A 288,358-nucleotide genomic window follows, 5' to 3' on the forward strand; every position below is an offset into this window, starting at 1 on the left:
TTTTCATTGTTGTTGTGAGTCTCTGTGCAAAATGAGCTGTCAGAATATCATGCATTGAAATATAATACTTATTATTATTATTAGTTGTATTAGTAATAATAATATTTTTTTATTTAACCTTTATTTAACCTCCCAAAAACCTCCTCAGATTAAAAATCTCCCTTTTAAAAGTGCCCTGACCAAGACAAGCAGCAATGTAAGTAACAGATGGACAACAAAAAACAAAAATGACAAATTCAAAATATACAATTCTAAACAAACAATATAAAACACAAAATTCCATAAATTCTAACATACAGAAGTCCTGAAACAGCCTTAAAATGTCCAAAGGGAACCAGTGAGTGCAGCTTTAACCCTTTGAAACCAGAGCTAATTGGCTTGATTTCTTTGGGGAAAAATGGGAAGAGGGCAATAAGCAACTTAAAAAGAAATTACCCCTAAATTACCTAAAAATAAATAAAACAAATTTTTTTTTTTAAAAAAATGAAAAGAAATTAACACAAACACTGAAAACAAGACCCAGAGAAAGTGCTTATAACCATAATAATGCTGTAACATAATTTTAAATATGTCATTATCATAGTCGTAAATATAGTTTTCCCCTAGCTTTTTTCTTTCTTTTTTCCTCTTGGCATTTCCCTGGCATTTTTAGAAATAATAATAATTTAAAAAAATCTATTTCCTTGCAATTTGTGGAACATTTCTCACAGAGCTGATCACTGCCTTCTTCCAATGTTTATGATTTTTTTTTTAAATCGCACCAGTGTTTTCAGGGTCCAAAGCATTAAACACTTTGGTAAATGTAAATATTATAACCTCTATCGATGTAATTGGACAAACAACCTGCAGAGGGCAACAAACGCATGCGCTGTTTGTGCGCCTGCCGCATATTTGAGCAGCAGAAGAAGAAGCCGGCGGCCCATGATGCCAGTGTGTCGGAAAGCTTCGGCATGGACTCTGGTTACCCTGCAGGGTCTCTGCAGGAGGACACAGCCCGTCCTCCGGTCCGGCAGCCAGGCAGCGTCTGTCTCTCACTTCAGTAGAGTCTCACAGAAGACCGCACCGTTCAGCCGACTTATAAACCCCCTCACGTCCACATTTGGATCCATTTTTGACGTCCAGGTGTCCAGAAGACTCAGCATGTCGTCCTCTGCCATGTCCCAGAGAATGGTCTGGGTGGACCTGGAGGCAAGTCACCGCTTAAAACCGGCTTTTATACGTTAACATCATGTCAGTTTGCTAACATTAGCCACACCAAGCTAACAAAAGGTAGTCAAAATGATGCTAATTATTCAAACCAGGTCGCTGTGTGGATAAATGTCGCGTTAAATCGTGTTACTAACGTTACCTGGGAACTAACGGTTGAGTTAAACGTTAGCTAACGTGGGAAAACACGTCAGTTGGGCTAACTACCTTCATATGCCAAAACATTATGAGGCTAAATAGGTTTTTTGTAGATATGCTAGTTGTCTAGTTTTTAAATGACAGTTTTGGATTATGCTAAAATGACGGTGTAGTTTAGCAGTAAACCCCGTGGGGGGTAAGCTATGACATATTAGCCATAAATTTAGGACGTGACTCAGCTTAGATTTGCTGTATCATGCTTTGTGTTTTCCAAAAATATCACTTGTCTTTGATTACTATGGTTTTAAAGCAACATAATGACGCACAAAATAACGCCCACAGATAGTATTGCTGTAATAGGCCTCTTCAAATTTAATTCAGTTTTATTTCTAAAGCCCATTATCGCCCAAGGGAAAAACTCTCCCCAAAAACCCCTGTAACGGGGCAAAAAATGGAAGAAACCTCAGGAGGAGCAGCTGAGGAGGGATCCCTCCTCCAGGATGGACAAACAAATAACAATTAAATTACAATAATGACAAAAAAGAAAGGGAAAGAGAGAGCGGGAGAGATGCACAGCAATAATGGTAACAACAGCATATCATGTAGTGATAGGTGTAAAATGACCAAATGCACTCTGTGATAGCATGTGATGTTACGTGCAAATACTGTGGGTGTTGATAAGAGTCCCGTGTGTATACTGATAGTGGAGGCATGATGCATAATGATGGTAGAAATTGTGCTTGTAAATACATTTGACCGCGAAGACTGCAGTTAAAATTTGAAAAAATGATGTTAAAGGGTTAATGATAATAGTCATGACTTTATTTACATCACACCTTTATTAAAACATAGTTTACAAAATGTTTTGACACGCGAAAAAATTTTTTTTGTTTTTTTGTTTTTTTAGATGACAGGCCTGGACATCGAGAAGGACCAGATCATTGAGATGGCGTGCATCATCACAGACTCTGACTTGAACATTTTGGCCGAGGTAACACAAACATTTACGCAAAATATTCGACTGCTGCTTCTTTTAAATCTGTCTCAGCAGTTAAAATTGTCCTTTTTCGGTTGACAGGGGCCCAACTTGATAATTAACCAGCCAAACGAGCTGCTGGACGGGATGTCAGAGTGGTGTAAAGAGCATCATGGGAAGGTAAGATGTCTTGTGGTCAGCAGCTTTGAAGATAGAAAATAAAATAGGGTGTAAAGCGATTTTTGCACTAAGCTGCAAATTTTAAACTCTAAATTAGTCAGAGTCTGAAAGAGAGACTGAATAAATAACAGATATTAAAAAAGAAGTGACAATTATATCATTTTCACTGGCCTCCATGCTGCTTTTTCACTGTTTCTCTGTTTTTGTCATATCATTCTTTTACAGTATTGTAAGAGAATAAATCTGTTTTGTGTGTCTGTGTCTCAGTCAGGACTAACGCAGGCTGTAAAGGACAGTAAAATCACCCTGGAACAAGCAGAGTATGAGTTCCTGTCCTTCGTCAGACAGCACACCCCGCCTGGATCCTGTCCTCTCGCCGGTGGGCTACTTTTTATTACCAGCTGCACAACTGTGATGTTACTCAACTGGTTTCACTCTTACAGGCGTCTCCTGTGATTCCTCTTCCTGCAGGTAACTCTGTGCACGCAGACAAGAAGTTCCTGGACAAGTACATGCCACAGTTTATGTACCACCTCCACTACAGAATCATTGACGTCAGCACCATTAAGGAGCTCTGCAGGTGAGTTTTTGTGTGGCTGTTTGTGCTGTTTTGCAAAGTTGCAGTTTCCCACATTTATTTCTCAGCTTTCTTAGCTTACCCAATGTGAATTCTCTGCAGCTGAAGCTCCGGTGTGCAGGATTTAGAGGGATATATTGGCAGAAGTGGGGTTTTAATATAACAAGTGTGTTTTCTTTCGTGCATAATCACCTGAAAATAACAACTCTGTTTTCATGACCTGAGAATGAGTCATTTATATCTACACAGGAAGCAGGTACTTGAAACTGCTATAATTAGTAAATTTATCAGTTTTAATCACCTGGTTTGTTTGAGAAACTTCTGCAGATAAATCGGCGCCGGATAAAAATCTGCTGAACAATAAACAAGTTGTAGCTGGTTGTGATCTGCAGTCCTCTCAGACGCCAAATCTCCTTAAATCTTTACACACCGAGCAGATGAATGTATGTGCTGGCTGAGGTTTGGTGTCTTCCTATGCAACTTTTTGGCCGAGACACAGGAAACATGATGCCGCTTGTTGTCTGATATCGGCTTGTTGTGTCTGGGCCTTTAAAGCAGAGTTTTAGTTTCACTCTGTCAAGTAGGTTTTGTATCTCAGTTAAAGTATCTCTTCTAAGCAGTAAATGAGCATAACTTAAAGACAGTACAGTATTCTCTTCAGTCTGACAGTATTATTACATAAAAGTGCTTTATTTTTGTTCTTTAAACGTCTACAGACGGTGGTTTCCAGAGGAGTACAAAAAGGTGCCTCTCAAGAAAGCAGCCCACAGGTATATGATGCAAAAACACATCAACAGAATCATGTGAAGCAGAGACACTCAACTTGCGGCCTGCGGGCCAAATTTGGCCCCCAATAGGATGCCGGGTGGCCCCCAAACCATTTTCTAATCCACAATAAAAATAAAGCGATTCACACAGGGAATTGTTTTTGTATTCTTAGTATACAGAAGCTGTCAGAGTGCATAAAACATCCAGTGGAAGATCTTCCACACCCCCCAACAGAGGTCCTAGCTAAGATCCTAATTTCCCTAAAGTTCTAGAAGTGTTCTTAAAATCCAAGAAATGTCCTAAAAACCTGCTTAAATCCTAAAAAATGTGATAAGATCCTGGAAATGTGATAAAATCTTGGAAATGTCCTAAAATCTTAGCAGTGTCCTAAATTCTGAGAAACTTGCTAAAATCCTAAAAATGTGAAAAGATCCTAGAAATGTTTTAAATTCCTAGAAATTTCCTAAAACCATAGAATTCTCCGAAAATCTTAGAAATGTGCTCATATCCTGGAAATGTCCTAAAATCCCAGAAACCTCTACTGGGCTGCTGTGACTGGCCCCTGGCCTCCTGTGATTTTGCAAAAGTGGCCAAGCAAAGCAAGTTGAGTATCCCTGATGTAAAAGATGACTATTTTTGTTTGTTTGTTTGATTTCGTTTTGCAGTTTCGGCCTTTTTGCCGTCAGTTGTTTTTACAGCGTCCTCCCCACAGTCACTGCTGACGTCTTTGGCATCACTGCAGCAGAGTCAGACAGACAGGCTGGAAACAAACCAACAGTTTATTCTACATTATGTAACCGCTTTCTTTGGAAATTAAATTAGAAGTAAAATGTCATTTCTAAGCCTCCATTGTACAGGAAGACTATGCAACTCCAGTAAGAACAGGGGGTCAAAGTTGAAGCAGGAAGTGGGTCTACAAACTCTGATAGATTTATTGAACAGACAGTTTGGGTAATAACTTCACCATTCATCTTTGTTTTCTCTTGAAAACACATTAAAATAGCCGGGGGCTTTGTTTAAAACCAGTCTGATCATGTTTCCCGCCTCAGTGGACTTCTCCTCAGTGGTAATGTCACGCTGCCAGATCTCAGTAATTAAGCTGGTAAGAACACGGGTATCATAACGAACACAGCTGATAGCAAAACCTGCGAAAATGAGTTCCGAGTTGAATCAAAAATGATCCTTTAAGCTCAAAGTTGAGAGGAATATGCATAATACAGGGAATGCAGTTAATTTGGTTTCTCCCTCCTTCCTCCCTTCAGAGCCTTGGATGACATCCAGGAAAGCATTAAAGAGCTGCAGTACTACAGAGAACACGTCTTCAAAACCACAACAGACGAGAAGAAGCGCAAGATAGTAGAAAATGGAGGCAGCAACAACAGTTAGCACGTGCGAATGAGACTGCAGAGCATTTATAGTTGCGTTGCTGCATTTCTTGAAGAAAGCAGTTCAACCATTTAGATCTGTGATTCACTGATTTTAGTTTCTTTTCACATTTAGCAGCCCAATGATCCTTTGTTTCAATATTGTTCAAAATGTAGAGGTTTCATCAAAGGGAGCAAGATTCTTGTAACAGTTTATTCAAAAGAAACCTATTTTTCCAAGTTTAAGAGAGGAACGTTTGAAAGTGACCTTGCCGTTTTGTATTTATTTATCTTCAGTCTGGGATTGACTTTCATTTTCCCTTGTTTTTAAAAATGAAACCAAATAAACCGTGATCCCTGAGGAAACGGTCGTTGATCCAGCGTCTCCTTCCTCAAACAAATACCACACACCAATGGTTCGGATTAAACACACATATTTTGTGCAACATTTTATTTATTGATTATGGTGGTGTTTTTGTCCCACAGTGCAATCCAATGAAATGCTAGAGCAATTCACAGAATGGCTGATGTGAAACAAACAAACCTGAAATGTTTTGGAAAAAAACTGATTATGCAGTATTTCAGTTTCTTTTTAACTGTCAAACTAAAATTGTGAAGTAGTGTGTGATAAATTGTGTATACAGCAGTGTACTGTTGACCTGTAGCAACACTAGATGGCAGTGTTCACTTTGGTAAGATTTGAGGTGCAGCATGTTTTGTTTTACAGTAGGGTGGAAATAAAAAAAAACTTAGATATTGAGAAAATGCTTTAGATAAAGGTGATTAAGATTTAAATGAATTCATATTGTTTAATAATGAAGAAATATGACTCAGATGTAATGCATAACTCATCAAAATCATTGTTTGGTGTCACAAGGATCAAATACAAGAGCTTTGTTAGTGTTGTATACATGATTTTTTTTTGTGTGGATTAACAGCCTTTTATAGACATTTCAGTTTGAATTTTTAAGCAGCACAGGTTAAAAGGATTTTACTGAACCTCTCCATCCTTTGCTCTGCTTGTTCAAAGTTTATGATTTATTATTCGTCGGCTGAAATTGCTAATTGACACTGTGCATCCAGACCCCCTCATCACATTTTGTCATGTTGCTTCATGCTTAAATAATCTAAATTTATCTTTATCCCATAATGACATAGCAAAAAGAGGATGTTAGGTTTGTTATTTGTTGTTGTTGTAAATTTACTCAAAAACTGAAGTAATCAGACCTGTTGCTTGGATACTTGAAGTTCAGGTGCATCTCATTTCTCCTGCACATCATCCCACATGTTGGGTTTTATGACAGAATGGCCAGGAGGAGGAGGAGGAGGTCTTATCTCGGTGAAAGATAGTTTTACCTTGAGAAAAAACAAAACAAAAAAAAAAAGCAAGTCAAGGACTCTTAGTAGGGGTGGTTTACATGCAAACAGTTCTTGCATGAAATGTTAGACTTTTGTTGCGGTTTAGTCTTTCGTTCAAATGAAAATGGCATTTTCGAGGCTTGAAAGTGCAAACTTTTGAAACCGGTTTCGGAGTGTAATTTTTTATTAAATTTTTGCTGTGTAAACGAAAACAGTGATGTCACGGCCGCGCTTTGCGCATTACGTTTCAGACAAATATCCATGTGGGAGTAGAGGACAACAACGACGATGGCGGACTTCTGAGCTGTGTTTGTGCTGCTGTTCTGAGTTTATTAACGATGTCGGTTCTCGTGCGTTAGTCATCGTCTTCTTGTTTTTTTATACTCACCACTCTGTTTCACAAAATACAGAGGTAGCCTTTTGTCGGTTACAGTTTGTGACCATAATTGGCAGTTAAAGTGAAAGCCAATCATGGGTTCCCAGATCCTAGACAGAGCTTTGTCCGCTTGGTGTTTTGCCTCACTCTTTTTTGTTTGTGCGATTTCGTAGCTCTCCCTTGCGTGCTGCTTAGAGTCTGGCACCTGGTCACTACGTTTTGAGAAAGTCCCAACCTCAACTACACATTGTACCCAGGAACATCCAAATAAACCTCAGACTGTCATGCCGGAGTCTGGTGTTCACTACCCGTCTGAATGTTATGTTTACACCGTTCATGTGCCTTTTTTGCTGCACCTGCATCATAATCCCACTCTGTGCTTGTGTTGACATCACGGTCGCTGCATCTTGGAACGTCAGTAGCAGACGCAGAAGGATACCTAAAGTGTAATATGTAGACGCAGAATTTCAGAAGGTGGAAGATTCACCTATTAACACTCTAAGCACGCAGCCAAGACACAAAATACACACATATTTTAAACATAACCTGTACCTCCCAGACCAGACTGGATTTAATTAAAGTAGGGACTGTGGAGGGAAAATGGTGCTGCAGGGTTTCTATTGTGCAAAGAACTCTTTTTCAAATCAGTCGATCTGGTACAGTATCTCAGCAGCTGACATTTCATCTTAAATTAGTCGTGTGTGTAGTCTGCACACGGCATTGGAATTTCATTGTCGACTCATCACAAATTCTCCAGTCCCCACCCCACCTCTGCCACCCTCTACTGCCATTTCTCTTTTCTTCTCAAATACAAATCGATGGGGGAGCAGACAACGTGTGCTTTTCACACACACACATCCCCGCACACCGTGTGAACATGTGACAGCCCTCAGACTCAATCCCAGCCTCCCAGATTTGACTTAATCTGACAAGGCAGGTCATGAAAGGGAAGGCGTAAAGCCTCTTCTAACCCAACTTCAAAGTGAGGTAGAGGATGTGGAGATGAATAGACAGTGTTCTGACCTGGACTGTGTGCATCCATGCTGTGGTGTGAAAACTCTGTGGCCGCTGCCTGACCCCTGACGTGCAGCCAAACTGTCACTCAAATCTTTGTTAGCTTTGTGTTTTTACTTTGACGGACAGGTTGAGACATCTGCTTCAGCTTTATGCTCACATTTATGCTCACTACGATTCAGTCTTTGCATCCACCACCATATGATAACACCCCCTTTTAAACCAGATTCAAGTGGCTACTTTAAGTAAATGGGAACAGAGTGCTGTAATAACTGATGCCTGACGGGTGTTATTATATAAGGAGTATGATCAGTTATTAGATGTACTGCATCGTAACATAAACCTACAGCAGTGGTTCTCAATTTTCAGCCCCCAGACGAAATATGGCCCCCAATAGGGTGCTAGGTGGCCCCCCCAACCATTTTGTAACTCACAATAAAAATAAAGTGATTCATATTAGGTATTGTTTTTGTACTTTTAGCATACTCCAGGTGCACAAGTGCTTAAAACAGCATCAAATTAGAGCTTATTTATTTTTTAAAAAATACCACTGGAGGATCTCGTGCAACCCCCAACAGAGGTCGTAGCTAAATCCTTAATATCCTAAAATCCTAGAAGTGTAACATTTGTATAATGTGGCAGATATGTTAAAACTGAATGTGCTTTTCAACAACGCTATGGGTAATGCGATTTTATTTCGGCACAAAAACCAGTTGGTTGTGATCATGCCTGACTGGTGGTACTGGAGTAGATGTGGATGAGAGTCCAAATTTGGAAAATTTTGTTCCCTTGTCCACTTTCCTTACGGTTTGCATGGTTATGGCTTGGAGAAGATTATGCTGGTGCTTAAAGTAAAGTTTTTGGGGGTGTAATAATGGCAATGATGTCTCACAAAAAAACCCTAAAACATCCATTTTATTGTTTGTTTTAGTCTCAAACATAGACTGTATGAATAATGGACGTAGCTACCGTGACGTGACCCATTGGTTTGTGGACTGTGGTTCAGTTTGGCATTCTGGTTGTCACCATCTTGGTTTTTTGGAGGCAGAAGTAAACATGTTTGTAGAAGAGGATGGAGCTGTGGAGTACCCGATTCTAATCTTTCCCATTAAATAAAAAAGACAAATGTTAAGAGGTATTAGTGTTTTTTTTTGTGCAGTAGGAGAGGGCTCATATATATTCCAACGGCTTTTTGGTATTTGTACTGTACATGGAAGAAGAGGTGGGTGTGTATATGTGTATACCCACCACTGTATAAAAATGTCTTTGCAAGCTATGACAGATTCTCACAGTTTTGTCTTGAAACATGGTCTGGACCAAAGAGAAAGTTAGTAAGTGTTGTTGCTGAATCGTTGGTATTTGTCATGGACCCTGTATTATGTTGTTATGTCACTCCTTATATGCGATGTTGATCAATAACCCTGTTAATCCAGCACAGGAATAGTGTATAATGAGGAGTTTGTGATAGGGGACAATAAAAAACTTAAAATATTGCACTTTCAGGAGGTCAGTTCGAGTGTTTCTTTGCCTACAGCACACATTTGACAGTTGTCATACATTATTTGCAGCTATAAAAGTTTTTAGCTACTAGTTGACATCGGTCATTTAGATTTTACATTGAGGACTTGGGCAGAATATTCACGTGTATTTGTCTAGATTATGACAAGGGACATATTTCATCATTACCACTCGGATGACATTACAGTTTCAGACCTTTCAGGAAAGCGTCTGCTTACATGCATCACTAGGTCTTTGGTATCACACTCAGCAATGCTTGTGATGAAATTTTCACAGCCTTTTTGTGTCCTGCCCCTCTACCCTTGCTACTTTGGAAGGCACCGCTGCAAAGTGCACTCAACCTTCATGTTCGCTGTCATCAAGTTTGCTGGTATTCTGCAAGATGCACACCTTAAGGAAACTTCCAGGCTTCTCTGTGAGTGTTTAATCTCTGCAACAAGCACCAGGCGCAGGCCTGTGGTGCAGTACAGCAGCAGGCTGATCGTCTCTGAGGTGCATTTGACAGAGCTGTGCCCCTGCTTGCTGTGTTTGGCTACTTCAATTAAGAGCAGGGTGGGACGGGGCTGTGCGGCTTTAAGGGAGGGAACCATGAGACAACTTGCCATATGTCCCTGCTTCAGAGAAACCAGTGTTTGCCATCAGCAGGCTTTCACCCTCTCAGCAAGCCTTTGATCTGCGTGTCTGTGTACATGTCATTGTGTGTGTATGTGTGCATATGCTTGCAGCTGCATAATGTTAATGAATAACCTGATGTCATCAGCACCAAGCTGTGGAGGTGATTCACATCTAACTGCAGAGCTGTAGTCTTTGCTAATGATCAAACTGACCTTGCATGATATCAGACAGAATTGTCAACTCATTACACTCTGTTTCCATCTTCAGTCTGACATTGCGTCCACACTAACAGCGTCCCGTGGGGGAGGGGGATTAGCCCGGCAAGACCGTCCTGATGACGTGGGCTTAACATTCTGTTGCTCTCTATCAGTTTGGACTTGCTGCCGCCCCAAAAACTTTGAGTGGGTGGGAGTACTTGCCTTGATAGACAAAGTCCTTCAGCTTATCCTTATGTTGGCACTAGCCTCTACCACACAAAAAGACAGCAACAGTCGATTCAACATGTTCTCATATCACCCTATTGGTGCCCCCATGCTCCTTATATTACATTGTTATTGGCAGCGTTTTTAACCTGACTTACCTTACACGGCAACCGTTGTTAAACATCCCAACAAACACAAAGCAAAACCATAGTAACAATTGGGTAATGTCGGCCGTGTGATGCTAACAGTTAGTTCTGCTACTGTGTGTGCAGGCTTACAAACTGCCCTCGAAAGTTTCGGAGAGGCCTCTATCTGCCTTGAAATCTGTGGCAAAAATAATTTAATTAAAAAAAACAAACATTAAAAGATATTTTTCACATGAGCATGATAGTATGAGCTTGATATTGTTTTCTTCTCTATAAAAGGTTTTGCTAAAATAGCCAAAATTGGACTTACTTGAAGATTTGGTGACCTTTTTGGAGCCACATTAAAATTATAGTAAGAGATGTGTTGAAAAAGTCGAAGATATTTCAAAATGTGTCCACTTAAAAGCACAACTCACAAAATCATGTGATCTGATGAGGCTAAACAGATGCTTAAGTAAAAGACAACGAAATGCAGAGTCGATAAAGAATTAAATATGCAAATTTTTAAGAGATAATGAGATAAAAAAATAATTTAAAAAAGAGAGATTATAAAGCAATATTAAGCTATTATGGGCTTTTTCCCAGAAATAATTGTCTCTTTCGTGTTAGTCTTCAAATGTGCGTCTCAAATATGCGATTGGCAGTTGTTCTTATTGCTTAGACACATTTCTGATCACAGCACAAAGATACAAGTACATCCTCAATAGCTGTGTCTGTGTACTGGTGCCGTTTGTAGCAGAACATAGACACTTAAATACACTAAATCTTTATTCAAATACATACTAACAACATACTACAAACAAACATTAACCCAAAAAAACAGTATTCAGCTTCATAAATGTCTGCTGCATGACAGATGTGCACTCTGTAGCAGATTGTTCAGCCTTTTCTGACTCACACATGATCACTTGGAAATAACAAAGTACTGCCACAAACTGCTGCAGCAGTCCAGCTGTCGGACATGCCAGCCAGGCGGGCTCTCTCTGTCTCTGCTGTCCATCACCAGTCGTTGTGTCATCTATCTCGGCAGTGCGGGGCTGTCAGACTGCCTGTCAATCACCTGTCACACCTGGCCTGTGTGTGGGTGGGCAGTGTTGACCACTCAGCTCTTTGACAGGAAAAACAAGACAGTGTACAGTATGTGTGTGTGTGTACATGCTCCTATCAGTAAATAGCTTTGTGATGATCTTGCGCCTATATTTTGGCAAATATCTGACTTGTTTTATTATCTAATGAAACATATGCAATATGGAGCCATAGCAGAAGTCTGAGTGTTTGTTAGCAGTATGTTTTAATACAATATTTCTTGGTCTAAAACACTGGTGTTGCATTTGGTAAGTTACGTTATTAGGCTAGGACAAACTAAACAGCACATTTTTATAAGAAATGGCCAAAAAAAATTGGCATGATATAACTAAAAAGTTAAAGAAAATTAAGGAAAAAATGAAAATTAATAAAACAACAAAAAACATTTTTTCCATACCCTAATTTTATATATGCATATATGTATTATTGTATATTTTCATTCTATATTTTTCCCTTTTTTTTCATATTGAACACCCCTCCCCGCCCCACCTTTTAAGAATTTTTTTTGCAATTCGTGGGACATATCTTGCCATGTTGCTTATTGCTTTCTCCCCCTTTGTTATACAAAGAAATCAATCCAGTTTCATCATATTTCAGAGGTTTAAAAGCTTGTGAAAGGTGCTGAGTGCCGCACAACAAAAATGATGTTGATCCAGCTGTTCAAGGGTTAAAGGAAAACAGTTATATCAGTGCAGAGTGGAAATTACATGTAAGTCTACCCATATGCTGATTCAACAGTGCATTTGTATGTGACATAATGTCCATGCATGCAACAATGCTATAATCCCATTACAAGAAGCTTTTATCTGAATAACTGCAGTGAGGAAAATCCATTTACAAGGGATTTGGTACAACATTGAGAGCCCAATATTCTTCAAAGGTGACACAGTTCTGTTTATATTAAGCTGTGTCTGTATACACTGATGTGTTCACATGTTTGAAAGTGTGCACAGTCCATGCAGACCCCTACAGACATGGCAGATGACAGTAGTGGAAAGTATAATTTTGGCTCAAGTAGATCAGGTGTGAAAACTTAACCACAAAAATTACTCTGAACAAAAAAATTAAATGCAATACTTTTGTTTCCCCCCCATTTTTCACAGGTTTAAGTTTAATATCTAAAGGCCCTGACACACCAAAACAATAGTCAGACGTCTGCCAATGTCAGGCCGATGGGGAGTGTCTGCGGTCCTCTTCATCGCAGTGTGTCCTGCACCATTGGCGCTTGTCGATGCTTGTCGGCTTTTTTTCACTCTGATTGGCTGCTCAGCTCAGCGCACAAGAAGAGAAAAATGGAAACAAAAGACTTAAGTCAAGAGTCAAGTGAGGTCGAAACAAACCCGTTACAAAAGGTAAGTTTTTCTTGGCGCAGAACGTACATGCTGGTTGGTTGTTTGATGTGTTCATGTACAAATTTTTGGCCGAGACAAGGCGTCGTGATGTAACATAACAGGAGGCCATGTTTTGCCATTAGTTCTCTGAGTGTAAATAGCAATTTATATAATAAATAAGAGTCAAGGAGTAATTTTCAGGATGTTATTTACATTTACCTTATATCATATAACTGTCGAGTGAAAATAATCTTCCTTGCCTCAGTTTTTTAACAAATCCCCTGTTATTCTTACATAATTGATGAATAATATGTGGAGCGTTTAACCTGATTTGATCCTAACGTGACATTTTCATTTGATTAGACTGAGGTATTTACAAGTACTAATAATGACCGTGTTTATTCAGCACGTCTGTGACCTTTTTTAGCATCGCCATGATGGTTTGAATGTCTTAGTGTTTTTTCCTTCCTGTCAAGCATTAAACATAACAGTTTTTTTTTTTTGTTTTTTTTTTGTTTTTAATTTCTTCTCCTGAAAATAACCAGATTGAAATATATTCCATTACTTTCACAAATTTTGCCTGCAGCAGCTTCAATCTAAATTTATCTACACTGGCCTTCCAAAACCTGTAACAGACCAACTCTAATGCGCATAAAATTAGAAGTTAGTGAGTTTCCTAAATGATTAAGTTCAGACGAACATCCAGCGAGTGGAGCTGTCCTGTTTTCCTCTCCAGTGACATCCTGATTCCTAGGATATGCCATGAATCATTCAAAAGCGTTGCGAACACACTGCCCCCGGCTCACTCCTTTCACTAGCTGTCGCTGCTCTTCTCAAAGTTAGGGAAGAGAGTGACGCACAGCGAGCGCGGGCCTTACAGCTCAGGCTCAGCACTGACACACTCACAAGGTCAGACACTGTACATGACAAAAGCCTAACAAGAAGGGACAGTGCGTCTGGGAGGACAGACATTTTAATATAGCTCCTCAGCCAAGCTTTGTCTTAATAAGGAGACGTCCGACGCTGCTTAATAGACGGAGATGGAGAAATCAGTGGAATGTTTATGCAAGCTTATTTGTAAGGACTCTTAATACAGCTGCACCATGCAAAACTTTTATGTCAAAATATAACATTATTATCAGTCTGCATCATCTTAGGGACAGATTGCTTTATCACATATTTTTGATGATCCTGTTATGACAGACAAGCTTTGTTCTGTGCTCGAGGTGCCTTTAGGTCGAGTTTTGTTCACCATGACAAGTGTTCATGTGACTAATCTGCTGTGATATTAATGTGGCTGTAAGTGGAAACAATTTTGGCAGGTGGAAGGAGTGGTAAATAAATACAACAAACACAGGACTTTACCCTGGTGCCCGCTGTTCACTTCCCTTTATGAATGTAGAGCCAAACCATGATGTTTTTTTCTAAACCAAACCACCAGCTGTTGTCGATGTCCCAGCATTGGTTGGCATGTGCTTTTGTTGCCTAAAACCAGCCACACGCTTTTGTTGCCTAATCCTGACCATGTGCTATTGTTATTGTCCCGGCATCGGTTGCGACATCCCGCAATATTAACAGCAGACGCAAGAGGATACTTAAAGCATAATATGTAGACGCTTAAATAAACTGACAAAGTGGCATTATGTGACGACATGTTTGTAGTGTGCAGGTTGCAGGGGGAAAAATGTAATGGATAAAACGAAATAAAGCAAGAAAATAGCTGACAACGAGCTCAAGACATAGCAACCATCTTGGGCAGAGCCCCCAAAAATGTCTTCCGGTGTTAATGTACAGTATTGTCAATTGGTTAGCAACAGTGTTTAACCACCCAGACTTGACTTTCTACTTTGCAAACACGCAATGATGAGTTCAGTCTGAAGACAACATGATGAGCCCAATTTGTTTCATACTGTATTAAAAGCAATCTGAAGGTAGCAGGCCACATTGATAAATCTGCAGCCTCTGGTTTAAATAGTGCTGCTCCGAGCTCAGTAACATTGCACACATTGTTCACTCTTCCTTGATTTAATTGTGAGCAGGCTGCTACAGAATCACCTCACACACCTCTATACACATCAGACTGGCTGGTTTGAAATTGGTACTCTGTTGAAAATGCTGCATTACCTGCAATCATTAATATTGTGCATCATTACCTCTGTTTTTAATCATTTGCAGTGCATTACTAAGCAAAGGCAGCTCAATTGTGATTTCCTGTATAGGAGTTCATCAGAAAGTTGTTGAGAAGCCAACATATGTCTCTAGGTTTGACATTAATGTTCATGTCTATGGAAAGTTGTCATATGCTGAATTTGTCATTATGGCTGATGTTTGAGTAAGAGTCAGTCTTATGTTTGTCAAGGATTTTTTGTCCTGCTGCTTCACAGAACATTTGAATAGAGGGATTAGAGGAATGGGGAATTAATTAAGTTTTTGGTTTAAACACAGGTTTATTAGTCCTTTGTGTTTCAGGATTGCCAAACATATGTTCCAGTTTGATATTTCTGGAAGAGCAAAATATACAGTATGTGCTTTAATAAGAATCAGCTGTGTGTGTTAGAACAAAGCTTAGAATATGATGAAGACGGTTCTTGCTCGTCTGTTGGTGAACAGTCTCTCTCTGGCTCTCTTTGCTTGCTTTTTTGGCTCGGCATCATATTGTCTTGTCATGATCCTCCTATAATCTTTGTCACATCCCGTTCTTCCACATAAGGTCATGTTTTGTTGTTTTTCATGTTTACCCAGTGTTCCTGTTTTATTTTTATTCTTGTCTCATTTCAGATTCACTTCCTGTCAAGTTTCCTGCCTGTATGTTTGCATGCACCGCTCTAATCTGTATTTAGTGTGCCTCTTCCCATCTATCTGTTCCAGATCTTCTTTGCCTCAGTGTGAGAGTTCCTGCATTTCATCTTTGTATTCCTAGTTTAGAACTTTGTCACTCTTTATTACCTACTTTTGCCTGCAGATTTGCCTGTTGGACTGATTGCCTGATTGTGATTGTCTTTTGCCTTTTCCTGTGATTTTCATGCAGGAGTCTGGCGTTTGCTTCCTGACTGAATGCAATGGTTTTTTTTCCTACACCTTACCATGTGTCCTTTTGCCTAATTCTAACCATCATGTGTTTGTTGACATCCCCGTATTGATTGTCATGTGCTTCTGTTGTCTAAGCACCATCCCACCGTGTGCATTTCTTGACATCACGGTAGCAGCATCAAGGAACGTCAACAGCAGTAGCAGAAGGATACTTCAGGCATAATATGAAGACGTGGAATTCCACTGCAAAGTGGTAATATTTGACAACTTGGGATGAGAGCCTGTTCCTTTATGTCGACATAATTACAGACAAATTATCATCCCAACTTATCTCATGGTGCCACTCTGTCAGTGACCTTCTGCGTCTACTTATGAAGTTTTAGATATCCCTCTACATCGGCTGTTTACACTCCAGTTTGCTGTGATGTCAACAAATGCACATGTGGAGCATGGTCCTTACAGCGCAGGCCGTCACAGCGATGGTCTGCCAGCATATAGTGACAATGAAGGAGGTCATGATAGTGTACCTTTTAACAGAGGCAGCGTTGGAGGCGATGGTCTGTGAAACCATTAAAAACATTGTGACATGTGGACAGTAAATTCTTTTTACTAGATTACTGATGGACGGATGTTTCATATGGTCGTATTTTGCTTGAATTATACAACACTGCCCCTGTGATTTTGCAGTAGTACGATCCTGTGTCATCTTTAAGCTTCCAGAAAATGTGCACAAATATGGACAAAATGAACTCAGAGTTTAGACAAAAGGCTCCGTCCCTCTCCGTGTCCAACACTAAGCATAAATGAGCCCTTACTCTCTGTCTTTCTCCTCCTCTCCTCATCCCACTCTTCTCCTCGCCTCAGCTCCTTCCAGTGCTTTAAAAAATTACAGCACATTGATTTTGTTGGGGACCTCAGTGGAGTACAGTTCAACCTGAGAAATTGTGTGTCTAGTGTGTGTGTGTATCCAGAGCAAAGCTGGCCAATCAGAGAGGACCAGGCTCAAAGGTGCTGATGCAGCTCCTTGGCTATATGGGATTGTCTCATCCCATCAAGTGACGTTATGGATTGAATATTGACGTACGCTTGCCTGCCAGCCACTGAAACAAGACAGCAAGGACAACAGATACAGTCCAACCAAGGCAGATGGAGAGCCAGCTTCTTTAAACATCTTTTGCTGTAGAAATTGAATTTGGTATCTCGAAGGGAAAAGATGCTTGTATTAAGTATAGCATGTCTGAAGGGGACAACTCTCAAGGAAAAGACAAAAGCCTTTTGAATAATGCAAGCATCTGCTGGTCAAAGAAGTTTAATTCACTCCATGTCTTGTTGAAGATTGATAAAGACACTGTAATGGCTTATATAAAAAACAACAACAAAGGTTTATCATAAACTATAAATCACAGCCTATATACGGATTTCCTTATGACGGTTTATCAGGTGTTCGGGCTGTGGGTTTACTGCTGCAAAGGAAGAGCAGCTCAGCACTTATCATCCTAATGCCAGCCACATGTCAGCAGCAGCTGCAGTCCTCCATCAGCTGCAGTGCTCTTATGCACTTATTATTTCATAGCACTCATAGCCAGACAAGTCATTGACAAGACAAGGTAATTGTTTTGCAAGTCATAAGTAGGTCTTGGCTTTGAAGTCTTGAGTCAAGTCCTGAGTCAAGACCAACAAGCCTTGATCAAGTCCAAGCTCTCTACTTTGTGTTTTAAGTCATTATGGGGACTATGCTAAATATAATCCCATTTAATTGAAAATCTAATCATTTAAATGTAAAATTATTAAATTTGCCTTGGTATGTCACTACTCATCTTCTTTGGACTAGGGTTGTGGTTTGACATCATTTTATCAAACCTGGATCTAATGTTGAATATCTTATTTGATCCATTTGTCTTTAGCTTTCTAATTTGTAACAAAGTGTAAAAATACTAAATCCATAGATTAAGCCAGCTTGTTTTCATTCCAAAGTCATCAGATACCACCGCTTTTGCAGTGTTTTCAGCAAAAGTTAACACAAGTTATTTTGTACAACTTGTGCTTTGCTATTTAATGCAGTGACTTACTGGTAAATAGAAATATCCTTGAGATTCTGGACTCTGCACATACTGCTCGGTCTCGTAGAAGCTCACCAGGAGATAAAACATCAGCACTGTACGACCTGTGCAAAGCTTTGACTAAGATGTTGACCATGAGTTCAATTAGACACAGGTGAAGGCTGATAATTAGCTGTTCCTTAAATCGATCATGCCGTGGGTAATGATAGAAATTTAGGCTAATTATTAGCTGTTCCTTTAATCAATCATGCCTAGGGTAATGAATGAAATTTGGTGTTGCAGACATTGGAAGGAGATTGCTTTAGTGAAACCTTGGCATTAATCTTGATTGACCTACAGAGTGATCTACTGCTGTGCGGTGCCCCAATGCCCTCAGAATAAATGGAGACAAAGATACTGTCGTAAAGAGAAGGGAGAGTTAAAACACATATATGATTTATTATGTAGTAGTACCCTAGATGTTGTTTTGTTGAGTATATTCAGAGAATATGTAGTTTACTAAGAACACACTGTAATCTCAATTTACAGATGTGAATAGTGGAGCTTGCTCAACAAAATTTCTTCATTCTTGCAAATTGTAGCACTCAAAGAAAGGTTCAGTACAAATACAAATTTTTCATTTCAATATATCCAACAAGACAGAGTGGACCAGGCAAATGGATCCTAGAGGCGGAAATTTTTTGGACGAACATCATACTGATCATTTTTGCTTGGCAAACTAAGCGTGCAAGCATGTCTCAAATAAAATCCATTCATGAAATATTACTTATTTGCTGTGCAGGAAAAATAACAAATACCTGGACTATGTTCGCCACATTTTATTTTTTATTTTTCGGTGCAGTGCTACAATCTTGTGCCACATGGAAGATGGAAGTATGGAAGAGTTGAGCATGCAAAGTGCAGGACTGTGAAACCAGAAAGCATCCAAAACTGGTTAAGGGATAGATCATAGTTTTAGTAAAATTTTAATGAAGTAAACAAGTCGTGTCTAGTGTTTCAAGTCTGTGTTTACTTTATCAAACGTTAAGGATGGGGTTGAGTTCTTGCAAGAGCAGTTACAAGATGGGATCAACCAAGTGCTATGAGTGCCTAAACTTAACCATAAAAAAGTATTTTCCATCCATATACTAGTTGGTCTCAGACTCTTCTGTCTGTCCCTAATCACCTGATCATCATCCTGCTCACCTGTTTCCACCTTCCCTCGTTAGCCCTGAAGTGTACCTGACTGCCTGCCTCCTTGCACCTCTCACCTGCTTCATTTCTGTTCATCGCTTGCCTTTCCTGAGCAGGCTTTCCTGTCACATGTCTTCCCTAATCCTATATCTCCTTAAACTAATGAACCTTCAATGGACCTGTTGAAGAGCTACTGTGATATCTAGCGGCCGTCTCTCATCCGGTCTCGTTTTTCCATTTTCAGGGGTTGCCCCTCCAAAGTCCCCAAAGCCTGCATAATCCAATGCCACAGACAACCAGGAGGAACCCTTTGCAGCCCTATCCAGCCTTGGATGCCCATTATGGTTCTGCCTATGCCTCCATCCTCCTGACTGCCCTCCTTAGCAGTCTTGCCTACAGTGCCACCCTCCTGACCACAATCTATACCTACTTCTGTCCTGCCCTCAGGCTGTCTGCCTGCGGTCTCCTGCTCTGCCGCTGTCCAGCCCCCAGGACATCCGCCTGTCAGGTCTGTGTTTCCATCAATTTGGAGTTTATTTGTCTAGAGATTTTGTTTCTCCTGCTGATCAAACATTCCCTAATCCTGTTTGTGTCCTGCCCATTGGGCTCAGGTCAGTTTGCTGAAATGAAGCGCAGTGTCAGTTCAGGCATGGCACTGAAGTCAACTTGTTGACATAAATTGTTTTAATCATGCTTCACAAATAACTGGCTCATTCGCAGCTGTGTGGCTGTAAGATGATTGGTAATGCCTGATGATATTTGTGCAGGTGTGGTGCAAACATTATAATGTGACCCTTTTCACTATTACTCTGCTGATCCATACTGCTGCTGTTCACGTTCATATATGTATTCATTGAGTATCTTTACAGGCATAAAATAGTGCAGTTTTGCCCTTATTCTGAAAAAGACAATATTCCTACTAAGCTGATAGCTAATGAAAATAATTATTTCACTAACACTAACTGTTTACATGCAGCTGTGCATACTCTGATTAATATGTCATTTAGCAAGTCAAAATATGGAAAAATAGAACAGCTGGAGCTGCTTGTCATTTTGCTATTTTGCATTGATATGTAATATGGGTCCAACAAACCCTGACCTTATATGCGGCCGTCCGGTGTTCACTTCCGGTCTGAATGTGCTGGGTGTTTTTCTACACCTTACCATGTGCCTTCCCCTAAACCTAACCATCTATGACTTTGTTGCCTAACTCTAACCATCCGTGCCAGCATGTGCATTTATTGACGTACCCGCATTGCATGCCATTTGCTTTTGTTGCCTAAACACAACCAGGTGCAGCACAATCCCACCATGAAGTTGTGTTGACATCACAGTAGCATGCATCCTGGAATGTAAAGAAGGATACTTAGAGCGTAACATGTACATGCAGAAGTCCACTGCAGAGCAGCAATATGCGACAACTTGGGATGAGAGCATGTTGTGTGGTCATACGCTTTGCATACGCTCCTGCATCTCCTACACAGTCGTATGGAAAAAATGTTCAATTGGTGACATTTATAGAAAAAGATGACTGTTCAACATGGAAAATAAACATCTTCAGCATCAACCATAGTACAGTGGTCCAGTGTTTTCTCACTGCTCACACTGCTTGTGGGCCTGGAAACATTAGAAACCCTTTCGACGAGGCCTCAATCTGTGCGTCTTTGTCTAAACCTGAAAGCCATTGCTGCGTTCTCATTTGCTCAATGCACTGCATTCACAGAGAAATAGCTCCAGGATTTGAAATAACAAGCTGCTGCATGTGTGAAATCTCCCTAATGCCCTTATAATACACAATACCCCTTCATTCACAGCCATGATTTTTGAATGAGTTGGCTCGAAATCCATGTGGGGAGCATACTGTGTGTGTGTGTGTGTGTGTGTGTGTGTGTGTGTGTGTGTGTGTGTGTGTGTGTGTGTGTGTGTGTGTGTGTGTGTGTGTGTGTGTGTGTGTTTGAATGCCTGTCCAGTGCAGTCATCCAGGATTGCAGCTGAATGTGGCAGCCTTCCTCTGTTGTGATCCTTCAGGGCTCTGGTGTCTCTGCTACCGCTGTGCCCTGGGCTCTCCCAAGGTGACCCCCTTTTATCATCTTGCTATTGGATCCTAGAAGGCTCTCTGGCTGTCATACTGCACTTCCACACATGCATGCGCACACACAATGAATGATGCAGCGATCCATGCAATCCAATGGCTGTTTGGCTGCAATGTGCATGATAGTAACGTTAATGACACTTTGTAATATGGTTTTGAGGTTGTCTATGAAATCCATTAAGGATTAGGCCAAAGTTCAACTGCATCTCTGCTGCTATGATGGAGGAACAGGAACTTTGGCATTGAATACTACTACTGTGTACTCTGTCTTGGGATATAGCAGCCCATTCTCATACTGAAATCAACAAATACTGCGACTTTTTCAGTGATTTTGACAGGAGATCCCAACTCCAAAAGCCTAACACAAACAAACCCTGGACTTTCATGCAGGAGTTAAGTGTTTGCTTCCTGTCTGAATGTGATGTTTTCTTTTCCACACCTTACCATGTGCCTCTTTTACCAAAACCTAACCATTGATGCTCATGTTGCCTAATCCTAAACATCCATGCCAGCCTGTGTTTTTATTGACTTCTCGGCGTTCGTTGCCATGTGCGGAACCATGTGCAGTATAATCCCACAATGAAGTTGTGTTGACATCACTGTAGTGGCATCACAGAATGTCAGTAGCAGATGCAGAAGGATACACTGTAATATGTTGATGTGGAAGTTCACTGCAAGGTGGCAATATGTGATGACTTGGGATCAGAGTGTGTTGGATGTATTTACTTGTCAAGAATTAAGCCACGGTTAAGGCAGATAACAAGAGACTCCTTTTTTGCATAAGGTGTCTATTTCTGACACCTCAGTATGAACCCATTTTTTTCTAATGGATGCACATATCTGGCTCCGCAAACCTTTTGAGACAAGATTTGTGCATAGATTTCGAATGTCATGACAGCTGCAGCGACAGAGGCCATCTTTAGTGGCAAATTCCAAGAGCTGTAGATCTTTGCTGCAGGCAAAGGAGGGACTCACTGATGCCACTGGAGCGGAAATGAAATGCTGGATTCTGGGAGACAAGTTCAGATGTAGGAATATGTTTTTTCTGCTGCCAGTAGTAGGTGAAACCTTCGGAGCCAATCTTTCTCGACATTCTTCAGCTCTCCTCACTGATCAAACAGCTCCAGGATACAAAGGAGTACTTTATATTTCAGATCATGAATCTGTCTCATTTATGAGACCCTGCCTTGATGTCGTTTAGGATATAGATTTTTCTTTTTTTGCAAGTTAAGTATATCTTTGCTTTGTGACATTCACATCCTTCTTAAATTATTCTTGTCATCGACCAGGTGGAAGACATCGTTACTCATGAATTGCAGTCTGTTTAGTTTTGTAAATATAGTGTATTCCAAATGTAAGGTCAGATATTCAGAATACATAAAGTCGTGCACTGAGATACATAAAGCCAACAACATTTGCAAGTCTAATGGTTGGCAGTCCTGCAGAAGCCCGTGCCTCAGTCTTTAATGAATTTAAATGACCCACTTAAAATGATGACACCTGTGCGGACAATGATTGATGCACACACATCACCTGCTTTACCACTCTGGAAGACTTTAAGGCCTCTAAATATTCAGCACAGGTACCAAAAGAAAATGTTGGTATTGTATGTTTCAGTAAACCACAGATATGTTTGGATGTTTGTATCATATCAATGTTAATAAAGTGACAGAGTTATGATTGCATGTACATGAGTTGACTTTATAATTGGGAGGTGTACACCGAAGCAAGTCTGTTGCCAGGTTGCAGAGCAAGTGTTCAGGTGCATTTCCAACAGCAATTGTGGTACCGTTGCTTTGTTTCTGGCGGTGATTGTGCCACCAAAGTTAATGTTGTTTAAGGGCTCCCTCGCTGCGTTTAGAGTGACAATTGTGACACTGAAGTGGGTGTTTTTCAGTAAGATGTTGCTCTTTTCAACAGTGATTGTGACATTGAACGTGGGTGTTTTCAGTGAGTCGTCACTGTGTTTTCAGTGCCAACTGTTCCATCGAAGGAGGGTGTTATGTAGCGAGCCATAGTTGTATTTCCAGCAGCAACTGTTTCACAGAACAAAGGTGTTTTTTAGCAAGTCATTGCTGTGTTTCCAACAGCAATTGTGACATTGAATGTAGGTATTTTTCAGTGAGATGTGTGTGTTTAAAATGCCAATTGTTCTGCCGAATGAGGGTGTTTTTTAATTTCTGGGGCAATTGTTTCACTAAACAAAAGTGTGTGTTGTAAGTGTTTTTTAGCACTTATCACTGTATTTCCAGTGGCGATAGTTCCACCAAACAAAACAAAAACATTTTCTCTGGGTGCCCTTTAGCAAGTTGTTGCTGTGTTTCCAGCAGCTATTAAGACAAAACATGATCCATGTCTATGGTGTTGTTGAAACGTAAAGACATTTTGGATTTTCCAGTTAAGGGCCACCACAAGCCCAGGGGTTTTTATACACACAGAGACACATATAAATATATTTATATATAAATATACAAACCTGGTTTTATCTTTCAAGGTGAATTTGCTGGTTTTGAGCACATAGATGCTTTGTTGGAGTTGACTTGATTGTGTGCATACTCACCTCATTGATTGCACCTGTGACAATTATCCAGTCCTCCTCTGATTGCCTGGCAGCTGACACCTGCCTCTGTATATCTGTGAGCTGCCACTTTTTTTCAGATGTAGACAGTGAGATGAAGTGCATAGATGCTAAGCCCATTTATTAAAGGCTTTTTTAATTTTTGCAAATCAGTGTGGCTTAGTAGTCTAAGTTATGACTTCATGATTACAAAGCAAAGTACAAGTCTAGCCTCTCCTCTTTTGGTCTCATATGTTCCTTGGATTGAGGGAGCACCTATTTTTTATACCTGCATGTGTAAAGAAGCACCCCTCAGGCAATCGGCTAAGAAGTGTTACATGTATAAAGATTTTTTTTTTTTTTTTTTTTAAGTTTGCCAGCAAATGTTGTCAGTCACTTACTGAAACTATCCCAGGGTTATTGAGTGCAAATTGCATCCCGACACAAGAAATTAATTCTTGATAGTTTTCTGTGGAAAAACTCATGTTTGTTCTCCCTCATCCATCTGTAGGCTGAACGGAGACCTTAAAATAGATCTGCAGTCACCCTTTCCCTTGATAATGATGTGGGCTTGTAGCACCTGAGTTGCTTACTCTACAAATACCACACTGCAGCAGGCTGGAGAGGGGAGGTAGAGCTTTAGGTATCTATAATTTAGCCAACTGAATTTGGTCTATTTTTAGCCCAGTGCCACTTGTGTAGGTATGTGAGGAGAGTTAATTAAGTGGCTGGCCTTTTCCCTTCGATGCTTTAAATGAACATGACTGCTGCATGTGGGGCTGCGGTGAAAGATAACTGCACTATTATCTGCACTGTCCCTTTTTTCTTTGTCTTTCACCTCCTCATAGTCTGTGTCTGTGTCTTTATTTCTGCAGTTTTACCCTGTAATGCAGTGATACTCAACCAATGGCCCATGGACCAAATGTGGCCCCTGATAGGGTGCTTGGTGGCTCCCCAACCATTTTCTCATCACGATAAAAGTAAATGGATTCACACTGGATATTGTTTTTGCACTTTTAGTATACATAGGGTACCAGAGTGTGTAAAACAGCATTGAAATGGAGCTTGTTTATTTAAAAAAAAAAAAAGTGCTAGTGGAGGATGTCACTCAAACCCTGAAGGAGGTTCTAGCTAAGCCCCTAATGTCCTAAAAACCCAGAAACCTCGTAAAATCCTAAAATGTTGTAAAATCCTAAAAATGTCCCTAAAATCCTAGAACTGTCTTAAAATCCCAGAAACTTCCTAATATCTAGGAAATGTCCTAAAATCGTAGAACTGTCTTAAAATCCCAGAAACTTCTTAATATCTGATAAATGAACTAAAATCACAGACATGTCCTGAAATCCTAGCAAAGTCGTAAAATCACTGAAATGTCTTGAAATCGTAGAAATGTCCCTTAACTCCTAGAGACATCCTACAATTCTAGATCTCCTAAGAATATATAGGGCTGCTGCGACTGGCCCCTGGCCTTCTTTCATTTTACAAAAGTGGCCACAAAGCAAAGTAGTCTGAGTTTCCCTGCTGTAATGTGTACATTAGCTGCTCTGCTGCTGTACTCTGGTCATCTGATAAAACTGGAAATCTCTCACCATTTCTTTTCAGCCTAAAGTTAGACATATTTTTGAAATGGAAAGTATCCTCCTATACGCACACATTTGGGAAAAACACCCTGCTTGGCTTTTCATGTGTTGTTTCTTTACACTTCTCTCAAGAAATTGTGCATCAGGTTGTTCATTAGGCAAATGCACTTGGCTGTAGGTGTGTGTGAGTGAAGCATGTTTGTTTGTGTGCTGCTGTGTTTTGTAAAGGCAGTCTTTCCATGACTCTCTCAGGAGCACTGCTCTTCAAAAGGGAACTATCCACCACATGGCAGAAGAGTGTGAGACCTTCTTTTTTCCTTTTCAACAAATCGGAAATTGCGGATGTAGTTAGTTCAGTCAGAGCATTGAAATCACACTTGCATCAGATGTTTTATGAATGCTGCACAATGTGAGGCCCATTCACTGCTGTGTGGCTGAGAAACTGACTATTTACATTCAGTCGTATTCATGCAGGTGTGATGTGGCCATTTAAACACTTATCCCATCAAAATCAGTTATCCTTCAGAGAGGTTTAGGATGGGAATACAAATGGTTTGGATTGATTGATCATGGTTAGGAAAGGATCATGTTTTGCCATAAAATGCATAGTTTGAGGGGCGCTTCTACCAGCAGGAAAAGCAGTGATAACAGATATCGTGCCAAAAAAAACCCACTGAAAACACAGAAATGACTTACTAAATCGGGTTTTGTTGCCATCATACGCCAACATACCCTCCACAGGAAAAAGTCAGCTCATGTACCATGTCACTTTAGAAATGTTGACATGATGTGTATAAAAAGTGTGACTGTAACGTATTGGTTTGCAAAAATGAATACTGCCAGTATTTTGCCCCTGTGACTGGGCTGTAATTTCCCCTTCTGCTCACCCTTTTTGGGGGGTTTTGTAGCACAGAATTGTGGTGTGACTGCCTGCTCTGGTGGTAGACGTTAAAAATTCCTTGAAACTTAGGCTGGAAAATGCAATAATCCCTGTTATTTCCAACACAAAGACTCTCTGAACCCACCATCTGTTCTCTTTCCTTCAATTGGTTTATCAACTCTGTTGTGGGTAATGAATATGAATAAGGAATTTACATGCAAGCAGGAAAGATTGTGCTTAGGTGAGGTCACCTTTCAGGGTCATCACGTGCAGTTTTTGACAATTCACCACTCACCTTTTCTCTTGAAAACATTAGTTTTTACATTAAAAGTGACGGGCGGACTCCTTCTAGCATATGGTGTTGATTTTCTAACACTTTCAAAGATGCTCAGACACCTGGCATGTCTATTTTTCTTAGGCTCTAATTTTGGATTTTCTCATCCTGAACACCATATGTTCGGAATACACATATCTGCTTCTCACTGGACCAAAACCAAAGAAAGAGTTAATTACTTTTTGTTGAAAATGAAGTACTGGCTGATACTAAGTCGGGATGTGTTTGAGTGTGTGTGTGTGTGTGTGTGTGTGTGTGTGTGTGTGTGCGCACGCAGCTTTGTCCCCTATAGAAATCCTTCACATCCAGAAGGGCTGTTGGGCTTTATTTGTAGGAGGCTGCTGGCTCCCGGCCACCAATACTGTACCACTGCAGGAAAGTTAACAATGCAACAAAAAAATGTATGAACGAATCTCTCTCTCTGTCTCTCTGTCTCAAACACACACTCACACACACATACGCACACAGGAATAACATCACGCACAATGAATATCTATCAAGCTGACCTTTGGCTGTTATCCCAGACAGAAAGTGAGTACAGTACATGACCTGAATTATGATCATATAAGCAGACAGCACCTCAATGAATATGATTCATGTAGCAAACATTTTTTTCCTCATTAATTCCAAAATTGCCGGACATTAATAATTCAAACACGATGTGCCTTTGGTCATTAGGCCAGTAATCCTTACCAGCTTATTTCACTATATTTATCCCTTAAAGGCTCCGTTGAAGCAATCTCAGAAGCGAAAGCGAGGCGTTGCAGAAGTGCTGGTCATTAGCAGCTGAAATAAATTGGTGCTTTTTCTTTGCTTTAATCTTGTTTTGGGGTTAGAAGTGGCAAAATAGCTTTGAGTATCACATGGTGGATAAATGCCAATTATTTTTGCACTTTAACATTCAAATTGCACTTTGAAAGTGTCCCTTTGGAGAGGAGTTTTATGCTGCCACAGTCTAATGCAGATTTGAAAGCTGTTATATGAGATGGTTTGTCTAATGAAGAGGCACCTCAGAGTTTCAGTTCCCCAACAGTAAAGCCACTGATGGGTCATTTTATCTTGGTGATGATGAGGAAGGTGGAGGGTACAAAAGTTTTAAATGTCAGAGTAATGATATTTGGTGTGCTGTATGAGCAGTCGTTGAAGGAACAGAATACTTGGTTATATGTGGTGATGTATGAAATCTGTGAAAAGGAGGAATTTTCACAGAATGGGAAAGCAGAAACGATGGAAAACAGCATTCATCAAAGCATAGGGAGCGAGTAGAAATTCATGGTAAAAAAAAAAAACCTAAACTACAGAGCAATATTTTCCAAACTAAATTTTAAAAACCTCCATAAAAGTAAAAAAAAAAAAATAACAAAGTAAGAAATAAGTCATGCATAACCAACACATTCTCATCCCAAACTGTCAAAGAACCAGATTGAATTTTTGTAGTAGCTGCTGATTTTAATCAACTCATCCTTCGACTCCAAAGATTTAGCAAGATCAGGTACAAATGAAATTTCATTTTTTCACTTTGTTTAAAAATGACTTATAAATCTACCATCTACCTTATTCTACCTTCTACAGATAGCTGCTTTGTAAGTGGACTTTCACGTCTACATATTTGTAGATTTCCTCCTGAGTCTGCTGTTGACGCTCTGGAAGTCCACAAACGCCAGGATCAGATAACAAAAGCGTGTGGTTAGGTTTAAGAAAAAACATGCTTTGACTCTATATACATACAGGAAGTAAATACCAAGCTCCCAGGTGAAAGTGCAGAGTTTGTTGGATCTGCCGGCCCTGTAGGGACCGTTCAGCTCTGTATATTACATCATTACTAGCAGCATGTTAGGTGCCATCAGCCCAACTGGCAGTGTATCATAACTCCAAAATCACTGAAAATGCAGCAGTATTTGACAACTTTAGAATAAGAACAGGCTGCACCACAAGTCCCTGTACCAGCATGCCAGTACATCCCTTTGGAGTATTGCAACATAGTGCTATTGTGGGTCTGAACACAGCCTAACTCCCACCTGGAGATGCACAGTACAGACTTAATTATAGTTTAACACCTCCATTGGAGCTTTCCTCACTAAATACCCAGGAACTGCTGCTTTGTTGTCGTGATATTGCACATACATGTACGGAGCATAAGTAGCAGCAGACTGAATATGAGTGAATTCAGGCTGATTTATGAGAATGCCTTCAGAAATGGCATTTGTGGATTTTGTACAAAGATGAAATGGCGAAATGTCCTTTTGACTCAGGTCTCCAGATGCACACGTGATGTGATGGTTTGGTTCATTCTAATTTCAACCTGGTCAAATACTGTCACTTTGTCAGTGATTTTGTTGTAAGATGCCAAAAGCTGCACAGCATCAGTTTGTAACCCGGCTGAAAAGAACCTACCACGGCGTTATATGCCACCAGTCAGCGGGATAGCACCAGGTGCTGCAGTATGATATATGGACAGGCGGCGTCAGTTGATAACAGGGCCGTATGATACACCTCTGGAACCTGTCAGGTTGAAACACTGCCAGGAATTATGTAATATACGAAGGTGGAAGTTCCCTACGAGACAGGCAGAAAGGATGGTGGATTTGTCCAACAATCCCCGGACTTCTACGTGGGAGCCCAGTGTTTGCTTCGTGTATGAATGCTGAGCCAAACCATGATGTTTTTTTCTTAACCTAACCACCAATATATTTGTAGTTTGATACCAATCACATGCTTTTGTTAACGTCCCAGCATTGGTTGCAGCATCCCAAAACATAAAGAGCAGACACAGGAGGATACCTAGGGTGTAACATGTAGACGTGAAAGCCCACTAACTAAGCAGGGATACATGACGTGCGTGGTACTAGTACGCTGTATAGGTACGATTTTTTGTCAGACAATTTTGTGTCATTTGAGTTCTCTGCATCATAACCCCGATATACCAACACAGCACTGAAATGAATAGGAAATGTTTTGATGCAGTGTTTTCTGAATGCAGTCTAACCAGGCTGAAGCACATGGGAATAAATCCACACCTGACATCAGTGTGCAAGCCTGGAAAACACACATCTCTTTCACACGCAGTCAAGACTAAAGACCCATGTATCATTTAAAACTGACAGCTGGTGGCTCATGTTTCTCAGATCTGCACAATTCTGGGTTTTGCTTTTATTTTTGGCTGCTTGTTTGCATCTATTTTTAAAAGTGAGTCATTATTCAATTCCTGAGTGTTTTTTCATTGAAAACAGGTCATGAATACATGAATATACTTCAGACATGAACCTTATCTTCATGCCTACCAGGCAACACGAATAATAACTGAAGCTGGAGGGTGAGCCCAGAGCCAGCGGTCAAGATTCGGAGTTGATTTGGGTTTATTTGAGGCAGTGAGTGACCATGGCCCATATCATGGAAGAGTTCTGCTACTTCCCCTCTGTTACCCAGAAAAAAACTAAGTGAAACTGTCCAAATGAAACCCAAAGACCTAAAAATCTTAACCTGTGCTTTCAGATGGAGGTCTTCCATATATCCATTATGAATATGGTTCAAAACAGAAGACAAAATGCATTTCTGTTTTGTTACTAGTTAGATTAAATGTGTGTTTATGATTTAAGATTTCTTGCCCTGGGAAGGCTCAAGAGTGTGCTTTTGTTTAGGACTTTGCTCTAGTTTCAGTGGGGACAATAAGAGTGAAGAAGGACTCTCTCTGTGACTTTTTGGTTACTTTGTTTGGTTGTTCGGTGATGTTTTATTCATTCCTTTATTTAATGAGTCACTACATTTCTTTCACAGAGAGAACCACACGTGCCCCAAACAATGAGCACACCAGTTGATATAAAACATTTAACAAACCCCTGAATGGTTGAGGTGGTTCGACAAAGGATAATAAATTACAAGCATAAATAAAAACTCCAGGGAAAACTGTGGTTGCACAGAGGACTTGCATAAGGCATTAGTCACAGAAAAAGAATTGTTTCTTGTCATTCTCAAACAATAAGTTAAAAACTTTTCACCAGGAGTGGATTTGAAAATTATTTATGCCAGACCTTCGGGAAAGAATTTAGGCTAAGTTGTTCCTCAGCTGTTTGTGGGCGGGGGGGTATTGTTGTTGTTTTGTTTATTTTTTGTTTGTTTGTTTCATTTGACCCAGTAATTTTGTCTCTTTAGTTTAGCTTTTAACCTTATTTAAAAAAACATAAATCAATTGAATTAGCCAACGCGACGTTATCCATTGGTTTGTGGACTGCTGTTTTAAAGCCTTGAATTCAGCATGTCAGATTTTTGAAGCCAAAAGTGATAATTTTAGTAATTTGTGAACGTATTCGGATGAGATGGTGGAGATGTGGATGAGCAAGTGATGGATCTGTCTCATAGATTGTGGTGTCACCTCAAAGACAGCCTGTGACTCTAGGCAGCCATGCCCTTAATTATGCATCACTTGAGCATAAATAAAGTGATGAGTTGTAAAGCTGTAAAGGTGGGCATTTCAACATGGGGGTCTATTGAGTGTTGCAGAGATGACGTTTTTTTTTTTTTTCAGGCAAGCCCAGAAGTTAACATCATCCTGGTTATCTCAACAAAAGTGAATTTTCCATCTGATTTTGGAACACGTTAGAAAATAAGCTCGGTGGCAAACAAAAGTTCATAATACATTTTGTTTAGCAAGTGTGTTCTCTTCACAAATGAACACCTCTTTTGTGATTTTCTTTTTAAATGTAAATGCAGCTGTCAGAAGTACAAATCTTAGGTCAGGCTGTTAAGAAACTACACCGTGGTCTCATGACATCAACAATGCCTCCACAATGAGGCCGTAAAGGCATGTTTAGCATGATGATGTTCTGCATTTCGTTTATCCACGTGCCAGAAACCATCGTTTTTCAAAATTCACAAGTGGGGTATTTATAACGTATTTATGTCATATAACAAAATGTGAAAGTCTCTCAGGTTTGTGTAAACCACAGACCTTATTTTAGGAATCTAACCAAAAACTTGTTCAAAAAACCCATTGACTTTGAGACGAGGGAACCAGAGGTGCTGAAATGCTGACTCATATCTGGGTTTTAGGACTCATTCCTGCAGCGCTCTATTTAGATTTCCTTTTTTTTTTCTTGAAAACTGAGAAACTGCAATTTTTGAAACTTCTATGAAAGTTTCATTTTTCTGCTGCAGAGAAACCAGCCCATTCTCATTCCACAGTTGTCGACTACTGCTGTTTTTTTGTTTGTTTTTTTTTTAAGATTGTTTTTTGGCATTTTAGCCTTTATTAGATAGAACAGATCAACAGTGTGAAAGGGGGAAAGAGAGTGGGGAGGACATGAAGCAAAGGGCCTCGAGCAGGAGTCGAACCCAAGGCCGCTGCAGCAAGGACACTGCTTTTATTCATGGGATGCCTGCTTTATCCACTCAGCCACTGACGCCCCTGACTACTGCTGCTTTTGAAGTACTTTCCGCATGAGAACCCAATGCCAAAAGCCACCTTTTGCATCCACGTGATAAGCCCCTTGATGGCGTCAGCTGAGAATGATTTTGATGATTTTTTTTCTATACCTTACTATGTGCCTCCTTCCCCAAATCATAACCATCAATGCCCTTGTTTTGTGATCCAAACCATCTGTGCTAGCATGTGTGTTTGTTGACGTGCCAGCATTCACTGCCATGTGCTTTTGTTGCCTAAACATAACCGCGTGCAGGATAACCCCACCATGTGCTTGTGTTGCGGAACATCAGCAGCAGACTGGAAGGATAGCTAGTGTAATGTGTAGACGTGTATGTCCACTGCGAATCGGCAATATTTGATGACTTGGTATGAGATCGTGTTGGTAGCCTGGATGGACAGGGGAGGGTGCTCAGCTGTAAACAGCATCCCTCCTTATCTCTGCTTCTCTCATTTGTATCTTGTCTCAGTCCAGTCAGAAAAGAAAGGTCAATTAAAACAACCTCAATGAAGCCTATTCTGGCTATTGGCATCATATATCAGCCGACATTGTTTACCTATGCACTGCAATTTGTAAACTTTGATCGTTAGCTTTGACTTTGTGTTCTTTGGCCACATTTCTTGACCTTTATCTTTCTTGTTCATTAAGGCTGTCAACTTTGACAATGGACTGGCAGCACAGCACTGTTGCCACTCTCCACTTAGCTTTAATCAGGTCATGATAATAAGTTGCAAACTCCCTCTGTGCATTCCTCTTTTTCACAAGAAGACCTTCATGAATAATTGTTTGGGGGAGGTGGGTTGGGGCCGCGGGGTTGGGGTGGGGGCAGGGCGGGGGAGGGCAGGCCAAAGCAGCAAGGCTTTTGAAGTTGTCCATTTCATAGCACAGAGAAAATAATCTAAGCTGAGGAGGAAAGAAAGTCCCTGGGCGAGCTGAACGAATATGGCTGTCTTCAGTAATAAAACATTGGATGTCTGAAGACGGGATTTCTTCTGAAGACAAACTCGCTGACTGTAACAAATGTGTTTGTTTCTGTGGCTGTCGTTCCAAACTGGAGAAGAGATGACTGAAGAATAACAACCTGTGTCAGTCAGCTGTGAGAAAAACAACCTATAATGATTTGTGTCATAGTTGCGTGCTTTAATGATGCCCTGTGTATGGACATTTGCAAGTCATATAGAGTCATTGAGGGACATATAGAGAATCCATGTTTTTTTGGCTCTAATGAAGAAGCTGTTTTTCATTTTCCTTCCACTTGTTGTGTTTCTCTTTCCACAAGGACCTCAACCTGCCTAATTAATAGAAATTCAATTTCATTTTTTGTTGTTCCTACCAGGTATTATAATGTAGTTTGACTCTGTTCGACACACCTTTACATGGGGTGTAAATGGGAAATGTAAGAGGTTAGACACATTTTAAACAAGTCATATATTAACAAATTACCAAAATGCTAGGTTAATGACACCTTCATTCAAACTACTTAACACCTTGTCACTGGTAGTATTAAGTTTAATTCAATAGTGATTTTTTTTGTCATTGCCTTTTTCGATTTCTTTCCATTTGAATTTTTTTTTAGAGGTTTAAGGATCTATAACGATCCAGTTTTTCACACAAAAAAAGCTTTTGCCAGATTTGAAAATGAAAGCAAAGACAAACTTTCTATTGATACATTTTGGCCTCTCTTGTTTAACCATCAGTACTTATGAAGTTGTAAATTGTATGAAGTTTTGCACGCAAGCACGCAAAGATGCAGATAAAGAGCAAGATTGCGTGCATGCATGAATGCGTGCGTGCGTACATGTTGTATGTGCACTGCTGTCCCCTACAGGACTGCAATGTAAATAATTCTCTAACCGGTATGAATGATGGCTACAACTAAAAAACAAACTATAATTCTACTTCAAGTTGCCATGCACTGTTTTCAGTAAAATATTAATATCTGCCTCAAAAAAATCCAGACTTTCCCCGAGGACTTTCTTCCAGAGACACGTGTTCAGTACTGTGTGAACTTTGAATAAACTTTGAGTCATTTTTTAGGTACTTTCTCACTATGTTTCTTTTCCCAAACCTAACCATAGTACCTTTTATAGTCTAAACCTTGCCTCTGTGACTGTACGTCGCTTGACTTTACGTTAAGCATGTAACGTCATTTGTGGGGCACTAATTTGGAAATCACATGAACTGTTGTTTTTGCATTTTTGTCGAATATTATATGATTTGTTCTATGAAAATATGTTGACAGAACCGCTAAAAGTAATGCATACTTTAGCATCTGTCTGCTATGGCTTAAAAACAGCTTAAATCATATAACATATGTTTTAATCAACATAAGTTAAAGTCATGACAATGCAAAACTAATTTCCTCTATTCTATAACCTCTGACAACACATATCTCTTGTTGATGATGTTGCCACAGATCTATAGCATCCAACCTCAAAGGGAGAGTGAGCCCTGGTGGTCTAAGAGTGTGTGTGGTCACAGCATTGGCCATTACATCACAGTGCCTCATCTATCGCATCACCTGCACTAAAGTGATGATCACACTTTGGTCTCTCGCTCTCATAACCTACACCCAATTCCCAACCTAATCATAAATCTCATAGGCTAATGGGCTGACCTGTGTGTGGTTTGAAACTGCACAGTCAGCAGTTCAGTGTATTGTACCAACATGCATATGCTAAAAGAGTACTGCAGTGTACTGGCAAACAATGGGCTTAAGCAAAAAGAATTACCCTGAGAGTTGCTTAGTGTAACTAACCATGGTTATAATACAGCATGAATTCCACCATGTGATTAATTAAGTCTGTTTCTGGAGTCTTTTAAATTCAGCCAACGTCACAGGCTTCTCTTAAGGGTCTCTGACAGCACATCGCACTGCATCCTGAATGGCTGAATGATGTGACTACAGATCTGCAGCATCTACCTTCACAGGCTATACCCTGGTGCTTCAGCAACTGTGCATTTACGTCTTAGTTTGTCTTCAAATATTTTCATCTTTCAGTCACACAGTAGACTCCTATTAACATTCTACTGACCTGCATTAAGGCCACACTGCTGATGATTAATTTAACAGTCAGTTATTTGTGAACAGCTGTCCCAAAATACAGCAGAGTTGCCAGTCAGGTCATAGCCTGGTATAACTTTGACACATTCCCATCCCAAGTCATCACACATTGCTGCTTTATCAGTGAACTTCCGCATCTACATATTACGCTCTACATAACCCCCTGCATTGTTGACTTTTAGGGATGCTGCCAGGACATCAGAAAGGGCACATGGGTAGGATTAGGCAACAAAAGCACATGGCGGCCAATGCTGGGACGTCAATAAAAGTACATGGTTAGGATTTGACAATAAAGCCACAGGCTGTTAGGTTTCGGTTCAAATCTCTTGGTTTGGCTCTACATTCAGACGTGAGGCGAACACCGAACTCCTGTGTGAAAGTTCGAGGTTCGTCAGAACCATCCACTGTCCCTCTCGCCTACCCTGTAGGCATCCTTGCGTTCCTTATATCATGCCGTTTTTGGCTGCATTTCAACCTGATGCCGTCCAGCGGCATATCATGCAGATGCAACACTAACGCTGCCTGTCTGCATATCATTCTGCCACAGCAGTTGCCATCCAGCAGCTTGGCAGCACATCATAACAACACGAACGGCTCCGTCCAGCCGAATTCTCGGCCGACGCTGTCCAGTGCCGTATTATGTGGACGCAAAAGGTGGCTTTTGGCATCAGTATATTAAGCTGAAATTACTGCAAACGTGATGGTATTTGATGACTTCAGGATGAGAACGGGCTGGTCCTACAGTACAGCACAGTAGCCAGTCAGGTTATTAGCTGATGTACAGTAGTTTGTAATTTTGCTCTTTATCTGCTTACAGCTTCTTTCCCTAATTTGCTTTTTGTGCTTATTTTGAGTTCTCTGCCAGTTCTGTTTTTTGTGCAGTGCATTTGGTTTTTTTCCCCTGAAAACATTTACTGTGTTTGCTTAATTTGTGGTGTTATAGCAAATGTAGAAGGAGATGTAATTATGCTGCACACCCAGAGAACAGTGAGATGAGAGGCAAAAACCTACACTAGTCTCAGTCAAAAGTATGTCTGCATTTAAAGTACCAACCTAATAACCAACTGAACTGTGGGGGCATAATAGGCGAGAGCTCCTCACCAGATAAGTTATCTTATGGTTCAGTGGCGAGCTGTGGTTATCCCACGAGTCACTTCCATGTAATGAGCAGCTTGCAGCTTGGGGGAGGGGGAAGTTTGGAGTGCTTTGTGTGGTTAGTATACATGAAAGCAACATAGTGTTATGCACAGCAAAATGCTCCAAATTAATTAAACTCAGAAGGTGTAAAAATAACATTCCAGCAGTTCTCACACCCATCACACCAAATGTAACACTTGCAGTTCTGAACAGATGCCCCTGAGCGGTATTAGCACTCAGAGTGTACAAACAACTCACCGATCAACACTTGTCATCATCGCATAATCATTTCGGAGAAATCAATCACAAGTTTGAGGTGTAGGTTCCGATTATAAATAATATACAAGCATCAGGGAAAAACATCAAAAACATTTTTTTTTCAGTCCAGGCCTGTAGCTTAATTGGGAACCATCTTACCCAGAAGGTCCAGCACATTCTCATCCCAACTGATCAAATATTGCCAGTTGGTCAGTACTGTTTAAATCTACACATTACGCCCCAGGCATTCTGCGTTTGTTGTCGACGTTCTGGGATGTCATGTCAATTTATACCACTTTAAATGCAGTGTGTCTTCTCAAAATACACTCCAGTTTTCACAGGAAATATGCAGTTTCTGTTTGTTTGATTAATACAGTCTTTTTCAATCAGTAAAACACCTTATATTCATGTTTATTTCTCTGTGTGACACAAGCATATGGTTAGGTTTAGAAAAAAAACAACATGGTTTCATATGGAAAGCAAACAGCAGGCTCTGTTGTTTGTTTGACCTTCCAGCCCGCCCTATAGGGACTATCTAAATCCTTATATTATGTCGTTACCAGCAGGATTTCACATTGACGCCATCCAGTGGTGTATTGTACTGCCGGGACAAGCTCCATCTGCCGACATTATAGCGGCATATCATACTACTGCAAAGGGTGGCTTCTGGCATTGGTATCTGACACCAAATCACAGACCAAGCGGCAGTATTTGATGAGTTTGGAATGAAAATGGGCTGAAAAGTCAGTCTGATTTTGTTCTACAAACCTGTGAGGAGAAATAAAACAAGTTTTTTGTACTGAATATTTTATATAGATTCAATGTATAGTGATCAAAGAAAGAAGTCTTCCTGATGAATTACTCATAGTAGAGTAGGATAAACATCTGTCAAAGCAATTTTCTTTCAACCTTGCAACTTAAAAAACCTTATTAACAGCCAGTACACTCTTATTTTGAACTCCTCTAATACTGTGGCTTTGTCAGTAATTTTGGTGTCAGACACTGACATCAAAAGCCATAATATGCTGCCAGCTTATGTCAGTTGATAATGCGGCTGGATGGAGCCTTTCACTGTGTTATAATACGTGACAATATGGCGTCAGATTAAACTGCTGCCGGTAATTACATGATGAAAGATGGTCAAAGGTCCCTGTAGGGTGGTTGGGTTCGTTGCTGGGTCCAACACCATGTGCTTTTGTTGACGTGCAGCGTCGGTTGCAGTATCTTAGAACGTCAACAGTAGACGCAGGAAGATACCTAGCACATAATATGTAGACATGGAAGTCCACTGACAAAGCAACAAAATGTGATGACTTGGGATGAGAACGTGTTGTATTAGCTCATTACAAACATCCAATCACTAGAAGAAAATTTTGGCAATGTACATTTCTGCCATGAATAGGTTACATTTGCATGTTTTATTCATATCATATCAGGCTGCTGTGATGCAATGCCTATCATGCACCAAAATTTAAACATAATCACGAGCCAGTTATTCTTGTATAACCCACGAATCTGGGAAGACTGCGATTATGTGACCAAATGTGCTAATGGAAGTAAAGAAGGAAGTGGTAGTTTGGTTAAGGTGGTGGATGGGTCATAAAACACAAGATTTTTCCCAGGGGACTGGTGTCCAGAACTATGTGAACTCTGAGTGAACTTAGAGTCAATTTGAGGTACATTGTTGTCACCATGTTTCTAAACCTCGATGTCACGGTCTGCTGTGTCCTGTTGCCTTCAGAGTTTTTGGGAAAGCTGGGCTGAGTGTCTGTAAAAGACTTAAGTTGCCTATTGTAGTTAGTCTGTCTTTGGTTTCACTTAGTCAGTTTATTATCAAGATGATTGTGTTTTATGGGTTTTGGGGGTTTCTGTTTACTGGGTTTCATCCCTCCTGTGTTTGTCTGAGGCCTTTTCTCCATTTGCCGTCTATACACCTGCCCTGCATCGGCCTCGTTAGTCCTTTCCTGGTTAGGACTGGTCCCTAGTTAAGTAATTTAAGTTATCAGTTCAGCCTTGGTTTGATACTTGAGTTTGTCTTGTGATCTCCAGTGTACTCCCTGCAGTCTCCTGTGATTGGGGTCCACCTGCTCCACACCACATAACACCACAGTAACTTTACTTGCCTAAATCTATCCTCAGTTACTTTACATTAAATACATAGCATAATTCATGGGGTCCTAATTTGTTCAAAACCACTGATTTCATCTCTAAACATAACATTTATACACACACTTGGAAAGTTCTAAATCTACTTATTTCTTGCAGTTTGTGGAACAGGACTTGCCAAGTTGCTAATTGCCTTTTTTCCATTTTTTCCAAAGAAACCAATTTGCTCAGATTTTGAAGGTTTAATACATGTGAAAGAATCTGAATGCAGCACATGAAAAGTGATGTCGATCCAGGTTTTTAGATGCGGGTTAAAGCTTTGAGAACTGCATTTCAACTGTTGCCATCCTAATTGGGTTTTTTTTGGAGCCATATTTGAAAAATACGTTGGATCTGCGGAAGTGCAAGGGGCGGATCTGACTTATAGACTGTAGTGAGGCCTCGCAGACAGCCTGTTTCTCAAGTGGCCCGACCCTTAAATATGCATAACTTTGGGCCTTGATGAAATATAAATGACTGAGTTATAAAAAATAAAAAAGATACATAAAAATCACCCCTTATACAGTTATCACAAGTGTTGAAATTAGCTATAAAGACCAAAACTCTTTTTTGTACCAGACTGTAAACATGCAATTTTAGAATCAGCGTCTGTGGGAATTTACTCCGTTTTGGAGCCAGCCTTCAAGTGGCCATATGATGAACTACAGTTTTTAGCACTTCTGCATTGGCTTCATTATTCACCCACAGAGGCTGCTGCTTGTTGTGGACTGTAAAACAAAATCCAAGATGCAACAGTATTCTCCCCTGTACTGCAATATTGTGTGGGCACTGACAAAAAGGAAGGAATCATCTCTTTCTTCTTCTTTAGAGGCCAAAACTATTTCAGGTGTAAATAATACATTTGGTGTCTGAATTATACAGTTTTTATTTCTTTTGAAACAATTAGTCTATTATTGATAGAAGAAAAACATCATATCAGCAGATTTCCAAGTTTTCGGTGTATGTAACACAAACTAGATGTCAGTTGCGTATGTTCTTGCTATTGATTTTTCAACTTTTTAAATGTTTATCAAAAAAGTATTTTCTGGAGTTTTCTGGACAAAAAAAGAACCGCAGGGAGATTGCATGTATGACTTTTGCATATCTGGTGCAGGATGCATTGTAGATAGTATGATTAAAGTTTAAGACATAGACAGATGAGCTGTCTTGAACTGCATGGATTTGCGGTTCAAGACAGAAAGACTTTGAGACAATGTTGTCATTTGATGTGAGTCAACTGACGCCTACAGCACGCACAGCGCCAAACAGACAGATGACTTTGTCACGGTATCAGGGATAAAACTGCTGCTTTTTCTATCCTGGTTCTTCAACGCACATCAACCTGCAATGACACATCAAGATGCTAAGCCAGCTGCAAAAGCACCCATACATGTGTCAAGAATGCATTTTAAAAGAGCTCTTCCCCATGGGTAAAAATTCTCGACATGGACTTGTTGGATTTGCAGTTTTTGGATATAAAAGCAAGCAGTTGGCACAATGCATCTTTAAAGCAGTTACAAACAATAGTGGAAATGAAGTGGAGAATGAAAGGCATTGTTGGATGTGATGATAATGTCCTCAGCCTTTATTGAGCCGTGAAGAATCCCTGAGCAAGGAGAAACACAGGGGCTGCTGTACCCTTGATACATTTTTAATGAGCCTGTCTTTGTTCCGCTCTCTGCTATTTCAGGAGGATTTTCACAGTCAACACACATTTGATCATGTAGATGCCTTTTGTCTTTGTTATTTGCTGCGAGAAAAGAGACACTGTTGATCTTCCACTGACCTGGCATGTTAATATGTATCACTTCACGACTGATAGTAGATCAGAGACACGCAGATCAGTGTGTAGTCGTAGAAAAGTGACACATTTTTTTGTTGTTTTAGCTCTGTATTTATGCACATATTAATTGGAATGAAGCTGTGGCAATGAGATTAAAGTGCTGACTCTCCACTTTAATGAGGCTGCTTGTATGTACATCAGATGGACAGTGGAAGAACTAAAAGCCCTTATATGCATTGGCCCCTGATAATTAGATACCAAACTGTACTGGACAAATAAAGTGCAGCCATGATATATGCAATATTTGAAGCCCTTTTTAGTGAAGGTCTGTCTGAAATCTGCCTGCTCAGCCAAATGGCCAGAAGAAAATGTTGGCACTGTACGTTTCTGCACAACAAAGATACGCTACATTTGTACATTTCACACATATTGTGTAACGCCCTTTAGTTACACACACAGAGTAATCCCCAATTTTTCCAGTTGAGTTTATGTTTGTATTGTGTTGTAGTTTGTTATTTACACCAGCAGAGGACACATCAGTCACACACAGCGCCGCTCGCGGTCTGAGTCCCTTGTTTTTTTGCTTGTTTTTCCTTTCCTTCCCTTCACTGACGCCGATGAGAGCAGACAGGCTACAGCCAAGAGCGAGCAACAAGTGTTAGAAAAAAAACTAAATGAAAGTGGGTAAAAGCTATTTTTGTTGTAAGGTATCGATTCTGAGAAGTATCCACATCGGGAGGAGTTTGTTTTTGGGTTGTGAACATCGCCGTTTATTCTGTTTTTGCTGAGGGAAAACTCCGGTGAGTAGAAGCTATTAGCGTTTAGCATAGCATGCTAACGGCTGCCGACTATGGCTAGTTACTCACTAAATACATGAATATATCATTAGTTACGTTGTTATGTTTCTTAGAAGACGTTTTAAAACCAACCGGAGATATATAAGAGTTTGTTGAATGCGAGAATGTGGGTTTATTTTGTACTTCTGTGTAGAAAATGTGCTAATTGAACAGTTGCTATTGTAAAATGCTAGCTAAAGCTACGAAGCTAGCGGAGCTGATGTTGTGAGCTAAAACACGCAGCAGTGCGCAGCTGAGTATTACTGACAGACAGTTACTTAATTCATGTTTCTCAAACATGATTTAGATGTGATTCAGTCCATGATTTATGTGTACTATGTGGTGGTAAAGGCTTAAAACAGCTAAAAAGTAGTCAAAAACAATTCATATACACCATTTGTATGTGTTGGCTGTTAAAAGTTCATTTTATAGCTGTAAATGATACATTGTCAAATTTGAGTGGTTCACATTCATTGATTTAAGAAAAGAATAAATACTGTACAGTTGATTTAAGAAAATGTTTGGAAAGAGATAAATAATGGATCTGAAAAACTGCTGCTCTATGCAGGTTGTTTTTTTTGGATGTATGAGTGATTCCGATGGCGAGCCAGAGCCCGAACCAGCGAGACCTGGAGCAGGGACCCGACTTACAGGCGTGGAGGGTGTAAGGACGGGGACAGCTTCATCGAGCATCTGTAGAGATCATATCACATCATACAGATAAGAGACAAAAATCACACTACCTGGGTAGATGAATGATACACACTGACTCTGGACAAACTGGACACTGACTGATTCGGACATTTGACCGTTTTTGGACTTATTCATTTACCATTTTGGGCCCATTTTTCTATTTTATTTGCACTTTGAATATTATATCTCTTTATTGTGAATTTGTTCTGTGGTTATTTACAACTGAGGTTGTTATTGGTAAATTGATGGTGAATTCTGAGTAATTGTTTTTTTGAAATACCAAGAAGTACACAGTCAGCCATAGCGGATCTATTAAATTTGTTGAAATTGAAGAGTGGCTTTCCTGCCAATAAATATATTCTTGTTACTCTTTTCTTTCCAAACCGTTGTTCTTGTCACATCTATCCTCCCTGAGCGAAACTATATCTTCTGATCTAGCCCAAATTACAGTAAGTGACATTAACGTTAGTACATGTGCACTAGGAAATGTCACATAGAACGTGTTACAATTGTATCAACAGTTTTAAAGTAATGTGAACTGGATCTGTTATTGGGAGGTGGAGGGTTGTTCCTGCCATTTGTCCTGGATTTTTTAACCACCAAACACGGGTGTTCTTCAGTGACCTGTTGCTTTGTTTCTTGCTGGGATAGTGCCAAAAAAAGCTGTTGTTTTTTGTTACCATTTGCTGTTTTTCTAACAGAGATACAAAAGTGGTGGCTGGTCACTGTTTCTGGCATGAAACCACAAAAAGCAATAGTTTTTCAGTGATCCATCGCTCTGTTTCTAGCACAGATAGAGCCACAAAACGGTGGTGATTTTTAGTGAAGTGCTGCTGTGTTTCTAACAAACAGAGACAAAAAGTGGTTGGTTTTTGGGACCTATCGGCTTTGTCTCTAGCTGAAATAGAGCCACAAAATGTAAGTTGTTTAGTGACTCATTGCTGCATTCTGGCAGGGGTAGAGCCACAAAAAACATTGTTTTTTGGTAACTCATCGCTTTATTTCTCGATAGTACCATTAAAAGCAGTTGTTTTTGACAGATTAAGCAGTTGGTTTTTACTGAGACATCACTGTTTCCTGTCAGGATTGTGCCTCCAAAAGCAGGTATTTTAAGCCAAAACATGATCTTTCTCTAAATCGAGTGGTTTTAGTGTCTAAACCGAGCCACGCGAAAACCAAAGCCTTGTTGAAAAGTAAAGTAAAGTAAAGCAAAGTTTGCACATATCTGACAATATCAAAATGTCCAAAAGAGGCGGTCCTGGTGCATCTGTGTGACCAGCGTCATTTTAGCAATACCCAAGCAGCATATTTTGACACTCTGCAGGCTCAAAGTAACTGTTCAGTTGAAGTCAGGCGACTGACGTAGACAGAAAAGAACATTCCACTGTATGACATTAAAAAAGTTTTGATTTTCTTGGATACGATTTTCCAAAATTCAAAGTACTGTATATATAAAGCATATGATTTTCTTCCCTAATAACCATGCCTCTCCACATCCTTAAACAGCTTTATAACTGAAAGCAGCATTTTAACCTCATTGTGTTGGAAAGGAGAGATGACACAATAAAAGTGTCACTGTTCAAATGCCTACAGTCAGCCTCATATGTAGGATCAGAGCCTCTCTTGGCACAGAGAGCAAAGTCTACATCTGCTCAAGCTCTGCTTTGTTATAAGAATCAATCTGACCTGCAGTTACTCAGAATGCATCTCTTTCCTTCATGTAGAGTATTGAATTTATCTTGAATGAAATATTCTGTTTTTTTTAACACATCTGCATCTGTTTACCTTGCAACAAAAAGTCTGCATTTCCATAATGTTTTCAAATTACTGCAACACATAACCTTGTTATATATTATATGCATTAATCACCCCATCTGCTCTCCCACTGCGTGCAAAATGGTGAATGCTGTTTCTGATTATTCTTGTGGTCCCTTTTATCATCTGCCAGAGGTTATACTTCAACATTTATCTACCTGATTCGACTAATTGAATAAAAAGGTTTCATGTTACTAATGATGACTTTTATGATTAAATACAGCTGTGAGGGCGTTTAACGGGATAAATGGAAGATTGCAAAGTGCTAAACATTTCTAGTGTGTGGCTTGTATCTACATCCATTAACTTCATTGCATCCTATGGGACCGTAAAGGGAACATCCACACTAAATCACATCAGGCAGAAAACCAGTGCTGCACTCCTCTCGTTGAGTTCAATTATACTGTACTCCACTAACAATGATAACACAGCAGGATTTCAATGAGCTGTCAAAGACAAAACACCTGCTGCGTCACTGATTAGGATGTGCCCGCTGGGATTCATTGTTGATTTAACTTTTAATGACAGAGTCAATCACTGTCAACGTATCGTCCTCCGTTCCAAAATAGAAAACACATTGTTTGGATTTTAGCGTTCCCTCTGATTGCTCTCAATCAGATCGGAGAGAAATCCTCCTACTGTGCGTCTCTCTCACGCAAAGTCTGTCCTTCCAAGAGGAAAGATAAACTAAGATAATATGAATAAGATAAAAACTGCGCATGGTGCAGGGGATTATGTTGTATATAATTTATCTAAAAAGCAAAGATCACTATGTGCTCAGCTGAAATCTGACTGTTGAAACTGGAACTCTTTCCAGTTTGTTCTCTACTTTCCTTTCTATTGTGAACCGCATGATGCTGAATTTAGTAAGAGAAAAGTAGATGTTGATTTTGTAAATATAGAAGTTTCATGGTATGTTCACATTTGAAAAATACAAATTAGGCAGTTATCTGGAGAAAGTCTGGGAGAATAGAAAGAGGGCACTTCATTATAGCAGTTTATTTGGGATGTTGTTTTTTGAATGAATGAATAAATGGGCTAAGCTAAGCCAATCTAAACCATTATTCCTCCTGAAGGAAATTATGATTGCTGACTATGTTAACTATGGCAGAACTAGCTGTTGCCTAGTATGTCTTGCAGCCTGTTCTATTTCTGAAGTCGTCAAATATCATGGCTCTATCAGGGATTTAAGCATAAGCTGCAAACGCCAAAATCCATCCTTTATGGTAGCATGAAAAGCTGCCAGATTGTTAATGCAGCTGAACCTTTCCCATACGCTGCTGGACAGCATCAGGTTGAAACGCTGCCAATAACAACGTGATATAAGGAGCTGGAAGGTCCATGTAGTGTGGGTAGGAGGGGCATTGGATGGGTCCAACAAACCCTAAAACTTTCACACAGAAACCTGGTGTTTGCTTCCGGCATGAATGTAGAGTCAAACTATGATGAGTTTTTTCTAAACCTAACCATATGCTTTTGTTGCAGCATCCCATAATGTCAACAGCAGATGCAGAAGAATACCTCGAGCGTAATACTTAGAAGTGAATGTCTACTGACAAAGCAATGATATGTGACAATTTTGGATGATATCATGATGACATTTCAAGATTTCTCACTTTGTTTTGGAGCTGAAGGAGCATTTACCTGCTTAAACTGCATTACATTTATAAAATAGTTTATGTATTGTAAGGAAAAGTCTTTTATTATCATATTAGTGTATCTCTATGGTTATTTGCAGTCTTGTTTTTTGTCTATATGACAGAAAATGTTACCACCCATAGAAGTCAATCAGAATGTGATGTCTGCATTTACTTGTTGTAATTAACAACAGGTAACACTGCAGGCCGACATGTGAAAGCCCAACTGGGAACACAAGTAAATAATTAGCAATAGCTATAAACTTCGTGTAACACATCAGTCTTATACTCTATATTGGAACTATATCTTAAATTGCAATGTCCCTAAATAAATAATTAAAAAAAGAAAGAAAGAAAGGAAAACAATAATGGCAGTTGCACAGTAACTGCCTGCTGTTGTAACACTGAGACTCAGTCAGAGGCACAGCAGTAATTCTTATCAGCTTCCCCGCTGTTTATGGATCTTTGATTGAAGTCTTGGACTATTTCTATATTTCTAATTGGCTTCCAAGTTGTCAAGTGTGACGAAGTGTGTCTGCAGAGCAAAAAGATTTTACACACAAGGCAGAGGAATGAATCTCTTTGAGCACATTTTCAAAACCTCTTAATGAGCTCCATGTTAAGGCACTAGTGCAAAATTTAACATTTTTTCCACAAAAAAAGACTTCCATTACATTTGATGGCAAACTGCTAATGCAGCAACCCAGCAAACAGTATGACTAGGTATCTTATATACATAGCAATCATTATTCATATGCATGTCTCTGTGACAAAGACAAGGCACAGCTGAGACCATTTAAATACCTGTACTAATGCATTTAGTACTAATTTAAAGTGCAAGTGTTTCCTTTGTTATTTTCATCATTTGACCATTTAATGTTTCCATGAAACAATGCAGTTTAAGAACTTACTAATACTTTGATACAACTCCTTCAAGCTGAAAAGACACACAGTCTGTAAGACCATCTGCCCGCGGTTCCTTATTTGAAGTGCCATATTTGCACATAAGTTAGTTTCATTTTTAAAAAACTATCTTGGAAAAGCTCCCAGGCTGTTTTCTTCCATCACAGCACTGTCACAGCTTCATGATACAGAGCGCTGTGTCTTTGAATGGAAAGGAAAAAAGGGTTATTTGATCAAAGCCATGTCTTCACCCGCTGTGTTTACACCATGTAGCAATGACCGGATCTGTGTCATGCGCCACTAAGTCATGGAAACAGAGGCACACGAGACGAGTCAGTCTCTTTCTGATATTCACAAAAAAGGGACAGGAGTCCATAACTAGGGAAAGTGTATATAAAATAAACATATAAGAGAACAAACTATACTCTTTCTGTAAGGTCATAAAATGAAGTGAGTGTACATTACTCAGGACCAGTGAGATTATTATTCTCTGTGGTATTAATGTAGTATTTTTAAGGATATTGTCAAAAGTAGAATTGTTTTATGTTTTTTGTCTGGCATTTGAAAAGTATATCTCAGTTTGCATCTTTGTAATGGTTATGATCTAATTCTTTATTACTGCATATGCATTATAGTGTCTACTCTATGCAACTCCCTGACTGTACAAATTCTGACTGATTTCTACAAGAGACAAGACAAAAAAAATCAATATAAACATGTTATCCCTAATGTTCCAATAGGGATTCACTCATTTCATTTCAGATCTATTACTATTCATCACATGTATTCCTACAGGGACCTATAATGTGATTATAGTGATAATGTGTTCCTTTGTGCGATGGCGTTCTGCATCTCTTTTCATATATACTGTGATAATTTCACTTCTACAGAGACTTATTGTTAATGGACTTTTAGCTGTAAGATGGTGCAGTGGTGGGGATTCATGTCCAGTGTGAAAACAAATAGTCCATTTGCCAGCCTGTAGAGCCCATTGTGAACCCAGAAATGTTGTGTAACCCAGTTTTATGTTATAAATGCATAGTATGGGTCCCCAACATTAGGAAACCGCTGGATGCTAACTTGCATATGTTGGGCAATTTACATAATATACTTATTTTGCATGAATTTACATAATGGCAGTATTTTAGCTACTGCTTGGCCATTTTGGACATTATTTGGGTGGGTTGGGTTTTTTGAGGATACTGAATCCATTTCTGATGTTTTCAAAATTCTAAATTTATGTTTTAAAACCAGAAGTTTGCATATTTTAACTGCATTTGGGCTGATTGTGAATTAATTTTTATTCAGTTTAGGTGTTTTAGAGGACACTGAATTGACTGGATTAGACAGGTAACTTAATCTGTATATTTAAAGTATTTTAAATAATTGAAATAATTTCAAATACGTTATAAATAGTACTATATTTATGAATTCACAAATAGATCAGTGCTTGAAGTTTGAACATTTGAATTCACAGACCATCACATTAATACAAAGTTGGTAAATGTTGGTAAGAAAGGCAGGTAGCATGGCAAAGGAAGTATAATAAAGTCATGTTTAGCAAGTGGGACACACAAGTCCTAAAAACTGTTGTTTTGGTTTGTTTTTTTTTTAAACAAAATTATATCCAAAAATATCAGAACAGAGAATTATATGCACACTAGTTAAACTTGTTATAACAAAACAATCATTTATCATCCTCAAAGAAACCCCCAAACCAACCATGTCCAAAGCAAGTGGCTAAAATACTGCCAGCATATGTGATCATGCACATTTATACAAACTAGGTAAATTATGCAAAATGCCCAACATATGCAAGATAGCATCTGGCAGTTTCCTAATGTTGGGGACCCAAACTATGCATTTATAACATAAAACCTTAGGGTACTCAACATTTCAGCGTTGACTTTGCTAACAAGTTGACTAAAAACTTAAGGTTGAGTTATTTTAAAAGGGCTATATGCCAAAATCAGTGTGAGTTGTCTTGACACTGCTGTCAACATTGAGGAGGCTGAGCCGGTGATGCTAACTTTATAAACACTGTTAGACAACTGCAACAATGCTAAGAGTGCTGATAGAGCTGAAGGCGGTAACCGCGGAAACCCAGAGGGTGAGCACTATGCTTCCATGACAACAACGTCAGCAGTAACTGCCATTAGGTGTAAGCGGCAGCAATGAGCTGCCACTGGGATACACACATGCACAACCAGCCAGTTCTCAATCCCAAGTAGTCAAGTACCGCTGCTTTTGCAGTGATTTTGGCGTAAGATCCAGAGCTGTATGTAACGCTGCTCGGTGGCTGAGAACGCAATCACACAGAACCGTTTGCAGTGTTATTGTGCCGGACAGCTGTACTGCAGCTATTGCAAAAAGGCCATTTTCTTTCTTTCTTTCTTTTTTTACTTGTCCTTTTTTCTTTGTTTGTTTGTTTGTGGTTTTATTTTTGTGCTAATTCTTGTGCTTTTTACTAATATCTTTTAAGTTGCTCATTGTCTTCTTCCCATGCTTTTGGAAAAAAACAGCTAATTTGACAATTTCAAATCATTTTTACAGAATTATGTAATTTTAAACTATTTCCCCCTGAGACCATTTCCTTATTTTTGGTGTTTTGTTTGTGCTTCTATTTTCATACTGTAGTTTAGATAATTTTCATTTTTTTATTGACTTCTTGCTGATTCATTGGTCTTTTCTTCTTAGGTTGCTCACTGCCTTCTAAGCATGTTTTTGAGAAAAAAACGCCACTTTGCCCAAGTTTCAAAATTTTGATATGCCTTTAAAATACTAAAGAATATATTCATTTATTTATTTATTAGGCTATTTCATGGCTTAAAGTTCTTGTACAAGTTAACTACTTTTCACTGTAGACCTGATAAAACCGAGCACATGTACAAATAGAAGTCCTCTTAATGTGCATTATTCTGTGTTTATGTAAATATTTCACATTTTTAAGGAAAGAAATTCATGAGGACAGAAATGTTTTTTGCAGAACAGGAATGACCTACATATTAATGCCACGCATTTGTATATAAATGTTGTGAAATGCATCACACTATAAAAAACAAACAGGGGCAGTACAATGTCATGTTTGTCCCGTAGGAGGATGCCTGCCTGTGTCGGGACGCAGTACAGTGAGCACTGGATCAGGAAACGGAGGTGTGCGCCCGCATCAACTGTAGAGGTCCCCATTTTACCGGCTGCTACAAGGCACACCTTTGTTGCACCTCCTCTTTTGATTTCCACGCAGCGGGCCACGGGGCAGGACGGACAGAAGGGAAGCTGCGTGTGGACTCGTGTACACCAGGGAAACACGCCGCACACGAGCTGAGGGTGAGCTCAAGGAGAAGTCGCCGTGCTGCGCTGGTGATCAGTTTGAGCAGGAGATGCTGCTGCTGCGCTTGAATGAATGAGAATGCTGACGCTGTATGCTGCGCGGCGTGCTGGAGACATGCGGTACTCTTCACTCTTCCGTCAGGTCACACTGTAGTTACTGTAAAGTCGATCCAGTCAGTCACAGAGACATCCTGCACACTCTCTCCTCTCCTGCTGGGATTTGTCCTTGCTGGATGCCGGGATGCCTGCTTCTCCTCTCGCCACACTGTTCTTGGGTAAGTTCAATGCACGTTCCCGGCTGTAGTTGTGGATTTTGAGGTGTGCATGGCTGTGTGTACGTGTGCATGCGTGTGTGCTCTCAGACAGGATTTAAAAATGTGTTTTTGGAGACAAGTTTCACTATATGAGTGGAGCTGGTGGCTGTATTGTTGTTTGCAAAGTAGCTTAGAAAAGAATTCGTTTGGGAGTTTATGGAAGGCAGTTTCACAGAGTAATGCATGAAATTTAATGTGCAAAATATTGCAGTGCTGGCATATTGTTGTATACTTCTAAGTGCAGTAGGGTAATTATAAAAACACTATTGAAGATCTCTTGAGCAAATGGCAATGAAGAAATATACCATAACCAACGATGAGATAAAGGTGACTACAACCTATTCATGATTTCCATTGCTATTTTATCATTGTGTAAATAATATAGTGATGTCATTGTTGTACTTTTGAGCTGCAGAAAAAGTAGGAGTGGTATTCAGAGGTCATCACTGCCTACCATAGCCACTATCGCTATAGAAATCTGAAGAATATGAAAATTGCTATTTGTAATTCCATATGAAGTGTTTCATTGTTGAAATGTATAGGCATTGCAATAAAGTCTTGTTGTACACAAATTTTAAGGCCGTGACACCTAATACCAAGCTGGTTGTTTAGCATAATGATGGTACTTTATTTTATAATTGAAATGTATAGGCATTACCTTAAAATATTGCTGTTGTCGGGGAACTTTAAGGTCGTGAAACCTAATGCCAAGCTGGTTTTTGAGCAGAAAGATTTTAGGATTTTACTTTACTTGATATAAAACTGGCCCTACTGCTGACTTCCATTCAAAATTGTGCCTTCTGCATGATTGAATGGCGCCTTATATTCAAGGACATTCGTTTCTTCTTTAGTTCTTAAGGTTTTAGTGAAAGTGTGGTGTGTAGAAGATTGAAGACTTTGGTGAAAACTAGGGTCAAGGTGACAAGATTTCAATGTTCTGGTTGTGCAGCATTGTTTCTGCACTGAAAGTCTTTTTCTATGATTCACAAAATGGCAAAAATGCTTTGCCAAAAGTCTTATATGTAGTGCATTTTGTAGGTTCAATGTATGTGTGGTAAAATTTAAACAAAAAGATCTCTATGTGCACAGTTACGCTCAGGAACTGTAGCATTAGCCTGAGAGACTGGTAGGTTCAAAGCTGCTCCAGAAGAGGAGAGACGTTGTTTGTTGTGTGTCACAGGATAAATTGAGAATGAGGTTTATTTTTCGGTTGACTGTCCTACATACAAAGCTATCAGGGGTGCACTTTTCAATAAAATGACCTCCATTCATGTTGATTTCTTTTGGTGGGATGGCGATGAAAAATTTGAGTTATGTTTTAAAAGGGGAACCGTTTTTTGTGGCAGAATTCGTTTGTCGGGCCTTGGATAGAAGGCAGAGTATTATGTATGGTGACTGAGCAGTAAGATTGCACATATTTTGGATTGATCACTGCAATGATATTGTAATGGTGTAAACCCATGAGGATCAGGCACATGTTCATGTGCATGACATGGAATCAAGAAATCAATGTGGTGCAAAAGCATTAGAAACGTCTTTTTATACAAAGGGATATTCTTTCTTATCGGCTCCTCGAAGTTAACCATACTTGTTTATTTACTTTGTTGACAGAGCAAATCATGAGTAGATCTATTGTGAAATGTATGTTGTTGGTTTCCACTGCCTGTCCGTGTGTTAGTCAGCACGCATCAGACACGTGTGAGCACATCCCGGCCCCGCGCTCAGCCGTCACAACAGCACAGGGCCATGACATTACAATTAGTCCAGTTGTCCATGGGGTGATGGGAGCTTTCATTAGTTGCATTATAGGAGCGAGGTTCGACAGGCCATGGCGAAAACAGCACATTCTACCTCGTGGCGCTGCCTCCCTTCGCTCTGCAGTTGAAAAACTTGTCCTTGCTTTTGCCGCAAATTAAATGCAGCTGAATAAATCAGACGGAGCCACAATTAGTATTTTAGTTTTTAATGAAAAGAGTTGTGTTTTTCTCTGAGTGAGAGCAGCCACCGAGCTTCACATATTTGTTAACTGGCAACATATTTGAGGGTGGTCTGCATTCTGTGCAATGCTGACTTCACCTCAGGATTAAAGTACAGCTCACACCCAAGCTATGAAGATTTCCAAGGCATGCTGTGCTGGAAGCTATTATCATCCAACAACTGCCTGTTCATGTGACCTTGAAATGAAGATAATACAGTGTCCAAGGCCAGTATCGTACAATTAAAAGCCTTTTACATGATAATTTGTCATCCCTCATTCATACTGGAAAACAGCAAAACTAGCCGGATGAGAATGAATTATTTTCCTAATTGTGGGAGACTGAATGAATGATTATTGCAGGATTTACGTGCCAAGGGGATGATGAGGAAATTAGGCTCTTTTGTCCTTTGGGCTGGACATAAACTCTCCAGCTCTTCTCCTGGATTTGTCTCCTTCACCCAGTTGCTTTTATGGACCACACTGTATTTTTAGTACACTTTTTATTTGACCTTTATGATACTCATTTTTTGTGCCTCCTGCCTGGTGCAGTACGGGAAAATATCCCAGATATCCTCAAAGACTAGCTGGAGCCAGTACCTCCCATTTCAACTGACATGCACAGCATTTCAGAATCCCACACTGAAACCCCAGTACCAGACACAGTGCTGGCAGGGTATATTTCTGCAAACCACGGATGTGTTACATTTTCACATTATTATGTAGCAGATGAATTGGAATTTGTTTTTGGACAACTCTGTGGTTAATACATTGTTAAGTTTAGGCACAAAAACACCTGGTTACGGTGAGGAAAAGATCACGTTTTGGCTTTAAAACACTGAGTTGAGGACACAATCCCAAGCAGGAAAAGCAACAATGACTCAGTGAAAAAAATAAACAACACTTTGCCACTATCCTGGCAGGAAAAGCAGAGATGTCTTTTATGCCACTATTTTCATTGGAAAAACAGCGATGGGTCACTACAACACACCCACGTTTGTGGCAAACGAAATCACTGGCAATAAAGCAATTACTCGCTAAATCCGGCACGCTCTCATGCTGAAGTCGTCAAGTAGCGCCACTTTTGCGGTGCTTTTGGTGTAAGATCCCAACGCCAAAAGCCAGCTTTCGCTTTCACATTATATGCCACTGGACAGCGTCAGCTGAGAACGCGGACGGACAAAAAAGGTTGTTATTATATGCCAGCGGATGGCCGGAGAGCACCTTCTGCAGCAGCATGATAAGCAGACGGGTTGCAACGCTGCAGGTAATGGCGTAATATAAGAAGTGCAAGGGTGTCTATGGGGTAGGTGGGAAGGATGATGGATGGATCCAACAAACCCCGGACTTTCATGTTGGAGTCCAGTGATTGCTTCCTGTTTGAATGTGATGATTTTTTCCTAAACCTCACCATGTGCCTCTTTAGCCTAAGCCTAACCATCCGTGCCAACATGTGCATTTTCAACGTCCTGGCACTGGTTGTGATGTGCTTTTGCTGCCTAAACATAACCACATGCAGCGTAATCCCACCATGTGCTTGTGTTGATATCACAGTAGCGCCATTTAAAAAAGACAGATACCTAGAGCAAAATATGTAGGTATGGAAGTCCTCTGGAAAGCAGAAATATGTGATAACTTGGGTTGAGAACATGTTGCTAAATCACATCCATGTTTTTGTTTGTCTCGAACAGTGGTCTGTAACTTGGCAGGCATCTCTCCTATGTGACATATACTTTGTCACTTTAGAGACATTGATATGATGCATATGAAACTTGCAATTGTGACATATTTGTGGTTTACACAAATGTACAATGCCAAAATTATCATATGCCGACTTGATTGTTCACTGAGTTAATCTAACCTCCACTAAGGCCAAGTAATGCCCTATCCTGCAAAGATAAGGAAATACAAAATTTACTTGTGTATCAGTCTCATGATTTGGATCTGCTTCAAAATTTAATTGGTCCCTCCTTGGCCCATGCTACACTCCTCCACCAAGTTTCATCAAAATCTGGCTGATAGTTTCCTCCTGAGAAAGAGACAAACAAACAAACCGAACCGAAAACATAACCTCCTTGGCGGAGGTAATGAGTTAAGCCATATCTGTCCCCTTGTCTCTATATATAGAGGAGATCACCAGCGGCAGGCGTAAGGATTTGTCAAGTGTGGAGATGACAGAAGTCTCCAGTGCCAGAGGTTAGGATGTGACATCTTGCAGGGCTCTGGCCTCAAATATCTGGCAGCCGCCCTCCCTCATCTCCCTTTCATCCCTCTCTCTTTCCCTCTTGTCTCCTCTTTCCGCCTCTGCCGCGTGTCTCATAGGTGACTTTGACAGTCAAGAGACTCAAATAGGTAGATAGCTCGATTTGTTGTTGTTCTGTGGGATGAGTGACTGGAGTGTCTGCAGACTTCACTCCCCCTCTCTCTCTCTTTCTCTCTCTCTGATGCACATGCCATCTCTTCTTTGTATCAGTCCAGATTCACCTTGGGTCTCCCTGCGTGCTTGCCAGCATCTCGCTCGCTGCCCGTCATGTCAGACACTCTGAGTTAGTCAGAGCAGAGCACTGTCACATGTCGTGTGCAACTTACACTCACAAGACACTATGAATACATGCCTGTTAAAGGGTGTTTTTGAACCAAAAACTACAAAAAAGCATGTCTTCTAATTTACTTTGTGTGATATAGCCATTCAGATTTTGTTTTAACTGTTAAGGTTTAAGATATCCATCTCTTATCTAAACTCTGCTGCATTGTTGCAGTAAATTGAAAACAATTTTTATAGAATTTGCTACGTTTTCTTAATTAATGACACATCTGGTATGACCTAAGAGTACACAATAAGCACTATGAACAGAGCGAACTTTGCACTTTGGTGAATGATAGATAGAGATTGATATAAATAAAGTGGAATCACAACCCAGTTGCCAGAAAAAAATATTGTATGCTGTAAACCACAGATGTGCTGCATTGTACATTTTTTTGTTTGTTTGTTTCTCAACAACACTATGGTGAAGGCGTGGTTAGGTTTAGGCACAAAATCATGTATAGGAAAGGATCTTGTTTCGGCTAACGACACACTGTTTTGGTGGCACAAAAGCTGTTGTATCTTATCTTACATCGGTAACAGACAGTATATGACCTGGGCAGATTGCAGGATTGCAAGACCAAGTGTGTTTACTGTTTTTGTCTCCTGTGTTAACCCTTTGAAACCTCAGCAAGTTTTTTTTCTTTAAATAAAAGCAATGAGCCACTGAAGAAGAAATTACCCCAAAATGATCAAGAAATTAGTTAAAGTATGAGCAAATTACCCAAAAATTAGTAGAAAACAAACAAACAAACAAACAAAAAAAGGATAGCATAACTATACATATGTAAATGTGATAATTATAAATAGAGTTTTTCCCTACCATTTTTCCTTGTCCTTGTTTCCTTCCTTCTTGCAATTTGTGAAACATTTCTTACCAAGTTGCTCATTGCCTTTTTGCAACAAACTGCACCACTTTTTTCAGGCTTACGAAAGGCGTTTGAAAATGGCACAAGAAAAATAATGTCACTCCAGGTTTCCAAGGGGTTAAAGAATCGGCATAAATTTGCACACAATGTACAATGTGTTGTTAATTTAAATTCTGTGAATCATTTCAGTGATTGACCTTGTGATCAAGTTCATCTTCAAACTTAATGAGTTGATGTTGATAGCAGAAATACATTGAGCTCTGGCGTTTGTATGTTTTGTTTTTTTTTTTATAATTGATTTACAACCCTGATTGTTGTAGTATTATCTCATGAAACAAAATCCCCAGTATAGATTCCTCTGAAAGCAGACTCACAAAAAATGGAGCTGCGTGTGTGTTTGTGTGCGCGCACAGGCATGTGTAAAGGGTGAGTTTTAATTAGCTGAGCGCAGCAGCAGGGGGGAACTTCCCCTTACTGAGCGCCTCTTCAGCCAGCTGACAAAAATCACTGTGACAACGTCGTCTCTCTCCCCTCTCACCCCCTTCACATCTTCCCCTCGCCGCTCACCCGCTCTCCCCCTCCCTCCCTGCCCGCACTCCGTCCATCTAAACAACCAAAACCATCTCTCATTCTCACTCAAAGCATAGCTGGAGACTTTGGGGAGCAGCTATGCAATCCATACAAGCCGGTGGCTGTGTACAAAATCAGCTGTGTTGCAGCCAAAAAGCTCCAGGCGTTTGTATTTATCGCACAGAGATTAAACACTTCTGCCTTACGCTTACTTACATGACAAGTCCTTGAGGAGTTTGCACTAATTGCTCATTTTAATGAAGAGATTTAGTTTTTAACATTTCAAACAGATCCCAGAGGACACCTGGTGAAAACAACAGGCGGGGAATATGATATGATGTTAGTCTGATTTTGATTTATTTCACTCAAGTATTCAGTCAGGTGTGGCCATTGTTTTTCCAACCACTACATTATTCAAATCTTGCATGGATGGCTGCCAGAATAATGCTTATTTTGGGAGTCATGTTTCACCCCTGTGCACTCTTCAATGTTTTTCCTGCTTTGAGGGCTTAAAAACAATGTTTTGTCGGCTGAAATTCATGAGCCAGGATCTAGAGGCTCTTATTATTCTACCAGATTGCCGTATTTTGTTGGCAGCAGTCTCATAACGCTTTTAATATTTCAAAACGTCTTTTCTTCTAAATGTGAAAATTAATCATGTTTTGGAACAAAGCTGAGTTTACACCTTGAGTTGCTTTTGAGAATTTAAATGTCTGACTGGATTGAGGACAGGAAGCATCCTCCCCGCCCAGCCGTTAGGAGGCTTTTCTACGACTCCAGTTTCCTGTAATGGAGACCATATGTTCTTCATGTTTTCACTGTGAGAAATGAGGTTGAAATTCATTTCCAAAATATTTGTCTTGCGATATTAATTCCACCCACCCTGCAGATTTATTGGCTGTTCAGTCATGCATGTGGGTGCGTTTTCTTGAGTGCTCTGCGGTTATTTAGCGCCGGGATCATGTTGGGCTGTCAATGAAACAGAGTTGTTTGTGAGAAGTAAACATTCATGAAAGACAGCGATCATGCTGGTGGCTCCCAGTGATTCACTTTCCCGCGACGCTCATGTGGTTCACTGTGGAGTCGTCAGGAACATCTGAGGATTGTAGATGTTGTGTGTGTCTGTGTTTCTCTAAATGAGATGCTGCCTCCACGTCAATACCAACAATTTGGCCTTTTGTAATTGACAGGAAGCATTGCTGCGGTAAATGTAATTTATTCCTGTTTGTGCATTCTTCACTGATGCAGAGTTTTAAAAAAAAATCTGATCAATCTGACAACACGCTGCAGGGCATGTCTGCTGTCTGAAAAGTTTTCCTCAAGGTGTCCACACAGACTGAACAGGAAGGCAAAGCTTTAACAAGCTGTTGTGGAATTTACTGTGCACACCTGCTGTATGCTCCTGCAAAAGTTAATGTCTGATGTTACTTTTCAACCTTAGACTGCATAAAATAATGAACATAGCCACTGTGATGTCGCCCATCGGTTTGTGAACTCCCATTCTGAAACTTCTAATTGTGACTGTAGCTATGTTCGATTTTTGTGATAACTGTTTCCAGGGGGATGATGTTTTTGGGTTGTCAGTCCGTTCCACCGTCCATTCTTGTGATGAAAGCCTTGAGGGCAATTCCTCAAATTTAGTAAAATCGTCCACTTTGACTGAATGATGACCTGAGTAGATTTTGGTTGTCAAAGGCCAAGGTCTCAAGATCTGAAGAACAGCTTAAGGGATATTCTTCAAATTTGGCACAAACACTTACTTGGATATAAGGATGATCTGATTAGATTTTGGTCAAAGGTCAAGGTCACTGTGATCACTTTCACTTGAACACAACAATGAACTGAATGGATTTTAGAGGACATAGGTCAAGTTTACTGTGACCTTGCCTGTCACATCCTTCTTAACATGATACCTTAAAAAGGCTTTGAGGGATTTTTTTTTTCTCCAAGTTTTGCACAAATGTCCACTTGGACCCAAGGATAAACTGATTAGATTTTGATGCTCATAGGTCAAAGGTGAGGGTGTGACCATGCATCTGTCTCATTGTTGTAATATCTCAAGAAGGCTACAGGAATTTCTTCAAATTTAGCACAAACGACCACTTGGACTCTGAGCCTATCACTAAAAGCACCAATGGCCTTAACTATACATAACTTTAATCCTTAATAACATTCAAACAAACAAGTTGTATAAAAATTTACCCCATATGGTTGTCATGAATGAGGTAATTAGCTTATGAGATCAAAACCGTTTTTTGCCACCTGGCCAGAAACCTGTTTTTCTGTTGTAAAGTTGGTCACTTTTCACAATAACATGGGTTTCGATGGGGATTGGCTCTTGTTTGGGGCCTTCCTCAAGTGGCCATTAAAAGACCTGCAGCTTTTGGCACTTCATTATTGGCTTCATTTTTCAGCCCTGGAGGTTGCTGCTTGTTTTTAACTGATGGCATGAATTTATGTGGTATTAAATCTGCTAACGGATATAGATCTGTCACAACAAGTGCGAGTTTGTTGCAGCTAATTGTTTTTTCACTGTCAATATGAAAATTGGAGTCAAAACGACTGTCATATCAGGGAATGAAAGCTGCAAAAATCTTTATTTCACACTTCAAGGAACTGTGAGAGACACTGTAAGAAACAATTTGAGTCTGACAGCCTAATCCTTATATAACCAAAATAAATTCTGTATTGAGGCATTAACGTAAATTGGTTGGTGTTGCAGATATAATTAATACGGTTGGTGTTGCAGATATAATTAATAGGCTTAGTCATGTCTGCATGAAATGCAGAGGCACTGAATGATTTGTGAGCGCTGTGAAGACATGAGTGTGCCGTTAACAACCGTTGGCTGGAACGTATCGGGAATGAAGCGCACATTTTCTCTGGAAATGAAAAGCAAATAGAGTGAATTGATCCCTGTTTGCTTAGGATATCAAGTCACCCATTTGGCTGAGGTTAGGGAACTGCTCTGCTTATGAAGCAATTTTGTTGAGCTAAGCTTCCCCCTCTCTGCAATACTCCACTTCCGGACTCTCTCACTCCTGCTTTCCCTCTTTGTTTTCACTTTCTGCTCATTTCACTCACAGATGGCACCCAACATCTTCTGTGAATCATTAGACTGAAAAAAAGCCTTCTTGCAGCCAGACCTACAGGTTCCATATCTCTGAGTTCCATCTGAAACAGATCCCAAGATCGCATCCCTAAACACAAGTTAACATTTTAAAGCTGTGTCCCAGATCAAGCCGGCCTCCTTTGAAGTTTGCAGTTACTGTATGTCAGAACGGTTTAAACCAAGCCTGTCCCCTTCCAAAAGCTTTAGAGAAATACTGAAGAGCTGCAGCCTTGTTTTGTCTGAAATGAAGAACAAAACCTGTGTATCCCTTGTCCTCAGTATCCCATAATCCATTACATGCCGGTCAATGGTTTAATGGTGCGATCAGGCTGCCTGTGTCAACTTGTAAAGCTGGGACATATTAGAAACATCAAATTTACAAAGTGTTTGTGGTCAAATGGTCATCAGTCACAGCTTCTGTTTGTCACAAACACTGACTTAGGACTACTTAAACATAAAAGGTTTGCTCGTTGCTCATAATTTTGATCATTTGAGTTAAAGATCTTGATAGTAAGCAAAAAAAAATCCAACTTTCTCATTCTCAAATGTCCAGACCACCTGAGTCATGAGTTTTGTTCTTAAGAACACTAATTTGGGCCGCACAATACTACAGATATGGAAACAAACAAGAAAAAAGGCTGTTATTCGTTCTTAAGCAGCCTTGTTTCTTTTCTTTTTTAGCAAGTCAATACTGCATTTCCAGCTGCAGTTTTGCCCCTAAATATGGGTGTTTTTAGCGACTTGTCACTGCGTTTCCAGCCCCGTTGGCATCTGTAAATGTCAGTTTTCTTTTTTAGCAATTTAACACGGTTTCTATGTTTCCCCCTAACGTGGGCGTTTCATTTAGCAAGTCATTTGTTAACCCCAGCTGTGGGTGATTTTAGCCACTTGTCATTGTTGTCAGTGATGTTTGTGTCCCCTAAATGTAGGTGTTTATTAGCGACCTGACGCTGTGTATCAAGTTGTGTTTGTGTCGTCAAATGTGTTGCTTTTAAGCCAAAATATGATATTTTCTTAGACATAGTGGTTTTGTGACTAAACATGACTTGTGGTAAACCATAGCATTATTGAAACAAAAGATTTACATTTTTATGTTTGAAATTAATCTGGTGGCTTGTGTCTTTCTGTGTGTGTGGGATTAGAGATATTGTTTTGAACACTGAAGGTTAAAAGCAGCTTACAGGAGCATTTCCTCCCACTTCTCCCTGTTATTCCTAATGCTAATAAACTATAAGCTAAACTATAAGCTATCCTTAGTCTTTTTTAGTTATTGTCCCACTCACAGTACAGAAAATGGTGTGTGACAAAGGTTAATTACACACAGACAAATTACATGTAATGCAGTTTGCGTCTTCCTTAGTAAAACTTTTACACCAGAGTCAAATTGAATGTTTCTGTGAAGATTTAGCGGAAGCGTTTGGTTCTAATGCAGGTGTGTTTCCTTCCTGTTTGCTGGTGTTTTTGGCACCAGCTGTCTCTTTAATGTCTATTCTTGGCCTTTCTACCTTAGTGCTCATGCAGGCTGACAGCATAACTGCAGTGTGTGAGGCTTCGGATAGAAACACACAAAATGCTGCTCTGATACCTACCTTGGCTTTGTGTGTAGGTGTGCGTGTGTGCATGTGTGTGTGTGTGTGCTTGTGTGAATTTAGCTTAAAACATGCAATTTACAAGAACAGGAGGAAGGACAAAAGGACTCACTGTTTCCTGAGTTTTCAGATTCAAGATGTGATGTGCTATAGAATCTCAGATGTTAAAAACTGTGTTTGGGTGTCGGGGAATATTACTCCTCATTGGGCTTATTCAGGTCGGTCAGTTTGTTTGATTGTTGAGGATTGAGCTATCCTCAACAGACAAAAGAGGCAAAAGGCTCAAGTGCTACAGAAAGGAAAAGCTCATGATCACAGGAGCTGTCTTGCCCCAGTAACACGTCTGAGTGTTGCCTATTGGACCTCCTGTACACTGGAACTCCTGGTTTTAATATCATGCTATAGTTTCCGACTGTTTGTGTTTCTTCACCAGCCGGGCTTTGTTGTAGTGATGTCGATATCATCATTAATACAGGCACTCTTTCTATTTATCTCATTGCATGTAGTGCACAGCATACACCACCAGAGCTCAGTCTCTGGTTTTTACTGGTGGAACAGGCAGCTGGGCTGAAAGACACAGCTACACCTAGTGGTGGAGGGAGAAGTTACAGGACTGTATACAGCTGGCGGCCAGCAAAGAGAGACCGTGGGGAATAGCGGCATGTTTTTAACATCTATCTTGGTGAATTAAGGATATATTTTGATCAAATTGGAGCTGGTTATTGTTGGAGCAGTGGACTGACTTACTAGATTACTAGCGAAAGCAACCAAGACAGTTTGGGTGAATTTTATTTTGTTTCTGTCGAGTTTGAATGAAGTGTGTTTTACGATGAGGCAATTACGCCTCATCAGGTTTCCAAAACTGAGAGAAAGTTTAATTCAAAAGGTGTACACTTGTATTTCTCTGTTTAATAAGCAGCACAAAAACTCCATACACTCCATACACAATTTGCCTCACTTGCGACCAAAAGTGAACTTTATTAACGTTTCGTTACAAAGTCCGTCATCAGGTTATCTCTTTGTACCAATATGTAGTTATTTAAGTTCAGGTCAACAGTGTGTTATGCTTTCGTCGGCTCTTTGTCTTATCCAATGCACCTGTTGACCTGCAAGTCTGCAAAACTTTTCACCATCTGTTAAATAAGGAAAATAGGTGTGACAATATTACTTTTATTAACATTTTGTGGGTTTCTGTTGTGTATTTATTAGTCTGAAAAGCTGAAAGGGGTGTTAGTGCCGCACCCTTATGCTGTCATATACCGTATATTCCAGTGAAATTGCAGTAAGGTATGAAGGTATGAAATATTACATCAATCCTAGTGTCTCATGATGAATTTAAGCTGTAACTTTACCTCTAGAAGTTCCCAACTCCAGGTTTTCCCAGCTGATAAACTCTAATGTTCTAATAACTGAACTGGTTAATGGCTTTGAAGAGAAGCAAGACCAAAGACACGTTATTACTGACATGCTTTATGGTATTTACTGCAAGAAGCAGAGAGGCTTTTGGAACAGACTTTGATTCTGTGATAGTTTCGTCTGGTATTGTAGCTGATGTTTCTCATGGACGTAAACATCCTCTTAAGCATGTTCAATTCGTTCCAAAGGACATTGGAAAGATTCCTGTTGCCTTATCTCAAATTGCATTCACACATTTGAATAATTCAGTTCCAGGTAATCTTCCTGCACCAGATATTCCAGGTCATTTTTTTTTATTCCGTCTTAGAAGCTTTAATCCCGTGCAAGGAAAAAATAACTGGCAGTCGTCACACAACCTTGACCATATGTGCTTCCTTTGTGCTGCTCGCCTTAGTCGTGGAGAGGAATGTGTGGATTCAGTGAGCAGAGGGCAACAACTATGTTAAGAATGGATTTCTGTCCTCCATAACGCACATATGGGCTTATCCGTCAGTGGTGTTGGATGAGGCATGCATCCCAGAAGCACTCTCGAACATGTCAACAGTAATACTGGCTGCAGTGATAGGACTGACATACCAGTGGCTAGAAATTAATTGGGTAGCTGTCCTGAAATTTCACAGCACAGTGGAGTGAAAACAGTTTAAAAAAAAAAAATAGAGATTCCAGAGACGGGAGCAGATCACAAGCTTACAAACAGGATTTCATTTTCTGCTGTTGCCCTCGGAGCTCAGTAATTTGATTTCTCTGGTTGTGAATGTGCTGAAGTGGTGACTGATTTGACCAATAAGCTTCAGCTTTACCAGAGGAGACAAGATGGAATTACCCGGGTATCTGCCATCAGAAAGGGCCGGGGATCATGCAGGAGTGTTACTGACCTTTTCCGTTACCATTAACTAGAGGTAAGAGAGCTGCAGGTCAGACTTTGGAGAGGAGCAGTCACAGTGTCTCAGAATAAACCAAGGAGAACAATGTGTTGAAGCTTCAGAATGTTAGACAACTAAAATGTCTATTTTTTTTTCCAGAGATTTAAGTCAGAAATACCATCTCAGTGCTGCAGGATGCTGCAGTTTTATTCAAGAATTTTCTGCCTCAGACTCACTGGCAACAAAGTGGTTGAAATCAACAATCAGTTTACCTCCTTTTGATGTAATTGTAACAGTGGAAATGTCCTAGAGAGAACCTGTGCAAAGATATAATGAATGATCAGTGATACTCCTCTAGAGATTAACTAATGTCACACTTTCAAGTGTTTAACTGCTTCATGTTTATACACTTGCCAAACTGGAGCAATGACAGTTACATCATGCATTCAGCTTATTTCTACTCTGAAACACCAAACATTTCACTGATCATTTCTGATGTCTTGTACATCGGTCCGTCCATCCGTCCGTTCATCTGTCCAAGAACACTATGACAGAATTTCTTCAAATTTGGCACAAACATCCTCTTGGACACAAGGATGAACTGGATGAACATTTCCAGCCATGATTGTGCCACCAAAACTGGATATGTTTAGCCAAACATGATTGTTTTGGTGCGTAAACACCACACATTAACCACAATGTTGCTGAAACGAAAGGAAATGTAAAGTTTCAACGTATGTGCTACACAATAATGTACAAATGTTACATATCTGTGATTTGCAGAAATGTAAAATAACAACATTTATTCTGGCGATTGGGTTGGATATCATATTAGAATGAGCAAGTATTGAATATGAATGGATGATTGACTAAAACGAATGAATGAATGCGTTGTTGCAATTACATTACACTTATCTGCATCACTTGAGATACTCTCTCAAAGAGCTTCATATCAGCAGCACTCTGCCTGCTGTAATGTTGATGTTTATACCTTCTGTCAGAATGCGCTGTACCACATTCAGCAGTATTAAGTGTAATACTGGCTCAAATTGGTGTTACAGCGTAAATGTTAGCCCCTATTATCCCAACACAGACCTTCCTCTGAGGTGTTTTGGCTTTTATGCAGCAGCTATCAGTGTATGTATGCTGTCTGAACAATTTCTGTCAAACCAGAGTGCACAGAGCAGAATAAAAAATCAGGAGTAAACAAGACAGATGACTGAATAGCTCCCCTGTTGCCACAGTTACTAGACAAAGCAAAGATAGTCTGGCTTTTGGGGAATTATCAGCACAGCATCTTCAATCAATCAGATCATTTGCTTTGTTTAATTCAGATTGTCTGTCGTGTTCCCATGGCGCAGTGCAGGAGTTAAACACACACACACACACACATTTCAATCAAGAGAGACTTATTTGAAGAGATGCATTAGAAATAATAAGAATGTATTGACACAGAACAATAGGAACATTAAAAAAACTGAAGACTCTTTTAGACCCCATCATGAAACCGTTGTTTTAAGGAATTGTGATTTAATAAACAGGAATGCCCCTCGATGGACTCTAGATGCTGGTGATGGTGGTGTAAGAGTGAAAAACTGTGTTGAAGGCTGACTTCTAATGAGGACCAACTAGGAGGACTGGTTGTGATGGAGACTGGAGGTCAATAGTGGACAAGGGTTGCATCAGTGTGACCCTGAAACGGCAGCAGAAGAGAAAAAACAGTCATATAAAGAACAGCAGTGAGATGATTGGCTCACAGAGGTTTTGGCAGAGTTTGATTGGTGTAACTGTGAACGCCCTCAGTCAGCTGATTGAGTTATATTTCTTTTTCATTTTTTTAATATGCTAATTATCAAATGATTTTCTAATAGTTTTTACGAATTCTTTGCTAAGTTTGGGGAATTTCTTTTTTCGTTGGTAATTGATTTCAAATGCACATGTTCTAAATATTGCAAATCTATGCCTATGTTAATCGCTATCACAGGTGTTGTCACAAGTGGGTATAATTTCTTTCCTTGGCATCCCTAGAACACACAGGGAGAGTAAACAAATAGAATAGACATTAAGTTTGTCATTGTTCCTGATTGAACTTAAGCTAAGCCTCCGTATATTTCTCTATTTACATTTTAAACAATGCGTCATTTCAGCACACACTGCCTCTGCGTCATGATGCACATGTAAAGTGTGCAAACAGTAAAGCATGCACACACAAACACAATACATATTCTGCCTGCTATGAATAACACAACTTTTTACTTCCTAGATCGATTGAGTTCCTCAAGTTTGCGTCTGGGCTGATATAATCAACTGTCCCAGCTGCGTGTGTGTGTGCATGTGTGTGTTTGCAGCTGTGTGTGTGCATGTGTGAGCTCATCTGTCCTTGGCGTGCTGCTGGTCGTTTGGGTTCCTCTGAGGATCTGTCAGTGTGACATTGTTTTGAACTCTACCTAAGATTAGAAAATAGACGAGTTACAGCGGAGCCACTGCAGCACAACACACACACACACACACACACACACACAAACACACACGACAGCTCTCCAGGCGGACACACCCAGCTCTATATTACACTGTCTATATCGCATTCTCTTCTCTTTTTTTCAGCTTGCAATATTACACTGCTGCCTTAAAGCAAACTGTCCCTGTTGTTTCTATGAAAACATGTAAAAATAAGAAATGTGAAATCTGTTCACAGCAATTCACCAACAAAGGCAGTGAAGAAGAGGACTGAAACACATCTAACATGGATATAAGCAATGCAGAATTAAAAAGAACAACAAAAAAGGCTTTTGAAATGTTTTACTGGGGAGGAAATGCAGTTAAACACATTTGTTAGAACTGACAGATATATACAATGTATTTTGTTAAACAGTGGATATAAACTGTGAACTTTTGCTTGTTTGCAAGAAAACTTCACAGGGCACCTTTACCCCCAAAATTTAAAATTTAACCCAAATTTGGTGATTCTTTCAAAAATATGGGAAGAAAGGCAATGAGCAACCAAAAAAACCCCCGAAAGAAACAACCAAACAAACAAAAAGAATGGAAATGAACTAAAAAAAAACTGTGTAAAAACAAAAATGATAATTCTAAAAAATAATTCTAGAAAATAGAAGATAAAATAAAAAAATTCTAGAAAATAATTTAAAATATATAATTATGATAATTTTAAATGTAGCTCTCTGGAAATGTTTCCCAAGCTTTTTAAAAGTAATTTTTCATTGCTCATTGCCTTTCCTTCCCCATGATTTTCTTTAGAAATCAGACCTTTTTTCCCAAGGCTCAAAAATTTAAAAACTTGTGAAAGTTGTCTGAAAGCAGTACTAGAGAAATAAAGTCGATCCAGGTTTCAAAGGGTTAAGAAGGAAAGAACACAGTAAAGAGGGCTTGAAAACGGCTGAAAATTTAAGCCAACAAACTGCACCTGGTTTTAATTCAGCATGGCATTTTCACATTGAAAATGATCCTTGTGATGCCAGAACAAGAAAGGAAATGTGTTTCTGCCCAAAAACTTTACAAGCTTATAATAAGTTATTTAGTGCACATATATACGTCCATGTATATCTGAAGGAATGCACAGTGTGCTTGTGTAAAATAATTGCCGCATGAGCAAACTTTGGAACCTTAATTTAATTCAGTCTTAATTTCCTCTCTCATAGATCATGTGTGTGTGTGTGTGTGTGTGTGTGTGTGTGTGTGTGTGTGTGTGTGTGTGTGTGTGTGTATATAAAGTGTTAAAAAAAACAACAATGGGAACAATGGAAAAACTGTCTCAGTGAAATATTTAAGTTCTATAACAATACTTTTGTCCTTGAATTCAAGGATAGATCTGTTTGTTGCATTGCATTGCGTGCAATATTTTGAGTGATTTTGTTAGTGATTCTGAACATATATTGTCATGATCCTGGTTTTTTACATATATATATATATCGTGTTATATTGTGGACTTTGTTTTGGGGATTTCTTGGTGCGTTTCACACCGTATACCTTTTCTTTTTACTTTTAGTAAATACTGTAGCTGCCCTTACAAAGTGTGTGTTTCTGTATACAGTGTGTGCCCAATTGGGACATACTACTTCTTCATAACACAGTGCCCTGAACTTTGACCCTATTGCCCACATATCCGTTACCATGGAGATAAATCAAAATGCCATCCACCAACTTGCCAGAGACAGAGGTTAACGCATCGAGCCTTGCTGTTGTTAGGATGTTTAACCTGTTATGACTGCATACATTGTGGATTCTAACATTTTATATTCATTGAATTAGCCTAGAAATGCATTTCCCTATCACTTTTTGTTGTTGTTTTTTTTCCGTGTTAGTGATCTCTATGATTGACTTGATCACCGCCTCTTGCTGCAGCCGCCTGCTCTTGTCCCCTGTCCAGGCGAGGCACAGTTCAGTTCGAACAAATGACACTATAGAAAATATTATAGGAGAAAGCTTTGGAGAGCTCACGCTGCTCACAATACCTTTAACCCTAAGCACATGGGTTTGATTTCTTCTGAAAACAGTAAACGGCAATGAGAAACTTGGCAAGAAATGCCCCACAAATTGCAAGAAATTTGTCGATTCGGAAAAATTTATCAAGGGGAAAAATATCAGGACTGAATGTCATGCATGATGACAATAAAGATATTTATTATTAAGCAGCAAAGGGATATCAAAACAAAGTATGTACAAGATATATAAAGCAAAAAGAGCAACAAAAACAGTATAAACAAAATGCAAAACTCAACAGTTAAAAAATAAATAAATAATAATAATAATAATAATAAATAAAATTATATTACATATTCAGTATTATTTTAAGCCTTTTTTCAAGTAATTTCTTAATTTAGTTTTGTTTTTTTACTTATTATTTTTTGTGCTAATTTTCAGGTAATTTTCTTGTATTTTATCTTTCTAATTTTTGGATAATTTTTTCTTATGTTGCTCATTGCCCTCTTCCTTGTTTTTGGAGGAAATCAAGCCAATTTGCTCAGGTTCAAAGGGTGAAACTAAATAACTACATTGAAAAAAGCTTACTAACGCTTCAGTCACCTGGTGGTGGGAGTTGCTGCAGCACCATTTCTTCCTTGGAGACTTGGAGTTCATTTGTTTTTCGCGCATCATTTAACAGTGTTTGGTGAAAACTTTGTTATGCAGTGGGTGCACCAATTGTTAATTAACTTGAAAATGTATTTTTGGAGGTGGAGGTGGGCATAATGTGCGACAGGCCCAGGCCCACTGGGCTTTGAGTGCCCATTGAGCTCTATTATTCATCACTCTGCCTCCACACACGGCACATACAGTGAGATGAGAGGGGAGAGAGTGGCATCGTGAAGGGTGGGATTTAAGAAAAGAAAAAAAGGCATGAAAGTAGATAAAGCTTATTAGTGAAAGGACAAGAGGGGCATCATGCCTTCAGCCTCGCTGTGCAATGCTTCCCGCTCCCTCGTCTCACTGATCCTCCCCCTGCCTCAATGCAACCTCTGCAGTGCTGGCACACTCCTCAGTAGGACCCACCTGTTCTGCACAGTCAGTAGGGAGTACCTCTCGTCTCTCTCTAATACACACACACACACACACACACACACACACACACACACACACACACCCACCCACACCTGCAGAGCAGCAGAACAGTCTGCTGCTCTGCAGGTAAGCAAGCCATTGTTTCCTTCAAGCTCTGCACACTTAATGTCCACAGTGGCACCATGGAAGCACCTTTCTGCCAACATGTGGACCGGCACCATGTGCACACATCACTAACTTAGAGTGTGTGTGTTAGGTGGCTGCAAAGTGCACGCATGTGTGTTATCTTAAGGGAATTGTAGCAATAATGGGCCTCATTTATCATTCAGCGTACCAATGAATCTATATTGAAGGCATTTAGATGCATGGGCAGCATAAAATGCTTCAGCAGCAAATAAGCCAGCACCTACCTGTTTTCAAACCCCAGCATATTTTGTTGACTACGTTTTAGTTTGGTTGTTTTTTATTAAAAATGCATTGTTAAATGTTTAATGCATCGTGAACAACAAAAGCAAGCAGCGCCCACCAGGGTTTCATCACACATTAAGACCCTTTTTACCAACTGGTGTTATGTAAATGCTTCTTCATGGGCGTCACTGGCAGCAGTCCAGATCCTCCCTTCCACATTTTCTCTCGCTGTCTCTCGTAGGAACACACACACTCACACACACACACACACACCTACACACACACCTACACACACACACATGCACAATGAATAGTTATCAGAATCATCATGACTTGTCAGCAGTTTTTTTAAATTGATTTCCCTTCTCTCACTCGTTAAGAGGTTTGGTGTTACAGAATAATTGAATGTTTATGTATCAGAGCAAGTTAAACAAAGTATCTATATATGTGTGTTTGTTTGTATGTGTATGTGTGTATATGATATATATACATATATATAGTTTACTATAACAGTATTTTATGAAACTCTAACATTTAACAACAGTAACAGTAGTTCACATGACTTTATTGCAACTGTAGTTTATTTAATTATTTTTAAGTTTAGTAGTTTACATTAGTTTAGAGGAAATTTCAAAATATTAAGATGTATATTGTATACTGGGAAGCATTCAAAAGCAAGTCTTTGATACAGAGGGTAGTTATGATTTCAGGGGGAAACTAAATCTAAAAGCTCTGGTTGTACACACAACTCTGAAAGTTTTTAAATATCAATTCTTGGAATAAAAGTATCGAACAGCTTCAATGTGGAGTTGAAGCAAAGTTCAAACACAAACTTCTTCAAAGAAATGTACAAAAATCATGATTTTCACAAAGTACAGGGTTGCAGAAGGGCTTTGGAATTCACCAGGTGGTTATGACGGTTATTGTTTTGGTTATTTATTTCTTTATTTTGTGGAATATGGGTATATTTATGTGTGTGTTTCTGTCTAAAGATGAAGATAGCCTAAAAATATTGCAATATTAGTTTAAGATAGTTACTTACGATCATATTATCATTATATTAAACACATAACAGTGTTGATGAGGTGTTCTTTACACTCGACTAATTACTTGAGCTGTGGATGCTTGATCGTTAGTTACTCTCCTCCAGCATGTCAGAGGTTCAATTAAACCAACATCAAGTGAGTGACAGATGTTCCGAAAGCGCGACCAGCCGAGAGCAACGCAGCAAAGTCCCAGCGCTCCTTTTGCTTGTACTGTGCATTCATTTGAAACGCTGTTGTCTTGCTGTTTGAGCTATTTATAACCACAATTTGTTTTTCCTCATCCTAATTCATTCATGTTGCCCACCTGTATTGTTTTCCCTGCTGAGACACAGTTGAGAGCACTCGGAGCTGTTTTAGATTCATTTGGTCTGCAGGTGAACTGCAAACAAGGAGAGACCACGCTGAAACAAGTACACATACTTTCTGATGTATTTAGGGACCATACCCCTAATTTCTTGTCCTATATGTTTTTATTTGATTCGAGCAAAGGTGGGACCAAGTCATTTATTGCAAGTCTTTGCACTCAACTCCCAAGTCAAGACAGACAAGCTCCAAGTCAAGTCCCACATCTTAAATTTTAAAAGTCCCATAAGTCCTTCACCAAATGTAATGCCATTTAAACAACTTAGAAGCGCTGGGCAATATCGCTTTCAAATAATATCACAATATCATTGGGCTATGTCCCAATACACAAAATGTATCTTGATATTTTTGAAAGTCCTCTCTTAACTACTGTGAACTACTAAAATACAAAATTATTAAATGAATTACATCTACAAATAAAGTAGCTCAGTGAAACGTTTCGTTCCTATGGACCTTCATCAGGTAAACAGACTGTTTACTTACAAAAAACAGTTTTATTAAATACTCAGTACAACGTTTCGGTTCTATGGACTTTGAGACAGCTTGAAGAGGTCGCTCTCTGTCATTCTCCAGCTTTCGGTGACATATAGCAGTGAAGAAAAAACATGCAGTTTTAGCTTGGTATTGATTCTGGGGACTTCCATAAATTGTTCAGCATTCTGAAGGTGTTTCTGGCCTTTTAATGTCACCGCCTTCACCTCCATAGCATCCAGCAGTGCTTCCAAGATATACAAACTCCTCCATTGTGGGTAGCTTTGCTCCATCTTCCTGTATCTGTGGGAGGTTTTGTGCATTCAAGGTCATCACCTCTGTTTTCTCGAGATTGGATTTTTGGCCTATTTGCTGTGCAAAGGTGCTAAGAGGGAATAGTTTGTTTTGCATGTGGTGGATGTGAGAGACCAGCGCCAAGTCACCTGCAAAGTTTGATGCTCTAAGGTTACTCATCAGTTGATCTTTGCATCACAATGTTTATGACCATATTGAAAGTAATGCTGTAATTATACATGTTTGCCTTGCCTTTTAGCATGTAAAACCTGTTGATGATCTGTTGTGTAATATCATAACTTATGTGTAGTATGGGCCCTAAACTGTGTGGATGCTGTCACTGGCCTTCTTAAAGGTGCACATTTAGGATGTCCTGCCCAGGTTTTTTTTCTTTTTTCAGAGATCTGATGGCTAAAATGATTTCTCCTCTATCTTGTGATTAGGGCTGGGCAATATGGAAAAAACCTTATCACGATAATTTTTTCATCGATAATTTTTTTCATCGATGTCAGTCAATATCGATATATATCACGATATACATAAAATCACTAATTCTGTCAAGCTTAAAGGTTCCCTTTTGCTCGTTAGTGAAATCTTAAGATATCATAAGCAGTGATGCATAATAATTATTATTTCAACCGATACCGATAAACCAATAATTTAAATTTAATTTGTGCATTTTCATTAAAAAAATTATATTTACATAGCACTTTTTGGGGTTTTTGGTCAACTTGAATTGTACAAAAATAAAATAATTGAAAATAATATTCTGTTACATCAGCAGCATCAGAAACAAAGATGCAGAACATCACCGTGGCAAAAGAAACACACTCTGCATCTCACCCTGTACTGTCACTGTTGCATGCTCGCTCTGTCTGTTTAGCTAATTAGCTAATTTGTTGAATTTTAAATGTTTATCCAGGCCGCGCTTCACAGCAAAGGACGCAGCTCCCTCATTATCATCAAATATGCCAACAATGATCAAAGGAGACTCACCAGGCAGATGCCTCGCGCAGGGCCGCGCTTCACAGATGTTTGAATTTTTGAACCTCTTCCAAAGAATTTATCTTTTATTTTTAGTGTAACCATTTAAATAATTTACATGTATAGAGGTTGTGCTCGATTTAATGGAGTAGTGCTTCTGTCTGTGAGTCTTAACATATGCAAAACTCAGTGTTTCCGAATCAGTGGAAAGACTGTTTCCTCCATCTCTCCAGTGACTCGGCAGGCAGTCCTTTGAAGATCCCCTTGTTTTCTGTTTTCACTTAACATGCTGTTGTTTGTCTAGAAATAGGGATGCTAATTTACCGCTCTGCTGCTAATGAATAGGCTATATTAAGTTTGAAGGAGATGCAGTTTTTACATAACCTCAGTAAGCTGCTTCTTTGTCATATTTGAATTCAGCATGTATTGGTAGGGTTAAATTCATCTTAAGTATTGCAGGATGCGATGCTCAGCATTGTATGGAGGCCCAGAGAGGGAAGTGAAAAAAAAAAATCAGGTGAAGCTTATGACTTAAGAACAAGAATAATGGTTCTGCCAGGAGAATCTTTCTGAGTTCCTTTATTTAAAAAAAGATCAAGTCACTTTTTTATCTGTAAAAATAGGGGAAAAGGCTTTAGAAGGTAAGGTGTATGTTGTTGCAATTATGTTTTATTGTTTTACTTATTTTCTTTGACTAGAATATTTACATTTCAATGTATTTGAAATGGCAGATTAACACAGATTAAAATAAAAAAATTATAGCCAAAAAAGGACAACACACAATGAGTATATATTGTGTTGTTAAGAATGCATGGAAATAACCAAATTTACCTTGAAAAATATATAAATGTTTTTTTTTGCTATTTAAAACTTGGTGTAATGGTGCACTTCAGCTTCTTGAGGCTGAAATGAGAAGTACAAGAGAAGGCACTTAAAAATGATCCTGACAAAAAGAAATCACCTGCCAAAACTTCTATTTTTCCAACGATTTTGCAGATTTTTCTTTCCACGTGTGAAAAAAAGATGCTTTCTACTGCTAACAATTTTTCCCTCTTGTTAAATCACAACATCAACACAGGAGATATATAATTAAGATTAGATCTAGTTAATGAATTATTTATTTATTTACTTATTTTTTATTCATTCATTCATTCTTACTTGCCTCTCAGGGCTTCCATAGGTCACAATGAGCCTTTTTGTGTAGAATTTAAGGTCCACACTAATAGCATATTACATGGTCAATCCACAAAGTGATTATCAAATATTTTACTTATTATTATAGCGTAATTTTATCTGGGCCTGCGTTTAATATATGCTTAATATGCTTAATATAGCGGGGTGATAATGCTGGGACATCAGGCAGTCTGTATTCAAAGTGTAGCGAGTTACTAAAGACTACAATGTGGAAGACAATCAGTGACTGTTTCTAAGAAGTCTAAAAAGTTCATAAAAACTTATTTAAATGAGCACTATCTGAGCAGTGAATCCTACATTACCAACGTTTTTAACATTTACTCTTTCTATTCTTCACACGCTTAATGCAAATGAGCCCATTTTCCTCAAAGAGAGCTAAGTATTACTTACATCATCAAATATGAATTTTAATGGCTTCAGAGTAAACTGCGAGTTGCGCAACTTGCACGCTCCTTCTCTTCTTCTGCTTGAAAATGAGATCATGCACGGTAAGCTTACAGATGCTCTAAATTTTTCATCACCCCGATTCAATTCATATTCGGTGTGATCTTAATGAAAAGCTACAGTTGCATTAATCATTGCCAGGCATAGGCTGCTGAAAGGAATTCATTTGTGAGGCAGGAGCTGCACTGTGAATGAATGTCTTCCTTGATTGTTTACACTCATCAATAACTTTTGTTTGGAAAATGGCCTAAATTTTATTAGCGGAATACAACAAATACATTAAATGTGATGATGACAATCATGTGATTGGTTTTGTTGTGTTCGTTATTAAATCAGGGGATTATGACGTGGTTAAAACCTCCTTAAATTGCTTTGTCTGGATTAAGATGCTGGATACAGAAAGTACCACAGAGAGGTTTGAGTGCTGCTCTTTGGAGATGGTCCTCACAAGAAAAATGACAGCATCAAAGCAAACAAAATATTAGACTTTGACACAGAATATTGTTGTTTACTCCACGATTACTTCTCCTTTACGAAGGCACAACTGATTTAAAATTGAGTGATCATTTCTTTTAAGTTTCACCCCTGTCTTACTTGTTTATTAAATTGAAAAAGGGAAAGTATTACTTAGTCCTAAGACACACTTTTCTTCTATCTATCCTCAAATATGTCATATTAATGTAATATATTTTTGCATGTATAGCAGTATAGCACTCTTTGTTTTGGGGATGTTATGTATTTGCAAGGAACTGGCACAAATGGTTGCGCAAGTTAGGAATCCGTCAGTAACCATGGTGATGATTGTTTCCTGTTTACAGAGGGGAATGGCATGTGCACCCCGCAGTTTACCTATTTATACCCTTGGCCTTAATACGCAGATCTCTCCACAGCATTGAGAGTGACTTCATGCAAAGTGACGCTTTGTAGTGAAGGGCCCCTCTGTCTCGCTCATTTCTTTTCACTCCGTAACGCATTAGTCAGTTTTTCAATCAGTTTATCTAAATTACCTTATGTACAGAAGCCACGTGACGTGTCACATGACATTATGTACTCGAAATAGCTCAATATTGACTTTTGGGTTCATACAGGACACAAGCAGCAGTCTGCTGAGGCACATTCAATCTCAAAACGGTGTGCAACGTTTGCTGCGGTTTCCAGGTTGATGGTCATGTTTGGTGTAAAACTGGCTTGTTAGACCTGTTTATATGAGTCAGCTGTTTATCACTGTCAGCATCATGAACTGGCATGACCACTGGCTTGTGACCACATGAACTTTTAACTTGCACACATACACAGTTGCATATATGTTTGGGTGGGGAGTGGATGGTGTCAGCAAACGTCCATTTTTTAATGTTCTTTTCGTTTGTTTGTTTTATATTTTGTTCTTGTGCCCCTTTCTTTTAATCATTCTGTGGCTCCTCTCTAAATTTGGACGATCAGTTTATCCATTCAGATCTGATCAGATTGATGTATGAGAGAAGGGGAGTGCAGAGTGAGTGAATGCAAACTTTTTAGACTTAGCACATTTGATGATTAAGGTTCACCTTCACTGCACCTGGTGTTCTGCTGCTCTGTTGGTGACAACAGTACACTCTGCACTCTGAGAGTGCGGTACAATGAATAACTGCATAAATGTATTTTAATGGCCTTTTAATGAAAATCTATTTGTGGCATCATATATTTTAATGGTGGCAGCCCATGTGTTTAAGACTTTGGAACCAGGATTTACCAATTTATTTATTGAATTATAATTTTTAGGCATATATATATATTTTAACTTTCCTATTTTTTGTTTGTTCAGTCTTTTTTTTTCGGGGGCATGGGGGCTCTTTTTAATTTTTATTGCTAATTTTCAGGTTATTTTCTTGTACAACCGACCAGAGGGATTTGAACCTGCCTTTTAAGATGAAGACTTTGGATAAAATCATCAGTAAATTCATACTATAGATTACATAAGGTAATGTCATCAAAGTTTTACACATAATTTAAACTCTTTTAATTGTGTGTACTTAAAACTTCACTGAGCATATCTGACTGGACAGAGGGGCGAGCAGGCAGACACCATGGTCCTCCGACAGGATTTTAATGAGAACGTGGCCTCAGCAGAACTTGTGGTCCAGGACAAAGTAGTGAAGCAGACACTCCTGTGACCGCATCCTCTCCCTCTCACATGCATTATTAACATTAATCACCTCGTGGATATTTAGGAGCATTAGCGGCTGACACCACTGATAATTATTTTACATCCTTGGCAAACACAGCCAACATCCATCTGCATGCTCAGACGGCTGTTTTAACCAGCCAGGCTTTTTGAGCCCGCGCTTAATGGATTAGATGGAAAGCTAACTAGTGAAGAAGTTATAGGAGTGGCTTTCATCTCATATATCACAGGAATTAACCCCCTCTCGGGTATTGTTGCCATAATAATAAATCATTTCCTTTATTTATATCCTCAGCAAAACGAAATAGAAAGTGAAAACAAATCCCAGCTGCATCGACTGAATAATGCATGCAAAGAAGAAAAATATTCAGGTATCTGGTATATCCCATTGTCAAATACAAGTAAAAATAAGCTCCCAATATTTACTTCCGCGTGGCGATGCAGCATCTGTTGTGTGTTTATGAAATATTTCACTGAACCCACATTCTTGGAATATTATCAGCTCTGATCAATCTCCATATCCGTTGAGAGCTCTTTCTCTCTCTGGGGATAGCCTACCGATACAGCCCATACAGCCCAGGGTGGCTCTGATCTATGGCTATGTCTATCAAAAGAGAGTGTGTGTGTGTGTGTGTGTGTGTGTGTGTGTGTGTGTGTGTGTGTGTGTGTGTGTGTGTGTGTGTGTGTGTGTGTCCGTCCTTGCCCCTGTACGTCCATTCCTCAGCAGTGCGTACGTGTTTGAGTCACCCGGTGCTGACAGGAGCAAAATGCCGTGGCCTTTTTGATGGATGCCCACTGTTAACATGACGGGCTGTGGGCATCAATCTTCCGCAGCCTGATTAAAATACACAGTGATGGGCAATATTTACACATCCTGGGGACACGGGACCTCCAGAGAGCCTCTTCAGTGGCACCAAAAGCAAGCAAACAACTACATGTGAAAGACTTTGATAGTCCACATACTGTCTCTTGTAGATTCATAGCTGGTTTTGCAACAGTGCTTGCTGGGGACAGGAATGTTTGGGATGTATGCTAAATTGCAATGGGAATTCAATGTCACCTCATTAAAAAGAAAATGAAAACTGCAGCAAAGCTTCAAACGATGAGCCCAAACTTTAAAGCAGAGTTTATAGGGGTATTTAACAAGAGTGATATATAGATAGTGATGGTGCAGCAGGCTTGTAGATATTTCTGCAACTTATAAAAATAATTTAACAAGCTGACAAGCTGCTCTCTGAAGTTCTTTCCGCAATCACAATCTGTTTATTTGTTTCTGAGGCATCCAGTGAGGTTGGTCATGAGCATAAACAATATGTTCACGCTATCATTTTTTACACTATTGACTTGAAAATAACACACTGCTTGTTGACATGAAGAATTCCAGTTGTTGTCTCGCTTGGAGTCAATTCTGTGATATTAAAGGAACAGTGTGTACGATTTTGGGGGATTTAGTGGCGTCTAGTGGTGAAGATTTCAGATTGGAACCAGCCGGAAGTTCTCTGGTTAAATTGGCAGAGGTCTCTTCCTATCCAAAACAAACTCCGGTCAGGGATGATCAGATAGATAGATGAGAGCAGAAAATGAACGCAAACTTTTAGACCCAGCAAGTACAAAAAAATTTACCTGAATATAAGTAACACCAACAACAACAACAAAACCAAAAGGAAAGAAAGTTTAAGCATGGTAATCACCTTGGAAAAGTGCCTCAAATTGTAATAATTTTGGAAGATTTTAATATGTAATTCTTAGAATTATAAATGTAGCTTTTTTCCTACCTTTTAAAAAAATTAATTTTCTAAACCTTCTTATTCATGAAACATTGATTTCCATTTGGTTAATTGCCTTTTTTCATGATTTTGAAAGAAAGAAAACCAGTTTTCTCAGGGCCCAGGATTTAAATACTTCTGAAAAGGATCTGAAAGCAGCTTAAGAAAAAATGATGTCGCTCCAGGTTTTATAGGGTTAAATGCTGAAAAAAAAAAAAATTATAGAAGTCTTTGGCTTGTGGCCTTTGGACTGAGGCTTATTTGTTGCCGCATGCACATGCAGAATTTCATATGTGCAGCCTTGAATCGAAAACTAGCCTCAGTGCAGCATGCAGACAACAGCATGTAGCTGACCAGACAAAGAGTCAGATCGCTTTTAGTGTCAAACACAATCGTCTGTCACTGGGTTGCACTGCAGGGACTTCCACCCCGACACACACACACACACACACACACACACACACACACACACACACACACACACACACACACACACACACACAGACACACACTCGTGATAACCCGTCTAGCACCCACTCTAGTTGCAACTTCAGTTTTACTTCACTCTCATTTTCACATCTTTTTTTTTTTCGCCTCTCCTCTCCGTGTCCCTACCTCCCAGACTGCATTGCAGCATCAAGCGTGACTGCTGGTTCAGTTTCAACTTGGCACAACATAATGTAAGAGAGAGAGACTGAATGAGTGTGTATGAGAGAGAGAGAGACAGAGAAACATCTGCAGTTTTCAGATAGATTATTGAATAATTTTGCTTTTTTTATTAACACTGATACACCTTTTTTCTCCAACGAACGCCTCTTTATTGAATTATTGAAAGCCTTTTAAATTGATCCTCGCTGGAGGTGAGGAATGAATCATCATCGGTCGGGGTGGGGCTGATCAAATTTACTGACGGGGGTTCACGGTAATAAAGAAGGGTCAGCGGGCCAAGCGAGAAATGCTGAGACTTGGAAAAGGAGCGATTCATGGGCCTATAACTCACCAGTGCCAGAGAGAAGGAGGAGGGAGGGGAAGAAGGATTGCAACAGGGATGGGTGGATGGTGGGGGGGGTGATGGGGTCAAGCTGGAGTGAGGAGAAGGAGGAGGAGGAGGACGAAAGAGAGGGAAGGTTCCATTATGTAGTCGCTGGTGAAAAAACCAAGCCTCCAGCGAGCATGAGGCGCCCTGCTGAGTCCAAACAATAAATGAGAAAAGGTCAGACATTGGCTGTGATTACTGGCAGAATATTCTATAGCATGTATGAACAGCTGATAGTGGTGCAAAAAAAGTGTCATCCTACCATTAAAAGCACAGGCAATTTGACTGTTTTATAGGCTATTTATTATCCATTATTCCTTTTTAACAGCTTTAGACCAGCCACTTAATAACAAATTAAATTTAATGTGACATGGCCATGGCAAAGGCATTTTAGGGACTCACATATAAATGAAAATTTGCAAATAAAAGACATGTTTGGCCAAATTCTATATTTTCCTTTTGCCTGCAAATCCCATGTGCAAATATAAATAAACAGTGAACTGATTCTACAAAGTATTGTGTGTGTATCAGAGCCTAATATATCTTCTTTTTTGTGACAAAGAGCCCCATTGTTGCTCCTAAAACTATTAAAAACAAATCAATGAGCCACACTGTTGCATTGTGTGATGTGTTCCCTCATTACCACGAACACACACTGTAGTTTATTTTAACTTAATCCTGCAAACAACCAAAATAAACACTGCATCAAATGTGTATTCATCCATTGCTGAAAATAGACCCAGACACTGTTCGAAACCATCAAACAGCAAAGCTGCTTGGTTTTTAGCAAATAATTTATGTGTCTTAGAGCACCTTTTGGGTGTATTTTAGGGACATTTAGTTGTGTTTCCAGCAGGGACAGTGCTGTTTGTCTTTTGCTGAGACATGACTATGTTTCAGTTGCTTTTTTTTTTTTACTGAGACAGTGCTGCATTTCTTGCCAAGATAATACCAACAAAAAGTAGTTGTTTTTTGCTTGGACATCAGTATACGGAAAGCAGTCGTTTTTTTGCTGAGATATCACTGCAAGTCCTGCCAGGTAATGGCATCACTGGGTTTTCTATCGGGAATATTATGAAAAGAAGTTGTTTTACTAAGAAATCCCTGCATTTCTTGCCTGGACAGTGCCTCAAAAAGCAGTCGTTTTTACCAGGATATACCACACTTCCTTCCAGGTTGTGCCACAAAAAGCGCTAGTTTTTTACTGAGACATTGCTACATATTGAGCATTTTTAAGGCCTCCCCAGACCGGTATTTTAAGCCAAAACATGATCTTTTTTACACCACAAACTGTGTTTTTGGTGCCCAAACCTAACCCCGCATTAACCTGTTGGAATGTAAAGTTTCCACATATCCACTTCATAGTAACTTACAAATGTAGCATATCTGTGATTTGCAGAAACATATAATGCAAACATTATTCTGGCGATTGGGTTGATGTATGAGGTGTTTTTGAAGATTTGTCTTCAGTAAGTGGTTTTGGTGCTGCAAGACACAGAGAAAGTAGAGAAGTCAGAAAGCAGAAAGTCCTGAGACACGGACTAACACATTGTTGGTTTGGTTCTTTTTCCTCAACAGGTCTATAACTGTGACTGTAAAAAAGCTTAAAGCCCAGAATAAATTGCTCCATTGTTTCATGCCTGCTTATTATAGAGAATCCACACACCCACACAATATTTTCTGCCCTTTTCAGACTGAGATATCCCAGCGACTCCCTAAAAATTAGAACAAAATGCCTTCGTAAAGTGTTCACCTTTAGAAACCAAAAAAACGATCCTTTCCCAAAAGGGAAGCTAAAGCTCATTAGCTCTATTTTGCAGCACAAATGCTTGAATCACTGTTGTTCTGCTGAGCACACTAACTTTGACAGAGAGATGGGATTTCTTCCTCTCTCTCGCTTTTGTCTCTGTCCTCTTAGTCAATTATATCCAAGTGAAAGAAAGTCACGTCTGTCCAAATCATCTTTAACTGGGGAGCAAATCCTTCTGAATCCTTTTTTTTCCTATCTGGAAATAGTTAAAATAGCAGTCAGCTGAGGGAGAAACAGAAGAGAAGAGTGGAGTGATATCATCCGTTAGTGCCATTTGGTATTTATTAAATCTTGTCTCATTTTTGCTCATAAAGTGTAATGTACGGTAAACGTGGGGTGATGGCGCTGAGAGGCAGAAGGCAGGACACGGTCACCTCGCAGCCACATCATTAAGATGCTTTGAGATGAGAGTCTCTTCACGTTTGTTCCCTTTCATGTCAAACTGCTCATGAACACACCACCCACTGCGCCAATGTCAAATGACTCCCTGAGCACCAGCATGTTCAGCCCACATTAACATTATTCATGCTGACAGGGAGTCATGACTCCTGAGAGAGAAGACTCCCTCCTCCGCCTCTCCAGGTGGACTCAAATCAGATTGAGCGTTCGTTTTTTGCTCCAGACTGAGCTGCAAATTGTCAGTGTGGGAAACAAACGATACGACCTTTCAAGATCTTTAAAACTGCACTTTTCTCTCAGAAGTCGGGGCTGGTGCCTGTGGAGTTCAGCTGTGATGTAAAGGTAATGTTGATGTTACAGTCATCACTTTTCTTGTGCTGTTTTTTGACAACTTTTATTAAAACCTTTGATCCCTTAGAAAATTGATTCTATTTTTTTTTAATAATTGGGTAAAAGGTAAAGAGCTGACCTGGTGGCTCAGTGGATAGAGCAGTGCCCCATGTACAGAGGCTGTGTCCTCGTCACAGCGGCCGTGGGTTCAAATCCAGCCTCAGCCCCCTGCTGCATGTCTCCCCCTCTCTCTCTCTGTCCCCCTTTCACACTCACACTGTCCTGTCAATCAAAGACAAAAACAGCTCCAAAATAAATCTTTTAAAAAAAAGAAATAAATTAATAAGAAAGTAATAAAAATAAAAAAATGTTCCAAAAATTGAAAGAGAAACGTAAGTTTAGAAAAATATATTTTAAGAAGAGAAAAAGAAAGTAAAGGGAAAAAAAAGCAATATTTTTTAATTACCATAATTAAATAATAACATTTTAAAATATGGTACATTAAATTATTACAATATTCAAGCACTTTTTTCAGGTAATTTCCTTGTGTTTTGTTTTGTGTTACTTTTTTGTGCAAATTATTTTGTAATATTCTTTCTTTCTTTTTTAAATGTTTTACAAATATTTTTGTTAATCTTTAGGTCATTTCTTCTTAAGTTGCTTTTCTCATGTTTTTGAAGTAAATTAAGCTTATTACTCAGGTGTCAAAGAGTTAAAGTTGTTTTGCCATCCTTGTGACCAGTTTGGTGAGAGGGGAGTCAAAGCTAATGAGAGTCAAGCAGAAGAGAAGAAAATGTTAAAAAAAAAAAAAGAACAAACTCAAATGCTTTTGATTCCAAATTTAAGTCATTTGAAATTTTCTGATGAGACATGTGACATGTCCACAGTCACACCATCAATATGTGGTTCTGCTATCTGCCTGAAGCTGATTAATTTTATATGAGTTTAGTCACTTTCTCTTTTCGACATATTACAACCAAGGCTCGCCAGGAATTACGTCATATCGGATGATTGTGTCGTTACCATCAAAAAAACTCATATACACAAATAAAAAGTTTGCAGTTACTTTACAGGCTTGTGCAGTATATTTTAGTCTTGTGATATTGTCCTAAATTCAGGTAAATTTGATTTGGACAGACATCATTTTATTTAGTCTGCAATGATGGACAGTTTTCACACACCGATGTTAACCATCCTCCATCTTTTTGGACAACCACACCACTCTGTGGGTGGTCATGTGTAATTTATTTATTTTAAAATGGACAGTACATTAATCCATATTTAAACAAATGTAAATGCACCCAAGTTAATTTTTATCAGTAGTCCCTTGCCTGATGTTAAAAAGCGTCCTGAAATAACAGACAAGATTAAGATAAAAAGGCAAACAATAAAGTTAAACATGTTCAAGTTAAGAATATACAACACAATTTGATAATATGAGCAGGAAAAACAACCCAAATAGCAGATGATGCAGGCACAGTGTTAGTACAGTCATTTTTAAATGAGGTAAAATTTTGCCTAAAATCACTGCTGACATTGTTGGTTTTTAATTAACCATTTCTTCACATGATACTTAAATGAATGATACAACAGGGACTCCCTAATTGATTGTGGCACTGCGTTCTATTGATGAGATGCTCTAAAGGAAAAAACAGCCTGGTTAAAGGCAGTTTTCCTGAGCGGGACTGTGCAGTCCCCCCTCAGCTCCACCTCCACTGACATTTGTCTTCAGTTGTCAAAGTTGAAGTCCAAAGTCAGTTTGCTGATACATTTTTTTAATTCTCCAAATCCAACTTTTAACAGTTGGGGAGGTTTGTGAATTTTGCATGTTTGCTTCTGTGTACCACACTAAACACATCAGTGATCAGACATTTTCCAGCTTTACGTCTTGAAGTGAATTGATGTCATGACACAGTCAGGCTGAAATTGTTCTTCCACATTTGAATGCTTGAGGTTGAATTTGCATGATGTGCATGAAAACTGGAGTAAACCAAAGTGTGTGAAAGCCTCCATTGTAAAATTGGGCTCTTCAGGGGTCTGCCACGACCCTAGGACCTATACGGGTCTGGGTCCATGCTTTACTCTGGTCAGTCAGGTCTGGGTTGGGCCCTTACTGTTACAGTGGATCCTGGGCCTTTTTATTATTATGTGTAAAACCCAAATTGGTGCAAGGTGACCCATGATTAGTGCTGATCATGAGAGAAATATATAAATACATATAAATACATATAAACCTTTGTGTGTAACTTATTATTTAGTAGAAGATTTATTTACAGAGTATGTTAGGTCCATAAAAAAAGACCTTACAAGACCTGTCCCAGATCTCAGGTCTCTGTCCTCCCACACATGTACCAGGTGTTGCATGTATTTTAAAATAATTGGGTCCATTTGCACCATAGAATGAATTTTTGGACCCTACTGTAAAACACCAAAAACAAAGACTTAATTTATAAGTGTCATCAATTACAGAAATCTGTGGATTTGCAAGACGTGCATACTTTCAATCCTGAGACTGCACTAATGTTTGCAAAAGTGCATTTAACATTCACTAAACATATAAGATGTATTATGCAAATTCAAATGTCAGCCTGATCAGACAACAGTTGAGATCTTTCATTACAGCCAGTACAAACGAAGCAGACAAGATTTTACCGCCACATCTTTCTCAAAATGAACTGCTTTAAACCCTAAAAATGAAGGTTTCCATAACACCATTGGTCATCTTAGAGACAAAACGAGCAGCACTGCAGTCATGGGCACTTTGATCTGCTTTAAAACTACTACTTTTGACCTAAACTGAAGCCAGACACAGCGTCTAAGCTCTTTGTTATTGTGTATGCAAGTGGAGGATGTCTTTTTAATGTCGACAACCCGGTTCCTAATGGAGCTGCAGACATGTATACGTGGTGATTAAGAACGAGAGAGAGACATCCATTCAAAGGATCATTCTCCCTCCATTATCATCATCAAACCTGATTGAAGGCTCATCATGTCAGGCGATCATGTCATTGAAGGCGCTCCCCCCTCCGCCATCTTTGTGACCCCTGACCAAGGGCGAAGTCTTGTTGGCTTGCGTGACAAGGCTGTGACTAAGTCTGCCGCTCTGAAGGGGGAACAGCAGCGGTGATGGTTGCAGCGATGATGGTGATGTCAGTGTGGCGCTGACATGTCACGGCTGTCCTCATTAAAAGCCTCTGAATTTTAAGCAGACCTTACAGCTGGCTCTGCTGCCAGATCACATAATTACTGAAGGAACAGATCAATTAAATACAGTCAGAGGTCACAGAAACACACGTTTTAAGGTAAAAATGTGTCAGTAGCTTGCTGTGAATGTGAGAGAGAAGTAAGAGGGCAGTTTGGATGGTTTGTCAGTGGTTCCCAACTGGTCCAGCCACTGGGTCCAGATTTCTCCTTAGTCATCAGTTCAAGATCCACATATAAGAGAAATTACCACATACTCGGTCTTATTTGACAAAATATAAATAACACGTGGGCTTAAAACACAATGAAATAGAACAAGAATAAAGTTAATGACTTTGTCCAAATGTGTGGGAACCCTGATTGTTGGCATTGAATGTTTTTACAAACCATGAGTATGTTACATTTGCATGTTAGCAGGCCCTCAGGATGAGAGCCCTCAGGAGGATCGCTCTCACAAAATTCATGTGAACACAGATTTTTTTTAATGCAAAAGAAAGACTTTTTAGTGGGGTCATTCTTGTCTGAACGTGGCCTGAGCTTTGTTGGATAATGAATGGCTGGAGAGACGATGACGACGGAGCTCTTGGTGCAGGAGCAGAGGAAGAGGTTGCTGTGAATGCTGTCATACTTTTCCTTCCTGAAAACTGGACACTGCAAACCGTTAGCTCAGCCTCTGTGAAAGAGTGAACTACAAACGTCTGTCTTAAAAGACTACAGGGGGTGAGTGTCAGAGAGATTGTGGTTGAAGTAGCCCATCACTCTAGGTGCAAAGGAAAGGAAGGGGACTTTGGGCATCTCTGAGGCCCAATGTTAAAGACTGTCAGGAGGTTTATTTGATCATCCTGTAAAGACCACTATCCTTTCCTCACTTTCCGCAGCACTTCTTCACACAAACACACCTTACATGAGTGGAAATTAAAGTGAACACGGGCGAGGAGCTGGAGAACAAAGGTTGATCATTGAATACTTGCAGAATAGACGAGGGAGAGAAGAAAAGGTTGAGGAAGTGGAACACTGAGCAGGGGAATTACGCCTGCAGGAGAAAAGAAGTGGACGTGAAGGGCGGGAGAAGATAAGAGCAGTTTATAGAGGGATGTATAGGTCATCCACAGGGGTCACGGCACACATTAGTGGCAGTCTGAGACATCCCTGCCTGTCTCTGGGCTTCGTCTGTTTGCCCCTATAGTGTTACGTGTGCTTCCTGTCGTAAACACATTGTTGCATCATTATAAAATGAGTAAAAATGATTCAAAGCCTGAAATATGTGTCACTCTAACAATCCTTACTTAAACTGCAGTGAGAGCTGAAGGCCATTGTTCTGAGAACAAACAATACTCTCGTGTTTGTTGATTCCTGTGCTCATTTTACTGCAACGTTACGTTAGCATGGATACATCCAACAGGCCTTTGTGTTCAATTTCAGAGATGTATCAGTATCAGTTAAGTTCTGTGCATGCTGGACTCATTCTCTAAATTCATCTGAGTGGTGCCAAAAGCTACTAATCATTGTGCGTTACTGGATTTTACAAACATCTCTTACAAACATATTCTCTTGAAAAAGTCGAAGGTGGGGTTGACAGGTTGACAACATTAAAAGCAACCCAAGCTACACAATATGTAGTTTTTCCCTTTTTTTTAGGTACTTCAGTTTAACTTTGACCTAAAAAAATATATATATTTTTTTTCTTTGTGCAAACAGCAGTGGCTTTATAGGTACAACACTGGATGGAACTAAAAAATAAAATTAAATAAAAAAATAAATAATAATAATAATACTAATAAAATAAAATAAAAAATAAAAAAATTCCAAAAATAGATAAAGCAAGGTGACCTACAAAATTTAACATGATACATTAAGACATAGCAGGCAACAAAATTCTAATAAAAATATCTCATAGTAGCAGTTACATTTGGGGAAATGTGTTAAATATGCCAAGCATTATTATTTGTGTGTGTAAGGAGGAACAATAAATAACACATATGTATTTTTTTATATATTATTTTTGTTTTTGCAAATTGTAAGCATTTTTCCTTATGGATATATAGGTAGAATTAACAATCAATTAATCTTTTTTTTTTAAACAACAGAAAAACTTGGCTCATTTAAAACAATACTAACATATAGCATATGACAGCATTTCATAGCCAAGTTAATAATGATCCGTTAATCAATGCCAGTTTTAGTCCTACAGAAAATTATCAAATGATAACCCATATGAAAATTCATCGTGATGCACAAACTAATTAGCATTTGAAATATTTCAAATGAAGCCACCATGTCCACTCCAGTTACTCCAACATCTGGTGATCAGTAGCCCTCAGTTAACGGAGGCCTCTGTCAGCTCCACCACTTTGCCTCGCTGTCTCTGCTTTGAGCATTAGTTTAGGCTGTTTGTTTCTGTGAGGCTTTTGTAGCTATCAAAGGGGCACTGATCTGGCATCCTTGTTGGCTCATTAAGTATCTCTGGTGGATGTTTGACCCTTTCAGGGTATTTGGCCCCTGGTCTGACCTAAAGAACGTGTTGTAAACACATCAGTGACTGCTGCTTGTCACTTCACATTCACCAACACCCTGCAGAGGAAGGCTGGGAGCTCCTAAGAAGTTTGGAAAAATGAGTCGTTGGCAGATGGATGGAAACGTTTCAAACGTTTTGCACTGATGAAAAAGGAGGCAGATTTATGGAATGCATTATATCATCCCTCTGCAGAAATTGAGGAGACTCAGACTGTAATCCAACACTAACAGTCCTCTGCACTGCGAGGGGGAGCCTCAGATCTCTGATACACATGGATACTGTCACGGTGATGACCTTTGAACCCGGTGGCTGTATTTCCACCATATCAAATGGCTGGTCCCCGGCCCTGCCTTGTTTTCTGCTTACCCTGCACTGTGATTTGTTCATACTGATCCAAGTTGCCACTGCAGGGACGCCCAAAAACACACAGCTACAAAAGATTTGGCACACTGCAAGATAGGCACTTCCATAATCCCAGGTGAGTTGTTGGTAATTGTTTATGGTGGTTATGCAGCTGAATGCATCATTTGTGATCAAATAAAAAGAGGAAGCGGTTTCACAGCAATTGTGCGGCTCATTGTGTGCCCGCTCCTCTTTTCCCTTCCCTCTCCCCGCAACTGATGGATCACTGCTGATGGGATTCTGTTTCTGGGGCTCCACTGGTTTGTTCTGTACTCCCCTCACTCTCTCCCCACCCACTGATCTCCTTATTCAGTCCTTATTCGCCCCCACCCGCTAATTCATTTTACACTCATGCCAGGCTCGTGGTGTACCCTCATTGTTCATAAGCAGAGCAGATTGAACATTGCTGCTCATCCTTTCTACTTTCTCTTTGGCATATTCCAATAGTCTGAGCAATTCATTTGATTTTATTGAGTTGACACTGCAATAGGGATGTCACAAGAACTGATACTTCAGTACCAAGTTGATGCCAAAGTTCTGAAAATGTGATGGTACTCGTTTTTCTCCAGTGCTGCAGGTACCGGGGATGCAATTCTCTGGAACCTGATAGAGCAGCTAGTGTTCTAGTCTGCTGTTATAGACTGCCTTACAACATATAAACACAATGACATAATATGGCGGCAAGCGTAGCTTTTTTTCCTAAACCAAGCGTATGACATTAAAAAGAAAGAAAAATTCACCAAAAGTCAGGACTACTTAAGTCAATTCACTTCATTTTGCAGTATGATATTTGGATGTATGTCTCTGCTCTGGGATCTCTCTGCCCTTCCATATGCCTACATTGACAGCCAAAGGTGAAGAGAGCACACCTGTCTCTCACCCTGTGCCTTTGAGGAAAGCTGAAGGCAGAGGGAGCCACTTCTCCGCCCTCCCTGTGCCTACGTGGAAAGCTGAGGGCAGAGAGAGCAAACCTCCCTGCCCTTCCATGCGCCTACATGGAAAGCCTAAGGCAGGGAGAGCAGAAACAAAGAACTACCGCGTCAGCTGATGTAGCTGTGATGTGAGCTTCACTTGACACCATGCCCTGCCCGAACTAATGCTCAATTCGTCTTCTAGTTGTCTTGTTGGTTAGCCCACTGTTCCAACAATCACCAACACTGGTTTGGTCAAAGTAATCCCTTAGTTCACCAAATTAGAACTGAAAATATATTGTTTTTCTTTCTGCCATTGCTGGCCAACTGTTCACAGTCCTGTAATGTTATCCTCACCACTGGCTGTTGCCATGCTGCCTGTTACACCAGTAGAGACTGGGCTCTAGTGTTGCATGTTGTGCTCTACATACAGCATCTCAGCATGAGTTTAATAGAAAGAGGAGTGTCTGTATTTTTGACTGGATTGAAAATCATACCTTTAGGATTTCCAAATATCCTGGTATACAGTAATACTTTGATGCTGCCAAAGCCTTATTGACATGAGGCGGTGGTTTTGTTACCTGTCATTTCACAAGGTTAAAACTTCAAATAGAACTTCCATTGTGCTCGACTTTATCTCCTCCCACGCGCTGATCTCACCTCAAATAGCCCCTTCGTTTTCATCCATCTTTTTTGGCACTGCACTCGCTCCTCTCCACTTAAGTGCTACAGAAAGATAGTCACCATAAGGCCAAGCGATGAGATTTTACTTCCTGGTGCTGAAGGAAAATCCATTTACTTTGGACTCCAAAGTGTTGTCTCCAGCTAAAAGAGCTGATGTATTGATTACATTCCAAGTGCTATAATACCCTAAGTGCTTGGATAGCGCAGGGAAGTCCCTCCCCTCACCACAGTTTAATGAAAATAGATCAGGTATGCATTTTAATCACAGGAAAAGGAGGGAGCAAGGAAAAGAGGACAGGGGGAGATTAAGTTGAAAAGAAATAGGTGGAACAAATTTGGATATTGGAGCTGTTACCATAAACATGGACATTTAATGGAAAAAATTGGGCTTCAATTTTCTCAATCCTTCACTACTCTTCTGCATTCTTCCTGCACTCTTTCTTTTTTGATAAATGCACCACTGTTTTGCTTTAATGGCATCGTTTCAGCTCATCTGTTTCCACTTCCATTTGTTAGGATATAGTTGGAGAAAGTCCTCTCAGTTTCTCTTTTGTTGATAGATATGTCTATTTATGTATTCATGTGATATGATGTAACTCTGGACAAACACGGAAAGTCGTGACATAGTTTGTTTCTTCTCCAGCCAGTTTTGCCCATGTATTAACACAGTGGGGCTCCCACAAACTGTCAGCCCGTGTGTTCCACCTTTCCTTCCCTCATGCACACGGCCTATTTGATAAGGTTTTGGCACGGCATCACCCACATTGTTTTGATCTGCTGTACGGGCCTTGGAAGGTGAGACGTGAAAGAGAGCCAAGTGTGGGGAGGTGAAAGAAGTGACGGGAGAGAGGAGAGAGTCGGGTGTGTTGTGTTGGGAAGCTTTGGTCTGACCGTTCATCTGGTTCCAATCACTCCACCTCTCCTGCCTCCTGCTGTCAGACCTGCCTGAATGTAGGACAGGAACGTGTGTGTGTGTGTGTGTGTGTGTGTGTGTGTGTGTTTGGGAGTGGGAAGGAGGTCATTGTGCGTTTGCCAGGGGATGTGTGTTCTGGTGTATGTTCACATGGTGGGAAGTCTTCCTGTGTGCCAGCTTACAGTATGTGTTGTGTGCACGAGCGTAGAGTTTCCAAATGTTCGTGTTGCCTGTTTGCCAGCATTATCTCCAGTGCAGGAGTCAGTTTGTGTGAGAGGATAATGATGGAAAAAGACAGGAATTAATCAGGGTTTAGAATAAATGTGTCCTTAGTTAACCCTTTGAAACCTGAGCAAGTAGGCTTGATTTCTTTCAAAAACATGGAAAGAAAACAATTAACAGCAAAAGAAGTTATGACCCAAAGATTAACAAGAATGAGTAAAAAGTACAAGAAAACTGCTTAAAAAATATTTAAAGAAAAAACGTTTAAAGAACGCAATTTTCCCTAGATTTTTTAAAAGATAATTTTCTAAATCTAAATGACTCTCAAATATAGAACAATTCTGTAAAAAAAAGTTCAAAAATTATATATTATACTTATACCTAGCCGTTTTAAAAATAATTTTCCATATTTACTCATTTCTTGCAATTTTTGGAACATTTCTTACCAAGTTGCTCGTTGCCTTTTTTTCCCATGTTTTTGAAAGAAATGGCACCAATTTGCTCAGAGTACAAAGGTTTAAATACTTGTGAGAGTCATCTGAAGTAGCACAAGAGAAATGATGTCACTCCAGGTTTCAACGGATGGGCTCTGTGATTTTAAACAACACTAAAGTAACAGAAATAACATTATTGGATGGATGGAAAATGGACAGGCAAGCAAATCTGCTATTCTTTAATTTTTAGTATGGCAAAAATTTATAAGTGATCCTTAAAGTGATGCTAAAAGAATGCAATGCCGTGATAAAAATCAAATGAGGTCTTTTAGGGGTAATAAATAGTGCATGCTCAACAAATGTGTATAATTGGTTTCCTGTGTTTTTTGGGGGGAAAACACAGCTATCAACATGAAAGCTTATTCTTGACTTTGGGAATTGTTGTTTGACGCAACAGATTTATATACTTGGAGACATTTTCTCCAGTATTTCTCAACAAAACACACATCTGTATACCTGAAACCCTATTATTATTCATGCATTGACATCTAAGAGGTACTTTAATGCTGAAATTAGTCAGGATCAAACTAAATTTAACTCCTTCTTAATACTGTTGGGTGCATTTATCTGTAAGAGGGCATTACACTCTAGAAAGCATCAAATTTCCTTCTATATGTATAATATGTATTTTAAGAAGTAACTAGTAACTTTATGTGCATTTTTTAAAAAAATGAGCCACTGAATTATGGTGAATTATAAGTAAAGAGAAGCATAAAATTCAAATACTGTAGTGTTTGTCTTTCAGACACCAGCACCAGTTCTGCAGCTTCTAAGATTCCCAGCAGCATTAGGGTGATGATGTGAATGTCATTTATACTTTAGTAGCTTCTACATTACATCAACATGGCATAACGCCGCTGGCATGCTGACATGTTGCACTATGTAACGTTCAATCAGTCTGATTATGATAAAGCCTCTGGGGCCAGCGACCAATAATTCAGTGATTCCAGTGTAGCCAGCGTATATCCGGGCCAAGACTTCCTCTTCAGTGCGCCAGATATTTTTTACAGTTCAATGAGCATCTTGAGACAGGTCCAAAAACATTTTGATCAGCCTCTTTAAACATATATCTGCATACCAGTGCAGATAAAGTAAAGATAAAATCTAAGTAGTCGTCACAGATTGAAGTTTTGCTCAGCGATTGCATTCTGGCCAATGCTGCTGTCAGCATGGACTGTTCACCTGCATGCAACCAAAGCCTGCTCAGATCTGATTGGTCAATACTACTTGGATCAAAATGAACTGCAACAGGAAACTGGAAAACATCCAATGCTAAAATCTTGTCCCATTGCCTACAGATTCTCCATACAGATTTATAACCATTACATAACATTTAGCATGATAACATGCCCACAGTATGTGCTGCATAAGTCCCCTCTCACTTGCCTTAATATATGAAGCTGATTCATCATCTCACTTTAATATTTAATCCTATACTTCCCCATATATCACTCTGCAAAGTTCATGCTGAAATCATAGTGCACATAAGAGGAGCAAATGATAAATCAGGGATGATTACTGTTTAATTTCTCAGTGAGCTGACCAGCAGGACCGGCTCCTGAAAGTCCAGAAACACATCTTACTTAGCTGCTTCGAACATGTTTGACCGTGTGTCATCAGTTCAGCTTCAGGCTGTCTTATTACTTCATCTCTTATATTAACACTAACACACACTCCTCTATCCATACAATAAATGTGGGGCCCCGGGGAAGACCTGCACACCCTGCTGGGTTTAGATCCTGTCCTGCTGTATCTCTCTGTGTGAGCGAAACAAGGTCCAGACCACTGGTGCTTTAATCCATCTGCTAAGATAAAGAGGCCAAAAAGAACATGTTGGTGTGCATGTGTGTGTGTGTGTGTGTGTGTGTGTGTGTGTGTGTGTGTGTGTGTGTGTGTGTGTGTGCGTGTCCATGCGTCGCCTGTGTGCGTGTGTGCGGGCTGCTAAAAACATAATTCTTGAATTTAATGAACCCATTAACCAATCTTGTTGTTGGATAAATGTCACTATATGACACTGTTTCTCTCATTTAAAGGAAACAGTTCTTCTGTGTGAGTGTGTATAGTTTGGTAGTTTTCTTTTTTTAATGGCCCTGTGTAAAAAAATTACTCATCAAAGTTTTCCACCCTCGACTTCCTCCGGTTCCGTGTTGCTGTAATTGCTGTGAACATCGGTCTGTTTTACTGCCATGTATGGTCTAGTTCATGGTTGGTTGGGATGCCATCCAGCCAGCTTCTCCCAATTAGTCATATTTTACACCACGCTGTCCGCAGTGTTTTGGTTTTTTTTTACGGCCTCTCTGCAAGCGGTTAAAGAATGTCTCCGTGTCAAGCTGGCCCTCGGCGGCTACACCAGACTTAATGAAAACAAAACCTATTTGTGGCTTTCGAAATTTTAAGATCAGCTACAGAGCCAATTAAAAGGAGGTTAAAGTGGTATATTAGAGTGGGTTCTGCATTATGACAAACAAAAGTGCTTTGACACCGACATGATTGTAAATGATACATCTGGGTTTGCAAATTGCATATTATTTGCAAAAAAATCTAATTTTTCACAGTTTAAAGACATTTAATTATGTGATTGTGCACCCCACAACATGACACAGAATACTAGGCTACATTCATTTTAAAACCTTTCTGGGATAGATCCTTTTCTGTGAAGAGTCACCATCAGATCACAAAGACTTCTGACGTGCAGTCAAGACCTGTCATTTTGTCATTTTATGTGACAAGTCTTGTTTTATTTAAAGGCCAAGAGGGAGCTTGTTCTCTTTGCTCGTCATCTAATGGATTGAGAATATGTCAGACTGAGTCATCATTATATCACATGTTAGTGATGGTTTGGGTCTACTAAAAGTTATATTCACAGATGTATCAGTGTATCAAGGAAACATTTAACACATCTGCGAACTGCTGACTGACAATGTACTTTGGTACTACATTTCTTCTGCCCTTAAATTCCCACGATTGACCATTTCAAACATTAATCCACAATTGGAATATTTTCTTTGCCCAACTTTGTATATTAGAAAGTGAACAATATAGGCGATGTAGGATTTGAGCACTGGGCTCAGCTATATTTGAACCCTTGATGTTGTGAACATAAAGTGCAAGACATTCTGTTCTGGTGGACTTTAAAACTCAAGATTTTCTGTTACACATGGCTGGATGAGCATGTCTGGTTGTGATCCCCAGAGTGCATGCTGCAAATATACAGATATGAATACAGTCTAACCAGACTGTGTGTCAGGGAAACAAGATCACTCACTCAAGTCTTAAATAAGACACTAAAGTCAACCCAATAACCAGAAAAAATGCTCTTGTTTTTTGCAAACCACATATATTTGTACGCTATTTTGTAGCAAGACGTTAAAAGGTTACATTACCAAAAAAAAAAAAAAGCCATAAAAAGCAGCCATTTTTCGTAACATTATAATAGCTTGAAAGCAGTGATGTCATGATAAAAACCAACCCACTTTTCATGGCACAATCCTGTTGGAAATTCAGCAAAGTCTATGTGAAAAAACAAGTTTTGCATTGCACTATCCCCACTCATAACATTGCAATGTCTCAATAAAAAACAGTTGCCTTTCATGGTACGACCTTTGCTGAAATTTCAATGGTGAGTTGCTTAAAAACTGGTCTAAAAAGGTGCTGGAAAATCTGCGATATGTCGTTTAAAAAAAATGCTTTACATGGCATAATATCTGCTGGAAACAGTGATTTCTCAGTAAAAAAAAAAAGAAAATTGTTTTTTTATGGCACTATCCTAACTGGGAACACTGTAATGTCTCAGTAAAATACAGCAGCTTTTTATGGCATTATCCATACTGGAAAAACACTGACGAGTCACTTAAAAAACACCCATCTTTGGTGTCCAAAAACTTCTGGAAACAGATCTTGATTTGTTAAAATCATCCAGTTTTGTTGTTTGTTGGTCTCAACAGTGGTCTTGCAGCTTGGCAGGCATCTAAATAGTTCTCTCCCCAATGACAAATTCAGCTCATAAACTACTTCACTTTCGAGATGTTGGTATGATTAGTATGAAAAGGGCATCTGTAACATATTTTTTGCTTGCAGAAACATACAATGCAAACATTTTTATCTGGTGACTGGGCTGATTCAGTTAACTTTTCCTTGACAGCATCAATAAAAACTGAGAATTCTAAGTTTCACAAAGAGAGTGTTTGATTCTGGCCATTGTTTGGATTGCATTAATTTGTAAATCAGCAAGAAAACAAGTGAAACTTTGTTAAGGTGAACAAACCAACTTTAGGTTAGTTTGCCCTCAACTCCGTCCCTCCTCTCAGCACGCAGTGTATTCTAAATGTTAAACCGAATCAAAGTGCATGCCATAAAGGATCTCCTTAGTTTGCAACACCTGAAATCTAGCTCTGACAGTAAAGCGGAGGATGTCCCTGCCTGTAGCAGCATTGTACTACATGGAGTGTGACACCTAAAAAAAAATCAACAAACTCCAGGGAGCGAGTCTCCCCTGCAGCCACGCTCCACTATAGTGGGGTTTTATTTTCTATCTCTTCCAGACTTAAAAGGACCTTCATTGGCGATTTATGTTATAGTGTGTCCGGACAACACACACACACTTTCACATGCACACAGTCAGCACCATTTCCCACCTAATGGGCATGCTCGAAAGTTGCAAATTGCAGCAAAAAAAGGACTTGGCAGTTCAAAAAGTGTATTACACACATTGATTGGAGAAGGTCAGTGTTATGGAACCAGCAGCCCTGCATCCTTAAAATGGCTTCTCCAGAAAGGATCATATATATATATATATATATATATATATATATATATATATAAAGCCACTGAGAGTCAAGGACTGACAGTACATTAAATGGCACTTTTATTTAGTGTGTGTAATTTTGGGGAACATTTTATAGAAATTGTGAGTCACCATCAGTGATGCCATATGGTGTAGCCTTCCAACTAAGAAGCTCATATTGATCGTAACTGAAACTCATTTTAATCATTGTTGGCCAGACAGGGTGCACAGTCAGCAAAACAGATATAAAAGTTGGTACAGCATGTTACAAGGGCATCTGGACTTCCTCTGATGCTGCTGAAAAACGAAATAAATGAGTAAATCAAGGCATGCCGTCTAATGATCCTTTGGCAAAGGAATCAGAAAGGCTCCCATTTTTAATCTTCTAATGGCAACATTTTATTTGCTGTGGATTAGTGTGTTAAAGGTGAAGTGAGGTCCTCCAGCCTTTGTGAGAGACATCAGTGAGTGTAACGATTAAAGGTTAAATTGAGTTATGGGGTATATATCGAGCTTTAAGTAACTGCAGTTTGTTTTTACATCCTAATGAAATTGACACGACTCAGTCTGAAGTGATGCATAACTGTTCTGTCCAGGTTGTGTTTGTTAAAAGGGGTCGAAACTCCAGAAGCACTTGTAGCATTTAGAAAATATTTTGCAAGATGAACACATTTCGACTTGTTTGTGTTTGTATGAGCCATGTGGACGTGGTGACACCAACACACTTAAATTTAGCTCTATGGCTGGGCAATGTGGCTTTAAATAACACTGCAATATTTCAAGGCTTTATCGCGATACACAATATATATCTCGAATATTTTTAAATGTCCTTTCAAATATTTCTAACTACTACAATACAAAATTATTTAATAAACTGCAGTTAAGGAAGTTAAAGTGGTTTTCTAATGAAATATACGGAGCTGCACCAAACACAGCTTGATAAAGTGGCAACGTTAAATCATGCGACCATGGTGTAGTCATCAAAAATCATGAACATATTATAAAGATTTGTTTGCCACAGAGCTTATCCAAAAATCAAATAGGAAAATCCCATAGACTTTTTGACGAGGGAACCGGTGCAGACTGAACTTCAGCGTCAGCTTACTGAAAATCGCCATCCCTGGGTCACTCTATATGCAAGAGCAAAGAGCAAAGAGTGCCCTAGATGTTTGTGTGGAAGTGAGAGTGGAGGTACATTTACATGTTTGTAGGTACAGTGATATTAAAAAGGAAAATACATGTTATAAGAGGCCTGGAAAAATAATGGTCTGCATAATCCATTTTACATAATTTTATCAATGTAAAACAACAGCAAATGCTGGATTTTGCTGTCAGATTCAAAGACCTTGACTGTCTTTTTTTGGAGACACTGACTGTTTCACTGACATCCTCAAATCATACAGGGAGAAACTCATCAGAGAAGAGGGACACGTCATACACCTACGAGGGCCTCAGTGTGATGCATTCAGCCACAAAACTCCCTCCTTCTTATCATAAATCTCCCGCCTACATCCTGAACCCACAGCTGATTCATCGCACTTTAAAGTTTCATACTTTTGCTTCATCCAGAAATCATCTTGTTCTCCTCTTGGGTTGATTTGAAAGTGATTCTAGAAAATACAGGATATGCTTGACTGAAATAGAAGTAAAAAAAAAAAAAAAAAGCTAATTATTGCAAGTTTTTTTTTAAAAAAACAGCTAGAAAAATCAGAGTAGACATGTCAAATGTGGGTGGATCTCCAGGGTTCCTATATGGAAAAATTTTGAATTTGATGTCAGTCATTTTGTTCAACTCATTTTTGGTTCTTATTTATAAAGAGACTTAAAAAATATGTGAGAAATAAATAATATATCATTTTGTCAATATGTTAAGGGAAAATAATGAGTATAGATAGCACCAGTTTATTTCCTCTTTGGGCAGAAATGTTTGATCGTGGGACTTGGTCCAGTGTTTCGATAGGAGTTTAGACGGAATAGGTGAATGCACAGTTTTCCAAGGGCTCGCCTTTTATAGACATCTGATGTGGACTAAAAAGATCTACAGAGAAGTCTGGAAATTTGAGTCTGGGAAAGTATGCAATTTTGAAATGGAAAATATGTCGGGACCCTGACGTTGTGCTTTACACAAGGTGATAAGATTTATAAATATTTATGGTATCTATGGGATAATGTGTGTCGTTCTGTGCAAGGCTATCAAGCCTCCTCATTTTTAAAATTTTTTTTGGATTTGCTGGCTTTTCACATAGTTAAGCTCCACGTCTTTTACTCACAAACATAAATCAATGGCCTGTCAGATAAACAATACAAACAATTCGAAAGATAAATGAGCCCACAAATTTGCAGCACAGAAACGAAGGCTTTTTTTCTCCCTAAAAGACAAGTGTAATACGTACTGCAGTAAGAACTGCTGCAGCTGCATGTTAATTAACGTTCTGTGCGAAGCTGCTGGATAACTAAATGGCAAACCCTTAATTTACAGTTCATTATTGCAATTTATTGATTAATTTATGATTCCTGTAAGGGGTGAGATTTACAGCAGCCAGAGCAGCTGATTTTTAGTAACAAGTTGGCATGGTGTGAACATTAACACAGAGTATCCAGAAACGCATTACTGACTTTGTAATGTTTTTTCTTGATGTCAAATCTCAGGTTAATAAGAATGTCCAGGTGGAGACATGGGATTTTGAGTTCATTTAGGCTAAGTAACAAAGCTTTAAATGTTAGATCATTTTTTGGATTATTTTTTATACAGGCTACGTGGACTATTTTTATACAGTCGATGGTCACAACTTCATAACGTGTTCAGTCTGCCACTGTAATATCCGTCCAAGATTTTCCCAGAAATTGTTCACACATTTTCTGACAAAAAGTAACCTAAATTCGTACATGTCCCACATATTTTGAAAGGCTGCGATCATGTAAGCAGTGTGCTGATGGAAGTAAACAAGGAAGCAGTATCGAGCTGTCTTGTAAGGAGGCATGTTTGGGAGGTGGAATTCATTTAATATCACATGAACTGTTGTACATGCATTTTGTTAGGATATCATAATAGAGAATATGTTATAACCCAATATAATATGTTGGACCTCCACCACCTAGATTAATTTTAATTGATTATTCTAACTTGTGTAATGATTTTAATATCTTGACAGTTAGGTAAAGCTGTTCATGCTGAGTTTTTAAATGCCTCAGAGAAACTGAATGCGTGACACCCCTGAGTCTGTGTTTGTGCAGCTTTAAGGGATTCACAGCAAAATGTGAAGAGATCAGCATAGATTAAACACCCAGATAAAGTACACACCTTTTGAAAGCACAGATAGTGGAAGTATGATCAGACTGTAAGTCAGAGAATTTCCCACAACAACTCCCAGCACAAGGCGGCTATGAATGATATCCTCCTGCTCCCATAAGAACTCTATACATTAGCGACTTTACACTTGTTTTATTTTCCTGCTCAGCATCCTACAATCCCTAAATGACAAGAAATTATCTGTATACTTTGCTATTGTTTGGACGGGTGATGCATTAAGCGGGGAAGTGTTTCATTTTCATAGGCCAAAGCAATAGCAGTCGTAGCAAAAAGACATAAAAGATGATTCATTCTGAGTGCCAGCTCCCCTGCTCCTCCTCAAGTGTTCAAGGCTGCGGTGAAATGATTGCATGCTTCAGAGAGCAGCTAATGTGCAGAGAAACAGGTACAGCAGCAGGGCGGCGAGACGTCAGATAACATAACACATACATACATTATTCACTTGGTGTCAGACTAACTCTCTGCAAGCTAGCAAACATTCACATTACAACTATTTTTTTATTTATTTTTTTTACTTGGCATCATTTTTTGGAAGGTTGTTTGAGCAAATGGAAATATATTTGCTCCCCTCGCTTTGCTTTCTGACCCCTCACTCTTTCTTTGCTCTTTCACACAGTTTGCAACAAGACATCTTTTAAAGAAAGTTGGAAAAAAAAAACTCAAGAATTTATCCTGTTACTGTTTCTTGGCAAGACATTTGGCTGGAATTGTATTTATGTACATGTGTTCTAGAGGCGGCATAGTTGTACAGTAGGTTAGTGTTGGCAGAGGCTTGTGCTCTGTTTAGTGCACTAATTTTGGTTCTGTGTGTTTCCCAGTTTTGGGTCATGAAGTTGTGTCCCTCGTGGTCCTGTGCAGTCTGGTGCAGTGTAGCGATGCTCTCTGCAATGTGCTGTGAGGGCAGGTTATCAGATCTTGGCAGACACAATCTTGTGGTTGATATGCTGCAGGTGAGTCCATGGTGCAGTGTGCTTTACAGTACAGACAGTGTGTGCTGTCACTGTTGGCAGTGTGTAATGAAAACATCCAGGCTTTCTCGATAATCTTAAGCACAGAAGGTATTTCCATGTTTGCTGACACACCAGCTTTGGTATATGTACATACTGTATACAGTACATTAGCTACAGCTCCACAGTCTGCAGATTAAATATCAATCAATATAAAACTCAATGCAGCAGAGCTAGAAATATCATCTTTTTTATTCCGTCCACTCTTCTTCCTTTTCAAAACCTGGTGCATTACCTACAATGCAAATCATCAGCATTGTCAGAGGTTTGAGTGCTAGTAGAAGCCGATGTAGCCTTCCCACTAGCCTGCATTTTAAGGTGGGCAAGTACACTTATAGGGCGAGCAGGTGGGAACGTGGAGGGGTCCCACAAATGACAGACTTTTCTGTGGGAGTCTGAAGTTTGTTTCCCATGTGGATGTGAGGGAGGTTATTTTATACACCTTACCATGTGCCTCTTTTGTATAATCCTAACCGTCTTTTTGGCTTGGCACTAACCATTGTGATGGTCTGCATTTGTTGCCTTGTGCTCTTGTGTAAATAGCAGGACTGTGTTGCATCATCCCACCATGCGCATTTGTTGACATCACAGTAATGGCGTCCTGGAATGTAAACAGCTGATGCATACGGATATCTAAAACGTCATTAGTAGATGTGAAAGGTCACTGACAGAGCAGCAGCATGTGACAACTTGACCATGAGAACGTGTTGGACATGCACACATGGGGTGGGATGGTGTGGTGGTGGGGGCGTGAAGAAATAACAGAGTAAGAGAAAAAGTGATTGCACATGGCATGTTCTCTGGAGAGAAAAGCAGCTAAAACAGGTCTTTTAATTAAGATTGGATGGACTCTTATATGTTAATTCTTCCCACAGGCAACAGCAGTATGTCTAATCATGTGCTCCAATACTGTGGTGATTATACAACGATGCAATGTGAAGGACTACAACAAGAGAAAGCACAGAATATCTTTACATTAGCACTCAAATCCAAACTGAGGAACAGAAAATAATACTTTGTATGGCACTGAGTCATTGAATCGTCATACAAGTTCAGCAAACTGTAAAAGCACACCTCACTGGATCATAATTCACCCTGATGTATTTGAAAGTACACTCATCTTAAACTGCACCAACTCTGGTCTCAAGATGTATTTCAAGGACACCAGCTATCAAGATCAAATGTTCAGCTCAGTGTTGCTATCCTTTCTATTTCTGCTTTATATTAGATTGTACCCAGAAGAGAGTGACAGGAAACGCGGGCAGAGTTGACAGGCGGCTAAGGTCGTCAGCTGCATTTCAACCCTTGACGTCATGAACACACAACACAAGCCGATCAGATCACCTCAGCTGCTCTGATGGACTTTAACGCTCAAGATTTGAATGAGCATGCGTGTATATGTATTTTCCCGGAGCTCCATCTGCAGATATGAGAATGAATACAATCTGAGCAGACCGCGTCTCATGACACCTCAACTAAAAATCAGCAGGCAGATGTTTTTATAGACCGCAAAAAAAATAGAAATAAGAAATACGGGTTCTATTGTGCATCAAGATGTTTACTGCAGACATGCATTTGATTTGTCAACCTGATTTCATTTCCAAGGCATCAAGCAGCAGCCTGGTCAGTGGCACTTGACTTAAGTTACTAACAACCTTTACCACCTCCAATGTTATCAAAATAACATTGTAAAAAGGGCAAGAAGGAAACGTACGTTTCCTGTGATAATGAGTTTATTCTTTACGACACTACATGTAACAAGCTGAAATGGATACAGAAAAAGTAAAAAAAAAAAATGTTGCTAGAGGTGTACTTAGAGTGTCATAGCTTGAAGCGAAAGGTCACAGGCTGCCGTATTTGATGAGTTGGGATTGACAGGTGTTGGATTCAGTTAACTGAGCTCTTTGTTCTGCCCAGCTACCAGATGGCATTTTTAAAGTGGCGAAGTGTTGATATATGAGCTAAATTTATAATTGGGAGGTCAAGGGATAGACGAGTCAGCTCGGCCAGCGACTGCCAAGCAGCAGACCAACATTTAGACCAGCAAACAACAAAACCGGTTGATTTTTGGCAACACTTTTTTGTCATCTACATAATACGCTCTAGGTATCTTCCTGTGTCTGCTGTTGACATTCCAGGATGTTGCAACCAACGCAAGGATGTCAACAAAAGCACATAGTTATGATTAAGCGATAAAGGTATTGGTGATTAGGTTAAGGTAAGAGGTTTAAAAAAAAAAACATGGTTTGGGTCTAAATTCATATGGGAAGCTAATATCGGGCTCCTGGGTGAAAATGCAGGGTTTGTAGGACCTATCCAGTGCCCCTCCCGCCTATAGCGACCTTCCAGCTCCTTATATTACATCATCACAGCAGCATTTCAACCTGACACCATCCAGCGGTGTAGCATACGGCAATCACAGTCTCCATCCATACACATTATCAAGTATCGCTGTCTGTACGTGTATCATAATGCCAAGCAAGGTGCTGTCTGACTGACCGGTGGTGTATCATTCGGCCGCGACAGGTTCCATCCGGCCGCGTTACAAACTGACGCTGCCCAATGGCATACCATACCGCTGTGAAAGGTAGCTTTTGGTGTCAGTATCTTACCCCAAAATCACTAACAAAATGGCAATATTTGATGACTTTTGTAGTGAAAATGGGCTGGAATAAGAGTATATTTTACAAAAAACAACCAAGTTTATCGGTTTGAACATTAAATATCTTGTCTTTGTACTGTATTCAATTGAATGTTGGTTAAAAAAGATTTGCACATCATGCATTATGTTTTTATTTATGTTTTAATCAACATCCCATGACACACATTTGTCATGATTTCATCTGATCCCAAACAGCACGAAAGCATTTACTACTTTGAATCTAAATGAAAAAATCACAACTGAAGTATGTGCATGCATGAAAGAGAATACATTTCTTTTAATAACAGAGTGCACCACCACCCAATAACAGTATAAAGAAAGAAACAATAAGTAGTTCCAGGAGAAATTAGCTTGGCAGGAGTTTGCCCTCGTTTTCTTTTTTATTTTCACTATTTTAATTGTTCTTCCTTAGATCAGAGCTTTCTGTGGTTCCAACCTCGGAGCTCAGTCGATGTGCTGACTTGCATACGCGCAAGCACGGCAGGAAGGCGGGTTGACTTTCGACAGTTTGAAGGGTAACTGGGCCCTCTGCGTCCCGCTGTCTCCCACTGCCACTATAATTGGTCCAGTGAGGAGTCTACTGGGAGGAGCAAGAGGGAGTTTACTGGAGCACAGCACATCTCACCCCAGGGCTTCGTCACAAAAGCAAAGCTCTTCATGCCACTTTTGCCAACAGGCTTTGTGGTGATAATCGCAGACAGGAGTGTGCCTTCACGTGTGCGGCATGCGCGTGCTCACACACACACACACACACACACACACAGATTTACAGAAACACACGATCCTACACACAAACAGTTCATTATAGAAGCATGCTCCTTTGTTTCTTGCCTATATACGGTACATTTTACAGCTAATGGATTTTTTATAGATGTCACGCATGCACATGCTTACACACCACCACTCACACACACACACACACACGCCTGTTGATACTCATAAACACAAAAGCATTTTCTGTAGGTAAAACACACACCTGTACATACTGTACACATCTGCATGGGGCATATTGACGTCATCTCCTACTAACAAACACAGGCACACATTAAAACCCATATACACACAGTAGCAACTTAAGCTCATGCACACACTTTGCAGCAGTCCACACGCACACACACATTTCCCTGTTCTATTTTTGTTCTCCCACAAATGTGTCCAGCCAGCAGGACATCACAGTCCATACAGTTGATCAGTGTCCAAAGAAGGATAAATAAATAAAATGGGAAACAATTGGAAGCTCAGGCTTTCATCCTCAGCCTCTCTGTAATTCCACCCCAGTCAGCAGTGCCAGTTTCACTCTGTGTACTGCTGCGGTGGGTAAGCTGATATCCCCTCTGGATCTTACCCATTGTACCATGTATCCTTTTTGTGTTGGGCTTATCATTAGTGTAACCTGCCCCAGACTGCAGGGCTGTGTGTGTGTGTGTGTGTGTGTGTTTGTTTGTGTAATAGTTGTAAAGTATTCATAGTTGAAAGTTGGTGTTGGAAGGTTTATGTGTGGTTGCACTTTGTTCCTGGAGGCACTGCAATTGAAGTACTGCTTTTGAACGTTTACTGTGTATGAAATTTCCAACCAATCACATTCACATTTGTTTTGAATTTCCTTAACTCTGCATTTATCCTTTGATTGTCATAAACAACATTGCCAGCTGTACAATAATTATCATATTTGTATAATACTTTTTTCCTCTGTGCCATGTATGATCAATAATATCCACATTTGTATACTGTACAAGATTCTGAGTTCAGAGTTTCCCACATATTCGTTTTTTGTGGCAATGCATCTCGATATCAGCATCTAATGCCACATATTGATTTTCTAAAAAAGGAGGAACTTATAACCATAAAACAGTGGTCTAAAAGAACCAGGTCCAGGCACTCAGGATGGTTTGAAAAGCATAAAAGGCCTTTAATTCGTAGGACTAGAAACATGAAAAATACACCAACACATATCAGCCTCCCCCTCCTACAGGACATTGAATTTCTATTTCTGAAACTGGACCATTCATTAGGAGCATTGTTGTAATACATATGAACGTAGGTTTGGTTGTTTATCGCAACACACTTGCGGAGCACAGAGCATACTCTGGGCACAAATGGAGCAGCAGATCATCAGGCGCAGTTAAAGTGAAACTTAACTGTTTATTGCACTGGGTCTAGCAGTTTGCTGAGGGGAAAAAAAGAACTCATGAGGCTTTTCACCTGCGCTGCTTACACAGACCCACAAAAAACCTCTGGATTAGAAGAAGGGAAATAAAATAATACAGATATGCACAAGAACACACGCACAAAACATACTTTTCTGACCGCCTGCTGATGTTTTGTGCTGTTTGTCCTTTGACGTATACTTTGAAATGTACTTTAACTGATATTTCACATCTGATGCAGTGAACATAACCTTGGACTGGTCTGTCTCTCTTTAGTTCTGTCGGGTGTGTTGACGACATGCGCCCAGACGGAGATGAAGAGGGTTGTTGGAGACAATGCAACGCTGCCCTGCCACCATCAGTTTTGGGTGGGTGATGATCCCACTCTGGACATTGAATGGCTGCTTCTAAAGCCAACCAACAGGCAGAGAGTGGTGAGTGTCTTCACATGCAAGTGGTTAAATGTTTATGAGGATGGAACAAGCTAATATTTATTAGATCTGTATATGTGTAGCTATAATCAGCATATCAACACTACATAAACAACCTAGTACTGAGAATATATGTTGGCATTGTACATTTCTGCAAGCCACGGATATGTAATATATGTATGTTATCATGTAGTGGATGTGTTGAAACTTTGTCTCATTTAAGCAATGATGTGGTTAACGTTTGTTTATGTTTAGCTACACAATGCCACTTGGTTATGATTAGGAAAAGATAATGTGTGGCTGGTTTAAGTTAAAATCAAAACTCAAAGCTGGAAATTCAGGTGGTGTAAAAACATTTATGGTTATTCAGTTTGTCATTCTAAATTAGGTATTGAACCGAGGCAATTAAATATTAAATATTATTAATATTCATAGTAGACAGACAGAAAACTTGCACATAAATTTAACTATTATGAATAAAACTTAATGTAAAAAATACTTAATGTAGTTTGAATTGAACATGAAAACAGAAAAGACACATTTTGTTACTGCAGATGAAGTAGTTTCTTTGGCTTTAATTCTTGGGTGAAATAATCACGTTAAAAAGACAGTTTATTTGAAATGATGGCATTACAAATTTTCTATTTGTTACATAGTTTGCTGGCCATCCTGAACACTTTAAAATCCTTTTCTCAACTTTACTGCCTCTGTAGTTTCTGCCTAAGAAAAAAAAGGATTTCCTCATGGGGATACATGAAGTACTTTTTCTTTTGTCTTACTTATGTCCTCTCTGGCCTTCTGTACAAATGGAATCGCTGTTTCTTATAGAGAACTTCCACATTGCTGCACTTACTGTATGTGTTTTACCTTACTTGCCCCATCACAAACTCACCCTCTATCTCTCCTCCCCCATCAGGTAATCACCTACTTTGCTGGACGTGTTTTTGACCCCAATGAAGCGGAGCGCAGCCGCGTGGCCTTCGCTGGAGAGTACTTAAAAGGGGACGCCTCTCTGCTGATCAGTGACTTGTCCCTAACTGACTCAGGAGAGTACAGCTGCAAAGTCAAGACTGGTGCACAATACCACTGGAGCACCATCAGCCTCATAGTGCTGGGTAAGTGGCAGACAGCACTTAGGTTAAATAAGAAAAAAACACGCACAGGGGGAGGACTCATGAGAACGCCACACAACTGGAAGTGTCATGTAACCCCAAAGCTCTTAGCATTAGTGTGCCATTGAAAGTTCAGACCAGTGATTTCACATCACGCTCTCATTCACCCATGAAAGAGTACATTAATTGTAGTTCATCCTCTGTAGTTTTCCGTCTGAAACTCATGTCCCTGATTAATGCATTTCTGTATAAACAATTTTTATGCTCACTTTACATTTCTTTAAAAACCGTCAGAGAGCAGAGTTGGTGCATCAACACATTTGAATTCCAGTTGGAAGACCCCTTCCTTAATCAGCTGACTCCCATTGATCTGTTGGTATTAAAACTGTAAAGGATAGCAACACTATAATCTATAATGCATACAGCTCCATAAGAGGAGCAAACACCTCTTTACTATCCTATAAATCACTGGAATAAACAAACTCCAGCGGATTGTGCTACCCCTTTTTGAATTATTTATTGCCTTCTTGCTTCCAGTCTACTGAGGCAACTCCATTTCCCAGAGGCAGCTGGACCTCGCATCAAGTCAGTTCTTACAACTGTGCAATTCCACACAGCAGCGCATCCTGTTCAAGAAAAAAAAAAAGGTTATAAAAGGCACTCTCGTAATGCAGCATTTTACATAAATTCTGCTTCTTATTTATTAGACATGATTCAGACGTTTACAGTTGCAGATGCTGTCAGTCAAATTCCCATCAGGCCATTCTGAGCAGTGACACAGGTGACAGCCAGTGAAATCACTATGCTGATTGAATGTTGGAGTAGGTTTTCATGTCTATGAGAAAATGCAGTGTAGCGCATTGAAAGCGAAGCAAGATACCACTGATCTGGGAGGCTGGTGGTCTCTCAGCTTATCTTATCTTAAAATTTCCACAGCAACTTAAGATACAAATGGTTGACTGCAGATCTTACAAGGGCTAAATATTCCATAATGAATGTTTTACTATTAGCTTGCGAGGATAATGAAATGCTTTGCCTATGTTCTTTCTTTTTTTTCACACAAATCTGTGCCAAGCTTGCCCATGTAGCAAGAAATGTGCCTGAATGGAGGCACATTTCAAACTTTTTCATATTCTAAGATTGAGAGGAAAAAAAGAAGATACTAATGGGTTTAAAAATGTAATCCATATAATTTCAGTCTTAGGAATACATCCACATTCATCAGTTTTCATTATAAAATGAATATATATTGTTATGCTTCTGCCCAGTGTCCACATTACGCCAGCGTATATGAACCTCTAAAACGGGCACTTTGAAGTTGCTGCTGACTTTGTTTTAGTTTGAAAACTCCAGGATTGGGTTTTAGTCCGGACATGAGAAAACAGAGACTTTTGAAAAGCATGGCGCAGACACCTGAGTTTCCCAATTGGGTCTAATTAGTGTTACCATATTTGACTGTGCCTTGGCTGCTTTATAGCCATGTGTTACTTTCAATATCAGTTTCACCTTGTCGCCTGTGCAAGCCAATAAATCTATGCTCTTACTTTTCAGCATTGCTGTTCTTCCTCTGTAGTACTTTCTTGAACCAAACCACAGAGTAGACAACATGCTTCCTGCTTACACTGGCACACACGCCCATAGTACATTAATGGCTATGTGATGTGCCTTTTTTAGGGTGTGATGGCATAGACAGAAATTCATTTTGAAACGGTGCCAAAATGCTTGTGTGTCCAGATCGTTTTAAAATTGCTTTTAATTAAAACATATTAGTGTGTATGTAACCTTGGTCAATTTGGCAACACCTGTGGTTACCATGGTAACAGCAACTGTGCTTTAATACAACGGCAAACACTCCTCTGTGGACTCAACCACTTCTAAATGTGAATACATGGAATGGATACAACAGAAGACATGGTGGCTATTAACACTGCACAGGTTTTTATTTCTTTAAAAAAGTAGGATAAATAATTGTTAAAGCATGGATGAAATATCTATCATTAAGCATTTATTCATGCATTTATATAAAAAGCAGCTTTATTGAGAGTTGATTAAATAGCCTAACCATGGTCTGAAAGAAAGTAAAGTGGACATATAAAGATTACTGAAGTTTAAATAAATAATCACATTATCCTACTGAACAACATCAAATCAATATAATTCTTTGAAGTCCTGCAGTACCACTACACTTCAGACACATGTCCATCAGAAGACTACATCAGCAGCTGTGAAGGGACTAACATCTGTCAATGTCACAAACGAGCCAAAAAAGAGAGCTTTTCAGATATCCAGTGCTGCCCTGTAGTTGCTTTGATAGTGGAAACTGTGGAGACGCCCACCAAAAGCTCCACTTTGAGATGGACGGTCTTAGATTCAATCTCTTGATCATATTTGGGACTGAATATGAGAGGGTAGCCCTGTATGTCAAATTCAGCATACAGTGCCCATCTGCACAGGAATTACTGTATTTATTGAGTCACCTCTTTCTGTAGTTCTCACGATGAACAGGTGGCCGAGTCTAAATCTAGTGTTATAAAAATAAACTGTATGCAAGGACATAGTGCAACAAAAAATCTTTTAAACACAAATCCACATTTGTACAGTAGGAAAATCCTCTCTTATTATGCTTCAGCCTCTAATGCCAGCGTGTGGAGAGCACCAATGTTCTTTGGGAAAAGTGGATGAGGGAACAGCGTGTAAGGATATCTGCATTTGCATCTGATTGTCTCTCTGCAGTAAAGCCATCCAAGCCGCGGTGCTGGATGGAGGGCAAACTGTTGGAGGGCGGTGATGTTAAGATGAGCTGCAAGTCTGCTGATGGCTCTGATCCCATCCACTACAAATGGGAGAGGGTACTGGACAAGGGCAAGTATGTTGGCAAGCTGCCTCCACTGGCCCTGATAGGTAAGTCCACTTACTCACTGTCAGTTATGTCAATATTTTTACTTTAATACCAATGCAAAGTTTGAAATTGAAAAATGTAATACAAACAAGATGCTGGAGTTAACAAAAATAAAATTAAGGATCCTAAGAAACGTGTCACCACACAGATTTGTAACAGTGACAGGGTTTTTATTTATCAGCTGAGTTTTTTTCTTTATAAGCTCATGTAAGCAAAATACCCAGATGGACAGAGATTCAATTCATGAAATGCTGGACTGTGTTGTCTTATTTCAGCTCTTTGACTTCACTGCTTTTTGCGCTGACTCTGGCAGTCTGCTGCAAAGGGCACAAAATCAGAAAAAAAATACACTCATGTCCTGTTTTCTCTTTGTTGGTGCTATCAGATTTGAAAAACCCAGAGATTGTGACGTTGAGGAACTTGACCAAGGACAGCACCGGAGTCTACAAATGCACAGCCAGCAACGATGTGGGGGAAGAGAGCTGCACAGTGGAGGTCAAAATGCACTGTGAGTAAAAAAACACTTGCTGAACACTGAACGTCTTAAAAAATAAACCACAGTTTGTGCAATCATTTAATAAAAGAATATATAAGCCCTTTGCAACAATGTGGCTCATATATGCATTTTTTTTAAGTTTTCGAACAACAGTGGAGCTGCATAATACTTAGAAAGGCTAATTCACTGTTCGGTGTTTTCAAGGGACTTGATGGTAATTAGACAAAATATCAACAGCTTAGCTTTGCATGCATGAATTTGTGACTTGTGATTGAAATGAATCCAAAATAAGGTTACACTGTGTGCAATAAAATAAACAAAAACAGCTTTATGTTTAATGATCAAATCTATTGCATTAAATGGAATGTAAAATCCAATATTTGTGAGGGATCAGAAAGGATTTTATGAGCACGCTTTACCAATGCCTATCTTCAGTACTTTGTCGGCTTAGAAACTGAGTAAACCCTTGCACCTTAGTATGGTTAATTTATATCTTTTTTAATTATTTGAGGCAGTCTTGTACTGATTACCACTGGCCACCGCTCACTATAAACAACATTGGTACTGAAAACTGTTGCTGCAACCAGCGTGACTTACTGCCCTCGCTATTGATCAGATCTATCAATCACCAGCTCACTCACCAGTTTACCACAAGTGATTCAACACCAAGATGCAAGACCTGTGAAGGCAGGATGTTAGAAAGTAAAGCACCTGCAAACAAAAGTAATTAATGTACGATTTACTGGGCCATGGGATAGAACTTGTGAAAATGTGGAAAAGTTGTTGTACTTTCCAGTCCTAAATAAGTTACTTTTAATTATTTCACTCTGTAATATCGTGAATTTCACTTCAAAAGCTCAAAATCAGTGTCCTCTTTCTTACACAACTATGTGTGCATGCATATGTTCATGTATGTGTATGTGTCATTTTCATAATCTTGGCACTCCCAGTAAGATATTCTACAGGCGAGTGTCCCTCTAAACCATTCAAAAACTGGTGTTCCTGCAGGGAGGTATTATTACCTCCCTGCAGAAGTTACATATGTGTGTTTTTGTGTGACTTTTATTTTCGTGTGTTCGCATGTGTGCAGATGTAAGGGGAATGGGTGTGGTAGCAGGGGCAGTTGTCGGCGTGTCTTTCGGAGTCCTCCTTATCATCCTCATCATCTGGTTGGTGTTCCGCAAAAAGGAGATGAAGAAATACGAAGAAGAAGAAACCCCAAATGAAATCAGGTACACAGTTGTGGGGAAACTTTGTCTGTCACAAGCAGACATGCAGTCATAACCGGAGCCTGAACTCTTGCAGTCTCATGATAAACAAAGAAAACTAGAAATGTTTATTTCTATATACAGTACTGTCTTCAGAAGTGAATCGTTGTCTCAGGCTGCCACTTACTTAGCACTAATATCATCGAAAGACCTTTGAAGCAGTGAACTGTAGGAGCCCCCTCTGATTCCAGCAATGCTCCAATAGTAGAAAACCAGAACTTTATTGAGATGATTCCCAAAGTTATTACATTACATGATAGCACCATTTATTACAATTTAATATTTCTTTTAAGTTGTTTATTTTTACACTAAACATGAGCAACAATACTTTTAACAATTTGTAAGTATCAGGAGAAATAATGCAGGCTGGTGGGAATTGTTCCACATCAATAATGTAGCCAGTGACAGAACAATAACAGCGGCTGAAAGCAAAAAGACTTTAGTTGTCTCCAACTATGTAGTGAAAACATAACTTGATCTTTTTTGTTGTGTTTACTGAATTTAATTTCAGACTTAACATCCACTTTACTTATACTGAAATTGACTTTATCTATGCAGTGTTAGTAATCAACCTGGACTCACAGTAATACGTGAAGTGACCTTTAGCACCTCATTACATACAGGTGGCACATATGGAAATTACTTGCTGGCACCATCGAAACTGCCAATGGAAATAAGGATCCTTAATTGTGGTGGACATATGAATTCCCTGGCTCAGAGATGTCATGTTGTGGGCAGTGTTAATGTTATGACCCTGTAGGTAGTAAAAAGAGCAAGAAAGTCCACATATGGAGGAGGTTTGGGGTGGTGGATGGGTCAAACAAGCACCAGACTTTTACCCAGGAGACCCTTGCTCGTGTTCTATGTTAAACTCAAATTCAGAGTTGACTTGTTCAAACTTTACGTTTAATCCTTTACGTAGTTACGTCATGTTACGTGACATACTAATTCCTGTCTGTAGGAAATATAGCTATTTTAATCTAACCTAATCTAAATCTAATCTAAACCTTTTTCTAAATTCCTTTGGTGCCTAAACCCAATTGTGGTACAGGTTTCAATACAATTTCTACATTATTTCACATATTTCTGTGAGATTACATCAATTTCACCCTTCTAGTAAATGTTTATTTGATCTGTTGAGGGTACTCTTTGAAATCATGCAACTGTGTGGTCATTTCAGGGAGGATGCAGAGGCTCCCAAAGCCAAACTAGTGAAGCCCAACTCCCTCTCTTCATCCCGCTCTGGCAGCTCACGCTCAGGCACTTCCTCCACTCAGTCCATGGTGCACAACATGGGGCTCCGAGGCCAACGAGCCTGTGTTCCTGCTGTGGCGGCCCTCAAGGAAAACTGCCAATCTTCTTTCCCTCAGTCTCCACCTGGCTACAATCAGACAGTTCCCAAGACTCCTGAACCACGTTCAACACCAACCTCCACGTCTACCTCCAACTGCAAGCCCAGCCCTCCCCCTAAACTGAGTCCTGGAAACCTGACCCGCATGGGGGCCACTGCTGTTATGATCCCTGCCCAAACCAAGGCCTTCCAGACTGTGTAGAAGATGTAATCACACAGAGGAAAAGACCAGCCTCAGGACATGGCAACCAGCTGAACCCATGAGTTAGACTCTGATAAAGATCCAGTGTATATTCTCACCATTCGCTATCTGACGGATACTTTCAGGAATTTAACTCTTGGAGAATCTCTGCTTTACACTAACAACACAGGAACAGGCAACTTCTGGTGTTGTTAACTGAAGACACTGTCACCTGAGCAACATCTGTGGTCCTGTTTCACAGACTGTGATTTCAAAAGGCAAGGAGGTGTCTAAACTGAAGCAGCAGTGGGTTTCTTATGGAAGGAGAGGATTGCACGCACCAGGGAGTGAATGGGATGAGGTTATGTAATGAGGTGAAGTCAAAAGCGTGAGTCAGACTGAAATTTGAAAAAGTGATTACGTTACATAGCAACTTCATTCCTTTTTCAGAAGATGACCAACTGCTCACAGATACAGTTGAAAAGGTTAGAGTAAGGGAATGGGGAAAAAAGGAACAAACTTGACCACCTTCTTACATACAATACACCACTTTACACATGTTGCTAATAAAAAAAAATACTCTGCACCTGTGACTGAACTGATGAAAGTAGTTTAACTTTAGGTTGTTACAGTATATAAACAGGATGAATGGCTCTGATTGTATAAACAGATTTTTATGTGGACACTTCATATATCCATCAATACATGTGTCACACACTCTAATATGGACATAAATGAATCCCTTTGTCACTGCTTCCTCTGTGCTGACTGAAAAACCACGTAGATGTGCACCATTCAGTAGTTAAAGTGTGGATTCATACTGGAAATTTCATGTTCATACTATTCATACCTGACATGTCGCGGTTCCAAGATATTTCAGAGGAGTGCATAAGGTTTTCTGTGGAGGGAAATATAATTATCAGTATCATGGAGCACTTATATTTTTGAAGATTGTTACAGGGTTAAGTTGAGGCCCTACTGAGAAAGTGCCACATTGTGATGGTTTACATTTGTTTTTTTATCCTGTGTTGTGTGTCGTATACCTTCTTTTTTAATCCAAGAATGAAAAACTGAATGAATGTGATGCTAACCCAGCTGGCACCGGATGATGTCAATATGACATCAGAAAGACATTACATCAGACAGACAGCACAGTTTTGGTTGTAATGGAAATCGTGTTGACGATTGTCGAACAATGCTAGAATTTCGAGCTGTGCAATTTTGCAGATGATGTGTTGTTCTCCATACCTAACGACCAAATGACGTCATTGTCATTCTACGTCAAGATGATGTTGGCATGAAACATTTGGGGGAACACTGGATTTTGGTTACTTAACAACACAACTTTAAACAAGCAAAATATCAGTGTCATCTGTTTGAGTATGTCAGAATCATCATGCATTGGCATTAGACGTTATCTTGACATCAAATTTTTGGTCACCCGATGTCGCAACCTAAATTAAACCAAATATTGATATCTAGTGACTTTGGTGTCCAGCTGGGAAATAAGATGTGTTATATACAGTGGGTTTTTTTTCTCAGCAGTAAGTAAGTAAGAACTCTCTCCCATGTTTAAATGTTTATTTTGCATTTAAATGAGTTTTATATGCTACTCTTTAATTCATTTAGAAAGAGAGAAAATTACCCTCTGCACTCTTATTACATTAGAACTAAAAAAAAAGGATTTCTAAAGAGTGCCTTTGGTCATATAGTACATGCTCATTGTAATGATCAAACATACACAGTACTATTGACAGTACAACTATTTGCAAATTAGCTGTCTTTCACAAGGAGCATGGCGCTAACCAGAGTTAATGTAGGATTGAGGGGAGAGCTCCATTTATATCTGACCTATTGCATACCAGCAGACAGGCAGACAGACGGACAGACGGACAGACAGACAGGTGGACAGACGGACAGACAGGTGGACAGACACACAGACAGACAGACACACAGGACAGAATGAATCCTGCCCTTGTGCCTCATCTCCCATTCAGCAGAGAGGACAAACCTGATCCTTCTCCATTCCTCATTCTTCAATCACATTCCTTCCCTTCAATACATAATCTGCCTCTTATCCCTTTTCCTCTTTCAACTTGTCTTGTGAGTCTCACCACCTACTCGCTCGTCTCCCATGACACTGTATTCTTCTTATTTTCACGGTGGAGGAAGTTTTACATAACCTTGATTCAAGGACAGAGCTTTGTCACTGTTGCGTTCAAAGCCAAAGTGACTGTACAATTACTTAGATACATACAATAAAGATGTCACTCTAGTCAGTTAATCTTGGCGTGACTTAAAACACCAGCGAACACAACTCTCTGAATGGAAAGTGAAACTTGCACCAAGCAGACCTGAGGCCTGATGAACAGAGCAATACCTAAGGTCACTCAATGCTGCGATCCTTATTTGCTTTAGTGACACCTGCTTTTACAGGACTACAGTGCATGTGATCACTGATGTGTCAGAAAGAATTTTCCACCTTTGTTAAAACATTCCACTACATATGCTGAAATTTAGATTTTACATACCGTCTTTTTGTGGTTAAGAACAATCTATTTCCTGTAGTTAATAAAACTCTGGAGCCTGCAGCTGTTTGATAGGATGTAAATTGGCAAAAAATGTATTGTAATGTTTTTTCATAAACTACCACATTTAACCACATATAATTTAAGATTACCCTCCATTCAGTTTTAGGATCTCAGCATAGAGAAAATTGTGTATGATAAGACTATCCATGTTTTCATTGATGAATGACTGATGTGAAAAGCTGAGAATCTTGCAAAAACTTTCTTTCATTTCAGTTTAGTACAGTAAAAATAAGATGTTTTTATTTATTATGATTTGTGAAGCTGTAAGTACCACAAACAAGATTCAATTGACCTACGTTGTATTGGGAAATCTCAGAGACAGAAATCTCAAAACATGGACAAATGAAACTAACTGCCTAACTAAAACCACTAAAGGAAGGTAAGAAAATAAGATTATAATTATTATTTGTTGACCAATTGATTAAAAAAAAGCAAACAAGCACCTAAACTTACATTACCAAAAGCCTATGTACAATTGCTTTAAGTGCGCAGTATATTCTTCCAATAATTTGGTTCCAATAAGTTGTTATTTCCCTCTTTTCATTTAGTGACAATAAGCTGTGAGCACCAAATTGGATCAAACCGTGAAAGGATTAGATGTGTCATCATCACAACTAAACAAAATCCAACTCAGCCGTCATTGGCTAGATATAAAAGCCAATCTCTTGAGGGATTTTAGCTTGCTACAACTGGTCCCTTAACGACTTTGTTAAGAGACCAGCATACTTCATCAGAACTGCTTGTCATATAGCTGCTTCAGACCCCCCCACCCCACTCCTCAAAATGTGCAGGGATGGCAAACTAAAAAGGGATTGAACTTCTCTCTTATCTCTCTTTTTTTCACTTGTGTTCGGTATTATCACTGCTGGGTCACATTTTAAATAATAGTCTTTTGTTTTGTATGGAAAAGGCTCATATTTCCATTCATGTCCATTCCAAATGGAAGTAAGCACCATTATCAATGCAACAGGGCCTCCTGAGCTCCCACCATGCATACAGTGTAAAGTTAAAAGAAATCTATGGGGTGAAATCACCCAATAAAAGCTGAGGAATGATGGTTATATGCATGTTACAGATACTAAACTATGGGAAGAATTATGTTATTTTTTGCCTCAAAGCTTATATAGTATAGAAATGATACTCCTATAGATAAAAGTCATAGAAATCAAACTGTAAATTCATAAATATTATATATTTTTGGGGGTTTCCATTTGATTCTGAATTTGATTATTGTATGCATTCACTACTAAGTACTATGTACCCTCTTCAAACGTCTTTATGTAAATATGAATGGCCTTCTGCTGCTCACTGTACAGTTTGGCAGCAACACTGTGCCAAAAAGGTACTATCCGCCTGTTCTCTCTCTCATGATATTAATGTCAGGCTTTTATTTTGATGTGGGCTTAACCAAACAGGCCATGTACATAGTCCTCTGCTTGAGCGAAAGAGTGATATTTGTACAGAAACTCAGATTACTGTTGTTTTTTTTTTCTTTTGATCTTTTTTAAAAATAAAACTTTGAATGGAGATACACAGAGAGCTTCGGTCTTTATTCCTGGTACAATAACACTTTTTTTTTTTTTTTTTTACAGTCTGCCCAGTTTGTGTGTTTAAATGGTTTCTTGTTTGTGGTGGGTGTGCCTTTTTTTGTGCCTGTTAACAATTGTTTTGTTTTGTTATTTTAGTCATTTAAGTTTTGAATGCTATTTTAGTATTGCTTTCTCTTTGTTTTTTAAAGAAAGAAGTTTTTTGTTTACGTTTTTTGAAGACTTATTTTGTGCACTTTTACCGCCTTGTTTTTGTAAATAAATCGGAAATTTGTTCATACACACATTTCTGTTTGACTTTATTTTCGCTTTCCCCGGCTTCATTTGTATTGTTACTCCCCTCATTCCCTGAGCCTGATTGGGGAATGCAGCACTTTGAAATAACTGAATTTGCTTTGTTTATCTGACAAGAGCAGGTGGAAAGAAATAAAATACATTTTGACTGCTATTCAGTGCTGTGGTAATGATACGTGTTGACTAGTTTGATGTTGCAGCATCATTGAAATGCGACTGGGCTTCTCAGCACTGCAGGATACTGTGGCAGTAAGCTATTCCACATGATTTGTCATTTTTTTTAATGACCATTTCTACTGAAGTGGATGCAACAGTTTTGTGCGGTGAAAGAATCTGTCACAGTTTTATTAAGCTGCAGCCGTGCAGCTCTGCACATTAAGGGTTGCTTATACAACTGCACATTACCAGGCTGGGATTGGCAGGTCTGGCATTTGTCACCTTGTGTGCTGCAGGGCCGCCACCGGCAATGTTTAACTATTTTTCTTCCATAAATATATGTTTTAAAGATAGCAAGTCCTTGAATGAGTTGTTTAATATGTCTAAGTCTCTTAGACTAATATCTAAGTCTCTTGCACTTTCAGTAATTTCAGTAATTTTCCTTGCTGTGGTTTGCTTTCATATTGTCACCCCCCAAATGTTGTCCTTTTTTTAAAAAAAAAAAATATTCCACTATGTAATTTAATTTTATTTTATTTGATATATATGTTTATGTGTTTCTGGCTTGTAATGTTTCATATGTAAACTGCTGTTCCTAACTGGATTGTATTCTGTATTTAAAAATAAGAAAATAAATAAGAAAAAAAAACAGAAAAATCTGTCAGTAGGCCCACTTAATACTGGGACAGCCCAAATTAGGAGGTAACGCACTGGAAAAATGTAAATAGTCTACCAGTGTAAGTCAGGTGCAGTGGTACCTCCCGTTGTCACCTCCCCCCAAAACTTTAAATGGGTCGGTCCATCATGTAATGTCAGAGGTCACGCAGGAAGTAAATAAAACCTAAACAGGTGGCGTGCTGTCCTGCCCTCGCTTGGCGTTCAATGGAAAAAGTAGCAAAAAAATAAAAAAAAAAACTGGGGCAGGGAAGTTTCGATAAAAGAAAAAAAATACTCTTGGCTGATGCAACAGGATGTTTCAAAAGTTTGGACTTATTTAAAAAATAACGTTAGCGTCGAAAATCTTAGCAGCGATAATGACAGCAGTCTGCCGGCGGCATCACGCGGGGACACACGCGCGGCTGCAGGCTGAGGAGTCCAGCCCTGGATGTATGAAGAAGACCCGGGAACTGGACCGGGCGCAGGCCGCTACCGAGGACCTCCCAGCAGGTCCTGCATGATGTGGCGGTGCTAAGGGAGCTGGCAAAGCTAACCTCAAACAATGGACAGAGTTTGGACATATTGGACCAAGCTACAGGGCAGGGACAATAAGATGAGGAGCGACAACTTCTCAACAGGTGAGTCCACCAGAACTAAGTAGGGTGGACAGATATTGGTTTTTCGGGGCCGATACCGATTATTAGCGCTTAATGAGAGCAGTAACACCTGTGCTGTGTCGGCGTTAGTGTACCTGGCCTCTGTGCTGTAAAAACGCTCCGTTGATGAGATGCAGGTGATTTTTTACTTATTGTGCTTTTGGCCTGCAGGTGAATATTTGTCTTTTTTGGTTGAAATGCTGTGTTGGCGGTAATTATCACCTGTAATGGTGACATACTTTGTGTCGTTAAATCCTGTTTAGATGCCAGTGAATGTTTGTGAAACTGGGGCCCTGTTAATATTAAAGTTTACAGATTAATACTTGCTCAAGCTTCGCCTAGGGAATAGGATTTTGAAAAACAAGTTAATTCTAGGTCTAATTTCTAGTTTTATTCTGAATTCAAGCGATCAATTTATGTCTGTTAATGTTTGCTTTTTTCACTTATTGCAGCTGCACTGCTATACAGAGACACGTCAGGAGAATATTGCATTTCTAGATAAGTTTATCTCACTGAAACTACCCTTTTCTTCTTTCAAAAGCTAAGAAAAAACTATGTATGAGTACACTGACAAACAAAGAGGCCTGGCTTTTAGTGATAGACAGTTGTCAGTCGTCTGGGGCATGTTTACATTTTTTTTTACTTTCTGCAGAAAAATATAAACCTGGTTTAATGCCAAGTAGGTTTTCAAATGCCAGGGATGTTCTTACATAAATATTGTAAGAGGAAATAAAATTTAAAACACAAACAAGTATTGCATAAGAACAAGAAGGATAGCTTAAAGTTATAACAGTAATGTCAAAATCATATTATAAAAACACGTGCAATATATCTGCAAAACTGTCAAAGGAATGTGCATAGGTTCAATAATATAAAGAAGTAATTTGCTGTTATTTTAATTTTGTAATTGCATTTTTAGGAGCCATTTACAGTTCTCAGTCTCACACATAGACGGACTTTCTGCTGTGGTCTCATGACTTTAAGGAGAACTCAACCCATTTCACACATCAGTCTGTTTACAGGTCATAGGGGGGACTAAAGCGAGAAAAACTGGAAAACCTTTTGTGTCTCCAGAGGGAGTTAAAGTGTGAGGTTTGATAAATGTCTGATGAATGTCCTCAAGTAATGTCACTCGAGTCACTGTCAGTTTGGGCTGAAGACTGCAAGTTTGAAAATGAAAAGAATCCAGAGGTGTGAAGTTAAAAAGACATGACCTTAACAGACATATAGCTCCCCATCGCTGCTTGAGGCAACATAAGGCACTACTGGCAACACACCCAAATCTCTGAAAACTGTAAGTAGTAGAGTTGCATTGTGGGTAATGTAGGCACCAGCTTTTTTTTTTGCTTTTTTTTACAAGGAATAAGAATGCATGCAGTAAAATCAACTGCATCTCTGGTTCTGCTGTATTTTTTAAAAGCTGTTTATTATGAGTCAGACATTATAAGACTAAAATGCTCGTAAGCTCACAAAATTTAGCAATTTGATGTCATATTCCTTTATCTACACATGACATACTTTGATATACGCAGGAGATTTTTGGTGGAATAAGTATGATTTTCAATGAATTTGAGCATCTATTTATTCATTGGAAAACTGCCTAAAAGTCAGTTTGTTGAGAATTTCCTTTGCGTGTCAAAGATGGGCTGAACAAATGAACAACTCTGCCTGATGCATCTTAATTAAAACATCAGTTGACATACTGATGCAGTGACAGACCTGTACAAATATTTTATACAGAGTTCCCTGTAAATTACAGAAGATGAAAAATCAAAGTAGAAATGAAACTATTCCCATGAGATAAAGCAACAGCAGGGCCTTATACATTGAACTCTGAGGTTTAGTGTCAAAGGTGGCCATTATTTAACAGCTCAAAGTGTATCCAAGGTGACTGCTTGACAGCTTGACAGTTGATCCTAACATTGATACGTTGTGACGGGGCCGGGCATTCAGTGTTTAATGCAGACGCCGACAGAGAAACAATTTGCAAAGCTTCTATGAACACAGTCCAACTTGTTGATATTTCGGCCATCTGCTTGTCTCTTGGCCATGGTTTGTTGAGGAGAATCATGTGCATTGGCCAGAGAACAAGTTTTACAATCCATTGTGAAGCCAATGTTGCTCTCTAGTGGCAAAGGGCTGTCATTGCATTATAAGAATCAGACAGGGGATATGCAAACTCTATTACCATCTCTAAAGTCTTTTTGATTTTATGATTTGTGTTTTTGGATGATTTTTGATCATTTTATTTAACGTTTGATGTGTTGTATTCAGTGCATCCCTGCATAGTATTGCTTTTGTTGTTTTTGGTTTCTTTTCATGGAGGAAAGTTATGTTTCCCATGTGGAAGTATCAGAGCGCCATTCAGCTCTGCTCTGATTGGTCCAATGTCATCATTTAAGCCTGAGAGTGGACTGGCTCTCAATCAAGCAGATCAAAATCAGAGAGATGAGTTTGTTTGTGTCTTTATACTGCTAGATCAACTTTGTGATGAAAATTATTCCTGACGAAGATCTCTGCTAGATAGAAACATTGCACAATTAAAAAAATCACTGGGAGCTTTTAAAACAGTGTGCCAATCCACTATGTCTGAACTTAGCTTAGTTTGATTTTATTGAGCTGTAAAAGTTTTTTGGATGTGCATGCTCTCCACCCTGCTTGTTATGATGCAATGGAGAAGGATGTTTTTATGCTCTAAATTAAAAAAGCAGCACTTAGTTATTACACACAAGTACATCGAGTTGTCAAACTGAATGCAGCCAGTCACTGTAAGAAAAACACCGATGTTAGACGATTTTCAAAATGTGTGTATTTCAAATGCCAAAATATATTTAATCCAAATGGAAATGCAGTCATTTTCCCTCTGAAAATACTCAGGTTACATCAGTTACAAGGGATTCATCTTTTGCATTTATGAATATGGATGTATAATATAAAACTGCTGACAAAAGTTCATTATTAATAAGGCAGTACTAGTCACCTTTTGGCATTTAGCAAAGCACAAACATATCAGCATGGAGCACAGCAGTGATTGGACTGCTGGCTTTCGCCATCGCTGTTCACTTCCTCAGTGCTCATAAATCAAAGCCTCAGGGCACAGAGCCTCACCACGGTGCAGAGCTGCAGGGCTGTTTGCAGCTTGATAAAACCATGCATGATTCTTTCACTGCGGCGGATTATGACTTCCAGTTCAGTAGAAATGCTCATTAAAACAAAGAAATCATTGGTGAATTGCTTACACAGTACAGAACAATTATTAAATTGCCATGAAGCCCGACTGTGCCCCCACAACACTGCAAATGTGGTTAAAATAATAATCATAAATGTCCATAGAAAAGCAGGAAATCACAGTAAAAAAGGCAAAAGTAACATATAAGTGGAGAACACAGACTATGATTTTCACTTGGACCAGCTGGTCCAATCCCCTCCGGAGAGCAATAAAGGCTTATCTTATATTATTTTGCATATTATTTACATTATTTTATATTCCATTACAAATCTTATTCTGCTGTACTTGAGTATTTACACTGAGTCAAGACCATGAAGCAATACTAAAATGAAGCCTTTATTTTTAATTGTTGTCATGTGAAAAGCACTCAAACTCCAGTTTTTGTAAATGTCTTCATTTCAACTTGGAAACAAGGTTGCTTCATTTGCAGAAAATTATTTTTGTCCAAGGCTTACAAATCCCTTTCAAAGTGCAGGAGTGTAAAAACAAGGCTTTTTTGGGTTCATGAAAAGTTAACACAAGACAGCTTTCAGTTACAAATTTGTTCAAAACTTAAGCAATATTTTTGCTTAAACACAATTGCAAGATGACATTCCAAGAAGCATGGCGATGGACGCTCAAAACATTAGCAGGTTTATTTCTATGCAGCCGCCCACTAGCCGTCATTATTTCCAATTGAAGGCGACGTAGCCGTGATATGTTGGAGATAATCGAAAGGCAAGCCCCTTATACATAGAGCGGCCACGTATGAGGGATTTCTGGGAGGAGGTAGTCCACGATTTCACAGAGAAATTGTGAAATCAAAACTTACGGATGATTTGCGCAACTTTTGACGAGTTATGCAATGCTGAACATCATGTGACCTGTAAACGCAGAAAAGAAGTGTTTTTATTGCAGTTTCATGAGATATGGCTTTTTCGAATTGCCTAAAATACCACCTCATGTGAGCGTAAAAACCTTTCTGTGATAAATGGGAGTTTTTTCAATAATTGACGTGTTTCCATTGGGCTTATTTTATATTTGCAATTTCAATTTGTGCAATTTGAGGGTTAATGAAATCCCGCCTACCGACAATGTACTTTTTTTTGACAAGCTGAGGGATGCAGAACCAGCGAAGACAATGCAAAAGGCGAAAGAACCATTAAAACACAAACAGGGAAAGCTGTTGAATCCAGTTTCATTTTGTTTTTATCTACTATTTCTGAATTGTACCAAATGTGCACTGCAGTCACCTAGAGCCCCAATGCATTTATTCATGGGACGGCAGCCCTCAAGGTCTCCTCTGGTGGAAATGAAGGCCGGTTAATGATTTATGACTATGCAAATGTGTTTACGGCTGCTGTTGTGTGCCTCTTGAAGTGAGTTTTGTGGAGCCACAAGGTGTGTTTGTACTACAGCCATGTTTCTTTGCTTGTATATTTGCATGATTGTGTAAAGAGGAATATGATCTGTAACATAAGAGTGGTCTCAGAATTGAGGATTATCAGCTGATATTTAGCAAGTTCTTTAATTTGCAATGAATTTCTTAACTTTTTACCATGAATATTTAACTCAGTCAGCGTTAATGATACTGTAGTGCACCATTTGTTTAGCTTTTTCCATGTCATTTTTCACAAACGTTTTACTTGGATACATTAAATCAGGACAAGACACCGTAACATAACATATATGGGGCAAAGGATTTATGCTCATATGGGCAAACTATTTACATAGACATAAAATCAGGCATGTACACACACACACACACACACACACACACACACACACACACACACACACACACACACACACACATGCACACATGCAAAACAGCTCATAACACAGGGAGACAGCACATGATAAATGTAGTAACCCTGTGTAAGCATGCAGTGCTTCCCTGTGGGCTGCAGGATGACGCAAAAACAGCGTTCCTGCAAGTGTGCAGAATGTGAGCAGGTGTAGTTTGGAGTAAAACAGACAGCATAGAAGAAATGGGTCAGTTGGAAAGAGCCAAGAGTACCAAGGAGGGAGGGGCTGAGTTAGGAGGTGGATAGGTGTTGGTATAGTTGGAGGTAAGGGAAAAGAGGGAGGTGCAGAGAAGGCAAATTAAGTTGGAGGAGCACGAAAGATAAAGGAAGAAACAAGAGATTCCACTACTGAGACTTTAAGCAGAAGAAAAGGATGTTTGATCCGGCATCGTCCTCTGCTGGCCCTTCAGTTTTCCATCCAGCGGGCTTTGGGACAGTGAAACTGTAGTGAATGTAAGCGTCACGATGGTGGTCCAGGGCCGCGTTGGTGTCAAGCAGGGCTGCCATCTGCGAGTGTCTTCTCTCAGAAGGAGGCTGGCCTTCCACAGGGTCAAGTGAGTGTCTTATGTATCTTCTGCATTGATGGCATGAAGAGCAAAACTGTTTGCTGTCATTTATTGCTGCAGTTTTCTTTGAGAATGTTTTACTGTTGCATTTTTTTATTGGCAGATTTCTCTCAGAACAATGGGAAGAAGGCAATTGGCAACAAAAGAAAGAAATCAGTTAGAAATTTAAGAAAAGAACACGGAAATTACCTTAAAAACATTTTTTTAAATGAAAAAAGAAAAAGTAATAAAAGAACAAGGCCAACAAGACTTAGACAAAATGCATACAAATAATTTTAAATATTTTGATCACTGTAAGTATAGTTTTTACCTTTTTTCTTTATTTTTTCCCTAGACCTTTTTTCATAGTCAAAAAACCAAATTCTTAATCTACTTTTTTCTTACCAAGTTGCTCACTGCCTGTTTCCTCATGCTTTTGGAAGAAATTGCACCAGTTGTCGCTCCAGGTTTCAGAGGGTTAAACTAAAGTGTTAATGACATGTGTTGGTTTTGTTGGATCAATATCATTTAGCGTGCATAGTTTTTGTTTTGTTTCCATTTATGTTAGTGAGTGTTTTCTTACAGCGGGGAATGAGGCATAATGTACCGAAAATGGCCAATTTGGAAATTACAGCTTAACATTCCTCTACTAAAACCCCTCTAAATAAGCTTGGCTTCACTTTTTTAGCTTCTGTTCATGCATAAGGTGCTGCCATATGTTGTGATACGGTTTTCTGTAGGTTTTGGGCTTACTTTGCCCCATTCTGCAGATTATCTCCCGTTACCTTTATTGTGATGCCGAGATTATTTATACAGACCTTGTATCCTGCAAATGAATACAGTTAACTTTGGGTATGTAACTTTCGAGTAGAGGCTTAGTTAGTAAGAAGGAAGTTTTTTTCAGTTAAGCGATCTGACAATAAGGGTGTCAACATTGACTCAAATGTGTTGGTTTTTCTTTTGTTTTGAGATATGGCTAAAAGTACCGCGAAAAATGAAAACAGTTCATAGTTCAGCTTTATTGTATGACACATCTAGAGACACTGCATGGGTCACAAATAATGGCTTTGAGTACAGATCATTTCCTTTAGCTGATGAGATTATGAACATATACATTATTTTTTTTGTTATGTTTTCTCATTAGCGTTGATACTTTCTCCTTCCGCACTATAGGCCTGACAGCAGGACAGGAAAGCTGAGGTGAGAAATATTCATCAACACTGCTGATAACGCACAAAAGTTTCCTAAATAAGGCTGTTTTTTTTTGTTTTTTGTTTCTCTGAGGTGCTGAAAAGCAACTACTTTAGCTTTTCCAACACTGACTCCCTCTTATTGTTGATGAGGCAGCTGTCTGGTTTTGTTGAGACAGTTGTTTTGGGATATTTTCTTCAGTCCAGGTGCAGTTTCACTTTTTACAACCGGAGTCCTAGCACTGAATTACCTGAGACGCATTCACTATAATTTAACCCTTAGGGCCCGCTTTACTATAGAGTGCACATCCTCTCAAAAGTTGGACTGTGCTGAATTCAGGACATAACGGACATAAAACCTGTCATGTACGGGCGATGACTGTTCATCTGTCCTCAGTCAGAGCTTGGATGTCAGTGTTTGAGTGTCTGATGAGAGAGAAGAGGACTCTAAGGCATCTGTTGCCCTCTGCTGGTAATCTTACACACCCAGAAGCAATTACAGAAAGACAACTGTAGTCATCACATGTTCAGTAGGCTGATGATTCCAATGAATTTCATATGCAGATAGGAGTTTTTTCGGGCCTGACATATAGAATATTTTGTACGATATGGGATGTCGATTTAGGATGTCACTTAATATCGATGGACTTGGTCTTCCAGGTTTTATAGTGTCTTATATTGAGTAGTCAAAGTTACTTTGCAATCTTGCTTCTGTATTCAGTATTCCTTCATCGCTGCAGCACTTGTTCCCTCTCCTGCTGCTCTGCAAACTTATCTAATGTTCACTAACATTGCCTTGAGAAACATGCTGTTCTTGACACAATAGCCAGGGATTTTGTGAGTGTATCCTCAGACATGGGTTTGTATGATATCTAACAAATTAGCCTCCTATGACTGACGTTGTCACGTTAAGCACTGGACATAAAGTTACATCAACACGTTCTCATCCAAAGTTGTCACGTATTGCCGCTTTGTCAGTGGAAATTTACATCTACATATTTCATAATGCTTTAGGTATCATCCCCATCTTCAGTTTCGGGATGCCATCCCCAACAGTTGGATGCCTACATCCCAGCATTTTTACCTGACACCATCCAGCGGCGTATCATGCAGACACAACAGGTTCGAATGTTTGCAACTGAAGCTTCTGCGTATCATACTGCTGTGACAGGTGCTGTCTGGCCATCTGGCCTTCCAGCTGTCCAGCGGTGAATAATAACACCGCAACCTGTTTTGTTAACACCATCCAGCAGCGTATCATGCAGATGTGGAAGGTGGCATTTGGCGTTGATATCTTACGCCGAAATCACAGCAAAAGTGACGGTATTTAACAACTGCAGAATGAGAACTGACTGAAATATAACCGTAGAAGATTCTTTTTCTGTTCTTTTCTTGGTTTAATCCCACACTAGTCCGTGTGTGTGTGTGTGTGTGTGTGTGTGTGTGTGTGTGTGTGTGTGTGTGTGTGTGTGTGTGTGTGTGCGTGCGTGTGTGCGTGCATATACAGAATGTAAACTGAGCCTGAGATCTTCTGCAGAGTAAACCCATTAGCATCCACAACTACAAATACTATGATCACAGAGCTGTTAGTGGTATTGTGATACCTGTGACCTTGCCAGACATGATGCTGCTGTCATTCTGTTTCCACCTCTGAGGCTTGTATGAGATTGATTTGAGGCTGCAGTGATGCAATTCAACACTCTTCCCTTTCTGAGGGAATACTGTGGTTGATCTGCTCGGTATCTTTCAGGAAATAGAAACTGCTCCATTGATTTCATGGGTAGGGTTTGTATCTTAAAGGCACTACCTGCAGTGATACACAGCATTTAGACTCTGATTTTGCCATGCAGCTTCGGGTGTGGGCCACATTAAATTTGCATGTTTTGGCCAATAACACATTAGCATAAAAAATGACGTACATCACAGGAGCTTGTCCTCCTCTGCCCTCCAACACCACCTCACACAGACTGCCCTTTCCCCTCATGCCTTGCAGGTGTTTGAACAATATTTGATAATTAAATATGGATTTTTTCCTTAAAATAGAGATTTTTTAAAACATTTTTGGAAATGATACTAAGATTTTGTAAGGGTATATTTTTAACAAATTACGCTTTTCTATATTGATCTCCCTATTTGCACCTCAAAAATAGAGGACCAGCATCCTCGTAGTACCCATGGTTCTCTTTCTGGAAGTTTTAATCTGTCTGTACATTTACATGATTCTAAAAAAATGAAATTATTGTGTTAATTCAACTAAAATTAGACTTAACTACTTGCTGATTAACACAGCTGCGGTTGGGGGTTAATGTATATACACCTGGCCTAGATGTCCTGTGCAGGCTCCATAGTCCCTGTGCTGGGCTGTGACCCAGAAGTCAAACAGCGTAACTTCGTAGAAGAAAGCTGGAAAAAACAAAAGAAGAAAACAAAACAAAGTTGCCAAGTAAAGCGTTGAGTGTCTAGATATGGATAGTGCTGTAAAGTTATAAATTACATTTATGGCATAAGATATTTTCCCCATTTCACAAACACTTGGCCTTAATTTCTGACATGAGTTACATACACGTACCCACATGTATTAGGAGATTAAAGGAGCAGCTGCCAGAACTGAGCAAAACAGACAGTAATCCCTGTCAGAGCATCCAGTGTGCACCCTTATCAGTGCCACTGAATGAGATGGAGACACAGAGAGATGGAGAGACCTTGGCAGAGTGGCAGGCGTGCTCCGATAAGCGAAGAGGAGGTGTTTCAGCTAAAGGGAATGGAGAGTGTTGAAAAAAATGCACAGTTGGTCATCTTTCTCCGTCTGCCTGGCAAATGCCTCCATCTGCAGAGACAGAGTCTGCTGCATATGAGAGAGAGTGGATGTGCTGCTGCTACTGCTGCTGCTGTACCCTCACACACACACACACACACACACACACACACTCACCTAGGACACAAAGACATGCGCAAAACACCTCACACACACTCTCAGATGAGGCTGGAAGCAGCAGGATGAGGCTGCTTGCTGAAGTTACAGCAGGACTGGGCTTTAGCTATTTTTTTGTATTCGGTCTGCCCCTTTTGTGGGTGCCGCTGCAAGGCATCGAGCCCTGCAATTTAACACGCAACCTCTTCTGCCGCCCCCACACAACAACAACAACAATACAGCATGGTATGGAGTGACTGACAGACTGAGTGGGGAGAACAGGCGATGGCTCACGGACAACTCTTTCTGCACTGATGAAAGGCTTCAAGCTGACCTGGTAAGACTGCTGATGGACTCTTTTCTGGGTGTGTGTGCACACATGTGGGCTGTCGTGAAGTTACAAGGTGCTAGTGTAAAAGTGGCTCAAATTAAAAGCGATGTTCATAGTTTTTCTTTAATGATTTTCTTACATCTTCACCGTTCTTGTCTCATCTGTCTATTCTGCCATCTGTTCACCAAAAACCCTGTGACCTCAATAGCAGGATTTATTTGCTATTGTTAATCACTATCCACCAATGAAATCCTAATTTTTGTATTCCTCTCTCTTTTACTCCTATCTTTTCATGTACAATCCATTATATTTTGCAGTATATTAAAGCAGAAACACCCAGTCATAGAGAATGCATGTGTGAGTGTTTGCAGGGAACGTATAGTGAAAGGACAGAAGATTAAGTGTAAAATTTTCTCAATCCATTTTGGTTTTTCCACATTGGCTTTATTCATTTATTTATTCATTCATTCATTCATGCAGCTACCATGCTAGCAACAGTGGCACTACAACACTCGTTCTATAGGTCGTCAAATATTGCCACTTTTGCAGTGATTTCAGCATAAGATTCAGGCGCCAAAAGCCAGCTTGCGCAGCTGTATGATATGCCGCTGGGCAGCATCAGCTGAAAACGTAGCCGAACAGAACCGGTCATGGTGTTATGACATGTCACCAGTCAGCCAGATGTACCCTGTCATGTCCGCCTGATACACTGCTGAACAGATATCAGGTTGAAACACCTCCTGTAACTACGTAATATAAGGAGCACGATGGGTCCAACAAACCCCAGACTTTTACCCAAGAGGTCAGTGTTTGCTTCCCGTCAGAATGTGACTTTTTTTAAAATATATATTTTAAACACCTAACCACGTGCCTCTTTTGCCTAAACATCCATGTCTTTGTTGCCTTATTCTAATTATGTGCTTTTGTTGACATCCCAGCATTGGTTTTCATGTGTTTTTGTTGCCTAAATATAACCACCTGCTTTTGTAGTGTAATCCTACCATGTTTTGCTCTGGCTGATTGTAGTATTATCTGCATAAAAAATCTTAATGATTTACTTTGTATTACCAATGCAAGGCCTAATCCTTAAGTTATCCCATCAGGTCTGTCAGCTCAGTGAAGGTTTGCTCCAAGCTTTTCCCAGCATGCAAGCATTTCTTGCATTCCTGCTAAGTCCGGAGTTTTCAAGAAACTTTGATTTTCTATATACTTCTTTGAAGACAGTCACTCTGATAATATAATGTGTATCTTATGGAGCTTTAGAGAGTTTTTGCAGGATTTGAAGATAAATCAATGATGTAATATTTTCTAGCTACAAAAAAGTCTTTCTGTATTTCTGTTAGATATCCATCAGCTGTACGTCAAAGACATAATAGCATAGATGTACATTTAGTAGGTTTTTCTGCTCCAGTTATCAACCTGACAGAAAGGGTCAGGGCTATAGCTACTTTATGTCTGTTTATGGCCTGTAGCCATATTCAAGATGTAGGACATCTTGTACCTCCATCAGCAGGCTGTCCTGGTTCCCAGACAGCTTTGGGTAGCTAATCATTCTGGGGCCCTTTGGGCCGAATCTGCAGCATACATGCTTCAATTTGTAACATGAAATCAGTTCCTCTTGCTCATTTTTCACAAGTCAAAACAAATGCCACACCGCACAATCGTGAGCATGGGATCCTGTAGGACTCGACGAGTCGACCTTGTATCCTGGCCATCATGCATACAAGTTTCTGCACATCAATAGTAAAAGGTTAGTTGAAAGAGCTAATACTCCCTCCAGAGTTCTCAACAGCACATTTCATAGTTGCCAAAATAATATTAAAGGAATGAAAATATAAAAGCATAATGATGCAACTGCATGTGAAATGTTTAATTTATTCATCTTTTCCTCAGCCACTCAGGGTCAAATCCTATTTTTAACAATCTATTCCATCTCTGCAGTTTATTTTTTTATAAGGAATTGTAATGTTTCTCTCCACAGTGAATCTAATTGTCAGTGCATCCTTTTATAACTGTATAACACTGCTCTCTGTGCAGCTCACGCAGGCGACCTCCTTTGGCCACTGTTCTATAATATGAACATATTCTTAGGTCACTCAGCTCTACATTTGTTCTGTGTTAATGAGCAGTGGCAAAGGTATAATGATGGCCATCTGTCCCAGAGGGTGCTTTCTTAATTAGAAAGCATGGGAATGCAGCCATTTTAATTTGAGTTTCCTTTTTGCAACACACACACATACACACACACACACACATTGTAATGTTACCAGCCTGACAGCAGCTGTTTGCATAACTGCCTGTGATGGGATTGCTGAAAAGACAAATCTGTCATATAAACATTTAAATTAAGGTTAAATAAATCTCTGGCTACAGGTGGAAAATCTTATTGTTTCACCGGAAGTAATAAAATCAGGGAGTGGATGTAAATAACAATCATGGCTCCTTACAAATTAAGTAATGTCACTGGGCCCAGACTATTTAGATTTGATCCAATCAGTCCATACCATTTCGAAAGTCTAGAAGAACTCAGAAAATTTTACCTGAACAGTTAGCAGAGCGTTAAAATAAACATCACCCAGCTTGGCTAGTGGAAGTTTCTGTTGTGCATACTGTATGGACCCAATGATGCAATGAGTTCAGCATAAGATAATGACGCCAAACGTGAGGGTATGATATTCCAATGGAAACCTTTCGCAGTGTTATAATACGCCACAGGTTGGCCAGACGTCACCTGTTGCTGCAGTATGATATGCGGACATGTGGCCTCTTTTAAAAGAGGCTTTAAAAGTCTCTTTTAAACGTTCAAACAGACAGACAGACAGCAGCCACAAGATACACCGCTGGATGGCCTCGAGCTGAAATGCTTCCAGTAAGTATGTTTTGTAAGGAACTGGATGATTGCTGTAGGACGCGTGGATCCTAACCTTGGACTTTCACCCGTGAGCACGTTGTTTGCTTCTTGTATGAATTTGAGCCAAACCATGATGTTTTTTACTAAACCTAACCACATGTTTCTGTTGCTTAATCCTAACCATGTGTTGACATCCCAGTGTTGGTTGAGGCACATACATGTTACACTTTTCTGGCTTTATGTGTCACTGTGCAACTGGCTGTATCCAGTTGTCTTTATACATCCATGGTCTGATCATACTACACAAAAACATTTTTAACCATGCCCTGTCATATTGTCATACAGGACATAAAAACAACATTTTGAGATCAGAGGAGAGTGCAGTTTCCAAGAAAATGATCATTTGGAGTGTGTGGATATACCGAAGTAAGTCATTGCAGTGTATTGGTCTCACTTTGTATTAACATCACCCTAGCACATGTGTTGAAAAAAATAGTTATGCAGCGCTAATGACCTAATTTCATGACAAAAAATTCCCACTATCGTTTCTTACAAACATATAAGCCCTTCTATCGCTCCTCCATTGTACCACTGAGGGAAGATGCAGCTATTTAGTACTGTGTGACATTTATAGCTTCTGCCTGTACCCACTAAAATTACCTTACGTTTTTATCATTTTCACTGACTGTAACCTCCATTGGCTGCTTCTCATATAACTCAGCAGTGAGGCGCTCTGTGATTCGCTGCTACACGGCTCAGTGGGCTGAACACAAGTGCGCATTGGCTGCTTCTAGCTCAGGCCACATCATAGGGATCTGTCCCGAGGGACATTAAGAATCTGGGTTACTCGACAGAATGGGATCGAATGTATGCAAAGGATGGAGCACTGCACAGGAGGAAGAGCGATGTGAAAAATGTTCACTGTTTGCAAGGAGGAGAGTAATACTCCACTGCATCCTCTCTAATATACAGTCGATCTGATTCAGTCAGGACAGAGCAGCAAAGGATAATTGTTGTAGTCTTTGATGTAAACACACTGCATATAGACTGGTTGTCAGGCAACCAGTATTAACTGGTGAGGAGCAATCGCACAAACATTACACAAAAATACAGAAAAGACAAAAGATATAATAGTGTTACAGTTATCCAATATTTGCCCATTAGCTAGGGTCCCGTCAAAGTAGTTTAAATCATCAGCCTTTCTTTGTGTTAAATTTCCTTCAGTTAACCCTTTGAAACTTGAATCGGCACTAGTTTTCTTGTGTTGCGCTCAGACGCATTTAAACCATGAGCAAAGTGGTTTGATTTCTATGTCCCACAAGTTATTCGTTAATTATTAAAGAAATTAGTAAAAGGGGAAAAGGAAATGACTTGAAAAATCTTTTTTAAATATCCAGAAAACTATTTTTTTTTTAATATTTATTGGTATTTACTTCTCTTCTGTTGTCCTTTTTTCACATCATTTACTTGTACTGTTTTGTTAAGTTGCTAAATGCCTTCTCTCCATTTTAAAATAAACCAAATACAGTTAACATACAGTCATCAAGTGACTAAAATACAAAGATTGCCATATGTACTGGCAGCAGACCTAATCCAGACATAAAGCTGGTAAAAAACTGTTGAATTTGTGGGTCAGCCAGAGGTCAGTGTCTTCTCTCGCTCTCTTAAGGCAATGCAAAATTAAATAGAAGAGGAGAGAATGACTAACCAGTAAGGTGCATACTGACATACAGCGCATGCGTTTCAAACAAACTGGCATGACTGACGGCATCTTTGTGCAACCTGAATAACGTATGTGAAACTATACATTGGTGATGTATTATTTAACTCTCATCACGTACTGTACTTAGATACTTGGGGGCTCTTTTGTTTGTAACCTTTTTTCATCATTATTTTTACAGTGTGGATAATTGATAAGTTGATCTACTCTGAGATTGATGGATAAGAGGAGAAGCAGAGTGCACATTGAGTGAATGCAGACTTTTCGACCAAGCGCAATCAAGTTTTTCTTTCACTGCGCCTGGTGTTCTGAAAAGAACAAGAAAATATTTCTGGTTGCCCGTCACAAGTAAATGACCGTGTGGGAAACCCTGATAGATAACAGAGACTATACAAAGCAAAGCAAGTCAGCTTGTTTCATTTCTAAAGGTTGGACCAGTGTCAGGTGGCCTCATTGATTTATGAGCCAAAAACAGATGATTTGTGATCTGTGTGTGTGTGTGTGTGTGTGTGTGTGTGTGTGTGTGTGTGTGTGTGTGTGTGTGTGTGTGTGTGTGTGTGTGTGTGTGTGTGTGTGTGTGTGTGTGTGTGTGTGTGTGTGTGTGTGTGTGTGTGTGTGTGTGTGTTAGTTCAGTCTTTTGCATATCCTGTAATGTGTGTCCATGTCAGTGAGGGTAGGCAGTCCCTCCTCAGGCTTTGGCAACCTGACAGATTTGTGTTTTTTAATTGTGGATTTATTATCAGGGAGGAAACATGCAGAAATAATTGATTGCGTGTCACTGAAGTTATATTTCATATTTCCAATTTCCCCTTGCCTACATTATAATTCAAAAAAGACATCAGATTAAAAAAGAGAACTATTCTTTTTTGAATATGCATGTAAAAACGACGATGGGGTAAAAAGATGTCAACCGTCTGAACAGAGAGCAAAAAAAACAAAGAAACTGATGAGATTTATAGTGAGTCAGATGTGAGAGGAGAAAGAAGGCAGATGGAAAGATGCAAAGATGCAAGAGTGTGTGCTGAGCGTGAGCTGACAGAAGCGTGTGTGCATGTGTGTCTGAGAGATCAAGCATGTGCGTGGTCTGTTTAATGGGGAGGGGCTGGCAGCATGGTGTGACAGTGAGGGTTAATCCACGTCAGCAGCTTTCATTCATGACGCTCATGAATTAGTGAGGAGTGGGAGTGTGCGTACGATGCTGGAGCCCACTGTGCAGAGCGGCAACAGGAGCAGTATCCAGCGCTCTGTTTTGGCATCCAATCACAGCTTGGTGGGTCGGACGGGGGGGTGAGAGAGGGCGGACTTTGAGAAAGAGGGGCTTTGCAGCAGCAGGAGCCTGTGAATCATCCTGCAGGAAGAAAGAAAAAAAATGGAAAAATAGAAGAGAAAGACAGGAATGAAACATACAGCACTGGCCTCTTCAACCTTTTGAACTGCATCTGTCGGAGGGGGCAGTACTGTCTGTTTACCCACCCCCATGCACGGACTCTTTGGCAAGGATTCTCAGAGGCATCCTCCTCCTCCTCCTCTCTTCTCTCTGCTTCCTTGTCTCCTCCTCTTCTGCTGATGTTGCTGTCTGAATGAGTGGATGAATGAAGCAGGTAGAGTCTGATGCTGTGGGCTGAGGTCTTCCATGGCTGCCAGGTTGGTCAGTGTCTCTCCTAATAACGCCTCGTCCCCCCGTCATCCATGTGTTGCCGTCGCTCCGTGCATGCAGTGGCGTGTTTGTGTGTTACCGAGGGAGGATGTGTCACCTTGCACCATTTTACATCCCACCATGTCTGCTGCATCAGACGGTTTAGCGTGGACTTGATGTGACTGAGTGAGACACAACTCATTTTCCATCCCACCCCACCTTTGATCACTGTGTCTATCTGCAGCATGAGGAGTGTGTGTTGTTTTGCTGTGACGTCTGCACAAAGAGATATATGCATTTAAAATGAATTATTAAAATATTTACAGTTGATTGTTGTTGCATAATCACTTAACTTGCCCACAGATAAAGAATAATGATTTAAAATGGAAGTCTGATTGGAGGCTTCTGTGCATGTGATCTGCATTTATATAATTTAAGGTGATTAAGCCGAGAGGAGTCACTATGGAGTCAATCAGTGTCAAGTAAAAACTGACAGTCTTCAAAACTGGCATCACACTGGGTTTTTTTCTGTGTACGAGTGCACTGACCGATGATGTAATAATGTCTGGGTTGGCAGGAAGTCCAGATTGACCTCTATAGCTGTCTAGGTGCTGTTTGTAATTTGACCTTTGACTGAGGGCTGCAATGCAGGGGGAGGCGGCATCCAGCCTCACTGCGTGTCGGTCAGTTTCAGCTCTCTGGGTTTGATGCCTCGACTCAGAGAGTGAAGCAGCGAGAGTTAAGGCACTGGTGAACATTTGATCTGACAGTTGTGTTTTTTTGTTTCTAGTCTTCTTACATGAGAATCGTAGATTAACGTCACTGTTACAGACCTGCGGCAGAGTAAAAATGTTCTCGTACCGAAGTCATCCAATACATTTTTGGAGTGATTTCAGCTTAAGATCCTCATGCGGAAAACCATCTTTTGCATCTGCATGATGCAAAAATAATGCGCTGGACGGTGTCAGCTGAGAGCGTGGTCAGACAGAACCGTTTGTGAGTTATTATAAGCCGCTATAGACGGCACCTGCCACAGCAGTCCGATAAACGGACAAGCAGAGTCAGTTGATGATTTGGGTAGACATAATATGTCGCATCCAGATGATGCGCCACTGGATGGAGTCAAGTTGAATGACTGTTGATGACAATGTAATATAAGGAGCACAAAGGTCCCTATGTGTAGAAGAGGCACTGGATTGCTGGATCAGACCTGCGGGAGTCCGGTATTTGCTTCCTGTCTGAATTTGATGTTGTTTTCCCACCTTACCATGTGCCTCCTTCCCATCATCCATGCCAGCGTGTGCATTTGTTGACGTACCGACATTGTTGCTATGTGCCCAAACAAAACCGTGTACAGTGTTTTTGTTGACATCAAGGCAGCAGCATCCCAGAACATCAGTAGCAAACACGGAAGGATACCCAGAGTGTAATATGTAGACGCGGAAGTCCAGCAGCGATACGTAAGGACTTGGGGTGAGAACATGTTGCACTTTTTGTCCTCTGCTTGCTGAGGGCAGGCGCTCTAAACCTTTTACAACTGAAGGCCTTCTCTCTGAGTGTTGATAAAATTCCAAGGACCACATACTTAAGTATCATAAAAAAGAGCTTTAATAATTTTAGTACCTTATTTGACAGGATTTCCCCACAGGAAATTATGGATTATATTTCCTTACCAAAGACTTTGGAGCTTTTCCTGATGCAGAGTTGTCTCCCACAAAATCATTTCATTTCATAAACAAATCTATTTGAATTAGGTCATATGCATAGGCTGCATTTGACACAAAACTGGTCCCTTTCTATGCAAATGCATCCCTGTCATGTTTAAATGTTTTGTCTGAAGTTTTCAGAAACCCCTCTGCACCTCGTCGAAGGTGGGCCTGTAGCTCAGACTCTGAAAATTTCATTATTCTTTTTCCTCTCTGCCTCTGAAAACTGCCACATGGATAAAATCAATCGATTATTTTTTAAATGGGCTTATTGCAATTAGCTGCACAATTTTATGGGTGTTCATGCACTGTGATATCATAAGTGTAATATCTTTTGTAAATTAGAACCTGAGATCGGGTGGATAGTAGTTGCAATACACAATTGATGGTGCTTAGTGGCCGCAATCATTTGCAAATTCGTCCGTGAATATATTTAATTCTTTTTTTTTTCAGAGTTATAAATGCTATAGGTGCAGTGATGACCCTCGCTTATGTCCCAGAATCTCTTCAACAAAAAACAACCTACAAGGTCTTTCTCTTTTTTCCCAGTACTGCCACTAACTCAAATCGGAGCACTCCTGCTTGCTCACCTGTCCTGCGAAAACGCTCCCCTGCACAACTGAGCCCCGAGGCAGACGGCAACATGGTGGAGAAGGGTTCATCAGACCAGGCCTCGGACCGCTCCCCCACCACCCCAGAACAGCAGCAGACCTCCCAGCACCAACGCACTTGCTCCCAGTCTGTCCATCCCACCAACACCAGCACCCGCAGCGGTGGCAAGAACTCCAAGGTGAGCGGATACGCGTCCGCTTTTACTTGATGACACAAAGTAATATGTAAATTGGAGGTCAGTCACATTACTGCTTATGGTAACATTGTCAGGGCTTTTTTAAGCTGATGATGGAGGTACTTGGCTAAACTAATAAAACAAGTGATTGTTATTTTAAATAGTAAGTGTAAAATGCATCCCAGAATCACCTTACCTGCAAATAATCCACCAAGATTTGTTAAATGAAGTGTTATTCATGTAATTAAATCAGCTGTGACAGCTGTTAAAGGTAAACCACATGGCTGGTAAACTTTTACCAGGATCAATGCTAAAGAAATACTTTATCTCTAAAAATGATCATCACCTGGTGTGGCGTTGATTTTGTGGAAAATAAAAAAGGTAAACGACAAATCCACAAACAGAAAAGATTATGATAAATTTAAGTCATATATGTCTGCATGTAAAGGTAAAAGGAGCAAGTAGGCCTGGGCTGTATGTTATATTTCATACCTTCATACATTCCCGAAATTTCACAGAGGTATACGGGGTAAAATACAGTAGAATAAAATAGAAATACTTTATTTATCCCGTGAGGGAAATTGTTTTGTTGCAGCAGAGAAGATAGCAGCAACTGAATGAAATATATGTTAAAAAGGGCAAAAAAATCAAATATATATATACACAAAGGAAGCCACTTAACATAAAGTTATGTACAGTATGTACCGAGAACAAACAAAAAGCCAAAAAGATTAAAAAGAGCAATAAAAAATGAGGGTGTATGACAGCATCAGTGTGGCGCTAACCACTGAAGACTGATGAGGCTTAATCACCTTTTAAATGCATCATAAAACACTCTTTCAAACAAAATAAAAACATCTTGCTTACTCTTGCTGGTAATTTAGTTAATTAGTCCACTGATCCAACAATTACTAGCTCCGGTTTGGATGAAATCAATCCATAATTCTTCTAATTGATGTCCTATCAGAAGAACAAATTCACCCACACTAACATTATTAATCATAACTTTCTCACTCTCACTATTTCACTGCTTACTTATGAAATGATGTGACATCACCTGAGGATTTCTGCTCATGTCATTTCTGTTATTTTTCTGTTATTCTTATACTTGCTGTGGTTGTAGGTTCTGCTGATCACTGCTCAGTCATGGATTTTTTATGTCATCTTTTTGTCTTGTCTTTGTTTTTCAATCTGTCTTTTTTTTCCTTCTCATGCATGCAATAGTCTCACAAGCGGCATATTAAAGTAAGCATCATTCTTTTCTGGATCTTTTCTGTTTCCTCAAACCCATAATGTCTATGTTTATCCTGCTGTTTGATTTCCTCTCATTTCAAGAAATCCACCTTAACAGAGCTGACATGTGTCCACCAACCTCTGTGTGTTCCTGGAGTTTATGTCTTATTTAAATTCAGTTAATTAAGCCCAAAATACTTTACTTTGATTCTTAGATGTTGTGATCCGAAGCATGGCCTGCTTGTTGATGACCGTCTCCATCTTCGTTTATTATTTTGATCGAGCTCACTGGTTAGTCAATAGGTTAAGCTAATGGTGAATTTTAATAACGCCCTCTGCTGGACCACAATGCAAACTACTTCAGACGGTCTGTTGAGCCAAAATACTGTGAATTTTGAATTTGAATAGGTCATTACGGTTTGGATGCTTTTTTTTCCCCACATTTGACAGAAAGTATATTATAAAGTGCAGTTGATCCAGTGCTTTAATCACAATAATTCACACTGCTGATGGCTGCCCCCCCAATAACTATAAACCTTTGAAAACTGCAAACTGGCTTAATTTTGTTCAAAAACATGGGAAGATGGCAATGAGCAGCGAAAGAAGAAGTGATACAAAAGTTTGCAAGAAATTATTCAAAAAAGTTCAAGATAATTACCTTAAATTTTTTATTTTTTAAAGGGGGTGGGGGTTTAAAAAAAAAGGAAATGACCAGAAAAAAGTGCCTAAAAATATAATAATTTCATGAGATAATTTTCAATATGCAATTATGATAATTAAAGATTTTACTGAGCTTTGTTTCTTTTTTTTCTTAGACATTTTTTTAAAAGCTTTTTAAAAATAATTTTCTAAATCTACTAAGTTCTTGAAATTCTTGAAACATTTCTTACCAAGTTGCTCATTGCCTTTTTTCCAATTTCTTTAAAGATCGCACCATTTGTTCAGAGTTCAAAGGCTTAAATACCTCTGAGAGCAGCACAAGAAAAGTAATGTTTCTCCAGGTTTCAAAGGGTTAATCGACAGTAAAAAGGCTATATTCTACTACACATATCACTCATGTAATCTGTGTCACTATGAACAGTTATCATGTAAAGAAAAACATACTTTATTGGCTCACTGAATACTCATCAGTATTGATTAAATCTTTTGTTTGATACTTTGATTTCAGTCACTTGTTGCTCATAAATTAAGAGAAGTCTCCAGTGTTCTTAGTGTGTGTGAGTAATATTTGGGGATAAATGTGTGTTTTTTAAGCTGGGTAATGCTGCCACTTTGTGGCAAGTATAAGTAACATGTGTTGTAGTTAAAAAGCATAACCTCATTGAGGAAAACTGGATGTTTTTATGACATAAAGATCTCTACTTTGTATCTCAGCCTGTAATCTGTCTTTAAGATCACATGTCAACGTTACACTGTTATGAATGTATTTCTATAAACTGTTTTAATGATTCAGTTTTTTTTCCTTTTTGTCTTTTGCGCTCCTCTCCGCTTTGACCTCCTCACCCACGCTGTGACGTGACAACAGAAAAGTCAGAGCTGGTACAATGTAAGTCTATTTTTTTTAATCTGTTTGCATTTTAGTGACATGATGTTTTATGATAATTAATAGGATTTAAAGACTTTCGCTGTATTTGTCTCTAAAAGCCGTGTGCTTCGGTCATTTTGTGACGTTCAACATAATGTTGATGTTTGGATGCTGAGCTGTGCACGTTTTCTTTCAGTTGTTTTGGAGAAGACCAAAATTAATCTTTACGATTGTTTTTATTTAACAATACATCTTTGCCAGTGTCTTCGAAATCAGACCATAAGAGAATCATATGCAGCAACATTCTCTTAAATTTCCTGATAAGAGAAAATATAAGGTATAATGTTACTAGTAAAAGCCCTGCATTAAAGATGTTACTTTAGTAAAAGTATGTAAGTACAATCAAGAAAATAGATATTAAAGTATTAAAAGTAAAAAGAAAAGTTTAAATAAATTCAATAAAAATATAATATTAATAATAATAACTAAAAGGAAAGCAGCAAGTCCTTTACATATATTTAAGATGCTGAAACCATGATGTTTTTTGCAGGAAAAATGACATAAACAATTATAATCAATAGCATCAATTTATATGATAAATGGTCCACAAAGACAACTTATTATACATCCTTTTCACAGTAATAACACAAAACTATATTATTACTATATATTTATATACTTCTGTCCCAGTGAAAAGATGTTTATCGGTTGGTATTTTCCCACTGAAAACGAAGAATTGAGGGGAAGCTGTAATCTGTGAGTGAATCTTTTTTCATATTCTGTTGCAGTTCAAACTGTAATTGTGTGTGGGTGGAGATTTCCTCGGGCGTCCATTCATTGCGTGTGTCATAGTTCACCCAGCTTGGCTTCAGCAGAAAAGCAGAACAGATAAAAAGAGATATTGTACAGCTGACCAGAGTGCGTCTTTTTCTCAGAGCGGTGCAGGATGTGGGACATGTGTGGTCTTTTTTATTCTAGTCCTCCCTTTTTGTCCTTTAACCATTAGTCACGGCTTGCTGTCGTTGATTGTGACCTACAGTGTGGTGAGGGACATGGTCGCAGTCCGTCATCTGAACACCATAGTGTGACTGTGTGTTTCTGGTCGTGAGATGCTGTTGTTCATACATGTGGGAGTTAGACAAGGTCTTGATTTTGGGGTCTGGTTTTGTTATAAGTTGAAGCTTTTGCAGCCCTCTTGCACAAGAAAATGTTGGCATTGTATGTTTCTTCAAACCACAGATATTTTACATTTTTATACAAATAATATCAACGTTTCTGCGGTGACACACAGTAATACATGAGATGACTTTGTTAACAGGAGGTGGAATAAATGGTGTGGCACTTAGGCCAGATGCCTTCCAACTGCAGACCACTGTTTGATGCCAACAAACACAAAAAAATAATTGTTTTTAAATGAGTCATTGCTGCATTTCTAGCAGCTTTTAGCCACAAACATGGGTGCCAAAATACAATCTTTTCTACCAAGACATCACTGCATTTCCGACTGGGAAAGGGCCACAAAGAAACTTTTGTTTTTAAGAGACATCACTGTGTTTCTGCCCAGGAAAGGTACTCAAAAGGTGTTTTTGTCGTTGTTGTTGTTTACAGAGACATTGCTGTCTTTCTAGTCGAGGAAAGGGCCACAAAAACTGTTTGGGTTTCATAGAGACATCTCTGCAGCATGTCTAGACAGGAAAGGGCCACGAAATGTCCAGTGTTCAATAAGGCCAAAGCTAAAGTAGTTTGTTAAGGACTTGAAAGTGACACGCATAAGCAGGTAATTTTGCAAAGTCAATGATTTGTCGGGTTTCATATAGCGCTAAAAACAAGATTCAAGCTTAATGGTGCGCTCTTAGTTTGTCATCAGGATGGTCACAAAGCAGAAGGTCAAAGGAGGAAAACAAACAGAAGATTTGGGGGAAAAAACAGAAAAGTCAAGCACTTGTCATAAGTGATTATTTGTGGCCCAAACTGTGTGGTAGAGAGTGAGATTAGCTTGCAGTGCAGATGACAGACGAATAGTTTACCCGTCGAGGCTGAACTCGAAAGTGGCAGCATCAACATGCTTCATGTCCCATGAGTTGAGTTACTTAGCAACAGATATGTGTGTCTCTGTCAACAGTGGGCAAGTGAAGGAAGCATTAATCTTGATGGAAATAATGTCAAAATAGAAAGGTTAAACCCATCTTTTTTGGCATGTATGCTTATTTCCTGCTGTGATAAAACACTGTGTAAAGAAACAATGTTGTCATGTTTCGCAAAGAGGGAAAAAAAATATATATTTGGACAGCAAGATAACGAGATGAGCAGGGAAATGACAGCGCATGTTTTTGTGGTGGGTTATTCTGTTAGCTTAGCTGTGCTTTTAGCTTATGTTTTGCATTTAACCCTTTAAAACCTGAGCAAATAGGCTTGATTTCTTTAAAAAAAAAAACAACACAAAAACATGGAACGAAGGCAATGAGTGGTAGAAAGTTACAAGAAAATCATCTGAAATTAGCACAAAAAAGGAAGACAAGGGGGGAAAAACAGAAATGACCTGAAAAAAAGTTCTAAATTAAAACTAAAATAATAAAACAATATATATACGTTAGTAATCTAATGATAATAATTATAAATATAGTTTTCTCAATATTTCTCTCTGGTCATTTTATACATGTTTAATGGAGCTCTTTCTCTGTCTTTTTTAGCTAAGTTTTAGGTTATTTTCTTGTCCCTTTTAAAAACATTTTTTGCAATGTCTGGGACATTTAATGCCAAGTTGCTGATTGCCTTTTTTCCTATGGTTTCGACAGAAATCACATTTCAAGGGTTTAAACGCCTGACGTCTGAGCGCTGTACAAGAAATCTGACGTTGATTCAGTTTTAATGGCTTGAATCCTCTCTATCTTCTTTTTATCTTATAGGATTTTATGAAAAAAACTGCTAAAGACTGTGAATCTGCAGTCACAACAATCCGTTTAGTGTGACTCCCACATTCTTTAGTAGATTCGGGAGAAAGAGATTTCCAAGAAGACAGAAAAAAAGACGAGAGAAACTGGAGCTGGAATACAAAAGGCTGATTGATAAAGAGCAGAGGAGAGCGAAGTGAGACATTGAAAAGATTGACGGAGAAAGGCGGAGGTGGAGAGATAGGGGGCACAGCACTTGGCAATGATAACTTGTTTACATCAGAAATACACATACACAGCTCCGTCTGTGAGCCGCTCTGTCTCTTTAGACAAAATCTTTGTCTCTTTCGTGGAAGAGTCTGCAAAGGCTGTGAAGTTTTTCTCAGAAGATGGACACTCTGTTACACACATCACAAACACGACCCACGTTGACAAAATGTCCAAAACTGTAATCACACAAACTTAGCATACCTGAAAAGCCAAGTCTTAACCCTAAAAACCTTTGACAAAGTAAGAATCAGACGATATATTTTCAAATATTTCCTCATTTATATGGTTTGATGATGTTTGTCAAAGCACTCACACAAGATTGGAAGAAGTGGAACATTTGGCCTCATGCAAGAAACAATATATGACCAAATTTTCTCTTATTTTTGCTTGTATGCAGGAATTGTTCTTATTTTGTTAGAATAATGATTTTACTTCAACTATATACATCTCATGCATGACGTTTAGTAGATGTTTCATCATTACTCCGTTTAAATCATGTAGTACTCATGGTTTACCTTTCAAGTTAAGTTTGGTCTGTACAAGCTGCCCCAGCTGACAATTTTTGGTTTTAAAAACACTCTGAGAATGATACTGCAATGTTTTAGTCATATTTTCAGCTGCATGTTTTCTTTTTGTTCCCAGAATGTTCTTTTTAAAGTTACATTCTCCATGAGTGTCATAAAAAATGTTTTTATTTTTACCATTACAGGAATGTGGTGTACTTTTTAAGCCTCAGTGACATTCTGAAAACATTTTCTGAATGTTGCCTTGAAAATGTTTATCCTTTGTTCTCACGTAACATTGTGGGAACATTTTTAAAAGAACATTTAATGATCTGTCACCTCTCAACATCCCCAAAATGTTGCCATTATAATGGCATGTCTTGGTTAGCTTTTAACCACACAGGGACAATATTTGAAATGAACCTTCTTAAAAGGTTCGTTGAACGTTAGATTTAGATATTTTCAACATTATTACAACTTCTAGGTAATGTTAGCCAATGTTGTGGGAATGTTTCCTGCTAACTGGGGTCTTACTCAACCCTTTTTCGATATCCGCTCTTCACAGCACTACATCCTGACTGCACTACAGTATCTTCTCATACCAGATAAAGCATAATTGGACCTATTTTTGTGGTTCTGACTATGCACTCAAATCATATGTTTTATCATATGTTTCATTCCAAACCCCAAAAAAAAGCCCACACACACACACACACACGCACACACACACACACACACACACACACGCGCGCACACACTCGCACACACACACACACACACACACACACACACACACACACACACACACACACATAACTGCCTCTCCAGGAAGTGTATTGGTTCCTACACTTCCTGTTGTTTTGGCTCTTTGTTCACAGTCAGCCTTACTGACAGGCCAAAGGAATGATTCAGAGAAAAGAGACAATAAGCAGGAGAGTAGTGGAACCAAACGCTTAAAGTAGGCTACTTTATCACAAACACAGACTGTGGGCAAGCCAGCAAGAATTCAAATGTCCACGCGTTTCACACACAAACACACTCTCCGATGAACTCGAGTAAACCCAGACTCTCCTTGGACCTCCCCTCCCTCTCTGCCCTCTTTCACACACTGACACTAGCTCCTCCTGTTTCCAAACACTCCTCGCTGTCACAGAGCACAGCCTGACCAGGAATCTTACTATTATGTGTCCACATGTTGCTCCAATGATCTTTTAAGGTTACTCTGCAGTTGGATGGCAGGAGGGGAGTTATGGTGCTGATGGATGGATGCAAAGAAGAGAAAGTGATGGGTTTGTCCTGCACAAAGTCAGTCTGTTCCTTGGGAATGTAATTTTAATGATCTACAATTTGCAAGATCCAGCAAAACATCATGGAGAAACAACCGTCTGCTTCAGCCTGGTGACAACACTTTTACTGAGACAAAGGACCAACTATCAAAAACTGTTTGGCATTTGTTTAATACTTGAAGTGTACCATTTTTTACAAAGTCTGCTTTTTCCTTTGGGATATTTGGGATATCAGACCAAAACAGAATAGAATAAGTATTTACTCTCGAGCCTGGTGCTGCTGATCTACTGGATGCGTGATTGTTGGCGGTGATGACCTGAGTCACTGTTTCTCACACCTGAATACTGAAGAAAATGAAGGAAAAAGAGACAAATATAAATAAAACGAGTTCACACAAGGACAAACACATGAGACACGACAAAAGGCGGATAAAAAGAAGAAAGATGACGTCAGTGCAGGATCAGAGTTCATCAGCTCTGGACTCAGAGGCTGAAACAAACTGGACGTATGGATGGGAGTCTGAAGCGAAGCAACCGGCCCACTTGGACTGGATCTCTGAGCAGGTCCCTGCTGTAAGTCGCTCTGTCTGGGCAATGGACCACAACAACACATATTGGATTTTTTAATCAGAAGCAGTGGTGAAAAACACCTTCGTTAAAAGTTATCACTCTCATGTATGGAGAAGTTGTTGAGAATGGCGTTAAATGTGGCCAGAAGCATCATCAGCTACTATCACCTTTAATTTAAATCTGCTCAAACAGCATTTTGTGATGTTTTGAATGTGAATATCTGTACAATTCAGCCTTCAGCTGTGACAGCCTATTGGCCTCCCTGTGTGCCCTCTGGTCCTCTCTGAACTGACGCGCAGTTCTACTGTCAAAAACAGTCAGTTGGGGCTCGGCTTTGAACGGATTTGTTGAGGAAATGCATTTTTTTTGCTGAGAGAAATGTGCAGATTTTATCTTTGAGATTAACAGTCAGGAAGCAGAAAAGCAGAAAAGGGTTATTTCAGTGAAGACAGGGTTCAGGATCATTCCCTGATCACGCAGCCTGATCGGTGCAGACCGTCTCTGAAAGGTCTTTTTCAAGGTTTTATTTGCATCAATGCTTAATTTCTGCATCATGTCTCTTTCAGGCCACATTTAGATGAGAAATTCCCTACTAAATAAGTCTTTCCTTTACATTAAAAAAAAAAAGTCCAAGTTCATATGATAACATTGTGGAAATTATCCTTGTGTACACAGATCTGCTAAAACAACCAAAAAAGTAGTTGACAGTGTAACTTTGTAATGACAAACCATAGAAGAACACTAAGTGCTTGCGCATAAAACACACAGTAGTGGTGCAACAAATCAACAGTTTGCTCGAGGAGCATTAATAAACACAGAAGAGTCAGCAGCACAAACACAGTTCAGTAGCCCGTCATTGTTGTTATTGTTATTCTCCTACACAGGCATGGCCATTTGAAACACAATGCGCATTAGCAAAGTGTGGCCGACGTCACAGTTCTTACAAGATTTGCACATTGCTAGTTTACACGACGACAGAGGGGGTGGCGTTTTTTAAACATTACACTCTGGAACCTGATTTAAATTTTTTTTTCAGGCCCTCAAAACGCTGTCATCATGTGAACAAAAGGCCAAACCGCAACAAAAGTTTCATGCATGAACCATCTCTGTGTAAAATGCCCCTTAGAAGATACTGTCTGTCAAAGACAAAGAGAGTGCAGCACACAGAGACTACTTTATATGGGACCATTTTTTTCCTGAAATGGTACATAAAGTTCCAGCAGTTCTCATTTAGAAGATGTCAAAAACTGCTTCTTTGTCAGTGATTTTTGGCGTAAGATACCGACGCCCAAAGCTACCTTTTGCAGCAGTATGATATGTCACTTGGCAGCATCACTTTGTAACACGGCCGACTAGCATCGTGATGTTGGTATGATACAGCACTGGAAGGCATCAAGTTTAAACGCTGCCGGTAATGACTTAATATAAGGAGCTGTCCCTGTATGTCCGAAGGGAAGGGCAATGGATAGATCCAATAACCTGGACTTTGACCCAGGAGCCAGGTGTTTGCATCAATGTAGAGCCAAGCCATGATGTTTTTTCAGAACCTAACCACCGCTTTTGTATATGTCCCTGCATTGGTTGCCTCTTGCAAGAGTATAACGTGTGCATGCATGTAAAACCATTTTTTCTGGTGTTGTCTTTGCAGGTATTGAGTCCCACTTATAAGCAGCGTAATGAGGACTTTAGGAAGCTTTTCAAGCAGCTGCCTGACACCGAGCGCCTCATTGTGGGTGAGTCTAAAGCACACAGATATACATACACTGAATTTTAGTGTAAAATATACTTTAACAACAGAACAAATACTTGAAAAATGTTGATCCCGTGTGGTTTGTAACTGCTGGCATCCTGCTTTCATCCTTTCCACATGACCCGTTTGTAAATTGTTATGAACTCTTGTTGATACATTCCTTGCATTTTTCTGTTTTCTGGAGCTCTGGTGCAAAATGTAAGAGTTCTGTTTCCAAATACAGTTGCCATTTATTGACTTTAAATGCTTAACCATTTCCAGACTACTCCTGTGCCCTGCAGAGGGACATCCTCCTGCAGGGACGCCTCTACCTCTCAGAGAACTGGATTTGTTTCTACAGCAACATCTTCCGATGGGAAACGCTGGTGAGGACACTGGAACTGGAAAACTCCCACAGTGTACTTCGTATAGTCTAATAATATTAATTTTTCCCTAAGAACTTATTTTTCTACCACAAAATAGGGGTAACTGACTGAATTGGTTACACGTTTGTTTAGTTCAGAAATGTTTCTCATTTCCAAACATTTAATAATATAAAAAGCCATTTCTGGGTGTTTGTGGGACAAAAAAAACCCTAAAATTTGTTATTTACTTGCCATTTCATCAGTAATGATTGTGTCAAGTGATGTTGCAATACTGACTGTGCGCATAACTTAATCGGCATGTGACAACAATTCACGAGTAGACTGTCACGAGTGGTTTTACCACATTGGACTGGAATGCAGGATGAGTCTTCAAAAATATGTCAGTACTTTGGAAGAGACATGAATTTTGATATGAAAATTGATTGGAATAAAGAAATGTTTTAAGAGATATCCAAAAAATTAAGACAGGTAATAAGTAATCAACCTCCATGACAACATCTGCTCTTTACTCTCAAGCTGATGGTTCGATTGAAGGACATCTGCTCCATGACCAAGGAGAAGACAGCCCGCCTCATCCCCAACGCCATCCAGCTTTGCACTGACAATGAAAAGGTATCCAGCTCCACATCCTTAACTTGCAGGGCAATCACCAGAATAAATATTGGCATTGTATGTTTCTGCAAACCACGATTATGTTACATTTTTTTCTGATTATTTTGCAGATACATTTAAATTTAAGTTTCAACATCAACTTGATTTCCTTCTGATCAGGTTAAGGTTCAAACCAATTGGTTATGGTTGTGAAAAGATCATTTTTTGGCTAAAAATACCTAGTTTTGGAAAAATCACAGATGGAAATTAAGTGTGTCAATATAAAACAGCCACCCCTCATATGTGGCCTGATCCCGGCAGGGAAAAAAATGACTAAAAAACAGCTATGTTTGACCTCTTGATAACAAAGTCAGCTCATACACTACTTGATAGGTTGATAGGACATGTATGAAACATGCAAATGTAAACAATTGCTGGTTTGCAGAAATGTACAATGCAAACATTTTCTTCTGGCAACTGGGCTATACCTTTCATAGACACTACTGTGCAATCTGAGAAAGTTCATTAAAATGTTAAAAACTTTTGGTTTTAACACTCTTTTTACTCTGAATATTTGTTTAATTTTAACTTCATTAAACAGTATTGCAGACTAATTTTCATAGTGATAACCCTTTTGTTTTGCAGGTTGACAGTGTTAAGATCTATTTTTGTGTTCCCAGATACAGTTGGCATAAACCACTTTATTTTAAGTTACTTCCATAACTCATAAATTCACCCCTTATCTTACTGTTAACTGTGGGCTGCTTTCAGCACTTTTTCACCTCATTTGGGGCGAGGGACCGGACATACATGATGATGTTCAGACTGTGGCAGAACGCTCTCCTGGAGAAGGTGAAGCACTGTTATTGTCTCTGTATACTCTGTGTCTGTATTGTGTACTATATTAAAACCCATTTAGATTTGCCCTCATCATGCTTTCTGAACAAGTAACAGCAAACAACCAAATTTAAATGAAAAATACTCTCTTCTGCACATTTGATCTCTCTGCACTTCTTCATCTTCCCCTCACTTCTTCTTTCAGCCTTTATGTCCAAAAGAGCTGTGGCACTTTGTCCATCAGTGTTACGGTAATGAACTTGGCCTCACCAGTGATGATGAAGACTACGTACCTCCTGATGAGGACTTCAACACCATGGGGTGAGTTTTAAAGACAACCATCAAAATCCCTTGTATCCCATCATATGTTTCATTTTACATTTCCTCATGGTGACAAATATTTCTAGTGTAGCCAAGTTTTATGTATGTAACATAATAATTCATCTCTCTGACATAACTGCTCCCTTTCTTACTTCCTGAAAGGTTGTAGGATTTTTTTTGACTTTCAACCATCAAATTGTAATCAGTTTATTGTTGAATCCAAGTGGATGTTTGTGCCAAATTTGAAGAAATTCCCTCAAGGCATTCCTAAGATATTACATTCATAAGAATGTAAAGAAGAAAGAAAGGAGGATGAAAGGTCACAGTGACCTTGACTTTTCGACCACCAAATTCTAATCAGGTCAAGGGGACGTTTGTGCCAAATTTGAAGAAATTCCCTCAAGGTGTTCTTAAAATATAGCATTCATAAGAATGAGGCAGAGTTAAGTTACCTTTACCTTTGACCACCAAATTCTAATCAGTTCATTGTTTAGTCCAAGTGGACGTTTGTGCCATATTTTATAGAAATTCCCTCAAGGTGTTCTTGAGATGTTGCTTTCATGAGAATAAGACAAATTAAGGTCACACTGACTTTTACCTTTGACCACTGAATTCAAATCAGCTCATCCTTGACTCAAAATGGACGTTTGTGCCAAATTTGAGGAATTTGACCCCTGGAGGAATGGGCTGTATAGACAACTACAAATATAATGCCTTAGGTGATGGCTATCAACAGTGCAGAGCCATAAAGAGGAGTAACAGAGATATTTCTATGTGTTTTAAAACCACATTATCAGGGATCCAAACAGACCAAATATTTGGTGTCCATCTTGCAGAGAATCAGTAAAAAAAACCCATAAACCATGACCATTTCCATCACATCCATGCCCATGCATGTGTGTAGCCCAGTGCGGGCAGTGTGCAGCAAGCTGGTAACCTTGACCTACAGCTGCTGTCCGTCTCCGTGGTGCAGGTACTGTGAAGAGCTGCCCGTGGAGGAAACCAACGAGCAAAGCAACGACACCAGCAACGCCCTCGGCAAGAACGCTGAGGCCAAGCCCGATGTCAGCCCTGTCCTTCCCCACAAAGCCTTCCCCAACAACGCTCTGCCAGAGCTGCCCAGCACCGACTCTTCAGTCCCTGTGAGTATGCAGGACATCTGTTCAACTTTGTTCCCTACTGCTTAAAATAAAAACTTTGTGATACTGGGACAACTGTGTTCAAAATCTGGAGGCATGAAGTTTGAAATTTGAGGGTTTTTACTCTCCAGTATTATTGGTTTATGTTTTTTCACTCCTTGTCCTTGTCCTTGTCCAGCAGTATGACCTGGCACCTGTGGAGGATGTATCCACCCCTCTCCCTGACGCAGACCTGCTGACCCTCCCCATGCCCGAAAATCGCAGCAGCCAACACAGCAGCCAGCACAGCAGCCACGCCCCTTCACCATCACCAGACCTCAACGACAACGAGGACCTGCCCACCGAGCTTAGTGACTCATCTGAGACCCACGACGAAGGTATGTGATATCCGCCCAAGGAAATCGAAACTAAATTTTAGTTATGTAACACAAAGTGCAGTTGTCCCCCTTAACTTAACTCAAAGGGTACATATATTTTTACCTGTTTAGTTTTCTCTCCGCAGCACACTCACACACAGAAATACTCTTTTGTGTAGGTGAGGTTCAAGCTTTCCACGAGGACCTGAGTGGCAGGCAATACGTCAACGAGGTCTACAAGTTCGGTGTGGACAAGATGTATGACTTACTTTTCACTGAGTCTGAGTTCATGAGGGACTTTCGGGAGCAGAGGAGATTCTCAGGTACAATTATAGATCATTAATCTCCTGTCTCCGCTCTCTGGTTAAAAAAATGGATCTTTTTTTGTTCTCCTCAGTTGCTTGTTTCATTTTTTTCTTCATTTACTAATTAGGTCAGTTTCAAATATGTGTCATACTATTGCATGAAGACAGAATTTTTCACAAAAATACAGATGTAACCTCACCGAACGTAAAGTTGCGTAATTCATGTTAAGTTTCAGAGGTTAGGTTTAGGTAAGTGGAGTTACTGATTTTCTCTTGTAGATGTGGTTTATCACCCATGGAGGAAAGAGCTGGATGGCAATCAGACAAGAGAGATCATGTACACCCTCGCCCTGAATAATCCTCTGGCTCCAAAGACAGCCACAGTCACGGAGACACAGGTAGGTGGACATGACATGAGTCATGGCTCTGCAGCGAGACAGTTATTCAGTTTATTTTGTAGTTTGGGGTATTTTTTAAAATTATTGCTTTATAATTTAGATTTTGTTGGGGGGGTGTTATATTTTCTTTTTTATATTTATTTAATATATTATAAATTTAATTTGGGGGGTGTGTTTTTCTTATTGTATAATTTTTAGTGTTGAGGGATGTTTTCATTTTCTTCATAATTTAGAATTTTGATGTTTTCTTTGTCTTCATATTTGTTTTGTTCTGTTTTTGTTTTTCTTTTTTAATAATTTTGAGTGTAGGGAGTGATTTTTCCTCTATAATTTTGAAGTTTTGGTTGTTTTTTGCTTTTTTATATAATTTGGGGCTTTGGGGGTGCTTTTTTTCTCTATTTTTTGAAATAATTTTGAGTTTTCTGGGTGTCTTTTTTTGTTTTGTTTCTGCATTGGGTACTTTTGCTATTTATACTTTAAGTACACTTCTGATGATTATACTTACTTTTATTAAGTGTCATTTTCGGAACAGCACCTTATTAATAAAAGAGTATTTTCACAGGGGGGTATTAATACATTTACTTAAGTAAAGGATCCAAATACTTCTTCCACCACTGCTTATGTATTTCTTAAAGTAACTTGATAAACTTAATGGAGTAGCCCAGTATTCCCTGAAGTTTGCACCTGACGTGGTTTGCTAGAGGAAAGTTGTATCTGACTGTGTGCTGCTGTGTTTTAGACTCTGTACAAGGCGAGCCAGGACAATGAGTGCTACATTATCGATGCAGAGGTGATCGCCCATGATGTGCCGTACCACGACTACTTCTATACCCTCAACCGCTACATGCTCACCAGAGTAGCCAAGAACAAGTGTCGTCTCAGGTTAGGAGGATGATTTTTTATCTTTCATGTGTTAAAAAAGACTACTTAAAAATAAGCGTGCTCCATGCAAACGCATTAGAGCCAAACTGAAGTCCTTTAAGGTTGCATATTGTAACTTGCAAATTAGACACTAAAATAAAATGTGTGTGTGTTGCAGAGTGTCGACAGAGCTTCGGTACAGGAAGCAGCCGTGGGGGCTGGTGAAGGGCTTCATCGAGAGAAACTTCTGGAGTGGCTTGGATGAGTACTTCAGACATTTAGGTTAGCACAACAACACACAAACATTTAACAGAAGAGTATTATTAAACCTTGATCTTGTTCTCATAACAGTGGTTGTATAGTGGTTGCTGATTATTTTGAGGAGGTGAAACACAATTCACAACACAGCAACGTTGTTTTTTTTTAAATTTGTCATTGTCCTGCTGGTAGGATCATCATGTCACTTCTATGTGTTGTTCTAGAGTGTATGGACAACCATGTTTTGTTGTTAAATTTGAAGGTAAAGGGGGGCACTCAAGATATAATCTGCTGTTTAAGAAAAAGTGTCATAAAAACTGGCAAAATGTAAAAAATTAAAGGGACACTTACTTGAATGGTTTAATGTCCGAATGTGCTGAGTTTGACTTAAGTCCATACCTTATTATTTATGTTCATTTTTACCTCTACGTCACTGGAAAAGTGGTCATTCGGGATTTACAGAAATAAAGATTTCAAATTACCACAATCTGAAGTTTTCTTCACAAAATGTAAATAGAACAAAGAGCCAAACAAAACAGTTTGATTGACTCTCACTGCATCCTTTAACCCCTCAAACCTCCCATTCTCTCTCTCTCTCTCTGGTTTCCAGAGTTGGAGCTGAATAAGTTGGATGTGCTGCTGGTGGACCCTCACAGACAGTCGCCCAAGAACAAAGCTCTACGGACGGGCACGGGCCGAAGGAGGAAACGAATACTAGTCCATCACCTGAGAACGCCCGGGAACTTGGACAAGGCCTTGAGCCCCGTCACCACGCCTGAGGATGAGGAGGACATCCACCACATCAAACGTGTAGCAGGTCAGCCGAGCAGAATTCGCCGAATTGTCTGTGGTCAGTCAGTATGATTGCAAAGTTAAGTCGAGCAGTCCCTGTCCAGGTATATATGCACCAGAGGAGAAGTGATTTATTGAACAAGTTAGCAAAGCAGGTTGCTTTTCAAACAGTGACAGCATGAGTAACTTTTCAGTGCCGTATATGTTGAACGTTGTCGTGTGCTTTACTTGGTATGTTCATCTTGTCTTGTTTTCTTCCCTTCTTTTGATTTTTATGTCTTTCTTTCTATGAATTTTTCAATTTAGGGTCCTAAAAACCAGTTGTAAACATTTATAGGATTTCCTTTATTCCCTGCGCCATCTAGGCAATGAACGGAGAATAATTGTCAGAGAAAACTGCTATTTTGTAAGATGTGCTCTTTTATTTTTATATTTATATAATTTATTGCTTCTGCCTGCCTGCCTGTTTGCTCTGTTGTGTCTTGTATTTTGTACATCTGTGCATTTTAAAGGTGTATTGTTGTATGTGTTTGTATGTACCTTCACTGTGTTTGAGCAAAAACAAATTTCCGGAGCATGTTCACAATGCCCAGGCCAGTATACGTGAAAGAGAAATCTGACAACGGCATTATCTAGGTGTGTTGGTCCAACTGAAATTCAACTGAGTTTAGTCAAATTAACACAAAAATTCAACTTTCTGTAACATCATGTAAAGACACTGAGTGAAATAAGATAAGATAAGATAATCCTTTATTGATCCCCAGAGTGGAAATTCAAGTGTTGCAGAAGTACAAGAGTGAAAGTTGCATGCATGAAAGGCCAAATAGAATAACAGATAATAAATTAAAGATCAATATACTGTACTAAACAAACTGTACAAAAATACAAATCGAATAAAAATTAGAGGTACGTACAATTTTTAAAAAAGTGGAGGAGTAAAGTGTCATTTCAGGACAGCTGAGATAACAACTGAAATACTGCATGACTGACAGCAAGCAACAGCATCTTCTTTTAACAGGGCCAGGATTTATGGGAAATGTAGTTTCCCTGCAACTTTAAGACAGACAAAAGTCTACACATAGACCATTTATCCTTTTTTTCCTGTTTCTGCTTTCTGTTGCTTGTTTCCTGTAGGTTCCACACAGACCAGACACGTACCTGAGGCTCCAGGAGGCCTTGCTCTCTACAACTTCTCCAGACTGCTGCTCCTCATCAGCCTGGTGTGAGTTATGGTGTAACTCGTATATTTTCATCACTCCCTGCTTGGCAAATCACTCCTCTGTCACACTGTCCTGATTCATGGTTTTTGTAATTTCCTGTTGTTTTTAAAGTCAGTCTCCTCATGTGTCATGTCATGTCTTCCTACTTTTGCCTTTTTCTTGCCTTTTTCCCCCGGTAGTATTAATTCAAGGTACTTGAAATTTTTTTTTCTTGCTACTTGATACTTTTGCTCCACTACATTTCAAAGGGAAATATTGTTCTTCTTAAATTGCAGGGTTTTTGCGCTCCCTGCCCCCAGAAGTTAGCATGTCAAATGATATCAGGATAATCACTGTAGCTTTAAAAGTCAACCTCTTAAAGACGGAAATGTCGGCCAACAATTAATGTGATATAAAAAAAAATGACATATGGGTTATGTATAGAACTTGATCACATCGTGATTAATGCGTTAATGCTGACAGCCCTAGTTTTTACAATTTCAACACATTTTATACAATTTCATGGTGTCATCCAAGGACGTAAGTTTGTTTTAACAAGGGTTGGGGGCACATATGAAATTGGGGGGGTTTGGGGTTCCTCTGCCAGAAAATTTTGAGCATCAAACACTTGGTTTCCTGCATTCTGCTGAATTTTTATGCATCGATTTGTGTCTTTTCTGCATCAATTGATGGCGTAAATATCTTGCCAAAATAAAAGTCCTTTGTTACTTCTGTGTTTTTAGTAGGGGGGCGAAGACACATTTTCTAAATAATAAAGGAGATATATACCGATGGCCTCATCCACTAGGGAGTATTTTCTTCCTTTCTTCCTTTGTTTTTGTGCTGTTGCAGTCTGTTGTAATTTACCTGTTTTTCTCTGTTCTTCAATTGCACCCCCGTAGGATCTGTATAAGGTATTTTCATTTCTGCCGTGGCCCTGATTAATTTCAGAGACAAATTAGCCGAGGCTCTGTTTTACAGTCTCTCTGTGTTTTCTCTCCTCTCTGTCTCTCTCTCTGTAGTCTGATCCTGGTGGTGGTTCTTAATGTGATGTTGTTCTACAAGCTGTGGATGCTGGAGTACACCACACAGAGTCTCACTGCAGCGCAGGAACTGAGACCACAAGAAAGGTAATTCCATGTGTGGACATGGAGAAAGGGATCGTGGGGTTGGGACTTGGTCAGATTGAGTCAGTTTCTTATTCAACAATTTGCCCGGTCCACCTTTGAGGTGAACACTGCTTTAGAAGAGCGGGAAGTTTGTATGTGTGCCGTATTTTAACGCCATCTGTGTGACTGCGTCTCATCAGCAGACCTCCCCAGACCCAGCTGGAATGGGTACAGCTCATGGACTCCCAGCAGCGTTACCATGACGATGAGCTCCAGAAGTGGAAAGACATAATCAAATCATCAGTGCTGCTGCTTGATAAGGTGAGAAAGAAGGTTATACACAAATTATGTACTTAAGAGAACCTCAAAATACTTCAAAAAACAGCAAAAGCTGTAGTTTGACAACATCTAGTGTTTAAAAGACTCAAATAGTCGAGTAAATTTGATGAGCAAGAGAAAAAATCAAACTGTTAATGTAGAAGACACCTGATCACACTAATAGAAGCAAGTTATTTCACCGTTTCTCCATCAAAGCTTCAGTGTTTAGACACACTAAATCTTCTGGGGAACAAAACCTCTTCAAATGTACTAATTACTTCATACTGAGGATTACTGTGCATGCATTCCCAAAATCAGGAGCCCTAGGTTAACATGGAAGTTTGTGCTAAACCTAAATCACGAACTGAAGCTAACCACTACGATTCGTGGACACTGGCGGGTTTGTGTTGTAACGTGCAAATGTAGTCAGTGTCATTTATTGAGTCAGTTTCAACTTTTGCAATAACCTGTTGATTTGGCCGCCTCAGCATGGTTAAACTGTGCCAAAAAAATAATTGGCACTGACTTGCAAAACCTTGATGATGTCTAACAAGTCAGAGTCACTCAAAAGGCAAAGGTCGTTTTAGCAGATCCAAATCCCGCTCTCCATGCAGAGTTTTGACCTCTGCCATCAGGGAGGAGGTACACATTCACTGAGAGGCAAAATCAAACGGATATCTTAGATTATTCGTTCCTCAGCAGTTGGGTTTTTAAACAAGCTTTAGGCCCTGATGTCTTTGTAATGAATAATTAATGATGAACCTTAAATGTTTCATACTCACTTCAACTTTGATGACATCTACCTTATGTTGTGCATTTATGCCTCTATTTATTTCTTTATTATGGTTTGAATTGGTTTAGTTGACTACTGTTGCAAACCAAATGCCCCTCAGGGACAGTAAAGACTTTCTAATCTCATCAATCTGTAACAAAATGTACCATCACTGAATGGTTGGACAGAGTTGTCTCACCTTTGAGGTGGCACAAGAGGTTTTAACAGCACCGAAAAGTTGTCCGAGTAACTGGACAGCCAGGAGGACAGGACCACGGGTTGGACAGGTGTGATGTTTTGACAGCCTGTTAATGCATGAACCACTGCAGGAGTTTTAAAAAGCAGCTGATAGCAGTCAATGGTATTAGAGCAGTCCGCAAACTCAGAAGACAGTCACATTCAGTTGTGTGTGTGTGACGGGGACATGATGAGAGGACGCGCTGGACGCTGTTTGAGTTCAGGTGTAGTGAGTTTCCAGCTCGGTTCTGCTGAAAGAATAAACTGATATCTGATGTTCGATTCCTTCCAACAAAAAGCAGAACGACATGTAAATCTGCAGAGATCACAACAGAGCCGTTACTCAGGGACTGCTCTGTAGCTGCTGCTTCCTGACATTTTGGGGAATGTTCCTCTCTATAGTTCCACTTTACCTCAAACAGAACATTATTTTTGTACAATTCAAGTTAACATAATATAAAGATGAAATGAAAATCAATTTTGCTCTTAAAAATGACTTTCTATATATATTTATTTATACTTTTTTCTTTTTCCTTTTTTTACATTAATCTTGTATTTATGTTTGTTCAATTTCTGTTAATTTTCCTGTAACTTTTAACTTCTTTCCACATTTTTGAACAAAATCTAGCCGATTGGCTTAGGTTTCAAAGGGTTAAAACATTTTATCACTGGCGTTCTTGTACATTATCTGACTTATTTCTCCTCCACATTTTCCTCCAGCTGAGAGACTCCCTTCTAAATCTCCATAAAAGCATTGGCCTCAGGGACTACGACTCAGAGTCCGAAAAAAGGAGAAACCAATATCACTGATCGATACAATCGAAGCATGCGGACATCATGTGCAATATTCAGCCTATCTTTTCTGAGCCCGCAGAGAGTGTGGCCTTTTAAAGGCAACACTCGCAGTTCAGTCGGAGGGCTTTTTCAACAAAAGCGACCCGTGATTCAAGTGACCTCATCAGCCTGCAGTAGATGAGAGACCGCTAACACACCACAGTGTGTCCTTGCAGGACATCTGTAGCTTTACTTCTGTCTCGTTCATCCACATTCCTCCTTTGCACACAATGTCGCACCACAAACGTTCTTTTTTTTCCTTCTTGTTGCATCCAGACAAAGATCAAACTGACCCAAAGCATGCAACTTTTTCCCGGCTTCTGAGACTTTGCCAAGTGAAAATCCATATTGGAAATATGCATTCACTTTCAGAGGTGCAAAAATACAAATTCTCTATCCCTTTGAGGAACTCCGACAGCTGCTGTATCTCTTCGTTTTTTTTAACTTTGAAACTTGGAAACACGATAAGACTGTAATAAATCCACAGCCTGCAGTATTTCAACCTTTTTTTTTTTTTTTTTTGCTCTACAGAACTACAGAAGGAATGGAAATTTAACGGCGTACATGTGCGTTTGTGGTTGAGTGAGTGTGTTAATGTGTGTGTGTGCAGTTTTTAAGACGTATATGGTAGTCAGGGCTATTTATACCAGGCATATCGGGCAGATCAGGGCTGGTTTCCCTGAGAGCTTATGCCATACTTTTGTGACTTGATGTTTATGTTTTCTATGGCATGAAATACTCTGAACTCTGGCTGCAGCGTCTTTGCTCTGCAGTTTCGAGTTAGTGACATGTCGAAGAGGAGGATCTGATGTGCAAGCAGAGAGAATGTATGGGAAGAAAGCAGGAATGCGTAGTTGAAGGTGGCATAGCTCCAAGTTTCCTAATGTGTTGCCAAGGTAATAAAGAAAATGTTTTGTTCACAGCCAACCATTAATGTCATTCCAGCGCTTTAATGATTTACTCCGACACGTCTCCACTGCTTCATCACTGCCAAGGCTCTCATGTCAACAGTGGTATCCTATTACTTTATTGAAGTCATTTCTGCACATTGCCATGTTAAAGTCCTTTATGTTCTGTGGGCAAACAGTCCAGACACAATGAAGCAGGCTGAATGTCAGATGCAGTGAAATTCAATTTCTGCTTAGTTTCCGCTCTGTATGTTCTGCAGATATCAATCATGTTTTGGTGGTTTTGCAAACATTTCTCAGGGGCAGAGCCGATCTACATCAGATATAATCTCACCGGTTTGAGTTGGAGGTCAGTGGGCCGAGACACGGAGCCACAGTTCATTAGAGCAGTGTTTCTCAAATGGGGGTGTGCGTACCTCAAGGGGTACTTTGGAGTACAGCAGTGGGTACATGAGATTTTTGTAAACTGTAAATTAAGAAAAAATCATGCTACACCTGCATGGATCAATAAACTTTGGTACGGCATCAAATCTGATGTTTGCAGACTGTTCAAATGCCTTCTGAATCACAGGCTACAGCGCACGTCCGTTGACGTCTATACGCAAGAGCAAAAGCGTGCGTCATGCATCTGCGCCACTGTAGTGGTAAGAGCAAAATGTAAACAAATCAAGCCCTTGATACGGCGACATCTATGTGTGTCAAGTCAGAAGAGGAGGAGGAGGAGAATGTGGTCATGGTCATGGCTCAAGAAAAGAACTTGGCTCGCCAAAATTTTGCAGCAAGAGCTCAAAGCAGTCAGTGCCTCATTTCATGCTGCATTGCTATTGGTTGGTTAGTAGACGTAGGTCGTAACATCAGTCACACGGTGCGATGATCATCCTAAATTTGTGACACTGTCAGAATTTTGTCCCAAGCTGTCTTTGATCCTCTCTCACTGTGCACAGTTTTAGAGCCACGACCAAATATGTCGCCACATTTCTTTCACGTTGGTCGTCTTTCCTCTGGGACAGCCGAAAATCTCACAGTGTGTACAGGCTTTACAAGACCGCTCAGGACGGCTTTCATGTTTACACCCATCAGCACATTGATCAGATGATCGTAACCTTTCAGAATGCATGGGATATTGACGAATTTGGGTGCATTAAAAAACAAACCATTCATGAGAAAAGCTTGATATGAGCAGACTTTTAACATTGCAGTGCAGCAGTGCAGCTGCCTAACTACCTACAACACGGGGCTTCAGTTGTCCTCATGAGATGAGCTGTGTCCTCTCTAACTCTCTTGACTTCAGTTTGATTTAAGACTCGGAAACATTTGGCTCTATCTGTTGAGGTTTACCAACCACAGGTGGTTTCTGCCTCTAAGGAATGTTTGTCTAATGAAACGCCACACTGTTTATCCAGTGTTAATACCATTTTCCAGAAAATGTGTCCATGTCCCAGTAGGAAGACTTGGTTTCTGTCAGTGTGTGAAAGAATGTAATTACTCAGTCACTGCCAGTGAAGCAGCTATAAGAGTGTCTGTTGATACTCCCATGAGTAACCTCTGAGTGACCTGTCTGGGATCAGTGCGACAGTGTTCGTCCTGCAGAAACTCTGTGTTAAATTTTTACTGATACTTGTCCAACCTGTCAGAATATTTTCAGCCTCAAGGATCAATGCCGAACTTTTTAAATGTGTGACAAATGTTAGAATTTTAAAGAAAGCAAATGGGAAACATTTTGAAATGTCAATTTGTTGGTGTTACAAGGTTTCTATGCTACATTGTTGCATGCAGAATCTGTTTTGTAATGGATCTGTAATCCTCTAAAATGTCCCATATGAAGACCGATATACCAGGAAAGCATTACACTCCGTCTCACAGTGACGGAAATTTAATTGAGATAATATTTGCACTCAGAGTATAAGTGTCTAAAATACTGTGTGAAAACAGGAAGGACAAAGATTTATGTTTATTTCTATGGTTAAAGAGAGGAGACAACATTTAAAGGCATTAAAGCTTTATTAGTTCAAGGTCGGCACATAAGAGAAATTACCACATATTCAATTTATTTTGACAGAATATAAATAACACATGGGCTTAAAAATGATTGAAGTGCAATTTATTAAATACAGGGGCATTTTTAGGATTTGAAGACACCGGCAACGTTTTTTTTTTGTTGAGTTTTTTTAATTTAAATTTTCCTTTTTTGTAAAATATTTTGTAAATTTTTTCTCTAAAATTTTTACCTTTTTTGTGATTTTTAAGGAAAACATGCCTTCCAAAATCACAGGCCCACCAAAATGAAAATCGCTCAAATGACACAGTTTAGCGCCCCCATAAACTGTAAAAACAAATTATCATTGGATTTGCACATTTTCGACTGTCATTTACCACACCATGTGGGAGGAACGCTTCTTGTATTTTCCCCAAGTCACTCAGGAAGTCTCAAGGAGAAATATTTGTGGTCTAAATCAGGAGGTGTGGTGCTACATTGACCTATTATAAAAAGCCATTTTTCAAAGCGTTGAAATGCTGATGTGGAGTTTATAAAATTTGACTGTCCTCGTTAATGACATCTTCTGTATAATACCACTGAGCTCATGTGGCTCCTCTACTGTATATGAAATGCATGGCTATCTTACAGTATCATCGCTAGCGATAATATCAAACTTCATGCATCTAAAGTAGAGGTTGTATTTTAACGCATGAGTGTGAAAATAGATGATCCTAAACAGTAGACCCGCAAGTTCTGTTCAGCATAGTCAGACTTCAAGCACCGAGTGTCAGTCGCAGCGTGGCCTATATGTGATAGTATAAAGTGAAAAGTCTGTGTTTTGTGCATTAAAAGCTATTAAATGACTATTTTCATGCTGATATTAAAAGAAGGAGGAAGCTGCAATTGATCATTTAAAGGTAACAAGATGTGGATGATTTACTTAAAGTTTCCATGACAATCCCCAAACATGTACCCTCAGGTTCAACACTCAGTTCATTAAAACACATGCAGTATTTTTTTCACCTTGCCTTCATCCAGCTCACTCGTTGGCGTAGTGTTGTGTGCCCCCCTGTTTGTGCTGACCATACATGATCTGTATATATGAATCCAAACTGATTTATACAGATATGATAATGTAACGTATATTGTTGTGTAGATTTATAGTTCATATTATGAGGGCTCAAACTACGCTGGCAGTGGATTGAGGAAGACACAAGTGCTTAGAAGGGAAAAAATAGTCCTGAGAGGTCTGTGAGTCACGACAGGGATGAATAAAAGCGCATAACAATTCATGAAATATCAGTGAATTTGTGTCATTTGTTGGTCGCGCTCTGATTCCTCACTCTGTGCTGAGGATCACTTGGTGAAAAGAGACTCGGACAGTCATTAATAATTGGTCAAGTTTCGCCTTTTCTGTCCATGTTTGATACCATAAGTTTTCATTCACTCTCATTTTTTCATTATCTGATGCCTCTCCACATTGTACAGAGTACAAGTACATATGCATTTCACATTCAAAGCAATATATTGTTGCAGTGGCAAGAGAAGTACTTTTACTTAAGTAAAACTTAATACCACAGTGAAGATATACTCTGTTGCAAGTAAAAGTCCTGCATTCAGAGTTTTAGTTACGTGAAAGTACAGAAGTATTAGCATCAAAATGTAATTAAATTACTAAAAGTAAAAGTAACCATTAGGCAGAATGGCCACTTTCAGAATAACATCAGTTAAATATTGGATTATAATTATTGATGCATTAATGTGTTGTAATATCTTCTGCAGCTGGAGCCCGTCTGCTTCGACAGGTTGTGCGTTCAGAGATGCTCCTTTGCAGACCTCGGCTGAAATGAGTAATTATTTCAGTTGCTGTTGACTTTCTGTCAGCTCGAGTCAGTCTGGCTTTTCTCCTCTGACCTCTGGCATCAGTGAGGCATTTTTGCTCACTGGATATTTTCTCTTTTTTGGATCATTCTCTGTAAAATCCTAGAGATGGTCGTGAGTGAATATCCGAGTAGATCAGCAGTTGCTGAAATTGTCAGACCAGCCTGACTGGCACCAACAACCATGTCACGTTTAATCTTAAAAGTAACTTAAATTATTTAATTACTGTAGTGAAGTAAAGAAGTACAACATTTATCTCTCAAATGTAGCAGAGTTGAAGTGTGAAGTTGCATAAAATGTAAATATTCAAGTAAGATACCTCCATTTTTTATTTAAGCATAGTTGAGTAAATTACTCTGCCATGGAAGCATCCATACTGTAGAAAAACTATAGGCTGTAGTTTCAAATTATAGCTAAAAGCAAAATAAGATAAGATAAAAGATAGAGCTGAGTTTGCATATACACTGTAAAATAATAATGCCTGTTAATGTACTTTATTTTCAACAAGAATGTATTTGTAATTGAACCATTTTTACTGGTTATTTCATTTAACAGTAAGTCCAGTGAAAAAGCATCTTTGAGCTGTTCACACTCATAACCAATGGGTGGCATGCTTAGCTTTAAATACGCAGTCTGCTGTAGATTCCTGGACACTGAACACACAGCATGAGGGGACAATCTGCTGCAGGTAAGTGGACCATTTATGTACTTTATGTATTATGTACTGCGTAGGTGTAGAATATCTACAAAAGGCATATGTTCTGTATGTATAGTCCATATACTTGTGCTTTTCATGTTGCCATGTGAGTCTGTGGAGACAGTAGCCAAAATTGAAAATTGTAGCTTTATTTTTGATACTTAACCCTTTGAAACCTGGATCGACATCAAGTGTTTTGACCCTTTGAAGCCTAAGCAGATTGGTTTGAATTATTTTGAAAATATGGGGGGAAAAAGAAAGGAAAACCAACTTGGCAAGAGATGTCCCCAAAAGTGAAAAAAAATAGTACTGGGTGACCAAAAAAATACCCCAAAAATATTTTTTAAAAAGAGGGGAGGATTATAGAAAAGTATCTAAGTACTTATTTCATCATTTATTTCTTTATTTTCATGTAGTTGTACCTTTTTTTTTTTTTTTTTACTATTTTTTGCCAATTTTTGGCCCATGTCTTGTTAAGTTGATGTTGCCATCTCCCCGTGTTTTTGAAAAAAATTTTAAAAACCTCCGGTTTCAAAGGGTTTAATACTTGTGATGAATCACAGTGAAGAATGTCAGTCATTATCACCGTAAACACACTACTGTGTATGTTTTCTTTTACATGTCAATGTATAGCTCTTTTAAGACGTAATAGGGCGATAGGCTAGATACATTTTATTTTTGATAATTACTTAATTAACCTGAGAATCTATTTGAATGGTAGAATGAGTCTATTGATGGAGTCTGGCCTCAGTGAGTTGTGGGTGTCTGACAACAAAAGGCTGCGTGTCTTCATAGGCTCCACCAGCAGCTGTCTGTGAGACGACGCAGCGGAGCTCGCAGAGGAGGGGAATGGGTCCGAGTCCGACAGCGGTGAGTTCAGCAGCTGAAACCTCCAGCCGCTGCCGCTCCTCTGCGCGGATCCACAGAAGAAGAAGAAGAAGAGTGACTCCAGGCTTGAGCGGATTTATTTAACCTCCATTTGTTGGGAAGAGGAGGTAAAAAACTGGAGGCGAGGATGTCTTTGCAAAAGCTACCGGGTTCTTTTGGAGTCATGTTCCCAGCGTTCTCCCTGCCCATGAAAGCGGAGCGCAGTCGGAATAAGGAGCGGCTGGAGGCCAGCCTGGCCGGCTTGTGTGAGCTGGAGTTGCTCAAACAGAGGCAGGAATGCCGGGTGTTGAGCGCTCTTTGCCTCGGGGACTCTCCGGCTCCGGGGCGTCCGCCTTGGGGAGCTCTGCGGTCTGCACGCTGCGCCCTGGACGCACCAAACGGCGACGCGTCGGAGGACTACAGCTTCGGGCTCCAAACTGTAAGTTCTGCTTTTCTTATGATGATTGTTTTGGTATAATCGACGATCTGCGAGGCTGTTGATGTAAATGAGAGTTTGTATAGCAGCATTTGAAATGTAACGGTAACTTAAGCGCAGTATAATGAGCGCCAAGGAGTGTGTTTAGAAAATTTTGCATATAAAGGCCCCCCCAAAGGGCACAACTTGATAAGGTCTTATCAGAAGCTTTTTTTGGTGTCTGATGGGATCTGGCCCATGAGTCTGCTGTAGCTAGAGAGGTGTGCACAGTGGGGGAAGTGTTTGGATCATATACATTTACTTTATAGGCTGATTTTTTTAGGATTAAATGTGCCTTTTTTGGAACATTTTCCTGCTCCTAGTCTCCTATTTGAACCCTGGAGGTCCCTGAACCCCTCTGTGGTAACTACTGGATTAGATTACCGAGCACTGAGTGTATGTGGAAATTAAAAGAAGCCTGTCATTGACCTCAGTGTGCAGATATGAAAACGCAATGTCAGGAGGGCCCCTTAAGTCACACGTTACCATTTAAGGGCAAATTTGGGGGGAGCTTTATTACTTTACTCATTCCATGCTGTAGACAATGGATTATCCAGACATCTCTTTCCCTTGGATAAATTATCACTCTGAATAAAAGCTGAGGTCGTTACTTTTCATGTAGACGCCCTCACTCCTCCAGATTTGGGCTAGATTGCATCGAACCATTTGGGAACTCTTTGATGCAGATTCCAAAATCAACATCAGTGTTTTCAGATGATTTGTTTTTCTGTGCTTTGGTAGGAAGGGGGGAAAAAAACAAAACTATTTCATGGCAGCTACGTTACCTGCATCTGCTTAATGTCCTCAGCAGATGATGCTTCAGAATATAAAACAGGCCTCAGGATGAAAGTTCGCAGGGAAATATGTAACATTTAGTGGTATATCGTTGCCAGAATTACAACATAATATCAGTAAAATTGTAGAAGTTTGAGACATTGAAACAGACATTCAAGTATGAAACTACAAAAATGGAAATGTAACAAATGTGTGCATGTTTTTTAAATTCTGCTGGTACAGAATATACACTATAAATGAAACTATGTTGCAGAGGAAAGACAAGTACATTAGCAGCTTGTGTCAGTGTTTCCATATATTCCACATTTTAAAGAGCCATGACACTTCCGCTCAGGATCTGTCCTTGCAATTTTTCATCCTGTGTGGACTTTCTGAAATTAACAAAGTTGTGTCAAAGGCAAGAAACTGCTATTATCTAAGAAACCTTCCTGCAGAAAATCAGCTTTGTCCAATGAAAAAAATGTGCTCCTGATAAAGGATGTAGTGGATAAATAGATGAACTGACCCCGTCAAAGTGACTGTGACAGTGAGAAATGTGAGACTGTCCACATGAGACAAGATGGATTTAGTCTGACTCTTGACAAAGTAATCATCAGTGCACCACAATGTTTTAAACTTTGATTTGGATATGACGAGGGCTGCCCCGAATACTGGTTTTTGGGTATCAAAGCTTCAGTAAGAAATATCAGCCTGTTTGCAATCAAAAGTGGTCAAACACTACAGTTTTGTCAATGATTTCGGCATCAAACACCAACGCCAAAAGCCTCCTTTAATGGCAGTACAATATGCCAGCCAGATGGAACCTGTCACACCCGTATGATACGCCACTGGACAGACCCTGGACTTTCACCTGGGAGCCAGGTGTTTGCTTCCTGTATGAATGTTGAGTCAAACCATGATTTTTCTTTTCCAAATCTAACTACATTATTATTTTGCCTAATCCGAACCATGTGCTTTTGTGGACATCCTGGCATTGGTTGCAGCATTACAGATGCACGAAAATACCTAGAGCGTAATATGTAGATGCCAAAGTCCACTGAAGAAGCAATATGTGATGACATGCAACCAGAACATGTTTAAAGTATCTGCGATTAATTGAAGCCTAAAGTTTTGGGGGTAAATGAGAGACAAAGTCACCAAAAATAACAATTAGCCACTTTTTTAGCATGCAGGTCGCACACTGGTGACTGACATCAGATGGAAGAGAGTCTGTCACAAAACTATCATTAATCTTAAATGTCCTCGTCTGAGAGTAACTGAAAATAAATAATGTTGATGCATAATGAATAATGTTGAACCACTATATCTTAATTTAAAGGCTATTTGGGAAAACAAAGCATTCAGACACTGATTTTGACGTCAATTATCATACAGTGATAGAAGCTTTGACGTATTTGGGTGAGCCCGAGACATAAGCCTGCATTCTGGTAGACACCAAGAAGTTCCAAAATATAGAAACTATAGCAGCAATACAGATGCTTGCTGTAGAGAAAAACAATGAGCCGGATCTATTTTAGGACTTTTCATTCGTCTAAAGAAGGAAAAAAAACTCCCAGTTGTAAATTTTATGCCCAGTGGAGTATAACAAAGTATAAAGTACTAAGAAAGAACTGTAAGTAAGTTGTTCAGGGAAACTGGTGCTTGTGAGTAATTCACCCACTCATCTATCTTTCTCCACCCTTTTATATAGACACAGTTTAATTCTTAAACCATGACACAGGATATCTGATTCAGTGACATTAAAAGTGTGTGCATGGCTTCAGGGTAAAATGTTAGGAATTCCCTCCGTGAGGACTCAAGGACACCACCAGTCAATTGCAGCATATTTCACATTCTGAAAAACGACACTCGAATCTTAAAGACATAAGCTTGAGAGTGACCCCTTACTGTTATCACCTGGATATTTATTGAGAGGGAATGATTTGTAACAAAAGAACATAACCCTTTGATAAGATTTGAGTACTTTTAATGTACATTTTTAGCTCCAAGCTTTTTACTTTTCCAGCCATTCATCTCATCCTGTATCATATTTTTGTGTAATCAGGCAGCGTCTCTGAGAATTAAGAAAACCTTCACAGTTAGTAGTCGTGACAGGCAGGCTGATTCTTTTCACAGCATTGGTTGCTGAAACATGTAAATGTATCAAACATTTAGAGTTTTGATACTTTTAGCAAAATATTGCCCCATGTCCATTCAAATTAGTGTGTTTTCATAGTTTTTTTAAACACAGGTAAACCTGCTAAAAATAGGCTATCAAGTTTTTTCCCATTGTCAGTAGACCAGAGCTGTATACGTGGCCTTGCAGCAGATAAGTAAAAATTTGTTTTTTGGGGGGAGGTTTCAGGTTCCAGGCTACAATTAACATTTTCAGATAGTGAACAGTTTTTGTGAAGTTTCTTTATATACAGAACTGTCAATTTTCACCTACAACATTTTTTTTAGTACATCTACTGCAAATAAATAGTATGTTTGTAAAACTATGAAAATATTGATTCAAAGGAATAGTTTAACTTGTATGGACTAGTTCCAAGAGGCATCTAGTTTAGCCGAAAGACTAGAAGCAGGGGGAAACAGCTTGGACTTTGTCTAGAGAGAAAAAATGCAGATACCATCACCTCTAAATCCCACTGATAAGCATGTTGCATCTTGTTTGTGCAGTCTGTAAGCAAACTGAAATGAAAAAATCCAGTTATGTGCAGTAATTATTTTTTGGTGACCAGCTGCTGGGCACAATGACAAGACTGTAGCCTTGTTGCAACTGTGAGGTTGCCAGGCAACCAGCAGGGAGTCACTGCAGCCTGATAAAATCATTCAGAGTTTTAAAACCTATCTACTTAGTCATAAATGTTATAAGTAGCCACAGTCACACAGTCTGGAACAGGGTCTGGTCATCAGGGTGTTATGCTCCCTCTGAGACCCTCTGTGGTTTCCAAGGCACTCCAACGCCAGCTTCAAATCCTCAGCCATGACTGTGGATCCTTTATCCTTTTATTTCTAAAGCTATTTTCTGCTTTAGATCTGTTGATGGTGATGCTTTGTATTTCACAGGTCCTGCTGTGCCTCCTCAGCGTATTCTCCCTGTGATTGTTGCAAGTCATCAGTGAATTTCATCAACTGTTGTGTTTCCATTGGTGAATTTCAAAGCCTTTTTTTCCACTGGCTGCTAACATCTGGCTTTTGTATGTAATGGAAAAGGTTACAATTGGCATTCACACGTCAGTTATCACAGGTATTTATTGGTTCTGACTCTAATTGGCAGTTATGGAATTACAACACACGGGTAAATTAAGTAATTTTATGCCCTTTACCAGATGGATGCCATCACACGCCACCACAAAATACCATCGCTCTCCAACCAACCAGCGCTCAAACATTGTTCCAAATTAGTCAACACGGAGTTTGAAAGAGAGACTAAATATGGCCTCCATGCTGCTTTTTACTGTTTACTAAACTGTTTCCGGCCTGCCTGTAATGTCAAATGTGACACCAGTAAAAAAAAAAAACAAAAAAACTGAAAGGTTTGCTTGTCTGCTGCAGAGCGATGTACACAGTGCTAATCTACTGCAATGGGAAAGAAGTCTATGGCCTACTTTTAGCCCCAGCTCCGATCAGCAGTGAAGACAACACCCGGGTGAACACACTAATTTTTAGCCCCTTTACTGGAGAGATGCAATGATGCACCACCACAAAATACGGTCCATCTCCGCCCAAGTAGTGCTCAAACATCGTTCCAAATGAGTCTTCACTAAGCTTGAAAGAAAGACCAAGAGATATTAAAAAAAAATGGAAGCCACGTAACATTTTCGCTAGCCTCCATACCGCTTTTAACTGTTTATTAAACTTTTTTTTAGTCTGTCCATAACGTCAAACATGACGCACCATTGAAAAACAGAGAAAAGCACACTCATCTGCTGCAGAGACGTGTGCACGGCGCTAGTCTACTGGCAAGGGGAAAGGACTCTAAAGCCTATTTTAAGTTCTTTTTCAATGTTTAAGAGACTAGTGTACAAGCACTAAGTTTGGTGGAAAGGGGGTATATAGATGTCCTCTTGTCCATCATTTGTTTCTGAATAAGGTAGATAAATTACAAAGAATTCTCAAGCCCTACTTGTATTTCATTCCCAAAAGCAGTGTATTGAATCATCTCTTCTGTCAGAGCTGCTTTCTCGATTCTATCTGCATACTTAATTTCAGTCTGCTCATTTTGGTCCCATCAGTATCTGCTCTGAAATATGCCAGTCAAAGATGTTTCTCTTTCCATAATTTTAATGATCGCAATCAGTATTCATCAGTGTTGTTCTGAGGGCATGTGGCTGCCATCATCATAGGATCATGCTCAAATGTAAATAATCAGATTTTTCTGGAGCACATTTTTGGCACATATGTGGCCACTTTATCTGCAGTATATGAGCTGTACTGATGCATTGCTTTTATCCCCTTGTTGGTGTGATCCAACAGCTTGTCTGAGAGTTTCAAGTGACACATAATTTGGCACCTTTCAAACCAGCTGAAACATGTCGCTTCTATCTGAAGGTTCATATATGCTAACTTTGATATTCTTTATTCACCACCAGCATAACTGGGTATTCATGTGTGTGGATGAGATGGAAAAAGAGGTCAAGGGGCAAAGAGAAAAACCTCCTGTCTGCCTGTGATGCAGGAGAAACAGAGTCATGCAGAGAAAGAATGCATGTTTGTGCGTGTGTGTATGAGAGAGAGTATGTGTATGTTTTCCTCAGCAGGAGCTGCTGACAGCCATGTGACAGCTGACAGCAGCTGGGCAGCCAGCACGACCTTCAGTGTGGACTCCAAACTGTGTGTGTGTGTGTGTGTGTGTGTGTGTGTGTGTGTGTGTGTGTGTGTGTGTGTGTGTGTGTGTGTCTGTGTGTCTGTGTGTCTGTGTGTGTCTGTGTGTGTGCTCTGCATAGTCAAATATCAACAAGGATAATCATATCAGAGCCCTGAGTTATGTTGATCCAGAAGTTTATCATGTCAGCGCAGTAATGTGATCTGAAACCAAAGTCATTAGTGTGACTGGTGACGTTTGAAAACTCAACAGCATAGTCTCTTTCCTGAAATAATGACCCGACTACTCACGATAACCCGCAGACCTCGTTGTAAGCAGTTTCATGTAGGAACTATTTTCTTTCCACCAAATTACACTCGACAACTGTATCACTGTGCAGAAGCAAGAGTGCATCAAGTCGTAGACAAGAGGCTCATACTGATGCATAAGGTAAACATTAATGGCTTTCAGTGGTGCTTTTTTAATCTTTTTTTTTTTTTGACCCACCCCAAAGCTACAAATATTTTTTCTTGATCCTCTCTGAGTGACTTTTGGAAAATGCATGAAGCTTATGTCCCACATGATGTGTACAAGCATCATCAGAAATGTGAAAATCCAACAATAATTTTAATACATGAAAAAAACCCAAAGTTTTCCAGGGTAAATAAGATGCCAGAGTGCATAAAAAAGAAACAAAATAGAGCTTGTTTATCAAAAAAGAGGATCCTCTTTGACCACCCCCTACAAAGGTCCGAGCTAAGCCCCCAATGTCCTCAAATCCTAGAAATGCCCCTGGCTTGAAGCAAGGTCTGTGGATTATCTTGAGTTATCAGGTCATGACTTCTAGCGAGTAACATTGCTGCTGGCACTTTGAACACCACAAGCTGAGTGCCATCTAGTTTAGCTGCTGTCTAATTGCCCATGAGCAAGGCATCAATCCTCCAACTCCCCCAGAGGCCAGCAGTGTAGCACTGTGGTTTTCCTGGGCTGAGTGCATTTGATACGACGGTCTATGTGTTTACAGTGTGTGTGTTTGTGCTGTCCCCCAACATACAGTAAGTCTCCAGTGGAGACCTTTGCAGCTGTGTGTGACCAACTTGTCACCGAAGCCAACACAAACATTCTCAACTGTAATGGATGTGTTTTACTTACGTTTCGCACCTCGCTGTGTTGGGCAAACACAGTAGCTTGTCTGTAGCTGTTTGGGCTCTCAGTGGGGTCGAGAGATGGGGCTGGGGGGTCTTCACTGAGCTCACTTGTGAGGTCTCCAAAACAAAAACTACCACTTGGTTACTTTAAGGCACAGCTGTGCAGCTTCAGGGGTGTCGAGGGAGGAAATGCAAGCCAGGATGCGGTAATCACAGAGCCTACCCTATATCTCATCATCACCACCAAAATGTACCTTTAAGAAAATAAAACTGTTGAAAGCTTTAATGACAAACCATTCTCAAAATGCTGTTAGAAGTTCTAAAAAAGGCTAAAGGTAAAAGATAGAAACAATGCAATCCACTGAGAAATGGCAAATTTACAAGCAAGACAGATAAAACACCCTGGGGGATAAGTTACTCTTGCTATGGTTGGTTTGCGGCGCTAAAGGAAAATAAAGAGAAGTGAGGAAACTTAGCAAAACAGATAAGCCACACTGAAACATGGAGAATAGCAGAGCCCGACTGATATATCGGTCTGCTGATTTTACAAGCTGATCTTGGCCCTCTGCAGAGGTATCAGCGGATATGTTGTCTGATATGCACGATATGAAAAGTTCATTTTTAAAAGAACATAATGCAGAAAAAAATATTCCTAGAGTAACTTCAAGTTATCAAATTCCCAATGAAGTTTACTGTGTCAGTCCACCAATGTCATTTATTTTTTAAAATACATTTTTTTATGTTAAAATGTAATAAAAATATCCTGCCTCCATTACATATCTTTGTCACAAGTATTTGATAACCATATCTAAGGGGTTACTTTTAGCCGCTATGCTCCAAAATGCTGGAAGAGCCTGCCTCTGAGAGGAGCTGGAAGTATTGATACTTCTAAACATATACAAAAAACCTTTTTAGTTTGGCTTTTATGTAGTGTGTTACTATTACAATTTTACGGTTTATACTTCTTCTATTTAATAAGATCCATTTTTTAAGATCCATCTTTGCTTATTTCAGTCAAACTGTTGAACAGTTGAATTGCATTTGATTAGTTTAGAGGTGCTATCTAAATACAATTTGACTGATTGATCTGTATTGCATAATTGCACATAGATTTAATATCGGCTAATATATCAGTTTAGGAAGTTTTTACCTCCCAGTTTCAGTATCAGTATCAGCCCCAAAAATCCAGCATCACTCGGGCTCCAGCATACAAACTGCTTGCAAATGGGTCGGCACACACCATTGCCTGGGTTAAGCAGAACTCTGTGTTATTGCTCAGACACATTCCTTATTGAGCACAGTTTACCCAGAGTGTGTTAACTATGTAAACCGACTTCTTCAAGTAAACATGTCGGGTACTAATGTAAACATCCAGTAACAAAGTAGCAAATATAATACAGAATATACAAGATTTGAAAAAGCACATAAATGTCGCAGTGAAATTAAATCCATGCATGTTCTGATGGAAAAGGTCGCAGGATCAATACATCTGACAGTAAGCCCCAGTACATGTTCGCTGTCTGGCTTTAATCAAGTGAAACCAAACGACCATTATCTCTCCAGCACACTGTAGGAGATTTCCTGTGGTAATCAATATTTTCTTCCAAGAAGGGATCAACTCATTTCAGTGGATAGAGGAAGGAACCATCTCTTAAATAGGTCCATCTGACTGTAATAAACTCACAGCAGTCACTGAATGGCTCCTGGGCAGGATCTGTCCTGAGCTTTGCAGCTGGCAGCAGATGCACGGCCTTCACAGCCAGGGGCGTGTGCAGAGTTTGGAAATACTAAGGTCTAAAAACTGAGCTTTTTTTGGGGAGACTGGGGCATGAAAATGTGAGCTGAGGATTTTGATATGTTAGTTTAGCAGCTCAGTGCCATTGAATAGTATCTTTGCCACACTTAAGTAAAATTATTTTTAAGCTTATATGACATTTTTGGACCTTAGTGGCTTCATTCACAGCTTGGTATCTGCTCACAAAGTTCTCTTTACGTGCTGCAGTAGTTCCAGTTCAGGGGCGTAAATATTGACAGTGCAGGCAACGGGGCCCATGGGATGAAAAGGGTGCCATTTATGTCACCAAAAAGGGCAAAAACCATCTGTGCCATGGTTTTCTTTTTCTTTTTAAAACAGTCTGTAGCAATCGATTACAAAATTGTATGCTAATTTCTACATAAACCATCAAAAAAATAAATAATTTCTTGTTTTTTTGGTATTCTTGTCATATATACACATGCAGTAATAATTGTTGGGTATGATAATATTGTCCAATGTCAAGTCTTTATTTTATCATATGATGATGTGGTAAAGTGTAGCTTGTTTGGGCACAAAATCTGTCAGTAGGGCCCATCATGAGATTGAACATTGGGGCCCGTCCTAACTACGTTATGCCACTGTTCCAGTTTAAATGCATGTGGCTGGTTAGGGCACAACAACAGCTGCTGTCTGTCTCCTTAACCTCGGTGTGAAACCTGAGCTGGACCCATGGATGTTTAATTTCCATGGTTGTTTGCCATCTGATGATATAATACAGGGAACAGAGAACCATATTTGGCCCAGTGTTGGGGTTCCTTCACATCTGGTTTAAACAAAGTCCAGCAGTCCACTGCAAACAATCCAGGCTGACTCTGAACATGAGCTTTCAGCCGGTCCATGTGCACTGATCTGATCAAGAACAATCTGTTAAATGAGTTTGTATGGCATTAATATTTCATTTAATGTCAACAAGTAAAAGAACATTTTGTGGACATAAATTCATATTCCTTCTTTTTGTTTAATTAACAGAAAATTGGATAGGGAGTTGCAATATGTCAGCCAAATAGAGTGCGAAAAATGAGTCCTAAAACCCAGAAATCAGTAAGCATTTCAGCACCTCCGATTCCCTTCTGTCAAAGTCAATGTTTTTTTAAATGATTTTTTTGGTTAGATGCCTGAAATAAGGTCTGTGGTTAACACTGTCTTAGGAGACTTTATTATTTTGCTCCACGACATAAAATATGTCAGTGAATACCTCACTCGCAAACTTTGAAGCTTGAATTGTCTTTAAAGTCCGTGTAAAGTGATAATTAAAATGTGTTCTGAGTTTTTCATATCACAGAAAGATGTGTTGTTAAATACCTGACCAAATTTGAATGACCAAAAGAAAAAGTATGGCCTCAAAATCACGAAAAAAAGCACAGTATTCTCTGATCTGAAACACTGGGGGCATGTCCGCTGGAGGAGCGGAGGCCACGCCCAATCGTGGGACTATGCTAATGATGCTTCTCGTTTTTATACTGCTACATCGTTGGGGGAGTGGTTATGCTTAGTATAGTGCATCAACGAGCTATGGTTTTGGGCCCACCCAAATAATCTTAAAACAGGAAAATGGTGAAAAAGGGCTTTGCAGTCTTATTGTGGTAGTGACGTTAAATAATGCGATCGTAGTGTAGTTCGATTGTAGCCTACCTTTACCTTTACCTCTGTCGATTCATTGACGTGGTCAGTGCAACAGTGCTTTGCTTGCAACATCTTTTTCTCTGCAATCTGCATCCTCCTGCAGTTGTTGTACAACACGGTTTTTACCAGGCCTGCGAACTCTCATGCACTGAGGCTCATGCAATTTCCTCTTTTCATACTGGATATGTAAATGTGCACAACAGCATATGTGGAAATGTTGACACTGAATGGCTTTAGAAAGTGTCAGCACTTTTTCTTCACAGAGTGTTTATTTCTTTACCTCTACAAGTCGATCCCAACTTGTCACATAACGTTGCTTTCAGCGAACTTTCTTGTTGACATATTACACTCTGTGTATCCTCCTGCATCTGCTGTTGACAATGAAGATGCCACAAACAACACCGGGATGTTAACAAAAGCACATGGTTAGGTTTAGAGAAAAACATCCTGGTTTGGCTCCACATTCATAAGATGTTTGTTAGACCCAACCACCAAACCTCAACCCTTTAGGCACCTTCCAGCTCTTATATAACATTAGCACTGACAGCATTTCAACTTGTCACCGTCCAGTGGCGAATCATACGGCTGCGACAGATTTCCTCCGGTTATCAGAAGATGCAGGCTGTCTGTGCATCATGCTGCTGCTCCTGGTGCTGTCCAGCCCAGCGGAGACATATCATGCGAAAGGTTCAATCTGGCCTCTTCACAAACTGACACCACCTGGTAGTGTATCAATCCGCCGGGAAAGATGGCTTTTGGTGTCTGATGCCAAAATCACTGACAAACTGGCAATATTTGATGACTTCGGAAGGAAAACGGGCTGGAGTTGCCGTACTGTGTGCACAAGAGGACACTTTATTTTCATGAGCCAGGCGGTGCAGTCAGATGCCAGCCAGGTGCGCCCTGCCCAGCGCCTCATGAGCCTGCCAAAAATGTCCCACAAGCCTGACCAACTGATTTTCGGGTGGACAAACTTTGTGGTTTAAGGTTGTCCAGCCTCCTTGTTGGCCCTGCGACACAACCTTGATTTTGTATCGCTTCTCCATCCTTGTCATCTAGCTCTTTTTTCTCTTTCCCGTTGGCTTTGGACCAGAAACAAGGCACTTCTCCTCACCCTCGTCCTGCCAGACAACCATCAAACTGTGGTTCATGTGGTCGGTTTATAAAACCAAACAGACCTAATCACCTTAATCTTGAAATGCACGGTTATTAAATTGTGTGCACACTGTGGGTGTATCTCTTGTTTATGTGCGTGATTAAAAGTCAGACAGATGACGTGAAGATCTTGTGCTTTCATAGTTAAATGGGGTCGAATAGTTTAAAAGAGAGGCAGTCTACATCTTGGGGTCTGGGAGACTGCGAGAGGACTCTTTGTTTTCAGTCAGTCTGTGTTTGTTTTTACTTATTTGAAACATTATCCCATCAATCCATGTTTCCTGTTTCTGTCCACCTCATATGTTTTCTCCTTCTCTTCCTTTCTCTCTCTAATCCCCTTACCGTAGAAGGGAGACTCTTTCTCCTTTTTCATCCCAATCTTTTGCCTCTCCATCCTTTGCCTCTTTGTTGTCATGGTGACAGCAGTTGCTTCCAAACATTTCTTAAATATTTTTAGTTTCGGAGTCTTATATTCAAGGTGCCTGCTTATCAGCACAAACACAAACGCTGCATAACTGCAAGTCCGCCACTGTGAAATGACCTTTCATTGAGACAGCCTTCTCAAAAAGCATTCCTACCCCCACACCCAGCCACCCACCAACACACACACACACACTCGCACAGTTTATCTATTCATCTGGGCTCATGTTTCAAACGAACGCATGTCTCGATTTACATTTCAAATTTAATGTCTGGGGAGAGCTCAGTAGAGCACATCTCTGTGCCACGCCCTAATCCTTGTCCATGTAAATGAAAAGTCAGGTTTCATGCAAAATATTAAAGCAACTTTTGCAAAATCATCTCACCCTTACATTCCTAATTAATAGTAGCCTGCTCCAAATCAAAATGTCATGGTTGATCTCGCTCTCAAAATGCATCTATCTTTGCCAGGCACTGTGTAATCACATTTTACTGTGCAGAGAAAATCAAATTTGTTGCCAGTATAAGCACACTGTTGACAAATGCATTCCTGTGAAAAGAGAGAGCTGCAGTTTGTGGAATGCACATTATATTCGGTCTGTGTGTAAAGCTGACGGACGTAGTTTCAGGTGTTATATGTCAGCAGTGTCAGTGTAATGAATGCATTAAGTGTTGTTCATGTCAAGCCGTGGTTGCATATTATTGCAGGAGCATCAAGCCAGAGTAAATATTAATCTTGTCAAGTTATCAGACCAACTCTGAAGAAAGTGTTTTGGGAAAAAACACACTTTTTGAAGGGATGACAGAAAAAATTGCAAACTCTGCACACAAATTTGCATCCTTGCAAAGCTTTACTTTCTTGAAGTCATGTAGCCTATTAGCTCAAGTCAACTAGACTGTAGTTTTAGTTATCTGGGACGCAATACTCTAGAGTTTGACCTCTGTGGAGCCACTTAACTGTCAACTTTACAGCCCGAGGCGTCAATAGCACTGAAGGTGTGTATGTGTGTGCGTGCATGAGTGTGTGCGTTCATGCATGACTGTGTGTCTGTCAATGCAAAGTGTGTGTAAGCGTGCACTCACATGAGGGAAACAAGCAGCCATTGAGCCAGAGTGGTCTCACATAAGTAGCTGCTTAAACCCACACACAACCCCTTTTTATAAAGTGCATGCCTGACATAAGCCCAGCTTAATTTTGCATGCACAGGCATGTACACACACACACACACGCAGAATGCTAAGAGTGCATGTGTTGAGGAGTCTTGTGACACACAGACTAAGTCAGTTAACGGTTTGAATCTTCAAGGAGAGGGCGGCATAGTGTGGAAATTCTTCTATGTGCAGTTACGATTCTTTATGTGAAATCTGAAAAAAAGACATTTATTAGATTGCTACAACTTAAAGATGCTTATGATGAGAAGCAGGCGAAATTATTCTGAGATAAGATTTTGAAGAGGAAAAACACCTGTAGAAAGGGTTGCTTTGTTTAGTTTATGCTGTAATATCTACTTGAATCACCATTTTTCTGAAGTTGATGATGTAATTGTTAGAAAAAACAAAGATGTAATCTCTCCAGTTCAATTCACTGTGTGTTCTGAATGCCTCAATTTAATTAAGCAGGTGTTTGGAGACTGGCCCATTGATGAACTCAGCCATAAAAATGACAAAACATAAACACCAAAATGTCCCATGTGTCCCTATAATAGACCACTGGCTTTATAGTAGACCATCAGCTAGCAAGGAAACATACAATAAAAACATCTTCACAAAGAAGTCGATGCTATGTATGTCTAAACAATTTAAAACAAATAAGAGACAGCGCTATTTTTTATAACTGGCGTTATATGGAGACAGTGTTATTGTTAAGACCACCAAGACTGAGACACGACCGAGACAAAGAGTGTATTGAGACAGAGACAACAAGTCTTTAAGGGTTGTGACCAAGTCAAGACCAAGACCGGATCAGTGAGTCCCACGCTACATGACACACTTCCAATAAAATGTGGAACATGCGAACCAGAGGCACTCCTTAAATTGTTCTGAAATATCCAAATTCCCCAAAACACACACAGAAAAGTGAAGAAGATTCCTCTTCATTCGCCTTTGCCATACACTGTGTACGTGTATGTGTGTGTTTGTGTTTAATTGTACCATGAATGCCATGCATGAAATCAACTTAACCTTTTATATTTAACTCTTTAGTCTTTTTTCCCACAGGGAACTTACTGACATCCCAGCTAGCAGGGAACATTCTCACAACACTGACTAACGTTACCTACGATTTGTAATAAAGTTTTAAAGAAAACATTTTAATCTAATTTTCAAAGAACATTTTAAGGATGTTTATCATTTCAAATAATGTCTCTATAAGCTTTAATGCTGACTACAGCATAAAGATATAACAGCAACATTTTGAGGATGTTTTGGTGATGTTAAGAGGTGACAGATTTTTTATAAAACGTTCCCACAATGTTACATAAGAACAGAGGAAGACCGTTTTCAAAGCAACATGTTATTTAGACCTGAGATTAGAGACCATTTTAAATAAAAATTTAATGTAAAAAATTGTTTGTAGAGAATGTTACCCTAAATTTAAGAGGAACATTCTGGAAACTAAAAGAAAACTTGCCATTAAAAACATCACTGAAACATTTCATTGGTTGCATTGTACCATTCTCAAAAACATTTTTAGAACCCAAAATCCACAGTTTTGGTCTTGAAAAACCCTGAAGTCATTGTCTGAGTCCAAAAAACGAATGAAAATGCGGCCAATTACGAGACGAGACTGACGCCTTCAAAAAGTGGTCTTAAGACTGATCTCGAGTACTACAACACTGTCTGCAGCGGGACATTAAACTTAAGGTACAGACTCAAGTCCGAATTTTTTCTTGCAGAAATCATGAACTGAGCCTTGATTTGGACTTGACTGCTGTGAGACATGACTTACTTAAGCCTTAAAATCCTAAAGACACGACGACATGGGAAGCAAATATATTCAAGGCTCAAGTTCTAACCGCGTTAAATCCTGAAAATAGCTTGTTTTTCGTAAGATGCCTTTCAATCAAACATTTTGACGCCCGTTGATAAGATTTTTTTTCTTTTTGGGAAAGTGTTTGTTTGCTGTCCGACACATGCAGAGATGTTTTAAATGTGACAAATTGAAAATAGTTTAAACAAACTGTCAGTGGACAAAATGTTACCTCAGTCCGTAACAAGAGGATTTTGTTCGTTTTTGACGCTTGAACCACTGCCTGTTCAAAATTTTAAAAAAGAAATGTATCCTTACACGTTTTTCTTTCCACTGTACCGAAGTCGCAATAAACTGAGTCCCTAACCAGGTAATGAAACGAACTGTGACTTTTCTGGACCGTTACACCCTTTACAGCCCTAGTTTTAGGAAAATTCAGAATCCCTTATCATTGCTATGCTGATGACACACAAGTCTACATCTTAAAAAAGGAAAGCTCATAATCTTTAGTTTCTTTTCAGTTGCCAAATGCTGAGTGACCCAACATTTCCTCCAGATTAATGAGAGAAAGACAGAGGTCCTCATCATTGTTCTCACAGACTCCACCAGTGTTGAGCCAGTTTTGTTGGGCCTCTGACATCTCTGTACAATAATCTGGGTGTCAGTTCTGATTCTGCATTAAATTTCCCTAAAGTCCTCTGACCAGTGAGTACAGTCAAAGTCCAGATGGTGACAGAGTGTTTTCCATTGCTGTTTCCAGGCTGGGAACAGTTTACCCTGACTGTCAGCTCTGCCCTCCTTCCCCACTTTAAATTCGGTCCTAAGACCCACTTTCTTCTAACAACATTTGAGTTCCCGTTATTAATAATATGACTTCATGATTGATTTAAGTACATCTGTTATAGTTATTTACCTATATATTATTATTAAACCCTTTGAAACCAGGAGTGACGTCACTTTCCTTTTGTTGCTTTCAGGCAACTTTAACAAGTTTTGAAACCTTTGAACTCTGAGCAAATTTGTGCAATTTCTTTCAAAAGCATGGGGAAGAAAGGCAATGAGCAATTTGGAAAGAAATGTTCCACAAAATGCAAGAAATTAGTAGAGTTAGAAAATTATTTCTAAAAAGTTAGAGGGAAATGTCAAGAGAAAAAGAAAAAAAGCTAAGGAGACAGCTATATTTATTGCTTATTGTCATAAATATACACTGGAAACGTGTTACAGAATTATTATATTTTTAAGTCCCCATTCCAGGCTATTTAGACTTGAGATTTAAGGTCTTTGAGACACCTCTGCCGTGCAGTGATTTCCTCTCATTATACACCTCCGTCATGTCCACTAAAACAGGAAAAGCTGTCCTTGCTAGCGTATGTCAAAACATTATTTCATGGACTTTTTTGAACGTCCCATCACGCCTAGTTCAGTATTAGTAAAAAGGTCTTACCACTTAGCCAGCTTTTTTTTTTCTCACTCTCAAGATAATGCTGATGGCTAATCACAAGTCAACATTGTAAGCTTATTTACAAAAGCATCAGGAAACCAAAGCAACATGAGACTGACTCTCAGTATGTACGTTCTCATTATGCAGTCTTATAATTTGCTTGTGCAAAATAATTTCTTTTCTGGTCTCAAAGGTGTTTGGAAAATTGGATTAGATCTAAAATTTGGCTTGGCGTCTTAAGCCTCCACTATTTAGTGGAACTTTCCCACAGACACAGTTATTCAGTTTTGAAGTGAACAGCCAGATGTGATTACAGAATACAGGAAAAAAAGAAGGAATGCCAAGACTTTTTAACATATTAGTAGATATGATCTATTTATTTATAACCGTGCAGGCTGTTATTTTGTGATACCTGTCTGCTCAGTTTGCTCTATGTGAAACAAAGCAGACGGTCTGTGCAGGCACAGTCTGAACTGTGTTTGTGTAAGGCTCCTAATGTGTGGCATTTGGTTCTTTTGGTTCAGCTGGTACATTTTCCTCCCAGAGGATATTATTATGTCTCACATTACATTATACCACAAAAACTAGTCTTACAAAAACAAAATTGAAGCTCCCACTTCTTGTCTCAACAGTGGTGCAAAACTTTCCAAAAACTTCACAGTGAGTAAGTGCTAGTCATCTCTCTCTCTGCCCTTTTCTCACACTCTGATGATGATGATGGGACAGGTTGGTTTAAGCAGAGCAACACAATCACCAGAATAAATGTTGGCATCGGACATTTCTGCAAACCACCTTAAATTTGTATGTTTCACATGTGGCTTTCCCTTTTTTTTTAATGTTTCAATTTAAAAATTTATGCTTTGACAACACTGTTGTAGTTAGGTTTAGACACAAAAAAAACCTAAATGGCTTAAAATACCTGGTTTGGTTGCCATAAACACAACTGAAAATGTCCCGTCTCATTAGAAATATTTTTGTTTTTTTGTTTTGTTTTTATTTATTTGTTTGTTTTCTTGCCAATAACATTTGTGGAAATGCCACAACTTCTCATTAAAAATACTTGGGAGAAAAAAAAAAACAACTGGAAATGTGGCGACATCATTTTTAAAGTAACCGTTTGAAGTTTGTTTGTATGTTTTTTGCTAAAAACAAAGCTAAAAATGTCAGAACATCCCATTAAAAATACCTGGTTTTGTTGCCCCCTCAAAATGTTGTTAATTATACCCCTATTTTTGCCAAAAAACACAGCTGGAAATGTTCCGATGTTTTGTTAAAAATACCTGGTTGTATTGGCATGTTGCAACATATTTTTGGCCAGAAGCAGGGCTAGAAATGTTCCAACATCTTGTTAAAAGTGACAGTTTTTTTTGTTTGGTTGGTCAGTTGGAATGTATTATTTCTACTAAAACCACTACTGTCAAAAATGTCAATTTTCTGTTGCAAAAAACACGACTGGATTGGTTGCAATATCTCTTTTTTCCAAAATCAAGGCGGGAAATGTCCCAACGTCTCGCTAAATCAACATTTCTTTTTGTTAGCTGTTTTGTTGGGGTTTCTTTTTTTCTGTTAGTTTGCTTTTTTTTCGCTAAAAACACAGCTGAAAATTCCCGAATATCCTGTTAAAAATACTTGCTTTTGTTGCTACAACCACGGCTGAAATAGATGCGTCATCTTGTTAAATATGCCCTTATATTTGCCAAAAAAAAGACAGCTGGAAATGTTATGACGTTTTGTTAAAAATACCTGCTTTTTTGCCAAAAAGATGAATGAAAATGATGCAGCAACTTGTTAAATATAGGAATATTTTTATGAAAGTGTAGCACCTGTCACTTGTTTTGAATAAGGTGAGTTAAACTAAACTGCACCAGCTGATATTTTGTGTTTTGACTAAAATTGTGGTGAATAGATGATGGAAAGATCCTAACTAACTGCAGCTGGCTGTCCTCTCATGTCTTGACATACAGCTGTTGCTGTCTTAGTGTGTGTCTGTGAGGGAAAACGAGAAGAGGAAAGAATACTTCTTCTCATTGTCTCTGTGTTTTGGCATCTTCGTAGCTCTGGTTTGCATGACAGAGTTTAATAGATGACCCCTCTATGGAAAACAGAAGCACAGCAGACGTTTCCCCCACTGAGTATGTAACCTTTAGTTTCGGATCTTTTTATCTCCTGCAGTAACACGACAGGGATTCCTGAGGTCTGTCATTTTTGACAAATAGTATCTGCACTATAAAACAAAGTTTTACACTTTTATTCCATTGATCATCATTGTTTTACAACAGATCTTTTGGTGCTATGGAATAGATTATATTAGTTATTCAGAGGCTTACATTTGATTGATTTTCTGCAGGTTCGTGAATTTATAGAGGCATCTCAACTGTGAAACATGTGGATTTGGTTAAACACGTGAATCAGCTGTCTCAGGAGTAATCTGATGTCTTTTTCTCCCTAACTGTTGACAAAAGTTGTTTTTATTTAATGGGTGGTAAGGATTTTTTTAGTTAAGTCACTGAAAAGTATTATTATAGTGTGTCTATTTCTCTTTAGTGATGTTAATTTCTCCTCTATGTCTTCCTGCACTGTTTAGACAGCTTCAACTCCTACGTAACAGATTTTGTTCCCATCCTTTTAGCTTATATCTGGGTGGTTTAGACTCAGTGTGTGTGCGTGTGTGTGTCTGGGGAGGGGTGGACGGCGTGTTATTGTTCCAGTGTTTTGATAATAAGTGCTTGTGGCCATAGCTGTCTGTGAATGTGAAGGCTGTTGCTCTTTGAGTCTCTAACTCATCCTGGGAGAGGAACGGGGAGTCGACGTTAACGCTGCAAACGAATGAGTGTGTTAAGTGTATTCACATATTTGTCATGTTGCAGTTATGTGTGTGGGTGTAACTTTGTCCAAATGAAGAGACTAGGACCAAAATTGAAAGAAACCCACATTACCTGCCCAGACACACCAAAAAGACATCGAAGAACCATAGGCAACGAAGGCTGACTGTTGAGTTGCCTCACGATGCCTGTGCCTGCAACACAAAAAACAATGGCCAACTCTTTTTGTATGTTTGTTTTTTGCCACAAAGATTGATGAAAATGTCTTGACATTTCATCACAAATATCTGTTTCTGTTGCCTCAAATTTGGCTGGAAATTTTGCAACATCTTTTTTTGCCAAAATCAAGGCTGAAAATGTCCAAACATGTCTAGTTTGTTTAGTTGTTTGTTTTGTGGTTAAAATCACAGCTGGAAATATCCCAATGTTCCGTTAAAAATACCTGCTTTTGTTGCCACAACTGAAAATGATGCATCATCTCGGTAAATATACCTTACGTTTTGTCAAAATCAAAGCTAGAAGTGTCCTGTTACTAGTTTTTTGATGTCTGTTTGGTGTCTGGGTAAGCAACAGCCATGAGCTGTGTCCTTAATAAAGTCTTTAATTGAACTGAAATTGAAATAGCTTATGCTCCCTTAAATGTTTAATTAAATTACCACCAAAGTGACGTTTCAAGCTTCAAATGCTTCATCAGACAAAATAAAATGCCGAGACAGACCTTCAAATATATATAAAACAACTTAACGCATTTTTTTTTTTTTTTAAGTGATAGAATTATGATAAAGTACTCGGCAATATACACACACAAAGCTCCATGGCACACTTCAAAAAGGCAGTTAGTGCACACAACATGCATAGTAACACCAAAAATATCTGTAGAGAGGACACTATTACAACACACATTATATATATATATATATATATATATATACACCTCCAAAGTGCACTTCACAAAATAATACACTCATTAGACTGCATGCCAACACATTAGTGTAATGTACTTTAAAGGCAAAGCATCCATCCCCTTATGTATAGGAAGCAACATTTGCATATAATGTTAAACAAAATTGAAATTGTGAGCAGCTTTCATGGAAGTAAAGATGGTAGATAAAAGTGGACTTTGTGCAGCCAAAACTACACAGCAGATGAGCAAATGACTATTCCCCCTGGAAGTTGAAATGTTGTTCTTCACACTTTGGAAAACAGTAATGGTGTGATACCACAGAACAGAGTGTGTGGTGAAGTGTTGAAGCACGGAGCAATGGACTGAATGCAGAAAATTAGAGGTCATGTGTTTCTCTTCGCTGTGCACACTCAGCAGGGTGCCGTGATCGTGCTTTTGAGAGTTTTTCTCATCTAAGTACAATCTCTTGACTCTGGCTCTGTCTCTCTCTCTTGCAGAGCAGTCTCCAGTGTACGCCCTGGGGTATAAAGGCGTCTTTAGAACAGCAGGTGGCAGAGCTGAAGGTGAACACTGAGGTCCAATCAGCAGATTCCCCTGCTGATCTAGAGGACAGCCACCTCACTGCAGGTAAAATAATCAACTCTGCTTCTCCCAAACACATAATCCCACTAAGCGCATCTCCTCCAGTGCCGTGGTGGATTAATCACTCATTACTTTGTTGACTTCATTTAAAAGTCTGGATGAGCTCCATACTGCATGAAGGGAGCAATCACTATTGTGCGCTCTAGTTGCACGGTGTGACTCACAGTCATTATCAAGAGCGATGACTCTTTTCTCCCCGCCGTAGACACCAAGGTCATTAAGGATGCAGTTTGGTGTCTGGCAAACAAACATCAAGCAGACGAGTCTATTACAAGTCCTCGGCCGCTTGGCATCCTCCATCACCGAAGTCTCACCACATCTAAGCCCATACTTCATGTTTATAAAGCAGCTGAGACACAAATCGGAGCACGTAGGGATTTAAAATGACAAACAGTGCTGTCTGTTGCACCACAGAGGCAGTAATCTCATGGTGCTGGTTATACATGACCATAATTAAACTACATTTGTGTCTGGTAAGCCCACAAATGGCTAGAAATGTGTGTTTGAGTTTACTGAAAGAAAATGAGTTGCTCCTGTGTAGCAAGTGACTAGTCTGGGGGAAATTTGGTTGGAAAATAACAAAAAAAATATTTATGTAGTGCAGTGTTGCATATTATCATATGTTACTGCATTTATGTCCCTTTGTGATTTTATTTTAAAATAGCAACACAGTGTTATTTAGGTCAATGCATGCAGATAAGCTCATTCTCAACGATGTGTATGATATCTTATGAATTAGGGCCTCATGAATAAGCGCCCCTACCAGTTATGTTAGGTTTATGACAACAATCTTAGTTGGGCATCGTCACATTACATACTTAATGTAAAGTTATGTACTTACAGTTAATTTATGTAGGTTAGGTTTAGGAAAGTAAAGATTTGTTAAGTTTACGAAAAGAAACATTACATACTTAATGTAAAGTTAGGTTCGTAATATAACGCCATACCTTATTACAACTCAAAGTTCACCAGTCTCCTGGGGGAAAGCCCTGGGTTTGTTTGCCCTGTCCACCACCCCAACCAATACCCAGACTTGTGCTCTTTATACTACTTCCCTCTTTACTCCATACTGGTAATTTGATCCAAGCCTGCACGATCACATGGGTTATATACAAAATCTACTTATTACTTTTCAAAGGCATGCGTTGGAACACTGCAGAACAGCCAGTGTAGGTGTGTAAATTGAGAAAACGCAATGCTGACTTTTGGTTTCACACAGGACTCAGCCCCCAGTTCCCTTATTAAAAGTATGTCTTTTGTTTGACCCCTTTTGTTTGGGTATTTAGTAGCAATGACAAAGTGTCTTTTTCAAAGATGTGGTTCTTTTAGCTGTGAAGAGCATATCCTCCTTTCCAAATGCAAATCACTATTTGTCAGCACAAACACCTTTCTCATTAAGCTAAAAACACCTGACTCTCTTGTTAATACACCCACACTGTACTGTATAATATACAAAGTAATGATAAGTGTTACATTAATGCACAGCCTTTGCCCTCAGTTTGGTATGGTGAGGGTTTGTTGGCCCAGAATGGTTTTGTATATCAAGAGTGTGAAAAATGTTGGTTATAGTAAGAATGATTCTGAACACTTTCTTTGTCTTTGCTCTGTTTGTCAGGAGAGGTTCTTGCAGCCAAGAAAAATGGATCTACTGAATCAAATTACCACCCTTTGGTCCCTCGTTCCTTCTCAGCACCTGAAGGGACAGGGGAGACAGAGACAGGAGAAACATGGCTGTCAGACCCAGCGAGATGCACCACGGCTACCGATGCTTTGGGGGAGATGAAAGATGTCGACCCCAGTCAGGAAGATCATAAACAAGCCCAAAAAGTTGAGACCTATATAGTTGGATTGATCCAACGCCGAGCTCTACCCACGCGCCCCTCAAAGCCTCGCACCAGCCTGTCACATGATGCCCGAGCTGTTAGTGTGGTGAGGCAGAGTAGTTTATGCCGCAAGGAAGAGCATCAATTACCAAAACAGGTTTCCATTCAAGAGATCTCTACTCCATCCCAATGTTCGGAGGGAACTGCTCCACAGGCTTGCCATAACCTTGATCAGGAGCCCTACCTTGGCTCAGGGTTTACTGAGGAAATTCCACCCCCATACGTCCACAATCTCCAGCAAAGTATCCAGCATCAACAAGGGCTTTATCACAGGCCCAGGCAAGCTGCCATGATTAACAACTCCCGTTCAACATTGCTGGACTATCCACCTTGCCGAGTTCTGCAAGTTCAACCAGATTCCAGCAATAGCGAGCCTGATTCACCCCAACATTTCCACAACTATCCTTCTCCTCCAGCTTCATCAAAGCCTCACCAACCATTTTCGCCTGATGAGCAGCTGGTAAATGCAGAGTATATTCCAGCTCAGCCTTGCCGAGCCTCCACTAGAGCTTATGCCCATCCGCACTCCAACCCCAACAAGGGTTCTGGAGCACCCAAACCCAACCGAAGCACATATTCTCCAGAAAGAGGCCACCATCATCATCATCATCATCATCATCAAGAGCAGCAGCCCACAGCTTCTCAGATCCAATCCTCCAAATCCAGAGGGGGTCCAAAGAAGTGTCGCTCCAGTGAAGACCGAAATGGTGCCAGCAGGAAGCCAGGGAAGAAGGCATGTAGGTCTCAGTCAGAAAACAGCCTGCAAAGGGCTCCAGAACGCAAGTACAATACAGTAGAGAGGGATGGTGGAGGAAGTGGAAGCGGTGGAAGGGGCAGTCGCAGTAGTCAATCCAAGAGCAAGAAACAGCAGCAAGGAAGTGGTAGCTGCCGGCGCTGGCAGTCTACCCAGGAGCTCAGCCAAGACGAGGCTGACCAGCCACCCATGCAGGCACCAATGCAAGGATCTTCAGCTTCAAACCAAAGGGACCACTGTTCAAGACGCACACGCAAACCTCGCCCTACGCATGTATCATATGCCTACCCACACCATCACCACTCCCACCATCACCAGCACATGGAGTACCAGTTAGAGAGGGACCAAGTGCCACTCTGTCAGCCAGGTGAGGACTACCCTCACCCACGTCAGGGTGAGTCTGAGTCAAGCATGAGTGAGGCTGACTCACCAGATTCCAGCTCTTTGTCCAGTGATTCAGATGAGAGTGGTGGTCTGGTTTGGCCCCAGCAGCTACCCCCTCAACTTGCCCTCCCGTCACCTCCTGCCCCACCTGGGGCACCTCTACAACCCAAGGCTTTTGTCAAGATTAAGGCCTCGCATGCCCTTAAGAAGAAGATCCTGCGATTCCGCACTGGTTCACTGAAAGTGATGACGACCGTATAAAGTGGAATACTGGCCCAACGAAAACAACACGAGCTGCAGAGCTTTGGACTTTGTCGAACGATGGACCACAAACAACAGTGGATTTAAAAATCCATTTGTACATAAAAGTTCTATTAATTTGGCTGACTGAATTGATCGTATTGTTTTAGGTCAGCCTTAATGAGCAATGAAGGAAATGGCCATCACCATACAAGCCTTTTTGTTTCAAAAATGAGATGTAAAACTGTACATTAAGTGTTACATTGTACTAAAAGTCCTTATATGGATGACTAATGTTTTGTCAAAGGGTACCATTTTTGGCCACATTGGCCCCTAAATATCCCCAACCGTCAACATGTCCACACCCACTGATAGAGTATATCATAGTCCCTGCTGGCATTGTCTTTTAGGTCACAGTAAACTGTATTTGGTGATTTTAAGTTCTGGCCAGGCACAGATTAATCCCTAATATATTCAATTTTAAGGGACATTGGGCCTCTTGTGAGTTTATTTTTGTATTCTCATCCTAAACTCTCCTTGCTTTTTTTGTGAGGCTTGTTGGCACGAGTGTTCCCAAGTCTTATTCACCAAACTGTCTTAACTATATACATATTTTGCTTCAAACTGAAAAATCCATGACTGGCTGAACATTTGTGAGATTTTATCAATAGTATAACCAACACTTTTCTATGTGCAGATACCTGTCCTTGAAAAAACAAGTGTCCCAAACTGGTTTCTTATGCAAATCCTTCAACAATTACACACAAGCACATTAGAAACTCATTGTTGAAAGCTTACAATGCTATGATAGGCCACAGTTTCCTCATACTGGACTGTAAAAACCTCCTTTGTTGCTGAAATGATGCATATCTTGTTATTGAATTGTTCAGTCATAATGTAATAAAATAGGAGGATAACTCAAGACAACCAAAAGTTAATGCTTCCTGCATGTTTTTCTTCACAAACACAGCTTTTAAATATTGTGGCTGGAAGTAAATTTATATGTCAGACATGGAGAAATGTGACCACAGTACATAAAAGAGTCGTTGTGAAGGAGAGGATTGTTACAGTACAAAGTGCATTTTGTCTGGTATTTGTGGTTGAGATAGTAAATCTCACTGTAGAAAGAACCAACTTTCGGCCGAAAAGAAGACTGTGAATCTTTCACTGTAGCAGCAGTCATAAACCAGCTAGATACCGCAGTAGCAAGATTTAAATTGTCTTTTAAAAGTTTTGAAGAGATCAAATGTCTCACAGAGTCGAGTATTCTCAAAAGACATGATTTAAAATGTTGAGTAGCAAATTACAGTTTCTACTGTTTTAATGGTAATAGTAGGCTACTTGCAAACTAATAAAATAGTGCCTGCCCAAAGAATGTAATGTTACAATGTCACTTTGAGCATTTGACAGTATTATCATGTAAAGTGCACTAGCCAACTATTAGCTTCTTTTTGTATGAAATGTGTTTGACAAAATGTATAATATGAAATTAAAGTGTTTGTTTTAAAAATACCAAAATAATATGTGTATTATTATTATTATTATTATTATTATTATTATAATTATTATTGTAATTATTATTATTATTATTGGTAATAGAGGTTTCTGCTCAGTGCATCTTTGTGTTACCAAATGGCCAGCCCATGTTAATGTTGCTCGGCAGACCAAACAAAAAAAACCCAAAAAACTCAAATACCCACACTCACATACCAGTCAGCAGCCCTGGTGTTAGTGATGCTGTTTAGTGATGTGTTGACTGATTGAAAAGTATGGCAGACGGGGAGTGGGGGAGGTGACAGAGAGAGGAGGGATTAAAGTGGAAAGTTAAGAGCTCTCAATGGGAACGTTGGCTTGTTTAAGAGTAATGCTGCCAGTATTCCTCTCTTAACTGACACCAGCAGCACAGAAGAAGAAGAAGAGTGGATGGAGCTGTAGTGAAATACTTTATTGTGATTTACTGACTTTGCATAGTTAAGGCTGTTTTTACTAAAACAATAAATGCTACAACTACTGCCAGATTGTTTCCATGCTGCCGCTCCCTTATTACTGTTATTTTTATACATGTTGTAGTGTTGCCATTGTTACTACTATTACTACTACTTCTACAGCTGAACCTGAACTACTACATTGTCTTACTACTGCTACTACCTTTTATTATGACTAGTACTGACAAAAATGTAATTTCTAACAATTTTGGTAGTGCTACTATTGTACTACTACTACCTCTATAATTGCAACTACTACAAGGTTATTTTTTACCACTACCACAACTCCATAACTACTATATCACAACTCGTAAAACTGATAGTACTACTATTGATAACACTTGTGCTTCTGCACCACCACCAGAACCATTGGTACTATTACTACAAGTACTACTACTAGTGCTACTTCAAAAACTGTAGTGATAATACTTCTACTTCTGTACCATACATAGTATAAATGCTAACTATTAGTGCTATTACTACTTCTACTACAACTATAATACTGCTACTGATAATACTTTTGCTATGCTACTTCTACTACTGCTACTGCTACTTCTACATCTGCAACCACTACCAGATTGTTTTTGTTATTGCTACTACTGTTAAAACTGAGTTCTACCACTATTTCTATACATTTGATAGTGCTTCTATTGCTGCTACTACTACTGCAACTACTACTAGATTACTAGTTTTTCTACTGCTACTACCACCTATTATTATTACTACTACTGATAACATGTCCATTACTATTACAATACATTTGGTAGTGCTGCTATTGCTGCTACTACTACTACTTCTGCAGCTACAACTAGGGTATTTTTCTACTACTATTATTACAACTCCACTTTCTAATTATGTCACAACTATTAATACTGAGAATACTATTACTTATAATACTTGCGCTACTGTACCATACAGAGTATAACTACTACTGCTACTACCTCTATTACTACACAAGTACTACTAGGCTTACTTTTATAAGTAATCCTACTGCTTCTACCAGTGTGCAGCTTTTACTAGTATAAATGCCATGATTACTTCTCCTGGTGCTTCCGTTAATTAAAAGCTACCAGCATAGTGCTACTACCAATACACTATATAAACTTTTTTCTGTCTGTAAAAGTAATTGAGCTCATGTACCGTGTGTGTGTCTATGTGTGTCTGTGTATGTGTGTGTGCACCAGAGAGAGGGAGGGCAAGGGGATTTCAATGGGCTGGGCTGTTTTATGACATTAGGATTCAGTTCCAGCTGCCTCAGTTCATTAATGTGGAAAAAAGAGGGAGAAAAGAGAGGAAAGAAAAGGGAGAACGGTTCATAAAGAACAAAACACTTCTGCAACATTTGAAGCTGTTTATCATCTCACAATCTAGGCAGCGTTACCGACATTTTCCCAGCCGCCGTCCTTTCACTCATATCCATCCCTTCCCTCTTCATCTCTCCATCTGTTAGTGGTTAGAAGAAACATGCTCCCTTCAGGGCCAGGAACCTGTAGTATTTCCTGCTTTGCCAGAGAGCAAGGAGGAGGAGGAGGAGGAGACGGAGGGAAGAACAGAGAGGCACTGAGCCTGAGGAGGAAACCCACACAGAGAAAAAGAAACAGAGAGACGGTGAGAGAGGGAGGGAAGAGGGGGAGAAAGAGGAGGAGGTTCAATGAAGGCCTCGTGCGCATACATCTGGTTTCGATTAGCCAGACAGAGAGGGTGATGGTGAGAGAGAGGAGACAGAGGGGCTTTTATTTTTGGCACTTTTGGGGATACAGCATGATTGACCTATTTTTTTTCTCCTCCATCCTCTTTGATTTTTCCTTACTTCTAACCACTTAATTCACATTTCAAATCTCTTGGAACTTTGTTTTGAGTCTCTGCAGACAAAGCAGCAGGACTGCAATTTAAGGCGCGGCCCATTTAATTCTCTATCATTTTGCATTTTCTTTCTCCCTGTTCCACTCACTTCGGTTTTATTTGCATGTTTGGTCTGTCAGTGCCAAACATCCCTTTACTGGTGCCATGTCTCTTTAATCAGGGTTAAAATTCAAACATTATTAGCCTAAAATCAGTATTTTATTACACAACATTTTGCATTACTTTACCTCGTTATGAGACCCTACAAAAAGTGAAGATAAGATGTAAAGTTATTTTATTTTAATTAATTAATTTATTTTTTATTTCATAATTTATTTTTATTAACCCTTTGAAAAAAATGCAAATTGGCCTAAGTTCTTTTGAAAGCATGGGAATAAGGCAATGAGCAAGTTAAAAAGAAGTGGCCAAAAAAAAAACCAAAAAAACATGAAAAATACCTTAAAATAAGTTACAAAAAATAAGAGTAAAAAATGTTAAGAGAGAAGATTTATGAAAATGTTTTTTTGGACTTTTTCAGTGCTTGTAATAGGCATCAAGTAAACTGATGTCAATCCAGGTGTTAAAGGGTTAACAAGAAGACCGAATTAAAATCCGATTTCCTCCAACACTGTGTTTTCCACAGATCTCAAACCACTGATGTGTTTATACTAATGCAATAAAAATGACTATAGCAACAAACTAGCCAACATCCATTTGTTCCTTAGCAACAGAAGAATAAACTGATTTGGTTTAGGAGTGATATATCCGACATCAACTCATTAACTTGAGAATGCACAATATTTTCCACACAATGATTATTAAACTTGTCTCACTTGATACATTAGAGATAATGAAAAGTAATCAAAACTAAACTATATATATTTCTTAAAGGGACAGTTCACCCCCAAACCAAAAATACATGCCTCTCTCTAGACTTCTCTATGACTGATGTCTCCAACACTCACACCCAAAAAAATCTAGATCAATAAATAGCACTACAGGTAAGAGGGAAAATTGTTTTGGGGGGTGTCCTGCCCCTTTAATAACATCATAATTAGCTGAAGATATCAAGTCGAAAACTTAAGAATGGTCTTAAAATGGAATTGTGTGAGCTCAAAATGTGCCAATAAGAATGCAATACCTCACTCCCACTGTCTTCTTCCTTTGAAAAAGACATATAATTGTGGCAAAATTGTACTCCACCTTTTTTTGGATACAGAGTCTATTTTTTGCTCCCTCTCAGACATTTTTGCATTTAACTTTTCGCTTTCTATTCATCACAACTGAGTACATTTGAGGCCCAAAGTTCGAAAAAAGATCTAATCTTGGTGCTTGTGGGCATGTACCCTGAAAGTCAGGATCAATTATGAGTACATCTGTTGTTGAAATACTGACTTTCCCACATGGGTTTGAGCAGCACTATTCTAATTGCCTTGCATTGTGTCGGCCGCAGCAGAGTCTAATGTTTAGTCTAGAATTAATATAAAAACAAGTCTTGCGGAGACCATCAGAGTAGGCAAAGTTTTTTAAAAAAAGACATAGTATGGCTCAGTATCAGTGCACTTTCTTGTATGCCTGGGAACTGTCAAGTACCCTCTGATAGCTTCCCCCCAGGGGCCCCCTTCCCCCCCGAGCTTTAAATTCAACTCTGATAAATGTGAGACAGACGAGAGGAGTTCATGTATATATCTTACATAACAGCGGCTCAGCATTTATGATACATAGGCACATTTCAGACTGGAAGTCGGCCACACTATCTGCAGTGTTATTGCTTTACATAGTCAGATGTCAGACAGTATTGGTCCATAAGGGAAAAATCAAATCTGTATCTGTGACCATTTATCATTTCGGTGCCACTCAGCCTCTCTGTCAGGGTCTCTGTATGTGGGGAGCGTTTGTAATTTCTGCTGACTGAGGAGATGTTACCACAAAGTTCTGCAGGGAAAAGTAACGAATGAAATGTCAAGATAAGTTTAAAACATCTATAGAGAGAGCAAATGGCCACAGGCTGGCTGAGAAATGCTGTTTTTTGAATGCACAGGTGCTCTTTGGATCCAAAAATGTCATGAGACTGATGTCACACTCAATATTTTTAAGTCGGACTATAGGAGAATGTACAGAAGCACACAGTCAGCTTTTTTTTTTGTTTGTTTTTCAAGATCCACTCCTGTTCTTTTAGAAAAAGTTCCCAGCAGAATAAATAACAATGCAATTTAACTGTCCTTTTATCCAAAAATAATAATAAATATAAAATGTAAATTATCCACAAGAAGTAGGCATTTATTTACCTGGTCATCAGTAGTGACAGAAGTATTTGGTTCCTTTACTTAGTACTTATACCACAATGTGAAAAAAACTCTGTTAAAGGTTCTAGATTGAAAATGTTACTTGAGTAAAAGTATAATCAGGAGAGTAGTTAAAGTATGAAAAGTAAAGGTACCCAGTGCAGGATAATATAGAAAAAAACACAAAAAGTAAAGTTCACTTTTAAAAACAAGATTAGAAAATGGATTGACAACTATTTTAAAAAAAACATTTAAATGTTTGTTAAAATCATCTGGTTTCTGTTTGGCCTATTTTACAATAAAACATCATATTTAATGAACTCTTCTTACGTTTTCATGCTAAAATCTTCATTCGTAATTTACTACTAACTAAAGTTTTCAGATAAATGTAGTAAAGTAGAAGTGTAAAAATGTGCAGAAAGAAAATACTCAAGTAAAGTACAAGCATCTCAGATTTAATTACATTCAACCACTGCCGGAAACTAAAAAAGATATTTCTCTACATTTAGCAGACAGGTGTGGCAGTGGTGATCTGTGGTTCGTGTGTAGTAAGAAATGTACAAATCTCTGTTTTAGGAACATTAAACTGTATTTTACTTCATGTGTAAATATTTTTAAGGGACTGGAGGACTCTGCTTCCCTCTCGAGGCCAGCTGCTGTAATCACACGATCACTTGATAAATCTGTTGGGGCTCTTTTTTTAAGACGATTAAATTTCCCCTTGGAGTTAAAACTGTAGTGAAATGATCAGCTACAGACCACTCATGAGAGTGATTAAAGGTATTTCTAATGTGTTGTTGCACTGTAGGTCAAATTCAATTTAACATCAGCACCTACAAAGTTTGAAATGGCTTGGATTTGTCGTCATGATTTCCCTAAATGCTGTTGTATTTGGTGCGAGGGCATCTGCACACAGAGTAATGTCTGTGTGTGTTTGAGAGTGTTGTTATAGGCAGACAATGATGACTGTGCACACTCGCTGCCTCCCTCAGGGTTGACTCGTCTGCTGTAACAGCAAGTGTCATCTTTGTGCTGACAAGGAGCTTGACATTGTTTCATACTTCAGCTTAAAAATGCTGACCAAGGTTGACCTCATTATAGTCCTGTAACAACAAGTTTTGCATAGTCAGGCCAACACGTTCTCATCCCAACTCATCACACAGTGCCACTCTGTCAGGGACCTTCTACATCTACTTATGACGTTTTAGGTATCCTTCTGTGTCAGCTGTTTACGCTCCAGGATGCTGTTACTGTGATGTCAACAAATGCACATGGTGAGATGAAGAAGCACGGTCCTTATGTTTACACGACAGCACATGGCAACAAAGTCACAGATGGTTAGGTTTAGGCAAAAGAGACATTGGACACGGAAGATGACTTTCAGTGTCTCGAATGCCAAAAGCACTGACAGAGCTGCACTATTTGATGAGCTCGGAGTGAAAACAGGGTGTCTTGTACTCGTGGTGGACGTGTCTTGTGGTGACTTGTCCAAAACGTTACTGCAGTTTACATTTCTCAATGGCAAGCTCACAACATCCTGTGAGCCAGACTATTTAATGAATCTCTTTCTGCACTTCTTAATTTGGAGTCATTGATAAAATGAACTCAAGAGAACCATGTGGAAATAAATGCAACTTTATTATGCAATTGCCATCCAGGCTGACCTGGCAGCGGTACATAAAGGAAAGGTGCATACACAGCTTTCACTACGATGAAATTACACAGAAACATACATTAAAAAAGTCCTACATTGTTCTCTTCTCTTAACTGTATGTTTCTTGTATCAGTGGCAAAGGACTTCTGGATTCAGCTTCCACTCAGCTTTGTTCACCGGCTTGTCGCAGCGTGAGCTATTTAATAGTGTTTCATCTTTTAGGAATCGTCACCAAAGTCATTAACAAAACAAAACATAACAAGGACATGGTGAACATGCATTTGTGGAAAAACTAAATAACATAGAATAATTCAGGAACTTCACTGGAGGAAAAATCAACATAACAAACAACTTCCATGAAGTTGTCAACAGTCATATAGTCATTATATTCACTTTTTTTTAAATAGGGGTGGACCTATGTATAAGGTTGTTGATAAATCCAGCAGCATTTTAATTTAAAAAAGGGGATATTGAATGGATATTGTGACATCCCCGGATAATTTTTAATATTTTGAAGGGACTTCACACACACACAGAACATCCAAGATTAAGGTCATTGCAGTAAATCTTTTCAATGATGAGGGTTTGTTTGAATTTAGAGCCGTCGTGTCTCATCATGGTCGCAATCCCATTAAAGAGGATTTTACACCATGACACAAAAAATGAATTGTTTAGTGATTTAACAATATTCAGTGCTGGCACAAGATGTGGTCTATCAGGACAGAATTTAGTTCAAACATGGACGATTCAGAGTCATCTTTCTTACCCCTGAACTTGACCATTGGGACCAGGTACTTTCTTTGAAAACATCCACTGAGGCCACTTCAACTACATCTGCTGTTTGGCCGTCAGGTACCAGCAAAGTGCAGCACAGATTAGTTTAGACTAGAGGTTTCAATCCAAAAATAGCAGTACTGGAATCAGCTTAGTATTGGACTTTATTTAGTCCAAACAACTTGTAGTCATCTCAACCTTCCCAAAGGGGTGCTCGTTAATTGGGAAAAGTCAGACATGCAGAGGACACACATTATAAAAGTTAAAGTTCAGGTGCAATCAACGCGTACTGGTTGTACCGGTTCAGCTCCTCAGGCAGGGTGGGGCTGCCTCAGGGGGGGTGGGGGAGGCAGGAGGGGTCAGCCGGGAGAGGGACAGTTGACTCTGGGACGGTCCAATCGAAGACTTCCTCACAACCGAGCTGCAACAGTGAAAATGGAAAGATATAGTCAGGAAGTTCATGTGATGCAGAGAATTTCAAAAATCTGTCAACCCTTTAAAGCTTTAATTCAATGCAAAAGTCTGACTTTTATTGCTCTAATGCCTTAAAGTCCCCTGACAGCGGAAAGACAGTTACAGTGATACTTAAACTAATTTGCCAGAATATGTTGCCATTGTTTGGCACAAAAAACACTTGGTTATGGTTTGGAAAAGATCATGTTTATGGCTTAAAATACTGGCAGAATTCCAGCTGGAAATGCAGCGATATTTCTGCAAAAAAAACAATTGTTTTTCGTAGCACTATGTTGGGAAATGTAGTGATGTGTCGTAAAAAAAACAATTGCTTTCATGTCTCTATCCCAGCTGGAAATTCAGAAATATCTGGGTAAAAAACACTTGTTTTATTTGGTGCTATCCCAGCAGGAAAAGCTGCGATGTCTCTGTAAAAAAACAATTTATTTTTCGTGGCACTATACCCAATGGAAAAACAGCTATGCGTCCCTAAAAAACACGCATTTTGTGGTTAAAGAGCTGCTGGAAATGCAGCAATGATTGTTTCATTTGATTTTTGGCCTCGAACAGTCGTCTGCATCTTCAGAGTCTGACACTGGTCCTTACCTTTCTTCCATCCCCGTGTCCTCCTGCTGCTCTCCATCCAAAAAGCCGTCATTTTGATCAGTGCTGCTGTCCTCCTCCTCTTCCTCCTCCTCTACGTTGTGACCAATTAGGGATCGAGGAGGCCAGCGCAGCTCCCCATTCTCTGACTCACTTTGCTCTGTGGGCTCTACGACTATAGAGGGAAGACGCTCCCTCCTGTAAAGAAAGTCTTCAGGATAGGAGCTGGAGTCATCGTCATTCGTGTTGGTTTCAGGGAAGATCTGGACCAGGGAAGAGGTTTATAATTATTTATTGGCCTGAAAAAATAAACTTGATATTGATTATTTACGTTGTGCAGGCAGGTCACTGCATTGAGGTAAAGCTAAAGACACATTGGTAAAGATATCTGTTGTACCTGGTAAGCTTTGCTCCCTCTTCTTTGAACTGGATTTTCCTCCATTTGAGATTCCACCTGACTGAGAATGGTGCTCATACTGCAAACACACAACAATGATGGGTTAATTTGGGTGATTTTTTTTCTGTGGCATGTCTGTTTTCAGTCTCATCAATACTCTCACTTATTACTTACCACAAAATACAAGTTACAAGAAAATTACTTGAAAATAAGCAACAAAATAAAAAGAGAAAAAGACAAAATAAATAAAGTAAAATATTGAGAAGGTTCTAAAGAATTGATAATATCTAATATTTTTTAGATCACTTCCTAGTAACATTTGACTTTTTTCTATTTTTTTTTTTTTTTGCTGTTTACGGGACATTTCTCGCAACATAAGTTGCTCTTTATGTTCTATGTTTTTGAAAGAAACCTAACCAATTTTCTGCAGCACTGGAAACTGATGTAGATCCAGGCCTGAATGTGTTAATTAGGAGGAAGAAAAGTAGAGCGAGAGAGAGAGAGAGAGAGAGAGAGAGAGACGTAGATTTACGACAGTCGTTTTACGGCACCCGTCGTAAACAGTGTGCCTATGCCTACCATGGAAGTCGCCTACTTACAACTTGGATTACTTTTTGTAAAAAACTGTTTTAAATCTTCAGTCGGTGGACTCTTACAGGCTACTGGAGGAAATCTAATCGGGAAATGGACACATGTTGGGGCTTGACTGCATTATTGGTTGGTAGGGAATCACCGCTTTTTTCGTCTCTAAGTGTTTAACACGCAGGTGTTCAGAGACCCCATTGAATCGTATTTCCCACGAGTTGATGCTGTGGTCGTCGGTGGTTAGGGTTAGGGGCTGTTGGTTAATTATGAGGTGGTGTAAAACCGATGAGGCTTTTTTTTGTTAAGCACTGGGTAGAGAGTTGTGTTTTTGCTTAGGTGAATGACATACAAGTTTAATGGGTAGTATTTTGTATGTATTTTAAATAACATCTGGACCCCAGATTTTGCCAGTGGGTTTGAAAGGCACGTTCTCTTTAAAAGTCTTCAAAATTACAGCATTTGTCACAGCCAGGAACTGTTAAAACAGAAAAATTAAGGTTTCCGACTGTCTTTTAACACAGTGGTTTCCAACTGGTGGGTCACAGTCCAAAACTTGGTCTCAGGTCCATTGGAAATTGGCTGTAAGTGCCTCAGAAATATGTCTAGTTTGTTCAAAACACACTTTATTTCTTGCAATTTGTGGAACATTTCTTTTCCATTTTGTTTATTTTTTTTTCATTTTTAAGGCAAAATCTGGACCCAGTTGGGAACCACTGCTTTAACACAGCGTTTTTAAGGAGGATTTGCATTTTACTTAAGAAATTAGCCTAATACGACTTACATTTGGTATGAATACAAAAAACAAACAAACAAAAAAATGTTAAACCCCTGACCACTAATTGTAATCTATCCTCGGTCATTACACTCTTAACGCAACAACATATTTCCAGTGTAAACTTAAAGAACATGGATCTATGAAACAGGCAGTTATTAAGGCCTATCCTTACTGTATAGCGATATATCACAGTATAGGCTATGGAAATGTAACCCTTGTATTGTGATACGAATTGTATGCTATCACCAGATTCTTGCCAATACACAACCATAGTCACAAAAGTAACCAAAAAGCAGTGTTTTCCACAGAATGACAGTGTACTACTGGTTGTAGCTGTCGAGGGTGAGGGGCCTTTCAGTTTTTGTTTTGGATTTTTTTGGCATCTTTTAAACTTCTGTGTGTCCCTTTGTATCACTCTGCATCCTCTCTCTAAAATCTGATGTTTTTGTGGGTCTGTGACCACAGCGCAGCAGGCATACCTCTCCATGAGTTCTATTTTTTCCTCAACAACAGTTTGTCACTCACAGGGTGGATAATTGATCTGCCGATCCATTAACAGCCGATCAAATCACATGGATTGATGTGATTTGTAAGTAAGTTTGTAAGTGAAAGCAAACTTTTAGATCCAGCAGAATGAAGGGTCAAGTTTCACTTTTAATGCGCCCCACGTCCTGCTGTGCTGTCTCTGCCCCAAGTGTGCTATAAATAACCGAACGGCACATATATATTCAAATAGTGCTTCTGATGAATTGTCCAGCTCCAAGAATCGTTTTCTGACAGCTAATGTGTTAGTTGTGAATGTGTAAAATGACCACAGAAGTGTATTTAGGAAACTTTGTGTTTGCTAGTTGTTTTCTCTTCACACTAAATCAACAGCATTTTATATCTGATGTCACTGGAGCAGAGTTTGATGAAATAGACATGGACGGATGGTATGTTGTTAGCTTGTGATTTCAAAACTTTGTGCAAAGGGAGACAGGAAAATCTGCTATTTTTAGTGTCATTAATCACCCTGCAGCTCACGTGAGTCTTTCCTGCCTAAACTAAATGTAGCCTATAGCTTCCACCTGACCTCAATCCCAGGCATTATCCACATCCTTCAAAATAAAAACCCCTCTGTCCAATACACAGCTGTACAGATCAGAAAGTCAGATACGACCTAAGATCATCAGGTTTATCTTGGGGGATTTCCATCTCAGCTCGAGTCCACTGTGTTACCTTATGTTTCTCTGTTTCGATGCACAACAGTGTGCAGTGTTGACAACCAGCAGGGAGAGAGTTTCCCCCGCTGTGTTAATCTGCAGGTAATCACTTAATGACATAACAGGCTTAAACAACAAGTGACTCCTCAACTCAGAGGATGGGGAACGAGTGAGCGATAAAATAAAGAAGGCCCTAGATAGGACAATAACTGCAAAGAAGAAAATAAGAGTATGACGACAAAAATAACAGTACATTTCACTGCTTTTAGTATATAAAAGTAATAGTCCAGAAAGACCTTGCTATTACATTTGTTATGGTTTACGGGTAGGCATAGGTACAGATAAATGAGCAGTATATGTTATACTGTATGATGTTGATGATATTAACATGGGGCATCAAAATAAAAGGGACAGATAACGCCATAACTAGACCAGTCCACAATCGTCATTACCCCTGCAACGCACAGTTCTGTTATATTATTTCTACAACACATACTTATACTCTGTAGTATAATTATTCTTACATCAGTTATTGTATAAATATAACATGCAATTTAAATGCTTAAATCATCCTGCATACATATGTAAATATCATTATATATCATTAATGTTGTACAATACGTAAAATCCTGTTGTTTTTACAGCGCAAAAAAATGGCAGCTGTGGTTGCCAGAATAAATCTGTTTAAAAAATAAAACAATAAAATGCAAACAACTTCACAGAACAGCCTGTAAATTTTACAGGTTAAAACTCTAATAATTATAACAGTTTTACAGATGAAATTACACATGTGTAAATTCCTACTGTGCAACATTTTAACACTTACAGTGCAATGATATTTTATATATTTTTACAGTAAAAATACTACACACCCTGTGTGTGTATTATAATTATCCTTCACAACCTTCAATCATGGACATATAGTATCTGTATGCTAAAAGGTGAAAATATACCATATATAGATTTTATATTGTTTTATTTTTATTTTATCTTTTTTATCAATCAGTTACTTAGTTCCTTTACGTCTGACTCTTCAGCTCCTACAGTCTTGTCTTCTTTTGTCTTTCACTTAACCGTTTAAATGAATTTAATTTTCGGTTTAAGAAACGTCTTAAATCAATCACGTTGTTATCTCGTTAAACCTGCAGTGTGGCCTCATTTTTGCGATTGTGCTCTGAGAATAATGATGCGACACTCTCACAGCTGAAGAAAGTTTGAGCAGGATCTGTGAAATGTCTCTTTAGAGAGTATGTGGATTATTTTTGTATCTTACCTGTGTGAGGCAGGAATACAGCTCATCCTTACTGGGACTTAAACGACATTAAGACCCAGAGGATCAAAACAAGAAGGTATTCCAAACGCCTTCTTTTTTTGAAAAAATCTCCAAGAAATTGGAGTAGTCCTGTTGAAAGTCAGCGACACTTTGCTGTCAGTCACTTTCTTTCCTCCTGCCAGTCACAGCTTTAGCATCCCCCACACCGCCTCTATTTTACCTCCTCCCCTCCCTTCATTTTCCCACAGTGTCCCACTCAGTGACGCACGCAACGCTGCACAGTCAGTGCATACGTGCAAACCTGCTTTCCAATCTGACGGGCTTAGTGTCACAATCAATTGCGAACAAAGCCTTGATGGGACATGTGAGTGTGCAGCAACACAAGGGGCCGCGCACATGCAGATTAGCAGGTGAGCTGTCCCGGCTGCACACATTCATCACATTTGGGCGATTATTTTTATATTAATGCCATTGAGCTTTCCTCCCAAACAACTCCCAAGTATTCAGCATTCAGCTGATGCCATGGTAGATTATGAAAATCCCAGACAAGGTTATTTAAGAGGGAATTGACAAGACTTTAAAGACTTGTCTTTCTGTGATATTTCGGGAGCAGAGTTTAGCTTTTCAGGAGTGTGTGGTGCATGTAGGGCAAACCTTTATTCTCTAACTGGGAATTTGGTCAAGATGGAAGTTATCTTTGTCTTCAGTGGTTATTTTTATACACCTGTACTGACAGTAGAGTAAAACAGGAGTCATTTTCTCATCCAACCAGCAGGAGGTGCCACCACATTTAAGACAGTACTGTTGTCTTCACTGTAACTTTTACCACTAATATCTACATGGAAGACATAAACAGGTGATAAAAGGTGTCCCAAAATCTGAGAATTGTCCTAAAATCCTAGGAATGTCCTAAAATACTAGAAACATCCTAAAATATATTGTAAAATATATTGTAAAATCCTGTCATTTTGCAAAAAGTGGCCCCGAAGCAAAGCAAGTGAAGTATTCCTGGCTTAAAGAATAACTTTAATTTTAATTTCATCTATCCAAATTCAGAGTATAGTGTGACATATAGAGTCAAATAAGCTGGAGAATATCGTGTTTGTTTTTTATAATGTTCATAAATGGGGTTTAAAGATGTATGCAGGGAAATGCACAAAAATGGCAAAAAAAAAAATTGTTACCAAGGTGGTTTGAGGTGAGGATTTCCAAAGTTTCCCTGTTGATCCAGCACCATCCCCACTGAAACATCCTTAAACAAAGACTTAAACTGGAATTGGGCCAACACTTAAAGTAATAGGTGACACTGAATAGTTTCCATTGCACTCTGTGGTGGTCTACATCGAGCTGGCAGCATTCATTTCCCTCTACAGTAGGTGTCACCAGGACCACATTTTTCCATGATAACACACATACAAACACACACGGACTAACAAGGTGAAAACAATACCAGCAGTCGCGACGTTGTTGCGGCTGGTAAAAATTATTTACCCATAATATTCCCCTGGTATGCATCAGTGGGCGGCAGACTGACAGTAGTTTGGCCAGCAGCACTTTGACAGTAAATCATTTCTCTCAGCACTGTATGGACCACATAACTTCTATATATGCGTCAGTGTTCATACTGTAGAGGTAATGGCGCGTATATTTCTCCATAGTGGTCATACACAGGTGGCAGATACAATATAGGTGTGTAAATATCGGTTCTTTAAGTCAGGATGTAAGATGTGCATGCAGTCACATAATGTTTTTATTTATTTACTTTTTTTACATTCAGTTGTAAATCCTTCTTTCATAACATATAACTTCGACACTCTCATGTGAAGGAAATTAGTAAACTGGAAAAAAAAGCTAGGAAGAAAATGTCCAAAAAATAGATTTATAATGATCATATCATATATTTTAAATTATTATTATTATCTTAGCATTTTTTTCTGGTAATTTCCTTTCTATTTTTTTCTATTTTCTTCTTCTTCTTTGTGCTAATATTTAGGTAATTTTCTTGTACTTTTTACAGTTACTTTGCTCATTTTTGGATCATTTCTTCTTAAACTGCTTATTGCGTTTTTCCCATTTTTTTTTTTAAAGAAATTAAGCCTATTTGCTAAGTCAATGAGCAACTTGGCAATAAAAATACAGGTAATTTGTACATTTGGGGAATTTATTAAAATGTCCAAAAAACTGTATTTATAATTATAACAATTATATATTTTAAATTATTTTGTAGAATTGGCATTATTATTTAAGCATTTTTTTCAGGTAATTTCTTTCCCTTTTTTTCATTTTTCTTCTCTTTTTTTCTTTGTTTGTGTTTTTGTTAGTTTTGTTGTTGCTAACCTTCAGGTAATTTTCTTGTTACAGACTTTTAAAAATGTTTGGGTTCACTGCGTTCTCCCATCTCCCACTAAAGAAATCAAGCAAATTTACTCAAGTCTCAGATGATTAATTTCCATGTTATGCCCTTAGACTACACTGAGGAAAACAAAATTACACTCTTGGAGCATTAGTCTGGTTGCAGAAAATGCAGCTATGAAAAGGAGATGAAAACTTCAAGGCGGTGCTGTGCGGCAGCTGTGGTGTATTTATAAGACAGAAGAGGAAGGAGGCAGTTCACTGGAAAAGTCAAAACAGAAAAGTTGGGGAGGAGAAAGAGAAGAGAGTGAAATAGACACAGACAGCAACACCGCAGCACAGGAGGACAGAGGGACAGAGGGACAGAGGGACAGAGACGGATAAACAGCAGGAGAGTGAAGGATTTTCAAATCCAGTGAGCTGAGCGAGAGGAAACGATCTCTGCTGCATCCTTGAAGAAGAGTGAGTGAGGGAGACATGACGTGAGCGGGGGTGACAGAGGGGAGAGATGAGTGACACAGTGGGGAGACCAAAAAAAAAATATCAAGGGGGCTAAAAAGGATCCTTGGACGGTTGACAAAATAAGAGATTTGCTCTCTTGAAAACATGACTGAGCGTGACAGCAACAGCTAGCACTGATTCAGGTCAGTGGTTCCTGTTTCTGTCACAGAGGGGAAAGAAAAAGGGGAAGAAAAGCAAACAGGGACAGGTAATAAAAAACATAATGAGTGATAGACGGGAAAAGAAAAGAGGATTTGTTTCAGAGCGTATGCGTGCTTCTCTCTCTCTGTAGTAGAAACTTTGAATAGAGGGAGTGGGGGAGAGACGGAGAGGGAGACTCAAACACCAAAAAAGGTCTGGAGTCAGAGCTGGAGAAATCGCAGGCTTGACAGATGCTGCAGAGCCACGGGAGAGAATAATAAGGAGAGACAGATAGACAGAGAGAGGAGGGGACTGACATATAAAGACAAGAGAGACAGGAGAGAAAGGAAAAAAAGTGACAGTAAAGAAGAAGTTGGGAAGACGAGGAAACATGAACTGTTAAAGAGGATGTTTGCATAGAAAACACTCCTGTTGTGATCAAGCAGAGGCAGAAAAGGCAGGTCAGGAGGGGGGGGTGGGGTTAGGTGTGATCCGGAAAGAGATCCAGAGAGGCAGGGGGGCGAAGGTTGGGGAGGGTGAGGGTGTTGGGCCGTTACTGTAAATGTGATTCTCAAGAGGCCGAGCAGAGCAACTGTAAACCAAGAGGAAGATCCCGCTTGTCTGTAAACCCGACACACCATGGACACCAGAGTTTCACCGCAACTTTAAAGCAGACAAACCCCTCGCCTGTCCGGCGCCATGTCAACGGGCCCTGGCCTTGGTGCACCTGACCTGGCCGAGGGCCCCCAGACCACGGGGCCCGTTGGGCTCCAGACACTGTTGGACCTTTTGGTGGGCGTCTATCAGGAGTTCTACTCCTCGCCCTTCGCAAGGGAGAAATATGTCTCTGGTTTCCTGCAGTGGGGTGAGTGTTTTTTTCCTATTTCTAAGTGTGTGTGTGTGTGTGTGTGTGTGTGTGTGTGTGTGTGTGTGTATTGTATTTACACACCAAGTCCCCCTATATCTGCTTGACTAAAATGAAGCCACTTGGGATTTCCTTATTTCCATATTAACGTGCTGACCTAAATTACTCATCCAGATATTGACAGTACATGTTGCCTGGCAACCTCTGTGTTTGGCCGCTGGTCAAGGACAATCAACTGATGCATTATCCAAAACTCCCCAAATGTAACATCATGTGTGACTAAGCCAATGGTTTGAGCGACATTCCCGGGCAGAAAAAAACAAGATCATTTGTTATTCATTTACTTTGTCAGCTCTGACGCCATTAATACCATCACGACCGGACTCGCCTTGTTTGTCTGTTAAAGAACTGGATTCTTGTGCAGAAAGGCAGGATTCAAAAAATGAAGGTCACAATCATGCCACCTCTGGTGTGCAAATGTACTGCAGGCTGTGAACTGCTGCATTCAGCACAATAAATACCTTTGGACCCTTATAATTGCAAGAAATTAGTATTTGTAGAAATTATTTTCGAAAAATCTAGTTAAAAAGATCCAGAGAACTTTAATCAAAATTATCATAGTTATATATTTAAAATTATTTTGTTATTAATTTGATTTTTTTTTAGTATTATTATGCCCTGCAATAGTCTGGCAACATGACCAGAGTCAACATAATTAGTCTGAGCCTCGCAAAACTTTTACTAATCTCAGTTAAAATAAAATTTAATTCTGATCTGACAGAGCAACAGTAAAGCTTTGATAAGGTTTGAGCACAAGAGTGGCTTTGAGAGGGTCAGCGAAAGGTCACGGTTTGGGTCGATTCATCGACTTGGTTAAGGTTTGACGACAATTATGGTCATTGTCGTGGTTATGAGAAAGTTATGTTGAATGTTGATATGAAACAGGAAACGAGGGTCAGTCTCCTGCAGTCTGAAGCTTTGTTGATTCATGTGTGTGACCTCCCTGACCTCCCTGACCTCCTCCCTCTGTGGCTCAACGTCTCTCTGCCTCCTCTCTTTGCTCTTGATGAACAATTGTGGTTACTCCTCCAGCTGTGAGACATCTTTGTCACCTTTACGTAAACGTATCGTTATGGGAAATTTGATGAAATGACTGGTGCTTTTTATGTTTTTTTATAGGTGTTTTGTGATGTAACAGGCAAGATTTTCCAAAATTTTGGCAATGAACATAATTTATCTGGTGATGGAGGTTTTATTTATTTGTTTATTTGTCTATGTTTTGAAGTAACATTGCATTAAAAAGAGGAATATAGTCCAAACCCAGGGTTATGGATCATTTCTGCCCTAAAACTGCGTTCACACCACCGTGCAGGTGTTATGGTGAACGCTGCTCACCAAAGTGCGAGCTAACTTGGAGCTGTAGCAAGATATCAGGAGTCACTGCAATTACAGAAGATTTCTACATATTTGGACAAATTACCACTCATCTGAAGTTTGATTTGTGTTATCCTATGCCCGTTTTTCTTCTGGTTGACTGAATAAGTTGCAAACACCATGTCGCGCAACTCCGAGTATCCAGACAACATCGTCAGCTCTTATGTTGTCTTCTGCCTTCCCTCATTCAAACCTGAATCATCAGTTTTCTTGTGCTGTGATCAGACACCTTTCACGTACTCAAGTATTTAAACCTTTTGAAACTTGATTTCTTTCTAAAACATGGGAATAAAGGTAATAAGCCACTTGGCAAGAATTAGTAAAAGGTGAATTGGTAAAAATATATGAGAGAGTGAGAGAAAAAGAGAGACAGAGAGAGAATCACTAGAATTTCACAATTATTAAAATTATAGAATTAAAATTGTGTTAAACAAAAAATATCTATATTTATTGATATTATCACATTTTAACACTTTTTAATTGTTAAATTTATTTTGTTTTTTCTTTTCTTTTTTTGTGCGAATTTTCCGGTAATTTTCTGGTAGGCCTAACTTTTTTTACATCATTTTTGTGGCTCATTTTTGGGTAATCTTTTTAAGTTGCTCGTTGCTCTCTTTTTTTCTTTTTTGAAAGGTGTCAAGCAAATTTGCTGTAGTTTCTAAAGGTTAGAGGTAAGGGTTACACAGTTACATTAGGCCTTCACTTGAGCTCACTACAGGGGCCCGTGGGGCATTTGGGTCAACCAGAAGGGCTGCTGGATTGATCAGAGCAACAGGCCACTGCTCAGATATCACTGTACATATAACTTCAAGATGTATCTTGCTAAAAAACATCACCCGAGGTTAATACAATGGCGTCTTGATGTGTTTCAGCCTTCTCAAGTGACAGAGTCTGCAGCTTACCAAACAGAGACGAGATTTGTTTAAGCCGATGTCATAATTAAATATTGTGACTGTATACTGTTGATTGATCCTTTCCCAAACTGCTGGCAGTCTGCTGTGTGTTATTGCCTATAAATGGTCAGTGAAGCTTTAGGTTTTGTGATTTACTCAGTGCATTTACTCAATGACATTTTTACACTGATTTATGTGATGAAGAACACATTTATACTGTACATGAACATTTGCAACAGTGAAGTTCACACTGTATTTTTTTATAGTTCAGTATCGTAAATTACTCACACCAAAGTGGAACATAATATTTAAATGATATGGAAGTGTGAAGTGATTACAGGAAGTTGGTCAATAATAGTTGGAAACACCCGAGACACAGTTTGTTAGTTCTGGCTTGTGTTTTTGGTTCTGTAACCATCTAATGTTTTTTGTAAATGGCTGGGAAATTAGAGGAAATTTTCTGTCACATATATTTTACCATTTCTATGGGATAATACACAATGTAGAGGGGAGATCAGAGCACTTGGACTTAGTGTAGTATATTTGCTCCCTGAAGCACACTTTACATATCTGTTTTGTTTATCAGATTGATTTCTAAAATGAAATAAACTGTTGAGGATAATTTGTGGTCCAGTAATTATCAATTGAATTTCGGTTAATCGACTTTTAGTTTTTTGAGTTACTGAAAATATTTGACCACCTGAACAGTCGCTTGAGTGATTTAGAACATTTACCTTCTGGTTCCCCATTCTGAAATGAAGATTTCTTCCCTCACAAATGGGTTTTGGGCTTCGATCAGACCAAAAAGCAATTTCTACATGTTTGCGTGGACACTGGGAAACAGTCATTGTAATTTTTCTGACGTTTTCTAGAACACGTGATTTGTTGGTTAATCAGGAGATATTTCACAGATTTATCAATAGTTACAATATTAGTGCATCTGCTGCTAGCTCAGTCAGCACCACAGAGCACGCTTACGTTGCAGCTCAGCTGAGAAGGACGCCATTACATGCAAAATCCTCTCATCCATGAGTAGATGTACGCTTCCTTCTGCACTGTGATACGGTTGGCACTGCTCACAACAAGATCTATGGAGTATCTTTAGTAACTGATGATTTCTGGAAAGAGATATCACTATTGAGTTTTTTTTCTTTAACGCCCATAAACCGAGTGCCATCTATCTCCGTTATATTGGAGAGAAGGCAGAAATCTCTACAGCCGATATCTCAAACACTCAGCAACTCACACCAAAACAAGCCAGACTGATAAATAGCGCTGCATTTAAAAGGAAAAATATGTCATTTTCATTTGGGAGCTAATTGATCCCTTTAAATTGCATTAACCAAATTAAATCATTTATATTCATCTAAATCCAAACTGGATTCCATTTAAAGACTGACCGACAGGCAAGGTCGACATTTTCCAGGGATTACAGCGCCATGAACGCACTGCAGGCACTATTGCTCTAAACTGACCTCACAATTTTGGGCACATGACGTATTTCAATGCTGAGCTTAGCGACCACACACACTTGCCCCAGTGACCTCTGTGTTCTGACTCAGAGCAACAGGAGACTACAACAAGGTCATGAACAGTAACTAACCCTCTGCCACCCTCATGAACCTCCCGGAGGCATTTTAAATGGTGTCATGACACCAAAACACCACGACAGACGTACAGTATAGAAAACATAGGATGTAAGTTCACTGCTTACATTTTATGGTGGTTATTTCAGCTGCTGTCTTCCGGCCATGCTTGACATTTTTACCAATTATAGACAATTACATGCACATAAACACATCGAATGGTTCATAAATGCAGCCCGTTGTTGTATGGCTGCCTGTGTTTGCTATGTGTGTACATCTGTTGACATGTCAGCACACTTCAGTTTTCATCCCCATCCATCCGTCCATCCATCCTCTCTCTCTGTTATTGACAGAATTCGTCCACGCATGTGACTCGGACTGTTTGTGTATGTATTGTGTTGTCCAGTAGCCAGGGGGTGATGGGGCTATCATGTGTCCCCAGTGATGTGACACTCCAAATTTAACCACAGCATGTGTCCAGGAATGAAGATCAGATGTCGGTCAAAGAGTTGACCGGGCTATCGGTGATGAAGCAGATTTCAGGGTTTAGCCAGACTTTAGCTTCACACTACCAGCAAAAATCTCGGAGGCATCACAGCTAGAGGAAATGCATTTTTTAGGTTTTGTTTGTCACATACTCCACATACAGTATATCTAATTGTGCAGTGAAATTCTTGTTTGACTCCCCCCGTACTGTGCTTGAAATACGGATGTAAAAATGCAAAATATACAAGGATTTGGAAGGCCTGAGGGTAGTAGTAACTCCTTAGCCTCCTACGACTGTGGCAGTGCCTCCCTAACCGCAACAATTCATAAAGGTCATTGGTCAGAGGGCTCGAATTGTTCATGATTTTCCAGCCTTGATCCTTCACCACCTGGTGTAGATGTCATGTAGGAAGGGGAATGCACCCCCTGTGGCCTCGTGGTCCTGCTGGGTGCTGATGCCAGATCAGGTGTGATGGTAGTTTGGAGAAGTTTTCCCAGAGGGCTTTCTACATAAACAGGATTTCTTGCTGAAGTTAGGAAATAAGTCATAGTTTGGGTTAAAATTAATGAATAGATTTTTGCCAGAAAGGGTTTTCTTGGAGAATGTTTATATTAGCACTTTAAAAGTGTTTGCACTGCTCACAACATTGAAAATATCAACCGCAACATGTTTTTCCAAAAGCATTATCCCCGTTAGCCGATTTATAGTTGTGCCTCTGCTCTATACAGAGCCGACACCGTAGCCTACGCACGCTGTTGTGAGTGCGCAGCCCATACTCCAAAGTCGTCAAACACTGGCACATTTGCTGTGATTTCAGCATGAGATCTTGATGCCAAAAGCCACCTTTTGCGGCTGTATGATACGCCACTGGGCAGTGAGAACGCAGGGCAGAACCATTTGCAGTGTGATGATACACCACTAGACAGCTGGACGCACCTGGCGTGGCAGTATGATATGCTGACGGCCAGCGTCAGGTGAGAATGCAGCCAGATGGAACCTGTCGTATACAAGTGATATGCTGCTGAGCGCCGTAAGGTGCAAAGCTGCCATTAATGACGTAAAATAATGAGCACAAAGGTCCCTATAGGCTGGGTGGGAGGGCTGGTGGATGGATCTAACAAACCCTGGACTTTGATGTAGGAGTCCAGTGTTCACTTTCTGTCTGAATGTTGCCTCAACATAACCACGTGCAGCCACCATATCCCGCAACGTCAACGGCAGACGCAGAAGGATACCGTAATATGTAGACTTAGAAGGTGATCGATTCAACTGAAACACATAAAACTCGGCAGTACAGCAACATTTAAAAAAGTAACATCGCAAAATCGGATGCTTATAAATCGGCTCAATCAATTAAGTTTCACTGTCATTACAACTGACTTTTACTCGACATTTCCCCCCTACCTAAACAACATGCTAATGTTATTATAAACATATGATATTTCCTGTTTCCAACATTAGCCTGGCAGCTATTGGACTTTTCCTCTACTCAAATGTAGCAAAGATAAATCACACACAAGACATCAAAGGCTACTTTGTGGGCGCTTTATTGTTTTCAGAATTTATTGTGTCTTATCTGCAGAATTAAAGTAAATAAAGTTGCTCCCACTGCGGAAAATTTTAGTTTACAAAAACAGAAGGTGTGCGTTGCTACAACATGTGGTACATTTTTAGGGATGTGAACATCAGGCAGCGGTGTAGGATGTGCATCTACGCAGCGCTTACACCTTATACGGTGTTTACTGGCGTTCTTTACTCTGGATAATCTACAGACTCTGCTGTCAGTAGTTTACTCCCCAACTATCCCCTGCTAAAGAAATATTTAAAGCTAGATATCACAAGACTCAACTGAAAGACATGTTTATTTGCAATTACAGTGAGCTATGGCTTTAATGTGGGAAAAGGTGCATAGTGCTGCTTTAACACTGATTAATTGTGTTGTGCGTTCTGTGAAGCTCGGTGCAGGCCTCGGTCGATTCAGTTTTGCTATGACAAGACAAACAGGTGGATTAAGAGATTTTGAGCTGAGCCAGACTGTCAGAGAAGCATTTCACTGTAGATTTCAACAAATATGAGGATCTTATAGGCCTCTGGTAACTCACAGAAATACCAAATTCACCAAATTCTCCTCTAAGCAGCTCTGTTTTCATGCAGCGTTCCCTCCACCCTGCTCCGTGTCTGCTTTGCTTATGGTCCGGTCACTCCCTACATGGTTTTCCAAACACGAGAAGGTTAGTGATGGGGGCAAAGCCAGAGTCAACATTTTCAGGAGCTAGCAATGACACCATCACAATTTTACTTCTCTTCTATCAAAAACATACAACATACTACTAATTGTATAATATTAACCCTTAGGAACTGTTTGCAGCATTTCACATGCTTTTCATTCTTCATTTTTTGATAATTTTAGCTGTGTTCATGCATATGGCAAAAAATGTGTGCCACTGAAACACATTCAAACTGCAATTTTGGTTCCCACAGCCATTAAAGTATATATATTTGAAAATCATATTTTCCATGCAAAGCAAAAGAAATACAAGTGTGTGTAATATTAAAGCACGCCCTAAGGATTAAGCAAATATACTATTTTAATAATTCTGTAGCACAATGCATGCATAAAGACGAACAGAAAATGGTTTCGCGTTGGTCAGCAGCAGTCTGTGTGGGCTGCCTTTCAGCCAGATACAAAACATTTGTTGTCCACATATGAGGATGGATTTTATGAATGGTGTTTAGTCATCAACATGTGCAGTCATGAGATATGATCACAAGGCTGCTCAGCCGGTCCCATCTGTTCTCACTGTTTTATGTCCCATTCAGAACTGTGTCTTACTGTCGTTACAGCAGCTACATGCTGGGGATAAATTGTGCAAATACAAAGCAGAAATATCAGCAAACCCTGCGGATTGACATTCCACCTCCTCAACTCACTGTTTGCCAAGACGTTTGATCACTTTCTTATTGATCCATTTTTTTTAAAAACCCTGTTCTCTGTCTCTTTGCTCTTGAGTAATTTCCGTTCATGACGACAGGAAGCTGGCAGAGGGGTTGGCAGAGCACTTACGGTGGTAGACTTGAATAAACACAAGCAGACACAGCGGCTCAGGATATACGCACGTACTGTATGCGCACACACATGCAGCGAATGTTCCACAGACTTTGCTTTTTTTGGTAGGATACAGCTGCAGGAAGCGCAGAGAACAGGAACGGACAGCAATGTCCATTTCCTGTGCAGAAACAAACAGTGTTGGATTTTTGCTAAATATCTGCAACTGTGAATAATGATGTGGCTGAGGAGTGAACAGGCTGAAAAGTTCAAACTACAGCCAAAAGTTATTAAGGTGGTGGATGCCAATTGATGTGTACGTTTCCAAGGCCAACACGGTCTCACTCAGAAGGCGTCACATGGTGACGGTCTGTGAGTGGCCTTCTGCATCTATGTCTGTCTGTTGTCTATGATATTTTAGGTATCCTTGCTGCGTCAACATATGACGTTGTATAACCACATATTATAAGGAGTGCAAATGTGCTTATAGGGCTGGTGGGTGTTGAGGTTGATGAGTCCCAAAAACAACTGACTTTTGTGCGGCAGTGTGGAGTTTGCGTCCTGTGTGTGTGTGTTTGTGTGTGTGTTTCTGCATTTTACCACGTCCCCCTTTTGCCTAAAACTAACTATCTGTGACTTTGGTGCCTAATCCCAAACATTGTGACAGCTCGAGCTGTTGTGTAAACATAGGGACCGTGCCGCGCCATCCCACCACGTGCATTTGTTGACACCACCTTAGCGGCATCCTGTAACGTCATACGTTCATGCAGCAAGGATAACTAAAACATCAAAGGTTTACGTGGAAGGTCACTGACTGACCGTCACCATGTGACGAGTTCGGAGTGAGAACGTGTTGTAAAGGCCACTGACAACGCGACAGTATTTGATGAGCTGGGAGTGAGACCTGTCTACCCAAATATTAATAGTGAAGTTTTGAGATTATTTTACTTATTTCTAATACAGAGCAAAATCTTGTAAGAATCTGGGTGTAAAAAGTGATTTTCATGACCTCGGAGGACTGATCTGCTTTTGTGTTTAGATACTAATAAGACTCTCCTGAAAATTCCTCTGTGAAGCTGCACAGAAGAGTAATGGAGTTATTATTTCATTCTGTTGGCAGGAAAATACATTTTAACAGCCGTCATATGAGACTAAAAGATGCACACGGGTATGTAGTGTAAGTGTGCGAAGGTCAAAGCTGTGTGACATCAAAATGAATGCCATCTATTCAACAGTCTATTTCTATGTGACTACAGTCACGGTCCTCTGTCTGTTCCTGTGACTCAGCACAGGTCACATGGCTGTCCCAGTCCACTGAGCCGGGGCCACATTTAGTATGTTCGTTGTGGATAAAGGATCCTTGTCACAGGATTGTCCTGTTGCTTCAGGAAACGCTCAGCTCTGAGTCTACAGTGTGTGTGTGTGTGTGTGTGTGTGTGTGTGTGTGTGTGTGTGTGTGTGTGTGTGTGTGTGTGTGTGTGTGTGTGTGTGTGTGTGTGTGTGTGTGTGTGTGTTCCTGAAGTTGTTCTCGCTTTTTCTCTGCTTGTCTAAAAACAGTTTAGACTGTGTTTCTGCCTCACTTGCATTCCTCTCAGTGTGTGAGGAGGTGGGGAATGAAAATAAAAATAAAGGACTGGAAAACTTGCCGCGATTCATAAATGATAGCCGCTATTTTTAGCTGCGCAGAGCGACTCCAATTCAGACAGTTACTGTGTTGAAGAGGAACTCCCTTTATGGTGAATAGAATCGTCTGTTCAGCTGGGAGGACACGCAGAGCAGCAAAGTGTGTGTGTGTGTGTGTGTGTGTGTGTGTGTGTGTGTGTGTGTGTGTGTGTGTGTGTGTGTTCAAACTTTATAGGAGGCTGCCGTTATTTCAGAGCCAAACTCAAATCTGAAAAAAAGGAAAGAGCGCTAAAGAGGAACTTCACAGTTGAGAGTTTGAAAACACTTAATCAGGGTCATTATAGGAATGTGCTGCGTCTCTGCTCAAAATGTCCATGTCAACATGTTAGCATCCTGCAAAGAAACAAAACCCTCTGTGAAGTTTGTGTATGAGTTTAACCCTTTGAAACCTGAGCACATTGTTTTTATTTCTTTCAAAAACAAAATGACATTGTCCAAAAATGAGCAAATAATTGTTAAAAAAACCCAAAACAAAACAGAATATTACCTGAAAATAAGAAACAAACAAAGGAGAAACACAGGGAGAAGGCAACACGCAACATAAAAAGACATGGTCTAAAAAATAGCAACAAAAGAATGTTAAAAAGATGCAAGAATATTACCTGAAAATAAACAAATAAATATGTCAAAAACAAACAAGAAAATAACCTAGAAAAAGTGCTGAAAGTAAAAATATTATTATTATTATTATTATTTTCTGTAACAGACTTTAAAAATAATATTATTGTAATTATAAATATAGTTTTCTATTTTTTGTTTGATTTTCTAATAATACCTACCTCTTTTTTAAAACAACGTTTTCCAATATTTTGGGACGTTTCTTGCCAAGTTGGTCATTGACTTTTTTCTTATGTTTTACAAAGAATTCAAACAAATTTGCTCAGTTTTCAAAGGGTCAGATAGCTTGTGAAAGGTGTGTGAACGCAGCACAAGAAAAGTGATGCTGATCCAGGTTCAGAGGGTTAAAGGGCCAGTTAAAGAAGCAAAGAAAAGCTGCAGTAATTTAAATTTTATGAGCAGCTGGATACCTGCTGTGGCTGCTGCTGAATCTGTAATGGAATAGTTGGATATGGAGCTAAATATGGAGCTGAGCCATCATATGACTATCTAAGCTTCTCATGATGGAACAGCTTCTCCGACTGTGTCCAAAACTAAAGAGGAAAAAAAATCGGCCTATCTGTATCTCTGATAACAGTCTGTATCTTGTTTCTTTTAATCACATCAAAATACAAAATGTATAAATCACAAGCTGTGTTCTCAAAAGATACAGATACAAACAGTCATCGTAAGTAACATGACTTAATGTTTTTGTGCCGTATATTACTGTTTTTAGGGCTTCTTTTTGCATGGTTGTATGAATTCCTTTCATTTAAATATACTTAGTGCAAGTTCAAGTTTGCATCTCTCATTTTCGTGGTCTATAAATCCATACTGGTGAACCATAATTTCGGTGTCTTCTCTTATCTGTAGGCTACGTTATAGCTCATAGATAGTATTTTGAATATTGACAGTCTCTCTCTTCTCTCCTCTGATCCCAGCTGAGCCCCTGGTGAGGCAGGTGAGACGGACTCGCATCAAAAGAGAAGACTTTCACATCCTGAAGGTGATCGGCCGAGGCACATTCAGTGAGGTGAGCAGGAAGGAAAATCTCTTTTTAAGAGCAATGCCTTTTTTTGGTTGTTGATGTAGATCATTTGTATCTGAACCTAACTGGAGCTGCACTTTAGCCCTTTGAAACCTGAGCATTTAACAAGAAATGGCCCCAAAAGTAGCACGAAATTAGAAAATGTTGCAAGAAAATTAACTGAAAATAAGGAGAAAAAATAAGAAAAACAACAGCAAGAAAATGGCATCAATATAGTGCTTAAAGAATTAAATGATTTAATACTTTCTTATTTTTGACATAATTCTAAATGCATAATTAAGAGAATTCTAAATATCGTTTTCTTAACTTTTGTCCTTCATTTTTTGATATCATAATTGCCCCAATTTTTAGATCATACCTTGTTGCCTTTTACTTTCATGCCAAGTTGTGCATAATGTTTTTTTTAATAAGAGAAAAATGTACAATGTACATAATTCCCTAAATTCTACATTAAAATTCATGTTGCAGAAAAAAATAATATTATTTTATTTATTTTTTCGCACTTTCTTTAGGTTTTTTTTATTTATTTTTTTTTACTTTCTACTATTTTTTTGCAAAGTTTTGTGCCATTTCTTGTTAAGTTGCTCATCACCCTCTTCCTGTGTTTTTGAGAGAAAGCAAACCAGTTTTCTCAGGTTTCAGAGAAAATGCTAGTAAAAGATGTCTGAATACAGCTTGTGAAAATTGACTTTGATCTAGGTGTTTAAAGGGTTAACCACATTTAAAAATGTTCTCAGTCATCCTCACCACTTTAGTCTCATTACCGTTGCAGGTTGCTGTGGCGAGGATGCGAAGCACACAACAAGTGTATGCTCTGAAGATTATGAATAAGTGGGACATGCTGAGGCGAGGAGAGGTACACACACACACACACACGCGCACGCACACACACACGCACAGAGCTGCACACTCACATTCACAGGACAAAGACCTTTTCATGCTGCAAATACTGAGCTGAGATGGAAGAAAAAAGAAAGGAAACTTAGACGCTCTCAATCTGTCTTTTCCACAAATGCAATAGCAAATTTCTTCCCTCTCTTTATTTTGTGGACAAAATTGTGATAAAAAAATAAAATACAAAATCAATTGCTCTTTTATTATTTATTTTATTCATATATAATTTTCATTTTTCAACCAATGTCACTGTTGCTAATAATGCAATGCACTTTTGTATTCTATTTTTTTTAATTAGTGAATTTATTTAATCTATTTTTTTTTACCTCTTTTATTTACTTTTTAGGGATATGGGATGGGTGGAGTATGTCTGTGTTTGAATGTTTGTCTGTATGTATACTGACTGAAAATAAATAAATAAATAACTATAATAATAATTAATAAATAAATAATGTTTGCCAAAAAAGGAAGGAAAGTCAAATTGAGGCTCTTTGATTTAAGCTGGGTGTCTTTCAGTTTGTGGCTCAGTGTGACGGTTATTTGGCCGTCTGTCTTTCTCCTTGTGGCTGTTATCTAGTTGTCTTTGTGTCTCACACAGACAGCGTGTTACCAGGAGGAGAGGGAGGTTTTACTGAGGGGAGACAGATGCTGGATCACAGAGTTGCACTACGCCTTCCAGGACGACAACTATCTGGTGCGCACAGTACAAACATGGCCAGTTAATTATGTCAAGGGAATATTTTGTGCACATCTGTTGCCATTTTCCTCACCTGTCCACCTCCTCCTCCCTCAGTACCTGGTGATGGATTACTACGTAGGTGGGGACCTGCTGACTCTGCTCAGTAAGTTTGGAGACCGGATCCCGGAGGACATGGCTCAGTTCTACCTGGCTGAGATGATAATGGCCATCGACTCCGTCCACAGACTGGGTTATGTGCACAGGTAGATGATTCTCCTCTTTAAATAATCATGCTCAACATTTTTGGATTAGTTTCAGTCCCTGGCTGCCTACAATTCATTGAGAAATTGTAATTTAAAGGGATAGTTCACCCAAAAACAAAAAATACATATTCTTCCTCTTGAGGAGAAGATTGTTTTGGCGTGAGTTGTCAGATGTTGGAGATATCATCCGTAGAGACGTCTGCCTTCTGTCAAATATAATGGGACTAGATGGCACTCGGCTTGTGGTGCGCATGGCCAACTTCCGCTGGCGAGCGGCTGACCTCTGGTTTAGCGCTCTGCTAGCTTGTATGGGATCAAATAATTTAATCTTGCCTCTCTTTTAGATTTTCCAAATGTTATTGGACTGAATGGGTTAAATCTTGATAGTGAAATCAGTCATTTTGTACATACATCCCGTTTTTCCCGTGATGTAGCCCTAAACTTGCAGTAGTAGTTTTTGATTAATGAAATCATTATAGATGTTATTTCTTATGTATATTATTAACATTATAAATGACAATGTTCTCCTCTGTCCCATTTCTTACGCAGAGACATCAAACCTGACAATATCCTGCTGACGGCTGAAGGACACATCAGACTGGGGGACTTTGGTTCCTGTCTGAGGCTCCTGGAGGACGGGATGGTGAGAGCTGACTCACTGCCAAACTGCCAAACATCAAATCTTCAAACACGTCTTTGTGACAGTCACACACATTTGATTTTGTTGCAGGTTCACTCGTCCCTGGCAGTCGGGACCCCTGACTATTTGTCTCCAGAAATTTTACGGGCAGTGGAGGGAGGCGGGGGTTATGGTCCTGAATGTGACTGGTGGGCTCTGGGAATCTGTGCCTACGAGATGATGCTGGGGACCACGCCCTTCTACGCAGAGTCCATCTCTGAAACGTACGCCAAGATCATCCACTTTCAGGTACATGAACACACTAACAATGTCCATGAATAGTTGTTTAAAATATGAATGCAGAAGTGTTGTAGTGGTGCTGTCTAATGGTGAATTAGACCAGCTGAAATTTCTGGTTAGAATTCCTTCAGTTTCGTGATTCAGGAGGTTTTAATCAGGAGTTGAATTACTCATTTATTCAGTCTCTTTTTCTCCAAAACAAACAAATCATGCGATTAAACCAGCAAAGAACACCAAATAAAGCAGTTTCATGTTACAGCTCAATGAATCTATGCCACCTTTTGGCATCTTTGGGATGAGCTGCTCGCCCACAGCATACTCAGCAGTTTTCTTTCATAAGCTAATGTGTGTTTACCTTTTTCTTATCGGGACATTCAGGATGTTTTTACTGTGAGCTGAATTATCCACAAAGGTCTCTTCCTCTCCAAAACAAACAGACTCTGTGATTTAAACTGATCACAAACCACATGAAGCCATTTCAGATTTGAAATCCATGTATTTCCAATGCGCTTTGGCATGTCGCTGCCGGAGGCTAGTCCAACACGTGCTAATGTGACGTCCCTTTTTTTCTCTGATAACTGAAAATCCAGACATGCGGGAGCTTTTCACTGGAAGCTAAATGATTAACAAAGGTCGCAAACAAACATCTGCCAATATATCCCCCTAAATCTTTCAGACTGGTCCTTTAACCTTTTGAAACCTGGATATATCAGCCGGATTTCTTTCAGAAACATGGGAAGAAGCCTATGAGCAACTTAATACGAAATGGCCCAAAAATGAGCAAGGAATTTATTACGTGAAAATTACCTAGAAATACACAAAAAAAACTAGAGAAAATTATGTTGAGAAGGAATTAAAAACTTTTTTTCTTAAACATAATTTTAAATACATATTTCTAAGAATTATATCTTTTTTTTATTATATTTTTCTTTTTTATTATATTTTATTATATTTTTCCTTGTTTTTTTAATAATGTCTAATCCTCCATCCCTCACCTCCTAATTTATTTTTTAAAATTGTAATTTGTTTTGCAATTTGTGGGACATTTCAAGTTACTTTTCACTTTTTTTTAAAGAAATTAAAACAATATTCTCAGGTTTAAATGCTTTGTTAAAGATGTCTGAATGCAGCACAGCAAAACTAATGTCAATCCAGGTGTTAAAGGGTTAATTTTTATTTATTTTTATCTGCAGGAGTATTTTGAGTTTCCTCCGTCTGGTCCTGAGATTTCAGACAAGGCTCGCTCCTTCATCACGGGGCTCATCTGCGAGAGGGAAGTCCGTCTGGGGAGGAAAGGCTCCAGTGACTTCAGGAGTCATCCCTTCTTCTCGGGACTCGACTGGGGCTCGCTGCATAAAGTCCCCGCCCCCTTCCTGCCCGAAGTGTCCAACCCAACCGACACCTCCAACTTTGACATTTTGGATGACTGTCTCAGTGAAATGGTATTTTTCCAAGAGAATTTTCCTTCACGCTCTCATGATGGAGCCGAGATCGTATCTGAGTAACCTGGTTAACCCTTTAAAACCTCGTGCAGCATCACTTTCCTTGTGCTGCTTTCAGATGCCTTTCACAAGTATTTAAAAGATTTGAGTCCTGAGCAAATTGAAATCAAAACATTTGGGAAAAAAAGGCAATGAGCTACTTGGTTATAAATGTTTCACAAATTGCAAAAAACTAATAGATTTAGAAAATTATTTTAAAAAGGTAGAAAACGGGAGAAAAAAAACTATTGAAATTATATACAATTATAATTATCATAAATAAATATTTAAACAATGTCACAGAATTATTATGAAAAGATAATGGAAAAGAAACCGAGAAAATTACTTTTCCAAGTAATTTTCTCGGTTTCTTTTCCATTATCTTTTTTTTCTTATCAAGCAACTTGATGAGAAATGTTCCAGAAATTGTGAAAAAAAAGAAAGTAGATTAAGAAAGTTATTTTAAAAGGGCTTGAGGATGTTTAGGGAAAAAAGGAAAAAAGCTAGGGAAAAACTATATAATTATCATAATGATATTTTAAATTATCTCACAGAATTATTGAAAAAATAAGCACTTTTTGCTTGTGTTGTTTGCCTTATTTGTTTTGTTACTGTCTTTTTCATTCCTTTTTTAAAAAACTAATTTTCAGGTCATTTTCTTGTTCTTTTTACTAATTTCTTGCTAATTTTGGCATCATTTCCTCTTCATCATTGCCTTCTTCCCATGTTTTTGAAAGAAATTAAGCCAAATTGCTCAGGTTTCAAAAAGTTAATGGTTCAAACTTTTCTATGGGGGATGCAGTAAACCCCAAATAATCTTATGAATAATCAAGAGCCAAATGACAAATTATCCATTTTTCTGTGGCCTTTAATAACAGATAATTTAGCACAACCATGAAAAAAATGTGTTATCTGTTGTATTCTGCAGGAGACGCTGTCTGATGTGATGGACAGAGCTCCAGTCGGAGTACACTTGGCTTTTGTTGGATACTCTTACACAGCTACCTGGTAAACTCATGGTTAATGCTTCACGTACATCCAATGACCCTCAGCTATCTTTATATAAAGTCTTCCTGGATGGTGTTTAATGTGTCTCTCTTTTATAGTCAGACGGGGGCCATCGACCGCAGTCAAGACATCATGATGCAGATTGACCACACAAGGCTCAGGGACTGTGAGAGTCTCTACAAACCGGAGAAACTGGTGAGTTATCGTCACCCTGAAGTCTGCAGAGCTCTTATTTGTCCGTTTTTAATGCTGCACCAGTTAACTTCTATTCGGCATTTATGACACAGCTTTGTGTTTTCATGTTTTCCATGTTGTGCTGGACCTGATGGTTTGAATTCAGAGTCAGCTGTGGCAGCTCACAGATACGCTACAAGATGGCCTTCCTGCACTGCTGGAGCTCCCGCTCACCCTGGAGCAAGGTCCGACTGCATCCACCCACACCACCACTGAGGAGGAGGAAGAGGAGGAGGAGGAAGAGGAAGAGGAGGAGGAGGAGGAGGAGGAGGAGGAGACTGACCAAACATCAGGACTCGACGAAAGCTTGCAGAGGTAACAACTGATTAACTGATTGTTTCTATTAACAATGCAAAACAAAATCTTTTGATTTCCAAAATGTATTTCTTCAGTTTTTGATTGATGAATGTCCCTCTATTAACCCTTTGAAACCAGAGAGATTTGATGTGATTTCTTTCAAAAACATGGGGGCAAATGCTGTAAACAACTTGCCAAGTAATGGCCCACAAAGTGCAGGAAATTAGTAAAAAGTGAGAAGAAAATTACATGAAAATTAGGTTTAGAAAATGGGAAAATAAAAATAAAACATCTAGGGAATAATGTCCAGAACACTATGTTTATAATCATTATAATTACGTATTTAAATATATATTACAGAAAAAAATGTAAACATATATCTCTTTTTTAATTTGCTGACTCATAAGGATACCTAAAAGTAGACGCAGAAGGACACTGACAGTGCGGCACCATGTGACGAGTTGGGATGAGAACGTGTTAAACTCACAGTCTTTCCTTTTTTTTATCCACCAGGCGGCTCCAAGAGGCAGAGAGGAGATATTGCGAGCTGGAGAAAGAAATGGAGAGATTGAAAGGGGAGATGCAGGACTGGAGAGCCCCCAAAGAGACAGGCAAGGGACCAACACCCCTGCTCCCTCATCACGCCATCATCATCATCTTCATCATCTTCTGTTCCTCTCTGTTTCACTTTATTTTGTATGTCATGACACCATAAAAACCAATATCACGTTGAAGACCACAGACATGGAATGGATCCTTTGATTGTTACCGTAGAGCTAAACCGCCAAATATCCGTGCAACTGTTGATGAAAAGCAATGGAACATTAAAAAGCCAGAGCCATATACACGTGGCTTTTGTTTTTATTTTGTCAAATTTACCCAGTCAGTTAAAAAAAAAAATCTGTGGCTGTTTTCAGAAACGCCAGGTATTTTAGTCACATTACCTAATCGCAGAGACATCCACACAGCCAAAGTGCTACTTTACGGTCCTCAGTATCTTAAGAACAACATAAATGTGAGGTGGAATGAGTTCCAGACAATATGAGCCACTCTGGATAAACACAGAGCTGCACAGTCCTGGCAACATCTGCTTATATTGGAGGCCTTAGTCAGAACATGGTGATAAATACCCACTCTAAGAATAGCCTTGGTATGCAGGAACTTGGATGCCCGTTTCCATAAATCAATACAGTGTCATGAGCTTTTTTTAAAGAGGCAGTGATGAGGGTCTTTCTGCTCTTGGACTAATGGACGACGGTGTTGTGAATAATGACGTTGCAAAACCACGCGGACCAAAAGCACGCTCCGTGTATGATGACAAAAACTCACTTCAGTCACCGCTTTTTCCATCGCTTCTCTGTCACACTCTCATCCCTTCCATCGTCACAAACATGTACTGTTTTTGTGTTAAATCTGGCTGGCCAGCAGTGCACCCAAAGGCCGAATGCCTGCAGCAGCGCCGCCGCACATCAAGGGCTCTGATGTTCCTCTCTCTCCTCCAATCACAGCACTGAGTATCTGCCCAGCATCCCTTGCTCTGCCTGCCCACTGTGTGGACGCACCAGGGGATGTAAGCCTATCTTTAATCCACTTTTTATATTGTCTTTCTCTGCTTGACATGGAAATCAAAAACACTTTTAAAACAGCATGTTTGATTCTCTAATTCATTTGCATTTGTTGCGTAAGTAACCAGGCTTTCTAATCAGAGTTTCTCTGTATGATATGACATTTATAGAGCTGGCCGCGCTCTTACTCAAGCAGCCAGCCTCTATTTGTGTTTCTGCAAAGCTGCCGTCTGTTCACTGGTCTGACTTGCATGTGTTACAGAGGGAGAGAGCGCCCCCAGGCTGCCATTACCCGCTGGTGATTCCTCTCCACCGCCACCTGCTCCTGTTCCACAGGGTACGGACACAAACGCTCACCTGTCATTTAGGCTTCAGCCAGTGGGAGTAACAAGTTACATGCAACTAGTTACAGGAATTAAATAACAAAATAAATGTTATTGTAATTAGTTACAGTCACTGAGAAAAGGGTGTAATTAATCCTTTGAGGGCAGAAGGGCAATGAGCAAATTAAAAAGAAATTACACAAAAAATAGTGACAAATTAGTAAAAACTGAAAGAAAATTATCTGAAAAAGAAAAAAAAACAAGCAATAAGCAAAGAAATAAGGAATTAACTTTAAAAAAAGTACCAAAAATCAAACTTTTTTATGAACATATTTTAAATATATAATTGTAATAACCATAAATACAGTTTCTGGGCTTCTAAAAAAAAATCTGATATTTTTCATTCTCTCTCTTACCCCCCTTTAAGCAAATTGTTTCTTTTAAAAACATGCAAAAACATCAAAGAGCAACTTTGCAAGAAGTGTTGCAGGAAAAGGAAATATCACCAAAAAATTATATTTATAATTTTCATAATAATTTAAAATTATTTTACAGAATTTTAATAATTATTGAACACCCTTTTCAGGTCACCTCCTTGTTTGTTTTGTTTTGTTTTTTTTACTTTTTTGGTTGTTTTTTGTTTTGGCTACACTGTAAAAAGGAACATATTGTTTTAATTTTAAAAAAGCTAGTGTGTGCCTGCTGTAAAATTTAAGGTTGACTGAATCTGAGAAGACAGGTTGAGGTATTTCTGTAATGATTGAACTATTCTTCTCAAATTAAGTCAACTTAAAAATTTAAGGCAGCCTGTACACTAACTTTTAAGTTATGTCGAAAAGGTTTTTCAAGGTAATTTTCTTGTATTTGTAACAATTTTGTTGTTATTTTTGGGTCATTTCCTCTAAAGTTCTTCACTGCACTTATGTTTTAGGCAGAAATCAAGCAAATTTGCTCTGGTCTCAAAGGATTTAAGGCCAGAATTATACTGGTATACAATTTAATTTAATTTATTTTAAATTTAATCCAAAGAAATAACCTTATTATGTTGTGTTTTTTTGTCCTCCAGGTCCGCCTGCCACAGGTGAAGAGTGAGTCGTACCTGCTGGTGTGTGCAGAAGGGGGGGAGCTCCAAGTCTGGGAGAGACACTGTAACACTGAGCTCTCCTGAATGTGCCTTAAAGTCAGCACATGCCGACTTCTCCCACTATGTCAGGACGAAGGACTGAGCCCCTGCTCCACTCTCACTCCCTGCCCCACTCCCCAGCACCCCAAACTTTCCAACATAAAGGAAATGAAAACGAGAGCTGCTGGGAGTGACATGACCGTGCGAGATTTTAAAACTGATGTGATGGGAAAGGTAGGTCAAAGCACTGGGAGCTAATGAGGAAGAAATGACGAGGACTTCTTCTGACCTGCTCACCAGACTGAAAGTCACGGACAGAGATGCACTGAGCTGAGAGAGCACACGGAGGAAAGACTTTAATGTGTGACGATGACAATGATGTTTGAGTGACACAGAAAGAGTCCAGGATCTCTTGTGTATCATTTAACTGCACCTCGGGGTGGTTTGTTCTTGTGTTGCACTACTGTAGGCATGTTTTTGCTGTGCCTGTTTTAGTTTTCAAAGGTTATTGGTCTGTATATTGACTTGAGTCATAGCACCACAGGCTCTCACGGTGTGAAAGGTAAAGGTAAATAAAGGCAAATATAGTTGGGTGGAAGATGTGTTGCATATAAAGTTAAATAGAAAGCATAGACATAATTCAGGCAGAACTCTCAAGACATTATGTTTAAGCTGGTTGACATTAGCTGTTTTATTCATGCTTCACTATGACCAGCGGAAAAGTAACACCCACTAATCTTTACGCAGGTAGTGCCGCCATTATAACCAGGCATGTATTGCTTAAGCTAGTCCAAAGTCCCCCAATACAACCCTACTTCTGATGAAAGTGATGTCTGTATTACGCTTTTTTTTCTTGCATTTTTAAGACTCCATGCCAGTGATAGCGTGGGCGGGAGGCGTTGTGTATTTAGGTTGGCCATCTGTCCATACGTGTGTCCCATACTTGTGAACACGATATCTCAAGAACACCGTACAAGAATTTCTTCAAATTTTTTGGTGGTCAACGGTCAAAGGTTACTGTGACCTTGCATTTGTCTCCTTCTTGAGAATGCAATATCTCAAAAACACTGAGAGGGAATTTCACCAAATGTGGCACAAACATCCAAGTTGATGTTTATATTTCAGGGTGTATGATAACTTTTTACTTGAATTTAAGTTTTTTTTGCCTTAAAAAAGTCACATTTAAGAATTTGACTAATATTAATTTAACAGAATCAGGCTTGAAAGCTCATCATGTGTAATTTTTGTGTAATTGTAAGATGTGAACTCTTCCTCAGGTTGTTTTAAAAACCCCAAATTCCCTGAAACAAAACCAATGAAGTGGTTTCCTCAGTTATAGATCTGGTCCTGATTATAATGTTCGTTTCTCACTATTAATTTGTTTATACTCTCGTATTAACTCTGCTGGCTGCCACGGCTCCCTACACTACAATGACCTCTACAGAGCCATGACAGGGACTCGAAATTTTGGCATTTAAAATGAAATTTTGTACTGACAACAAAAACAGAGCTGAAAAAAGAAAACATTGGCATTGAAACACTTGTATTTGAGAAATAGTTTTTGCACGTTTAATGACAGAAGAGAATGTCTGTAAGTTGTTGGCTACCTTAGTTTCTGGAGCTTGGAGAAACATCAGGATGGTGTATTTGTTTAGTATTATTTGTAATTTATATTGCTTCTCTGTTTTAAGGTCTTTTTTCTTAATAATGGTGTATTGTAAGCCTGTTTGGGCTGGGTATATTATTTATGCATGGCACAGTAATTTTTAGAAATAAAATAAAACAATTCATTAAATCACGTGTTGAAACAAAGTTGTATTGGCACTAAAACAAATATTGGCACTGAAAATAAAATACAGGCATTAAACATTATTTTTATTATGTTTTTTTCACTATTGGGTTTTTGTTTTATTCTGATGTGTTTTTAAATATTTCTTCATGGCAGTTGCTTTTCGACTAATATATATAATAACATATATATAAATAAAACAATACGATCATACACACTTGCACCAATATGCACAATTACTGTTTCAGTTTGCTATTTACCTCTATAACAGTTATGAGCAGTGGTGTAATATAAAGAGTAGTAATCCCTCATTACAATAGGCTACTTAAGTACTTTTTGGAGTATCTGTACTTTACTTGAGTTTTTATATTTCTGTCAACTTTTACCTTTACTCCATTACATTTACTAAATTAAATGTTATTTTTACTCCACTACATTTCCTTCATTTTTTGCATACTCACCAAACTTTTGATTTTTGATAAATAAGTACAGTAAATATCAGATACTTTAAGACTTTTACTCAAGTAATACTTGGTGACTTTAACTTCTACCAAAGTCATTTTCTGGTAACATCTGTACTTTTACTATACAGATAACTAAGTGCAGGAAATAAACAAATAAATATAACTATTAAATAAATAAAAGGGGCAAGCATGTGCAAAATTATTTATTCATTCATTTTATTTATTTATTTAATGGATTAATTTCACGGTCATATTTATTTGTTACCTGCTCATAATTATTTATTAGTGTATTTATTTATTTCATATTGACTAAACTGGCTTTCCATATCCAGTTTCTTCATTCATCGCTGATAGTAAGATAAATGAGACTTCATCCACCACGAGGAGAACTACACTTCCCATGATCCCTTGAAGTCGGAGCTTGCGCAATATGTTTTGCACGGCCCTGGCTGCTGGCTGCTGGCTGGTGGTGTCTGTTTAGTGTTGTTGTTGTCACATTAAGGGGCCAAAAGAAAGCATTAACGACGTGATTATTACCCTGAGCCTGTCGCATGAGGTAAGGAGGATCCCGCCGCTAACTGCGAGCTCGGTCTGACTTTACACGCTCTTTGAGAGGCTGTCCGGACGAAAAACATCAGTTAAATTAGTTGTTGAGCGTTAACAGTTAGCTAGCAACACAGACAGACAAGCTAGCAGAGCACTAAACAAACCAACGGAGCTCAAACATTATGAGACCGAAGGCTTCGTGCCAAACTATGTAAAGAGGGTTTTTACTGATCAACTTGTTTTGACTTTTTCAGCGAGTCAGAGAGCCAGCTAACACTAACTGTTAGCTATCACTTATTTAAGCTAACCCTCTGAGTCACTTGCTAACGTTAACTTACTCAAATATTATTATTAGGGCTGAAATAACGTTTCACTTTCATCTTGTGACAAAACTTAGTAATTCACTGAAATGTAGTCCCCGTGAGGATAAAAGAGCTGAGGCTGCTGTTTTATAACGGCATCATGCAAACAAATTAGACATGCATTGGACAATAGTAGCATTCAGTAAGAAGATATTATTAATGTTTTCCTGATTTCAGTTAGGGGCCGTTTATTACTTATGGGAGGAGAGAAAGCAGCGCAAAACAAGGGAGACACTACAGATTTTCTTTTAAGCACTTATTTACTTACGTTATGTTTTTTAAGTTGGGTAATGGGAGGGACATTCAACCTAAAATGTATGTATTATGTAGTTCTGTTACACCTAAAATACCCTCAGAACTAGTGCTCGATGAAGTACCTGAAAGCCACACTTGAGTAAAAGTACAGATTTCTCATCAGAAAATGACATTGATAGAAATTAATGTCACCCATCAGCAGTCGTGGAATGTAACAAAGTACATTTACTCAATTATTGTACTTGAGTACAAATTGAAGTACTTGTACTTGACTTTTGTCTGTTTTTTAATGCCACTTTATACTTTTACTCCATCACATTTTAGAAGGAAATATTGTACTTTTCACCTTACTACATTCATCTGTAAGCTTTACGGATTTAGATTTTTGCATTTAAAACAAGCATGAGAAAACTTTATAAAATATGATGTTTTGTTATAAATTTAACTACCCAACAGTTACTATAAGTACAGCTGGAACAGTCCATTAAGCAATTACACAACTATTTTTGATAAATAAATGTTCCCTATTACACTTACTTTTATGGAAGTAGCATTTTCATTTCTAATGTATGACTTTTGTTTGCAAAAGTTTGCAAAAATTTGGGAAAGAAGAAAATGACCCAACAAAGTGTTGAAAAACGAACTACCAAATTTAGAAATGCTAAGATCGCTATTGCTGAGAACTTAAGTTGACAACACACAAAGTCGACTATGTTGTATATTCAGACGCTTTATCTACCAGAATACCAAAGTTAGTCTTGTGCTGATGAGACTTGCCCTTAAAAGATTATTGTAAATACCCAGAAAGACTTCTAACTGTAACTCTTATATTTCCTTGTTTTTGCGTTGTTGCAGGTTGCTGGGTGAGCCCCTCCCTGCCATGAGAGCTGACCACCAGGTCACCAGCACCCCCTCCTTCTGCAGTTGATGGATCTGCAGCTGGTCCAGAGATGACAGACAGCGTCAGGGCCTTCCTCCGCAATGTTGCGACGGTCAGCAGACACACACACACACGCACATACACACACACTGTACTCACACATGAGATATGACACATAGCACAAGTGTATAGTTCATTGACAGTGCAGATCCATTCATTCAAACTAAGGGATCCATTTAGTGTTATTTTGAAATAGCAGAGATATACACTTACAGGTCACTTTAACACTTACAATGCCCAGTGTTTGTAATATTTTACCACCTTTGTGTATAAAATTTGCCGTACAACTTTTAATATTATGCGTGGCAGTACTACACCATCACTTGCTATAAGTATGACCTCAGTAATAAACAGAATTGTCAAATTTCTGACAATGTCAACAAAAACTAAAACTTTATGAGCTCTGTAAAAAACAGATTTAATGTCAGAGATGCTGAATTTGAGTGCATTAGATTGTACAAGTGTACCTAATAAAGTGGGTAGTGAGTATAGTAGGTATGAAGAACATGTATCACTAACAAATCTAATGTAGAAAGATGATATTTTGTGTAATTAAGTATTACATGTAATTTAGCACATTAAATGTGCATAAGTATCTTGAGTAAAAGTACAGGTAAATGCTGTTGATAAAACAACAAGCAGTCAGAATTTTTAGAATAACAAAGTCTATCTTTTTGTAACATACACCACCTTAAAAACAGAGCACTTGGAGAATAACAGAGTCTTTTTTGCATCTTAAGGATTTAAAAAACAAAATCCAGTTTTTCTTCCTCTACCATTCCTTTGTGCATCCATCCGTCCCGTCCTCCATTCCTTAGTTCCTTTCCTGTATTGTAGTAAGTATCTAAAATACTCAGGGCAAATGTAGTGGGTTAAAAGTTAAAGTTGAAATATAAAAACTAAAGTAAAGTACATATGCTCCCAAAAAATACTGTAGGGGAGTATTATCACCTCATAACTTTACACCACTGGTAGGATCTGTCTTCAAATGTCTGCATCCGTCTAATTCTTGTATTCAACAAGCACTTACTGAAAACTTCAAAGCTCCCTCACAGCTGCCATTTTCAGACGTTAAAAACGTGTGTATCCTCTCTGGCTCTGGGCTCTTTAGGGGATCAAGGACTCCATATTGGGGATTGGAACAATCTCCAAGCTGGATGCCCGCATCCAGCAGAAAAGGGAAGAGCAGCGGAGGAGAAGGGCCAGCGGGGCCCTGGCACAGAGACGGGCACAGAGCGAGGAGCGCAAACCCGACAAGTAGGCAAAAAAACCCCAAAAAGCTGCATATTTTTGTTTCACTGCTACTGATTTTCTTACTCATCCAGAGTCAGATTTGCTCGCTGATATTTTTCATGTCTGCATATATCAGTGATGTTTATGAGTTTTATTAGCAGCTCCCTTTTTACAGTTGTGGAAGTGCAACTCCTTCAGATATGGTCCTCTAAGGCAGTGATTCCCAACCTGGGGGTCCCGGCCCCCCCCCGTGGGTCACCGAACCTTCACAGAGGGTCACAATGACTTCTTGAAATTTAAGAAAACATTTTTGTGTAGTTATGTATGTTGTTAATAGAGTTAAAACATATATCTCTTTGGAAAAAGTACCAAGAGTCAGGGAGAAGAACACATTTAATTTGTCAAAAAACCCAGGCCTAAACCGTCTGTATGATTGTTAAAAATAAAAAAATATGGGGCACCCGATACCTCACCTTGTAGAGCGGGCTCCCCATTTCATGCTTAATCTGTCTCAACTGTAATAAAGGCAGAAACCTAAAAAAAAAAAGTCTCTTAAAAAGTTTTTAAAAAATAAAAGAAAATACATAGTACATATAAAGAATTGTATAAAGTTCCTTAAAATATTAAATATAGATAAATAAAACAAATATAAATTCTCACAGTAAATCTCACAATTCATCCGAATCGTTTTACCTCACACCTCCTGCAGTTATTGCGTTCATTAGTTGGGTTACAATTTCTCCATTTTTTTTATTGTCATATATCAAATATGATCTGAAATATCCATAAAATATGTCACTTAGTCAGGGGTCATCAGTTTACTCAAAGATAAAAACAGCATCACTTAAAAAAAACAACATTTCAGGAAACAATGAAGCATCAGTTTCCACAAGCTGTACCATCAAATGGCTGTTTTTACCTCAAGACAAAAGATGGTTTGTCTTTTTTCAGGTATTGGTAGAGAAAAAACAAGCAGGAGTTTACATAGCTGAAAAGTAAATTTAGGTCAACGAAATCCCCGCTGAGCGTGCGTCAGTACTCTTTGCACATGTAAACAAGAAGTGGTTGGAATTTGTTCAGTATTTTCACATCACTGCCAATGATGAAAACAACATAATTAAATAATAATTGTGCAGCTCTGATGTTCTCCACATTCTCCATCTGTTACCATACATATCTGTGATAAAATCCACTTTTCCACATTGTTTCAGTCTGCAAACAGAGACATGTAAACATCACTCATGAGTCTGTCTGACTCTGGTTAAGTAAGAAAAGTCAGATTTAAACTAATCTTTTTAATATTCAGCAGTGATAAATGTATTTTATTGTCTCTTTCAGTGACCCCAAAGTAGCCAGCAGGATTTTGCAATGCTGTGCCTGGAATGGAGGAGTGTTCTGGGTGAGATATTTAACCTGCTGTTGCAGTACAGACTCGTCACACGCACTACTGAATACTCCAAAACTGATCTTTTAGTTTCAAAATAAGAACTCAAGACCTTCTTGTAAATGTCAGCCCGAAAGAAGAAATTGTCTCTCCGATAACCAGCTCTGCACTCGTGTTGTGTGGCCTGTAATGACCTGTCCTAATCCTTTTGGATGCTGTCGGCAGCGCCTCGAAAAGTCTTAAAAGGTCTTGAATGTGATTATATAAATGCAATTTAATTCCCAGATTGTGTCTTTTTTAAGACTGATATAACCTTCAAATGTTCATTAACCTTTTGAAACCTGCTTTTAGATGTCTTTCACAAGTATTTAAACCTTAAACCATGATGAGAAATTTGGTGACAAATGTTCCACAAATTGCAAGAAATTAGTAGATTTAAATTTAAAAAAAAAACAAAAAAAACTAGGGATAAATGTGTCGGGAAAAAATAAGAAAAGCTAGGGAAAAAACTATAATTATAAATGTCACATATTTGAATTAGATTACAGACTTTTTCTTATTTTTATCACCTTTTCAGGTCATTTCCTTTTTTATTTTTTACTTTTTTTATTCTTAAACTATTAATGTCACATTTAGGGTTGCAAATCTTGAGGGCTGTCCTTAATCAGTTATTGGTAAAATGAACAATCGGTTAATTGATTCATTGTTATTTATAAAAAAAAACATAAAGCCTTTGTGTTTCTGAACGATATCAAATGCATTTTTTCTCAATCAAAGCTCACAGCAACTTGTTGCATATATTCTTACAACATTGCATTGCCTGTTGGTTCATTTTAAATGTGTTAAATTTCACATGTTCGATTCAATTCTTAACAACTGATTAACTGATCATGGATTAATTGCTATCATTTTTGAAACCCAGCTGTGTGGGGAAGCATGAGTTGCAACTATAATATTTCATTTCTCTCTCCAGCTCAGTCTGTTTCTCTTCTACCGGGTGTTTATCCCACTGCTGCAGACTCTCACAGCAAAAATCATCGGTATGTACGGCTGCAAGTGAATCAGGGGCAGGTCTCTGGTGGTCTTTGTAGCAGGAAGTCAGAAAGTCAACAAGCTGTTTTTGCTCCAGGTGACCCCTCCCTCCACGGCAGCGTGTGGTCCTGGTTAGAGTTCATCCTGACCTCCGTCTTCAGTGCTCTCTGGGTTCTCCCTCTGTTCGTCCTCAGCAAGATAGTCAACGCCATCTGGTTCCAGGTCAGGCCCTGTTTTATAAAGAGAGTTGCCTTGACTCGAGGACCGTCCACAGCAAAAACTACAACAGTGGCAAACGATCACTTACAGAGCATGAAAGTGAATGATAGAAGCACGACTGGTCAGTTAAAATCACTTAAAAGTTACAAGCTGAAGAGTGTGCGTGGCATTTTCAGAAAGTATTTGTTCATCAGTGTCTTGGTGTGGACGGCCTTTCAACCTGACAGTCTAACATGTTGCCTGATGCAGGTTGTTGGAAAACTATTTTAGACTTTTCTCAGCACTTATATGTGAGATTATCAGGACAAGATAGTATTGCATATATCTAAAAATACTGTTTTTGAAATGTATTGTAGCAAAAGGCTCATTGTTTTTTTACACACTTTACACACTCAACACATTAACAACACATTGTTGTTCTCTCCTGCAGGATATAGCTGACCTCGCATTCGAGGTGTCTGGATGTAAAGCGCAGCCGTTCCCCAGCGTCAGTAAGATCATCGCAGACATGCTCTTTAACCTCCTTCTCCAGGCACTCTTCCTCATTCAGGTACATTTTTATAGACTGATACCTTGTTTTTACCCATTTAACCCTTTAGAACCAGGATTGACATCAGTTTTGTTGTTCTGTATTCAGATGCCTTTCACAAGTATTTAAACCTCTGAGAAATTTGGTTTGATTTCCTTTGAAAAGATGGGAAAAAGGCAATGAGTAACTCGGCAAGAAATGGCCAGCAAATTGCAAAAACTAGTAAAAAGTGACATAAAAGGACCTGAAACCTTTTCTTCTAGGTTTTGTACTGATTTCTTGCTCCATTTTGTTTGTTTTTCAAAGAAATTAAACCGATTTGCTGTGGATTCAAAGGGTTGAAAATAACATCCCTGTCTGTGCTTTTCTGTTAATCAGTGGCTCAAACTCACACTGTCGTGCATTTACGTGGAGGTCCTGTATCTGATTCTTCTCATCTGTCTCACAGGATGTTTGAGATAAACAGTTACAGTAAATCTGTTGTTGTCTGTCACTGTCGATCTAGAATCACCAAATCTTTGCTCAGTGTGCGAATGATATCACTTTTCTGAATGAGTCACAAAGTGAAGCTGGTCATGACTCAGGGTTTGGTCATTCTGCAATCAGCAGCAACATCTCCAGCATGTTAACGTCATTCCTAAACGCTCAGGGCATTTCAGAAAATGTTTAAAATATTTTTAAAAAGCTGTAAAGTGTCTGACTTGGTTAGGTTGTTTTTTTTCTGAAAGTTTTTCAGATAGCGTAGAGCAGTTGTTTTGCACCACATTTGATCTGCAATATTCTCATTAATTTCAAACATATAACACAATTCAAACATTTTTGTCCTTGCTGAAGTTAATTGTATTTTTGTGGTCCTCCAGGGCATGATTGTCAGCCTGTTTCCCATCGATGCCATTGGACAGATGGTTAGCCTCCTCCACATGTCTCTGCTCTACTCGCTGTACTGCTTTGAGTATCGCTGGTTTAACCACGGTAAGATACTCACATTACAGTTTACACCCAAATCTGATCTGAATGGAGAACTCAAACAAAACTGAATCTGTTAATGTTTCTTTAAGGCATTGAGATGCATCAACGGCTGTCCAACATTGAGAGGAACTGGCCGTATTACTTCGGCTTTGGTTTGCCCATGGCTCTGCTGACCGCCCTGCCCTCCTCATACATCATCAGGTAAGACTCCGGGGGTCTGATCTTACACCCGGAGCTCAGCGCAGTGCAGCTGTCTTTACCAGATTCGCACTGACAGGCTTGTCGTTCTCACAGCGCTCTTGTTGTGTAAGTAGCAAATGTGCTTGCGCCCGTCTGTGCGGCCATGTGCGTGCAGGTTTTAAAACGAGGTGTTGTCAGGGGCTTTGTATGCGTCTTGCTATTTTGAGGCGGCAGAATGTGATTGCGCCATCGACTAACAAAAGCGTGGTCTGAAGTCAGAATGGCGGCATATTTTCCTGCTATTTAAAGGGCTCGTTATTCAGACATTATGGTCAGCTCCAAAATATGTCTAACACAATTCATAGTTAAGCAATAGGTGATTATGTCTAATGAATTAGATGTGTTTACGAGTAGGTTTTTCTGTTTGTATTGTTTTTGTCCAGATATGTACTTTTTGTTTCTGTGCCCTCAGTAAAAAACCCTAATATGATAAAACTGAGAGAGAGAGGGAATTTTCTTAATTTAAAAGTTTATTTTCGACCATCAGGAAGTAATATTTGTAATATTAATTTTTATTGTCCACTAAAGTGGACATTTGTCTTTGGCTTTTCATACACTAAAAAACTTCACAGACAGTTAAACACTTCCTCTGCCATGGGTAACAACGCATGAGATAGAACCAATAAATAAGTAATAAATGAACAAGTGGGCCAAACAGTTGGGATTAAAGTGTTAACAATTAATGGACATCATGAGAAACCGCAGCAGTCACTAATATTCAATAAAGTCATTTATATAGTGAGATGACAGCACAGGGTAAAGGACTTCATAAGAAGTTTCTCAATTAATGAACGAATCTAAATGAAATGTTTAAGAAATGCCATTTTATGACCTTTGACCCATGGGTTTCTAAAAAAAAACAAAAAGCCAATAACTTCAATGCTTTTAATAATGCAAGAATCGGCACATTTCAAAACAACATGAAACAGGTTAAAACATATATATTTTTAAGTAAAAAAAAACATGGGGAAAAATATAAAATGTTTTTCATTAATTCTGCAGAATTGCTGTGCTCTACCTTTACTAATGTTCTGTCTGGGATTATTACATTTTATTTTATATTCTTTTATTTTCCAATTTTTATTTTATATTCCCATTGCTTCATAATTCCTCTGGTCATTTACTTTTCATTAAAGAGGTCTTTTGGATGTGATGAGGTTGGATTGAATAAGGTTCATGGTTCAGTTAAGGTTCTGATAACTCTCTAAAAAATAAAAAGGTCTGTTTTCTATTTGCTCTATGTACCACTCTCTCGTTTCAATAAAAATTGAAGTATAAAAATGCATAAAATATTTACAAAATACTTCAAAACATTCAGGAATTATTGCAGGATTGTGAGTGCGCTCTTGAAAACAGACCTCACGGGTTATCCTTTACTGCATTTACTGAGTGCCATGTTTTCTGTTCTCTCTGTCCTGCCTAGTGGCTGCTTGTTCTCCATCCTCTTCCCTCTCTTCATCATCAGCGCTAACGAGGCCAAGACGCCAACAAAGCTGTAGTGAGTGTGAAATCGGGACTTCTTTTCTGAAAATATAGTTCTTGTCATGCACGAGCCACTGAGCACATTCGTGTTTTCCGCTCTTTCAGCCACTTCCAGCTGCGTCTCTTCTCCCTGGTTGTGCTGATCAGCAACAAGCTTTTCCACAAGACAGTCCACCTGCAGTCCTCCCTGACGTCGTCCGCCTCCTCAGAGAGGCTGTCGTCCCCCCATACGTCCCCGACCCGCCAGAGACCTGTGCCCACCCAGTGACGGGTCTTCTTCAAGGAGACAGGAAAGCATTTGAGGAGTGGCTTCACTCAATGTGAAAAAGTGATTCTTCCAGAAGGATTTCCTTTAATGAAGATGATGTGTGGTTTAGGACAAAGGGTTTACATGTTTTTATCTGATATCTGTCCCCATTTGCAGACACATTTTTTAGTGTGACACAAAAATCGACTGCCCTGTGCCTCACACTCAAAACACATTATATACTCGGCTCTTGACTCGTTTTCTTTTGTGAATTTTCTTTCATTTTTTTTTTTTTTTTTGTATAATGTGCCATTTGAGTGACTCTCCTTTAATAAATTACAGCACAAGAAATTGTGTAGTTTTAATATGTTTGAGCAAACTTGTGACTGAAAGGATTTTTTTTTTGTTTTTAACCGAAGGGGGCTTGTTTGCAGAAGCACAGTCGTGTTTTACCGACATTTTCTTGATGTTGCAAGTCGCATTCCTTCCTTACAGATTGAATGTTTTGTTGCACATTGATACGTTTTTCTGTCAGTTCCAGGAATAACCTTGTATAGTTCAAAAGGGAGACTTTTTTATCCTGTGAGTTTTTAGCAGAATTTACAAATCAGTTCAGGAGCTGCTATTAAAAAAAGGATTGGTGACCTTAGTAATGGAAACCAAATAAAGTCACTCTTGTTGTTTGTTGACTTAAGGTTAGTTTGGTGTTTCATCCCCAAAATTAAATCTCACTCCACTGTCTGATGAGATGCAAATCACAGGGTGACACCAGCAAAGGAAAAGCTACCTAGTCTGTGTGAATTTAGCAGGTGATAGACGAGATGACACTGCCAAACTGTTGCATCTATGTTTTGTTTATTTCACTTCAACCACTACAATGCTGAGCTCTCTAATAAAGGAAGGAGTCACAGAGTTAACCCCTTGAAACCTGAAGTGACATCACTTTTCTTGTGCTGCTTTCAGATGCCTTTCACAAACATCGAAACCTGAGTAAATTCTTTCAAAAACATGCAAAAAAAAAAAGGCAACGAGCAACTTGGTAAGAAATGTTCCACAAACTGCAAGAAATTCGTAGATAAAAAAAATAAAATAAAATTATGTACAAAATGACTATAATTTTTAAGCTTTTTTTGGAGGTAATTTCTTCGTGGTTTTTTACTTTGTGTGTGTGTGTTTTCTAATTAAATTTCAGATAATATTCCTTTACTGAAATGCTCCACAGATTACAAGAAATAAGATTTAGAAAATTATTTTTTTGAAAAAAAAGGTTGGAAAAAAGAAAAAAAAAGGCTGGGAAGAGCTGTGATAATTATTAGCATAATTGCAGATTTTAAAGTATGTTAGAGAATTCTTACATTTTTAACCACATTTTCAACATCGTTTGTTCATTTATTTATTATTTTTTTTATTTTTAGGCCTTTTTTTGTCATTATGAATCTCTTTGTAATCGCTTATCTCTTCGATTTTTCTGTTATGTCTTATAATCATTTTATGTCACTTTGAGCTCATTTCATCCCATCCCTCATCGTTTTGTGTTTCTATGAAGTCCTACTACATCTCTTTTAGTTGTTTTCCCAATTCTTTTTGTAATTTTGTGTCTCTTTTTGGTTGTTTTTCCCTTTATGTAGTAATCGTGTGTCTTTCTGCAGTTCCTTCACATCTCTTTGGTCTTTTTTGCCTCTTTTTGGTCATGTTGGGTCTCATCCTGGTCAGTATGTGTTAATGTGAGTGACATTTTGCAGGTGAAGACTGACACTTTGGCCCCTGACGTCATCCATAGCTGCAGAGAAAAATAATCAATCGGAAAGACTGGTTTTAATCATTGAACCAACTGTACATTATCATATAATTGTTAAAAATTAATATGTTGTCCTGACAGTTTTTCACCACCAGGTGGCCTCTCCTCCTCACTAAGGACACGTCACTACACTACAGCGGCAAGGTAGGAAACCAAATTTGAATGACAGCCTACGAACCAATCAGATGCGTGTTGGATTTCAGTTGACTGACGCTAAGCCAATAAACGCGCAGCATGGCGTGGTGGGGGCGGGACTAGCGTACGGCGAAGGTTGTGTGTGAATAGTGTATGAGTAACAGGAACGGAGCGGGTGAGTCTTACTGAACATTTAATATTAAATGCTCTTTTAGGAGCACCAGTTTTCATTTTAGGCTGTTGTCCTGCTGCTTTATGTGAATGTGACGCCGATATCTGTAGATTAAGAGGAAAACAGGGCGCGCGGCAAGGAGGTTTATTAAACAGCAGCTAGCACGTTAGCATCGCCTGCTAACTCACATTAAACTAGCTGGAGAAGCATCAACAGCAGCCGGCCTGGTGCTCGCCAGCTATAAGATGCTTTTTAGTGATAATAATGTTTACATTCATTCAGGAATGTGCACATAATGCGCGTTAGTAAACATGAATGAGCTGCTGTTCATATCCTTGCTGTGTGACACTGGAAATGCTGGTTAACTGTCATGCTAGCTCTCACAGTGCTACCTGTAAACTCAGCGTTTATTAGAGCTCTGTTGAGCTTCAGGATTTGTGTTTCCACTTTGCAAAAACTTAGAAAATGTGAAAATCAGAAGCTCAAATCCCTGCAGAAGTTTTCCAGAGTGTGTGCTTCCTGGTTCCTGACGCCACATCTTAGTGCGTGGCCTTATCTGGTTGGGCTGGACATGGAGGCTGTCTTTCTGCAGCTGGAGGACTTTGGTTTTATGAGTATAAAGTACCTGAAATACTTTAGTAAAAGTACACATATTTTACCAGAAAATTACTCTGGTAGAAGTTGAAGTCACCTATTAGAATTTTACTTAAGGCATCTAATATTTACTGCACTTCAGTATCAGAAATATTTTGATTAGTTTATGTACTGCAGTAATGAAAGTATAAGTGCAGGCAAATTTTATTTATTTTCTAATTTATTTAACCTTATCTGGTTGGGCTGGACATGGTTGACTCCGCAGCTGGAGGACTTTAGTTTTATGAGTACCTGAGGGGAGGATGAAGTACCTAAAATACTTAGTAAAAGTGCAAATATTTTACCAGAAAATTATTCTGGTAGAAGTTCACTTATTAGATCATAAAGTATGTAATATTCACTGCACTTAAATTTCAGAAGTATTTTAATTATATGAAATATACTGCAATAATGAAAGTAGAAGTGCAAGCCAATTTTATTTTATTTTTTGAAATGAATTAACCTTGTCTGATTGAGCTGGACATGGAGGCCGACTCTCTGCAGCTGGAGGACTTTGGTTTTATGAGTATCTGAGAGGAGGATGAAGTACCTGAAATACTTAGTAAAAGTGCAAATATTTTACCAGAAAATTACTCTGGTAGAAGTTGAAGTCACCTATTAGAATATTACTTGACTAAAAGTAACAAAGTACCTGATATTTACTGTACTAATGTCTCAGAAGTATTTTAATCATGTTAAATGTACATCAGTTATGAATGAATAAATACAAGCAAATAAAAAAACGTTTATTTTTATTTAACCCTTATTTAACCAGAAATAGTCCCATTAAGGAGGGAATTCTGGCCAGTAGCGCTGGGTAATATAAAGACATAATATCGCTATCAAGATATGTATAAAAAATACTTGCTGTATATGATGTTGAAAGGTTCAGTTTTAATTAAACATTTAAAGACAAAGACATTTAAACAAAGTTTTGTGTTGGAGTTTGTTGTATTCCAAATATCTAAATATTGACAGAAAGATTTTTATTTTTATTGTAAATGCATATTGGTTTAAAATATGTGTTATCGGGCTCATTAACTTAATCAGTATCGGTATGGCCAGTGAACAACAGAGATATACATAAGCAGGAATAACAATAAGAAAATATGTCATGTAAATAATGTGTACCATGTTAAATATAGCCTACAATCAAGATTTGGACAAATATTGCACATTTGAATAATTGCACAGAGGATTGTTGTGGGTTAAATATTGCACCAAATATTGCAGTTAAAACAGGGACATACAGAATTATGGCACCTGTAAAACCCTATTGCACATTTGAAGTATAATAAATAAATTATGGAATTTTAATTGTAGATGTGTGTATGAAGTCCATGTGGCAGTCTGTTCACTCAGAGTGTCAGACGCTCTGTTATGAAGTCTGATGGCCACAGGCAGGAATGACTTCCTGTGACACTCTGGTGCATTTCGGGGGGATCAGTCTGTCGCTAAATGTGCTCCTGAGACTGACGAGCACATCATGGAGTGGGCGGGATATATCCTGGCATTGAAAATGCTCTTTTTTTGCAGAAAATATTGCTAAAATTTCAGCTTATATAAGGCAACGTTTGGCTTTTCTCCACAGTCGTACCTCCGGGTCATACATTCAGAGTAATTCATCGCTTGTTTTCCTCCCATCAGGTAGTACGGTGAGCTGTCCCTAACCTCGCCAAAATGACCAAGTTGGGCTTCCTCCGTTTGTCCTATGAGAAACAGGACACGCTGCTGAAGCTGCTCATCCTGTCTATGGCTGCTATCCTCTGTGAGTCCTCTGCTTCCTTATACACAAGAGCATAGTCTGATACTAAAAATGCAAATGTGAACACACTGATAAATGTGCTTTTTCCTCTCTGCAGCATTCTCCACCAGACTCTTTTCCGTCTTGAGGTTTGAAAGTGTCATCCATGAGTTTGATCCGTAAGTGCTTCGTCTTTTTCACCCTTTGAAACCTGGATAAATGTCGTTTTTCTTGTGCTGCGTTCAGACGCCTTTCACAAGCATTTAAACCTTTGAAACATGAGCAAATTTATTGCTTTCAAAAATATAGGAAAAAAACAACTTGGCAAGAGATGTCCCTCAAATTGACAAGAAAATGAACTAAAAAATGGTTTAAAAAATAACTAAATCAAAATAATAATAATTAAACAAATAAATAAATAACTAAAACAATAGAAAAAAGAGAGAGAAAATTATATATTAAATTATTTTAATTTTAGCACTTCCCAAGCCTTTTTAAAAAACATTTTCCTTTCTCTTCTGTTGCTAATTTTCAGGTTATTTTCTTGTTACTTTATATGAATTTCTCACTAGTTTGGAGCAGTTTTTGTTGTGAAGTTGCTCATCGCCTTGCATATTTTTGAATAGAGATTAAGCCAATTCGCTGATATATTATGTATTTTCTCACCACATCTTAGCCTTTCTTGTGCATAAACCGCAGGTTATAAACTTATTTTTGACGTACAAAAACGTGAAATTATCGGTTATTGTAATGGTATCGGCTATGTGAAGTAGTAAATAATGGTTATCCGTGTCAGCGAAAAAAATCCATATGGTGCATCCTTAGTTATTTCCAGTTGCTTATAGATTTCTAGATCTTAAAATATGTCAAACCTTCATCTCACCTTCAGGTACTTTAACTACCGTACCACCCGCTTCCTGGCAGAAGAAGGATTTTATAAGTTTCACAACTGGTTTGATGACAGAGCATGGTATCCTCTGGGGAGGATCATCGGTGGAACCATTTATCCAGGTAGGAGTCGTAAAAATATACGAGAGCAGTGGAAGCAGATGAATGTTTGATATCAAAAGTAGAGCAGATCAAATGTTCAAGGTTCAGAAGAGATTCATGAATACAGTCTGCCTTTATTGGCATTAATGCAACACTAAATTGAGCACTGCTGATCTCCCTCTCTTCTCTCTCACCAGGACTGATGATCACCTCTGCCGTCCTGTACCACGTCTTACATTTCTTCCACATCACCATAGACATCCGTAATGTCTGCGTCTTCCTGGCTCCTCTGTTCTCCTCCTTCACCGCCATAGTCACATACCACTTCACCAAAGAGCTAAAGGTAGAAAAAAGCAAAACGTACACAGCAAACTGTTCTTTGATTTTATAAACAAAGCAGCAGGAAATCATGATTTGTTACGAGTATGCGCTAAGCTCCAAAAACACTGGATCCTGCAGTTCCCTTAATGTAACTCTAAAGTCGCATTTAATGCTTTTTAAGACTGTAAAAAATATAGTGTAATTTTTTCTAGAATACAATGTAAATTTTTCTAGAGAGAAAAGAGAACTTCTTAAAGTGATGTGTAATCTCATCACCTGCATGTAGATTAAAAAACAAAGAATCCTCCTTATTTGTAATATTTTCTGATTAAAACTGTAGTGGAAATCGCACAAGATTTATTTTTCGTATTCTTTGGAAAATGAATCTCAGATGTCCAATATATTGCAGTTATTATTAAAGAACATATATTAATACTACATACATTTGTTATGACTTATACTGTTGTTATGACTTAATAGCTACAGCAAATTTATGGTAATTTAAAATATTTTAATACCTTAATTTCCTTGATTTTATTAAAAAAACTGAAGGCCCTTTATGCTCACATCTTTTTGTTTATGTATTTATTTATTTAAATTTGGTGTCTTAAACCCAAATAAATAAAATATAGGTCTGATTTCACAGGTTAAGTCCTCGTTGTGACAAGTAAACGGATCAAAGTGAATCGTCCCTTTAGAATCCTATTAGTAATAATACATAAAATAATAACCTTTATAGACGTAGTACAGATTTTCAGAATGCTTTATAGAAATAAAAGGGCAGATAAAAAGAGACAAAAATCAAGGTGAATGAGTTCAGTATGCTATTGTTGTGATAATATACATCCTAAAATGACTTTTGTCCCTGTAGGATGCAGGCGCTGGTCTCCTGGCTGCTGCCATGATTGCAGTGGTGCCTGGTTACATTTCTCGTTCTGTGGCTGGCTCCTATGATAATGAAGGTACACACCTGATGTGCACATTACTAAGAAATTTTAAATGAAACGGCACCAAAAGATGAGAAATAAAATCCCTTTGTGTTATCCTACTCAGGTATTGCCATATTCTGCATGCTGTTGACCTATTTCATGTGGATCAAGGCTGTCAAAACAGGGTCCGTGTACTGGTCATCCATGTGCGCACTGGCCTACTTCTACATGGTGAGGAGAACTAACAAATGCATATGTTTTATTAAATCTATTCAGACTTTGCAGAGGTCCTGATGATGTGTTTGTGTGTTTTCAGGTTTCCTCCTGGGGTGGTTACGTGTTCCTGATCAACCTTATCCCCCTCCACGTCCTGGTTCTGATGCTCACAGGTCGATTCTCTCACCGCATCTACGTGGCGTACTGCACAGTCTACTGCCTGGGCACCATCCTCTCCATGCAAATCTCTTTTGTTGGTTTTCAGGTACGGGAAAAATTTTACATGAGTGACTCCGCTCGTCCTTCAGCAATACAAAAGTCAGTGTCATGTTTCAGGGAAAAGAGGTTTTTTGTTTTGTGGCACGCAGTTAAACGTCCCTGTATCTCTCTCCTCTCTCGTGTACCAGCCGGTGCAGTCATCAGAGCACATGGCAGCCTTCGGTATGTTTGGCTTGTGCCAGATTCACGCCTTTGTGGATTACCTGCGCAGCAAACTCAACGCCCAGCAGTTTGAGGTGCTGTTCAAGAGCGTCATCTCCCTGGTGGGCTTCATCCTGCTGTCTGTGGGCGCCGTTCTCATGCTGACTGGTAAGAGGCTCGACAAAATCAAAGTTACCACGGTCGTGGAATTCCATGATTACATTTTCAAGGCCTGGAAAAGCCATGGAATTAGTCAGTCATTGAAAGTTTTGGAAAAGTTATGAAATTAGGTAAGAGGGTCAACAAGATCAAGGTTGCCACGGTCGTGGAAAACCTGGAAAAGTCATGGAATTCCGTAATTACATTTTCAAGGCCTGGAAAAGCCAAGGAATTAGTCAAAGTCATTGAAAGTTTTTGAAAAGTCATGAATTTTTTTGTCTAATGAAATTGTCCCCGTAAACTTGAGTGGATAATATTCCATGTAACATGTAACGTAACAGTAAATTTATTTTCTGTAACTGTTTTCTAATATTTGTGACCTGTAACGTTTTGTTCCAGCTTGCCCCTCATGTGCCGGCTAGCTGAAATTATGTTTAAATAGAGTTTAAATGTCATGTATTCAAAAAGAAAACATTGAGTAATTTTGGCAAAAAACAAAAAAAGATACAGGTCCTTGAAAAGTTTTAAACTTTCTCCATGAAAATGTGTTGTGATGGTGCAAGATGCACAAGTAGATGCATTGGGAAAAGACAATGTAGCGGAAGAAAAAATATTTTAAACTTTCTTCTCATTTCTTTTTATGAGAAACAGATTTTAAGTTCTTTTGCTTTAATACACAACTGAACAAAAGTATCTCTCCTTCAGGTAAGATCTCTCCATGGACGGGTCGGTTCTACTCCCTGCTGGATCCCTCCTACGCCAAGAACAACATTCCCATCATCGCCTCCGTGTCTGAGCATCAGCCCACAACCTGGTCCTCATACTACTTTGACCTCCAGCTGCTGGTCTTCATGTTCCCGGGTTAGTGCACACTCAGCGGAAACACACGCAGTAACAAGGGATTTATACTCTTATTGCATCTTTCATGCAAATGAAGCAGGGTTGCAAATTGTTTCTTTAATCGATTCGTGGTAAAATTAACAATAGATTAATCTTTTTTTTTTTTCAATACAAAACATTTTTGCTTATTTCTAGCAAAACCAAATCCATTTTTCCTCTATCAAAGTTCAAAGCAATATGTTGCATATACTTTGATGGCACTGCATAGCCTACGATTAAATGTCCCGTTTGATTAGATTGTTAACGACGGATTAATTGATTGTTGATTCATTTTTATTATCCCTAAAATGAAGCATATATCTTTGCCATCCTACGATGTGTGCTTCATTTGGTCAGACAAAGGTAAAAAAAAAATTACATATTTGCATTTTAGTTCTTGTCCAGTTTCTGTTCACACTTAACTTGATAATAATGATTGATAGGACTTATATAGCGCTTTCCTGAGTACTCTTTTTACAAATTACCTAAGAGGAGTAAACGTGAAGTTATACAGACTGACACATAAGTCACTGATTGAACAATTTTTGCAGCTGTCATTCTGCATCACCAGTGCATCATCAGGATCAGGAATAAAAGTCCATTAACTGATAGAAATGTACGCAGCACTTTATTGCTTCTGATGTGTATATTTATGTTATTTGCAGGGTTTGTACAAGGTGCTTGAGGTGCTTTAAATCCTTGAGTTTGGCACTCAGAAATTTAGATAGTAGAATACCTTGAAAATCAGACACTTTTTTACTTGGTCCTTGAAAAGTACTTGACTAAAACTGAGAGGAGAACAGCCACTGCTGACTATTTACTGGCTGGGAAACGCCAGTGAATAGTCAGTAGTGCCAGGATGTTTCATTATCCTGCAAAATGCTGACACTAGATTTGTAAAGTTGTTTCAAATGAGTAAATTATGGTTTTAAAGTTTGAGATTTTAGTTTTTTTTTAATTAATGGTCAGTACGTGTGTGCTTATCCTTTTATACCTTCAGGTGACATTTTAGGCACAAATTATATTGATAAAAAGGTTTCACACACACTTTGAGTGCTTTTGAATTTTACTGACAGTTTTCGTCCCTCTCTTACAGTCGGTCTTTACTACTGTTTTAACAACCTGTCGGACGCCAGGATCTTCATCATCATGTATGGAGTCACCAGCATGTACTTCTCAGCTGTCATGGTACGTCCTGTATTGAACCACCTGTACGTGTGAAAGAAACTCTCTGAGAGCTTTTGGTTTGTTTGCTTTCTGGGTTCTTGATATTTCTTTTTTTTTTTAATACTTTATTAGGGCCCGAGCACCGAAGGGTGCGACGACCTTATTGAAACCGAAGGGATTCTTATTCTTATTTTTTGAACAAATGAGTCACATTTCTGCGTGCCTAAACAGGCTTAAAAAGTCACCAAATTTTGCACACACATCAGGACTGGTGAAAAATGTGATATTTTATGGGTTTTTATGTTTGGGTTTAAAAAATGCGCCCCCAAACAGACTTCAACAAAGGAGCCCCTGCGGTACAATTCACTTAGTCATACAAAAATCTGGAGCTGTATGGAGCATCACAAGACAAACAAAAAAGTCTCTTGGCGTCATACTCGAAACCCAACAGGAAGTCCGCCATTTTAAATTGAAAAATCATTTTCCTCAATTTTTTGCTGTTTTTCTGATCCAATTTCTCTGCCAGCTTTCACCGCATTGACTTCAAAATTTGTAAATCCTATCTCTGGGTGGGGACGATGGTAGTTTTTTTTTTTTTTTTTTACAAAAATGTTATAAAAGGACAGAGAAGAAAAAATACAATACAAAACAGATTACAAACAAAGAGGAAGGAAAAGGATCTGGATTGCCATTTCTCACCAAAAAATATTCGTCCCTGTGACAAATTCAGTGGTTCAGTCTCTCATGTTGTCGTTGACGTGTAAACTTTTCTCCTATTTATCTCGACACTGCGTTTCTTGAGCTCTTATTCTGTGAAGTGACGGTTCCATATCATGTATTTCACTCACAGCTGTCAGCCGTTCATCTGGTGTTAGTGGTTCAGCCTCGTACCTCTCTGTGATGGCTTTTTTTACAAGCTGCCAAAAGGATTTTCAGGAGATATCTGTCTTCTCTTAACACAGTGCCTCCTGTCATATTACCAAAATGCAGAACTAAACATGATCAACTTATATCATAGCCCAGGATTTGGTTAATAACAAAATGAACATTTATCCAAAACTGTACAATAAACAAAGCCAAGATACATGGTTAGAGGTTTGTGACCTTTCAACAGTGTCACCAGAAGAAGGTCCACTCACGGCTTTAAACATCACTGAAGTAAATTTAAAAACATGTTTAGAAACGTTATTATATTGATATTTTTATACTCGACATGGATTAATGCCCTGCGTGTTTGTTGCTCCCTCAGGTGCGTCTGATGTTGGTTCTGGCTCCAGTCATGTGCATCCTGTCAGGCATCGGCGTGTCGCAGGTGCTAACCACCTACATGAAGAATCTGGATGTCAGCCGACCAGACAAGAAGAACAAGAAGCAGCAGGACTCCACCTACCCCATCAAAAATGAGGTAGGAGGCCCGAGCGACAGCTTCATGGTGCTGTTATAGCCGTTAGAGGGTGGCGGCTCTGTACTAGTTACTTTTGGAGGAAAAATGTATTTAACAAAATATGGAAGCTTAATTTTCCATTTGTGTGGTGATGTTGTGATTGGTTAGGTCTATTTAAGGCCTTTAGTTTGTTTTTCATTGATCTTTTAACTTTTTTATTCAATCTTTTTATTCTGTCTTGATCCTGCTTATTATTATCATTATTATTAATGTTCTGTGTTTACTACCTTTATTTTTTACTGTATTTTTTGACACGTTTCTGCCTCTAATCTTCTCTCGTCTGGCTGTTGTTCTGCATTTTTGACTTTTGTTTGATCAGCTCTGGGGTTTATTGCCTCTGCTTCGCTTTGATTGTCAAAACACTTTGTAAACTGTGCTTTTAAAGGTGCTATATAAATGAAGTTATTGGCATTATTATTATTATTATTTAAACCATAAACATGAATGTAAGACACTGCAATGTCAGTATTTAAAGTCGGTATGGGTAGTCGCAACAAGAATGGTAAATTAAAGCTATGCCGACGCGTGTGCCCGCAGCAGAAGTCTGGACACGCCAGTGTTTATTTCAGTATTCAAAATAAAAGCACACAGACAGAAAGGTAAAACTTGATGACATCCTGTGTTGCATTTTCTCCTTCCAGGTTGCCAGTGGGATGATTCTGGTCATGGCCTTCTTCCTCATCACGTACACCTTCCACTCCACCTGGGTGACCAGCGAAGCCTACTCCTCTCCCTCAATTGTCTTGTCTGCTCGTGGAGGTGATGGCAGTCGCATCATCTTCGATGACTTCAGAGAGGCGTACTACTGGCTCCGCCACAACACTCCTGAGGTCAGACATACCTTAAGAAATACGAGTAAAATCAGTAATAAATTCTCAAATTGATTGGATTGATTGGATTATTGAAATTGTAGATGTATTGAGTTTAGCACAAATCATTGCCATTAGATGCAATGGCCTCTACTCAATGATATGACCTTTATTTTGTGTGTGCAGGATGCCAAAGTCATGTCGTGGTGGGATTACGGCTATCAGATAACTGCCATGGCTAATCGAACCATTCTAGTGGACAACAACACGTGGAACAACACACACATCTCCCGAGTCGGACAGGTGAGCTCAGTAACCTGCAGGGTAAAGTCGAGGCTGACAGATTATCAGCCTGGCCAATAATCGGGGTCGATATTTGAAATTTTTGCAAATTATCTGTATCGGCATTTTATTTTAATGATCGCCGATAAAATGAATTAATTAAAAAGTGTGCTATTTTTATCAAATCTTTTGCTAAAGGCATTTCAACAAAGTTTTGTGTTGGAGTTTGTTACTTTCCAGATTCTAAATTTTGACAGAAAGATTTTTATTTTTACAGTAAATGCATATTGGTTCCAAATATTGGTTATCAGTCTCATTAACTACTAATAATTGGTATCGTCCCTGAAAAAACAATGTCAGTTGACCCCTATTATAAAAGGCTGCGGTGTTGACTGGGCTGTTGTTTGTTCTGTAGGCGATGGCGTCCACGGAGGAGAGGGCCTACGAGATTATGAGGGAGCTGGACGTCAGTTATGTCCTGGTGATCTTTGGAGGACTGACGGGCTATTCCTCAGATGGTACGTATCATTAGATCAGTCACTACAGAACTCTCTACACTGTGGCTTTAGTTAAAGTTTGTATTTTTAAACTGTGACGCTATTTTTCCATGTTTGTGTCTAAATGATTCATGTAAACAGCTTTTGAAAAAGACTGCTGCAGACAGCAGCCGTCAAAAAGGCTGCAATGTAACCACTAAAGGCATGTTCGCACTGTTATTTACGTCCGCTAAAGGTGCTTTGATTTTGCCAATGACAGGTTCAGATTACTGTTTGAAGTGTCTGACAATTTATTGAAAGGATCACTGCAGAGACAGAAGTAAGATTATTTTTGTTTAACCAGAAACAGCTTCGAAATCACTTTAGCCAATCCCACCAGACTTCACTTAAAATAACAGTAAATTTATCATCATAAAATACATTTCATTTAAAGTCAAAAGAAAAAAAATACTCACAAAAGCTGTTTTGGTTCATGTTTTCACTGCTCTAACAATCACAAACTCTGGTTTGGTTGAAATAAACCCCTTAATTTACCCAGTTAGATGTAAAAATATGCTGGCTCTGTACTCGCTGAAATGACTGTTTTATCATTTAAAGTTAGTGATGAACGTCACAGAGAAACAAAAAGAAATATTTAAAGGCATGATCTCTCTCTGTCTGCCGTCAGACATCAACAAGTTTCTGTGGATGGTCCGTATCGGAGGAAGCACGGACACCGGCAAACACATCAAGGAGCACGACTACTACACTCCCACCGGAGAGTTCAGAGTGGACCGCGAGGGCTCGCCTGTCCTGCTCAACTGCCTCATGTACAAAATGTGCTACTACCGCTTCGGCCAGGTCTACACAGAGGCCAGTGAGTAACTCTGCAGCCTTTTGGGGTCTTTTTCCCATCATGCATCATCTCCTATATATTTTGATATCAGAGGCTCATTGTGATTGTAAGCACTTAAAGAATAGTTCAGTTAAGGATTATTAGTGATGCAGCACCTTCATTTATATGATACTCTTAAACATAGACAGACAAATAAGAGTAATGCTTAAATTAGGGATATATAACAACTCATTTGGCTGATATCCACCTATTTTCCACCTAATTTTTGTGATCTTCAAGTTTCTTCTGTATTAAAATTATCATATTATGCACACTGTTATCATGAAAGCCCACCAGCAGATGGAGACATGAAATACAATGCTTTTCAGTGTATGCAATATTCATGTATTGCACAAAATAAGAAATCTACATGAACTTCGGTTTGATGTTTTGCAATTTAAAAAAAAATGTATTGGTTTGTATATCAGCAGAAATCAGCATGTTTGGTCGTGCTTTCTAGCTTTATCTAACATACTGTTTTATTTCGGTTTGTTTTCTTTTTTAAATTTATATATTATTTTTATTTATTATATTGATTTTTGTAACTTACATGATTAAGTTACATGATTAATATAAATGACATCCTTTTTTACTGTCATTCTGATAATGTTGCTGATCCTCTCCGCAGAGCGCCCACCTGGTTACGACAGAGTGAGGAACGCTGAGATTGGAAACAAAGACTTTGAGCTGGATGTGTTGGAGGAGGCCTACACGACAGAGCACTGGCTGGTTAGGATATACAAGGTAAGACGACTAACTTCTCCTCCTTTGACACCGCATCTGTGGGGACCCCAAAGTGGTTTACTGTAGTGATGTAGACATGAAAAAGTAGACCAACACAAGAGTAAATTTAAACCTTTATTTACAACCTAAACTTGGAAACAGAGCTAGAGTTAGCAGAGTTAGTTGACGGCTAATCAACAAACTTTTATACAGTTTCCATGAAAGAATTTGATACTTTTCTTCGTCTTACATTACAGTAAATTGAATATCTTTTGAGTATTGAACTATTAATAAGACAAAAGAAGACATAAAATGACATCACCAGGGCTGTAGGAAATTGTGATGACAATATTACTGTGCTTTTGATGCCTTATAGGCCAAGGAGCTAATCTATAAGTGGATGAAATAAGATATTAAAGATAAGATTATGTATTAATAAAAGAAAATGTTGCTGGAGGAAGTTTAATTTAGACCGGATGATGATGATGCTGGCTTATACTTTTTTAAATTAAAGAACTTTTATTAATGATATTTATGAAATTTGTTCCATCTTGAGTGGCAAAAAAGCTTAAAAAGTATTAAATTTAATTTGTCTTAAGCTGTAGGAGCCCTATTTAGAGAAAGAGAGTCCTCAGATGTGATTGGTTGTTTGGTGATCAAAGGTATATTCTGGCAAATGCCGTTTAGAAGCAGTAGGAAGAGGAGATTTTCTATTTTTTATTCTCATGTACTCCTTTCAGAATATAGAGAGTTTCAGCAAAAATTACTAAAAATATTTGTAGCTTTCAGGTTAACTTTTAGTCCTTCCTAACATAGTCTTGTGTTCCATATTTTAGGTCAAAGATCTGGACAACCGGGGTCTCTCAAGGACATAAAACCTACAGGATGCGCTGAAAACAGCCTTTTAGCACACAGCACTGAACGCCTTCCCCTGTGATCTGCAGATGAGCGGGAAAAGAGTACTTTTTATACTTTTTGTTTGGTGGGGAAAATGCATCAAAGAGATTTAGGTTTTTTTGTGAATGATTTTCATTTTTTTTTAATTTTGTCACAATGAAATGTCTCATCTGGGATCAGAGGGAGCTGGTGTGAAAACGTCCAGTCTGATGTCAGGAGGCGTAATTTGCCACGAAACGGTCAAAAGAGAAAGCAGTGTTCATTCAAGAGCGCTTTGGGTTTTTACTATGTGGTCAATTAAAGTGGGGTTAAACGTGATGAAATAGTGGTTTGTCTTTTCTGTCTTACATGCACAAAACAAACCGAGCCAACTGAGGTGGGAACTTTGTGAAGTTGCTCTAAACCAGAAGTCAGCAACCTGCGGCTGTGGAGCCTCGTGCTGCTCTTTTAGGTTTTAGGTTTAGTTTATTTAAAAAGGGACAGTGCAAATTAATAAGTACACAAAGTATAGAAATGCCATAAATAGTCAGGAGGCTGTTTTTCATCTATAGACGTCCTTAGATGCGTCAGCAAAAGAAGAAAAACAAGACAAAGCAAAAAGAATCTGAAAAAATAGCAAGACCTGCTGCAAAAAAAGAGGCGACCTATGGTTTTGACAAAACAAAATTGTACTGTATGTAGGATTTTAGGGCATTAGGGGTTTAGTTGGAACAGTACAAAAACAATTCCCAGTGTGAATCTTTATTTTATTGTGAATTAGAAAAATGGGGGGCCAACCGGTACCCTATTGGGGCCAGATTTGAATGATAAAGATGCATTCAGTATTTTTTCAGAAATCTTGTATCACAGCACAACTTTAAGATAAGGCAGTGTTCTTTTATTGTAGTGCATTTGCAATACATGTGAACTTCATATTAAAATGAACAATAGCGTTAGAAGAAAGTCTGATAAAAAGACGAGAATAATGTTAACTTTCCAATACAATAAAACAATAAAAAGTCTTTATTCAGACACATTCAGCTTAATAAAACCAGTTAAAAGTATCGGTATAAAGTGTCTGTTAGCTCCAGTCCCATTCTTAATTTTTTTTTTTTAAACAGCACATATTTACAGAGCTCTCACAGGCTGGTCTGGTCTGGCAGATCTTCCATGAGTGCCTCGTTTTTCCTGTAGATGTAGGCGTTGGGATCGTCGTCCAGCTTCACCAGCTCAGCCAGTGACGACACGCAGGGATCGTGATCCACCAGCATCGTCGGCAGGCGGGCGGATTTGCGCTGGATGCGGCATGAACGGCGCACCGGGGTCAGAAACTTCAGGTCTTTGATGTTGCTCTTTCTCCTGGATGAACTTGTGCCGACCTCATCTGCGATTGTCTTCTTCACACTAAACGAAGGATATTTGAAGGAAACAAATGTATTACATGTGTCAGAAGTAAAGAATTATGTTGTTGCTTTTTTATTCAAGGTTAAAGAAGAAAACGTGATGGACTCACCTCTGCAGGTACGGAGTGGTCTTCACGCTGTACTTTATCACTGAGGCGTTCTCCATCTGTGGCGTGGTCTCTATGACACCCACATCATCATCACTTTCCACTTCTTCATCATCCGTCTCCACTCTCTGGTCATCACTTTCTTCTGCTTTGTCCTTCACTTGTTCGACCTTCGGCTGCTCGCTGACATCCTCAGGTGTTTCCCTCTTCGGCTCCTCGTCTTTACATTCATCCTTTGGTTTCTTGTGCACCATTTCAACATTATTGCACAAATCTGTCACCTGGAAAACTTTGAATGGAAACAAAAATGACAGAAGTGTTTTTATAAGAATTATCTGGTATTATTCATCTTTAGAACAGAAATGCCAGTGACCAAAGTAGTGAGGGTGAGCACTTTAAGTATTTTCCACACTCCAATACTTTAAATTATTAAATTATTATTGAGCAAAAATGAGGAATGAGGAAAAATAGGGCCCAAAATGAACACCTCATCAAAATGCATGTGCGGGGTAGATTTATCCTACTTTTCTGCACTGCACAGTTTGAATCATTTAATCTGAAATCATTTGTAGGATTTTAGGACATTAGCTAGGACCTTTGTCTGGGATCCTCCACTGGGACTTTTTTTGATAAACAAGCTCTATTTTGATGCTGTTTTACACACACACACACACACACACACACACACACACACACACAATATATATATATATATATGTGGGAGCAAATACTGACGCCCATCACTACTGGGTACATCACTTATTTTTAAGAACTAACTAACTAAATTTCCCAAATGCAACACTCTTCCACTCTTCTTTTAAATCGACGTCGACAGCCGCTGGTGAACTTACCATCGTCGCATCTAGAGGGCGTCTCCATGGCCTCCAGAGCTTCACACAGGTTCACAACAATCTGTGACGATGAAACAAAGAAAAAAACACATGGTTTTTCGTTGTGGAAGGGAACACCTAAATCCAGTTTAAACAGTAACAGAAACCCTGCCTGTGTGCTTACATCATCCACGCTGTCCTGTGGTTCAACAGGCGGATCTGCATCAGAGTTTTCGAGCAGGTCCAGAGTGGTGTTCATGAGTACTGGAGTGTGGCTGTGTGTAGTTGCAGGTTCTGGCTCGTGTGCTTCCAGTCTGGGTTCGGGTTCAGGGTTGCACGGTGCAGCCGGCTGAGGCTCAGTGTGAGACTGGGGTTTGAGATCAGTGTCAGGTTTTGCAGAGACTTTGGTTTTAGGCGGTTCTGCTGTTGTCATGGCTGGTCTCTTGAACGTCTTGCCCTTGGAGGCTAGCCACTCGGCCAGTTTCGCTCTGCAGAGGGAACACAAAAACAGATTTGAGCTTTAGATGCACATTAACACGGAGGCAAACACATGTATGTGGAAAAAGTGTTACCTTCTTTCCTCTGCAGTCTCCACTGTGAATCTGTACTGACTCTGAGCACTTGACACAGGTTTGTTGACCTTCTTGTCTGTCGCTGTAACCTTTGGTTTTGAGTTTTGCGTCTCGCTTCTCTTGATGGGAGCAACTTTAGTGTTTCTGGAGGTGGTACTGGCTTGTGTTGCTGGGAGGGTTCTGGCGGCAGGGCGAGCAGAGTGGAACCCAGCAGGAGGGCGGCTGGTGACAGCAGGCTTGGACACCTGAGCAGATCTATCCGACACTGACTTTGACCTTGTTGGCACAGGTTTTTGTGCTACATGCCTAGTTAAGTCGACAACAGATTTGGACCTGTGTTTTGTCACATTTCCGCCCCTCTGGCCTTCTGTTTTGGGTGCTGATGGCTTGGGATCTGCCGCACCCAGGGAGGAAGTTGACTTCCAGATGGATCCGATTTTTGACTGGACAATCTTGCCTTTGTACATGCCCGGAGCGGATTTTGATGATGGCAAAGCAGCCTGTGGCTTTGGAGCTTCTGCAACTATTTTTTGAATCCTCGCAGCCTGTTGGGTGAGGAAGGCTTGGCTGTGCGTTTGACGTTGTTTGACGTCAGTAGCAGCTATTTTCCCGTCTTTCTGCGAAGTCTTAACCTTCTTTAGGGTTTCAGATGTTGACTTTGTTGGTGCCTTGGCTTTGAGAGGGCAGTTTACTGACAAGCTTTCCTCTTTTTTGTTTGTCAGTTGGAAGGGAGTAACTGTCGTTTTGTCTCTTTTGGTTAAGGACTTGCTTCCATGTGCAGGCTGAGCATTTTCCTTGTTTCCCTGAAACAATTAAAACAGTTAATTCATTAGGTAGGCTGAGTGTGGGCTGGAAACTCTGCGTCTAGTAGTTTTAAATTACATTTTAGACACCTGAGCAAAAGGACTTGATTACTTTGAGCAATGAAAGATTAGCAAGAAGTCAAACAAAGTTACTACTGCGTAAAGAAAGTTAGATTGAATACTTTTTTGTTTTAATGCCACTGAGAAATGTAATTTAAGATCAGTTTCAACAGAAGCAAAAATTGAAGGGAAAAAACCTGAAATGACATTGAAGGTGAATTTTGCCAAATATATTTATTGTAACATAAAACATGATCTTTTGGTGATGTTAACGCACTTTTCACTGTACAAGAAAATTACCTTAAAAAATAGTTTAGAAAAAAAAGTATTTCCCTTTTTTGAAAAAGGGAAATAACTAGAAAGGGTGCTTTCAAAAACATGGGAAGAAGGCAATGACCAATGAAGAGAAATTACCCTCAAAAAAGCAATACCTCAGTGAAAAATACAAGTAAAATTAGTTTAAACTAAAAGATAAAGAGACAAACAAACAAGTAAATGACCTAGAAGAGGTCTTGTAACAGAATTTTAAATATGTAACTATGATAATAAATCATTTTTAATGTTTTTCTACTAATTTTTGAAACAATCGTCACCAAGTTCATCACTGCCTTTTTTCCTACATTTCTGAGGTTTAGATAACTTGTGAAAAATGACTAAAAGCAGCACAAGACGAGTGATGTTGCTCCAGGTTACAAAGGGTTAACTTACTTTCTTATTGGTGTGGTTTCGTCTTGGAACTGCGACGTTTTCCATCGTGAAGCCTTAATTAGGTTAAATTAAGGGATTTTTCTGAAAGGAGAAAAAACATCAACATTACAATGCAGTCACGTGTGTTATTAATGTTAGCTTGCATGTATTAGCATGCTGGTTATCCCACACACTGTCAAAACTTTAACATTTCACAGCAAGTAGTGGCATTTTATATGCACATTTTCCTTTTATATCTTTGAGAAAAATCTACTTTTCTCTGCTTTCATGGTAAATTTTAATATTTTTAACGATCGCGAACATGAGGGATAAACGTTAATGTTAGCGAGACGTTAGCTGTATGTAGTTGATTTCGCTGACTGTAACTGCGTTTATATTAAAGTTATGAATAAACGTTAACTTACCCTGCTGTAGTCTTTTATTGTGAGTTACAACAGGTGACGTCTCATCCAAAGCAGAAACTGGAGCAAACTGCCTCCCTGCGGAAAAATAGCAGATTCAAGTTGGCGCTGCTGCACTACAATTGGTCGCCCAAATATCGCGAGATGAGGGAAACAACCAATAAAGTCTCGGAACTGGAAACGAGATCTGGAGAAGACTACCTCCTTTCTTTCTGCCACAAGTTTTTCTTCTCTTCTGTTTGAATGTTTGAAACCAAATAGGATTCCTCTAATACCGGTCCATGCAAAAAAAAAAAAAAGCCACTTTACACGCCCCGTGCATGACAGCTTCTGTTAGTGAAAACAAACCAAGTAGGTCACAATCAGGGTCAGAAAGTCAACAAAAACAATCGTTTTTTAAGGAAATTACATACTTAAAGAGAATGTAAATATTAGTTTAAAAATGACTTTTCACCCCCACTATAAGGTGAACGGTTTAGGTCAGTGATCAGTGCAAAGACAATTACAATAATTAATGAAAATAATCATTTTATATTGTATTAGGTTCAATCCATACAATAATCTTGAAAATAGTTACAAAATTAAACAAAATAAGACAAAACAAACAGACAAAAATAAACTTTACACAAGGGGAAATGAATTAAACAATTTTAAAGAAAAAGGGGCTATATGAATTTCTATTGTCTATTGACTATTGTTTTGCTAACTTTCAGTCCAATGTTTCTCTTGTGTCTGAGCTCTATTTTTAATTGTTGTGTGTGTAGCATAATTCTATATATATAAAGACAAATGGTTTCAATTCACAATTAAAAAACTCCTTTTTTAAATCAATATAATTTCTGAATTGAGATGATATTGGTGAGCACATGAAGTATGTGATAAATCAAATGTATAATTTAAATGAATGTCTCTTATTTTGTTGGTGATGCAATATTTCTTAATAATAATCAGGGGCATATAGGAGTTGAGGACACTGAGGGCTTACCTTGAATTCTTCCCAGGAGAATTATTTATTTCTAATATTTATGAACAACTTCTATTTTGATGCTTTTAATGCACTCATATGCACCATAAAGATTTTTTTTAACTTTCTGGATTTCTCATTAATTATGATGCAGATAGTGCAGAATGCAAATTGTATAATTAAGAAAATATTAACTAAAGTTGGAAAAATAGTAAACTGTATGTATTTGTGGAATGTAGTACATTTATTTAAATTTCCTGCCATTCATGAATTGAACTTCATTTCACGTGGCATATTTTATTGTCATTATTTCTTCATTGATTATTTTTCAATATAAACATTACATTACACATGGCATGTTTTCAACATTTGGGTTTTGAAAATACTGCTGAGGATTATGGGGGAAAAAGCGAAGCGCGCGATTTGATGCACGCTGTTAAAAACGTCACACACTTTAACAAACCGGCGAAGATGTCTTCAAAATAAAATCTAAAAAGATGAAGCATACACGAGGCTATTTGTCTGTGGCCTTAAGAGAGACGCGTATCGGCCTATAAATAATAAAACGTCATACATTACATAAACATAAGGCGCGTTTCTTCATTAGACGCTTTTTTAAAGTTCCTCAAAATCGATGTGTTTTATTCTGAAAGCAAAAATCGGAAGTTATCGTGCAGTTCAACTGTGCTTGGCGGCTAACTAGCGTTAGCAACACAGTTGGCTGTTTTCAACAGGATTTCACCCCAAAAAATCAAACATACGATAAAAAATAACATAATAATGCAGAATCAGTGCGCTGTGCCGTACTGCACTAATGGCAAATCCGACCCGCAGCCCCTCTTCAGGTTTCCGCTTGATCCAGAAAGGTAACTATTGCTAACCGTTGCTAATGCAGATGCTAAAACAAACAGGAAGCTCCTGAGCTACTCAGAACAGATTGTTTATTTATTTTTTTGTTCGTAAATTTCTACAAGGTAAATGAACAAGTTTAGAGACCTTGTAGTTAATTTGTAATTAATTTTAACTGTTCATACTGCCACGATAAGTCAAAATATCAAACATGAAATATTATTTTCAGTGCAAAAAAATACGAAGTGTAACGTTATGATCTGGTTCATCTGATATTTGGGTGCTTTATTGAAAATAAACATCTGTTTCCATTCATGCCTTGCATTGGGGAGACCGTTACGGGCAATTGTAACATCTCAAATTGCAGCAAGCCGAAATGAGATAAAACATGAAACTTATTATTCACATAGTCCGTGATGATCCTTCTCTGTCTGCCAAAAACAAACAAGACCTCATACTTTCTGCTGCCACTCACTTTTGAGGAACAAAAGTGTTTTTTTTATTTTTATTTTTTTGCATCAACAGTATTTTCCTCATACTGTCTTTACCTTTAATGTATTTGAATTTGAATCAGTATAGTTTTGAATTTGTTGTTTAACATTTGATATATTTTCAAATATTAGCTTCATTGTGTGGAGCCTGCAGGGTAACTTGTGTCATGGGTGGTACTATTGGGGGCAATTATAGTGGTATGTAATAAATGCCCCCAGCACCAATAAAATTGTGTCTTGCTTAGCAAATACATCAACAGTGACTATTTTTATATAGAATATCCTTGTTCTTTTCTAATAAAGACTCTATGGGTACTGAAATTGTGTGAATTGAAATCTACATTGTGTATTGTTTATTATGTGATTCACTGTTGTTGTTGTTAGTAGGTGAAAGGGGGCAGCAGGTCCCAGTCATTGAATGCATATAGCACTGAATCTCAAAGCCAAAATTTCTATTTACTTTTAATCTTGTTCTCATTTTTAATTAATCTTTCCCCTCAGGTCAAAGAAGTGGGCTGAAAAATGCCAGAGGGAAGATCTCATAGACAAATCACCAGACGTGCTGTTCAGATACTACAGAGTGTGTGGAAAACATTTCCAAACTTCCTCAGTTGATAGTGTAAGTTTTTTTCAAGTTGCATAAGGTTTAGGCCCAAATTGCAGAGGATATTGTGACTCCAGACTTGCCATTACTTTTAAAGAAATTGCAGATCTTAAGTAAAATGTGAAATGGGGCATCCAGCTCTGCATAATATCTCATCAATTACTCAATAATCATAGTATATTGCAAGGTAATGTAGGTTTTATTACAAATTAAAATAAGTATTATTTTTTATACAGTCATCATATGTGCTGTATAAAGAACTTTTCTGGCTTGACTTTGTTTTCAGGACGCTCAGAGCACAGTGCTGAAGGATGATGCCATACCAACTATCTTTGATGCACCAAGCCAACCTCAAAATGGGCAAGGAAAGCGCAGTAAAGAGATGGTGGGTAAATTTAAAAAAATAAATAAATCATTTAACCCTTCAAAACCTGAGCAAAATTGTCAAAATTTCTTTCAAAAACATGTAAAGAAGTTACAAGAAATTTAGCACAAAAAAGAAGAAAAAAGTATTAAAAAAAATAAATAAATATAGATAAAATGATTTATTGTAATTATTCTAAATAATTTTCTGGACATTTTCCCATTTTTTATTATTATCTTCCACTAATTTCTCTCTCTTTTTGTGAGTAATTATCTGGTCATTCTCTTGTCCTATTTTCTTTTTTTTTTTAATAAATCAAACCAATTTCTTTAGGTTTCAAAAGTTTAAATGCCAGTGAAAGGCATCTGAAGGCAGCACAGGATAACTGATGTCTGGATTTCAAAGGATTAAATGGGGGAAAAAAATATTTGATTGATGTAGTTTCTGAGTAATTACACTTTTTTGTGATTTCTTTTGTAGACCAAAGATGATGACGCGAGCGCTAAGGGGAGAAAAAGTAAGTGGAAATATCAACAGATACATTTACGTTTATTACTCGACGATGAAACAAGTTACACCGACATCCACATTAGTCACATGATGATTGATTTGTTTTCAATCTAGCAACTGTTTCTTCGTCTCTATTTAGAAATCAAAAAGTCAGCAAACGAAGATGTTGAGACACCCCCAGAGGAGCAGGAATACAAAGAGTATCTGAAGTCATTATTTGAAGTCCTTGTTCTGTTGGGAGAGCAAAGCATTCCTCTCACGGGGCCCGGTGATAGTAAACAGGAAGGCCTCGTATCCAGAAACTTTCAGACAGTTTTGGAATACCGCATGAATTGTGGCGATGAAGCCCTGAAGAAGAGGTACGATGCGAACAAGGAGTTCTGCTCCTCAGCTCGGCTCAGTCGGCTGATTGAGGTGTGCGAGAGTTGCATCCGTGATAAGGTGATGGAGGAGGTCAAACAAAACGGCTGTTTTTCGTTACTCACCGATGATGTGGTGAAGATCTCGGGCGAGTGGTACCTCCCCGTCTTTCTCCGTTACGTGGACCAGTCCAACTTCCAGCGGGAGAGGTTTGTTGGGTTCCTGTCCTTTGAAGGAGACGGAGACGCCTTAGCAGAGAAGATGCTGTCCGAAATGACTGACAAATGGGGCTTGGATATGGGACAGTGTAGAGGTCAAGCGCACTCCTGCTGCGGGACACATTTTCATAAAATAAAAAGATTTGCTGCCAAGTTGATGGAGACGAATCCAGCGGCAGTGCTCACGCTGAGATCCACTCGTACACTGAACCTGTCACTGGCAAACAGCTTGGCTCTGTCAGGGGTCCAGCTCGTTATGTCTACTTTTAAGAAGATCGACTCGTTCTTCAGTCAGTCTCCTCTGCTGCAGTTGGAGTTGGAGCACGCCATTGCGATTTTCTACCCGGACAGAGAGGAGAAGGCCAAGGAGCTGAAGGCGATCTGCGGGACCAGCTGGACCAAGCGGCATGATGCGTTTGAGGTGGCGGTGGAAATCCTCGAGGCGATGCTGCTCTGCGTGGACAGCGTTCACGACAACGAGGACATGAGGTGGAACGATCAAGTCACAAACAACGCCTTGGAGATTTCTAAAGCGCTTGCTGATTTTGAGTTCGTCATGTCGCTGGTCGTGCTGAAAAACGTGCTGTCGCTCACGCAGGCGTTCGGGAAGAACGTGCAAGGGAAAGCAGCGGATGTTCACTTTGCTGCAAACAGTTTAAAAGCCGTGCTGCTCTCCCTGAAGGAAGTGCAGGACAACATCGACGTGTATCACGAGTTCTGGAACGATGAGGCTGTTAACTTGGCCACTGCGATGGAGATCTCAGTCAGGGTTCCTCGGTCATTCTTAAGAAAGCAGCAGTCCGAACCTGGAGACATTCGGCCGGAGAATTACTACAAGGAGCACCTTACCGTTCCCATGGTGAAACACGTCATTAGAGAAATAAATGAACTCTTCTGCGAGGACCATCTGAAGGCTCTGAGATGTCTGGTGCTGCTCCCCATCGTCATCGAGCAGCACAAGTCCACTGAGCCCGATGAAGAGAACGTGCAAGTGTTTAAAAACGACATCCACAACGCGGCGTCTCTCTCCGCCGAGCTGCACTGCTGGTGGGTTAAATGGAGCAAAAGAGGCAGAGGCGAGACTTTGCCCTCCGACCTCCGCGAAACACTGCAGCTGCCCGACGTGAAGTTCTTCCCGAACATGCTCACAGTCCTGAGACGGATCGGCCTCCTGCCCACTTTGGCTCTGGAGGACAGCTGTGATGTGGCGTACAAGCGCTTCCAGACGTACATGGAGAACACGGCCGAGAAATTCAGATCGAAAAGTCTCGCTCTTTTGAACATGAACCATGATGTTGGGTATGATCTGGATTCAATGGTGGACGTCTACATGAAGACATACCCTGACAGGGAAGACGTGTCTTAGTCATTTCTGATAAGGTCGTTAACCCTTTGAAACCGGAGCAAATTGGCTCTATTTCTTTCAAAAACAAGGGAAGAAGGCAATGAGCAATGAAAGAAAAACTGACCCAAAAATTAGTACGAAATTAGTTAAAAGTGCAAGAAAATTAGCTAAAAATTGGAAAGAAATCAATGAGAAGTACAAGAAAAATGTTTAAAAAAGTATCAAAAAAAGAACAAAACAAACAAGGAAATGACCCAGAAAAAGTTTTGTTACATAATTTCAAATATGTAATGATGATCATTTTAAATATAGTTTTCCCCTTGAGCTTTTTTCCCTACAAGGTTTTCCCTAGAATTTTAAAACATTTATTTACTAATTTCTTGCATTTTTTGGATTAGTTCTTGGCAAGTTGCTCATTGCCTTTTTTTTTCCCTCCATGTTTTTGAAGGAAATTGCACTGATTTGCTCAGTGTTCAAAGGTTTAAATACGTCAGAAAGCACACTAGCAGCACAGAAAAGTGATGTCTCTCATCATTTGAGTGATAGATACCAGAAGTCTTAGGATTTTGTTTTTGCTGTGGTTGTCCTTCATATTTTCATGTTGTGTTTTTTGGGCGCCAGTATCGGTCACTCTGTTACCACCCTGTAAACTTCCCAAGGTGTGAGTCCTGATTCCAGATATCCAAGCACGTCTCCTTGACACAGTTGTCAGAATAAGTTACAAACCGCTCATGTTTCAGAAGTGGAAGTAAACGCTTATGTAAGCCTTTTTTTTTTTTTTGCTGCGTCACTGAGTGATCTGCTGACGTGTACGTAACACGGATAAGGGAAATCCCCTGTAAACTCCTTTGTGAACATGTTAATAATAAAGAGGTTTTCTCTTGGGTTTAATAACCTTTCGTGGTCCTTGTTATTAATTTGTGAATATATTTTTATGTCTTTCACATCTGTTACAAAAGACAACTTAAAATCACTATGCTGAAACTTAAAGAATAAGTAGGAATGAAATTTAGATTATTAAAATGTTTTTCTTCCAATACAGGTTTGAAAAAGGGATATTACAGCCGATTAGAAAAGCCTAGTTTGTGCCTTTGAATTTGGTTTCCTGCAGTCTTTAAAGGCATACATAAATTTGTTTAAAAAAATTAAGACTTAATTAGTATTAAAATGTCTTAAACCAATCTTTCAGAGGTCTTAAAAATTGTTTGGTATTTTTTTTTTTTTTTGCTGCATTTTAAAATCTCAAAATAATTATTATTATTAATAAGTGTATCTGTAAAATAACAATAATTTAATTTAAATAATTATTTACCAAATGTCTCTTGAATTTTTATTACAATAAACATTTGAGCAAAATTGTCCATAAAACTATGTTTTAGAGTTTGTGCTGTTTTTTTGTTTTCTTTTCTTCTTAAGTTTTGCTTTTTAGAAATTGGTCTTAAATTTCATTCTGAGTTACATCAAAAAGGATTTTTAAAAAATCAGAATCTAACGTGCTGTGATTTGTAGTGTTGAGTTCATGCTGAGTTGAAGATCAGGACAAAGTGATGCAAAGTGTCCTGTGAATAAGGGCTTTAAATTTTGGCTAAAGCCCAGCCAGTATCCTTCACTGTCCATCTTGCACTTTGGGTTTTGTGTGTGCAACTAAACAGCTGAGTCACCGTCTGCTCTGTGATTTAAATTTCCACTTTATTGTTCAGTGTTAATGAAATCCGATATGATTGATGACTAAAACTGTTTGGAGTACCTACATTATTTGTTACTATGGACATAAAAAAAATTGAAAAACAAAACAAACAACAACAACAAAAAAGTTAAAAAGTAAAGTTGATCTCAAATAGGAAAAAAAAATCACAAATAATTTTCTTATTTATTATTTTCTTAATTTTTTTAAAAATGTATTTCTTTATTTTCCACATTTAATGAAATGTGACCAAATGGACATCATTACAACCAATCATCTGCAGCTGAAAGGATCTATGAGTAACACATAATGTGTATAAATACTTTTATGACTTAGATGCATTAGGCTTGTATAATAAAGCCATAAAATGGTTCAGCTGCTCTGTTACATGAATTCGACCCTTTCTGGTCGTAGCTGTTTTGTGTTGTCATAGCTGGAAAAGCACAGCTGTGGATAATAACACTGATGAATGCTGTATATAATTTATGTGCTCCAGTTTCTGGGCTCTGAGCAGAATGTTTTTACAAGTCAAACATATTTATACAGCGCATATTTATATAAGCCATTTCATCCTCTAAGGACACAGTGAATATTCCTGTATAAGAAAACTGTACTGAAAAAATAAATAAATTAATAACTAACTTATTACTCCAGACTCCAGTTGGTGTACTCTGTGTTCTTTTCTGCAGAGACATGTTACCAAAAAAAACTAATAGATGATTAGAAAAATTTAAGTGATCTATTGAAGAACAGGATGTGGTGTGTACCAAAAGTCTACTGAGAACAACTAAGAGAATCAAAGTAACCAAATCTACTTTCCAAAGTGTGGAGAACAGGAAGCTGCACATTTAAATCAAAGAGTGTCAGTCAAACGAGAGAATGCACGTCAAGATGTTGATCTGAAAGCGCCAAACTTACATGTGGTTCAAATGTTTATCAAGCGTTCCTATTTACACCTCAGGTATGATGTTATTGATTAAAAACAATATTCCGAATCATAATCACCATGCATGGCATATGGATAAAACCGTAAACAAAGAGCATGGCTATAATCAAGTACTAGCCCGTATTACTCAACTGAAAAACTATTTTTTTTTAATTTAGGGTAGCAACTACTCTACTCAGCATTACATCATAAAATAACGTGTAATTTAAAATCGAAGGCAAAAACAAAGGGGAATATATATGTATGTATATGTGTGTGTGTGTGTGTGTGTGTGTGTGTGTGGTGGATTTTTGTCTATTTTAAGATTGTGCCAGGTGTTAGTGAAATAATGTCCCATGGGGTTTACTTTTTACACTTTATTACACCTATCACAGACTCAAACCTGAAAAACAAAAATAAAATGAAAATGGCACAATTTTGATATTAACAACATACAAAGACAAATGAACACGTTTCCCCATATAATTCTGACCCAAGGAATTCAATACAAGTTTTTTTTTAAATTTTCAAACACATCTTGACTCTACTTAGGGAAAAAAAGAAAATATTTAAATCACTTCTTTATTTTCCTCATTTATTAATAACCTCTAAGAACAACTTTTGTAAAATCGCACATGTATTTGAAACTGTCGTAGTACCTTTTCCTGTCTGAATGTAAACAAAAACTACACATCCCAACACCTCACTAATTCCACGCTTTAACTTTTCACGATTTGCATGAAATTAGGTGGTGAACTATCTTGACGCTGACACTCTTTGTCCGGCGCTGTGGGCGCCATCCTGCCCTCTGCTGGTCCACAGCTTGCACTGCACGCTCCAGTTCCTGGTTGATGGGATAACACGCTTTCGGCGACTCTTGGCTCACCACGCAACATCAACTTTTAAAAAGCATGGGATCAGTGGGTTCTTAGCTCACCAAAGAGACGCTAAGCGAGAATAACGTTGGAACCGAGCTGTACCGGCTGCAGATTTCGCCCCGAGGCATGAGTGTGTAGACTCCGCTGCAGGTTTGCTCTCAGTAGGCTTGCCAGCTTTGCAACCGCCAGCTAAGCTAGCTAACTAGCTAGCTAGCATCATTGCAGTCCAAAATGACTGACTGCTGCGCCGCAGCCAACTGTGATTACCAGCAAGGGGGATCCGAAAACTCCCCTCCACTTTTCAGCTTCCCTCTGGATCCGGAGAGGTGAGAGTTTATTTGATTTAGACGCGGGTTTAAAACGAGCCAGTGAGCATGCAAAATGAATGTGTTAGCTCCCCGCTGTTAGCACCGCGTTAGCCTAACATCATGTTGGCTAACAGTGACACAACTCTGTCGAAAATGGCGCAGACTAACGATACTCCTGAAAGAAAAGTCCGTGTGAAAAACACTCCGTGCGCCGTTTCAGCCTCGCAAACTCACACCGACGCTGAATATCGACTTGTGTCTGCGTGTCTTTGTGTGCAGTTGTGTCTCAAACCCAGAGAAACTGTAGCTTAAAACTTTTCGTGTAGTAATTTAAATCGGTACACGACACCTACCGTCTCAACAGTGTGCTAACATTAAAAAGATCTCAGCGCCGCAAAATTAAAATGCATTCACCTGCAGGTGCTATGTGGCGTGATTTTGGGGATTAATCACCAAACTGCAGATTGTTAACATATTTTGCAGTAAAGCTCGCTGAGAACATTGTCAATTATAACTTATATTTACGTAGTTTTAACCCTTATAATGCTGGATAGACATTGAATTTTGTGCTGCGTTCAGAAGCCTTTCACACGTATTTAAACTTTTCAACATCAAATAATTTGGTTTTATTTTTTAAAAACACGGGGAAAAGGCCACGGGCAACTCGGCAATTAATGGCCCAAAAATGAAGCGAAAAAATTAAAACAAAAACCTCCTGAAGAGTCATATGTATATATTTATATATAAATGATATTTTATGTTAAGAAATAGTACATTGAGTACGTCTTTTATAGGGAAAAGTGTCCAGAAAACTGTTGTTAATATTTAAAATGTTTTTTTCCTGAATTTGTTTAGTTTCTCTTTAAAATATGAGAAAAAGGCAATGAGCAACATGGCAATAAATTGCCTAAAATTAGAAAAATAATAATAGAAATCATTCATTCCACGTTCTCGACAAAACAAACAAGCAGCTCTGCTCACATTCAAAAGGTGAACAGGTAAAGTCCCCATGGAGAAACAGCTGTATAGCGCCCCCTTTTCTTCAGCTGTTTTTGTTGTTGCATTTCCTTTCCTAATGTGTAATTGTAAGAGTGTTATGTAGTATTACAGTATTTACAGTATTTACAGTATTAACCCTCACAAACTGGCTTGGTCTTGTATGAAAACAAGGAAAGAAGGCAATGAAAAGAAAATGACCTTAAAGTCATGTCCTAACAAACACACAAATGTATATGATACCTTACTGTATTAGAAGGTATACAATATACTAATTTTAAATATATATAAAACACAGTTTTCTGAATATTTTTCCCTGATTGTTTTGATAATATTAAATTATACCACCCAGCCAAATTTTAGGTCATTTTCTTGTCACTTTTTACTAATCTTTTGCCATTTTAGAGACCTTTCTTGCTAAGTTGCTTATTTTTTTGTTCATGTTTTCCAAAGAACTCAAACCAATTTTTCCAGGTTTCAAAGGTTTAATCGCTCATTAAAGGTGTCTGAACACATCACAAGAAAGCTGATGTCTATCCAGGTGTTTAAGGGTTAATTTGAGGTCTGATTGTGGTCACGAAATGTAACCTCAAAGCCAGGAAGAGAACATATCACAGGGTCTCAGAATATTTCACGTCCAGCTCTGCAGTGAGTTTGTATTTTTGCTTCCCCTCCTTTCGGTCTGTGTGCTCATTTTTAATCCGCCATCCACCTAATATTGTGTTAAATTGAGAGAAGTAAATCTCATTTGCTTGTGGGCAAATCCATCCATCCTTATTCTGTGCATGCATCAATAAAATCAAGGGAGAGAGGAGGAATAGCGCTATGAAAGATGGAATGAAAGCAAAAAGCAATCAGTTTTAACTTTGTTTTGTGGGCAGGGTTGTGTTACAAGTGCAGCTGTACAGAAAGCAGAATTGTATAAATCAAGTGTATCAGTGGCTGTACCAAAATCTATGTAATGTTGCAGGCATGACTTGAATCATGGCATGAATCGCAGGGTTATTGCAACATGGCCAGCTGCAATTTTTTGTCACAACTTAATATTATACACGGAGCATTGGTGCTGAAAAGATGCTTCAGCCTACAGTTCATTTCCAGATCAGGGTCACAAATCTTTAGCACTTTCTTTAACCAATCGTCAAAATAACGACTGATTAATCATTATAAAAAGATTTTTAAAAGGCATTTTATCCTCAGTCAAAGCTCACCGCAACATATTGCGCATGTTTTGACAGTATTTCTTAGCGTATCAATACACTGATTAAATTTCACATGTTAACTGATTAATCGATCATTGATTCGTAGTTATTATCCCTGTTTTAGACATTAGGGAACATGCTTGTTTTGTATGGACCCCAGCAAAAATAACATAATTTTTTAACGAGATTTAAGCAAAACTGAATTGCAAATTTTACCAATCTTACTAAATACTGCAACTCTGTAAGCCTCTCTGCGATTTCTGTATCTCACCTGCACAGTCTGCTTCTATTTTGTTGATGTTTTGCTGTTTTTTTACTTTGCATATAAATAAATACAAATACAAATATTGCAACTGCAATATCAAAACAAGAGAAGTACTGCACGTCAAGACATTATGTAATTGTCAGAGCTGTATGTGGTTTTAAACTTTACTTCCCCATCGTATTAAAATGCTACAAAATGGAACTGAATATTGATTTCATGTTACTGTATCAAAGTTAGAAATTCCAGCATTGTGATAACCCTTTTAATAAGAAAATAATGTCACCTTTTCATCATTTTGAAATAAATGTTGCAGGGTTTATTTGGATGTTCATTTGTGGAGTTCTTGTGTTATAACCTTAAAAACTGAACCAAGAAAGTGGCCTAGCTCAAGCAGTCATGACAGTTTAAAGGATGCCGTGTAGACCAACTACAGTGTTGACTTTTGTGTAATGTAAAATGTCATTATGCTCACCTGTTTAAACTGGCTCATCCCAAAGGACAGTGTTGAAATAGAAGAGAAATTTAATGTACATTCATACCTGTTTGTCAAGTCATTTTTAAATGTGTTTTGAATCTATAATATTAATGCACAAATGTTTTGGCTAATGCTTGGTTATATTATGAAGTCTGTGGTTATGACTCCAACAATTTATACCGTTTCCTGCTGTGTTTTCCAGATGCAAACAGTGGTTGAACAACTGTCATCGCCAAGATTTGGCATCCGAACCTCCTGAGCAGTTGCATAAGCTGTACAGACTTTGTGCAAAGCACTTTGAGCCCTCTGTCATCTGTCAGGTAAGAAGCATATCTGTTGCCCATTACCCCTTTGTATATGTTATTGCTGTAATAATAATAATAATAATAATAATAATAATAATAATAATTCTCCGTTTGTCCTGGTTGTTATAACATTAGTGCTGTTCTTAATAAGTAAATACTGCAGGCTAATAACACACATTTTTACAACTGCAAGGACAACCTGGATTACCAGTTTATCAGGCACACATTAACAATCTAATGTACTTAAATACAACAGCAATCATTCCTGTCTTTGTGATACAGTGAAAGATTAGGGCCATTTCAAAAATAAAGTCACAATATTATGAGAATAAAGTCGTCATTTTGAGAATAAAGCCGTAATACTATGAGAAAACAAGAAAATTTTGAGAAAATAGTTGTAATATTATGAGAATAAACTCAAAATATTAAGAGAATAAAGTTATAATTTGATGAGAATAAAGTTGTTATTTTATTCCTTCATCAATCCTTGTTCATATGTATGTTGGTATGTAGACTGTGATAACATGATTTATGAATGGGTGATATAAAAATAAAGAAATTATCTGCATATGAAATTATGAGCCTCCATTTTTACCTTCTTTTACCTGTATACATACTTTTAAACGGTCAATACAACATATAAAATGCCCCTTTTCAGCCTGCTAAATAGTGATTCCAGCTCCTGTTGTGTTACTGAAAGGTTGTTTCTGCCTTAAAATGACTTTCTACATTACATCACATTTGTTGCCAAAATCACCGACCTCTAACTAAAGGCTACTGTTGCTCAACGGCCTATCTTAATTGATTAAGAGCATACAATTATGCACACCATGCATACCAAAGGAGCTGTGCCAAGAGGCCAAGGGTCAAAAACACAAGAATTATTTGCAAAGCATGCCAGTAAAATGAATGAACAAATGTATGTAGTTTTTATATTTGTGATTTTGATTTATGGTTGCAGTAACTTTTTGGCAGGTTGGACTTGACTTTATCTTTATTTTTCCTTAAAGCGGCCCTAAAACTCTGTTGTATTGTGAAGCTTACAGTGTAAAAACCCATAGATGTATCTAATGTTCCTTATATACGTAAACTAGGGTTAAGAATATTAGAAATGCATCTGTGCAATTGATTAATGTAATGCAATCCCATCCAATGTAATTGAATGTTGGTGGTTAGTATTGCTAATGTAATTCGGTTTTAAAAATGATGCCAACTTCTTTTTAGACAACAACTGAAACATTTTTTTATTAGACAGTTTGTCACTGCAAAAATGTGGGTTATTAAAAGTCATTTTGTAATTTTATAGCTATGCAAATGATCAGGGGCCATAATTGTTTGGATTCACAGCATTTTTGTACCCAGTGATGCCCAGTGCTACTGTATACACAGTTTGATTTCTTTTGCACAATGTCATATGGTGTGATCTTATCAGTGGGAAATTCCCCTTTTTACATAGATTATCGAGGATAAGCACAAAAGTGGGATAATCTGTTTTTTTTTGGTTTGTTTTTTTCAGAGTGCCTCCAGTTGTGTCTTAAGGGAAGATGCTGTTCCAACAATATTTGACTCAACAATGCCTGTGAATAATCAATCAACCTGCAACAGGAAACGAGCGAGAGATCCTGTAAGTGTTTCATTCACTCTTTAACATTTGTCTTTCATCACACATTAAGACACTAAAAATGCAAACTTGTATATATTTTTTCCTTTTACCTAGTCTGAAGAGGACCCCACGTCTGTGAAGAAAACAAAAGGTACAGTACATTAGGTACCTATTTAAGCCCCTCAAGTTTTTGTATGTAAGAATGTAACAGCCCCTGATATACATATATATATTTTATGTATTGAATGAGCAGTTTTTAAAAATAATTTCAGCCTTTCATTCAGGGTTTTCTCTCTTCTATCAGAAAACACAGCAGCAACAGAAGTGACTGAGGAGGGGACAGAAGTATCTGGAGAGAACAGTGCAGCGCCTGAACTGCAAAAAGAGAACCAAACCCAAGAGGATGTAGCCAGCTCTAAAGCAAAAGAGACTCTGAAAGTCTATTTCAAGGAAATCCTGGCACTGACTGGATTCAGCATAAATGGTGCAAACATCAACACTGATGAGCCCATAGGAGGTGCAAGAGGACAGCAGGCTCTCAATCGCATCTGTGTGGAGAAAATTGACAAGAAAGAAATCCTCCAGTTCAGCGAAGACCTCATGAGGGAGGAGATCCAAAACAGCCTCAGACTGGCACGATTCTTCTCCATTCTGCTTCAGGATGTGACAAGTATAGAGGGAAAGGAGCAGATTCCAGTTTTCATCAGGTCCGTCACAGTGGATGGGTTCCCACAAAAGCACCTCATTGGGTTCTTGCCATGCGACATGGATGCAGAGAATCTGTTTTACATGCTTCTCTCAGAGTTGCGAAACAAGTGGGGGCTCAGGATGGAGCACTGCAGAGGACTGACTTATCTGGTTACAGGCAGCATGTGTCAGAAAATGCGAGACCTTACCTCCAGGATTCTGCAGGAGTTCCCACAAGTAGTTCTGTCACCAAGTGACCCATATGCCTTCAACATATGGCTAATTCGTTGCATGCCCGTGCCCTCCATTCAAAATGTTGCCAACACTGTAGAGGAGGTGGCCTCTTTACTCAGGAGAACCCCAGAGCTGTGGCAAAGATTGGAAGGAAAGATCCAGATGACATATGGGCATGTGAAAGGGGAAGTGGACCGGATCAAGGCAGCTGTCAGCGAGAATTGGGAATATGGCACTGATGCCTTCCAGACCATGTTGGACATTCTGGAGCCATTTGTGAACTGCATCAATGAGATGATTTCAAAGGTAGATGAAGATACTGCTGAACAGATGGCCAAGCTCAAGCCAGTATTGAAGAATTTCAACTTCATCATTACACTTGTTGTTCTGAAGAACACCCTCTGTTGTGTGAGCATACTCAACTCAAGTCTCAGGGGAATAATTAGCATCAGCAGTACGTTGCAGTACACAATTTCCAATGCCTTAAAGCTGGTAAGCAAATACCAACAGGAGCTCGCAATATTCCACAGGAAATGGTTTTCAGATGCAGTTGGCAGAGCAAAGAAGCTGGGAGTGGAAGTCACTAAACCAGAGATGGACCAAGGAGAGACAACTGAAACACCACTGGAGGACTTTTACAGAGAATCTCTGAGCCGGCCTATCTTGCAATATCTTGTCGCAGAGGTGAAGAGAGTGTTCGGCACAGAGATGGTGAGGATTCTCCGATGGCTTTCGTTAGTGCCATCTTATATGGCTGACCACAATTTCAGCATTCGCAGGGATAAAGTAGCAGACGCCAACTTGAACAACCTTGCGAGACCTGACACATTCTACGAAGAGCTTGGGTGTTGGGAAGTGAAGTGGAGGCATGCAAGCAAGCGCAGAATCCTACCAACCACGGTGTTTGCTACACTCAAGATTCCAGACATTGGGTTTTACCCGAATGTGCAGAGCCTGCTGCGGGTGTTGGGTACTGTTCCATGTGTAAACGCAGAGGCAGATGTGTATGGTCAATACCATATGGTACTGGAGCGGTGCCACTGGTACCTTAGAGCCACACCAGAGGACCAAAGAAAATGCAGCATGGCATATGTCTATGTGAACCAAGATGTTCACTTTAATGTTGAACAAATGGTGGAGTCATATACCCAAAAGCATCCAGACATTCTGCAGTTGCTGCAAATGGTTAGTAGATTTTCATAAGCAGAATATTGTTGACATTTGAATGTCCTCCTTAGTGATTAAAAAAACTGTTTTACCTGTAATTACACAAACCTTTTTGTGTCTGTGTTACAGGATGATGACACAAAGGAAAAGCTTCCCCAAGGTGAGATGGCTTTGAAATTATTCATTTATTATTTCAGCATGCAGCAATTTGATTAATCACATGGATATTCTGTCACATAATAACCATATTAGGGGATTGTTGTTCTCAAAATAGAGCTGTACACACAAAGATGGAAATTAATAGTTGAATAAGTTGATATTTTTGTTAAACTACAATCTTACAAATGTAAACTTACTTATTTATTCTTTTAGTAATGTGTTAATCTGTAATGTCAGTTTACAAGAACATCCTCATCTCTCATTTCAGTGGCATCACATGGAAACCATGCTGAAAAGGACACCGAAGAAGAGTTGCAGTACATAAACCTAGAGATGGATGCTGAAAGGCTTGTGGAGATGAAGTGTGCGGAGACGGATAGAGAAGCTCTTAAATCTGCTCTGCAGGCTGCAGTGACAGCTGCATACAGCAGTCAGAGCAGGCAGCAAAGTGATGCTTCTGCTCAGGAAGGAGAGGTTGAGTATGTGACCAAGTCTGAAATGAAAGAAGTGCTGAATGTGTGCGAGAACGCGGTCAGGGAGGGAATCCTCATGGAGGTGGGGACTTCATTCTTTTCCTTATTCATCGACCGTGTTGTGAAGTTGGGGGAGAAAGACTATCTTCCTCTTTTCCTGAGGTTTGTGGACAGTTTTGATGTCATGCGATTGGAGTTGATGGGATTCCTTGAGGTGGATCTTGATTGTGATGCCATGGTGCAGCGTCTCCATGAAATAGTAACAGTTGAATGGAGTCTTGATTTGAATAACTGCAGAGGCCAAGCGTACCTAGGCTCTGGTGATGTTTCCTACAAGCTGAAAGCCTTTGCCTGCAAAGTCCAGGAGACTCATCCTCTTGCTATAAGCACACACTGCTCCTCCTACTCTTTCAACACATGGTGGTCAAAATCCATCCCAGTGCCTGCTGTTAAGAGAGCCCTGGATACTTTTGAAGAGGTGTTGATGTTTTTTGGCAGCAGTGCTACTCTACAAAAACAGTTAGACCATGTGATAGCTTTTGGTCTTAGAGAGAGCTACGAAAAGGTCCAAGAGTTACAAGGGAAGTTCTGTGCCCTTTGGCAGGAGAAGCATGATTCTTATGAGGTGTTTGTGCAGATGCTAGAGCCCCTGGTTGAATGTCTGGAGAAAATAAAAAATAACCCACAGAGATGGAAAACCTTTGTGTCTGACCAAGCTGGGGCACTCCTTCGCAAAGTAATGGAGTTTGATTTCATCATTGCCATGGTGGTCTTGAAGAATGCATCCTCTTTCACCAGAGAGCTCAGCGCAGGTCTCCAGAAGGACCACTTCAGTGCCGCATCCCAACTTTGCCAAATCAGTGGTATTGTGGCCACTCTGAACCGAGTAAAAACAAATATGAAGGTGTTTCACCAGAACTGGTTCGATGAGGCTTGTGCAATTGCACAGAGTCTACGAGTGCAGATTGAAGTGCCTGAGAATTCTTTGCCAAGAGACGGCATGATAAAGCCAGTTGGTTTTTACAAAGATGGCTTGAGTGTGCCCCTAGTAGATAACCTTATCAATGCCGTGAAGGATCATTTCTCAGAGGACCACAAAGAAGCTCTTAACTTCCTCTCCCTAGTCCCATGCTCAGTCACAGTGAGTTACATGTTTGAGAGCTTGAAGTCAAAGCCTCCTCTCTACAGCAGTGATCTCCCCGATGCTGACAACTTCTTCACAGAGCTTTGCTGTTGGAGAGTAACATGGAAGACCAAAGTTGCATCAGTGACCATCCCAGGCTCGATATTCCAAACACTGCGCCTGCCACTCATGCAGTACTTTGGTAACATCAATGTGCTGCTGAGAATTATGTCTGTGTTGCCCAGCACAGCACTGGAGGACTGTGGTGTTGTAATGCGACACAAGAAGTTCCAAGAGTACCTGAGAAATACAGATGCCAAAGACAGGTCCCCGTGTCTGGCTATGCTGCAGGTCGGGACAGATTTTAGCAGAGACCTGGACCGCATGGTGACCCAGTGTTTGAAGGTTACTCCACAAGCCTTGGAGGGTATCTGCCTGGTATGCGCTTCTATTCTTTTATAAATATGGCAGTGTGTTGCATTTTTGGTTTACTTTTTATTTACTCATTTTTGTGATTTTTTTAATTGTATGAATGCTGGACTAATTTTTATTCACCTGTTTGTATATATAGGACAAGGAATCCAAAAGTTTCATCAGGAACTCTGAAAATAACATGGAAGGTATGGTTGTTTGAGTTTAAGATTTCCTTTTTAATGACTCTCAATAATACAAGCCTTAACAATTGTCCATACTAAGTTATTGAAAGCAGCTATTTTGCTATGATTTGTTAGTCATAACCTATGTTGTATTGTCTGTTTTTCTCCTTTATATATTCAGTTGATAGTGTCAAGGAGGAACTTGAAGAGCCTAAAATTCAGCAATCTCCTGTCAGGATTGAGGACCAGGAAATGAAACCAGCAGATGAGAATGGGCACTCCGGAGATAATCGTCAGAGTTTGGCAACGGTATTCAAACTGGCTGCACTACTAGGGAAAAAGAATGGCAGTCTCGCTGATCTCTCAGAAGAGGACAGAGAGCTTTTCATCCAAGAGCTCAGCATTTGCCACTGGTTTGGAAATGAGAGCAAGAGCACACCCTCTATAGGTGATGATGAAATGGTGAACCTCCTCATAAATGGAATTCGAGATGTCATACTCAAGGAAATCCAGGAGTCGCCGTTTTTCTCACTTATCACAGACAAACCTGTTAAAATTGCAGACAAGACCCACCTGCCTGTTTTTGTCCGGTATGTTGGAGAATCTGCCCCAAAAGTAGAGCTCATGGGTTTCTTACCATTTGATGAAAACTGTCATGTTGATGCACAAGTGACAAACCTTGCGAAGATTCTCACTGAAGACTGGGGCTTACCTATGGCACAGTGCCGGGGCCAAGCATTCATGCACTTGGGCTCAGGTCATCAAAGCCTGAAGAAAATGTCTCTAGATTTCCTCAAGAGCTATCCGCTCTGTGTTGTAACACCCAGTGAGTCTTGTGGCCTTGCCCATTGGCTGGCAGGAAGTGTGCCTTGCCCTTCAGTAGCAAAAATGTTGGACATCACAGAGGACCTGCTGCTGTTCTTTGATGAATCTCCGTGTCTTGAGGTACAGCTAGCACAGGCTGTTGATGGGCTTTTGAATATGCCGAGAGAGGCCCTGGAGGAGATACCAGAAACCTGTTGCTCAAGGTGGAAAAAGAGGGAGGACTTCTTTGACATACTTGCTGACACATTAGAGGGCATTCTCAGCTGCCTAGATGCGGTTAGCTCTAGTGCCACAGGTGCCAAATCAATGCATGCACAAGTTCTCTCCACTGCTCTGAGAAATATGGATTTCATTGTCACCCTTGTGATTCTGAAGAATGCCTGCGCTCCTCTTCGTAACTGTAGCACTGTCTTCCGCTGTGGAAACCCTGCTGATATTCTCTGTGAAGTGGAAAAAATCCCTTCAATCATAGAGACTCTAAACAAAATGTTAGAAAATGTGAGCACTCTACACTCTACTTGGTTTGAGCAGGCATTCCAGTTAGCAACAAAGGTAGCTCCTGAACAAGTGTGCTTTTCAGAGGAAGCCAATAGCTATGAATCTCCTGAGATATATTACAGGGAAAATCTGAGTGTTCCTCTCCTCAGAAGTCTCACTGACGAAATGAAGTACAGCTTCTCAGACAGCCACTTGAAGGCCTTGTCGGTTTTGTCGCTACTGCCCTCCTGCAATCCACAGCCCATTCTGTCAGAGTCAGCAGACAAGCCATTTAGTCTCTACCTCACAGATCTTTGTGAGCCCGAAGCAGCCGAGCAGGAAATCAACACATGGGCTGCTGTCTGGAGAGAGAAATGCCAGGATGCTGCTCCTCCATCATCCATCGCTGAAACACTACTTCATCCTGAGTCAAAGAGCCACCCAACTGTTACATCGCTGCTTAGGCTAGTAGCTGTACTGCCGAGTGTCAGTATGGAGTGTGACCTGATGAAAACCACTCTAAATTCCATGAGGGATCTGCTAAAAAACACTGTATGCAAAAGCAGCAAAAAGGATCATGTGGTGCTCCTCTTTCACTGCTCAACACTTCAGAGACTACCAGAGGTCATTGAGAAGTGTATGGAGATCGATCCAGAGAGCAGTCCTTGTCTTTCCCAGGTACATCTAAAAACTTTTCAAGTTATGCCTTTGATTATTTGTGATGTTGTATAAGAAAATTGTTGCATTTTCACACTTTCTTAACCGTGCCACATATTTTATAGGTGATAGGAACTTTGCAAAGACTGAAGTTGGACAGTGGTAAGTCCATTCCTGGAAACTTGATTATAAAAGCATCATTATGTCTTTAATTCTAAATATGAGATGACAAAAATAACCACCAATTTGGCAGAGGATAAATGTGTGTGTGTGGCATTAACATGTTTTTATTTTTTTAAATTAGGTGTTAAAGTACAACCGGCGGCACCAACAGAAATGCATGCCTCCAATATAGCAGTGAAGCCTGCTGATGGAGAGGTGAAATCTTCTGACAATGAGGTGACAGCAGAGGTCCCTCCAGGACCAAGAAAAGCAGTTTCTTTTTATGAGCTGCAGCTGCGTGAACAAATCCTCAAGGAACTCTGGGACTCTCAGTTCTTCACAATTATAACTGAGCATGCTGTTGAAATTGACGGTGAGACCTATGTCCCGTTGTGCATCAGGTATTTAAACAAAGAGGACATCCAGTGTGAGGAAACACTGGCTTTCATCCCTTTCGGTGAAGACCCAGTTGTCCTTGCAGAAGCTATTGAGACTGCGTTGTCTGAAAAATGGGGACTCAACATGGAGTACTGTAGAGGACAGGCCTTGCTGAGTGTTGGTGATGTAGGAGCTCAGATGAGGGCTGTGAGTTTAGCTATAGCTACAACATACCCTCAGGCTGTAAGAACTGTCAGCTCTGCTTTGTCTCTCAATGTATGGCTGGCTAAATCCTCTCCTGCTGAAGAGGCAGCAGATGGAGCAGTTCTCATAGGTAAAATATTACACTGGCTCACAGAGGATGCAGAACGCCAGAACAAACTGGAAGACATGATCATTCACGTGTTCCAGCAGGATGAAGGAAAGGGCAACGAGCTGAGGGACAAACTCATCAAAAACTGGGAGAAGAGTCATGATATGCACGAGGTGATGGTCGAGATTTTTGAAGCCATCATGCTCTGTTTGGATGAGCTAAAAGGGGAGGGAAGTACTCCAAACCAGCAACAAGCATCACAGTTCTTTGATGCCATCAGAAACTTTGAGTTTATCCTATCAACTGTGGTGCAGAAGAACATCTTGAGCGTAACTAAAAAGCTAAGCCAGTCTCTTCAGGGTAAACCCTTAGATATGTTACTCGCCGTGAATAATTTGCCTGATGTGAAAGCGTCCCTCAGTAAACTGAAGAGCGATATTGACACGCATCACAAGGCCTGGTTTGAGGAAGCCACGGCGCTGGCTTCTAAACTTGATGTAACAATGTTGCATTCAGTGCTTCTAGAGCCATTGAGTGAGTTCTACAAAGAATCAGTAAGCATGAAGGCTGTAGAGCACTCAATATCAGAAATTGACGACCTCTTCACAGAAAAGGTACTGGATACCTTGAGGTGTCTGGAGATTGTGCCTTACGCAATGTCCAAAGTAGAAACCAGCATTCTTAGTGGTCTTGTGTTCCGCCTGTACAAGGAGGACTTGCCAGATCAGGTCTCGCTTCACTCTGAGATGAAGACGTGGAAGGAGAAATGGTTGGATCCCCTGGCAGGCTATCTCCCAACTACTGTGCTCGATACGCTCAAGACATCACAGATAAGAAGTTTTAGTAACATTGAAACTCTCCTCAGACTCCAGATCATCTTGCCGTTTTCAAGGAGGGAGAGCAACTTCAGGCAGGGAAAAAGAAGCTTGCAGGAGTTTATACAGCAGAAGAAGCGATCCCTCGCTGAGCTACATCCTCTGTAAGAGTTGCAGGTCTTCCGTCACGGCTAGCAGATTTGAGCATTGCGTTTGAGATGTCACCACCACCATACTTAGGAACTAATGTGTCTCAACCCTAATTGAGTTCCCAAGTTCTTAACTATTTCTGTGTACATTATTGATCTAAATTCTTTGAGATTTCCTTTTGTTGTTACCCTGCAAACCATGCCCTATGTTATGTTTTTTTTATGATTCTGTAGTTTGTACAGTTGTACTGCCCAATGGGACCAATGTCTTGGCAAAAAAAAGCAATGCTTGTGTGCCTTGATGCGAAACAAATAATTCACCCCATGTATCATGATAATTCAGATGTTGAAAAATGTCCCATTGGCGTTGACTGACTTCTGTATCGCTGTCATGAATTCATTATAATGATTAAATTGCACCCTTACCTTTCCTGGGCACAAATAGAAATGGTTAGCTCCATCATGTCTTCTGATGATTTCTCATGTTTCCTGTCTCTCTGCAGGAATGAATTTGCTGTAAACGTATCTTTTGAAAGAATGTTTCCTTAATAGGAAAACCTTCATATATATTTGTCAAAAAAAGTAATAAAATGCTCCAAAAAGATGTTTGGATTTTGCAATTGTCTTTTGTCTGAGCTAGATGTACAGTAGGATTGCATGCTGTAAGTTTGTAGTCACGAGTGTGAGTCAACACAAGATGGCGTAGTTGGGCTGTAATTTGTCTTAAGAGGAGCTAACTGAATCTTGTCAGAAGTGTAACTTAAAGGTAAATATAGCTGTCAGTTTGCTAATTGTGGCATGAAAATGTAAAATCCTCAGAAACTGAAGGTAATTGAAAAGTTTCAGCTGTGATGTGCCCTGGAGCATTTCAATTGTGTTCAATGCAGACTGCCAGCGTTAATGATTGCTGACTGAAAATAAGCAGTTCACCCTCTGGTTTAGGTCAGTGTATTGGATAAAAATTTCTTGCATGATTCACTTCCCTGATCAACAAGGATGTGGCTCTAGAGGGAGGGTTGTTAAGGTCATTCAGCCACTACATTATCTCAAAGACACTTGGTAAATATTTATTTTACAATTACCTTTTGTATTTAAAGAAGGTCTCTGCAATGCTGGGTATGTAAGGTGGACAGGTCTGACCAGTCTTCGTCAGTAATGCAAATTGTGGCTTTCGGGCGCTATTGTTACCATTGTGGTTTGGTTAATATGTAATTTTGAAGAACAAATGTATTCTATGAGTCTGCTTTAGCACAGAGTCTGCCTTTCTTGTCAATCATTTGCTATGAATTCCAGTCTGGTGTTTAAGGCTTTTAAGAGGAATTTCAATAACAGCTACTGTACTGACAATTAGAAAAGTAAGGTACTGTAGCTGTTATTGTGTATGGCTTCATTGAAGCCCTGAGATACTCTTTTGTGCTGTTGGCCAGTGGCAATGCTTCGCTAAATGCGAAACTGAATTTGAAGCAGACAAACCCCTGTAAGAAACTGGATTGTTAAAAATCTAAAGATTTGCATTGCACAGTATTTGAATCACTTTCCTGGTGTATACCTGTTCTCTTCAGTAGCTTTCTTCAGCTGATAACAAACTGGTTTTATTAACTGACTGAAGTTACACTGACACAATGCTCAGGCCTTATTTAACTCACTTTAATTTTAAGTTAAAAACATCATCCCAAGGACTAAACTCAAGTATTTTTCCACTTTGCCCCTGAAATATCTAACAGGTTTCATTTAAAACAAAGACTGCTGCTGTTAAAACCTCTCCGTATACAGTATTTACACTTTGTTGACATGAAGCCACCTTATCTTTAACACTGATAACCCCACTGAGCTCACTTTTTAAAGAAACATGTATTCTTCCTGTAAGCCGGAACAGCAGATGCCTCCCTGACAAAGCCCCAATTGTCGGTGCTCAGCTCAGTGTGAAAGGAGCATCTCCGTGTCCCCGCTCAGCTGCTGAGCAAACGGATCTGTCTCTGCTGTGCAGTGCAGTGTTCACAGGCCTCACTACAGCCATATGCAGCACAGGAGCACACCAGCATTGTCTCACAATAACCCCGTCTCTACACTCTGCGCCAAGAGCGATACACCTCCTACAAGCTGTGTTTTATTTATTTACACTTTGGATGTAGAGGTGGACTTTGTTACAGTTTAAATCTCAGGTGCAGCCTGTGTGTTTGAGCATGAAGAACACATCCTCCATCTTTAAGCAAAACAAGGTATTGCCATAATTGACCCGTGCACCAGGTTTCCTGCTGGAAGTCAAGGTTCTGCACTGATGTAAGACCCGTGGCACTCTGTAATCATGTCCATACACAGCCAGGATTTAACTACACTCTGGAGGGGAAGACACAGGGCTTAAGTGGATTTTATTTCAAGGTTCCCTTTCAGGGAAAATTGGCAGCACAAGCCAGAATTCAGATCCTCCTAGTATTACGAGTGAAACTTTTGGTTTGAATTATTCAGATGTCAACTTGTTGATTGTACTCTTAAGGAGCACTTCATTTTTAGGTGCCTTTGTAAAGCTTAAGGATTGTAAGTCATGTGAAGGATTGTCTTCAGTGAGTGTGTTTAACCAAAGCAGAGGTGTGGATGAGATTATCTGATCATGGAATTCAGTTTGTTTTATGATTGCTAATGAGCTTTACTTGATTGTCTGAAAAACAGTGCTGTTTTTGGAGCATCCATTTATTTTGTCCTGGAACATTTTCACAGAGCAGTGGGCACGCAGTTTGGAATTTCAGATGCTTTTGTAATCCCTAAAGAAGTAAGCTTTAATCATTTATAAGGATGCTCTGGTGCTCTCACGCCTCCACCAACCACAATCTTAAGGGCTAAATTCATAAGAACCAGATGTATCTGCACAATTTATCTATTGTGCTGTTTAGAGGCCTGCAGCCGAGCTGGTGCCTGTCTTTGTGATTCCTCAATTGGTCTTTGACTTTATGTTTACCAGGTTGAGCGGGCGGAGAAAGCACCCCAGACTCTGCTGAAGTCATCACCCCACCCACATGGTCCACCTCGTCCCCCTCTGCCCTCATCGCCTTTTGCTCCTCTTCAGCAACACCTCTTCAGACACGGTGATATGGCTTCATACAAGGTAATGAAATACTCCCTTGAAATATAATTCACATGTGTTAATTTTGTAGTGATGCATTACTCAGTATTAATTCATGACTTGGACCAGATGAACAGCAAAGACAGTCTGCAATGATGATGTCATGAGACAAGTCACGCAGCTGCTCCATAGACAGTAAATAATAAAACTAATCCCAGGATGTTTTAGTGGATTATAGACAGACACATCTTTCAAATATAACATCATTACTGGATGACAAGACTTCTCCAGTGATACAGTTTTTATGCTCTGTATAAATGAAACATCCAAATCTAGGCCCCTGATGACATAATCCATTGATGCCTGATATCCGACAGGATTATTAATTTATTACATTTTATTTCCATCTTCAGTCTGACATTGCATCCACTGTAACTGATTTCTGTGATGTGGAAGGGGATCAAATTTCCCTAACCAGTCACTAGAGACCAACAACGGCCTGAATCGAATGGCATTTTAAGCCAACACTGATACATAGTTGTGCTAACATACCTGTTTTGTCTGGGTTTTAAGAGTCGAATGAAGTAGAGCAAACCATGATGTCGGGTGATACGTAGAAGACATGACGTCTATGTAATAAATTAAAACAGCCTAGAAAGCAGACATGGGCGGATTATAGGAAAATGGGCCCCTGGGCATAGTTTTGCAGTAGGCCCCACCAACTCTCCCATAGGAGCAAGACATAGAGACGTAGTTGTTAAGAGTTTTTTTTCTGTTGTCTAGCATCTCTTTGTAGTTGTTGTGAGTCTCTTTGAAGTCATTTTGAGTCTCTTTGTAGTTGTTTTGTGGCACTTTGTGGGGATTTTGAGTCTCTTTGTAGCTACTTTGCATCTCTTTTGGACATTTTGTGTCTCTTTGTAGTCATCTTGAGTCCCTTTGTTGTTGTTTACATTCATTTGTAGTCTCTTTGCAGCTGTTTTGCATCACTTTGTAGATGTTTTGTGTTTCTTTGTAGTCAATTTGTGTCTCTTCCTGGTCAGTACATTTCTCTTCGAGTGACATTTTGCAGGTGAAGGCATGGTGGGCCCCTCATACTTTGGGCTCCTGGGCCTGCACCTGGTGGGCTTGTTTTGTAATAAATCCATGATGGCGCCTTCTAGCTTGTCTGCAGCACTCACTATTGTTGCTGCTGCTCCTCATCAGTTCCAGCCTGCTGCTTGAAAACAGCTTGATATCACTATGCCAAGTTGAACTTGGTGGAGTGGGTGGATTCATAGGTCTGTACCACTGACTGTATGAAATAACGGATGTAGCTACCACAACGTCACCCACTGGTTTGTGGACTGCCTATTTGAAGCCTCAAGTTTGGAATTTCATATGCATTTTGGACGTTGTCTTCTTGGTTTTTATGGAGCCAGAAGTGACCAAATACTCTATAGACAAGAGTGTAGAAGTGTGCAGGAGAACTTAGGGCATTATCGGCAGACAGCTTGTCTCCCAAAGCAGCCCTGCTCTTGATTACATGCAACTTTAAGCCTTAATCACTGTAAATGGGTTAATTATATAAAAATTCACACTGTCCAGTTGAAATTAGCCTCAGAGATCAAAACAGTTTTTTTTTTTTTTTTTTTTACCAGGCTGTAAACATGGTTATTTCTGCTGATGTATGCAGTAGAGCATTTTGACATGGGTGCCTACAGGGTTTGACTTGCTTCTGGAGCCAGCCTCTAGTGGCTGTTTGAGGAACTGCAGTCTCTGGCACCTCTATGTTGGCTTTGTTTTTCAGACCCGGAGGTTGCCGCATCACCTTAATCTTTAAATTTACATTTTAGGTGACAGGAGTCTGTTGAAACGACTCATTTACTTGAATAAACAAATGTAATACACATTCTGTTTCAGGGTAGATTTTCCCTTTAAAGAGTCTTTTTTTTAATGCAGCAAATGGACTCATTTAACTCAGATTTATGATGAACTGCTGATATGACAGGACCATAATGTGATTTAATATTTACTGGAATCCACTCCTCTCTTGGCTGGTGAACCCAAAATGCAGCTGACTTTTTTACCCCCAGCCGCTCAAACCAGAACAGCCATGGTGATTTTGTATTTCGTAAAATGGATCCTCCCGTGCCGGTGAACTCCTGGGCTCCATGAACACGCAGCTCATGCTGATGACTCCTTTAGGACCACATGACGTGTTCAAAGGTGCCACCCATCTGTCACTTGAAAGGGCTCTGTCCTCAAAACACAATAGAGGTTGTAAACAAATGGTATAGAAGATATGTGGGTCCAGTCAGACAGTTTGTTCGGAGCTTGTTGTTTCTGAGGCGTTCCCCGCTGTGAGCACAGGAGGGACACCGGAGAGTGATTGGATTCTCACATGGCTGATTCAAAAGCTGTCATTGTCTCTCTGCGGGTCAGGTTTGACCATTTAGGAATGCTGTTTACAATCCATAATGTTCTTGTTATTTGTCAATAATCAGCTGGCAGCAGAGCCACGCACTGTCTGGTTGGATATAAATGAAAGCTAACCGTTCCGGATAGAGTTCACTGATTGTTTCCATTTGAATTTTCCCTTTTAAGTTTTGGCTTTATTGTATTTATGATGTCTGTTAATCAAACTCCTGGTTTTAATTTTGATTGGAAATTTATCTGTGGTCACATGCGTTTAGTTGGTAATGCAAAACAGGCCAAAGTGAACGTACCTCATCACAGAGCTAACTTTATTAGTTTATCATTGTGGTTCCATATTACAATCATTTTATCAAAAATTGACAAAATAAAAGGGACTAGATTTAAAAATAAAAAACATGCCGGTATACTTACGAAAGTCTTTTTTTCTGATTGTGTAACGAGGGTTTGGCATTAAAACTAAACTAAGTTGAGAACATACAATCTACCTCATTGTTTTTATCTTCCTTTGAAATCATCTTGAGACATGCAAAGCAGTAAAGAAAGAAAAGTTAACACTTTATTTTGATACATTTGCACTGTTCATTGGAGCTCAGTTCAGGTTTATATGTATCCTGACAGGAGCATGGGAGTATTTTCCAGGGGCATAATAGTAACTCTGCACCCATTCAGGCTGTGATCCTCCTGGGTGAAAGTTGAGTGTCCCTGCTCCCCCCCTCGGTGAGCCTCCAGATTTGTGATATTGGCTTGACCCTCTTGAGATTTGAAGGACAATGGCTCAATGCTGTGAGCCTGAGGATCGACACCGTTTTCAGCCATCGCCGGGCTAACTCCATTCTTGATTCAGACAATTTAGAAACTGCATGTTTTTCTTCAACATTTAAACTAAACAAGATTTTTGCAACACAAGGAGTGTGATATACAGTTTACCATTTTGGATTTATGTGCATTTACATTTTGGGTTTTTGAATTGTTCCAATTGGGGTTATGATACCCCATAATTTAAAGACGTTTATCTAATTTTCAGATTCTTTTGAAAACAAACTTCCAGCTCAAACACATCTGATTAAACATGTTTTTTTTTTAAATGACAGTGCAAGCTTTTTAAACTCGGAAATGTTTTTACTATAAATATAAATGGACATCTTTTTGTAGACACGTAGTTTTTTATGCCAGTAATCCCACCGTGTCCAAAGCTTATTATCGTGACAGTCGAAAAGAAAAATGTAACTGTAATAGTATCTCCGTAAAGCTGCTTTTGATCCTAGATGTAGATTATGTATCATAACTCAGATCTGTTACGTGACATGAGTTATTTCATTATCATGGACTCCAGTGGCTCGCTTATCCCCCCTCTGCCTGCCTCAGAAGGTGTCCTCCCCCTCTGTGTTGCTTGGAAGGTGAGATGTGAAGATCAAGGGGTTGCGTGTTGATCCTAGCTCAGGAATGGAGAGCCTGTGTGTAAAAAGTCTCTCTGTAGACGGGCCCGGTCCTGCTGGAAGCTCCCCGACTCCCACACACGCTCCGACCTGTGCCCATTCGCAGTTGACTGCCATGTAAAACACATTGACTGTCTGGGACTGGGATCACAGCCCTGTACTGTAAACATGGAGCTATCATACTGCGTGTTAAACGCAACACTGGACCCTGTTTGGCCAACAGATTTAGACACAAGAGCCGGGTGCTCCCTGAGGAAGAGGGCTTGTTGTGGTCTGTAAACGTCTCTGCTCCTGAGACAGAAAGACAACACCTGATCTGCTGTTCCCGGCGGAGCAGCGAGCAGCACACGAGGCCAGCCATGTTAGCTATACCAGTTGCAAGGTCAAGGTCTGGACAACAGCTCACTATTGCCTTTGTCTGCGCGCTGGAGGTGCAGCAGATTCTCAGGGAAACTATACATTACTTTCCCACAGCTGGCCTTGCAGCGTATCACTTACAGTGTGGTTCATTTTTTAAGGAAATCAGCCAGAGCAGGAAAACGACATGTAATTTTAGGAAGGTTTTATTTAAAACATTTTAAAGAAAACATGTTGGATAACATTTGTGTGTGTGTGTGTGTGTGTGTGTGTGCAGGTGTGTACTTACCACAATAGCATTGTATTACAATATTTTTGTAACTATTATATAGTATGGACACAAATTAATGAGCTGAGCCGTTAGAGTTGAATTCAAAGCGTAGTTTACATCCCCAATGTCTAATTCACGTGTATCTAAAAAATACATTATATTTGAATGCAGGAGGGTGTGTCTGTGACTACAACTATCTATTATGAAGGCAGTGTGCTTACAAAGAAGAGATCGTGCACGGCAGAGTTTTACAGCCCAGAACTTATTAGATTTTTTAGTTGGTCCGAGCACACAAAAGAAACAGATAAAAATCTTGCAACAGCATGTAAATTTAAAACATTGTTTCTAAATGGATTTGGGACAATGACATTTGGAACATGAACATGTTCAGTTATTGTGGAACCATGATCGACTATTCAATATTTTTCATACGAAATCACATATGAATCAACCGAGACAGTATTTCTTATTTAATTTCATGGTTTTGAACAATAATTGCACTTTTTCTTAATCTTTTATACCCTAAAAATTCAGTATAAAAATTCTTATAATGCACAATGTTCTCATTGTGGCCACATTATTGTTACATAGGTTATAGCAGTTTGTGTTGTGCTTAAACTGATGTCAGACTTAGGACTTATTTCTTAACAAATATTAGGATTACTGCTTATTACTGTGTCCAGCGTACAGTGTAAGAAGACAGCGTAACTATTCCCGAAAAAGACCATACAACTATGGATAACCCTGGCATTTTGCTTTTTAGATAGATAGATAGAAATGAAATATACAAGATACAATAATTTAAATAGGCAGATAGGACCAATACAATAAACAATAATCCAAGGACACTTATTGAGTTTCATATTGTTGTTTGATTTTAATTTAATATTTAACTGCCATGTATTTATTACACACAAACACATCAAAATAAACCACTAAAAATATAAAATATACAAGATCCACACAGCAGATAGGGCCAATGAAATCCACTATAATCTAGGGACAATTCTTAAGTTTTATATTGTTTTTCCATCCTAATCTAACTAGTATTAATAATACCGTGTAATTGGTGAAATATTAAAAAATATTGGCTACTATTAAAGATAAGGTCGCCACAAAGTGTCCTTTGAGAACCTGAGGAATCTTTAATGGCATTTTAAGGGAG

General features: G+C 39.3%; 12 protein-coding genes across 28 annotated transcripts in view; 10 read left to right on the forward strand and 2 right to left on the reverse strand.

Moving 5' to 3' along the window:
* The first annotated feature begins 899 nt into the window (after positions 1 to 899).
* rexo2 (RNA exonuclease 2) lies at positions 900 to 5,575 on the forward strand. The gene is made up of 7 exons (XM_042499409.2): positions 900 to 1,188; positions 2,252 to 2,335; positions 2,423 to 2,500; positions 2,768 to 2,879; positions 2,972 to 3,080; positions 3,794 to 3,847; positions 5,108 to 5,575. The coding sequence occupies exons 1-7, from the start codon at positions 922 to 924 to the stop codon at positions 5,229 to 5,231; spliced, it is 828 nt and encodes a 275-aa protein (XP_042355343.1). The 5' UTR covers positions 900 to 921; the 3' UTR covers positions 5,232 to 5,575.
* Positions 5,576 to 19,605: 14,030 nt separating this feature from the next.
* Positions 19,606 to 116,722, forward strand: clmpa (CXADR like membrane protein a). Its single transcript, XM_088088751.1, has 8 exons — positions 19,606 to 19,847; positions 49,567 to 50,075; positions 104,843 to 105,000; positions 105,914 to 106,112; positions 108,843 to 109,010; positions 109,394 to 109,516; positions 110,595 to 110,736; positions 111,953 to 116,722. Exons 2-8 carry the CDS (start codon positions 50,042 to 50,044, stop codon positions 112,323 to 112,325), a joined length of 1,197 nt encoding a protein of 398 aa, XP_087944877.1. The 5' UTR covers positions 19,606 to 19,847; positions 49,567 to 50,041; the 3' UTR covers positions 112,326 to 116,722.
* A 997-nt stretch (positions 116,723 to 117,719) lies between these two features.
* On the forward strand, positions 117,720 to 161,801 carry LOC121952800 (protein Aster-B). 15 transcript variants are annotated; one of them, XM_088088535.1, is made up of 20 exons: positions 117,720 to 118,187; positions 136,661 to 136,901; positions 138,123 to 138,143; positions 139,657 to 139,677; positions 146,825 to 146,909; positions 147,188 to 147,291; positions 147,808 to 147,903; positions 148,654 to 148,734; positions 148,925 to 149,040; positions 149,990 to 150,182; positions 150,358 to 150,556; positions 150,715 to 150,858; positions 151,120 to 151,238; positions 151,978 to 152,120; positions 152,278 to 152,381; positions 152,968 to 153,174; positions 154,284 to 154,371; positions 155,371 to 155,478; positions 155,658 to 155,778; positions 157,505 to 161,801. In XM_088088535.1, exons 2-20 carry the CDS (start codon positions 136,755 to 136,757, stop codon positions 157,592 to 157,594), a joined length of 2,187 nt encoding a protein of 728 aa, XP_087944661.1. In that variant the 5' UTR covers positions 117,720 to 118,187; positions 136,661 to 136,754; the 3' UTR covers positions 157,595 to 161,801. The 15 variants fall into 15 exon arrangements, with proteins under 15 accessions (XP_087944661.1, XP_087944652.1, XP_042355566.2 ...); XM_088088526.1 differs by lacking the exon at positions 117,720 to 118,187 and adding an exon at positions 127,866 to 128,204 and having other exon boundaries at positions 155,661 to 155,778; XM_088088524.1 differs by lacking the exon at positions 117,720 to 118,187 and adding an exon at positions 127,869 to 128,204.
* A 1,616-nt stretch (positions 161,802 to 163,417) lies between these two features.
* Positions 163,418 to 190,221, forward strand: dact3a (dishevelled-binding antagonist of beta-catenin 3a). Its single transcript, XM_042499115.2, has 3 exons — positions 163,418 to 164,388; positions 184,800 to 184,929; positions 186,560 to 190,221. The coding sequence occupies exons 1-3, from the start codon at positions 164,098 to 164,100 to the stop codon at positions 188,224 to 188,226; spliced, it is 2,088 nt and encodes a 695-aa protein (XP_042355049.1). The 5' UTR covers positions 163,418 to 164,097; the 3' UTR covers positions 188,227 to 190,221.
* Positions 190,222 to 195,934: 5,713 nt separating this feature from the next.
* On the reverse strand, positions 195,935 to 202,239 carry LOC148187208 (uncharacterized). The gene is made up of 4 exons (XM_088088397.1): positions 202,034 to 202,239; positions 198,199 to 198,277; positions 197,805 to 198,064; positions 195,935 to 197,166 (listed from the first exon to the last, which is right to left on the reverse strand). Exons 1-4 carry the CDS (start codon positions 202,057 to 202,059, stop codon positions 197,049 to 197,051), a joined length of 483 nt encoding a protein of 160 aa, XP_087944523.1. The 5' UTR covers positions 202,060 to 202,239; the 3' UTR covers positions 195,935 to 197,048.
* On the forward strand, positions 198,720 to 227,324 carry dmpk (DM1 protein kinase). Of its 3 annotated transcripts, none has more exons than XM_088088396.1 (15): positions 198,720 to 198,915; positions 216,560 to 216,651; positions 217,439 to 217,522; positions 218,159 to 218,254; positions 218,354 to 218,502; positions 219,052 to 219,145; positions 219,233 to 219,430; positions 220,615 to 220,863; positions 221,831 to 221,910; positions 222,009 to 222,105; positions 222,251 to 222,459; positions 222,955 to 223,052; positions 223,950 to 224,011; positions 224,269 to 224,343; positions 225,396 to 227,324. In XM_088088396.1, the coding sequence occupies exons 1-15, from the start codon at positions 198,891 to 198,893 to the stop codon at positions 225,495 to 225,497; spliced, it is 1,710 nt and encodes a 569-aa protein (XP_087944522.1). In that variant the 5' UTR covers positions 198,720 to 198,890; the 3' UTR covers positions 225,498 to 227,324. The 3 variants fall into 3 exon arrangements, with proteins under 3 accessions (XP_087944522.1, XP_087944521.1, XP_042355692.2); XM_042499758.2 differs by lacking the exon at positions 198,720 to 198,915 and adding an exon at positions 205,560 to 205,892; XM_088088395.1 differs by lacking the exons at positions 198,720 to 198,915; positions 223,950 to 224,011 and adding an exon at positions 205,559 to 205,892.
* Positions 227,325 to 228,107: 783 nt separating this feature from the next.
* Positions 228,108 to 238,076, forward strand: ei24 (EI24 autophagy associated transmembrane protein). Its single transcript, XM_042500004.2, has 11 exons — positions 228,108 to 228,261; positions 229,724 to 229,860; positions 230,920 to 231,065; positions 232,380 to 232,440; positions 233,399 to 233,465; positions 233,555 to 233,679; positions 234,107 to 234,226; positions 235,066 to 235,177; positions 235,264 to 235,375; positions 236,838 to 236,912; positions 237,002 to 238,076. The coding sequence occupies exons 2-11, from the start codon at positions 229,819 to 229,821 to the stop codon at positions 237,162 to 237,164; spliced, it is 1,023 nt and encodes a 340-aa protein (XP_042355938.1). The 5' UTR covers positions 228,108 to 228,261; positions 229,724 to 229,818; the 3' UTR covers positions 237,165 to 238,076.
* Positions 238,077 to 239,137: 1,061 nt separating this feature from the next.
* On the forward strand, positions 239,138 to 252,555 carry stt3a (STT3 oligosaccharyltransferase complex catalytic subunit A). The gene is made up of 18 exons (XM_042499729.2): positions 239,138 to 239,251; positions 241,529 to 241,649; positions 241,744 to 241,804; positions 242,515 to 242,636; positions 242,813 to 242,958; positions 243,808 to 243,898; positions 243,990 to 244,096; positions 244,182 to 244,346; positions 244,489 to 244,669; positions 245,366 to 245,521; positions 246,636 to 246,727; positions 247,956 to 248,111; positions 248,792 to 248,980; positions 249,146 to 249,262; positions 249,657 to 249,759; positions 250,406 to 250,594; positions 251,241 to 251,356; positions 252,172 to 252,555. The coding sequence occupies exons 2-18, from the start codon at positions 241,562 to 241,564 to the stop codon at positions 252,208 to 252,210; spliced, it is 2,118 nt and encodes a 705-aa protein (XP_042355663.1). The 5' UTR covers positions 239,138 to 239,251; positions 241,529 to 241,561; the 3' UTR covers positions 252,211 to 252,555.
* A 532-nt stretch (positions 252,556 to 253,087) lies between these two features.
* Positions 253,088 to 257,228, reverse strand: LOC121952472 (uncharacterized). Its single transcript, XM_042499186.2, has 7 exons — positions 257,099 to 257,228; positions 256,695 to 256,775; positions 255,124 to 255,926; positions 254,736 to 255,039; positions 254,573 to 254,633; positions 253,725 to 254,010; positions 253,088 to 253,615 (listed from the first exon to the last, which is right to left on the reverse strand). Exons 2-7 carry the CDS (start codon positions 256,737 to 256,739, stop codon positions 253,351 to 253,353), a joined length of 1,764 nt encoding a protein of 587 aa, XP_042355120.2. The 5' UTR covers positions 256,740 to 256,775; positions 257,099 to 257,228; the 3' UTR covers positions 253,088 to 253,350.
* Positions 257,229 to 258,531: 1,303 nt separating this feature from the next.
* thap12a (THAP domain containing 12a) lies at positions 258,532 to 263,694 on the forward strand. The gene is made up of 5 exons (XM_042499696.2): positions 258,532 to 258,925; positions 259,901 to 260,018; positions 260,290 to 260,388; positions 260,848 to 260,884; positions 261,017 to 263,694. Exons 1-5 carry the CDS (start codon positions 258,840 to 258,842, stop codon positions 262,819 to 262,821), a joined length of 2,145 nt encoding a protein of 714 aa, XP_042355630.2. The 5' UTR covers positions 258,532 to 258,839; the 3' UTR covers positions 262,822 to 263,694.
* A 2,346-nt stretch (positions 263,695 to 266,040) lies between these two features.
* On the forward strand, positions 266,041 to 280,260 carry LOC121952239 (uncharacterized). Its single transcript, XM_042498786.2, has 11 exons — positions 266,041 to 266,613; positions 269,736 to 269,853; positions 271,355 to 271,462; positions 271,556 to 271,592; positions 271,746 to 273,547; positions 273,659 to 273,689; positions 273,957 to 275,722; positions 275,856 to 275,904; positions 276,062 to 277,860; positions 277,965 to 278,001; positions 278,144 to 280,260. The coding sequence occupies exons 1-11, from the start codon at positions 266,519 to 266,521 to the stop codon at positions 279,673 to 279,675; spliced, it is 7,374 nt and encodes a 2,457-aa protein (XP_042354720.2). The 5' UTR covers positions 266,041 to 266,518; the 3' UTR covers positions 279,676 to 280,260.
* Positions 280,261 to 281,180: 920 nt separating this feature from the next.
* The window catches only part of wnt11 (wingless-type MMTV integration site family, member 11), a 22,434-nt gene continuing 15,256 nt past the window's right edge, over positions 281,181 to 288,358 (forward strand). Inside the window, exon 1 of the mRNA XM_042499322.2 lies at positions 281,181 to 282,756. The gene's annotated coding sequence lies outside the window, so the exon portion shown is untranslated. The remainder of the gene's footprint in view (positions 282,757 to 288,358) is intronic.

The sequence above is a fragment of the Plectropomus leopardus genome, chromosome 15 (assembly GCF_026936395.1).
Source record: "Plectropomus leopardus strain MGB_pleo_1.0 chromosome 15, ASM2693639v1, whole genome shotgun sequence".
Lineage (NCBI taxonomy): Eukaryota > Metazoa > Chordata > Actinopteri > Perciformes > Serranidae > Plectropomus > Plectropomus leopardus.

What these genes read in the sequence shown, in the direction of transcription:
- stt3a (XM_042499729.2), top strand. Translation starts at nt 241,562, where the DNA reads ATGACCAAGTTGGGCTTCCTCCGTTTGTCCTATGAGAAACAGGACACG. An exon ending in TGGCTCCTATGATAATGAAG is followed by an intron (nt 243,899 to 243,989) that starts GTACACACCTGA and finishes TATCCTACTCAG; the next exon opens with GTATTGCCATATTCTGCATG. An exon ending in ACATCTCCCGAGTCGGACAG is followed by an intron (nt 249,263 to 249,656) that starts GTGAGCTCAGTA and finishes TTTGTTCTGTAG; the next exon opens with GCGATGGCGTCCACGGAGGA.
- LOC121952472 (XM_042499186.2), bottom strand. Translation starts at nt 256,739, where the DNA reads ATGGAAAACGTCGCAGTTCCAAGACGAAACCACACCAATAAGAAA. An exon ending in GAGACTGCAGAGGAAAGAAG is followed by an intron (nt 255,040 to 255,123) that starts GTAACACTTTTT and finishes TTCCCTCTGCAG; the next exon opens with AGCGAAACTGGCCGAGTGGC. An exon ending in GCCCTCTAGATGCGACGATG is followed by an intron (nt 254,011 to 254,572) that starts GTAAGTTCACCA and finishes TTCCATTCAAAG; the next exon opens with TTTTCCAGGTGACAGATTTG.
- LOC121952239 (XM_042498786.2), top strand. Translation starts at nt 266,519, where the DNA reads ATGACTGACTGCTGCGCCGCAGCCAACTGTGATTACCAGCAAGGGGGA. An exon ending in TTCCCTCTGGATCCGGAGAG is followed by an intron (nt 266,614 to 269,735) that starts GTGAGAGTTTAT and finishes TGTGTTTTCCAG; the next exon opens with ATGCAAACAGTGGTTGAACA. An exon ending in CTCTGAAAATAACATGGAAG is followed by an intron (nt 275,905 to 276,061) that starts GTATGGTTGTTT and finishes TTATATATTCAG; the next exon opens with TTGATAGTGTCAAGGAGGAA.
- LOC148187208 (XM_088088397.1), bottom strand. Translation starts at nt 202,059, where the DNA reads ATGAGCTGTATTCCTGCCTCACACAG. An exon ending in TGTATTCCTGCCTCACACAG is followed by an intron (nt 198,278 to 202,033) that starts GTAAGATACAAA and finishes GTGTGTTTGCAG; the next exon opens with TATGAGCACCATTCTCAGTC. An exon ending in GACACGGGGATGGAAGAAAG is followed by an intron (nt 197,167 to 197,804) that starts GTAAGGACCAGT and finishes TCACTGTTGCAG; the next exon opens with CTCGGTTGTGAGGAAGTCTT.
- dmpk (XM_042499758.2), top strand. Translation starts at nt 205,727, where the DNA reads ATGTCAACGGGCCCTGGCCTTGGTGCACCTGACCTGGCCGAGGGCCCC. An exon ending in AGACTGGGTTATGTGCACAG is followed by an intron (nt 218,503 to 219,051) that starts GTAGATGATTCT and finishes TTTCTTACGCAG; the next exon opens with AGACATCAAACCTGACAATA. An exon ending in CCAAGATCATCCACTTTCAG is followed by an intron (nt 219,431 to 220,614) that starts GTACATGAACAC and finishes TTTTATCTGCAG; the next exon opens with GAGTATTTTGAGTTTCCTCC.
- clmpa (XM_088088751.1), top strand. Translation starts at nt 50,042, where the DNA reads ATGCCTGCTTCTCCTCTCGCCACACTGTTCTTGG. An exon ending in TCTCGCCACACTGTTCTTGG is followed by an intron (nt 50,076 to 104,842) that starts GTAAGTTCAATG and finishes GTCTCTCTTTAG; the next exon opens with TTCTGTCGGGTGTGTTGACG. An exon ending in GAAACCCCAAATGAAATCAG is followed by an intron (nt 110,737 to 111,952) that starts GTACACAGTTGT and finishes TGGTCATTTCAG; the next exon opens with GGAGGATGCAGAGGCTCCCA.
- rexo2 (XM_042499409.2), top strand. Translation starts at nt 922, where the DNA reads ATGATGCCAGTGTGTCGGAAAGCTTCGGCATGGACTCTGGTTACCCTG. An exon ending in TGGATCCTGTCCTCTCGCCG is followed by an intron (nt 2,880 to 2,971) that starts GTGGGCTACTTT and finishes CTCTTCCTGCAG; the next exon opens with GTAACTCTGTGCACGCAGAC. An exon ending in ACCATTAAGGAGCTCTGCAG is followed by an intron (nt 3,081 to 3,793) that starts GTGAGTTTTTGT and finishes AAACGTCTACAG; the next exon opens with ACGGTGGTTTCCAGAGGAGT.
- LOC121952800 (XM_088088524.1), top strand. Translation starts at nt 128,182, where the DNA reads ATGAAAGGCTTCAAGCTGACCTG. An exon ending in CCACATCAAACGTGTAGCAG is followed by an intron (nt 153,175 to 154,283) that starts GTCAGCCGAGCA and finishes TGTTTCCTGTAG; the next exon opens with GTTCCACACAGACCAGACAC. An exon ending in CTGCTCCTCATCAGCCTGGT is followed by an intron (nt 154,372 to 155,370) that starts GTGAGTTATGGT and finishes CTCTCTCTGTAG; the next exon opens with TCTGATCCTGGTGGTGGTTC.
- ei24 (XM_042500004.2), top strand. Translation starts at nt 229,819, where the DNA reads ATGACAGACAGCGTCAGGGCCTTCCTCCGCAATGTTGCGACG. An exon ending in GAGGAGCGCAAACCCGACAA is followed by an intron (nt 231,066 to 232,379) that starts GTAGGCAAAAAA and finishes TGTCTCTTTCAG; the next exon opens with TGACCCCAAAGTAGCCAGCA. An exon ending in GGAATGGAGGAGTGTTCTGG is followed by an intron (nt 232,441 to 233,398) that starts GTGAGATATTTA and finishes TTCTCTCTCCAG; the next exon opens with CTCAGTCTGTTTCTCTTCTA.
- dact3a (XM_042499115.2), top strand. Translation starts at nt 164,098, where the DNA reads ATGTCTTTGCAAAAGCTACCGGGTTCTTTTGGAGTCATGTTCCCAGCG. An exon ending in ACAGCTTCGGGCTCCAAACT is followed by an intron (nt 164,389 to 184,799) that starts GTAAGTTCTGCT and finishes TCTCTCTTGCAG; the next exon opens with AGCAGTCTCCAGTGTACGCC. An exon ending in GGACAGCCACCTCACTGCAG is followed by an intron (nt 184,930 to 186,559) that starts GTAAAATAATCA and finishes TCTGTTTGTCAG; the next exon opens with GAGAGGTTCTTGCAGCCAAG.
- thap12a (XM_042499696.2), top strand. Translation starts at nt 258,840, where the DNA reads ATGCAGAATCAGTGCGCTGTGCCGTACTGCACTAATGGCAAATCCGAC. An exon ending in TTTCCGCTTGATCCAGAAAG is followed by an intron (nt 258,926 to 259,900) that starts GTAACTATTGCT and finishes CTTTCCCCTCAG; the next exon opens with GTCAAAGAAGTGGGCTGAAA. An exon ending in GAGCGCTAAGGGGAGAAAAA is followed by an intron (nt 260,885 to 261,016) that starts GTAAGTGGAAAT and finishes GTCTCTATTTAG; the next exon opens with AAATCAAAAAGTCAGCAAAC.